Here is a 288,358-nt window from a genome sequence, read left to right as displayed (position 1 = left end):
ATCTCTGTGGAGGTACGAACCACCTAACTATCAAAGGGATGGGGTGAAAAAGAAGTGTTGACCTCAACCCGCGAATAAGCAGACTTTATTCATTCAATATTTGAAATGAGAGCACTTAAAGATTTGAACAAATTTTACACATAATTTCAAACCTTTATGAAACTTTTTCTCGCTGACAACCTCAAAAAATAATGAAAGGAAAAAAAGTTTATCACTTACTATGTTTTCGCTGTTCATGCAGAAATCTGCTGCATCAGCCATGATGTTTTAATTTATTTCTTCTTTACTACTACATGTATTTATCATACATTTTGCAGACAGTTTTCTCATATATCATCGAATAAACCGGCAAAATTATATCACTGTACTACACATAGTTCAGGGTATAGGACGTCATAAACACTGAGATGCGTGGAAAACTGCCGCATCATCTATGACGTTCTAATTTATTACTCTTTTCTACTAATTCTGTTCGCAACACATTTCGCATATAGTATACACATAAACTGTAGAATGTACCTACACAACTATATCTTTGTACGATGCTTAGTTCACCAGATTTCTTGTCATAAACATCGAGCTGTATGAAAACGAAACTGCAGGGTGAAATTCGGAAGAGATGCAGGGGAAATATGGGTCCAAATATGTGTAAAATACTTTAAATTTATGTAAAATACATGTGACATGTACATGTGTGGGCTAATCCCCGGGTAAAAAACTCCTTAACCCCTGGATCGATTTCAGCCAAACTTGGTACACGTATTGTTTACTGTTCTGAAAGAAATTCTGTGGGGGTATAAACCAGTAACACCCTGTTGGGGTGGGGTTGATAACGTGCAGAGAGAGAAGAGAGAGCAAGAGATGGGCAGATAGAGAGGGGGAAGAAGGAGATGGACACAGATATGTTGGAGGAGGAGATGGAGAAAGAGAGGGGTTCGGGGAAATGGACAGGCAAAAGGCAAAGCAGAAGATCGACACACAGAGGGGGAGGAGGAGATGGACTGAGAGAGAGGGAGGAGGATACGAGCAGAGAGACAGGGAGGATAAAATTGACAGATGAAGGTAAGAGGAAATGAACAGAGAGGGGAGGAAAAGATGGGCAGAAGGAGGGGGAGAAGGAGATAGAAGGTGAGACGAGAAGATGAACAGAGTGAGAAGGTGAAGATGGACTGATGGGAGAGGAGCAGATGGACAGAAAGAATGTCGAGGAGCAGATGGACAGAGAGAAGAGGGAATAGCAGATGGGCAGAGAAAGGGCAGAAGGAGATGGAAAGATGGGGGGGGGGGGAAGGGGGGAGGGGGCTTGGAGGAGAAGGACAGAGAGAGATGGAAAAGGAGATGGACGGAGAGGAGAGCAGAGGTGATGGTCAGAGAGTGGGGTGGGTTAGGAGGTGGACTAATATATTTGGAGTAAATACATACCCAGGCGACGCTGGGTACTCAAATAGTTAATACGTAAATATAATGCAGACATAATACCCTCACCATGTATAAAACATAAAAGGAACAAAATACTCTCACTCTGATACATATAACACGATTGAAAGTGACCTTCACACAAAAATTAGACTTGTAAGATAACAACTGAAATACTAATGGATACATTGGGAATCATACAGCCAACCAGTTACACGTCCAAAGTTCATACGTAACATGAGTTATCACTTCTTCTGAGGAAGACAGGTTTACATCTGTCGAAACCTAGGTAAAGATCTGAATAAACTTTTGTCGCACAACAGGTTAACCATATGATTCCCATTGTATCCACAATTCTATAGTTGCTGACTGCTGCCATTTTCAAGATTTGAAATACTAATCCAACAGTGTAGTGGTCTTAGTTGACAAACAGCTTAATGTTGTTAGTATTTTGAATGCCTTTCCCCACATTGGAGTTTAGATTGACAACTACGTAATTTTGGTCATTCAGAACCTTCACTACTCACTAGTAGTCGTCATACAACACGAAAAATTTTGGCGGTTTTTTTCTCAATCAGATCGCTGCATGCATGACCGAAGGAACATAGCATCAGTCTTCTTAACAACATACGGACTGCAATATCGTATTTATCCGCAGATACCAGGCAGCAAATATCAGTTAAAACGTCCAGTCCCTGTATGGGAATTTCAATAAGACGTAGCGCATGAACGGCCACATATGGAAGTTTGGGCCTGCCTGTGAGTCATGCACGGATAGCCAAAACGATTAAGGCGACTGCTCGAGTAAAGCAGGAAATCTGGCTTCGAGGCTCGGTCCGGCACAAATATTCATAGTCGTCATTCCATTATACAACTGAAGGTAGTCCCTTTTCAGAACTGCAAATACATTTCATGTATTCCTCCTGAACGGAGTTTCTTAGAAGTAGATACCTTAGGGGTTGCGAAGCAACTCAAATCGCTTGATACGGGCAAGTCTTCAGGTCCAGATTGTATACCGATTACGTTCCTTTCAGATTACGCTGATACAATAGCTCCCTACTTAGCAATCATATACAACCGCTCGCTCACCAATAGATCTGTACCTACAGATTGGAAAATTGCGCAGGTCGCACCAGTGTTTAAGAAGGGTAGTAGGAGTAATCCATTGAACTGCAGGCCTATATCATTGACGTCGGTTTGCAGAAGGGTTTTGGAGCATATATTGTATTCAAACATTATGAATCACCTCGAAGGGAACGATCTATTGATACGTAATCAGCATGGTTTCAGAAAACATCGTTCTTGTGCAACGCAGCTAGCTCTATATTCGCACGAAGTAATGGCCGCTATCGACAGGATATCTCAAGTTGATTCCGTATTTCTAAATTTCCGGAAAGCTTTTGACACCGTTCCTCACAAGCGACTTCTAATCAAGCTGCGGGCCAATGGGGTATCGTCTCAGTTGTGCGACTGGATTCGTGATTTCCTGTCAGGAAGGTCGCAGTTCGTAGTAATAGAAGGCAAATCATCGAGTAAAATTGAAGTGATATCAGGTGTTCCCCAGGGAAGCGTCCTGGGACCTCTGCTGTTCGTGATCTATATAAATGACCTGGGTGACAATCTGAGCAGTTATCTTAGGTTGTTCGCAGATGATGCTTTAATTTACCGTCTAGTAAGGGCATCCGAAGACCAGTATCAGTTGCAAAGTGATTTAGAAAAGATTGCTGTATGGTGTGGCAGGTGGCAGTTGACGCTAAATAACGAAAAGTGTGAGCTGATCCACATGAGTTCTAAAAGAAATCCTTTGGAATTCGATTACTCGATAAATAGTACAATTCTCAAGGCTGTCAATTTAACTAAGTACCTGAGTGTTAAAATTACGAACAACTTCAGTTGGAAAGACCACATAGATAATGTTGTGGGGAAGGCGAGCCAAAGGTTGCGTTTCATTGGCAGGACACTTAGAAGATGCAACAAGTCCATTAAAGAGACAGCTTACACTACACTCGTTCGTCCTCTATTAGAATATTGCTGCGCGGTGTGGGATCCTTACCAGGTGGGATTGACGGAGGACATCGAAAGGGTGCAAAAAAGGGCAGCTCGTTTTGTGTTATCATGTAATAGGGGAGAGAGTGTAGCAGATATGATATGCGAGTTGGGATGGAAGTCGTTAAAGCAAAGACGTTTTTCGTCGCGGCGAGGTCTATTTACGAAATTTCAGTCACCAACTTTCTCTTCCGAATGCGAAAATATTTTGTTGAGCCCAACCTACATAGGTAGGAATGATCATCAAAATAAAATAAGAGAAATCAGAGCTCGAACAGAAAGGTTTAGGTGTTCGTTTTTCCCGCGCGCTGTTCGGGAGTGGAATGGTAGAGAGATAGTATGATTGTGGTTCGATGAACCCTCTGCCAAGCACTTAAATGTGAATTACAGAGTAATCATGTAGATGTAGAACGGAGGGATTATAAGGTGGTGTCGTAGTTAATTTGCTCTGAAAAATTACTTTAATCAGAAATTATTTAATTTATTCCTGGTCCTCACCTGATTTTTTTTTATGTTTGTCAGCAAATATTCGTTGTCGGTCGTCTTAATACGATGATGTGATACATCGGCCGCTATTGTCGTAGCCTTATGAGCCTACTGCACGTTCCGAAAACGAACCTGTCGTTATTCAGTAAGCTGGAATACGAAGTCCTATGCTATTTTTGAACGTCATTTTACCACATGATCAATTCTAAAGCAAAACATTTAGTTATGTTCCCATGGTCACACATCATCATGTTAAAAGTGAGCCTACAGCAGAGACTTCCCCGAATTTAATTCCTCCTCTTATCATTATAATTGTACTTTCTCTCTTTTTCTTATCTTATTCCTTACAACCAACATACGAAAAATGAGCGTTCAGATTAAAGGTAATTATAGATGGAAAATGAAGATATGTAACAGAGTCAGTGAAAGCCATTGGAAAACGACCAGGATTATATTTTTAATTCTTCACTAATATAAGTCGTTGTTATCCCCTATTGCTTTACTTACTTCATTAATATTCCTTATCCTCCCATGCCTTCCAGTTTCGAAACGAAAAAAATACAAGTTATAAGAAACCGGCAGACTGCAAGTGGAAATCGAACACGGGCTCTCCGCGCCGCAGCTGGATGCCTGTGCTGCTACATCTGCGGCGCTTTCGTTCAACAGCGCCCACCATATGGTACATAAGCGGAAGTCGAGAAAGTTTCTTTCTAGGAATATACAGGGTGTTCGGAAATTTTCGTTAAAAATTCCTAGGACTTGCAGAAGGGAGTGTATATGTAATATTTTGAATAGTGACCTGTGTCCAGAAAAGTACCGCTTCAGTTCTATGGTTGATCCAGTTCAGATGTTAACTCATCCACTTCCGCTTGAGGAACTTAATTACGCGTGTTGCAGTACAACTATTATGTAACAATACGAAAGGAAATATAACGAAACACCCATTTATCACTTAAGCACATTTGTTGGTATGACCACTTTGTACCTATGAAGCATGGTGTGGTACACACCCTCCACTCGACCTGGGGTCTGTTCAGTTTCTACTGCAGCTGCCAGAACTTATGCCACCAGATCTTCCTCTGTCTCGCTGCAAGGCAGATGTTAAGTGACATCAGGTGGCCGTCTCACACAGGACACGTCATCTTGCCGGTAGTGTGGCAACAAGGATGTGACACAACTCTACATTGTTGCAAAATTTATCAAGATTGTGGATCCAGTATGGCGGCGACAGATGTGGCAATGTCGCAATGACGTCGTTGCATGAAGTTCAAATTTTGACAGGAAAGTAGGTCAGATGGAGTATCTCCACTAACCTAACCACCTCCCCACCCCTCCCCCTCTCTATCCCCTCCTCTCCATAAGAAAATGATGGGAAATTTTGGAAGAAAGAAAGTCTCGGGAAAAAAGGTCACATGGGCTACATCCACTAACCTAAGTCATCCTACCACCACCTCTTCCTTGGAATTGGTGGGAAAAGGACTCAGCTTGTGCTAGGCTGCTCAATAGAATGGGTTTAAGTCTTTATTATGGATGCATTGTTTATTTAAATAATTTGAGTTGTTATAGGCAGTAACTACCTCCAGTGTGTTCACAATGAGGTCCAGAGTCCAACAGACCTAGGACACAGTACTGCCACCAGAAGGTGCTGTTGCCCTTCCACGATGCAGTTCAAGATAGCGCTCAAGGGATAAATGGCTGGAAAAGAACTCAGTCTGTGTCCAGCTGCTGGAGACTAAGGAGTGCACTTTATATATTTTCAGTGGAAAGTTGGAACAGTTTATTTAGAGACGGATTTCATTTTGTTTATTTATTACACTGATACAAAACACTCGCCCTGACATGCTTGGGGTCACAATAAACAGCCTAGACTTGGAAACTACTCGTACATTACCGAAATAGTACAGTACACTGATGTACAGACACTCAGACAACTCGTAAATTGCCAAATAGTGCATATGAAACGCTCTGTAAACATGCTCACTAACTGTAATTCAATGCACAGCCTACAGACATGTTTACAAAATAATGCAGTACACTGATGTACATACATGCAAACAACTCGTAAATTGTCAAAATAATGCACTAAAAACGCTCTGCAAACACACTCACAATGATTAAACAGCCGAAATTATACAGCGCACAAGCACTTATTGCACGTAAAAAAGCTTTGGAAGTATCGGTAAGAAATTTCAACACGACATATCAGCGATCTGATATCCAAGGCAGAATGATGACCAGATGGGTGTTAGGCATGTATGCCAATCCATCCAACTCACATGCAAAATGCCTCGGGCCGTGCATGTGTTTACCTAGCCACTGTAGCTGATGCATCACCTTCGTACCCATAAAGGTTCATCTGAAAGTTTTTCAGTGTTATACTGACATGTCATGTATAAGTAAATAACAGCCAACTCCCTCTGGGCATGCTAAAGAAATCTTTTGCAATGCTTTCAGAAATTGTTTAAGGAAATATCCCAGAATAACACACGATGCATTTTTCCTAGCGAACCTAACAACACAGCCTCCCCGTCATGTGTTACTCTTCCCAGAAATCGTAACATTCTGCTTTCAACATATATCTCACAAATGGTTAACGTTCGCCCTTGTTCTCACAGCTAAAAGCCTTCATCATGTCTGTGCATGGTTGCGAATACACTATTAACCATTAAAGCATTCTTGTTGTTTGGAAAGAGAGCACTGTATAAGCACAGACGCGAAGATCAGAACAATTACACAGACATAATTCGAAGCACTGTCCTACAGAGCAGAAAAATTATTAGAATTTGTAGTGCACTACAGCTGCTGGTTTGGTGATGTCCTAATGCCACAATGGCGGATGAGGGACAGCATCCCATCAGAGATGGATGATCTGCTTCTACGTGTCTTTGAAAACTTGAACAAAGAAGTCATCACATTCTTCTCAGAACTTTCAATAGATACCTTTCCCCCATCTTGTTCGAACCACACTGTAGAGGCCCCTATACCCTGCACAAAGGATGTCTTCCGAATTAACGGAGAATTTTGATTGACTCTTACCAAATTTACCCAGAAAACTGCTGCTGCAGCCGATGTGGGAGCACTCTCCACCATTATTTTTTGCAGATGAGACTTTCAGTGGCAAAACTATTTTGTACAGTTCCCCATATTGCACTAACACTTAAACACTGCAGAAGTGGTCTTCAGATCGTCAAATATTGCAAGACTCTTCTTCAATTACACTGCACTGCTACTGTCAAGGAAAGCTTGAATATTTCAGCATGAAGCCGATCTCTAACCTGGCTATATCAACAGCAAACACACAATTCGTATCAGTCACCACTTCTGCATCCTCCATATACCTATCGACCACCAGACACTCGTACATAACCCACAAAGACAGATAGCATAAACACATGCGCCATATACGCTCCTTGCAGCACTACATATTTCCCACGATGTCGGGCGCCACCCACTGCAGCCGACACTCACAATTCATCTGCTCCCGCACAGACATTGGCACAAAATGTGACCAGAGCACCCTCAGTGGACCGAGGTCACTCTCAGAAGTGTTGTGCAAAGGCTGGGCCGTTTCCCCTCGGCAAAAAGGCGTTACTGTTGTAAGTAGGCTGTTTAGGTTTTTTTATTGGTAACGACACGTAGCGCTCTGTATGAAAATCACTGGCTGTGTTGTGTGCAGTCTGCGGCTGGTTTGCATTGTTGTTTGCTATTGTAGTGTTGGGCAGCTGGATGTTAACAGCGCGTAGCGTTGCGCAGTTGGGAGTGAGCCGCCAGCAGTGGTGGATGTGGGGAGTGAGATGGCGGAGTTTTGACAGCGGATGATCTGGACAGAGACAGTAAATTTGTAAGACTGGATGCCATGAATTGATATATATATATATATATATATATATATATATATATATATATATACTTTTGAACACTATTAATGTAAATACATTGTTTGTTCTCTATCAAAATCTTTCATTTGCTAACTATGCCTATCAGTAGTTAGTGCCTTCAGTAGTTAGAACCTTTTATTTAGCTGGCAGTATTGGCGCTCGCTGTATTGCAGTAGTTCGAGTAACGAAGATTTTTGTGAGGTAAGAATTCGTGAAAGGTATAGGTTATTGTTAGTCAGGGCCATTCTTTTGTAGGGATTACTGAAAGTCAGATTGCGTTGCGCTAAAAATATTGTGTGTCACTTTAGTGAATGTCTGAGTACGTTCAGTTTTGCTCAGCTGTTTGTAAATCAAATAACATAAGAAGTTTATCAGCACAGTAATTCATTAATTTTTCTAAGGGGACGTTACACTGTGTCTGACCACAACCAGATAGCAATGCTTGCTTTCTACATCCATCTGCAGACCCTGGGATTACTAGGACATATGTGTTTTACATGGTTTAGCAGAGTATCGGACCATTTACACGATACCTCGTAATATCAAGCTCATACAAATATCGCTTACATAACAGTATCGCATGCACAGTATAATTCCAAAGATATAGACTGGAAATTATTTCTCTAGAAACCCGAAATTTCAGCGAGGTGCAGCGAGGTGGGCCGTGCTCTAAACCGTAGAGAATGAGAAACTTGTCTTGTCTGTGAAGACCTTTATGTGAAAATTCGAAAAAATAGAAGAAACTGATAGTTCCACCCACGGATACCGACGTTGTTGATATAACCGTTTCCAAATCATCCTTATAATTTACAAAGTCAACTAAGGTGTTTCTCATGTTTAGAGAACCAGCAAATGTGTCTTCCACCCGTCTTTCACCTGCTATATGCACACAATGTGCATGACAATCGATGTTTTCTCAACCATATAAAGACGAGAACTGTGCAGAAGCAGCCAGCCGGACAAATTACATCGGAGGGAATAATCCTCCAGCCCAAACATATGTCTATATTGAATCTTCTCAAATTTCCGCGGAGAACACATGCGATCACGAAGGCTGCCACACACACACTGAGTATTAGCTAGCTATTCAGCTGTCTGGAGGGTGATACAGTTACATCAGCTATATTCCTGTACAACAAGCGGCCTTTTCATTCGGACACGGCCTGCTGTAAGTCAGAAACGTGAATCGTTCCTGCCACAGGCCACCGCCACAACGAGCCACGCATCCCCAGACAGAATCGTCCTAGGAAACCGACCACACATATATTTGATGGCTGTACTTACAATTAAATATTATGATTGAAGCCTCAATCGGATGACACTTGACAGTGAGCGAAGTATGGGAAATATACCTTCCTGACGATTGTGGCTCTGAAAATAGAAATATCTGTAATAGTCTTATGACTTGACATAATTTTCCAGGTAAAAGAAAAGAAAACTTTCATTACCTTTGAGGCTATCGCAGTTTTCCACGTCAAATCCTTATCTTCCCTTACAGCAGGACATATATATTTTTTTAACTTCTTGGAACACACACACATACTTTATAAGCATGATGACCAACGCGAATATATCGTGCATCCCTTACTACTAAGGCTAATACTTCGCCAATAACTCGATGCTGGCGGTTTGAAACAATAATGAGCGAAAATCAGTGATGGGTGGACATGTCTCATAAGTTTTTATTGCCAGTGGTACAGCTGTTGCTTAGAAGGAGAGGCGTAATCTGCTTATAAGCCACCAGATGTGAAAAACGCAATCGCAACCACAATGTTACTGTAACAATTGGTCTTGGTTCTACAGGTGCTCATAAGTATTGCTAACGATATCCATATTAAAAACTATGCAAGCCTTATAGATCGAGGTATGATATTACCTCCAAATGAAGTGGTTTTTCCAAACAAATACTGCGACACTGAATATAGACGGGAATCACTGTAGTGTATATGAACAGACCGACAGTGTGGTTACATGTCGCCGACGGTGTAAGGTCGTAATAAAGTCACAGAATTCATGAAGTGATTCTGCTAAGGAATGTGGTATGAAGCCAGTATTTCGAAATCCCTGATGCCGCCATTAGATATTTCTCCAGTGTTTGTAGCGCATTCTGTCTCAATGCCACGTCAGAGGTTCTTTGATATACCCACTGGGTTATAGGCAATGGTTGATTGAGAATGATCACATAAAGTCGATGGTGTGCAGATTGAGGTCATACGAAATGTACACAGCCTTTTCAGATCTCCCCCATGGCCCAGTCTTCCCGCTGGTGGACCCACCTTCGAACATAGAACACATCTTCGGACTAATACGTGGTTGGTCCAATTTCAAAGCCTATCCCAGATGTGACGTGGGGTGGATCAAATGGTTCAAATGGCTCTGAGCACTATGGGACTTAACATCTATGGTCATCAGTCCCCTAGAACTTAGAACTACTTAAACCTAACTAACCCAAGGACAGCACACAACACCCAGTCATCACGAGGCAGAGAAAATCCCTGACCCCGCCGGGAATCGAACCCGGGAACCCGGGCGCGGGAAGCGAGAACGCTACCGCACGACCGGGGTGGATCCGCCTCTGAACATCACCCTGAATATAATGCGTGGCAGATCCACACTCAAACGCTAACTCGGATGTGGTATATTATGAATCTTCATCCGAAAATTTCTCCGGACATTATGTCTGGCGGGTCCACCTCCAAACCCTATCCCAGACGTGGCATACTGTGGATCCGTATCCCAACATCGTCCAGACATAACGCATGGCGGATCCACACTCGAACGTTAACTCGTGTCTACAGCAGGTCGTGGGAGACATCTGCAACACATGCACAGGCACAGACATACAGAAAACAGAGCAAATGCACTGCAACTGTGGAATATGTGGGTGGAAAAAACAGGATGCATTCGAGTACAGTACTACACATACCGTCTGGCCAGAAAAAATAATGCATTTGCGCTAGGTGTTGGCAGCTGTACTACATTTAAAAGCAATTATAGAACACGGAACGAGTAGTGATGTCATGATCGCATCAGTAGAAGTGACATAATATCGACAGAGTTGCGAAAAATGACGGAAAATACGTATATATTGAGGAAAAATACACTGAAATGCGAGGAAATTGAGGAAGTACTTTCTGGTTGGCGCAGAATAATTTTTGTTCATGCGACGGAAAGAGGAAAATGAGAAAACGTTGACATAGAGGCACTGGGAGCCAGGGAAACAGTCATTTTCTTTTTTCGTCGAGACAGCATTCTACGTCTATTGAGGTATTAGTGATACACGTGAATTGACTGCTGTATTTGACGCTTCCTGGGAAAACAGGGAACCATCTGCCTCTAAATTTACTTGCATATGCGTTAAATGATGACAATGAGTGGAGCCGCTGCTATGTGTTTATATGTTTCCTTGTAAGAGGTATTCTCCATTATTAACGGTCACTTTCTGTAGTACTGGTGCGAGCATAGTACAATTTCTGAACCGTGGTCGGATGTGAACAGTGGACGCTATATTGTACATGTATTGCACAGAATCGATGTTTTCAATAAGTAGTTTTTTTCATTTTACAATTTTTCACCATAGTTTATCGTAGAGAAACCTGCAAGAAGGATGTATGTCATTCGCTGGAAATATATTTCTTACATTTGACTATTAACAGCGTTGCATTCCATATGACTAATAGGTTGGAAACTGCAACAGTCTAACATTATAGCCTGTTTAAAGTGCAGAACTGTGTACTCTGAGGAGTGCGTGTGTTTATGTTCTCTCTTACCAATACCTTCTTGGTACTGATCCCAGACGCTATGTAAGGAGGCTATAATTTCGCACCTTACAAGCACTCATCTACATACTTTGCTGTGATTTACAACCTGAATTAGGTATCATTTGATAGGTTGTACATCGTATATATGAATATTAAAAGAAGACTGACATTGTGACATACACCTTGGAAATAGTTGGTAACGCTTATTGCATGAAAGGTGATGGGGTGTCTTTATTATCAAAATGGCGTAATGAATGATTGCCTATACTAGTAGAGGTTGGAACGAAAGTGGAAATGAAACGGCAGGCGTAACTCAGGCCCTGGGTGGAAAATACCACACAGGTGTGTTGGTCTAGCTTAACAGGAAGTGGCCAAGACGCATGGTTGGGGCACCTGAGCGCTGAAGCACAATACAGTTGCTGCCGGCCGGTTTTGTAGTGGGGCTGGAAGAATAACCGAATAATATTTCGGAAACTCTGAAAATCGCCACAGAGAGGAACGAGGAAGCGTTACCTAAGAAATCATGCAGGCTGGGTTATTTGCGAAGACTTTTTGCTCCGACAAGCGTACCTTGTATGTATTCCTAATTAACGAGGATAGGTATTTCATTGCAAACTTTCCGCTCTGGACGACAAAAGACAAAAATAACGTTGGTCGGCGTTTAGAAGAATCTGTTTCGAGAATATGGTTCGACTTCTGCAGTTACGAGGGAAGAAAGCCGTGCTTTGCAGGGCAGCCAGCGGCTGAGAGAAAGAGGTCTGCCTGTGTCTGACGGACGCTCAATATCAGCTTTGTTGCTACAGACGGACTTGCTGTCTTTGCTCTCAGGAGATTTTATAGTCAGAACGGTTAGGCACTGTACTGTTGCGAACTTACACGATTGTGGACTTCGCCTCCAGGTAGGAAGTTGTCGTTGATTACGCAGCGTTCAGTGATTGAGAGCACTTCTTCTGCCTATACTCACGTTGAGACGTTATCTGAACCTCGTCCTTGTGCCTGGGACTTCGCGTTTCTCGTGTGTAGAACACAGGAAGAAGACAGTATTAGATTATTCTTCTTCTGCTGTCCTAGTGTTTGAATGAGCTGTTTTTATATTTTGTGGCTGGAGCTCTTCTGTCGTCGCAGACTTGTACCAGAACCATCACTCCGACGCACCGCACGCAGTACATATTGTGATATTGCTGATTGCTTCGGCTCATTAGAGCTATAAAGCTAAACAGCTGTGATCACATAAGTTTAATTCCACTGAGGTTGCACACCACTGCAGATCATGTTTGAAAGTGGTATCTTCTAGCGTTTGGGACGTAGATGATATCAGTCATTTCGCGTTATTTATATTAGATCGCGTAGCCATAAAAAGGGGCAGAATTGGGAAATTGGTCGATCATATTAGTTAGGAAATTCATTTGTATCTCTTTATGTCCATTGGACATTGGTATATAAACATTTGTAATATATAAAGGGTTTTAATCTATAACAAATGTATAAGCAGAAACAGCATTTATCATTTTGTAGTTACTACAGCTAACGAATGACATCTTCATTTTCAAATTTGTTACATATGACAGAAAACATTGGTGAGATGTGCGCCCAACCATGCCACTTCCATCTCTCACTACAATACGTCCAGAACTAGCAGCGTATAGTTTTCTGAATTGTGGTTCTACTATTTTCATGTGTAACAAGCAGTTCTCTTACCACGATCGTGGTGGACAGTATAATTCGTTCACGTTACTTACGAAGTTAATCATAAACTTTTAATTATCACCTCGAAAAAGTTATTTAATTCATGTTTTGTTTGTTTGCAAGTATATGTCTGCAGTGCTGGCACACATCGAAATCGCCGCGTCACAGCGCTGTTACACGCCGCTAGGTGCCGGCCATTTATATAGGGGAATACGGGGTGGTAATACGTTTTCTGCGTTTCAAGGAGAATAACGCTGCAACATCTACATCTACATAGATACTCCGCAAGCCACCGTACGGAGCGTGTCGAAGGGTTCTCTGTACCACTACCAGTCGTTTCTTTTCCAGCCCCACTTACAAGTAGATAGTGGAAAGAACCACTGTCCATATGCCTCGGTGTGAGCCCTAATTTCTCGTATATTATTTTGTGGTCTTTACGTGCAATGTATGTGGGCGGCAGTAGACTCGTTCGGCAATCAGCTTCAAATGCCGGTTCTCTAAATTTTCTCAGTAATGTTCATCGAAAAAAACGTCGCCTTCCCTCCAGGGGTTCCCATTTGAGTTCCCGAGGCATCTCCACAACACTTACGTGTTATTCGAACCTACTGGTAACAATATAGCAGCCCGCCTCTGAATTTCTTCGATGTCTCCCTTTAATCTGACCTGGTACTGATCCCAAACACTCGAGCAGTACTCCAGAATAGGTCGCCCCAGTTTCCTATATGCGGTCTCCTATACAGATGAGCCACACTTTCCTAAAAGTCTACCAATAAACCTAAGTCGACCATTCGCCTTCCTGACCACAGTCCTCACATACTCATTCCATTTCATATCGCTTTGCAACGTTACGCCCACATATTTACACGATGTGACTGTGTCAAGCAGGACACTACAGGGTTTATTTTTCCTACTCATCCGCGTTAACTTACAGTTTTCTATATTTAGCGTTAGCTGCCATTCATCACACCAACTCGAAATTTTACCTATGTCATCTTGTACCGTCCTACAGTCACTCCACTTCGACACCTTACCGTGGACCACAGCATCATCAACAAACAGCCACAGATTGCTGCCCATTCTGTCCATCACATCGTTTATGTATATAGAGGACAACAGTGGTCCTATCACACTATGTATAACTTCAAAAGTCGTCAAGCCACTCACCTACCTGTGAAACTATTCGTTATGCTCTAACCTTCGTTAGCAACCTGCAGTCTATGTTGAGTTGGTGGAAGTGTGCGGGATCAATGTACCATCACATGCAGTTAGCTGGCACAGTGTCGTGAAACAAATTAGAACGGTGAAGAAAGAAGTGACAGACCGTCTCCTTACGAAAACCAGGAGTCGCAAGAGTAATTCAGACCCTGCTGTTCAAGGATTGCGATATCACAATCAAGGCGATAGATGGAAACGTGAAAATCAATTATGCCTCAGTTTTCAATATCTTGTACGGTATTTTGAACATGACAAAAGGGTATCAACACCCATTAGGTTCCTCCAACTGTTCACGCTCATACAAATAGCGGGCCTAACCGAGGTAACAGCGAAAATTTTCCATCCGTATCTGGCCAATTGCGATGACGACTGCTGGACGTATCACAGTGAGTCCTAGACAACAGAGCGAAACATACTGTGGAAACATGTCAATTCATCACCGCCGCAAAAGCCGAAGACTTAACCATTGTCGGCCAAGGTGACGCTCAGCGTTCTAGGCTATGCATTGGCTTATGATGCCTCGAACTGGTCCTGAATGACGTTGTCTGATGGCCCATACTGCCGCCTGCCTGGTCGACGCTACAAATGCAAACCACCACATTCACTGCCTACTTACGTCTTTCCCTACAGTGCAGGAGGTGCACGGCACTGTGATGAGCTGTGAAAGGAAGACTGACGGGCAGCAGTTTTGCTTGTATCCAGACTCCAGCAGCCCACTGTTTCGACGAGACAGACAGAGATTCTATACGCTGTGCGTTTTCATATTCAGTACGTGATTCCTATTCCATCTGCAAGTCAACATTTTTCACTAATACTTTTATTGCCCTGTTTCAATGTACCACGGAAATATGAAGGTGAACCAAAAATCTATCAAAAAAAGTTTCAGAATTTGTTAGTAGTGGGGTACCACCATTTCTGGTGCAGATAATAGAGGTTTGTCTATGCCACTGTCATGAGGACTCGGCAACTCCCCCTCCCTCTGAAGGTCAAGGACAGCCCTCAAGGCAATCAAGATCATATCCTCACTACTCGTTCCACTTTTTACCCCTCCTCTTTCCTCCCTCCTTCTCCTCACCATCCACCACACAGTGCTGTCATATTGTTGGCAGATCTAGCCCTCTTTCTTTTCAAAATGGTGAAAACATGTCAGTTAAAACGATATTTTATTTCTACTACTATGTTGGATTTAGACCACTAGTGTCATTTAACAAAGTTCTGATTCATAACCCAAGATGGTGTGATTAATGGCGGAGTTAGTGTTTTATTATTTTTCACGATAAAGGACGACAGCCAAAACAGTTGCAGGCTGTTTTGGCTGTCATCCTTTATCGTGAAGAATTCCAACAGTTGCTGTTGCAGCCATGTTTAAAATCTTGTTTTTTTATTTATTTGTAATCAGTTATGCTGGAGCAGGCAGTGTCATGAGCGCTGCAGTAAGCAAAGTTCATGCATGTAAATCATAAACATTGGGAGCTTCTGATTGTCTAGGAGCCTGAAATGCCCAACATCGCTTTGCAGGTGTCAGCCAGCTGTAGGCATAGGGATAGCACAGCCGGAGCTGTGGTGTCTTACCTGCTCTGTGACTGGGGTCCAGGACATTTTTTTTTCAGATTATCTAAGACTGTATCACATGCCAGCATGGGCTAGAAATAAACAAAGTACACCATATTTCTTCCCATAAAGTCACCTGAGCTGCACATGTGCAGGTTTACCATACAGCTACCTGCAGTTTTCGAACTGTTCACCCTCTCCCGCCACTACCACACCTCACCTTGGACCTTGCTGTTTCTAAGACAGTTTCGATTCTGTGTTATGAACGAAGCCCACCTGTGGAGCTGCAAACGACGAATCGCTCATTGGATAATGGCTAAGTCTGTTGCAGGCGTCAGTGTCAGTGTCATCCCACCATAGAAAAAGAGAGAAAGAAAGGAACTACAAGACGGCAGGGAACGTGAGTATAACGGAAGGGATGTTATGATGTATATGGTGCATCTGACCACATAAATCTAACGCATTTACGAGCAGTATTTAAAAAGTTGCCAAGATAACAGGGAGAGATAAGCAGTAAGTTCAGAATATAACAGAAACTTGTGTAGAATAAAGTGAAATGAAATCACAATAACATTAAGGCTGGGACAACATGAACAGAATGTTTCTGTAATGCAAGACATATTGCAGCAAGACGTATAGTCCTTTAGCGACGCAGCCGACTGTGGAATGGAATGCAGAGGGCCAAATATCAACTCATGTACTCTACCTCTAACAGTTGTTTCATGTAAATAATGCAAAATACATTTGTATTTGACGTTAGTTTCTCAGTAAAATGTTTACCTTTTACATAAAAATTAAATAAAACCATTCTTGTGGGATATCAACACTGATACTTCGTTTTTGGCGTGGACAGCCAGTAGGCTTCATGGTAGGCCTGCTGTATGCACAGATTCAACAAACAGAATATTCGACTGGTATCATGTCCATTTGAATGCACCTGCACGATAACATTGAGGAATTTCTGTGCAGGAACCTACATCTACACACAAGACACCTTACGGTGAGCAGTTACTTGCTTATTCACGAATGCCACAGCAACTGCTTTAAGAGGGTCTTCATCAAACATCACACATGGTGATGTGGCGTGACGCCTGCAGGAGAAGTTGCTACAAGCAGGAATACCAAGCTTAGCAGACGGGGATGTCTTTCATGGTAGAATGGAAGGAGATGATGATAGTGTGAGTGCAGAAAGCAGTTAACACCAAATGAGGTTGCACTGTTTTCAGCAACAAGAATGCAGGAGAATTTCTGCAAAATTTGAGGGCTAGTTGAGAGGTATTGGTGGAAGTTAAGCTGTGAGACAAGGATTTGGGTTCGAGTCCTGGTCCAGCGCATAGTTTTACCAGGCCTCCACATCTCACTTCAGTAGCCTACATCTTGTGTTGTGGAAACTGCTATGCCTGGGCTCATAGCCCTCCAGCGTAACAGCGCTGCACCAAGGGTGGCCTGTACTAAAAGCCGCAGGGGAAACAAAGGAGAAAATCGCCACTGCAGTTCTGAGAGCATGGCTCAACTGACAGGCGGCATCGCTCCAAGAGGGCACAATCAGAGTGGACCTACTCGCTTCGGCAGGATCACGTAATCGAAAATAGCTCTCGCTGTGTCCTGGCTCCTCAACCATATTCAATTCATGGCTGCAGCTGAACAGTTCTCCATGGACGAGCTCTGTGTGCTATATGACAACTCTTGCCGTGGTTCCTCAGTCAGAAGCTTTCCGAGAGGTCTCCCACATCCTGCCCAATGCTAGTCTACCTGCCTGGGATCATGACGTCCGATGCTACGTGGGGCCGCCAGCAGTCGTCCACAAGTTACACCGAGACTTGTCCTCTGTAGCGCAGACCTCCAGGGCTTTAGTATTTTCGCCCTACACCGTTTTTGTATAATTAGATACACTCTGTTCTGTTTGAACCTGTACTTAGACCCCAGTAATTGTGATTCAGTTTTTCATGGCTGAGACTCCACCACACCTACATATCTCACCCACTTGAAAGACTGAGACTTAACTGTGACATGTTTGTTGATCTGTGTGATTATGCTACTAAGAAGGAGACTTGAAGTCTTATGTCCATTTCAATGAACTTTCATTCTCACCCTGGGCTCTGGTTTCTCCGCATCGAACGCAGCATGGGCATTTCAATTAGCGGCGAGTTTTCCTGTGGAGTCATTCCGCGCACTGGTGTTACACACCAGGTAGCTGGTCTTCTTCATGTTTTCCAAGGTTCTGATAGACTAACATTTGCTCTTCTTTCCAATATGTCTACATCTACATATGTGACCACTAATGGTCTTACTACCTCTACAAAACATGCAACACGCTCAGGAGCTTCTATTGGAGAAGATGGCAGTCAACACTGGAAATCTCCACACGACTGTTGTCTTGCATCAAATCGTTGGTGTGATATCCAGTGGGCAAATTTTTTTGTTCTATAGCCCACACGAAACGTAAACCTATCACCTTTTGCAGCAGCTCAGTCCTGAGTTCGAATTCTATACTTTGCTTTATAAATGTTTAAAAACCAGTTTTTTTGGGCAATTTTGATGTGTTAGTGGCACCACAAGTCTTTTAGCACCCTTAGATAAATGGGTCAGTCATACAAGGGATAGATAGCCCATTTGCAAGGCATTTCTAGAGGTTACTGTTTCCAGTATACATATCTTCAGTGCTAAAAGTCTTACACGGAATCGCTGAGCAGGGATGTGTCTCCAGACAGACACTGTATTGATCTCTTAATACTCAGTAACCCATATTAAACTTACTGCTGTTTCCTCATATGGCCTTCTAAAACGTCCGCTTGGTCCTTAGAAGCCCTGCAGGGTCTATTGTAAATGAATTTGCCTTCACAAGTGCCAGCTTCAGCCCCATAACCCAGCCAGCCTGCTCTGCTGGCCAAGTCCTCTGAAACATTGCAGGGCACTCTCACTTTTAATACAGTCATGCTGCTTGCTGTTCATAGAGAAGGTGATCATTATTACTTGCATGCTACATTTGATACGATCTCACTTCATTCATATGATGAAATAGTTGGCAGTAGTTTACGCTCTTGCTTGTGTGTTCTAGTGAAGGCGTAGCAGTAGGCTTCACCTGTGTTCGAAGGAAGAGGGTGCAGAGTTAATTGACAGCAGTAAAATCATATGGCGGCGGAGAGCCGAGGGGAGCTTTTTCTGCGGAACCTGGGTGAAAATGTTTGCCGATAGCAAAGTCTCCCAGTCTCACTGTGCAGACACATTTGGTGGTGCTGGTCGGTTGGCAGCCGTGTGCGGGTAGGCTGACTAGTGCCAAGGAGTCACTGCAGGCTTAACTGGCGCATTGTACGACCTGATGACCAGCAATAAAGCAGAATATGGGTCCTTGTTAGGTAGAAAACGGATGAGATGGCTGAGAGGTTTTGCGAATTCCGTGGGACAGGGCAGTGGTGTCCAGGCGTCCAGACTCTGCTACAAAACATATTTGTGAAGGCACAAGGCTTTTAACGAGTTTGTGGCCGTTCTTTAGAAAGTTCGAAAAGGACACACCAGAAGAGATAACGATTTTTCATGGTGGGCTGTGGTTCCATCAAAGTCATGCTTTTAGCAAAGACACGGCGTAAACGCGTGGGAAAATGGGCGCGAAGCTGAAATTTTTTCGGTTTCTCATAATTAATTTTCAAAGTCGCTGGTTGGTGAAGTCTATCTGTGCAGAGCAGGGGGGCGGTCTTCGTACTTCGAATACCGATCTCAAGTTCGTGATTGGCTTGTGCTAAAGTGGGTGTAGTCCATGTACGGAAATTGCTATGCTACTGAGCTGTGGAGGAAAGCTGTAGAGCAAGAGAAGATCAGTCTTGTACTGGCGCTTCACTATTGAAGTACGGCAGGTTCAAATGGCTCTGAGCACTATGGGACTTAACATCTGAGGTCATCAGTCCCCTAGAACTTAGAACTACTTAAACGTAACTAACCTAAGGACATCACACACATCCATGCCCGAGGCGGGATTCGAACCTGCGACCGTAGCGGTCACGTGGTTCCAGACTGTAGCGCCTAGAACCGCACGGCCACTCCGGCCGGTCATGTTTCCGGACGCGCACAGTTAATAACAGATAGTCGCTGTCCGTCACTGCACTCGGCGAGCGCGTCGTGCTGTGCCGTCCTCACCTGCAGAAGCGTTAAGTATTCGCTACCACCGCGTAGGGCTCTAATATATGCTTCTCAGCATCCTGGTCTTTGGAACCATATTTTTCATTGTGCAGTAGTTGAGTACAAATGCTTGATAGTAGCGTAGTTTTTGGGCCATACGACAGATTCACATTTATGAAGTGAGATAAAGCTATTAGTTCTGCGTTGATCTCTAGCTGATCACTTTGTTAATCATAGACTGCATATTAATGAAAGCTATTGTCAGATAAAATATTTATGTGGCATTTCTTTAGCCACCATTTGTCATGTGTTATTAAGAAAGAATAAATCAATTGTTACTTAGACCACAACTCCACCCAGTGTTCTGATTTACATTACCTTTGCCATTTTATTAAGGTCTCCGTTGCAATTGATAGAGTTTGGATGCTTGCAATCCGCGAACCATTGCCAGGATTTAGGTTCTTGGCATTTCTGTGATGCTGTCATTTAGCGTCCTTGCCCTACAGGTCCGCATTATGTTGGTTAGAAAGAAAAATATGGTTCATTAGTGTGTTGTATATACTTATTTCTCTGATTGTGTTGTTTATATATTTATATGTTTTATTTGTAGTGTATTTCTGTCAATGACTTCTATGTCAGTTGTCGACCATTTTCCCGTCGTTGCTAATGGCGTTGTTGTGTTATTTTTGTGGTGAGTACTATTATATTTCTTTTTATCTTGCTTGTTTGCTGATTCTGGATCTAGTGTAATATTTTCATAGTCTTGGACTGCAAACTGCTTTGTTAATTTTTTTAACGTCATTGCATTGTACTGCGTGTATCTTGCGAGTTAGATAATACGGTTGTCCACGTGTTGCACGGATAATTAAAGTTTGTTGTTGATAGATAATGTGAATGATAGCGAGAAGTAGGGCATGGAGACAGGTAGACCGGGAGCGGGAAAATAAAGCGTAAGTCATGGAGGAAGAGTGCATTGAAACGGAGGAGACACAGTTTGAAGGTAGCGAGGCATTACTGTTGAACGGTGTTAGCAACAGCAAGGAAATCAGGGAGACGAAAGCAATGTGGTTTATCTCGAGGGGACGGATGCTGTTAGATTGCGTGTGATAGAACATGTGAGCGTACCACAACATACCGAAGCAGAGGTGATTATTAGACAGCTGGACAGAGAAGGCAGAGAGGTATCCGAAAGCAATGGTGTGGAAACAACATCGCAAAAATCAAGTATTAGTTCGGTCGATCACAATACTGAGGGAAAAGAAGAGGACTTCAATCTGGTGGCATTTTTAATGAGAATGGAGAAGAAAATTGATGGAATAAAGGGAAAGAAGTCTGGACTAAAAGGAATGGAGGAGAAGATTCATGGACTGAAAGGAATGGAGGATAAAATTAATGTGTTAATACGAACTAATAACGAGACGAGGACGGACATCAAAAATATCGGTGCTCAGGTAAATCAGATGCGAGAGGAACACAAGTCATGGGCAAATCAACTACAGGAAAACCTAAGTAAAATAAACACCAGAGCAATCAAAAGTTCAAAAATTGCACATGATGCTTATAAGGTGGCAGAAAGCGCAAAGACAGTAGCGACTTCCGCAAGATGAGTAGCAGCTGAAGAATCGAAAACGAGTAAACGCACAGAACAGCAAGGGCGAGAGGCAGTAATCAATTTGAACAAGAAGGTTGAAAGCGAGGGAAAGCGGCAAAATGACGTGGAGCAGCGCATCTACATGAAAATACGTGAAGCCACGGATCTTCATGCGACAGCGGCCATGGACAAATTAGAATATGAGCTGCGCAAATTATAGATTGGTTCGGACGTGACAATTGCAACTCCAGTGAGCGAGACTGAAGATGTCCGGACTCTTCTTTCATTCAAATCTCAACAGGAAGCTATCAACACGTGTATGGAGAAGAAACTGGAGGAGGCGCTAAGGAAACAATTTCAAATACGCCCAAGCGCGAACGTATCGGGACCAGAAACAATTTCGGACAACACGGATAACTGCATACTGTTAGCAGCGAGCAGAGGACATGGTGAGATGAACATTGCATTTTCTCGAAGCCGTGGAGGCAGCACGGATGAGGGGAAGTTGAACAAGGACATCCAAAGGACTCGTATTTTCCGTAGGACGGAAGTTGTCGACGAAACGGCATTCGATTTTCAACGTTTCCTACAAGTCCGAAAATTCGAAATTTTCAGAGATGAGGGTAATTTTACTGACCCATGCACTTGGATATCGCAATGTGACCTCTCTTTACCTCCAAATTGGCCTTTAAAATACAAATTAGACTTTATTTGCAGGCACTTGCAAGGGTCAGTTGCGGAGAAAATGAGCGGAATGTCAGCGACGTGTAGGAGTTACCAGGAGTTCAAGGACAGCTTCCTAAATATCTACTGGTCTAAGGAGACGCCAGAGCGCATTAAGTACGAACTGACTGTTGGCAAAGATTTCGAGAGTTCAGCCTACAAAAGCCCAGACAAGTTCCTTGATGCAATGATTGCCAAGAACCAGTATCTTGACGTACCATGCTCTACAGGTGAAATCATGCGTCACTGTTACACCTCAAACTTTCGTCAGCATATCAACAAGTATTAGTTGGCAGGTGTAATGTCGAGCTTCGTACTTTCCGTAACACTTTTTACGAAGTAGATTACGCACTTCGAGCAGAGAATATCAGAGAACACAGAAGAAACTCTGTCAGATACATCGCAGGCTCTACGTCACGTCCACAACATAACAATTATAATAATAGGAACGGAAATGTACGGAATGGAACACCTTACGGAAACCACTCACGGTCGGGAAATTTCGGGACTAATTAAGTGGAACAACGAAGAGACTGGAATGGGCACCGTAATGGTTATGTACTACGCAGCAGAGGCTGGAATGGAAGCAGGAATGAAGGTTACGTACCACAAAGAACGAATGATGAAACCATGGATCCGGTTTCAATGACAGTGGAAGATGTGCGGGAATGAACAACGGAGGAAACGGAGATGGAGGTCAGGGCGAGGAAATTGAGATTTGGGGACCGAACCCAGGACGAAGGGAATAACAACCAACGTCAATGAGCAGTTGAAAATGCAGAAGAGGCACAAAATGCATCTGCAACTGAACTCGGACCTAGCCTCATCATTGCTATTAAATATGACGATCTTGAAGGAACGTTGCTGGAAGTTGAGTTCCATTTCGCGTGAGTTAATATGTTCTCATAGCATGTTCTGCAGTTTGCACAGAACGACAGAATCGGGTGTCACAGCATTGATAGAATTTTATGTCTTCGAGTCCAAAACAAGTGCACGAGTTTTGGGGACGGAATTCTTCTCGTAACATCTTGGAGTTTAGCTAGAATCAAATTTCCTCTGTTTATTGTGTGTGCATTGCAGTAAACGCTCTTGTACGATCCGGTAAACAACCCGTAGCATAGTGTGTGAGAGGGGCATTGTTGAGATTAGTTTACGGGACCCATAGAGGTATTTTGCAGGATGGCCGTGTATTGTCTACGCGAGAGGCGTGTTGACTTTGCCGGCCATGGTGGTCTCGCGGTTCTAGGCGCTCAGTCCGGAGCTGCGCGACTGCTACGGTCGCAGGTTCGAATCCTGCCTCGGGCATGGATGTGTGTGATGTCCTTAGGTTAGTTAGGCTTAAGTAGTTTTAAGTTCTAGGGGACTGATGACCACTGATGTTAAGTCCCATAGTGCTCAGAGCCATTTGAACCATTTTTGTTGACTTCCTTGCGTGTTTTCGCCGTGGCTTGTGACCATTGTCCAGTACAGTGTGTCTTCGCTGTGGACTGATAATTGTCATCGCCAGTCGCGCGATGTATTTGAGGTGAGTTTTTTCGTCTAGGGACGTCGCCTTTGGTGCGATGTTTCTCTCGAGTGGGATATTTTATTCGAGTGTGGTTACACAGATGAGCTATCGCGTCTTACGCAATTGTTGTTCACTGTGGTTATTCGTCTGTGGTTTTCGCATGTGGTTTTCTGCACTATTGTGCAATGATATTCAAGTAGGCTTTCGCGAGTGGTTCGTGAGCGCCTGAATGGTATATCTTGGGCGGTAATTTGTACTATGTGGCGTGAGCACAGAATGTCCGAGTCACTTTGGTATGTTTTTACAGAGTGAGCTAGACACACCATCAATTTCTGAGGAGGAGAGGAACGGAAGAAATGTAGCTTTGCAGTCAAATGTCGCTAATACCTTTGGCTTTTTTCGTGTTTGTTTCAGCAGCTGGAGTGGAAAATTTGTACACCAATCTGAGAAATTTTCGTATAAGTTTCAGCAAAAAAAATGGTTCAAATGGCTCTGAGCACTATGGGACTTAACATATGTGGTCATCAGTCCCCTAGAACCTAGAACTACTTAAACCTAACTAACCTAAGGACATCACACACATCCATGCCCGAGGCAGGATTCGAACCTGCGACCGTAGCAGTCCCGCGGTTCCGAACTGAGCGCCTAGAACCGCTAGACCACCGCGGCCGGCTCAGCAAAAAGAGAATTTTGCAGCAGAATTGTTTCGCCCAAATAACACAGAGAGCAGACTGGTGACGCCAGCACTCATCAAGATTCACGCCGTACACCAGCGGTACTGTCACCATAACGACTAAGTAAAGGGGAAGTAATCTCTAATACCTTCAGTAGTTCATGTATCTTCTACAGTAGTTGCGTTACATGAACAGGTAGTAGACTTAGATGGTGTGAGAGTGAGTGACGTGAATGTGTAGTGTAAGCCAGCTTAGTACTTTGAGTTGCATGAAAGGTAGTGGACAATTAACGCTACATTATCATACATTACACATCATGACCTCAACACTACTTATGACTATGAAGATTTAGACACAAAAAATTAATCATTTAAAATTATTGCTGTAATACAATCAAAGAATAATTATAGAATAGAATCATATTTAATGTTTTTTTCAGAAAAGCTCTGTAAACCATTTTATTTTTTATTTTTCTTGGAGTAATCATGTAAAACAATCCTTTAAAATTTCGTTATAATTCTCTCCGTATTTATCCTGTGAACATACACTGCTGGCCACCGTAAATGCAACACCTAGAAAGACAAGAGGTAGCACAACAAAATTTATTTTGTAGATAACATGTTGACCAAGTATCAAATGATTACGTTTACAGACGTCTGTGACATGTGGTTCGTGCCAGAATCAGTAACCAGAGTAGCCGCCGTTGTTGGAGATCACCGCTGCCACACGTCTCGGCATTGAGTCAAAGAGACGTTGGATGTGTTCCTGGGGTACAGCGGCCCAAGCAGCTTCCACACGTTGCCAAAGATCATCTGGTGTGGCAGCTGGGGATGTAACCTGGGTCACTCGTTGAGCAACCATGGACCGCATGTTTTCTATCGGCGAAAGATCCGGAGAGTGAGCCGGCCATGGAAGCACTTCAATCTGGTTATTGACGAAGAACCTTTGGACAATGCGTGCCACGTGTGGTCGCGCATTATCCTGTTGAAATATGGCTGTGGCCGAGCCCTGAAGGTAAGGAAGGACAACTGGCTCCAGCACCTCGGATATGTAGCGCCGGCTATTTAAAGTACCGGCAATGCGTACTAGAGGCGTGCGAGAGTAATATCCAATACCGCTCCATACTATAATACCCGGTGCAAGACCAGTGTGGCGGTGCATAATGCAGCTGTCCAGCATCCTCTCTCCACGGTGTCTCCACACTCGAATCCGACCATCGTGGTGCTGCAGACAGAAGCGTGCCTCGTCAGTAAAGACAACGTCATTCCATTCTGCCGTCCACATCTGTCTGTCATCACACCATTGGCGACGGAGACGTCTGTGGTTCTGCGTCAATGCTAGACGAAGCAATGGACGTCTTGCGGACAGACCACTCTGCTGTAAACGGCGCCGAATGGTACGCGCAGACACTGTATGATGCGTTACAGACGCAATGTGCTGTGTTATGGTTCGGGATGTCACTGAGCGATCCGTCACTGCCATGCGCACAATTTGCCTATCAGCACGTGCAGTGGTGCACCGAGGTGAATGCAATCGACCACGTCGGTCCGTCGTACCCTCCTGCATCCAACGGTCACATATTCGCATTACAGTTGTTTGGTTTCGTCCAACACGACTAGCGATTTCTCTGTATGATAATCCACAATCTCGGTAAGCCACTATCCTTCCTCTGTCGAACTCAGATACTTGATCAAAAGATGTTCGCTGTTTTCTGCGAGGCATAACTGATCGTCTTGTGAAACAACCACAAGGTAAACACACGTGCCGAACGTACACTCGTCGAAATCGCCAAGCCTTAAATGGCGCTATGAGGTGGCGCCACAGGCGCGCGTGATGTGCGTCTGCGCTGAAATTCTAATCAGTTGCATATCTCATCGCTGAAACCCATGGTGTAAATTTCACTTGATTCGGATGCTTCCTTCAGGGTGTTGCATTTACGGTGGCCAGCAGTGTATTTGTAAAAAAATCATGGCACTAAGCCCACATGAAACCCTACATGGGAGCTGAGTGGATGGCGACATGGGAGCTGAGTGGATGGCGACATATCAGGCAGTTGGAGAGCACACTGACAACGAGGCGGCCATAGCAGCTGGAGGAGATGGCGTGCCAAGAAAAGTGGAGCAGTCAAGGTCGTCCACCAGCCCTGAGAGCTGCGGGGTGTCGCAGCTGGCTGCAGGTGACAGTGACACACATAGCGACAGCAGGGCAGCTGGTCACATGACGTCATCGGGAGGCAGGAGTGGACGAGCCTCTGTGCACCACTAGCTGTCAAGAGAGGGCTGGTGCCCTGGTGGCAGACGACTACCTTCGCCGCCGCTTCCAGCTTCCAAGGTCCCGTGGGAATTACCACTGAATGGAAGTGCTCGCATGGCCAAAGGGGCAAAGCTGTGAAGTGGTGACTGGAGGAACTTACGTCTGTGGAGGCACGGGACGACGCAGACGGCGACGGCAGGTGGTGATTCACCTCAAACCTGTGTCCATATGCTGCCTGGCTCATCCCATGAAGGTTTTCGATGACGGCAACGCATTATCGACTACCACGTCTTCCAAGATGCTCAGTAATCGAGACGCCACAGATTGCTGCACTCAGACAAAGTCATCTGGCCACACTGAGCCTGCTGGCTGTACTGTACGTGTTGAGTAAAAGGGGTAACGTCTTTCTGGTAGCTACTGCAATTCAGTATATTTTGTACAGTAATACCTGCTGCAAAATGATTGTGTGGACGATGTGGCCTATTTTACATCAGACTTGAGTTCTATTTGATGATGCTTTGAGTAGTGTATTTATATGTTTTGACGATGCCATTATGGCTTTATCACATTAGAACAGGTACGTTTTACCTTATTTTATCTGTACATTCCCAGTTTGTATCAGAGTATATCATGATAGGAAATACTGTATTGTTTTTAAAGATACATTGCCCACTAGCTGTATATTTTTTAAATTGTAGAACTGAAGATGGTCATTACCGACTGAAACCGGTCATCGTTGAAGGACTTTATCTGCAATCAAAAACTGAAACAAGAAACATTTAAAAGGTGTAACCCATCTTGGCAAACTCATCCCTCATAGCTGCCACAACTAACCTGTTACGTGACATGTGTAGAGCTGTGTTTATTTGTGTGAGAATTGTAAATTTAAAAAATTTTACTCCCTAAAGGGCTTTGAGAAGGGAGCTATAGAAGATATTTGATGCTTTTCATTAATTTGTTTTATATTTAAGTTGCCGTCTTCATTTTCACTAGATTACATGTATTTACTGTGTTTTCCTACCAAGTTTTATTTTTTCTTAATGAACTCATGTATTATTTTTCGTTTTTGTAAAGATTCACTTGTTTTATGTCACTTATATGTTTTTTGTTGTATTGACACTTACATCTTTGTACTAAAGAAACAAATTGACACACGTTAAAGAAATAAGCTGAACAGATGACACATGCCACAAGAACACTACGATTCTTTTATATTGAGGGAATGTGTGAAGGTTCGTGGTCGATGTTCTGTCAAGGACTAAAGGGAGCCATGCTTATAATTGGGCAGGGGTAATAATTTTCTGTGGGGCAGAGAATCCTCAATACAACAATATTATATTCTGGTTAGGGAAATAACCATCTCTGGCGCCAATTTCAGGGTGAATGAGTAGATAAATGTCAGAATGACCTTGTAACCATGTAGTAATTATCATTAATCCAGAATGAGATTTTCACTCTGCAGAGGAGTGTGCGCTGATATGAAACTTTCCTGGCAGATTAAAACTGTGTGCCCGACAGAGACTCGAACTGGGGACCTTTGCCTTTAGCGGGCAAGTGCTCTACCACCTGAGCTACCGAAGCACGCCTCACGCCCGGTCCTCACAGCTTTACTTATGCCAGTATCTCGTCTCCTACCTTCCAAACTTTACAGAAGCTCTCCTGCGAACCTTGCAGAACCAGCACTCCTGAAAGAAAGGATACTGCGGAGACATGGCTTAGCCACAGCCTGGGGGATGTTTCCAGAATGAGATTCGCATTCGGAAGGACGACGGTTCAATCCCGCGTCCGGCCATCCTGATTTAGGTTTTCCGTGATTTCCCTAAATCACTCCAGGCAAATGCCGGGATGGTTCCTCTGGGAGGGCACGGCCGACTTCCTTCCCCATCCTTCCCTAATCCGATGAGACCGATGACCACGCTGTCTGGTCTCCTTCCCCAAACCAACCAACCAACCAGAATGAGATTTTCACTCTGCAGCGGAGTGTGCGCTGATATGAAACTTTCCTGGCAGATTTAATCTGCCAGGAAAGTTTCAATTATCATTAATGTCTGGGTATACAAGAATATGACCCGATGGTATGCCCATCACATTTTCTTTTCTCACTTTAATTTTGTAGGCATGTAGCAAAGAGTGTATGTATGACTCCTGGTGGAATGTGGTAAATACGGGGTATAACATTGTGCTGGGGTTTATGGTGAAAAAAGGTTGATTCATGTTTATTTCTTTGATGGTGTGTCTAACCATCTGAAAGTGTGACACTCCCCAAGAATAAATTAGAGAGAAACGGGGAGGTTGTCGGAGATTGCAGAGAACTCTCACTTTTAATACACTCATGCTGCTTCATTTTCATTGGGAAGGTGATCTGTATTACTTGGTTGCTACATTTGATACGATCTCACTTCATTCGTATGATGAAATACTTATCAGTAGTTAATGCTCTTGCTTGTGTGCTCTTCTGCGGAACCTGGGTGAAAATGTTTGTCAACAGCAAAGTCTCCCAGTCTCACTGTGCAGACATATTGGGTGGCGCCCATAGGTCGGCGGCCGCGTGCAGCTAGGCTGACTAGGGTCAAGGAGTCACTGCAGGTTTGACTGGCGCATTGTACGACCTGATGGCCAGCAATAAAGTAGAGTATGGGACCTTGTTAGGTAGAAAGCGGATGAGATGGCTGAGAGGTTTTGCGAATTCCGTGGGACAGGGCAGTGGTGTCCAGGCGTCCAGTCTCTGCTACAAAACATATTTGTGAAGGCACGAGGCCTTTAGCAAGTTCATGGCCGTTCTTTAGAAAGTTCGAAATGGACATACCAGAGGAGATAACGATCTTTTTATGGAGGGCTGTGGTTCCATCAAAGTCATGCTTTTAGCAAAGACATGGCGTAAATGCGTGGAAAAGAGGGCGCTAAGCTGAGATTTTTCCCTTTTCTCCTAATTAATTTTTAAAGGCGCTGGTTGGTCAAATCTATGTACGCAGAGCAGGGGGGCCATCTCCCTGCTTCGAGTACCGATCTCAAACTTGTGATTGGCTTGTGCTAAAGTGGGTGTAGACTAAGCATTCAAGTGTGCTATGCTACTGAGCTGCGGAGGAAAGCTGCAGAGAAAGATAAGATCAGTCTTGTACAGGCACTTCACTAGTGAAGTAGGGCAGGTCTTTGCCTAGACGGTGAGACTTGTGTCCTTTCCTATTGTGCCACTTAGAAACTGTGCCAGTCACCATCTGAACCATTAGAGGTACTGCTTCTTGGATCACACACACAACGAGTTATGTGTGGGTGTACTTACTTGCTTTGGGTTGGCCGTCTAAACGTATTCCATCACGCATAGTCGTGTCACGGAGTCAAATTGGTTTGGCAGACCAGCAAACTGGTTCAACTGCACACTGGAATCCACCGGGGTTTCAGAGGCTCGTAGGGAAGTATCTGCATTCCGAATCAACCGAATGTGAGACCACATACTTGTATATTTCCGGGCGCGCGCTGTTAATAACAGATTGCCGCTCTCCGTAACTGCACTCAGCCGGCGCGTCGTACTGTGCCGTCCTCACCTTCTGAAGGGTAAAGTGTTTGCTGCCATGGCGTGGGGCTCCAATATATGCTTCTCAGCACCCTATTCTTGGGAACCATATTTTTCTTTGTGCAATAGTAGAGCACAGATGCTTGGTAGTACAGTCGTTTTTGGGCCATACCACAGACTCACTTTTATGAAGTCAGAGAAAGCTATTATTTCTGGTTAGTGTGGTGTTTGATACCCAGCTGATCACTTTGTCAACTATAGACCGCATATTATTGAAAGTAATTGTCAGATAAAATGTTCTTGTAGCATTTCTTTAGCCATCATTTGTCATGTGTTATTAAGAAAGAATAAATCAATTGTTATTTAGACCACAACTCCTCCCAGTGTTCTGATTTACATTATCTTTGCCATTTTATTAAAGTCTTTATTGCGTTGGATAAAGCCTGGAAACTAGCAGCTCCTCTAACAAAGACGCTGCGGGTGGACAACACTCCCGACAAATACCTTCAGGCAGTAACTGTATTGTAACACAGCAGCATCAACAGTGCCTCTTTCATGTCAGAAATCTTCATAGAGCAGAAGTGTGCTCAAAGACCATGGAGATGAATGTCAATTGTATGTAACTGGACACCATAGATTCTGATTCTGAAGACGATGAGTGCGTCTATGATAATGATGTCCTCGATGTCAAGATCGTCCTCCCTATTTCTGATAGCTTATGAACACTGGAAGTGGCCATCGTCTTCTTGTAGTTGTTATTCAAACTGATTGTGGATCTTCATCTACTATCATCTACTGGAAGACGTATTGCTGTCTAGACTACCCTAAAGTACAACATTTTTCTAAGCAGTTGAAAAGCTGTGGTAATTACATCATCAAGGTAGAGGATAAATTCAGCTCTCGGGTTCAGTACCAAGCTGCTTCCCTTTCAGTCTGAATCCTCTTGCTCAAAGCAATTGGGAGACAGTTTAGTGCCCTTGCTTTAGAAGTCTATGATTCATCGAATCCTATACAGACATTCATCCCAAGTTCCTACCTGTTGGATCGTTGTTCAAAATATTCCTCGGCTTTCTCAAATGTGTGTGAAAACTTATGGGACTTAACTGCTAAGGTCATCAGTCCCTAAGCTTACACACTACTTAACCTAAATTATCCTAAGGACAAGCACACACACACATGCCCGAGGGAGGACTCGAACCTCCGCCGCGATAAGCCGCACAGTCCATGACTGCAGCGCCCGCGACCGCTCGGCTAATCCCGCGCGGCTCGGCTTTCTCACATCCATCAATTAGCGTCCGGGTAATGTAGAGAAATCGAGTTTTGGAGTAACGTGGGTTCCTGGGGCATGTGGTTACAGGGGCAGCATTGCCCTGGATCAACCTAAATTACTGGCAGTATGCGAGTATACTACACCCACCACTAAGAAGCAGTTACGTGAGTTTCTGGGACTTGTAAACCTCCGTAAGTGATTTAAGAGTTTTATGAACATGGAGGCTTTGTCCACCCCCCTGCATATATGACTTGATGGGAAAGAAGTCGCTGTGGATATGAGACGATGCTGTGGAAAAAGAGTTTCAGTCTGTAAACAAGACACTGTTAGAGGCGCCAGTCCTAGCACATCTACACTTGTCAAAATATTTTTTCATGATTGCATGAAGAGCCCACTTGCGTGTTAGGTTCAGGGAACTCACCATCTCCTCGCCATTTGGCGAATATGAGTATAGAGGTTTCTCCAAACGACAGACCACCCACGCAAATGGCGTGTCCCGTGTGATAACATCACAATATTGTGCAGCAGCCATAGGGTATGTGGTCTCAGATTGGCCAAAATGGCTGTTTTTGCTGACTCACCCCGAGAAGGAGCAGGAGAGAAAAGTATCAGAGACTTCCTCGCTGGGAGCCATCGTGAACACTTATTCAATGGGAGCCACTGAAAACACTACTTTGTTGGGAGGCATAGCAGATGGACTTGATCGTCAAGACGCTCAGGGGCGTATAGAACGGCCTTCTTCAACGCAAGAGGAGAAGGCAAATCATGAACAGACGAATCACGTCACGCTAGCGTACGATCCCACATGTAACACAACGCCTCGTTGCATGAAAATTATGTCTCGCAGCAACGGTGTATGAAATTCTGACGGGGTGATAGGTATGTTGGCTCAGATTAAACAGTCAGTCACTGTGTGGTGACCCTCCAGCTGTGATTTTACTCTTTGGGGTTCTATTAATCTCTACTACTAACCTTCCAATACAATCGTTACCAACACTTCAATTTCGCGATTAGCAGTCAGTTAACACGATTTCTTGTTCATTCAATCTATTTCACGATAACTTTTCCAGTCCTTTCCGTCTGGAGACCCAAAATTATGACACGCTCATGTATGCATATGCATTCATTCTCCCTTGATGAGTATTTAATCTCTGTTTGTTATGAGCCATCATTGAAGTGATAACAATAAATGTGCATAATTTGTAAATATTATTTCATTACAGTAGCCTATAGTCCCCATCGCCACATAGTAATTACTAATGGTTAATCAGGGCCACATCTACAGTTCACGTGTTAAGGCCAACTCTTTCCTTCCATTTCCGTGTGCACAATTCTCTTACATACACTTGGACCGTAGTGGGAGACTTGCACCTCGAGAGGGAACACACAGTGCGTGCCAGTGGCAAAACTGATTGACTGGAAATAACCTTATATGTCGGGCAACCACAGCACAGAAACTTGTACATAATGTAAAGAACAATCAAGCGATTTCAAATCGGACATGGTAAAACAGTTCATATTAAAAATGAGTGTAAGTTCAAATCCGCAATAGCTGTTTACTGTGTTTTCACGGTATGGCGACAGGTTTTATACCCTGGAGGTATATCATCATGTCATATCTGCATACAGAATAAAACTACGTATGTAAAAACACTAGTAGTCAACATAACCTACCGAATGAAATAGGCGGTAAGGCGATGTATCACAATACTAATGCCACGAATTCCAAGATACAAGTCACTCCTCGGTGAAAACTTGGATGTAAAGGCATTTTGGCACCGGGTCCGAACCATTATGATCGCTAACACATCTCCAAGACACAAAGACGAGCACGGATAGCAAATGAAAATTCAAGTATGATAGGATAAAACCTATGAGCACAAAACGCTGCAGAATAAATGTAATGTAAATTAAACATAGCTCGCGTAGTCGGTAGAGTGTAAAAGAGAAGAAACGTACCATCGTCAAAATCCGCAGGAGAAGCAAAGAATTAAAAGGCATACAATCCTTGGAAGTCGTCATCATACTAAAACATATTATCCTGCGTTATGTAGAACTACACTATACAGTGCAGTCACACATTAAATACTGTGAAGTCAAACACGCGCCACCTCGTTGCGAGTTGAAGACCTCGACGTATAGCAATAGAAACCATAGAAACCACATTAAAAGGGCACGCAAACTGGACCTTGGGAATCGCAGTAACAAAATAGATTTAAGTGTTAAATAACAATGCAGTGCAAGAGACAGAAAATATTAATAATTACACTTATGAGAAGTAAGAGACAATTAAAATTACTTAAAGCAAAGAAAACTGAACTACCTGGTTCCATCCACAACAAGATAACAGAACCCGACTGAAGTCCTAGTTCTTGGTGGCAAAATATATTTAACGAATAAATATATACAAAGTATAAGAAATATAAATAATATAAAAAATATCTAAAATGGTGCTAAGAAATGCTAGACCAGGTTAACGTAAATGTGGACTCTTATAATTTTTTTAAACAGACCAAATTTAAATGGAGAATACACATACCCTATGATGGATCTTAGTGAAACCAGACCAGACCTGACAAAGACAAATTAATGGACCAAAACCCACCTAAAACCAATCTGTCAAAACAGGTCAAAAACCCACGTGGGAGGGATGGATCGTGAGATAGGGGGATGGGGAGGGAGGGAGGACGTCGGAGCTGGTTGGGAATAAAGAACAGCAGAACTGGATCTAGACGACAGGAACAATTATTTATCCAGGATGAATGGAAACACACGTGGACCCTATCAGTGGTGAGGAGACTATAAGCAGTCGAGATTCAATAACGGACTCCGGTGTTTTAGGTCCGTCTGGCTGTTCAATGTCTGTAAAGTAGACTGCTTGATAGCCCTAAAAATATGTACCCCTCTAAAATATCTAACATTGTCCCTTTATTCTCAATGCATAAAATATCAAGGCTGTTCTCCACTCGTTACCGAATGTCCCGTTTCCCGCAAATGTAACGTCAAGGAGGACCTTGGATTATTCACACTGAGGTGTTCCTTAAACTGCGTACTAAAACCTCTATCTGTTTGACCTATATATGTGCCCTCACAATCATGACGGTTGATTACTTAAACCGCAGCGTTCTTATACAAGTTGGTGCCACATGACTCTCTATGTCTATATCCGGTTCTGAAATTATGAGGAATAACAAATGCAGGTATAACACCCTTCTTTTTTAGCTGTCTTCTTATGCGTTCTGACACACTCCCATAATATGGCAAACGGTGATATATGACCGCAGGGACGTTAAGGTGTATGGGAACTAGTGAGCAGTAAAACACTGACTGTCGTGGAGAGGAACCAGACATCATGTTAAGAATCTCATTGCTAATGCTCTGAAAAAAAAACCGCTGTTATATCCATTGGAAATAGCAATGAGGAAAATAGTACCATAATCATTTTTGAAAGCTTCAGGGGAGAGTGGACTGTTGTGCAGGCGACGCAACAACACTCTAACAACCGACTTTTTATAACTCATGGGAGGATTGGAAGAAGAATGAATGACCAAGTCAGTCCGAGAGTGCGTCCTACAAACACCAAAAGAAAAAAATACTATCTTTTAAAGTGACCGCCAGATCTAGGCAAGGGATAGTAACATCAGACGGATGCTCAATAGCAAAACGGATATCAGTCTACTGTGTCCGCCCCCGATAGTTGAGTGGTCACTGCGACAGAATGTAAATCCTAAGGGCAGGGGTTCGACTACCGACTGGGTCGTAGATTTTCTCCACTCAGGGTGTTGTGTTCTCCTAATCATCATCATTTCATCCCCATCGACGCGCAGGTCGCCGAAGTGGTGCCAAATCGAAAGACTTGCACCCGGCGAACGGTCTACCCGACGGGAGGCCCTAGTCACACGACATTTACATTTAGTGTACTGTACATTTAAATAACAGGCGAAAGAATCACACTCAACAGTATAGCCACTGTAAAGTAGAAGAACGTCATCTACATACCTAAACTATTTAAGAATTTGCATACCATACGACGTATGTATTCCAGTTGCACCTTGCATCCTAAACAAAATTCTTTGTGATAATAAATGAAAAGCACCAGTTTGCTTTTGTTCTACAATATTATTTTTATTGCTAACCGGTTTTCGGCTTACAAGGCCATCTTCAGACAAACTAGCCAGTAAACGTGATGTCCTAATTAAGAGCAAGACTAAATTCAAACCAAAGCATGGTATTTCAAACTGTGTGGACCTAGTAAACAAGTTACAAGGTATATCTGTATCCTTTGATGTCAGCAGTTTGTTTTCTAACATACCAGTAGTAGAATGTATTGACATTCTGACAGAGCTGATGCACAAGTCTAATGTCAATCCTGTGGAATTGAATGACATGAGACTGGCCACACAGACCTGCCTTGCACAGAACTATTTCCAGTTCCAAGGCACTCTTTATAAACAATTAGATGGCTTAGCTATGGGTTCCCCTCTTAATCCACTGTTGGCTGAAATATTTATGGACCATTTTGAACAAAATTTTCTAAAAACAGAACCTTTGAGTGCAAACATCAAATACTGGTTTAGATATGTAGATGATGTCCTGTGTATGTGGACTGGTACTACAAGACAACTCAACACATTGAAAAACCTAAACAGTCAACATAAAAGTATCCAGTCCACTATGGAAATTGGCAACAAATCCATAAACTTCTTAGATCTCACCATTGACATCAGTACACACACACATTGTTTCAAAATTTACAGAAAAGCAACAACTACAGACACAGTAATACCTTCATGCTCACAACACCCCAAAGCTCACAAACATGCAGCATTCCGCTCAGTGGTACACCGTCTCATATCTATCCCCATGTTCAAAGATGATTTTAAAGCAGAGTTAGATACAATAAAATTTATTGCCTCAGCCAATGGCTACAATCCAGTTCTTATTGACCACATCATGCGCAGAAACCAAAAACGGAAAATTATACCCCTCCTCTATGCCCCACCTGCTTCCCCATCAACTGTCTGCAAGAAATGGTGTACTCTACCATTTCTAGGTCAGTTATCACAGACTGTAGCCAAAGCACTGAAATCTTGCAAGTATAGGGTTTCCTACTATGTCAGGAACACTACAGCCCAGTGTGTTTTTAATAGCAAAGACAAGATCCAGTTATTAGCCAACAGTGGGGTATACAAAATCACCTGTTCTGATTGTGGCAAATTTTACATTGGTCAGTCAGGCAGAGACATATCAACTAGGCTGGCTGAACATGAACGTAGCTGGAGGTTGCAGAATTCAGACTCTGCATTTGCTGAGCATGTACTGAGTGAGAGTCACAACTACCAGCCAGTGTCCCATGTACTTCACTTAGCGAACAAAGGCCATAAACTCAACCTGCTGGAAGCCCTGGAAATTAACAAACATCTTGCTCACAGTCCAGATCTCATCCTAAATGACCGGACACAACTCAACACTTCCCCTCTCCTAAACTTCATATAATCATCTTTGTTGTTCATTACTTCCCACACTCTCTCTTCCTACATAGTCCCATTTTCCTGTAGTCATTACGTTGTTTTATTTGTTGCAGTTGTCTTTGTATTCCACATATGCTGAAGTTTCAATAGTTAAGGGTTTGCTTTTAACTTGTACTTGTATTACTGTCCATGTTTAACTCCCCTTGTAGTTGTCTCATCAAATACTGGTCATATTTTACTTTACTCATTTATTTAATGTAAACTGGTATACAGCCACTGCTTTGATTATAATGTTAATGTTAAAATGCAGTACCATCACACTCTCAAACTGTAGGTTCCCTCAAACACCTCAATTTTCCTGCATTTACTAATTTCTGTTTATCTTATTGATATTGCTTAAGTTCCTCGTGTATTCTGTATTTACATTGACAACTGTCTCTTCTTTCTTAATTGGTTGTGTATCACGCTCCATGTTTCATACCTCTTGATGCAGCCTTGTCTAGTACTAATTTTATCTTATTTTATTAGTTTTGTTTATTAATAGAAACTGTTATGTAGGCATGCTATTCCTATTTTGTGCTAAATGTTTTCCTGTCAACACCATTGTTATTTATGTACTGTTCAGTTTTTACTATTTCATTGCAAAGATGTTACTCACTGTATGTTTCTACTTCACTCTAGATGTGTTACTTCTCTTCCAATGTTGTCTGCTAACATTTAACTTCCTTGGTGATAATACTCAGTAAATGTCTGAAGATGGCCTTGTAAGCCGAAAACCGGTTAGCAATAAAAATAATATTGTAGAACAAAAGCAAACTGGTGCTTTTCATTTATTATTATAATGTTGTTCTACCAAGAACCGACGGAAGATTCTGTTAATATGATAAAATTCCTTGTCTTACTAGGAAATGACAATGACTTGGAGTACCAAGCAGCAAAACATTATATCATCTGCAAGCTGTAAAACGTGCTAAAGTCTTTATAGTTGCTTACGGATACCCCATGAAATCCATTGAAAGTCTAGTGGACACACACAAAATGAAAAGAGCAAAAAGAAGCGGAAAAAAGATGTCATTTTCCTTACAAAGCGTTACCGTATATCGCTGGGGGGGGGGGGGGGGGGGTAGAACATTCCTTTCAGCGGGAATCATGGTAATGGCCCTGTTTTCTCGAAAGAACTCAGCCTAACAAATAACGATAACTTTAAAGAATTGATGAAATTTCGTGTGAAAGAATGTGGAGATACTGAATTAGGTCTGATAGGAACAGAGGAAGAACTGTTTGTAAACCTGTACAAAATGACTTGATTGAACGCTGTGGCGAAGATAGTATTTCGCAAATATTACACAGAAATCTGGATTGTTGGGTTTGATGAGACTACTGAGATGGGTCACAAAACTCATATGACTATTTTCTGAGATGTATTTACCAAGATATGATCAGAGAAGATTTGGTAAGTTTTTTTAGTCTGCGATAACCAGAAAAAAATCTGTCGAAAGAAACTCTCAGAGATCACCACAAACTTTGTAAGCTCCACACTCTATTTGTGCGTGTATAAAATTTAACTCAACTTTACCTTTCAATCTATAAAGGTTTAAGTACTACCAAATTTCGTCCCCACAAACTGTTATCAAACTTAAACTCATATGTTAACCTTTAACTAAACAGAACCTGATTGGAACTGAGCTGTAACTGATCCGGATGGAACTTGTTTTATATTAAATGCGTAACTGAAGTCAAACTATTATATGGCCATAATCAAAATCCCCACTTACCTCACGTCTTGATAACATTGTTGCAGATTTCTTGAAAGCACAACAGCAAGCAAGAAGCTGCTAAACTAGATTTCTGTTTCTAAATACATATTAACACTGTTGCATATGGTAATGAGTAATGATAAACAGTAGGGTGGGGAGAGTAACTACTCCTATGAAATGATATTCCAAGACAATGATTTTAGAATGAAGCATGTTTTAAAAAATGACAGAGTAAGACTTCGCGTGTCCTTCACACATAACATTGGTCTGAACAGTACTATACTTAACAAAGTGAGCAATGATTTAAAAAGGCTACTACGTTAACAGAAAATTTCTATAAAAATGAAACATCTCACTCAGTTAGTATGTTAATGCATGACTGAGATAAGTGGGGTGGTCTTTCTCTCAGCTCTGAGCAATTTAACTAGCTGACAATAATCATTCCAAGCTGCGCAGTGCTGCAGTCCTTTCCTCAAGCTTCTTCTCTTCAAAAATAGTAACATCATTCTCTTCGCTTTCTAATGTAATCCTCTTACTCATCCTTGCTGTCATATACAATCAATCTTTCTTCACCTAATATATACCATCATGCAACAACACACTGCTACTGAATATGTCCATCACCTACCACACTTTAACTAAGAATCAATCAGACTGTGCAGAGGTAAAGACCACTCCACGAAAGTAACGTAAATTACTCTCTCTATGACGTGCACATCGATAACATACAAAAACCAAAATGACATGACCAACTTACTACTTAAAAGAAAATTTTTCTTCAATTTCTAAAAGTGACAATAAAAACAAGGGGTCTTTTGAAGATGACAAACATGTCAACATTTGTGACAAATTTGTGAAAGAAATTCTGTCATACCTTGAGAAAATTTCACAATGGTGAAATTTTTCAAGTGATACCTCTAGCTCAATAGATACGACCCTTTTATATGCAATTCCTAAAGGAGAATTAATAATAATTCTCGTTTGCCTTGCTGATGTGCTCAGCCAAACATTACCTCTCAGTAGGTTTATCCTAATATGGACTATTGTTGCTACAAAGCCACTTAAATCTTTACCGATACTTTAAGCACTATTCAGAAGATCATATCTCGACAAGTTAACAGAGCTAACGTTGATTCATGAAGTCCAGAAGGACATTTTAGAGTGAATGACTTTAACCCTGTTCTTGACACAATAAACATCGATCTAGGAAACAGGTTCTCTAAAGATGTTATCAGTCTCTACAATCTCAAAACACTTCTACCTAAAATCTGTTCATCTTCAACAACGGCCATCGATTCAGTAATTAGTGATGCTAAAACTTTGGCTACAAAGTACTTTAAGGTGACTGGGAGGCTGAAAGCGACTGCATTTCCTATCTCAAGGCAGAGATCAAGCTGTCGGTGGAAAAATGGAAAAGGAAAGATTCAAACACAACACTTCTACCTAGCTATGGAGTTAAGTGTTTTCAGTTTTGTACTCCAGAAATTTACCCTTTAATTAGATCGTTATTGTTAATCCTTTCTTTTCTTCTTGTGTTTTCTTAAGTAATTAGAAGTCATACAATTATATTACTCTTGACAATTTTGTATAAAAATTGAATAATGTGCAAATTGGACGGTATCATGCATGAAGCATGACAAATACATACTGTGTGAGTAGAGAACTAAAATTAAAAATAGAAACACAATAATTAGTTGTAAAAAGTTCTTCTATGTACGTTTTAACGACCCATAGTACTAAAAAAATAAATATTAAACTAAAGACTAAGGTTTTAAGTACCTTAAGTAAGCTTCCGAGTTACTGTGACAGTCTCATTCTTAGTGCTTCCATTGTACTAATTGAGAGGTATTAGTCTCATATACAATGTTTTACTAATATAATCATATAGATATTGCATATTTATTCCTACTATGATTGTTTCAGAATGAGTATCATAGTAAATCATATTGAAAATAAAAAATATAGAATACTTTTAAGTATTTGGTCAGGACTGTGCAAATATAACTGAAAAAATAAAAGTATATATTTTCATGAACTAAACTGATATATAGCTGTCAACAAATTAAGAACAACAATTTTGAAAGTACTTTATTCTAATTTCAATTTACTAACTTTCAATTTGCTTAGCAGCTCTGTGTTGACAAAAGACAGAGCTTGTGATTTTCATGTTAACACTTATAGAAACGAAGCTGCTCAGGAAAAGGCTTTGAATGCTAGACATTTCTAAGGGATGTAAAGCTATTTGTACTAAGGTAAAGCACATCTTTGCAATTTTTAAGTATCGAAACAGTTTAAAACTGTAGTTTTTGAAGATTTTCTTCTTTAGTTTTTAAGGACATTTGGACCTTCTTTCTCTTCCAGGCAACCGCCTGCACCCACAAAATTCCGTTAATCCGCCACTGTGTCAGGTACAGTCCGAACTGCTTTATTCTGTGCTTGGTATATGACTTGTTTAAAGTCCCATTCTGCAGTGTCAATGTTGGGATCTGCCACTGGAATGTGTAACCTAATTTCCTTTCTCAGAAATGTTTTAGTACAGTATAAACCCATTTCAACAAACTGATATTGTGTATCAGCAATTTAACAAGAATATAAGTGTTGTTGAGTCCAAGAGTAAGTAACACTACCTTCCTTATATGATCCAGCAAGATAATGTACGTATATTGGTTGCTCCAATAGTAAGTATATTTTATAATATTCATGATAGGGGTAGAAATAACTGGAATAACTACCTATTTTTCTCATATAGCTATCTTACAACAAGAATTTAAATTCTCTAGAATTCCGGTCAAAAATTGAACAAGTTATTTATCGTTTTATCACTTTTGAACTTCCATTGTAGACAACGTATATTTCACCACAGTAAATATTTATTAGCGAATTTTAAAATTAGTAAAGTAATGTTCACATGTCCAGTGGCGGTGAACTTGCAGTCTAACTAAGTGAAATGTACGTGCAGGGAAACTTGCCTTTAATTCTGTTAATCTCATTTATAGTTGAGTTTTCATACAATAATTTTAATGGGTTTTATATGAGATTTCTCAGAGTCTCCTGGCAGGATTTTTCACCCGATGACCAGCGCTGAATCTCATTCATTTCTATTATCCCTCTAGTGTGCGCACATCGAGACGTTATCGTATGAAATTCCTGTCGAAGTCTAGGAGGACGTAATTGCCAGCGCATCCGTGGCCTTCTCGTTTGTCCACACACACCACTATCGTTAGAAGACATACGTAATATTTTAGGTGTCAACTGAATTTGTATACCGAGTTTGGCTATTTTTACTTTGTACTTGTACTCATTTTCTTGGTGGGTATAACCACATGCAGCAGTATTCACATGAACTTGACACACATATTGTCGTTGTGCTCCTCAGTCTGAAAATTGGTTTGGTGCTGCTTCCCAGGATTGATCTCTCTTTACAATGTTTATCACACACACTTCTCTGTTACCAAACTGACGATACTTTGATGCCTCAGGCTGCATTTTATCAAACGATCGCTTCTTTTCCTCAAGTTGTGCCATAAATTTCTTTTCTTCTCTAGTTTCTTACAGTACCTTCTCATTTGGTTTTCGATATGCCTATCTAATCGTCAGTAGTCTTCTGTAGCGCAACATTTCAGTAGCTTCTATTCTCTTCTAATCTAAACCATAATGTTCCACAAGACTACATTCGAGACAAATAGCTTCAGAAGAGACTTTTAGCATTTACCCATAAATTTGCATTCGACATTAAAAAATTTCTGTCAGAAATGCTTTTCTTGCATTTTACATCCTGTTTATTTCAGCCATCTCATTATTTTGCTGCCCAAATAATATGACTCATCTACTACTTCTAGTGTCATACTTCCTAATCTAATTGTCTCAGTATCGCCTAACTTACCCCGACTTAGTGGTGTAAAATACCTGGGTATTTATAGGTTGGGGCATATGCCCAGGATAATACCCTGGTCAAATGCCTAAAATTCATAAATGTCCGGGCATTTATGCCTTTTAAAGATTAACTGATAAGTGACACGTATAAAAAAATTTAAGCTGATATTTTTTATTGGAATAAGTGTTCTGCAGCACTGCTTCTTTACTGGTTGTATAGCCAAGTTGAAAAATCTGCTTGACAGTTAGGGGAGAGTTATTAGGGGAATAAACTGGACTGTAAACATAACTTTTAACTTCTTTATTGAGGTCAATTCTTGGGGTAGAACATAATAAAAACGGAAACAATACTCAAGTTTAAAAGTAATTTTTAAAATTAAGTACGGTTTATATTAAATAGCTATCCTGTAGGTAGTGTCTTTAATGCACTACTGAAAAAAAGTTGTTCCCAGTCAGTTTTTTAATCTTCGTAAGTTTTTGAAGAATCAGGAAGTCCCCACTCTGCCTCAGATTCTCCTGAACCTGATTCCTCGCTGACTGCTGGGTTCGTTTTGTCTTTGCTTGGACTGTTCGGTATGGGTTTCTTCTTGAGATCAAAAAAAGCTTATGTCGTGTTCCTGCTCCACTCATCAACCAACTTACGGTTATTTTTTTTTGCTGTGCATCCATGCAGAAGGGTGAAGGACGCTCTATAGCAGCAGATGTAACTGGTGTGTACAGAATTTTTACGGCACAACTTCGGCCAATTCACAAGTTCCTCCTAAACCTCGACACCAGAATAAAGGATTTTCACCATGATTTTTATCTTCCTTGCGGTGAGTACTCACTCCTTTCCGCACAAATTGCCTGGACCACATTTCCTTGTTTTTCCCTATAATCATCTAGGTTCTCTCTAACCTGAATAACATTTAGTCCAGTGTTCTTTGCTGTGCCACAAGCGAAGTTTACTGCATCAAGGATCTCGATATACTTCAGCTAACTACCTTGTACTGATGGATCAAGAAGATTAGCTGCAAGGTGGGCATCCTTTTTATGTTGGAGTTCCCTTTGTATTTTCACAGTAGTGGAGCCATACAAAAGTAGATAAGGGAGGAGTACAATAAAAAAACTATAGTCTGTCTCAAAAGTCGTTAAATCTGACAATAAGTCAACTTTTTCGTTGGAAACAGTTTAACATTTAAGAATAAATTTATAATTAAGCAAGAACCTGAGACTGAAGACTAGAGCTCGTAACATTATAGCTGATAAGCGGCTGCCAGAAACCCCCAGCAACACACGCCGTTCCTTAGTAGGGCAAGGTGGAATACACTCTCTCTCTCGTTCTTTTCCTTTTGTTCTTAGTAACATGGGTAATGAATGTTATATGTAGGCTTAAGTGTAAACATTTACTAACTTTTAATGTCGGGAGTATAGTCTCATCCCTTACTTTAATTAGTAAATTATACAGTCTAGCAGTAAAAACTTTAAAAGTGCTCATTTTATAAATGCTCAGAGTTTGGGCATTTAAAACTACTTTGGGAAAATTACCGCGCAAATGTCCATTTACAAATGTCCTGCCCATATTACTATACCGACTACATTCCAATCCCCTTCTTACTTTTGTTGATGATCACCTTATCATCTCTTTTTAATATAGTATTCATTTCACTCTTCCAAGTACCGCCGCATCTGACAAAATTACTACGACACCGGCAGGTATCAAAGCTTTAATTTCTTGTCCCTGACGTTAGAAATTTCTCCCTAGTTTCTTTTGTGGCGTGATCAATATACAGATTGCCACTGTTTTCGTTTCATGTCCTTCGACTGTTATAACTGGAGACTCGTTTCTGAAGAAGTTGCAGTAACGTTTTGTTATCTGTTTCTTTACCACTGTAACATTCAAAACTTCAAAGACTGTGTTTCAGTCAAAACTGTCACAGAGTTCTCTAACAAATGCCATAAACGTAAGTTTGTATTGTCTAAATCTTTCTATTAAATATATGAATATAGTCTATGGTAATATGTTATTGAAAAATAAATCAGAGGGTTTGCTTGTTAGTTATGTGCGCAGCAATACTGTCTTCTTTCATTTCTGTAGTCATGGCGCCAATAGTTGATATATAAATACTTGAGGTATTTCCAAGCCGTCTTTGCGGCGACTAAAAATGTATGTTGGTTTCATCTTCAGGTTTCCTATTATTCATTTAGAATTTCACCAGTTGTCTGGAATCAAACATCTTTACAGTTCTGGTTTAGTTCTAGATCCAACAACAGTTTGGAAAATAGGCTATTTAAGTGTGACCTTTACTTACCTCATTTCGTCTGTTTTTGGTTATATCTGGAAGCGTCGTCTGCATGCTCATGTTTCAGATATTCTTGAGATTGATAATTATCTTATTGGTCTATTCGCTCACTGGTTTGCAACACTGCACATTTAATGGAAAATAGTACGACTATATGTTGCATCTCTGTTGCACACAGATCTCTTTTTACACTCCCCAGAGTAAACTATCTGTATGTATTTTGTGTTAGTAGTGTTTCCGATTTATCTTTTAGATTCGATTTAACCTTAACCAAACACGTTCCTTCGATCTATGCCTTGCGATATGTTTCCTGTGTCGATTCATTTATGTTGAGAAGTATTTACTTTACTACGTGAGCGAAATAGACGGAGGGGTAGTGTGGGAGATACAGATATAAACAGACAGAAATACTGTCGTTAGGAGGTGAGTGTCAATATTTGGAATGGTGAACAACTTCAAATGGTTCAAATGGCTCTCGGCACTATGGAACTTAACATCTGAAGTCATCAGTCCCCTTGAACTTAGAACTACTTAAACCTAGCTAACCTAAGGACACACACACATCCATGGCCGATGCAGGATTCGAACCCACGACTGTAGCGGTCGCGTGGTCCCAGACTGAAGCGCCTAGAACTGCTCGGCCACACCGGCCGGCGGGTGAACAACTATTGTATTTCTGAGTGTGCCACTAATTAAAAGCCGACCCTAGTGACCGAGCGGTTCTAGACGCTTCAGTGTGAACCCCGCGACCGCTACGGTCGCAGGTTCGAATCCTGCCTCGGGCATGGATGTGTGTGATGTCCTTAGGTTAGTTAGGTTTAAGTAGTTCTAAGTTCTAGGGGACTGATGATCTCAGATGTTAAGTTCAAAAATGGTTCAAATGGCTCTGAGCACTATGGGACTTAACATCTGTGGTTAGCAGTCCCCTAGAACTTAGAACTACTTAAACCTAACCAACCCAAGGACATCACACACATCCATGCCCAAGGCAGGACTCGAACCTGTGACCGCAGCAGTCGCGCGGTTCCGGACTGAGCGCCTAGAACCGCTAGACCACCGCGGCCGGCTCAGATGTTAAGTCCCATAGTGCTCAGAGCCATTTGAAATAACTGAAAAACCAATCGATGTAGATATGCATGTGAGGGGAATCTCAGTGATCAAAAGGGATAATTACGTTCACAGTAAACCTCCAGTGGCAGATAAAGAGATAATTACGTTTACAGTAAACCTCCAATGGCAGCTAAATTCCTTTTTAAAGAATATATGTGGTGGCTGAAAGTTTGATTGATAGTACGTGTTAATTTTTGTAGCTTCATAATTTGTATTTTTTCGGGAGTGATAGATTGGCGTCAACGCAGCAGAACACTGGAAAACTGGTGCTACAATAAATGCGCCTACAACCTGCTGTATCGTGTAAAATTCATAACTGCCCTTCGTACATCAACGAAGTGGGGCCCATTGCCCGCATCTCGTGGTCGTGCCGTAGCGTTCTCGCTTCCCACGCCCGGATTCCCGGCGGGGTCAGGGATTTTCTCTGCCTCGTGATGGCTGGGTGTTGTGTGATGTCCTTAGGTTAGTTAGGTTTAAGTCGTTCTAAGTTCTCGGGGACTGATGACCATATATGTTAAGTCCCATAGTGCTCAAAGTCATTTGAACCATTTTTTTTGGGACCCATTATCATATACCAAACAGCAGAAAAATCCATTTTTCGTTGCATTATAACCAATTATAAGTTTTCGATAAAATCCTATCATTCGCCAGTAGAATGGTTCAAATGGCTCTGAGCACTATGGGACTTTACATCTGAGGTCATCAGTCCCCTAGAACTTAGAACTACTTAAACCTAACTAACCTATGAACAACACACACATCCATGCCCGAGGCAGGATTCGAACCTACGACAGTAGCGGTCACGCGGTTCCAGACTGAAGCGCCTAGAACCACTCGGTCACTGCGGCCGGCGGCCAGTAGAGATATGAAATTCCATTGTGTGAGCACGTGTCAACGTTTTCTTAAAAGCTACTGTGAAATCGAATAATTTAGGATAAAGAAAAAAAAGACTGCACTTTCAGAAGCGCATATTTTAAAAGAAGAAACTAAAGAGCTGTTTCCTACAAGAAGTTACTACCTTTATTTGATCACATTCATGCTTACTTACCTCACAGCGAACAGCATATACTATAACTTTGTTTAAGTGATGTGAATTTTTGTTCCTGTATTCATGTGTGCCTGATTTTATTTGAAATATAATCTGTGTGCATAGGAATCTTTTGTATAATTCTTCCTTCAGTTTCCTGCAATGTCTGTGTGATAGGTTTCCAGAAGAGGAAGTTGTCTGCTGCTGGCTGCTCCGGTTGTTCCCATTTAGCGTTTGTTGGTGAGTGATGTACTCGCTTCAGCAGTTCCACGAGCAACAAATGAAATGATATATACTTCAGCGTTTTGATGTGTTCTTTGTAAACTATGTTAAAAGTTCTGCAGATACAACTCTTGCAGTTCGGACTGCTTAATTCGTAGATACTATTATGGTACCACAGTGACACAACGAAAGGAGGCCAGTTGAGGGCCTGCAGCCGACCTGTCTGCGTGCTAGACACAGTGTAACTACACCTGGAGTTATGATCTAGGGTGCGATTTCGTATGAAAGCAGGAGCACTCTCGTAGTTAACCCACGCAACCTAACTGCAAATCTGTACGTCAGTCTGAAGATTCGACCTGTTGTGCTGCCAACAGCCTAATGGTCGCCCACATACTGCTCTTGTAACCCAACATGCTCTGCTGAATGTCGACATGCTGCCTTAGGCTGCTTGTCACCAAATCTGTCTCCAATCGGGCACATATGGGACATCGTAAGACAAAAACTCCAGCGTCATCCCCAAACAGAGTTAACCGTCCCTGTATTGACCGCCCAAGCGCAACACGCATGGAACTCCATCCCACAAACTGAATTCAGGCACATGTACAACACAATGCACTCACGTTTGCGTGCTTGCATCCAACATTCTGGCGATTACACCGGTTACTATTGTACTAGCATATCACATTTGCAATGGCTTATCTCGCGCTTACATTAACCTATGATCTTGCAATATTATTCATCTAAATAAGTTACCTAGACAAATTAACTCTCGAACTTTCGTTATTCTACATTAATTATTTAATGGTGTTGCGATATACTTTTTTCATCAGTGTATCTTACATTTTCTACTGTTCTTATACGTTGAAGTGTATTTTGTTTGTGGTTTCATTTTTACTGTTCGGGTTTCTGTGTATAGCGTACTGTCAAGATCATCTTTATCCTTTTGAGCTCTCCAGCTGTTTGGCATTAATACTAATGAAAACCACCACATCTTTATTCCAACACATTTATTTTGTCACGAACAACTTTTTTCTTTCGAACGTCATCTGGTTACCAGTAGTTACAACAAACAGTTAGGCCGAAAGCTGTGCTATCTTCGCACTGCCAACGTTCTCATAATCCTCGACGATTTGTGCCAGGAATACCGCTGTGCCTCTCCAAAACTTGGGAAGAGTGAGAACTCCCCCCAGGTCGCCGCCACGATCAAAAGTATCCAGACATTAACCCTCAAAATACGAAGGGGCGAAGAGGAAAGCGGGGAATTTGTGCCCACCTTTTGAAAATAGTGTAAGCTAGTCAGTTACTTTATATTTTAAAATTTTGTTCTAGTGAAATCTTGTACCAGGTTCCTAAAATGTTTTAAAATTTTCTGTTAACTTAGCCCCAAAATTTAAGTTAAGTAGTAGATGTCATTTTCTACGGTGAATATTATCTTCAACTTCTTCAGGTTTAGGACCTACTTACACATCAGCATCTCTTCAAACAGTATGTCATGAGTAACAGTCAATAAAAGTTAGTGAAATTTTAAATATTTAACTTTTTTAACTAACAAAACTAACGTGGTTCCATTTAAAAAAACGTAGGTTTGTGTTAAAAAACATACTTCCCTGCATTTTTGTATGGTTTGTATTAAACAATTACACTAGCCCCTCTCCTCACGTTCGGTCTGTGGAATCGGTTCGTCAGTATTTGATGCGGTTTACGAAATATATCCAGCGGTAACGTTAGGTGACTCACCCTGTATGCTTTATCGCTGAGTTGGAAGCAGGTTGTCTTTTTTTTTTTTTTTTTTTTTTTTTTTTTTAATTACACTGGTGCATAGACTGTAGAAGAAATCGTTGCAATCGCCAAGAGACCTGCTGGAACTTACGTTATCTTATCTGGTGGCTAGGTAGGCGGGGTGAGCGTGTTGCTGCCAGTTCATACGTGCGTCTTAACTCAAAAAGTAGCTGGGTCCCACCGTGGACACATCGTACATGCTCATAGAACAGCGTTTCATAGAGAACGAATAACAAGTGAATGGTGGTGGGGGTTACAGCATTGTTGTTACAAGGCGCCTCCCCCCCCATCCCTCACTGTCACACGATCCCCAGCCACCGGATATGGTAATGCAAGTCTCAGCTGGTCGTTTACAATGACTACAAATATGGGGTGATAGTACTTTATTTCTCAGTAATTAATGATTGTTAATACAAGACGCTACTTCTTACTATTTTATGATAGGTTATAAAATGCTTAAATTCATGAATAATTTGTATTAGTAAAACACGTAAGTTATATGATATTCAGCTGGGAATGAGAATAAACTCAAATGGCTTCCTCAGTTCCAGATTTAGCGTCTCCCATGCACTCAAAGGGCAATTCGAAGGTGTAATTTGAATCGTCCACGATCACGTACATCTGAAACAGTGCAATAAATTTTCAACTGGACAAAAAGGCAAATAAAGGCGAAGTTTGCTTCTCTAAGTGTCTTCTATGGAGAAAACTCAATCTTTTTTATAGTCCGTTATTTCAGTCATATATGTTACAGTCATAATGTGTTTTTAGTTAGAACGCGTTCTTACTAGTTAAAACTACTTCGTCAAAACGCGTTTTGCCTAGTTAAAACTAGTTTTAACTGACTTTCGCTTTTGACCAGTAATAAATTCTAGTTGTAACTGAGGCTATCGGTATCAACTAGTTTCAGCTAGTAAGAACACGTTCTAACTATACTAGACAGAACTAGTTTTTTACTAAATGCATTTACGGGCAAATATTAAAATTAAGAGCAACTACGTGTTGATTGAAATAAAAAACAGGATTTTTGTATTGTGTAATGGAATATTTATTGGAATATTGACAAGAAGTTCAAGTTGTAGGTATCTGGGCTTTTCGTGAAGTAGTTGCTGCTAACCCGACGTAGGAGCAGGTCAGAGCGCGGCCGCTATTTCTGTGTTGGTCCCTCCCGCGGTTGGCTGCACCCTGCGGCGCTCTCATTTGGCTCCTCTCGGGACGGATATCCGGACATCCACGCCTCGTACGTATTTACGAGGGCAGTTCAATAAGTAATGCAACACATTTTTTTTCTGAAACAGGGGTTGTTTTATTCAGCATTGAAATACACCAGGTTATTCCCCAATCTTTTAGCTACACAACACTATTTTTCAACGTAATCTCCATTCAACGCTACGGCCTTACGCCACCTTGAAATGAGGGCCTGTATGCTGCACGGTACCATTCCACTGGTCGATGTCGGAGCCAACGTCGTACTGCATCAATAACTTCTTCATCATCCGCGTAGTGCCTCCCACGGATTGCGTCCTTCATTGAGCCAAACATATGGAAATCCGACGGTGCGAGATCGGGGCTGTAGGGTGCATGAGGAAGAACAGTCCACTGAAGTTTTGTGAGCTCCTCTCGGGTGCGAAGACTTGTGTGAGGTCTTGCGTTGTCATGAAGAAGGAGAAGTTCGTTCAGATTTTGTGCCTACGAACACGCTGAAGTCGTTTCTTCAATTTCTGAAGAGTAGCACAATACACTTCAGAGTTGATCATTTGACCATGGGGAAGGACATCGAACAGAATAACCCCTTCAGCGTCCCAGAAGACTGTAACCATGACCTTACCGGCTGAGGGTATGGCTTTAAACTTTTTCTTGGTAGGGGAGTGGGTGTGGCGCCACTCCATTGATTGCCGTTTTGTTTCAGGTTCGAAGTGATGAACCCATGTTTCAGCGCCTGTAACAATCTTTGACAAGAAATTGTCACCCTCAGCCACATGACGCGCAAGCAATTCCGCACAGATGGTTCTTCTTTGCTCTTTATGGTGTTCGGTTAGACAACGACTGACCCAGCGGGAACAAACCTTTGAATATCCCAACTGGTGAACAATTGTGACAGCACTACCAACAGAGATGTCAAGTTGTGCACTGAGTTGTTTGATGGTGATCCGTCGATTATCTCGAACGAGTGTGTTCGCACGCTCCGCCATTGCAGGAGTCACAGCTGTGTACGGCCGGCCCGCACGCGGGAGATCAGACAGTCTTGCTTGACCTTGCGGCGATGATGACACACGCTTTGCCCAACGACTCACCGTGCTTTTGTCCACTGCCAGATCACCGTAGACATTCTGCAAGCGCCTATGAATATTTGAGATGCCCTGGTTTTTAGCCAAAAGAAACTCGATCACTGCCCGTTGTTTGCAACGCACATCCGTTACAGACGCCATTTAAACAGCTCCGTACAGCGCTGCCACCTGTCGGAAGTCAATGAAACTATACGAGACGAAGCGGGAATGTTTGAAAATATTCCACAAGAAATTTCCGGTTTTTTCAACCAAAATTGGCCAAGAAAAAAAATGTGTTGCATTACTTATTGAACTGCCCTCGTAACTACCACTTGCCCTACCAAACAGCTTATCCACAGGAAACAGTTTCAGGAATCACCATGTTCTCTAAGCCGAGTGCACGAAACGTATTCGCAATTGTGAATATGGACCATCATGAGCTGTATGATGGAATGAAGAAAATGATAATTTGTGTCGGACCTGGACTCGAACCCGGATGTTACGCTTATCGCGAGCGGTCGCCTTACCCTTAGGCTATCCGAGCACGATTCATGGCAGACCCAGACTACCATATGTCATCAACCACGTGTCTACAACCTGTACTCGTACACCCATTGTGTATATTCCCATACACGCGAGACATTTTACTTGGAAGTCGCTTCCCCGACGTCGGCGGATAAATACGACACTGCAGTGCCCGTGTTGTTCGGAATTATGATGCATATCCAAAAGGGGCACTGATCGTAATTAGGAATAACAGAGACATTGCAATATCTAATTTATCCACTGACACCGGGCAAGCGACTTTCAAGTAAAATGTTTCGCCTGTATAGGAATACACGTAATGGATGTACGAGTACAGGTTCTAGACGCGTGGTTGATGACATATGGAAGTTTGGGTCTAGTTGTGAGTCGAGATCGGATAGCCTAACGATAAGTCGGCCTTCAGCTGTGGAGCGATGAGGATCTCCCGGCCGCTCCGTGTCGCGTTTCCAGGCTAGTATCGAGTGTCATAACTACGTTCCTGACATCCGAGGACTCTTTCATATTGGAAAGCTACGATCAAGCTGCAGTTTGACGCAACTTACTCCAGACCCAAGGGCCACGAAGTAGAGAGATTTTTCGAGACGTGATACATATTTGTCCGTAAGAGCGGCTGTGTATTCACTTGTCTATCGTCTCCAACACTGTATATCTCCAATTCACTGACGATGACGCCTCTGACAGATCCCTCAGCCACTCGACAGAAGTTTACCGATTCTGCCACTCTGACGGAAACGTCGGTGTAGTAACGCTTGATTGTTTTGGACTGGGAATACAAAATGTGTGCGTGATTGAGCTACCAGTTGAAGTTCCAGCGGATTTAGTCACTCTTGCTCTTCGACCCTATGGCATAATCCTCGACCATATGGCTGAAGAATGGAAGACCTTCGAAACGGGCGCCGCCATGTAGCTTCAGATCTCACGATCGCTGGTTGCCGGGCGATAATTATTTACGGTGGTCAACCGAGGATTTGCTACAACGGTAGACGGGTAAGCCATGTACGTACGGAATACCTGCAACGCCGTTTCGTGCATACGCCCTCTAATGATCGTATTCGACCAACGATAGTGACCTCTACCCCGATTACCTATGCTGCGGCGGCGAGACAGGAGACGCCAGCTGTCTATCATAACCATGGTGGTACAAGCCTAGGAGGGCCCTGCAACAGTTCCTGATAAGCCCCCAGCGTCTTCTCGCACCGATGCCCCCGTCGCCGATTCCGGTCACCGTGCTCTAAAATTCTACCACAGTTCTCGAATTCTTATATGACAGGTTTCAAAGTCAACGTGCCACTCGACGGTGTAAGATTTCCCGAAAATTGCGTATCGATATGCGTAACCGTTCACGAAAAATACGGATGTTACTCCTTATTTGACTCACCCCGTATTCTTCGGATTACTTCCGCGGTCGTGTAATAGGACTGCGAGATGCTGGGTGTTCCTTCTGCGATACTGAAGAAAGATTTGGTAGGAATTAGCCACTGTACAGGATTGCTGGCAGCGCTTGTCTCGAGAATGTATGGTCGCAAGAAGACCGGGCTCCAGACGGCCATGTGACACTACCGAGAGGGAAAACCATCGCGTTCGGCCTATGGCTTTGATACGTACTACGACATCTGCAGCCGCAGTATGAGCAACAGCTGAACCACAGTGACACAAAGAGCTGCCATGAATCGGTTACTTCAAGGACAGCTCCGAACCAGACGCCCTGTAGCGTGCATTCCACAAAAGACCACAAAAGACCGCCATTTCCGACTTCAGTGGTGTCAAGTGAGGGCTCATTGAAGGGCAGGGTGGAGATTTGTTGTGTTTTATGATGAAAGCTGGTTCTGTCTCGGTGCCAGTGATAGCCGTGTGTTGGTTAGGAGGAGACCACTTGAGGGCCTGCAATCAGTCTGCCTCCATGCTAGACGCACTGGACCTACACCTAGAGTTATGGTCGGGGGTACGATTTCGTATGACGGCAGCAGCACTCTCGTGGTTATCAGAAGCACCCTGACTGGAAATTTGTTCGTCAGTCTGGTGATTCGAGCTGTTGTGCTGCCATTCGTGAACAGCGTGCCAGGGGATGTTTTCCAACAGCATAACGCTCATCCACATACCACTGTTGTAACCGAACATGCTCAACTGGGAGTCGACATGTTGCCTTGTCGACTCCCTTCCGCTGCTCGATCACCAAATCTATCTCCAATCGAGCACATATTCGATATCATTGGAAGACAACTCCAGTGTCATCCAGAACCAGAATTAACCGTCCCTGTATTGAGCGATGACAGAAGCGATGAGCGATGACAGAAAATCCTAGGAAGTTCTGGTCTTACGTTAAATCAGTAAGTGGCTCGAAACAGCATATCCAGACACTCCGGGATGATGATGGCATTGAAACAGAGGATGACACGCGTAAAGCTGAAATACTAAACACCTTTTTCCAGAGCTGTTTCACAGAGGAAGACCGCACTGCAGTTCCTTCTCTAAATCCTCGCACAAACGAAAAAATGGCTGACATCGAAATAAGTACCCAAGGAATAGAAAAGCAACTGGAATCACTCAACAGAGGAAAGTCCACTGGACCTGACGGGATACCAATTCGATTCTACACAGAGTACGCGAAAGAACTTGCCCCCCTTCTAACAGCCGTGTACCACAAGTCTGTAGAGGAACGGAAGGTTCCAAATGATTGGAAAAGAGCACAGGTAGTCGCAGTCTTCAAGAATGGTCGTCGAGCAGATGCGCAAAACTATAGACCTATATCTCTGACGTCGATCTGTTGTAGAATTTTAGAACATGTTTTTTGCTCGAGTATCATGTCGTTTTTGGAAACCCAGAATCTACTATGTAGGAATCAACATGGATTCCGGAAACAGCGATCGTGTGAGACCCAACTTGCTTTATTTGTTCATGAGACCCAGAAAATATTGGATACAGGCTCCCAGATAGATGCTATTTTTCTTGACTTCCGGAAGGCTTTCGATACAGTTCCGCACTGTCGACTGATAAACAAAGTAAGAGCCTACGGAATATCAGACCAGCTGTGTGGCTGGATTGAAGAGTTTTTAGCAAACAGAACACAGCATGTTGTTCTCAATGGAGAGACGTCTACAGACGTTAAAGTAACCTCTGGCGTGCCACAGGGGAGTGTTATGGGACCATTGCTTTTCACAATATATATAAATGACCTAGTAGATAGTGTCGGAAGTCCCATGCGGCTTTTCGCGGATGATGCTGTAGTATACAGAGAAGTTGCAGCACTAGAAAATTGTAGCGAAATGCAGGAAGATCTGCAGCGGGTAGGCACTTGGTGCAGGGAGTGGCAACTGACCCTTAACATAGACAAATGTAATGTATTGCGAATACATAGAAAGAAGGGTCCTTTATTGTATGATTATATGATAGCGGAGCAAACACTGGTAGCAGTTACTTCTGTAAAATATCTGGGAGTATGCGTGCGGAACGATTTGAAGTGGAATGATCATATAAAATTAATTGTTGGTAAAGCGGGTACCAGGTTGAGATTCATTGGGAGAGTCCTTAGAAAATGTAGTCCATCAACAAAGGAGGTGGCTTACAAAACACTCGTTCGACCTATACTTGGGTATTGCTCATCAGTGTGGATCCGTACCAGATCGGGTTGACGGAGGAGATAGAGAAGATCCAAAGAAGAGCGGCGCGTTTCGTCACAGGGTTATTTGGTAACCGCGATAGCGTTACGGAGATGTTTAACAAACTCAAGTGGCAGACTCTGCAAGAGAGGCGCTCTGCATCGCGGTGTAGCTTGCTCGCCAGGTTTCGAGAGGGTGCGTTTCTGGATGAGGTATCGAATACATTGCTTCCCCCTACTTATACCTCCCGAGGAGATCACGAATGTAAAATTAGAGAGATTAGAGCGCGCACGGAGGCTTCCAGACAGTCGTTCTTGCCGCGAACCGTACGCGACTGGAACAGGAAAGGGAGGTAATGACAGTGGCACGTAAAGTGCCCTCCACCACACACCGTTGGGTGGCTTGTGGAGTATAAATGTAGGTGTAGACGTAGAACGTGCATGGAACCCCATCCCACAAATAGGCGTCCAGCACCTGTACGAAACAACGCACGCACGTTTGCATACTTGCATTCAACATTCTGACGGTTACACCCTTTATTAACTTACCAGAATTTCGCATTTGAAATGTCTTGTGTCACGCTCACAGTAACGTGTGTGTTAAACACTCAAATATGTTATTTAGACAAATGTATTACCGAAGTTTCATTACTATACATTAACTATTTTTTGGTATTGAAATTTCTTCCGTCAGTGTGTTTACGAGTCTTATGGTGACGTCACACAAAAATATTTCATAAATTGCATGTCTTTATATCCTGCCTGGGAGCACAGCCAGATGTAGACCCCAGTCGACGTGGTTCCAGGACTACAATCTGTCTCTAAATTTTTGCCCGAAATGGTTTATGTATAGTCAGTTACACCAGTCCTGCCAATATTCGAAACATACTCATTATTAATGTACAGTTAAATTCCTTAGGAATAATTTTTTCAAATACTGCAGTGTTTTAGCCGTCCAGCGTGTGTCTTAGGAGTTCTTGGGATCAGTCGAAATTTCGTTAATACCAATGACAATATTCAGAGTTCCCTACAGTTAATATGTGAGACTTACCGTAATCTCGCGTATTATAATAGTATTGCAGGGTTTATTTTATTTAAACATAGTAATTATGCTTCATTCCACTGGGGGTGTTGCCTGGCTGTAAATGAAGTCATCCTGCAAGTTTTAGGAGAATGATTGTTGGGAGGGAAAGTGGAGGATAGCAGGCTTGTTACTGACCTACGTTTGTCTGTAAAGGCGTCGGCGCGTTACAATAGCTTTGCTGTTGCAAGACGTCCCCTGCCTGAATGACTGAATGCCATTGTTGCCAGCAACTTGGTCCCTCACGTCGGAGGTGATTACAGATACATATTGTTTAAGTAATGCTAATTTCTCTACCATGCCTGGGGAGACTGTCTGGTGTAGTGTTAGGCAGACATGTGGATCCCCCCTGTTCACAACCTGGTGGCTATGGCCCCACGATGAGTTCCACACCCTACCGTCATTATCAAGCGATTACACGGGAGGAGTTGCTCGTAATCTAGGCGTGTAATTGTAGCAGTCTCCGATATTTCCACCGATCTGTTCGGTTCCGCTTGTCGTTATTACAGTGGGCGGGAGATCCGTCGGCCGGATCTGATACACCAGCAGTCATCCAACCGGCACGGAGGGCGGACTTAGCGGAGAACACTTCTCCCTCCAATGTATGTTGAAGTTCGCAGCAAATTACTTCTTTGTCTCCCATGCTTGTGGTTTGTCTTCATTTTAGACTGTCTTCTCGTTGTTCTTTGGGCAGTTTCTTCGACGCTACCTATATAGCGAGCAGATGCGGCCGTCGTGTGGTGACGCTGCGCGGCAATTTTCGGCACAGCGCCTGTATCTTGCTGCTGCAGAACCGTCCAGCACGTTCGTAGAATGTGCGGACTGTCACTCTGAAACGGTCGCGAAGTCGAGGAACTTCTACCAGGTCATTAGTGAAGTTCGGACTGCGCAAGGGGTAGAGTTTGCTGAATCTGGTCCTGGCGGTTTTCTTCGCCACTTGGACGTGTGTTCGCCAGGTAAGTCGGCGGTCGATGGTGAAGCCGAGAGCCGAGAGAGTATGCCGTAGGACGCCAAGGACGCGACTTCCACCGACGAGAATCGGTGGCAGGCCTGTGTAGAGCGCGAGCTGCACGCGATCGATCTTTGGTGCGTCTGAGGTGTACAATTAGTACAGAAGTGGCCCCAGAACAGAGCCTTGCGGCAATCCTGTACTGATTGGCGAAAGGTAGACAACCAATTTGCAACTCTCACGTGGAATGTCCGACCTTCGGGTAGGAACTGACGTGGTGCACATGTGACGCCGAAATCCCAAGTTCAGAAAATTTGAACAAAAGGCCACGGCGCCACACGCTGTCGAAGGCGATCGACACGTCGAGGAACACAGCGCCAAGTACTGCCGCTGCTCCAGGGCGTCGAGCGCTCGTTCCACAAGGCGGAGGAATTGGTGAACTGCCGAATGACCCTTGCGGAAACCGATCTGGACCTCAGGGAACAGGTCTTCGATGTCGATGACGTGCTGCTGCCGATGGACGTAAACTCTCTCAAACACCTCAGAGGCTTCCAGCAAAAGACAGAGTGGCCGGTAATTCTGCGCGTGGGGCAGAACGTTCTCCAACTTAGGTAGCGCAACGATTTCTGTGTGCTTCCAAGCCTGTGAGAAGTCGAAGGTCAGAAGGATTTCACTAAAGATGGTAGCGACTTCATTAGCGGCCGCTGGTGGCATCTTCATGAGAAAGGCATTTGAGACTTTATGATGACCAGCAGCGGTCTTGGGGTTAAGGGGAGAAGCGACCTCATCTACAGGCGTGTCGACGATGGCGTCTTCGTCATGTCGAGCAACGGAGTTGCAGGGAAGTCTATCAGCGACCAGGTTCTCATATGCTACGTCTGCCGACTCTTCAATTGAGTTGAAGCTATCTTCAAGGACGCCCGCTAAGGCGTCCGCCTTCGCGTCCGGTTCGTAGACAGTCTCATTGTTAGCTACGAGCAGTGGAACACGTTGCGTGCAGCGAAAAAAATGCTTCGCCGTCCGCCAGGCCGAACCGTCTTCAAAGCAGAGAGTGGCAACCTTGTCACGCCAGTACCAGCTGTGGTGATTTTCAATAGCGACCTTGATCTCGCGACGCACACGGTTAAGAAAACGACAGGTGGCTGTGTTTCTCGTCATTTGGTGTTCCCTGTACATCCAAATTTTCTCCGTTATTGACACTAGAATGACCGATGGCAGCTAGCTGGAATGATCTGGTGCAGTGCACGGTGCAGGCGTTGTTGCTGCACGGGCAACAGCAAGTGTGACGTCCGGAAAGTGTTGAATCGCTGCGTCCACACTGACGTCCTTAGGGGCAGAGCGGTAGCAAGTGAGTCTACCAGGGAGTCTTCGATGCGATCCCAGTTGATACCGGCGAGTAAGATGCCCCTCCTGCCTTGCTGCAGGGCGTCAAGATCGACATCGAACACCACAGGAACGAGAGCGGACGAAATTGCGTTCCGTGCAGTTGCGGTTTTCTGGTGTGGAATTCCCTTGACGACGGCAAAGTCGATAACGTCCAGCTGACTGCGGCCAGGGAAGACAGTCGGATCGTACGGCTCCACCACAATCGTCTCGTGTCGTTCAATAAACCTGAGAAGGCGGCGACCGGTGGAGTTGGTGAACGTGGAGTGACAGGTGTCGTGTTTGTAGTTGTGGTCTCCAGCAACAAAGGCCTTGCCTCTCAGGGAGAGCAGGGCTTCGGTGTCCTCAGGTTACAGAGGACGGAACGGAGATCTGTATACTGCGATTAACGTGATTTGGTCCACGAAGGTATGGGCGATCACGCCGGTGGTTTCCAGCGAAACCAGCGGTAGGAGTTCAATCGGATAGCGAAGTATGCCATTAGGGACGTGGACTGCGGTTCCTCCGACTACCATCGGTCGATCCGTGCGGAATCAGGAAATGTTCACTGTTCGGACGTCAACGCCAGATTTCAAGTGTGGTTCGCTGAGTAAGCAAACATCAACACCTTCACTAGGAAGAAATTGGCGGAATTCGACTTCGTATGCCAATGACATTCCAAGCAACTGTCGTCAGTCCTCTAACATAGCCTATTATGCGTCTGTGGGTGACTATTATTGGTGGCGGCCTGACCGGCCATCGCCGCTGCAGCGGTGAGTTGCTGCTACAGGATTTCAGTTACGTCGCGTTGGACACGGGAGCCGTGAGCTGTGCAGTGAGAGTGGTGAGGTCAGCATTCGAAGCAGCAGACGCGGCCCCGGCGCTGGATCTGAGGGCAGCAGCTGCCTCGTTGTGAGAGTCCACAGGGATCTGATCGACGAGGGAAGGTGTCTTCCGCCTGCCAGCAATGAGTCGAACTCCGTGACAGCGAGGTGAGGAGCCCGTTTGAGACGCCTGTGATGCAGGGGCAGGATGAGGTCGACCCGCAGACGGCTGTTGCGCAGGACCGGCAGTCGCAGGTGGTGAAGTAACCTCCGATGCAGCCGGAGCCGTATCTTCAAATGCTGTTGGCGAGGGAATATTCCTCTCGGAGGCTGCCACAGCGAAAATAACATCAGGTCGTGTCGTTACTGGCTTCTTCGGGCGTAACGAAGGAGACAGGATACGTTGACGAGCGACAGTGCGCTTCCACACGTCGCAGCGGCGGCAGCTGGCAACGTGATTGCCCTCACACGCCACGTGAATGCCCCCACGGAACACGCATTTTTGTTTCTCGGTCGGAGGACGAGTGCAAGCGCGTCCAACATGGTTGCCGGCGTATTTCACACAGCTGCCCGGCATGGAGCAGTGGCGTGCAACGTGATTTATACCTTGACAGCGAAAACATTGCACTGGGCCCATCTTGGAACTGAAATATTCAGTCCGCACGGTAACATCAGCAATGCACTTTAGTTGGCAAAATTTCCTGTTTTCAACTCTGTCGAAACAAATAACCAGGAAGAGTGGCATGTCTTCTCGCGACTTCATCTTCACCACCGTAGGAACCCGGAAACCCAGGTCGACGAGCTCTTGATGGAGCTGATCTGCTTTCATGTTGAAAGGAAGCTTGCAGATGGCGATCCTTAGGACGTTGTCGGTGGAGGAAGTGTGTGTGTAGAACGGTGTGCCCTTGTCAGATGCCTCCTACGGACTCGGCGTTAATCTTCGGCCGTACGGAGCGTTGAGCCACCTTCACGTTGTATACGGCTGTTGTCCAGCTTCTCAGGAGATGCTGCAGTATCTTGTATGTCGATCAATATTGGAGAACGATCGGTGGGGTAGAAGGGTACTTGTTCGGCGCTGGAGTGCGAGGTAGGTCTTACGGTTCTTCAGTGAGCACGTCGAACGTGTTTGTGAAGTCTGGTGGCATTGACGTAGTGAACTGCATTCCTCTGGTAGCAGTCAGCATCAGGTGCAACATTTAGTTTAGCCCTTTTCCCTTTAGGCGACCCTCGAACGGCGTAGTTCGTAACAGGCTCTCTACCCTTGTTACTCTCACATTTTCCTCCAATCTGAGTCGCGGAGATACTCTCATCTTCAGATTCAGGGAGCGGAACAGACAGCACGGTCTTCACAATCTTCATAGCCGTGTCCACCGTGTCCGTTGAAATATCGTGGTTCGGGTAGGTGGGACCGCCGATGGCTCATTCGCAGCAGGGCGGCGATCTTCCATACCGTCCACATCACTAATAGCGCGCGCACATCTTCTCGCGTCTGCAGATCTCAGCAACTACATCCAAGTTTAAACCTTTTATAATGGAACTTTCCCAGTAATTTCCGGGTAGTGTGTCTGTGATCGTACCCCAAGCAACGGTGTTCACGGCTGTACATCACGTGTTTGATCTCGAGAGGTGGTCCATCCTGTAGGTGGCATACCTTTCCACTGGTGAGCTCTCTAGGTGCGCATTTTGTAGTGCCATGCAACACACATACAATATCTTTAGAAGCAGGATTTTACAATGACGTCGGACAATCTACTAATGTAGTGGTTGTTTGGCAGGAGGTTTATCTACAACTTTTACATACAGTATCTGTGGTTAGAAATCGGTAGTGCTTATCGAATATGCTACTACATGATCTAAATTCATTATTTCTACCCCATTTCTAGCCCACACACTTTGACGTCACCCACAACCACACCAGCACCCACTAGCAATGGAGTAATTGCTTTGCAATGATAAATCGAGGCCCATGCTGCGTTGTGATTGGATGAGAGCATCATGACGTCGACATGACGCGACTTTGACGCGACGTCGATGTTGACGTGCCGTTGAGGCATGTAGGTGTGGACGGTGTGCCTCAACCTCATTGGTCCACCTTGGAGAGAAGTTTGCGTGATAACTCGCTACCTCTATTATCGTTACTTGCCACTATTTTGCAGGAAGAGTGGTATGGTTCCATACAGGATCTGTATTTATACATTCCGTGAGGACTGGAAGCTATTTTGGACGCCAACGATTTTCCTAGACTTATTAGGCATGGTAATGTGTTGTAGTTCTGGTGTCTAAGTATTTTTATTTAACTCATAAATCTCGACACGTCTTTCTTGACGGAACGAAATCGACAAATGTGGAAGTAGTACAAAGTACAAAGGTATTATAATATTCTGCAATAAAATCAGAAAGTTTACCTATAAATAAGCTTAACCCATTGAACAGGAAACGTCTCTTAGGGAACTTATAAATACAGGTAAGAAAATTCAGAGGAAGACAGGTCTAAGGAAGACCAGCAAAAAAAAAAAAAAAAAAAAAAAAAAAAAAAAAAAAAAAAAAAAAAAAAAAAATCTCAGACCATTCTTTAAATGGGGCCTTCTGTGGCGCACGTCAAAGAATGTCACTGAAGAGAGTGGTTAAGAGAATCCCGGAATATATCGAAAGCAGGAAAACTGGTTTACTGGATGGAAGAGTATGGAAGAAATTTACTGCTGACCACTATATTTGCATACCAGCAATGACATAAAGAGATTAAAAGATCAAGGTGCTCGAAAATATCGTGAACTATCTGATAGTAGGAACACAAGGAATCCTACTCAGGAAAATGAAGTAGTACTGGGATGGACGTAAGAAAAAACACGAGAGAAAATTGATGCCTAACGCTCTCTTACTGATTTATAACAGACCAGTCGCGCTGTAACGTATATGTTTCTTCGCAGGGCAAGAGGCAATGAAGAGGATGAAAAGTTTTGAGAATTACGTTTAAAGGAAACTCAGTATGCGGATGATACGGTTGTGAGATGCGACCAACTGAGGCGGCTGGACGATGCGTCCTGAACAAACAAGCACACAGTACAATCTAACGCTGCTACCTCGCTCCCTACCTCTCTTTGTCCTGATCACATGATTAGGACGCTTTCTGCCGGCAAATGGTAATATATGGCATTCTCCACATGCAGACTCAGTTTCAGCTTGAGACGTCGTGTAATACAGATGTAGAAACAAGCGATAGTGCTAGAACGACGTTAATGTCGATTATATCGCGTGCACCTCCACTTGCTGCTGCGCACCATAACCCACCAATTTAATGGACCTCTACCAGTCAGAGATCCAAAATGAACAGACTCAGTGCTCAAGAAAACTTCAGGAAAGTCCTAGGGGGTGCGGACAGTTTTTAATTTTTCAAACACTCACAAGATAGGAAATCTAGATGAAACAGTTCGCGTTACAGAACTAATACAGTAGTAGGATATTCAAAATTAACATCTCTTAAGACTTGCATGGGAAAATGGCAGATGGTAGTAAAGGCAATGATTCATAGTGTTGAGGACGGATTGGGACCACGTACTCAGCTAAAAAACGCTACGTGAAACAACTGTACAGGAAGAGGGGTACATTGTTTCGAGTATCCAACTAAATTATTAAACCACTGTACATACGCCAAGTGCTATCGAGCGTCACATCTCATTAATTCAGATGAATTAAAGGAGAGGCTGTGTCGAATGCTTATGGAAAGTTGGGGATTTTTCTGTGCGTTGTACGTTGGACCCTTACGTCAGGGTAATCAGTTTCATTTTACACTAAAAACTATGTTTTGATTAATCGATTCCAAGTACACGAACTACGGGAAGAAATGAGATGTTAGTAGGGACGAGACTATGTTGATTATTAGAAGTAAACGTACATTTTTAGAGAATGTGTGGAAATCTGTATACTAAGCAATTGGATGCTAAAGTTAACAACCAATCCCGGATAGTACGGGACAGCAGGGGACATACTGAACAAACAAAAAAAGAAAATTCTGCAGCACAGGACATACGCGCATTACGCAGAAGTAAAAACTGTACGAGCTAGATAATAATAGAAGAATTCACCCAGCTTCCGATCCATAAATCGTTATGAAAAGTAGGCTTTTTACCGGACGATATGAGGGAAACCGAGGCACGTCGTACAAGAACTGTAGTTGGTAGAGGCTATAAGATGAGATATACAGCTTTCACTTCTTACAGTAGGTGGTGCCACAAATGAAATCCATTGTCGGAAACGATAACTGCAGGTTTGATGCGGATGACAGGTAAAAAACAGACGTGACATCATTCTACAGTTCTTTATATACACGACTGACCGACTGATTTGTAGATGGTGGCGAACCTGGAAGAAGACCTTTAAAATTTTATCTCAGGAATGAAAAACATAGCATAAGATTTGAAGAAAATTACCATTCGTCAAGCCTGCAAAGTATTTTATTTGGCTGGAAGGGCAATGTGGTGGTGGTGGTGGGGGGGGGGGGGGGGGGGCGAAGGAGGGAAGTACCTACAGTGTGAAATCATATGTTAGAAAAAGAGAACAGTAACACAATTCAATAAAAGATACAGTTTGCTGTTTGACAATCTCTAGGTTCAATAGAACGACATCATTACCTCAGCCACATTCTGCCTTCGCACAGAGGGACAGCCGCCGAAATCATGAGAACATTTCGATGTCAAGCTGCACAACTACTTTACGTTTAGTACTGCCATCTGTAAATTGTGAATTCGGAATACCTGAGAAATTTCTCTTTCGTAGTAGGTCCAAATGTGATGTACACGGCTTGGCAAAGAGTAGATGAACTAGACCCTCGGAAACTGTGGACAACTGCTTCAGAATTACGATTCAGTTCTAAGGAAATTGCCAAAGCCCGCGTGACAAACGATGCCGTTACGAAGATGGTCTCTGTGAGTGTGTGAGTGTTGTGTCAGCTACAGTGCTCTTACTTACCTCTTTCGTATCACCCTCTAGTAATGGTATGGAATTGAAACGCTCCACAAGTAGTGGTTGCTCAGGTTCCTGTGCTAAGACCACATCAGCATTGCCTGTATCTCCACCTGAAAGGAGAAACAAAGACAATGTTCCGATCAAGAAAGTTTCTTCAAGTTCAGCTCATTTCTTCACGATGCTGTAATGTGTAAACTAATGAACATCTGACTTGGAGTTGCTTTTATAGATTGAGCTACTAACATATAGGGTATGTACAGTCGGTACTGATGTCGCTGCCAATGCTGCCAATGCAAAGTGGTCTGGAGCTGAAAAAGTGATAGTCCCTGAATAAGTTGACTAGTATAGAATCTTGTAGAGGAGGCTTTAGTGCAAATTACTCTGAAAGAAAATCAGAGTGGCATTTGTATAAGAGAGGCTACGTCAGTTCAGAGTTACTGTTCACGGCACAGCGTTAACGAGATGTAGCAGGTCCGAAGTATCACCCTTACTGAAAGTGTGTGTAGCTTTCTACTCAGTCGTCCTATTTCAGTTCTGTTTCATTGAGGGTATTAAGGAAGGTAATTAGAATATTAGTGTGAGTAACGTTTTCATTGACTTACACAACAGTGTGTTAGAAATCCATATCAAATATGTGACTATATAATGGCTTTCCTTGTAAAACTTTTACCGAAAATTAGCAAAAAATTTATGTACTCAGCGTTATTCAGGAATTTCCGAAAGGGCGCTTCCAGTTTATGTTATTTTGTAGTAGAATGTGAAAGAAATTTCTGACCGTCTTTGTCTCTGTACTTTTGAGGTTAGACATACACGACGCAGAGTCACATTGAACAGCTGTTTTATAGGTTAGGTCGACCGCAACGATCTCTGTTGCTTTTTTTATCAATTAAATGTATATGTACCAGATCCTTTATTATTAATGTGTTGTTAAATTTGTCTCATTTTTGTAAAACAATCTGCGGATTCGAGTACAGCGACTACTAGTGCATCGAAGTTACAATCCACAGAATCGAAGAAGCATGCCTGGCCAAATATGGAATTCAAGAAACAGACTGAAGCAAAAAAACAAAAGTCGCTGATTTATATAACACAGTAGGAAAACAGGAACTGTCGTTGGCCAGTCAAATAAGCCATCGTTACTCTGCTGCCTCTAATGCTGCCAGTATCGTCAATGAAACCGTGGCAGAGCCACCACTGCAAACTCATAAATACAAACCAGCGGTAAAATTATCAGCAACTCAGTATTAAAATGTCTGGCGATGATGCATTTTCCGAAGTCGTCGAGGGAAAGTTACCTCAGTATCAGCACATTACTATTACAGATTCAATAAAAAAACACACTGCTCATATCTAACCCACTTACGAAAACATGTTAGAAGAAAAAATTCGGTGTTACCTATCGGATACATACATAATATAGACTCGTGCCGAAGTCAGAGTACAAACATGCTTAAATCATACATCAGAAGGAATTTTATACGTTCAATTTGAGGTTGATTTTAAAATGGAATTTAATAGTTTTTCAGGGCACAAACAAAAGTTTACTGATGGAAGTGATTCGGACGCTAATGTTTTTATTGCAATGTTGGTTCTATTACAACTAGTTTCTAGACAATTTATCACAAAAGAAGTTGTGATACGGAAAAATCTTACACCTTGGTCACTTCGTTTTCGTAGACCAACAAGGCTACAATTTTTACACGAAAACACATAGTCTACTTTAAACGAGAAGAAATATACTGATGATCAAATTGTGTGCTACTTCGTCTGAAATCATTTACGATTGCAAAGTAATAATAATCCATTATTAAACATATTTACCATGATGTACTAAATCATCTATGCGTTGCTACCCGTGTATAGCAACGTCAAAACATTTTAATACTCTCGGTTTTATAAAAAAATATAGTGATACATGTTCTCAGTATACGTTATGGATTATCAGCCTTTTACGCCTGGATTCATTGCTTTAGTATTTACTTCACCTAGGATATAAACCTGCAAGTCAAAAAAATGGCAGTTGCGTTCAACGGAAGGCAAATATCGTTTTGAGATTCGGGAAAAAACAATTCACAAGCGATTTCAAAGGCACCTAGGGCTTCTTGTTGATCGTTCACAAGGTGGGTATGGATCCTCAAATGATAGCATCACTTCTCGTTCTCTTTTTGAAAATCATCAGTGTTTGCTCAAAAACAGGAGCTGGACGAAGATATCCTCCATCTATTCCACGTTACCTTACAGGTCAGCCTGAGCATCGAAAAATTTAAAAAAATATTGTCGTGATACTATGGAAATGTGCACAGACAATTTTCCTTGGTATTAAATATCTACGACAGTTCATAAAGTCTTACCGCACAGTGCCTAGATATCAGAATCAACAACATTGTAAATAGGTCATTTATCTGAAATTGCTCAGGAAGCCATAAATAAGGACAAAAAAATATTGTGAAGAGTCATCCAGGAAAAAATCATGCAGCAATACAATGGAAGATGTATTACATTTCTCTCCTGCTGTCTTCAGATACAGCCCGATCAAAATAAAACCCAGAAACCATGTTTTCGTAAGTGGGTTAGATAAGAGCATTGTGTTTTTTCATTGAGTTTGTAACAATCATGTGCTGATATTGAGATAACTTTACCTCGACGACTTCGTAAAACGCATCATCGCCCCAGAGCTTTTGATTTTTCCTGATTATGAGTCTGAAAATTTTCTAGAAATTCGTGATAAGTATGATACTGACTTCGATTTTAAACTTTATAGTCATCCCATCACTGAAAGCGACTGATTTTTTAACTGTACATTTTATTTCATAATAGCTGAAATCTCAATGATTTTCAAAAATATCAAAATCATTATTTGCTATTTTAAATTTTGAGACTGTAATATGGAACTCGTAATCAGCAATCTCAAATACCCTTATACACCAATTTACGTTTAAATGTAAAGCTTTTTCTATTTTTGGTCAAAATTTGTATGATACAGACCACTGTATGATGGCTGTGATGCTGCTGATGTCTGCAATGTCACTGCCAATGGGCTGCATGCTGATGACGGTCCAGCTCCCAATGACGATGCAGCTGCCAACAGTGGTCCAGATGCCGATGATGGTCCGGCTGCTGACAACGGTCTTGTTGCCAATGACTGGCCAGCTACCGAGGATGGGCCGGCTGCTGAGGACGGACCGGCTGCCGACGATGGTCCAGCTGCTGATGATGGACCAGCTGCCGATGATGGACTGACTGCTGACGATGGTCTGGTTCCCAACAGCGGTCCGGTTGTCAACGATTGGCTGGCTGCTGACGATGGGCCGGCTGCTGAGGATGGTCCAGCTGCTGCTGATGGTCCAACTGCCAAGAGCAGTGCAGCTGCCAATGATCGGCCAGCTGCCGAGGATGGGCCGGCTGCCGAGGATGGGCCAGCTGCCGAGGATGGGCCGGCTGCCGAGGATGGGCCGGCTGCCGAGGATGGGCCGGCTGCTGAGGATGGTCCAGCTGCTGCTGATGGTCCAACTGCCAAGAGCAGTGCAGCTGCCAATGATCGGCCAGCTGCCGAGGATGGGCCGGCTGCCGAGGATGGGCCGGCTGCCGAGGATGGGCCGGCTGCCGAGGATGGGCCAGCTGCCGACGAAGGTCCTGCTGCCAATGATGGGCTAACTGTTGATGACGGGCCAGCTGTTGAGACTGGTACTGAAGCTACAGCTGCTGCTGCTTTTGCTCTTGCAGCTGAAAAATTCAAAGTTGTGATTAATATTGCGCTGTAAGACAAACAACATAACAGCCACAATGGATGCATAAGTGTACAACAGTTGAGAACATAGACACAGGGACAGAAGCAATACATGTACTGATACAAGCAGTTACTGAGTAACTGTGAACAAAGTATGAGAGGTGTCTAAATAAAACCAGGTGGTGACTAGGATGGAAGGTACCAAAAGAAGGAGCAGAATGTAATTTAAATCTCAAACGAAGTAAGCCAACGTCCACTGATAAAGAATGTTCTTCTGCAGCAACCCATAGAGAGGATGGGTCAACACAGTCTCACCCGGCGTAAATTCGTATTAGTAAGCAATTTCCAAGTCAAAACAAGGCCCCGGGAGTAGACAACATTCCATTAGAACTACTGATATGACCTTTGGTGAGCCAGCCGTGACAAAACTCTTACGTTGGGTGAGATAGATGTATGAGACAGGCGAAATATCCTCAGACAGCAAGAAGAATATAGTAATTATAATCCCAAAGAAAGGTGGCGTTGACAGGTGTAAATATTACTGAACTTCCAGTTTAATAAGTCACAGCTGCAATATACTGACATGAATTCTTTACACATGAATGGAAAACTGGTAGAAGCCGAACTCGGGGAAGATCAGTTTGAATTCCATAGAAATGTTGGAACATGCGAGGCAGTACTGACCCTACCACTAATCTTAGAAGATAGGTTAAGGAAAGGCTAACCTACGTTTCTAGCATTAGTAGACTCAGAGAAAGCTTTTGACAATGCTGACTGGAATACTCTCTTTCAAATTCTGAAGGTGTCACAGGTAAAATACAGGGAGCCAAAGGCTATTTGCAATTTGTACAGAAACCAGATGGCAGTTGTAAGAGTCGAGGGGCACGAAAGAGAAGCACTGGCTGAGAATGGAGTGAGACAGGGTTGAAGCTTATCTCCAATGTTATTCAATTTGTATATTGAGCAAGCAGTAAAGGAACCAAAAGAAAAATCTGGAGTAGTAATTACAATCCATGAAGACAAATAAAAACTTTGAGGTTGGCCGATGACATTGTAATTCTGTCAGAGACAGCAAAGGACTTGGAAGAGCAGTTGAACAGAATGGACAGTGTCTTGAAAGGAGGGTATAAGATGAACATCAACAAACGCAAAACGAGGATAATGGAATGTAGCCGAATTAAGTCGAGTGGTGCTGAGGGAATTAGATTAGGAAATGAGACACTTAAAGTAGTAAAGGAGTTTTGCTATTTGGGGAGCAAAATAATTGATGATGGTCGAAGTAGAGAGGATATAAAATGTAGACTGGCAATGGCAAGGAAAGCGTTTCTGAAGAAGAGAAATTTGTTAACATCGAGTGTAGATCTTTCTGAAAGTATTTGTATGGTGTGTAGCTATGTATGGAAGTGAAACAGGGACGATAAATAGTTTAGACAAGAAGGGAATAGAAGCTTTCGAAATGTGGTGCTACAGAAGAATGCTGAAGATTAGATGAAAACATCACGTAACTAATGAGGAAGTACTAAATAGAATTGCGGAGAAGAGAAATTTGTGGTACACCTCGACTAGAAGAAGGTATCGTTTGGCAGGAGACGTTGTGAGGCATCAAGAGGTCACCAGTTTAGTACTGCAGGGAAAGGGGGAGGGCAAAAATCATTGAGAGAGACCAAGAGGTGAATACACCAAGCAGATTCAGAAGATTGTAGATTGCAGTAGTTACTCGGAGATGAGGAGGATTGGACAGGATAGAGTAGTATGGAGAGCTGGATCAAACCAGTCTCTGGACTGAACACCAAAACAACAACAAGCGATTTTACCTAAAATGCCTTGAGTTCTTTCACATTTCTAGTGCCAGTCAGAGCTACGACTGTAGTGACATGATAACGTAGACGGTTACCAAATTCCCGTGAAACCTCAAACTCCAAATACAAAATTGATGTTTAAAAAATTAATTTGACCAAGTTCCATTTCAACCCTGCAGTATGTAACACCGTGAACAAGGGCGTAAGTTATGTAAATGCTCTTCCATGGATGAACCCGTCACGAAGTCATCAAGGTAGCTGATGCACTCCGGTATGTACATCAGTTATCCCAACAACAACAAAAACAAAAAACAAAAAAAAACGCTTAAAATCACTGGGGGCGCTATGCACTCCGTACGAGAGGTGCTGATATTGGTACAACCCACTGCACGTGTTAGTTAGAAGGAGCCGTTTAGAATCTTCATCCAACGGAACCTGTAAAGAGGTTTCAGATAAATCACTTTTGGAGAAAAACTGTCTCCCGGAGGGTTTAGCCATTAACTCGAGCTGGTGGGGCAAAGAGTAGGCGTCACTGATAGATTGAACCTTAACTGAAACTTTAAGGCCACATTAGAGGTGAAGCTGACCAGTCAGTTTTGTAATAATCACCATTCAATAGACTGTAAATTCTGCTTTCACTTGACTATGCAAAGCCACTGGAATAGTGTTCGCATGGAAAGAGCGCGGCCGCGCTTAGCGTTTCAAAGCAGTGTGGGTCCCATAATTAGTACACCAACCTAATCTATCAGAGAAAAGGGACGAATGGAAAAACCAAAAATAGTGCGATCATCCAGGCAGAACAAACTTGCGGTTCAAATGGTTCAAATGGCTCTGAGCGCTATGGGACTTAACTACTGAGGTCATCAGTCCCCTAGAACTTAGAACTACTCAAACCTAATGGCTCTGAGCACTATGGGACTTAACTACTGAGGTCATCAGTCCCCTAGAACTTAGAACTACTCAAACCTAACTAACCTAAGGACATCACACACATCCATGCCCGAGGCAGGATTCGAACCTGCGACCGTAGCGGTCGCGCGGTTCCAGACTGTAGCGCCTAGAATCGCTCGGCCACTCCGGCCGGCAAACTTGCGGTACCAGCATCATCCACTACCACAAAAGTCAAGTAATGAACCACAGATTTATACGTAGGGGCAGCCGTAAACCACCCCAAAATTTGAATATGCTCCTTTTTTTAACTCACCAAATGTCGAGTAACTGGAGACAGCGATAGAGATTCCAAACCCACGTTAGTTTGTGAGTTCAGTAAAATCACAGCTGCACCCATGTCCACTTGTAGTGTGGGCATCTTGTCCATCACTCGCACAGCGATAGACAGTGTTTGTTATGATTCGTAAGCATTAGAGGCGACTGACACACGTGTCCATTTCTACAGTAAGGATGTGAGAACGACACACAGACGCTATATATCTTTTTTCTTACAGTTGTTGCACGTCGCCCAGCGCTTAGACCACGCGGCCCCACCATGTTGCACGAAACAGTATGGGGATGATGGGACCGCGGCCGAACGCAGCCGATTCTGTGGTTGCTTGGCACGTCGATGTCCTGTGCGGTGCGACTGCCACGTTTGTGCAACTGCCACGTCCAGCTCCCTCCTCCCCTCTTCCCAGAGAACTGACCGGCCTCTGACGACCAACAATAGGAGCCTACGTGTCGGTGTCACATCAAGCCTCAATCTGGTCACCAGCAGCACGAGATACCTCAAAAGTTTGAGCAATAGTTAACGCTTCAGCCAAAGATGACTTCTCGCACTATAGTGAGTGTTGCTGCACCTCCTTGTCAGGAGCCAACCGAATGATGGCGTTACGGACCATAAAATCAGCATGGGAATCGCGATGAACATCGGTAACAAATTGATGTTTGTGACTTTAGCAGTGGAGTTCGACCGCCCAAGTTCAGTAGTACTTGTGGAGCTCTTTATGACAACGATAGACCCTTACATGCTTGCATTTTTGGTGAAAATTTGAAAACAACTTACACATTTCGTCGAACGAAAGCAGTGCGGTTTCTTTCAGTGGGGCTAGCTGGCACAATTAATAGATCCGAGAAGAAATACAAGAAAGAAAGAAGGCGTTATATATATTTGCATCAGTGACACCAGATGTTGCCGCAGCCGCTTCTCGTAAGCTTTCCAGTCTTCGGCCGCATCCTAGTAAGGGAGAACGGCGACGGGTACGCCGTCGGCGTGAAGACCTGCATAGTCAATGTGGCCGACAGATGCGAAATAGCAACCGTAAGAGCCTGCTGCTGCTGCTTCTGCTCGAGGAGTGATTGGAGCATTGTTCCATGGACAGAAGAACTGAAGGAGGAACTAAACAAACTGAGCATGTGGAAGTGAACACGTTATTCATCGTCAGTTCCATCGTACTGTAACGCAACGTCAACACTACGGCCACAATGAACCAAAGTTTATTCTTCTTCCATATACAGGTAAACAACAGTTGAGAACATGAAAGTAAACATAGAAACATTTCAGATACTGATATAAGCAGCTGCTGACAGTAAATATGAACACAATATGAGGGCGAGTTTCTGCTGCACTGCGCTTATAGAGATGAGGTCTCCGGTATACGGCGTGGCGGATAGCGAGCCGTGTGTACAACTCATGTGGCCCACCGCACGTCGCTGCTGCTGGCCAGCCTGAGAAGTAGCTTCTGGTGGAATATTCGAAGAATAGCGCGCCGGAAGACTGGTGCAGCGGCGCTTATAAACGTACAGGATTATACCAGTTAACGCTTTATATACTGAGGAAGACAGAGAGGGATAGGAGGATCTCAGAATACGACAACGAAGTAATGGCAGTGGCTGTGATTGAACCGCTGCTACATGAGATGGTGTCAGTTGTATGTTAGTGCTACCGTCCCATGTCGTTATTAGTGTAACATGTCTGGGTGAAACAACGTGCAAGAGGCAGGTGCCAACGACTACGGCGATGACTAGGACGACGCTAGAGGTTCCCATGTCCGTCTTCAACGAGGCGGTCATTCCTGGTCACAAGACCGTAGGATTACGCCTGGCGGTGGCGATATCTTTCAAAAATGGTCCACCAAATTAAAGGAGGCACCAGGCGAACGGCCACAGAGACGACGACTCTGACTTCTTCGAACAGTGCTAGCAAAACCCTGAAGCCACTCGTTGCTTCCTCGTGAACATACATACGGCCCCTTTTAACATCATTGTCTAACATTTCAGTAACTCATTACACTAGGCACATATACTAGGCACAACTCCTGAAGACACTGAGTAACGATTTTCTAAGACAGTACTGTCTGTTATCACTAAAAGCTAGACGATTATTAAGTAACAACAATTACATTTATGACATCGTAGAAAAAACGACGCATGTTACTGTACTCCTTTAATCCCATTCAGAGCTGCAAACATTGGAATATAACTACGCGCCTGTTACTTTCCAATAGGACTAGCACATTCATTCCTTTCACGATAATTCCATGAATAGAACGGTAAGGAGCTTCAGTGTCTGGCACAATGAATGTGTTGTGGCCTATGTTGAGGAGTATAAATGTTGACATGAACCGCTATAACCTGTATCCCAAACAGGGAGATGACCTGGGCGAATACCTCCATAATTGTTAAGCTACGTACGTGGAACAGCAGCTACTATACTGCATCGCCAAGACTTGTAGGAGCACAGGAGTAATAGGACAAAGTATATACCACCCCACGTTGCATTGTTGCCAGATTTATTTAAGATGGCGAATCCAAGATGGCAGCAACAGATGTGGCAATGTCGCAATGATGTCATGGAGGGAAGTTCAAATTTTGGCAGGAAAATAGGGCAATTGGGCTACAGCCACTAACCTAACCACCTCCCCTGAGTCCTCCCCTCCCCTCCCCTCCCACAGTAAATGGCAGGAAGTTCAAATTCCATCAGTATAATGCAACACATCATGGCTACCTCCACTCACCTAAGAAAATGGCAGGAAAATAGGTCACTTGGGCTACCTCCACTAATCTAAGTCATCCGACCGCCACCTCTTTCTAGGAATTGGCGGAAAAAGGACTCACCCTGTGCTGTATAGGATGGACATAAGTCTTTATTTAGCAGGCAGTCTTTATTTGAGCAATATGAGGCAGTACTGGCATCCAGTGTCTCCACCACAAGGTCTGGAGTCCAACTGACCTAGTACACAGTACAGCCACCAGAGAGCATCGTCATCCCTCCCATGATGTAATCCGAGATGGCGGCCTAGAGGGGGAAAAAGGGTAGGAAAAGGACTTGGCCTGTGCTGGATAGGATGGACATATGTCTTTATTTAAACAGTCCTTATTTAAACAATTTGAGGCAGTGCCTCCATCTGGTGTGTTCACCATCGGGTCCTGAGTCCAACTGACCTAGCACGCAATACTGCCACCAGAGCGTGCTGTCATCCCTTCCATGACGTAATCCAAGATGGCGGTCTGGGGAGGAAAAATGGCGGGAAAAGGACTCAGCCTGTGCTGGGCTAGTGGATAAAATGGATGTAAGTCTTTATTTTCAGTCTTTATTTAAACAATTTGAGTCAGTAGCTCCATCCAGTGTGCCCACCATGAGGTCCAGAGTCCCACTAACGTAGTACACAGTACTACCACCAGAAGGCACTTTCATCCCATGGTGGTCTGGGTGAAAAATGGCGGGAAAATGACTCAGTCTGTGCTGGGCTGCTGGAGAGAGAAAGGAGTGTACATTATTTATTTTGGAACAATTTATTTAGGGACGGATTTCACATAGTTTGTTTATTACACTGATACAAAACACATGCTCTGACATTCTTGGGGTCGCAATTCACAGCCTACAGACCAGCAAACTACCAGTAAATCACCGAAATAATGCAGCACACTGATGTACAGAAACGATAATAACACGTAAATTGTCAAAATAATGGATGTATAATGCTCTACAATCACGCTTGCTAATTGTAAACACTCGAAATAATGCACTGAACAACCTATAGAACTGCAAACTAATCGTAAATCACGGAAATAACGCAGTTCAGTGATGTGCAGACACGCTCACTTACTATAAACTGTCGAAATAATGCATACAATTTATCTAGGGACGGATTTCACCTATTTTATTTATTACACTGATACATAACACTCACCCTGGAGTGCTTGAGGTCGCAATAAATAGTCTACAGACCTGCAAACTGCTTGTAAATCAACGAAATAATGTAGTACACTGATGTGCAGAGACGCAAACAACTCGTAAATTGTCAAAATAATGCATGTAAAAGGCTCTGCAAACACGCTTGATAATCGTCAACTGTCGAAATCATACATTGCACAGCGTACACACCTCTTCACAAAACAATGCGACAGACACGAAAACATTCGTAAATCACCAAGATAATGCATATATAACGGACTGCCAACACGCTCACAATGCTTAAACAGCTGGAAATAAAGCACTGCACAAACACTCAGTGAACATAAAAAACGCTTTCCATCTGTAGTCAACTGCGACGTATCAGCAAACTGCTCCCCTACAGAACTCCAAGACGCATATGCTGGGTGGCTAGCTCACGCCAGTCCCATATGCGAGACACCCCTGGGCACTCGTGTTTACCATTGCTGGTGTGATACTGGTGGATACTGACATCACAGGTCGTGTTGCAGAAATCTGTTCCAGAACAACAACGCCGGAACCGCGCGACTGCTACGGTCGCAGGTTCGAATCCTGCTTCGGGCATGGATGTGTGTGATGTCCTTAAGTTAGTTAGGTTTAAGTAGTTCTAAGTTCTAGGGGACTGATGACCACAGATGTTTAGTCCCATAGTGCTCATAGCCATTTGAACCATTTTTTTGAGAACAGCAACGACTGCTTCCTCCATTGCGATCCTATTGGGCCATGTGAGCTGTGTCTAGCCGTGCACACGTGCTCACCTGCCTAGCGTGGGTGACGCACTGCAGCTAAATGCTCGCATAGTGACTCTCTATCTAAAAGGTTCTCAATGTTATTTGGACATCACATGACTATGTAAAATGAGAGCCAAGTCGACCACTCGGAAATTGTATAGTGTCCCAGAAATAGTTAATGGTCGCTTTTGTAGGAGCTTTTGTGAACTGTCAATTTGTGTGCATGGAAATTCTTGTCCTAGCAGAACCTGTTTACGAAAATAGCGTAGAATAACGCCGAATGCATTCCTCCTGATGCTCTTAACGTGGCACCCCATCCATCATGTGTTACCCTTTCTGGATATTGTTAAGTCCTATTTTCAACAAACATCCCTGAAACACAAAAATTCTCACCACTATGTAGATACTCCTACGTCCCAGCATAAAGGATGTCTTGTGAATGAATGGAGAATTATGATTGGCTCTTATTGAATTTACCCGCTGAATTACTGATGCCAATGGTGTGGAAGCACCAGCCACCTTTTTTTATCTTCCTTCAGACGAGATTATCAGTAGCAAAAACTATTTTGTACAGGTCACCATATTGCATCGACAACTAACCCTCCAATGTGGCCTACAGATGGTCAAATACCGAAAGACTCTTACTCAATCACGCTGCTCTGCCGTAGATGGCAGGAGATTGAATATTAGAGTATGAAACCGATCTCCAACCCAGCAATATATCACTGCATACCATGTCGACGTGGTAAACATACAATTCCTATCCTGCACCGTACAAAATTGCCCCTTTTACATCATTTGTATAGCTATTGGCTGCCAGACATTCTTACTTACACCGTGAAGACAGACAGCATAAGCACATGCATTGTAGGTATACTCCTTGCTGCAATAGATATTTCCCGTGAGGTCGGGCAGTCATCCACTACCAACGGGTCACCAGAGAGCCTTCAGCGAACCGAAGTTACTCTCAGAACTGTTCTACAAATTCAAATTCAGCTTCACTCGGCACAAATGCGTTACTGCTTCCCGCCCTGACCTGCGTGCTTGCTTGCTTTTCTACACCCATCTCCAGACTCTGTGATTACAAGAACATTATTAATTTCGCATGGTTTATGAGAATATCATACCATTTTCGCGATACTTCTCGATATGAAGCACATAGCAATATCACTTACATAACAGTATCGCTCACGCAACATAATTCTGAAGATACGGACTTGAAATTATTTCTCTAGAAACCAGAAATTTTAGCGATGTGAAGTGTGTTGTAAACCACTCAGTAATTAGAAACTTATCCCGTCTACAAAGAACCTTAGATGAAAACTTGAAAAAATTTGAGGAAACTGATATTTCCACTCACGAATAATGATGTCATTGATGTAACAGATTCCAAATCATCCCCATAATTTACAAAGTCAACCAAGGTGTTTCTCATATCCAGAGAACCAGCTACCGTTCTTCCACCTGTCTTTCATCTGCTAGATGCACACACCACACTCGATGTTCCCTCAACTAAATAAAGGTGCAAAATGTACAGAAGCAGTCAACCGGACAATTTACATGGGAGGGTATAATGGTCCAGTGCTAACACACATTCATATTGAATCTTCTCAAATTTCCACGCGATCATGGAAGCTGTCCAACCCATACTAAGTATCAGTTCGCTTTTCGGCCGTCTAGAGGACGACATGGTTAAGTCAACTACATTCCAGCATCCCAACAGGCCTTTCCATTCGGACGGCTATTGTCATTAACGGGATACATTAATCATTCCTGCCACAGGTCACTGGCGCTGTACTACAAGCACACATAGGCAGAATCATCATCCTAGGAAATCGGTCACAGATATATTTTATCACTATACTTACAATTAAATGTTACGATTGCGGTCTCAGTTGAACGACATTCGACAGTGAGTGAAGTATCGAGAATACACCCTGCTGACTGCTTTGGCTCTGGAAATAGAAATATCTGTACCATTATTATGACTTGACATACTCTCCCTTTTGCTAACACAGTACTCCACGTCAAATCCAGCGTCAGCGACTCATAACTGACTTTGAAGAGCATGCCTGCACTGACGTAGACTCCGAACGCCGCTAATAGACGTCGCACCATCAGTAACGGTATTGGAAGTACATGTGCTATGTGTCCGGTTCGCAGACAAAAGTTGGATATCTTGACCCGAATTTGCTGTAATAAGCGGTGGTTGTTAAGGGCCGCAGTGCGCCATATGTCATCGGAAACTCTGTTCCGAGACACTTGATAGTACCACTAAGCTGAAGGGGGTCGACACACGCTGGGGTCAACCTGTCTCCTACGGCCATTGCGACCGATTTGGTGACGAGACAGCTGCCGGAAGCCTCACCATATGTGGTAATCCATTCCAGTGCGCTGGTTACATCGTCGCGATTGCGGAGCACGAGAACCAGGTCGTCTGCATATGCTGTATAGCGAAATGTGATGTCACCTAAGGTGAGTCCGGTGAGGCGTTGACGGAGGCCACAGAGGAGCGGTTCCAGTGCCAGAGCGTAGAGTAAGGTCGACACGGGGCAGGCTTGACGCACCGATCTGAAAATCGGGAGGGACTGCATGAGACGCCGATTAACGAGCACCTTTTAAGTCGCTCCTCGGAGGAGGCGCATCACGACGTCTGTGAATTTCTGTAGGTACTGCATGCGTTGGAGAACGGACGTTAGGTAGGTGTGATCCACTCCATCCACGAAAGCTTGGCTAAAACCTAGTGATGCCAGCGCTTCCGGGATGCGGCGTGACCTCGCTAGGGCTAGTATGTCACGGTATCGACACAGTGCTGTGTGGATGTTATTGATAACCCCTAGGGAAGCCTGATCTGATGAGACGACGTGAGGCGCGGTCGGTAGTATACGGTTTGCTAGTAGTCGGGTGAATATCTTTATGTCGCAGTTGACGAATGTTAGCTGGCGGTAATCATGTATTCGAGCCTCACCTTTAGGTTTGTGAACCGGTATAATTAATCCTTCTACGAAGGTCGTGGGGAGCGGCACCGCAGGGGACATAATCTCTGACAGACGTCTGTCAACTTGAGAACCAGTAAATATGAGTTCTGTAAAACTCCACAGGGAGCCCGTCGGGGCCAAGAGACGTAGTCGCCGCTCCTTTACCAATGGCGACGATAACTTCGTCTTCCTTACTGTCGTTCAATAATTCAGTTTGTAAATCCTGTGGGACAATGTCATAAACCAGTTGTGAGACTCCTGTCAGCGTCGTCGGGTCGGAACATTGAGCAGAATAAAGTCATGCGTAATGGTCGAAGAAGGCTGCACCAATGTCACATTGTGTGGTTTGCTGACGGCCGTCCTCAGTGATGATGGCCTGTATCAGCACCCGTCTTCGCAGTTTTAGTTCTCGGAAGACATAGTACATTGAGGATCGTTCCGTTACGAGTCTGTCAAGTGTTCGCTCTCGGTCGATCGTCCCTTCGAGGTGTCGGCGCATATGGGCTACGATCTGTGCCTTCGCACGCTGTACTGTCATCTGTCTTTCCGGTGTGGGTGGCAAGGAGGCACATTCGTGAAGGACGGTGAAATAAAAATCGAGGGTGTACCGCCGCCAAGCAGCGGTCTCACGACCATACATAATAAAGATTCCCCTTAGAGTCGCCTTGGCGCGGCTTAACCACCAACTGATCGATGTAGGATACGTTGGGAGGCAGCGGACGCACGAACTTCACGTGTCCTCGATGGCGCGTCGACAATCCGGAGAAGCGAGATGAGCAAAGTTTAATTTTCCAGGGTGTCGGCTGCACCACACCCGTTAGCGACGAAGGGTGACAGCACACATAAAGGCCTCGTGATCAGAAAAGGCTACTGGCCACACCTCCGCGTCACTCACTGTTGCCGCGAGAGAACGGGAGACGTAAATGCTACCAATGCTACTAGACGAGTGACTCGTGAAAAGAGTGTATCCCGGTCGATTTCCTCGGACATGTTCCCATGTATCTACCAGCTGGAGGTCGCTGATGAGTGTCCCAAGTTCGGGGAACGGTGAATGGCGTGGCAGCTGGTCTTTAGATGCTTGGGTGCTTTTGAAATCGCCCCCTAACACCAGGTCATCGTGCCTGCCCTGAAAAAGCGGTGCTAGTTCCTTCTGCGAAGAACAGAGATGGGTCGCGACGGCGATTGATTCCGGAAGAGGGGTACGCAGTGATAAACTGGACGCCTAGCACCATTACGGCCATTCCTCTACCGTCTGGGAGATATCGTACTTCGTCCGCCTCGAGGCCCTCCCTAAGAAGAACTGCGACTCCACTGTTAGTTGGCGAGGCTTGGGACACATGTGCCGTATAATCATGAAACGTCCCCTTTGAACAATTATACATGACTGTGTTTAAACTGACACACAATATTTTTAGCGCAACGGAATCTGACTTTCAATAATCCCTACAAAAGAATGGCCCTGACTAACATTAACCTATACATTTCACAAATCACTTACCTCACAAAAATCTTCGTTACTCGAACTACTGCAATACAGCGAGCGCCACTACTGCCAGCTAAATAAAAGATTCAAACTACTGAAGGCACTAACTACTGATAGGCATAGTTAGCAAATGAAAGATTTTGATAGAGAACAAACAATGTTTTTACCTTAATAGTGTTCAAAGGTCATATAATATATATAGCAGTTCATGACATCCAGTCTTACAAATTTACTGTCTCTGTCCAGATCATCCGCTCTCAAAAATCCGCCATCTCTCTTCCCCACATCCACCACTGCTGGCGGCTCACCTCCAACTGCGCAACGCTACGCGCTGTTAACATCCAGCTGTCCAACACTACAATGGCAGACAACAATGCAAACTAGCCACAGACTGCATACAGCACAGCCAGCGATTTTCATACAGAGCGCTACGTGGCGTTACCAATAAGAAAACCTAAACAGCCCACTTACAACCTTATATACCTGGCAAATCGTCGGCGAAGACTTCTTGGAGAAAGACAGTGTCAACGTCTGTTGCATTGAGCACACTTCGTAAGTGTCCGAATGGTGTTAATGTTGATGGTCGCTAAGCGATAGGTCTGTAGATCGTCCCCTGAAAGGGGGGCCGCCGTCAGCGTAGCCATAAAAGTTGGGGCTTATGAACTGCAGGCCGCGTCTGCGCCGTCATCTGTTGCTACTCGGGAGGGACCAAAGTGTGGGAGGAAAGACCTCTCTCCTCATCCACCACAGCGGGCGTACAATCGTCTTCAATATCGTCCGCCCAAGGTTCGTAAGTTAACAGTGGCTGCGGTGGAACACTTGTGAGCTGAGTGACCAAGGGTGAACCCGCAGTTGTTTCTGGTTGTGTACCAGTGGCGCGCGCTGTGCTTTGATCTGTTTACCCGTGAGAGCGGAAACAGGTTTGTCGAAATCAGAGAAAGAGACAGGTGAGGGCGATCCCGTGTGATCCATTTTTCTCGTCTCGTCCGCCGTCCGGACGTCAGCTGGAGAAGACGTCCGCTGGAGCCAGTAGTCTGATGGTGTGTGACGTCGCTTTTTATGTTTCCTCGGTGACCTTTGTTTGCGGACGTGGGTTTCTGCGTTCGAAAGAGAGTGTGGTTCCCTCATCGCATCCCCTTCGGGGAGAGAAGCAGAGGCCGGTATAGCCCTACGTCGAGTTCCATTATTTCGTCCGAATCTTCTTGTGGAGTCGATGGGCGGCTTTTTGCAACCTTTGTGGACTTCGTAAAGATGTTGGTCAATCCATGACTTGCGAAGTGTGTGCATTCTAACGCTTCTTGTCTTCCGAGTGGTCTTTCGTCTGCCATGACGGTCGATTGTGTCACCCCTGCGAAATTGAGGGGGAGGGACGTCAGCGTAGGAAGTGGTGCCGTGTCATCGAACGGAATTTGTGTAACCCGACGTTGAATAAACACCGAGTTTACATGACCCTCCTGGCCGCAAACAGAACAAGTACGAGGCTGTCCATCGTACATTACGATTACTCGACATCCACCTATGACTAAGTAGGACAGTACATGTTTCTTTAATTCAATTTTGACTTGTCGTACGCCGTTGAGGGTCTGGTATGTGTCGAAGGTGTTCCATTTTTCTGCCACGTGGCTAATTACCGTCCCATGTGGGCGGAAAGCAGCTGTAACTACGTCCGACGGCACTTCGAAAGGGAGTTCGAAGACTCTTAGTGTGCGTAATCCTAGTCCTGCATGGTCAACGGTAATTGCTCCGATGTGACCATCAGAGGGTTTGAACTTGACAGTGTTTGCACATCTGCTCACAACAGCGTGACATAACTCGCCATCGACCATCTTGACGTAAACGACGTTGTTTGTGATGGACAGGTGGAGAGCGGTGATGTGCTGTGGTGGTGTTTGAAGTTCTTCACGAATGATTTCAACGCTCGTGGTCCTGTGTGGTCGGGCTGGAAGCTTATCTTGATGGTAGATTTTCTGTACGAATGAGCCATAGCGACTCAATGTCAACGGACGCGAGTGCTAGTTACGGCGAGGAAGTAAGTAAACTACGCGCGCTCGCCACTCTGCCGAAAGCAGATTGAACCCATAAGCCACAGAGGACAAAGGAATTAGGGTGGCTGCGCGGACTTACCCAAGCACCCAACGGCCGGGCTAGCAGGGAGACCGTGCTATTGCTCGAAGGGATCATCGTGACAATTCCTCACGATGTTCAGCATTCGAACTCATAGAATGTGTACACTGAGGTGACGAAAGTCGTGGAATAGCGATATGCACATACGCAGATGGCAGCAATAACGTGTACTCTAATTGATTCATGTCAAAAGGTTCCCGATGTGATTATGGCCGCACGACAGGAATTAACGCGGAATGATAGTTCCAGCTAAATGCATGGGACGGAAATCGTTGGGGAATTCAATTCCACAGTGTCAAGAGTGGGCCGAGAATACAAAATTTCAAGAATTACGTACCAACATGGGCAAACGAAGTCACCGACGGCTTCACCAAACGACCGAGAGCAGCAGCTGATTGCGTAGAGTTGTCAGTGCTAACAGACAAGCAACACTGCGTGAAATAACTGCAGAAATCAATGTGAGACGTTCGTCGAACAGATCAATTAGGACAGTGCGGTGAAATGTGGCGTTAATGGGCTATGGCAGCAGACGGCCGACGCGATTGCTTTTGCTAAGAAGGCGACATCTCATGTGGCGCTTCTCCTGGGCTTGTGTCCATATCAGTTGGACCCTAGACGACTGGAAAATCGTGGGCTGGTCGGATTACACCCGATTTCAGTTGATAAGAGTTAATGGTAGGGTTTGAGTGTGATGCAGAGGCTACGAAGCCGTGGACCCAAGTTGTCAACAAGGCAGTGTGCAAACTGGTGGTGGCCAACGCTGGTGTGGGCTGTGTTTACATGGAATGGACTCGATCCTCTCGTTCAATTGAACAGATCATTGACTGGAAATGGTTATGTTCGGCTACTCAGTGACCGTTTGCAGCCATTCATGGCCTTCATATTCCTAAACAACGATGAAATTTTTGTAGACGGCAATGCGCCTTGTCACCCAGACACAACTGACCTCGATTCAATTGGAGAACGTTCTGGACGACTCGAGCGAATGGTTTGGCACACAGGTCGAGCGACATGAGTCCCGTCGATACATATGGGATATAATCTGGAGGTCAGTTCGTATACAAAATCGACTAGTTATTTGATTTCACATGAGAAATAGATCCATCAGGAACATTTCAACCGTTCTAAAGCTGTAAAAAGTAGCTGTTGGTGGTGTAATTGGGGAGTGAAACCCGAAATAACAACCACAGCTAAACCAAGACTGGGAAGACTTCACATACTGGTGGACAGGGACCGCCGAGCATTGCGGAAGGTGGCTGTACAAAATCGCATGAACTCAGGGGAAAGAATCACTTGTGAGTTCCAAAGTAGGCCTACTAACAACAGACTAGCTAATGCACTGACTATACGTAGAGAGTGAAGAAGAATTGGGAACAATGCACGAACAGCTAATTATAATCCACACATTTCTATAGTCAGTTCTAATCGACGATTGAGGTGGTGTGAAAAGTGACGTTGCTGCACAGTGGTTGACTCGAAACGAATAATGTAGAGCGATAAATCACGCTATATCCTGTGGCAATCCGATGGAAAGCTTTGGGTTTGACGAATACCTTTGAACCGTTACCTGAAAAAATTTGTAGCACCAGTAGTGAAGTACTGAGGAGTTCGTGTTACGGTATGGTAACGCTTTTCGTGCTTAGGGTGTGGTCTCCTTACTGCGCTGGGGAAAAGGCTAGGTGCGGAAGGATATGAACACATGTTACAGGATTGTGTACTACGCTGAGTAGAGGAACAGTTCGGAACCGATGATTGTATCAGCATGACTGTGCACCCTGTCATAAAGAAGAATCTGTCAGGTATGGTTTGCGGACAATAACATTCCTGGAAAGGACTAGCTTGTCCAGGGCCACAACATGAACCCAATGGAACACCTTTTGGATGAGTTAAAACGTCGATTTCCCTTCAAGACACAGCATCAATCACTAACTACTCAGGTTTGAGCTCTTGAGGGATAATGGGCTGTCATCCTTCCACAGACACTCAGACACCTCATTGAAACAGTCCTCAGCAGAGCTGAAGCTGTCGTGACGGCGAAGGGTGGACATACGCCTTATTAATGTGGTGTCCTTAGGTTAGTTAGGTTTAAGTAGTTCTAAGTTCTAGGGGACTGATGACGTCAGATGTTAAGTCCCATGGTGCTCAGAGCCATTTGAACCATTTTGAACCAAAGCTCTTCCTTTTCGCCGTATCCGAGCAACCGCTTCTGGCCCACAGTTTATCCCATTCATGTTTAAATTCTTCACTGTTGGTGTATTTGTGCGAAAAACGAATATGATAAACCGAGTAAAAACCGCGAACTGTATTAAAGAAGAAAGGTAAAAAAATTACTGTTGCTCTGTCACACAGCAGATGTGGGATAGTGAACGTGTTATTTTACATATTTGTTCCTTTATCATGGTTCTTCTACTCAGGTCATATTATACTCAGTGCACTCTACACGGAATCCACAAAAGTCATAGGATACATCATAGTATCGTGTCGGACCTCCTTTCGCCCAGCGTAGCGCAGCTGCTCAACGTGGCAGGGACTCAACAAGTTTTAGGTCCTCTACAGAAGAAATGAGCCATGCTGCCTCTACAGCGATTCATAATTACTAAAGTGTTGCCAGTGCGGGATTTTGTGCACGACATGACCTCTCGATTATGTCCGATAAATTTTCGATGCTATTCATTTCGGGCGATCTGGGTGGTTAAATCATTCTCTCGAAATGTCCACAATGTTCTTCAAACGAATCGCGAACAATTATGGCTCTGTGACAAGACACACTGTCATCCGTACCAATTCCATCGTAGTTTGGGAATATTAAGTTGAATGGCTACAAATGGTTTTCAGTAGCAGAACATAATAGGAGGACACAGTCCATTCCATGTAAACACAGACCACACCATTACCGAGCCACCACCAGTTTGCACAGTGCAATGTTGGCCACTTTAGTCCATGGCTTCGTGGGGTCTGCTCCAGACTCCAGCTATACCATCAGCTCTTATTACTTGAAATCGAGACTCATTTGAACAGGCCACAGTTTATCGTCTACGGTCCAACCGATATGGTCACAAGCCCACGTGGTCTTAGCAAAGGCATTCGGGTTGGTCGTCTGCTGTCATATCCCAGTAGCGCCTAATACCTCCTCACTGTCTAACGGATACGTTCGTCGCTCGTCTCATATTAATTTATCCACATATTTCACGCAGTCTCGCTTGTGTGTTAACAACGAAAACTCTGCTCAAACGCCGCTACCCTCAGCCGTTAACTGAAGGCCGTCGGCCACTGCGTTGTCCGCGTTGGTAGGTAATTCTTGAAATTTTATATTCTCGGCCCACTCTTGACTCTGTGGATCTCGTAATATTGAATTCCCGCTGCAGTCATGGACTGTGCGGCTGATCCCGGCGGAGGTTCGAGTCCTCCCTCGGGCATGGGTGTGTGTATTTGTCCTTAGGATAATTTAGGTTAAGTAGTGTGTAAGCTTAGGGACTGATGACCTTAGCAGTTACGTCCCACAAGATTTCACACATATTTGAATTTGATTAGAATTTCAGGACAACCATACACAATAAGAGCCGCAGGCGACGAGCGCCAGAGTGAAATAACATATTGTTCGCTCAGCCGTGCTGTATCGTACAGGCAGGACGACGAGTACCTTGTGCTAGTAAATGGGTTTGCTTGCACCAAGACAAGAATCTGTCCGGACGCTGCGACGATATCTGGAGCACTGCGCACTGTCAGCACGGGAACCATTGCTGCGGCTTCCCTGGACGCGCCGCCACTGGCTTTCGTAACGAAATCACTAGATGCAGCAGTGGTACTACAGCGTCTTTTCAAACGAGTTCCGGTTCTGCATGAAACATGACGAAGAATGTGTCTGTGTCTGTAGGCTCTGAAGAGAACAAATGTTGCCAGATTGCTTTTGACATCGTCATATAAGCCTAGTATCTGGCCTGATCGTATGGAGTGCCTTTGAATACCCAACACTGTCAGCTCTTTTGACACAGAAAGTAATTCGGATATAAATCATACATTTGTGATGTATTAAGGCCGATGACTGTGCCTTAGTTTTGAGATACCCGTGACGTTATCTTCCAACAAAAAAGCGAGGTCGTATATTTTCTGTGCTATCCAAACCTAGCTCATTGCAGAGGATGTATTTCTGTTGCCCTGGCTACCAGTTTATCTACATCTCTAAACAAAGGAGAACATCTGGTAGTGGATTAACTAGAGACTGGCAGGCTACCACACTCTAGCCGCTATCAATGCTGAATACTGGCACGGAGTTGAAGAAACATCCAAGCTCATATCAACTCGATGTCCAGCGAGGATAGAGCCAGTGTTGCTACCAGATGTGGCAGCTCTGTGTGCTAAATTTAACACCCCGTATACCCCCAAATTACGTGAAAGTTCAATCACATATTTCTCCTACTGTACTATATACCCTCAGTAAGTAAAATTTCGTTATTTGGTGCCGTCCTGGCTTGGCGATTGTAATGTCCAGCAGCATACTCGGTGAACTGTATTTGTCAGAGAGGCACATAAAGTGACTCCTACCGATTTGACGAAGGTTAACGGTGAAGAGGCAGGCTGAAGCGATCTAAGCAAGCTTGCACGCTTCCGCCTATACCTTCCGCCTATTTCCCGCGAGCTGAGAGGCCACATGACGGCAGACATGTGGCTTCTGAACCTCTGATTTCGAAGCGCGAGCTTCGCCCTAGCCGGAGAGGAGTGACAATCTCGCCCTTATCCCCAAGCCGTTGTCAACTTTCTCGTTCTGCTGCTTATCTACCCGTTCTCACTACCACAACATCTGACCGATGTAGATACCAAAACTACCGTCATAGCTGATACATTCGCACCTCTGTGGGAAAAGTGTACTATGTTTATCGGAAATATACCTATAATGAAGTAATGTCTGTTAAGACTTCAACGAAGTGGACAGACAGTCAAATTGCTTTTAACGTGCAGAAATGTGAAACAGTGAATTCCACAAAACGCAGAAAGGTAGAATCTTGTGACTACAGCACCAATTAGTCAACAATGGAATCAGTCTACCCAAGCAATTAGAGGCATCAGCTTCTAGGCATATGAAATGAAATGATCACATGCGCTCAGCCGTAGGTAAGGTAGGTTACAGAAGCAGGTTAACTGGCAAGAATCTGGGGAAACGCAGTCAATCTACAAATGAGAATGCTTAAGAAACCCTTGGGCGTCCCATACAAAATACTGCTCAGTTCTGTGCATATCATGCTAAGCAGGGCTAACATGGAGTACTGAACGTATAGAAAGAAGAGCGTCAAGAATGGTAACAAGCTTGTTTCACTCATGGGGGAACAGTCACTAAAATGCTGAAAAACTTAATCGCTAGATAGATGCCAATTATCCCGAGAAAGCGTGCTTAGAAAGTTTCTAGAACCAGTACTGAGTGTTTACAAATATTCTTCTGTCGCCGGCCGGTGTGGCTGAGCTGTTCTAGGCGCTACAGTCTGGAACCGTGCGACCGATACGGTCGCAGGTTCGAATCCTGCCTCGGGCATGGATGTGTGTGATGACTCCTGCATATGTCTTCTCGGCTATACTTAGCAGTAAAAAGCATTCGTAATTGTTTTAGTTACTTCAGTCCCTTTTGCGTTTATACAGAATAACATCTACGAACTCCGCATACTCAGTTCGACGTAACCTTCTTCCCAAGTGGTTGCGTGAAGTGAGTGTAGGTGTTAGAGGAGGACAGAGTTGTTGCACTTAATAACCCCTGCAAGGATCCCATCTTCACCTGTAGCCTTTGCAGCAGCATGAGAATCTATTGCTTTATTGATTTCTTCCATATTAGGCACTGCATCTACTTTATCCGTAACTGGCATTTGTTTGATGGCGCCTGCTAACTCGATTCTCAGCTACATGGGACTCTGTAAGGTGAACCAACTGCTTTCTTAATACTATCATACATTGCCCCCAGAATCGGCTGCTTTCTGTATAGCCGCATATAAATTCAGTCAATAGTTATGTGCACATCTCCTGGGCGTTTGCTATGTTCTGATAGCTTAGTATCAGTTGGACAGTTTTTAGATCTTTACAACTACCAATTAAAAAATCAAATTGATGCTAGTGATGAGATCGGTGTGTCTCCAGGACACCTTGTGTCGATTCTTAAATTGAAAATACGTGTTTGTAATGCATAGTCCGCGAAAGCAGCAGACTTCCTGCAGTCTCTAGCCATTTACTTTCAATTTTCCCATTCCATGATGACACAGCAAGTCGGCCATATGTCACTATCTGATCCAACTCAAGCATTTGAATATACGAGAGTATACAGTGACTGAGTCAGGAACTTGGGATATTCTGTCACTGAGTGAATCATAAAACGGATACTTGTCTTCCATGCTGGATGAAAAAGTGGGATCGTACAAAGTCAAGATGTGGGTATTGACACTTGAAGAGCACATTTTGCTTTGTTCCATCAGATGGTGGCGCAATACATTTCAGGAAGATGTTTTTAACTGCGAATCCTAAGCCGTGAAGTTTTAGCTCGTCTTGAGACTTCCCCTGCCAGAAGAATGTGTAGATAACCTCTATGATTGAGCCCGTGTCAGGAATCTGCGTCTCCTGCAGTCCCACAGAATCCAAATTCAAGCGATGGAGCTCTCTGTCAATTACAGCAGTCTTATGAATGAAATCAACGTCTTGGGTATCGTCAATGTAACTTGGACACATGGTCTTAACATTCCAAGTTGAAATAAGAAATGGTGATTTGTTTATTAATTCCTTTTTGTTTTTACTAGGTTTACTGCATCAGTCCGCTTGCCGAAGATTCCTTCTAAGCTGCACGCACTCTATCATAAAGGCGGGTGGTGCTGGGACAGCACCTGATTGGTTCGGGACTGCCCAGCTTGAGGCGGGCGGTCTCTGTCCAGTGAGATGCCATGAGCTTTCCGAAATTCGGAAGTGCCCCCAGCGCTCTAGACTTCCGCCAGTCAAACAGAGCTTGGATGGTTGGTAACTGCGTCTTCCCGTGTTGTGCCGATGCCCTTGGACATCGCTGAAGTGTTCTCTCCAGGATGCTACACGCCTGAGCGAAAAATATAAAGACACGTGAGTCGCCCAATAATTACGGTCTCCCTCTAGCCCTATATATAGCGTTTGTTTTAACCTGAGACAACCAAATATCTCAAAACGGCGGAATCCCCATTTTTTGTTGCATATTTGGACTCTACGCCAAAAAATACGTGTTGTTTGCTCTAAGTATTGCCTCCCATTCGTGGCAGGTAGCGCTGCCTGTTTCTGCAATTAAGAATCGACTAATTTGATCCTAAATTTAATTTACAACGTAAATGTAAACCTTTGTATCCTGACGGTTGATATTTATGTTCGAAAATTATCTTCGTGTTGCATGTTTGACTGTACAGTACAGTATGGTTAGCTGTTTTAGTGTCAGGTTAGAAACTACTTTTAGCGTGATCTACGGACAACGACGTGGATGTAATTGTTTTCTGTTCCCATCGCGATGCTTGATATCGGCGAGTTCCCTTGTCGTTTCACCATGGGGTACTTGAGTTCGGTGCGTCCTCTCAACTCTCACTATCGGGATGCTTGGTGTCGGTGAGTCCCGTTGCCTTTCAACATAATTGTAATTCGCAACTAATGCTCAGACTTTCGACCTTCCATTTCGATACATTTATTAATTCGTGCGTGGGATACACGTACACAACTTGAAAGTATTCTGAGAGGCAAGAGGACTCAACGATGTCAAGCATGCCGCCGGGAACAGGAAACTATTACATCCACGTCATTGTTCCTGGATCACTCTAAACGCCCGCATCTCGTGGTCGTGCGGTAGCGTTCTCGCTTCCCACGCCCGCGTTCCCGGGTTCGATTCCCGGCGGGGTCAGGGATTTTCTCTGCCTCGTGATGGCTGGGTGTTGTGTGATGTCCTTAGGTTAGTTAGGTTTAAGTAATTCTAAGTTCTAGGGGACTAATGATCATAGATGTTAAGTCCCATAGTGCTCAGAGCTATTTGAACCATCACGCTAAACGTTATTTTTAACCAGGCACTGAAAAGGTTAACCATGTTCTACTCTACAATAAAATGTTCAATACTAAAGTAAATTTCGAGCACAAATATCAACCGTTATGACACAAAGGTTTACATTGAAATCGTAAATGAAATGTACAATCAAATGCATAATTTCTTAATTGCAAAAACAGGTTCACGTGATATTTGTTGATTACAACGCCATATGCTAGGAGAGGGAAACAGTGGTATCAGAAAACCGTATGTATTTTTTGGCGTAGAATCCTAAAATACAGTAACGATATACAGGTTCCCATTTAAAAACATAAAGTTGGCCCTCTCCACTCAATAGGGGTGGTTAGGAGGTGCCCAGCTGTAGCACAGATTGTTCTCACCTTTCATAATATTAAATTTTCAAACAGAACATTTTTAAATTTTTTTCCTACGATGCGTCTTTTTTGAGAAATTTGCTTACCTCTAATTAAAACGAGCACCCTATATACACTGACGAAACAAAATCGCCATACCAGTAAATAATTAATATAGAGTATTTTAATTTCGGGAATACATTTTCCTAAGTAGCACATTTAAGTGATTAACATTGCAAGATCACAGGTTAATGTAAGTGGGAGATAACCCATTGCAAATGTGAAATACTGGTACATTAATAATCTGTGTAACCGTCAGACTGTTGAATGCAAGCATGCAAACATGCATGCATTCTGTTGTACAGGTGGCAGTTGTCAGTTGGTGGAATGGAGTTCCATACCTATTCACTTGGTCGCTCAATACAGGGACAGTTAATGCTGGTTTTGAATGACACTGGGGTTGTTGTCTGATGAAATCCGATTTGTGCTCGATTGGAGACGGATCTGATGGTGGAGCAGGTCAAGGCAACATGTCGACATTCAGTAGAGCCTGCTGCGTTACTAAGTGGTATGTGGGCGAGCGTTACACTCTTTGAAAACACAAATAAGGTATGTGGGCGAGGGTTATCCTGTTGGAAAACATCCCCTGGAATGCTGTACATGAATGGCAGCTGAGCAGCTCGAATCACCAGTCTGATGTACAAATTTGCATTCATAGTGCGTGGGATTAGCACGAGAGTGCTCCTGCTGTCATACGAAATAGCACCGCAGACCGTTACTCCAGGTATGGGTCCAGTGCGTCCAGCACGAAAACAGATTTGTTGCGGGCCCTCAATTGGCCTCCTCCTAACCCAAGCACGGTCATCATTGACACCGAGGCGAAACCAGCTTTCATCAGAAAACACAACGAAGCTCCATCCCGCCCTCCAATGAGCTCACGCTTGACACAACTGAAATCGCAAATCGCGATGCTTTAGGGTCGCTGGAATGCACGCTAGTGGGTAGCCGGCTCGGAGTTGTCCTTGAAGTAACCGATTCGTAACAGTTCGTTGTGTCACCGTGGTGCCACCTGCTGCTCAAATTGCTGCTACAGATGCCGTAGGATGCTCCAGAGCCATACGCCAAACACAATGGGTCTTCCATCTTTAGCGTCACGTGGCCGTCCCGAACCTGGTCTTCTTGCGATCGTACATTCTCTGGACCACCTCTGCCAGCTAACGTGTACAGTAGCTACATTCCTGCCAAGTCTTTCTGCAATATTAGTGAGTTGATAATGGCGTATTTGGCGCCTTAACGGCATAATTGACTAAAATCAACTCACCACGTCTAATCTCCAAGGTAACTAACGCTCACGACCGTTACAGCGTGTGTTTGAAGCAAACTTGATTTGAATCCTCATAGTGATGCTAAAAGCACAAATTTTATGTGGCTGGTGAGAAATCTGAATAGACATCATCTTACAAACGTAGAAACACGCCCAACCAATTTTATTCATGTCGAACAATTACTTTTTTGTGTTGCGACCTCATTCCCATCAGTGTATGTACCAGGTTTCCCTCCTATGACCGTCTGGAGCATTTTCTCTGCAATTTCATTTTTGCAATGTGTAGCTGCAGGCAATCCAAACAAATACTGCTCATTACGCCCAACGTCGACGGAAAGCTCGACTGTTTACCGTTAGAAACGGAATGATATTTGAAACGTAATATTACGAGTCCATTCCATACAGCGATCCCAAGTTAGTCTAATGTGATAATCGTGTTACTGACATGTATTAACAGGCACATTAAGACACGATGCATAAAGAGTGCTCTTGCTGCGACTCACGGGCTGCCTTGACCTGCACTGACTGTTGCCTCCTTTCAGCACTGCTGAGCAGTCGCTGCTGGAGTACTGTTTACTTTTCGTGTTTTATATGATTTGACGCTAACAACTAAACATACCCAGTGGTTCTTTGCAGACGACGTATGTGTCATTCTGAAAAGTGTACAATGCAATACAAGGAAGGGAGGGAACGTCCCGTGGACGATTAGGTCATCACAGACAAAGCAGAATTTCGGCGTGCGTTAGCGACCTCGGCTACGGAGGCGGGTTAGTCTGGATAAAATCGTGTAAATGATTAACCAACCAATACCCACTATCACTATTCATTATATTTCCCGTCATGTGTGTTTAATAGTGGGATCCCAAAATGATGGCTCAAAAATGGTTCAAATGGCTCTCAGCACTATGGGACTTAACATCTTAGGTCATCAGTCCCCTAGAACTTAGAACTATTTAAACCTAACTAACCTAAGCTCATCACACACATCCATGCCCGAGGCAGGATTCGAACCTGCGACCGTAGCAGTCACGCGGTTCCGGACTGAAGCGCCTAGAACCGCACGGCCACCACGGCCGGCAAGATGATGTTTCCGTGGAAAAACTCTTTGTGTATCAAACTCTATTTGAACATACGGTGGGAAAACAATGTTTAGCAATCGGAGACTTAGTTGGATGCATAAGGAGAGTGCAGTGTTTATGTTCAGTGCAGCGTTCTTCTACGATGCACTTGCTCTGGCCTACGGAAACCATACGACATTGTTAAGTTACTTTGTGGATACCGGTCTTCCACAATAACAAATCATCCTTCACTGATCCCATGAGGTATGAAATTTTAGATTGAGGGTGCAAAACCACTTCAACTTGAAATTTATAAAGGATTATATGTATCTTAAAGGAAATATTTACAAGATGGAAGAAAATGTGGTGATTTTGCCGGCGTACTACCCTCTTTATCTACCTCCTGGCTTATGCCTTTAACCCACAGTGTCCTATGCAAACCAAGAGTGTACTTAACATACTTTTGCCCAGAGGTTACATAATTTTGGGTCAAAATAATTTGCCTGTAGAGGGCACCTACTTAAAGAGAGTGTTCAGATAAAAAGGATATTCTAGTCAGCAGATCAGTTGGGCTTTGCGAATTAAATCAAAAACCAGGTAGGGAACAAAGAGGTTAGTACGCTGTAAAATCTCTAGATTTTCTTCCTTTTTTGCAATATTTCATTCGAGATAACCAGAATACTCCCGAAACTGCGGGTTGAAGTTGTTTTCCGCCCAACATCTAAAATTTCAAGCTTCCTGGGAACACTGAAGAATGATTTGTTATTGTGGATGGCCAGAATCCATGGAATACCTGGTCAGTGCAGTGTGGTTTATGTATGCCAGACCACGCGAACCATGGAAGAACGATACACTGAACATCAGCCTACACACTCAACTAAGTATGCTATTGCTTAACATTGTACCCACACATGTCATTTGATAGATTATGATAAAACAATCATTTTGGCCGCAGTGAAATCATTTTTGGACTCCACTACTAAACATGCATGGTGTAAGATATGAGAACCGTGGTATTGGGCGTGGAATCCCATCGCTTGCACGATTTTCTCCAGGCGAAGAAGGCAAATGACGCTGCTGGCAGCTGTGTGCGACAACCTGGAGAGCCGAGTTTCTCGCTTTTACCATCGAAGGCTCTGCCAGCAAGGTATTGTGCTTAAAAATATCATGCGTTGTAGTTAACGACGACCAGTGGCAAGCCCGAAACTTCTTTGGATAAGTAGCTCTGTTCCTGTTATCTGTACCAGGTTTCGAATCAAGGACAACTCAGAAGTAGGTACCCTTGGTGTAGCGCAGCAGGTTAAAAAACATACAAAACGTAAGGCTTTCGGTCCCGTTTGTGTACTAGTCAGAGTCCATTCAGACTATGCTGATACAATAGTTCCATACTTAGCAATCATATACAACCGCTCGCTCGTAGAGAGATCCGTACCCACAGACTGGAAAGTTGCACAAGTCACACCAATACACAAGAGAGGAAATACGATTAATCCACTGACTTACAGAGCCATATCACTAACGAAAATTTGCAGTAGGGTTTTGGAACAAATGCTGCGCTCAAACACTATGAATCAACTTGAAGAAAACGATTTATTGACAATTAGTCAACAAGGATGCAGAAAATATCGTAATTGTGAAACACAAATAGCTCTTTATTCTCAGGAAGTAACGAGTGCTATCGACAGGGGATGTCAAATTGATTCCATATTTTTAGATTTCCGGAAGGCTGTTGACACTGTTCCTCACAAATAACTTCTATTTCAATTGTGTGCATGTGGAGTATCGCATCAGTCGTGCGACTGGATCCGCAATTCCCTTTCAGAAAGTTAAAATTTCATAGTAACTGACAAAACGTCTTCGAGTATAACGGAAGGTCCCCAAGGGAGTGCTATAGACCCTCTTTCTTTCGTTATCTGTATAAAAGATTTAGGAGACAATCTGAGTAGCACTCTTCAATGTCGGCGAATGGTGCTGTCATTTACCGTCGTGTACAGTCATCAGATGATCAAAATGAATTTCAAAATGATTTAGACAAGGTATCTGTATGGTGCAAAATGTGGCAATCGATTGTAAATCGTGAAAAGTGTGAAATCATCCAGATGAGCACTAAAAAGAATCTGCTAAATTTAAGTTACCCGGTAAATCTGACAAATCTAAAGGTTGCAAACTCAGCTAAATATTAGGGGTTACAATTATGAATAACTTAATTTGGAACGATAATTTTGTGGGTGAAAGCAAACCAAAGACTGTGATTTATTGACAAAACACCTAGAAAATGTAGCAGGTTTACTAAAGAGACTGCATACATTGCGCTTGTCCACCCTCTTTTGTAGTACTGCTGTGGGGTGTGGGATCCGCATCGAATAGGATTGATGGAGGACATCGAAAAAGTTCAAAGAAGGACAGGTCATTTTGTATTGGTCAGTTTGTATTATCGCGAAACAGGTGAGGGAGTGCCATAGATCAATACGTTTTGGGGTGGCATCCATTGAAACAAAGGCAATTTTTGCTGCGGCAGGACCTTCTCATCAAATTTCAATCACCATCTTTCTCCTCAGAGAGTGAAAATATTTTGTTGTCCCCCACCTACGCAAGGAAAAATTATCTTCTCAATGAAACGAGAAAAACAAGAGCTCGCATGGAAAGGTTTAAGTGTTTGTTTTCCCTCGCACTGTTCCAGAGTACAGTGGCACAGGAGTAGTTTAAAGCTGCATTTACGTGAACTGCAGAGTAATCACATAGATGTAGACGTAGATACATGTTCTTCCAATAAAGAATAAGATAATTTTCTCAGACCAATTTATTCGAAAACTAATGACCTCAAAAAACGTTTTAATGTAATTCATATGGCTAGTCCTATAAATAGGATAACACCCACAAAATAAATTCTTTGGAGAACTCACTACTTGTTGATGATTATGTTTCCAGCACATACTTTCCAGTAACAGATCAAGAGGTCAGCTACGACACACTTTTCATAAAACGCAAGAATGGGTGGGCCGTGCTCCACATTTCTTCCGAAAAGAGAATCTGAGCGAATTCTTTAATTTTTCTCTTAGATCTTCATATTTATCACTGTCATGTATATATTGTTGATTTTAAAATGTTTGTAAGGTTTCAGGGTCTCGTTTTTGAAGAGACTGTAATATGGTTGCCACCTTTGTTAAATCTAAAAACAGGAACGCTCAGGACATAAAAAGTTCCAAAGCGCCTTCAAGATACATGCAGAGAAGCAAGCATGATTTGCATAGGTATAGCAATTTTATGAGATTTGTTGGGAACTGCTTAGACTATGTGTGTACTGTTTATGGAATGACGGCAGTAGACCGAGACTGCTCAGCTGCCTCGTTCCATGTAATACAATGATTCTTATTGGGCGATATTATCCCAATATCCAGCACAGTCAGCAGCGTTAAATACAGAAATTCAGCCACCTGTTGCTCCTCAGAAAACGGCGAGCACGTCAGGAGACAAAGGTGAATTTCATAAACTTAGGTGCGACTGAATTAAATGTTTCATCGCAAGATTATTAACGAGTCCTAGAGCGTTTTTTAAACTAACAGAGCGGAAGAGGTCTTGCGCTGCACATTACGTATCCAGACAATCGACTTTGTGGCGCATTATCCGGAAAAAAGAGGACGAATTCCACAGATAAACCAACTTCAAACAATCTTCCGCCCATACCTAAAGCACGCGCACTGCTTGGTAGTGTCAAGAACGACCTCGAACAACAGAAATCCGGGGTCTATCAGTTACGCTGAAGGTGTGGCAACACATACAGTAGGACAGACGGTACGTCCTTTCGAACATCGTTGCCGAGAACTCTAAAGGTACGCCAGACTGCAGCAGCCCAACGAGTCGGCAGTTGAAAAACATTGATTATAGGCATTACACTGAATGGATTACGACCATACTAAGGTTCTGAGACAGACGTCCCACTTCTGGGGCTGTGTCATAGAAGAATCTATCGGTTTTCGAATGAGGGGACCGCTGATGAATCGTGTTAGTGGTTACATCCTAAATAGGGCATGGGAATTCGCTCTAGAGGGAGAAAGCACTCGACACGGCCAAGCGATTGGGGTGATGCTTAGCAGGTAGCTTGTGTATAACCAAAAATGAAATCTCCTAAGAAATTTGGCTCAAAAATCCCCGTTTTTGAGAAAATTACCGCTAAAGTTCATGTCACGCAATCGACTCAGAATTGACAGGATTGACAGACAATCGAACATTGACCATTTTTCTTTAACATATATGGGGTCCGCTAACGCACATTTTCCTAAAAATCGAAGAAAGAAACTTGTTTGACTACCACTTTAGTACTCATTGGGTAAAAGGTGTTCAACGGAAGTGCCGCTGGTGTAGTGACGAAGGCACTTGGTTGCGTAGCGAATAACCTTTCATCGATTCACAGTAGCATTATAGAGATTTTTTTATTTGTATTTCTTACGCGACGAACCTGGTAGGCATAGGACGGTTAATAAGGTAAGTAAAGCAAGGGAATAATAACATGCTACACAAATAAGTTTCTCAGACGACTTAGCAGAGAACTATAAATTTAATTCTGGTCGCGTTACAATGACTCTTTCACTGTTACATGTCCTCAGTTTCCCTCGATCAGCTAGATAGCTAATACTTGTCATATACTGAAGAGCCAAAGAAATTGCTACACCTACCTAATATCGTGTAGGGTCTCCGCGAGCACGCAGAACTGCTGCTACACGACGTGGCGTGGACTCAACTAATGTCTGAAGTAGTGCTGGAGGGAACTGATCCCATGAATCGTACAGAGCTGTCCATAAATCCATGAGTACGAGGGTGTGGAGATCTCTTTTGAATAGCATGTTGCAAGGCATTCCAAATATGCTCAATAATGTTCATTTCTGCTGAATTTGGTCGCCAGCGGAAGTGTTTAAAATCAGAAGAGTGTTCCTGGAACCACTCTGTAGCAATTCTGGACGTGTGGGGTGTCGTATTGCCCTGCTGGAATTGCCCATGTCCGTCGGAATGCACAATGGACATGAATGGATGCAGGTGATCAGACAAGGTGCTTACGTACGTGTCACCTGTCATAGTACTATCTATGCGTATCAGGGGTCCCATATCACTCCAACTCTACACACACCACGCCATTGCAGAGCCTCCACCAGCCCGAGCAGTCCACAGGTGACATGCAGGGTCCATGGATTCATGAGGTTGTCTCCATACACGTACACGTCGGCCCTCTTAATAGAATTTGAAACGAGACTCGTCCGACCAGGCAACATGTTTCCAGTCATCACCAGTCCAATGTTGGTGTTGACGGGCCCAGGCGAGTCGTAAAGCTTTCTGTCGTACAGTCATCAAGTGTACACGAGCGGACTTTCGGCTCCGAAAGCCCATAGCGATGATGTTTCCTTGAATGGTTCACACGCTGACACTTGTTGATGGTTAAGCATTGAAATCTGCAGTAATTGGCCGAAGGGTTGCAGTTCTGTCAGGTTGAACGAGTCTCTTCAGTCGTCGTTGGTCCAGTTTCTGCAGGATATTTTTCAAGCAACAGCGATGTCTGAGGTTTGATGGTTTACCAGATTCCTGATGTTCACAGTACACTCGTGACATGGTCGTTCGGGAAAATTCCTACTTCATCACTACCTCGGAGATGCCGTGCCCCATCGCTCGTCCGCAGACTACAACACCACGTTCAAACTCAATTAAGTCTTGACAATCTGCCATTGTAGGAGCAGTAACGGACCTAACAACTGCGCCAGACGCTTATTGTGTTATATAGGCGTTGCTGACCGCAGCGCTGTATTCTGACTGTGTTCATATCTCTGTATTTGAATACATATGCCTATACCAGTTTCATTGGTGCTTCAGCGTGTAAAAATTCGAAGCAAATGTACTCACGGCACCAAGAACGTGTAACGAATGCAGTCATCGCACAACTATACCTTCCCTTCCGAAGATTCGGAGGAAAGCAGACTTGGTTGGCACTTAAAATTATTTAATTTTCAGGCATACCACGTATACGATAACATTGTCTGAAAAATCAGTGCTGAATGTTGATTATTAATTCTGCTGTGAATTGTTCTTGCATCCTTTCGGTTATACAATTCAATGCCCGCTGGTTGCCAGAAGCTGACTAATTTTGAAGCCTCGAAATAAAGTTTTTAAATTGACGGTATGAGTAAACATCAAATGGTTAACTCAAAGGTGCGCAGTTTGGCGGTATTACTTTTACCGTGCCAGTCGGTTGACCCTCGTCATTTATAAACATGCTATCATATAAGACGCCATTAGTTCGTACCCCCAGGATTCCAATACCAGACAAAACTTGTTATAAACAACGTATGGATTTACAATGTTGCCAAGAATGTTTTGTAAATTGAAATTTGCTATTTACCTGGTTTGGAAGTGAAGTAAACGTTTTTTAACTAGTCGATTAAGCAATTGACCTCTTCTCTACAGCTAACGACCAAATTAATGATTAGCTTCTTACACACGAGGGAAAACTTTAGGCGACAATTTTTCAGTCGCTGCGAAGGAATTGCGCTCCATTTACGAATTCGTTATTTTATATACACTATCAATTGCGACAAGAGTTAGTTTTTCTCCATTGTGCGATAACGTGCGCCGAATGTTCGTCTTCGCAGCCACCTTGCTCCGACTTATTTCTTTACTACTCCTAGTAGTTTGAGACGTTTATGTACCTACTTTGTTATTATTGCTTAGATCTTTACTTACCTTCTTAACCTTCTGTTCCTATCATTGTGGAAGAGAAAATAAAGGAGCTGCTAAATGCAACTGTCAGTCGAACACAAGTTCTCTGCTTCCGAGCCAAATACTTTGATCGTTACGCCAGTGGCGCTTTTCTATAAGAGCACACACCTTATGGGTACAGAAGTGGCAATCGAGAAAGTTTATTTCCTCGATTTCTAGGAAAAAACCGTTTGAGGACCTCATATATATGTTGATGAAAAATGTTCAACTTAAAATTATCTATCGATCCCAACAATTCTGAGTCGATTGTGTTTCACAGGCTTTATTTGTAGTTTTTTTTTCAAAAACGAGAGGTGTTGAGCCAAATTATCGTAGTCTTTCATTTTACTCATAGGCCATACGAAAGAGACTTGCAAAATATGAGCCGAATCGGTTGACCGTGTCTGAGGCTTTCACCCTATTAGTCTAATTAAGAAGAGGAAGAAGATATCCCGCAACGAACTGGCTATCCGGGGTAAGCGGTGCGACAAAGGAAATGCAACCAGCACACGCCCCAGGGCGCCAACCGAGGACGGAACAACTTGTCACTGGGAGGAAGAGGGGAGAAGATGCGGAACGCGGCCCCACCCCTTGGCAAGGACAACGGATAAAGCACCAGGTGAAAGGGTGGGGAAGGGGGAGGGATAACAGCCTTGCGCGAGCTGGTAGCAATCAGGATATCAGAGCACCTGATGACGGCAACGTGCGTCCTTCCCGAAATATCGTGTCTGTTGAACACTGACGTCTGAGAGCACCGAGAATATTGTGTTCAATTGTCTGAACAGTTAAGCAGTGCAATACGAAGCTTTGTGCAACACTGAGACACAGCAGAGAACGAAAGCTGATCGAAAAAATAAGCTTTTCACACATAGAAGCATCAAAGAAACAGCCACATGTTTAATATCGTGTAGGGCCGCCGCGAAAACGCACAAGTACCGCAACACGACGTGGCATGGACTCGATTAATGGCTGAAGTAATGCTGGAGGAAACTGATCCCATGAATCCTGCATGGCTGTCCATAAATCCGTAAGAGTACGAGGGGGTGGAGACCGCTTTTGAATAGCATGTTGCAAGGCATTCCAGATATGCTCAATAATGTTAATGTCTGTTGAATTTGGTCGCCAGTGGAAGTGTTTAAACTCAGAAAAGTGTTCCTGGAGCCACTCTGTAGCAATTCTGGACGTGTGGGGTGTCGTACAGTTCTGTTGGAATTGCCCAGTTCCTTCGGAACGCACAATGGAGCTTAATGGATGCAGGTGATCAGACAGGATGCTTATGTACGTGTCACCTGTCAGAGTAGTATTTTGACATATCAGGGGTACCATATCACTCCAACTGCACACGCCCCACGCCATTACAGAGCCTCCACCAGCTGGAACATTCTCCTGCTGACATGCTGCGTCCATGGATTCACGAGGTTGTCCGTCGTCTTAATACAATTTGAAACGAGACTCGTCCGACCAGGCAACAAGTTTCCATTCGTCAACAGCCCAATGTCGGTATTGACGGGCCCAGGCGAGGCGTAAAGCTTTCTGTCGTACAGTCATCTCTAAATAGGATGCCTATACAAATTTCTTTGGCGCTTCACTGCATATACAGTGATGCGTCAAAACATTATGACCACTGCGCACCGCGAGGTTTAATGCCTCCTGGTGGTGTTGCAGGCACGTGGCGCAGCAAGGTAAGAATGTAGCCGGAAGACAAACGAATAGGTGAGCATTATAGCAAAGTTACAGGCCGCAAATGCAGAAATACACTGATATAAGAGGTATTAAGAAAGGGAACATTGTTGTGGCACTGAAGCTGGAAACGAGTATCTCTCTGAAACGCGGAAGCTGGTCGTTTGTTGGCGTACTACTGCCGTGAGCACCTATGGAAAGTGGTTGGAGGGTGGTGAAATAACGAGTAGGCCGTATGGTATTGGACGACCACGTCTAATCAGACCACGTAGGGTCCGGAGGATCTCCCACCGTGGAATCCTGGTGAGGCAGCGATCTATGGCAGATCTGACGACAGAGTACAATGCTGGTGCAGGCACAAGCGTTTCGGAGCACACCGTTAGAAAGCCCTTTTTTAACATGGAGCTCCACATCACACGACCTCTATGTTTTCCAGTGCTGAACGAACAAAATCAACAGTTATGATTGCATTGGGCACAGCATCACTCAGATTTAGCGGTGGATCAACAGAAACGTGTCGCCCACCAAATGAATCGCATTTCTTGTTACACTAGGTCGATGGTTGTATCTTTGCACTCTGTCATCCAAGCGAATGGCTGCACGAAACGTGCAACCCATCATAGATGCAGACTGGTGAGGGCAGAATCATGCTATGAGCCACACTGAACGGGGCTTCCATGTTATCTACGGTGGTAATCGTAAGTATCATAACAGCAGTGAACTACATGAACATTATAACGGATCATCTGCTTCGCTTCATTCTTGAAGTCTCCCCTACAGTGATGAGATCTTCCAGCAGGTAACTGAAAGTGTTGCCTTCGATTACCACCACAGATCCCACGGAAGCCCAACTCAATGTACCCCACAGCATAATTCTGCCCTTACTATCCTGAATCTATGGCGCAGTGCATGTTTCGTGCAAGGTTAGAATCGTACTACAGCAGTTTGAAGGGCATTATAATGAACTCACATTGATGTCTTGGCCAGGAACTGTTGCTGATCTATACCCACTGGAACACTCATTGGGCCAGAGTTGAGTCCCCCATAGACCACCATTCCGTTATTTGAGGGAATTGCTTCACCTGTGCGTAGACATCCTATCAAACACTTGTAGAATCCATACCAAGCAGAATCGCTGCTGTATTGTGTTTGCATAGTGGACCACTGTACCATTAAACCGGTGGTCATCATGTTTTGGCTCACTGGTGTGCAGAGATTTCCTAAGTGTATTACTAACTGTCAGTTAAACCTACTCTATCTAAGTCAAAGTATCCGGGCACCACTACATAATGTGAAAATGACCACTGGATATCACAAGAGGTGGGCCTTCCAGTATATAAGGTGGCGGGGAGTGTTTTGTTGTCAATTGAGAAGTAGTAACAAGTGGTTCAAATGGCTATGAGCACTATGGGACTTAACTTCTGAGGTCATCAGTCCCCTAGAACTTTGAACTACTTAAACCTAACTAACCTAAGGGCATCACACACATCCATGCCCGAGGAAGATTCGAACGTGCGACCGCTCGGCCACACCGGCCGACAAGTAATAACAACACACTGTGTCGGTCAAGAGTCACTCGAGTAAAAAATCCATCAAGGACATTTAAATCCTTCTAAAGCTGTCCAAGTCGAATGTTTGTAATGTAACTGTGAAGTGGAAACGTGAGGGTTCAACCACAACTAAACCAAGACGAGGCAGACCTCATGTCCTGACAGACAGGGACCGTCGAGCACTGCAATGCGTGGTTGTAAAAAGCCGCACGAAATCTGCCTGCAGAAGGAAAGACCGCGAGGCTCAAAAGTGCTGCTAGCAGTCCATCCAGCATGGCTGTTCTTCGGAAGTTAAGAATAATCTGGTACAGTTCTTGATCATGTCCTCATATGTAGCACATTTTGGTAGCCATTGCTAAGCGATGCTAGAGGTGGTGTATAGAGCGACGCCACTGGACAGTGCCTGACTGGAAACGATTGATTTGGAGTGATGGATCACGCTACATCCTGTGGAAATCCTAGTCAGGAGCTTGCTTTGGTGAATTTCTAGGGAACGTTACTTGCCATCACGTGTAGTGCCAGCTATGAAGTGTGGAGGATGCGATGTTACGATATGAGGGCATTTTTCGTGGTTAGAGTGCGGTCACCTTCTAACCCTTAAGTAAAAGCTGAATATGGAAGAATATGAAGATATTTTACAGGATCCTATACTGCATACATTAGATGAACAGTTCGGAGACGATGACTGTTTGTATCAGCATGACAATGCACCCTCTAGTAAAGCCGAATCTCTAACGCAATAGTTTGTAGATAGTAACAATCCTGAAATGGACTGGCATGCCCAGAGTCCCGGCCAGAACCCAATGGGAAGTCAGAACGTCGACTTCTGCACAGGCCCGGCCAGAACCCAATGGGAAGTCAGAACGTCGACTTCTGCACAGGCCCCACAGAAACTACTTCACAAACTTTAAGACACCTCACTGAAAATTCTCCCGCTGCGTTAAATTCGATATAAAGGCGAACGGTGGATACATCTCATATTAAGGTCCACGTAAAACTGTCCAGATACTTTTGATCTGTGTATCAGCAAAGTAAGTGGGTTAATGAATTAAAACTATGTCTAAGTGGACACAAAGGGTCCCTTCCCTGAAGAATGTGTTTTGGGAAGAAATGGAAACAAGGAACATAAGGGCTGAGGTTCCCGCCCACGTTGGTGTCATTAGAGGCAGTCTGTTGCAAAGAGTAAAATGTCGTATTTGTTTCTACATTTTAATGCGTTATGCAACAACTGCACTATGGCACAACTAGCTTAATACGTCACGCTTCAATGTTTGTTTTGTTTTGTTTTAGGGTGCAAAAACAACTGAGATCATACGCGCCCATTTCAAAACTATAGAACACGAAGACAGAGAGGAGTTCGAAAACGACTAAACGTCAGTCACAATTGAAATAAGAGAAGAAAACTAAAAACAGGAACGTGGAGAAAGGGCTACAAAAGACACCATACAGAAACGGAGGTCCAATAATAAAAATTAAATGGCCTTCACCATATTGCTTTGACGGATAAAAAGTAAACCGCAGTCACCGGCCGCGCGTCATTTGCTAAAACGGCCGAAAACTCAGTCGGCAAACCCAAGCGGGAACGTAATCGGTTAAAAAACGGACATCACGTCACGAAGTGACGGACAGTTAAAACTTGGGCGCAATATGTACAAAGGGGTGGGGAGCGCCACTTACCAAACGACAATGGCTAAAACGGCAGCGCCCAATACACAACTTACTTCTCCTTCCGGAGGGAGGGCCGAGAGGAGGTCGTCGAGGCCGCTGGGAGAGGCTTAGTAATCCTAAGCTTATTCCTATGAAGGGAGACCAATGGCTATGTCGAAGGGACACCACCTCCTGACAGGCGGCAACGCAGAGATCATTGGAGGGAATAAAGGAACTGGTGTGTTGAGGTACGAGGACTGCTGCCTTGACAGCAGCGTCAGCAGTCTAGTTTCCTGACAGACCGACCAGGAACTCACATAAACTTCACAGTGGATCCACCAAGAGTGAGCAAGTGACAGTTTTCCTGGACCCGTTGCACTAAGAGATGGGTGGTGTACAACACACAAAGATTCTGAGGGGCGCTGAGAGAGTCTGAGCAGAGGACACAACTGAGAAGTCTGTGTCGCCAGATGTACTTTGTGGCCTGATACAGGGAGAAGAACTCGGCTGTAAATATTGAGCAGTGTGCCAGAAGCCGATATCTAAAGAAGTGGGCGCCAGTGACAAAGGCACACCCGACACCACGGTCAGTCTGAGAGCGATAAGTGTACAAAAAAGGAATACACGAAATTTCATGCAAGGTCGTGAAACTGAAGGTGATAGAGTTAGGCTGGAGTAGTGTCCTTAGGAAGTGAATGAAGGCCAAGGTTAACACGGTCCACTTCAAGAAGGGTGAAGGGTTCACACCCACAGTGAAAGTTGCAGGTAGTGTGAAGTTAAGCTGCCAGAACAAGCGCTGAAAGCGGACTCCAAGAGTTAACAGAGAAGAGGAACGCGCCCCATACTGGCGACCAATGGAATCATCGAAGAAGACAAACAGCATGAATACCTGCTGAGGAGAACGTCACGGCGGTAGGACAGTGGTAGTTAAGCAGGTTCAATATATAGACTCTCAACCGGGCTAGTGTAAAGGGTACCAGTGACCAAACGGATACCACGGTGGTGGATAGTGTTGAGACAGCGTAAGAGGGATGGACGTGCAGATGCATAAACAAAGCTCCCATAGTCGAGTTTCGAACGGACAAGGGACCGGTACTAACAGAGGAGGGTGGTTCGATTCGCACCCCAGGAAGTGCCACTGAGGATACATAGGACACTGAGGGACCATGTACAGTGGGGTACCAGGTAAGACACATGGGACGACCAAGAGAGTTTCCTATCGAGCATGAGCCACAGGAATTTAGTAGTTTCAACGAATGGAAGAGCAACAGACCCAGGATGTTAAGATGGTGCGAGAAACCATTTACGCCGCCAGAAATGCATACAGACGGTTTTATCAGTGGAGAAACGAAAGCCACTGTCGATGCTCCAGGAGTAAAGAGGATCAAGACATCATTGAAGACGCCTATCAGTGGGACAGGTCCGTGGAGAACTGCAATAGATGGCGAAATCCTCAAGAAAAAGGGAGTTGGTGATGCTCGGTGGGAGACAGGCCATTATAGGGTTAATGGTGATAGCAAAGAGGACAACGCTCAGGAAGGGATCCTGGGGCACACCATTTTCGTGGATAAAGGTGTCCGACAAGGCAGAACCCACACGCACCTTGAAAACTTGGTCTTTTAAAAATTCCTGAAGGAAACAGGGAAGGCGGCCACAGGAGCCCCACGTGTAAAGAGTATGGAGGACACCAGTTGTCCAGGAGGTGTCGTAGGCCTTCTCCAAATCGTAAGACATGGCCACAGTCTGTGACTTCCGTAGAAAACCATTAATGGAATTAGTGGACAAAGTAACGAGATGGTCAACTGCAGAACGGCGCGCTCGAATCCATACTGTACACTCGTTAGTAAATTGCGAGACTCGAGCCACTCTACCAGCCAGGCATGAATTATAAGTTCCATAACCTGGCAAACGCAGCAGGTGAGAGAGATGGGGCGGTAGCTAGAAGGAAGGTTTTTGGCCTTAGCGGGCTTAGGTATGGGTATGATGTTAGTTTCACGCCAACGTCTAGGGAATGTGCCCTCTGCCCACATGCAGTTGTACATGTTAAGCAGAAAGTGGTTGAACGCAAGAAAAAGTGCTGCTACTTCTCAATGTGGACAGCGTGTGGCCCTGGGGTGGAGGATCAGGATGAAATAAGAGCATGATCTAGCTCTGTCATAGTAAAGGTGTCATTGTAGCGCTCAGGATTCTGAGAAGAGAAGGGTATCGCCCGAGCCTCCTCAGCTCGTTTCCGATGGAGGAAGGCAGGGTGATAGTGGGAAGACCTCGAAATTTGAGCAAAATGGTGGCCCAAGTATTGGAGATGGCAATAGTGTCCATGACAACATCGTCTGCTACTGTCAGGCCGGAAATTGGCGAACGGATTTTGGTCCCAGAGAGACGTCGGAATTGTGCCCACATGAATTGTGGAACCGTTAAAAGAACTAGTGAATGAACTCTACATGGCCATCACCTCTGGGGAAATCCTGTTCATCGAAGGTTGCCAGGGAGGAGTGAAGCCAACAGCCAGCCTTAGTATGCTGCCATTTTGATGTGCACGCTGGCGGAGTAAATGTCAGGATATCACATGGGAAATGGTCGCTCGAGTAGGTGTCTGAAAGAACGGACCACTCAAGACGATGGCAAGCTGGGCAGTGCAGAAGGATAGGTCCAAATGGTAATAGGTATACGAGGAGTTGGAAAGAAATGTGGGTGCCCCAGTGGTAAGGCAGAAGATATTGAGTCGGTTAAGAAGATCAGCCAAGAGGACACCTCTCTGACAGGTTCAGGGAGAACCTCAAAGCGGGTGATGTGCATTAAAGTCACTGAGTAGCAGAAATGGGGGAGGTAACAGACCAGTAAGCTAAAGGAAACCTGCCCTGATGACATTGAATGATGGAGGATCATAAATGGTAGAGAGATAAAATGTCAGGTGAGGAAGGAAAAGGCAACTTGCAACAGTTTGAAGATGGGTGGTCAGGGAGATGGGTTGACTATGAACATCATCCCATATAAGCAGCGTGGCACCCCCATTAGATGGAATGCTGACCTCAGCAGGAAGGTCAAAACGAACCGGGAAGAAAAGTGGAAGATCCAAGTGGTCCTGAGGATGCGATTTTGTTTCCTGAAGGCAGAGTAAAAGGGGACACTGCAATTCTGAAAGCAGCCAGCCGTAAATCCTCTTTGTGGGACTGAAGCCCTGAACGTTCCATTGGAGGAGACGTATGATAAGGAAGAGATGGAGGGGCGACAACTCGGCGGCTGCCGAGTGACAGCCTGCGAGGACTCACTGCTACAGGGCAGGGGTAGAAGCAGGAGGATCCTGCTCCATGATGTCCACAGAATCAATGGCTTGCTTGCGCTGTTGCCCTGTGCGGTACAACGCACAAAAACTGTTAGTAGTTCGCACCGCCGACACGGAGGCCGGCCGTGCTAAGGTATCGCGTGGCAACACCGTCGAAGAGGATCTTCGAGTCGGTAAAGGAGAAGTCTATTTGCCTTTGGTGGACACCTTCGAGCCATGCCGGTTATCAGAGGAAGACTCAGGTTTTGTCTGGCTGGAGAGACGTAGGAAGTCTTCACAGGAGTAATCCTCCTGACCCTTCTCGCCTACCAGTTCTGTAGCTGGTGGCTTCGTCCCTTGAGGCGAGATTTTGATGGCTTGTTGCACAGTTTGATGGGGGGATGGCGATGCTACCATGACACTGGGCTGAATTTGCGGTCGCATGTCTGCGTGGCCATGTCCTTCATGGAGCGAGTGGTAACAAGAACACAACTATAGGTGCCAGACAGGAGTATGTAGGGTTTGCGACTAGCCAGTAACTTGCGAGCGACTGGATTAGGCAGTTTTTCCTCTACCCAGATCTCCTAGACAACCTACTCATCAAGATCCATGGGACAGTCCCGAGAGGAGGCGGCATGGCCACCATTGCAAAAGATACAGTGGGGACAAGGAGGCGCACAATCGCGATTTTGCGCATCCTTACCATAGGTTACGCGTTTGGTTGGGTGACGACAAGACGTTTTAGTGTGCTTGAAACGATATCACTGGTAACAACACATTGGGTTCGGAATGTACGGTGGGACTGCGATAATTTCATAGCCTGCTTTAATCTTGGGCAGAAGCACCATGCTGCCAAAGGTAAGAAAAAGAGTGTGGGTGGGCACTAAGTAGGAATCTATCTTTTTCAACACCCAATGGACGGCAGTGATACTCCGACCACAGAAGTAAGATTGGATTTTGGCCTCAGTCAGACCATTCAGCCGTCTCATGTCAATAACAAAAAAAAAAAAAAAAAAATGGTTCAAATGGCTCTGAGCACTATGGGACTTAACTTCAGAGGTCATCAGTCGCCTAGATCTTAGAACTACTTAAACCTAACTAACCCAAGGACATCACACACATCCATGCCTGAGGCAGGATTCGAGCCTGCGACCGGAGCGGGCACGCTGTTCCAGACTGTAGCACCTAGAACCGCTCGGCCACCCCGGCCGGCCATGTCAATAACACCACGGAACAATTGCCACGACACGAACAGGACTGACATGGAGATTCGAGGTAGCAAGCAGTTGTTGTGCTCGAGAATCCGAAGCAGTCTCCAAAAGCAAAGTGCCATACCATAAACGAGAGCAGGATTTCATACGGCCGGCAACTGCACAAACACCTTTCTGAATAATAAACGGATTTACCATGGTGAAGGACTGACTGTCTTCAATACGTGAGACCATGAAGAACAGTCGTACAGCTGGAAGGATCTTTTAGTCGTTGGTCTCATTCTGTTTACGATTCGTAGACGTTGATTGTGAAGGTGATTGGCTCATTGCGAGAAAATCCCCCATGATTGCCAGCGTCTCCAATGGTGCGCTCCTTCCAACTGGTGGCCCCCTTCTCAAGGGGGTGCAACTGCCTTAGGTGAATGTTCACACCTCAGGTCACACCTCCCGAACACCTTACAGAGGGACGTATCGGTAATTTGGGAAGGTAGCAGCTCAGGAAATAACCCCTCTCTGTGCGTGGCCTGTACCAGGGGGTACGTACAAACCCCACCTGTCGACACGTGGCTAGGATTTACGCATTACCCAGTCAACTGTTAACACGTCAGAAGCATGGGCCAGTCTTCAGGAGCGCACAGGGAGGAAGAAAAAAAAGAGGACCCTTAAACGCCGAAGTGGAGGAACGAGAGAAGAGGGGAAACAGAGAAAGCGAAAGGCAACGAAAAACAGTGGTGAGACTGTTCTTATGTCAGCGACAGACAATGCAGAACACTCCCAATAACATCCCTGACATGTTCCACAATGGAGGGGAAAAAGAATAGAAAGAGCATAGACATGCAGCACGGAAGTGAAAGGATGCTGCAAAGGCTGGGGCCCCGTCGTAACCAAGAACAAAACCGCAAAAGAGTGGTGAACCCCCTGGAGGGACGCTTCAAAGTTGCTGAAAATAATGATATATAAAAATGGAAAATGAAACTGAGAATCTATTAAATGACGGTCGGTCTTGCCTAACCAGAGAGACAGTCCTGCTGTCACTCTTGATAATGGAAGCAAGATTTAAGAGAAATAAAGATGCTTTAACTGTCACTGATCTCATGAAAAGTTTTCCGAAAAAAACATTGGTACAAGATATTTTCGATTCTCAGACAAATAAGTAAAAACTATAGGGGAAGACGAGTAATATACCATTTGTATAAAAACCAAAAGGGAATAATCACAATGGCAGACCATCAGAGAAATGCTCGGATAAAAAAAACGGCCTAAATACTGTAAACAAACTTACTCTACTATTCAACTTGTACACCGACCAAACAATGACGGAAATAAAAGATAGGTGCCGGAATGGAGTTAAAATTCAGGGTGAAATGGTATCAATGAAAGTTTGGCTGAGGACACTTATCTTCAGCGAAACTGAAGAAATATTACAAGACCTGTTGAATCGGTTTATCAGTCTAAAAAATGCGGTATAAGGACTGAAAATATACGAAAGTTAAGAGGTATAGCAAAAATGAGAATCGTGACAAACTTAACATCAAAACTGAGGACTATGTAGCAGACGAAGTAGAAGAATTCTGCTAAATTGGAAGCGAAATAAAGTATGACTGACGAAGAAAGGCGGGTAAAAGCAGCAGGCTAGCACGGGCACAGAGAACATGGCTCTCTAAAGAAGTCCACTCGTGAGAAGAAGGAGGTATGTCTGGGTCACAGCATTCTATTAAACTGAATTGTGGACTTTGGGACAACCGGAAAAGAGAATCGACGCGTTTGAGATATGGTGATGGAGAACGATGCTGAATATTTAGCGGATTGATAGGACAACAAATGAGAAGCTTCTCCCAGAATATGACTAGAGGAGGGAACACGAAGATGGGACATATATTGGCGGTTATCCATTCAGTATATGACATCAGGGAATAGCTAGAAGGAGCAGCAGAGGGCTAAAATCGTTGAGGCGAACAGATATTGAAATATATCAAACAGTCGACAACGGTGGGTGTAGGACTGCTCTGAGATGGAGAGACTGCCTCAGGAGAGGAAGTCTTGTCGGGCCACATCAAACCATCAGAAGGATCTCCAACCACCCTACGCAGCAAAGAAAGGAAAGTAGAATTTAATAGCTCATCAACGTTGCGGTCGTTAAAAAATGGCTCTGAGCACTATGGGACTTAACATCTGAGGTCATCAGTCCCCTAGAACTTAGACCTACTTAAACCTAACTAACCTAAGGACATCACACACATCCATTCCCGAGGCAGGATTCGAACCTGCTACCGTAGCGGTCGCGCGGTGCCAGACTGAAGCGCCTAGAACCGCTCGGCCACAACAGCCGGCGTTGCGGTCGTTGAAAGAGACCACATGCTCAGCTGCACAAGTAGAAGGTTGGAAATAATCTGTGTTTTTGCTGAGTGGACTATCCTAGCACTTGCCTGAAGTACTTTATGTAAACCGGAAACCTATATCTCGGAAGCTGGAAGAGGATTTCACCCCGAACACGAGTCGCCTGTCTTAGACCAGTGACGCATATGAAGAAAGTACTAAAAGTTCACCATTATGATTTGGGAAATTATGGAAAACCTAAATCTGGATAGTCAGATGTGTATGCTAAGCCCGATCTTCCAGAATGAGCGAAATATGTTCATCATTGCGCCACCTCCACTGACTTTGCCTGGGAGTTCGTTTATTTACACGTACCGTCAGATGTCCTAAGTTGGAAAAGGAAAATAATAGTAGGTAAATGGCAAATATTTTTCTGCTCGGTGAGTACTCTTTAATACGAATTCGATAGTTAAAAATTTTTACTTCACTTTTTTACGTCACTGGATAGTATATTCGGTAGTATTTTATGTTCCTTTTAGTGTTCACAAGGAATAACGACCTATAATAAATACTGATCGATAACTGAAGTTGAAGATTTATCCGTTCTTGCACTGTGCAGTCAGGAACTGAATTTGAAGAGGTACTCCGTGTAGCCAACAGGTGGCCATAGGTTTCATTGAGTCGCAGCCTAGTTCCGGAAATGCGCTACGACCTCTGAACGGACTGACAGCAATCAACTGTACTACTTACACGTTTATTGCACAAGATTGAGCTATTTGGAAGAAATCACCCATACCATATGGCAACCAGTAATATTATGTTATTTACAGATGATCAATGGACGAGGCCACATAGCCAGCGAGGAAACAATTAAAAAGACGAAATTTCACAAGCACCAAAAGTAACGGGGACTCAGGTAAAAGTGTTGAAGTAATAGCGTAATAGTTCAGATATCCGCTATGAATTACGTATTCCTTACGACGTAGATCTTGCCAGAATTGTAATGCCTGTGTTCGTAACTGCAAAAGATTACTACAGTATTTTCTGTTGGGTACATCACTTTAGGTCAGACAAACCAGAAGCGTTTATTTCATAAGCCTTTATTAATGAGAATAACAATGTTTTTATTTATTAGTAATGCAGGACCATATCACGATAAAGAAATACATTTTAGCAAGTTGGACACATGACCATTTTTTATTTCTCTACGAGACAGTCGTTGGTATATTACACTTGATAAAATAGTAAAATACCCTAGACGTTAAAAAGAAATATGTGTGGATCATTTAGGTTTTCCACCATCTTCAGATAATCATACTTTCATTTCAGGTTGGCTAGCAGTGTTGCTGAAGTGTGTACACATTCTAGAACCAATGCAAGTATTCTCGATGGAATCCCCACAATTGCGTGAATACTCCAAGTCACTGGACCCATAGATTGCACGTACTACGCAATGTTGTTTGTCTGACCGCTGTCTGCTCCATTCGAAAACTGATCCTGACCAAAATAACTGTGCGAGTATGTAAACCCTACGGACATGTCACCTAGCGAAGAGGCGCATTTTCTCTGACACTGGTTTGGGGTAGGGGAGAACCAGGATTCAAAACCACGGCCAGCATCCATGTTACGGTGTTTCGTCGTTTCCTGAAAGTCGGAATCACATCTCAAATGTTGGCATCCACAGCGGCTGACGGCAGAACGGAACGTTTTTATGTGACGTCATGGACTCCCTGGAAGAACGTTTTGACGCTGTCGGAATGGTGGTGTCAAGCGAGCCTCTGCCAGCATCTCAAACTCACCTTCTCTCGCTGCGCTTAACTACGTAATCTTTCGGGATTTTGTTCGGTTTCGGCAAGCGTAAGAGTACAACTGAAAATCATTTACTGTAAGATGAACATAATGTGTAATTATCATGGCGAAAAAATAGTGCAACTTAAAACCATTACAGCGAAGCCATAGAACCACCTTATTGGTTTTTTTCTATTTAAGAAACTGAAGAAAACGACTACTTACACAGTGAAAGGAACGGGAAGAAGAGTAGAAATGACACACACGACTGAAATTCCTCAAAATTTTATTATTCTTTTTTCAGTTGTTTCTTGGTCATTAACAGATTGAAACAGATTGAAATACCACAGTATAATACATAAATATCATCTTCGTCTGCCCTTGACATACTGCCTGATCAAGAGTATCCAGAAATCGCTATGTAGTGCGGAATTGGTCACTATATGTCACAAGGGGCGTACTTTGGAGTATAAAAGGAGGCAGGCAGTACTATGCTGACAGTAGAGACGCAGTAAAACCAGAAGAAGTTAGTCAGGAGAGCTCAGTTGCATCGATACCGGACTAGTCATTGGATGTAACCTGAGCGACAAAACCATCAGGGACATTTCAATTCTTCTAAATCTGCCCATGCCGAATGTTGTGGATGGAACGGTGAAATAGAAATGTGAAGGAACAACCACAGCTAAACCATGATGAGGCAGACCTCATGAGTCGTGGAACAAGGCTGGTATCGCCCCACTCTGCATTGTTGCCAAACTTATTCAAGATGACGGATCCAAGATGGCAGCGATACATATGGCAACTTTGCAATGATGTAATGGCAGTATGTTGAAATTTTGATGGGAAGATTGGTCAATTGGGCTATGTCAACTAACCTAACCCTCTCCCCTCCCCCTCCCAGCCCTACTCTCCAAGAAAATGGCGTTAAGATCAAATTCCAGCATGACAGTGCAACACACCATGGCTACCTCCCAGCCCCACTCCTAAAGAAAATGGCGTTAAGATCAAATTCCAGCAGGACAATGCAACACACCATGGGTACCACCACTAACCTAAGAAAATGGTGGGAGAAAATGTCACTTGGGCTACCTCCACTAACCCAAGTCATCCAATCACCACCTCTTCCTAGTAATTGGTGGGTAAAGGACTCCACCTGTGCAGGAAAGGATGGACATATGTCTTTATTTCAACAGTCTTTATTTAAAAAAACTGAGGCAGTGCCTTCATCCAGTATGCTCAGCAATGGGGAACAGAGTCCCACTGACCTAGTACACAGTACTGCCACCAGAGTGTACTGTCGTCCCTTCTGTGATGTATCCAAGGTGGCGGTGTAGGGAGGAAAAATGGCGGGAAAAGGACTTAGCCAAGGCTGGACTGGTCAATAGGATGGACATAGGTATTTATTTTCAGTCTTTATTTAAACAATTTGAGACAGTAGCTCCATCCAGTGTGTTCACCATGAGGTCCAGACTCCAAATGACCTAGTACACAGTACCGCCACCAGAAGGCACTGTTGCCCCTCCTGTGACATAATCCAAGATAGCAGTCTGAAGGGGAAAAGTGGTGTGGAACAATTTATTTAGGGATGGATTGACATAGTATTTTTATTACACTGGTATAAAACATTCAGACTGACGTGCTTGAGGTCGCAGTAAATAGTATACAAACCTGCAAACTGCTGACGTGCAGAGACACAAACAACTCGTAAATTAGCGGAATAATGCAGTACACAGCATACAGATGCTACTGCTCGTAGATAATCAAAATAATACATCATTAACATTGTACAGACACGCTCACAATGCTTAAACACCCAAAAATATTGAAGTGCAAAAACACAAAGTGCACATAAAAAACGCAATGTATCAGCAAATTGCTCCAAAATGTGCAAGTGCTTAGCAGGGCCAGCCAGACGCGAGTCATCACCATCACGCTGCTGCCGACGGCAGGTGAAAGTCGCATTTACAGTTACAGTTCTTCGAATGTTATACTGACATCACATGTCTATTTAAAAAAAAGCGCCACGTCACCCTCTGGGCCATACGAGTGTTTAGTGTTGCTGGCGTGAAACCTCTATATCTGTGGACACTGATGTCTCTGGTCGCACTATAGAGATCTGTTCCAATGCTTCCAAGAATGACATCGACTGCTTTCTCCCTCGCGATCCTAATGGAGTAATCGAACTGCATCTGGCTGTGCATCCATTTACCTGCCTTGTGATATCTCATCTTGTCCACATGGTAATTCTTGCCCTAACAGGAGCTGTTTACGAAAATAGCTCAGAATAACACTGAATGCAATCTTCCTGATGGTCCTAATGGGGCACCCTGTCCATCACGTGTTATCCTTCCTGGACATCAATAAGTCCTGGTTTCAACAAACATCTCCAAAACAAACATTCTCACAGCTATGAAGAGGCTCCTATGTCCTAGCACAAAGGATGTCTTGTGAATGGGTGGAGCCTTATGGTTGGCTGTTACTGAATTTACCACGCCGCCAGTGTGTAAGCACTGTCGGCCTTTTTTTCTGCAGATGAGACTTTCAATGGCAAAAAACTCATTTGTACAGTTCACCATATTGCACTGACAATTAAACCATGCAGAGTGGCCTACAGATCGTCAAATACAGAAAGACTCTTGCTCATTTACACTGCTCTGCCACTGAGGACGGAACCCTGAATATTAAAGCATGAAACCGATCCCAACCCAGCAATATATCATCACATACCATGTCGAAGTAGTAAACATACAATTCGCATTCTGTGCAACAAAATCGCCCCTTTTACGTCATTCATATCACTATCGACTGTCAAAGGCTCGTACATATACCGACAAGACAGGCAGCATAAGCACATGCATCGCATACACCCCTTGCAGTACTTGATATTTTCCCGCAAAATCGGATGGTCATCCACCGCAACTGACGGTCACACGTCATCCGCATAACCAGAGCGCCCTCAGCGGACTAAAGTCACTCTCAGAACTGTTGTACAAGGTTGGGGTCGGCTACCCTCGCACAAATGCATTACTGTTGCTGGCCCTGACCTGCTTGCTTGCTTTCCACACCCTTCTCCAGACTCTGTGATTGCATGAACATATGTAATTTCGCACGGTTTGCCAGAATATCAACCATTTTTGCGATGCTTCTCGATATCAAGCACATAGCAGTATCGATTGCTTAACAGAATCACTTGGACACTATAGTTTCGAAGATATAGTCCGGAAATTATTTCTCTAGAAATCCGAAACCCTAGCGAGTTGGAACGTGCTATAAACCATTGAGTAACTAGAAACTGATCTCGTTTGCGAGGACTTCGAAAAGAATAGAGGAAACTAATATTTCCACTCGCGAATACCGATGTCGGTGATATAACAGATTCGAAATCATCCTTAACAATTACAAAGTCAACTAAGGTGTTTCTCATGTCTAGAGAACCAGCAAATGTGTATTCCACCTGTCTTTCACCTGCTAGTTGCGCACACTACAGTCGATGTTCTCTCAACCAAATATAGATGGCAAATATGAAGAAGCAGTCAACCGGACTATTTACATGGGAGGGACTAATGCTGCAGCACAAACACACGTCCATATGGAGTCTTCTCAAATTTCCATGCGATCACGAAAGCGTTCCAACACACGGTAAGTATTACTTCGTTATTCGGCCGTCTAGAGAACAACATGGTTAAGTCACCCACACTCCTGCATCCCAACAGGCCTCTCCATTCGGAAAGCTCCTACCGTTAGCCGGAAACGTTAATCATTCCTGCAACAGACGACCGCCGCTTGCCACGCAGCCCTAGACAGAGTCTTCCTAGGATTATTTAAACGCAATACTTACAATTAAATGTTACGATTGCGGTCTCAGTTGAACGACATGCGACAATGAGTGAAATATCGGAAATACACCGTGCTGCCGAATGTCGCTCTGGAAACAGATATATCTATACCATTCTTATAACTTGACATACTCTTCCCCGTTGCTATCATAGTACTCCACATCAAATCCATACCTTCCTTACGACTGGACATTGCCATTTCACTTGCACAAGTCGGAACACAGACACATATTCTTAAGCCTGATGCTCTAGGCGAACCTATCACGCATCCCGTACAACTAAGTATAATACTTAGCCAATAACTGATCGCTGGCGATACAAAATAATACTGAGAGAAAATCACCAATGGGCGGACACGTATCATAAGTTTTTCTTGCGATTTGTACCACTGCTTCTTAGGACGAGGGGCAACTGTGGTGTCACCGCCAGACACCACACTTGCTAGGTGGTAGCCTTTAAATCGGCCGCGGTCCATTAGTATACGCCGGACCCGCGTGTCGCCACTGTCAGTGATTGCAGACCGAGCGCCACCACACGGCAGCTCTAGAGAGACTTTCTAGCACTCGCCCCAGTTGTACAGCCGACTTTGCTAGGAAAGGTTCACTGACAAATTACGCTCTCATTTGCCGAGACGATAGTTAGCATAGCCTTCAGCTACGTCATTTGCTACGACCTAGCAAGGCGCCATTATCAATAGATATTTAACTTGGGATGCCTGTACCGTCAGACCGATGTACACCTCTTATGAATTAAAGTTAAGTATTCCAAGAACTACGTTCTTTTCTTTATAGGATAATTACTTTACCTTGTTCCAGACCTCACGCCAATCTGCGTGAGCTTAAAAGCGTGCATTTCGGCCTCCTCTAGCAACACGGTGTTGGCTCTTCTGCCAACACTTCAGCAACTATCCATGTAAAAAGCTGTACTGGCTTTATAAATCGGGGTATTTCATTACCTGCGAATGAGGTCACTATTTCCAGACAATTATCGTGAAACTGAATAGGGACAGTGATCACTGGAGTGTATATTATCAGACCAACAGTGAGTAGCCGACGATGCAACCTCGTGATAGAATCATTGAATTTAGAAAGTGATTCAGCTAAGGAACATGGTATGAAAATGGTATTTGCAACTCCATCATGCCACCGCTAGATCTTTCTCCAGTACTTGTAACACATTCTGTCTCGAAGCCATGTCAGAGGTTCTGCTATGGTTGGTTGAGAAGAATCACAAACTGTAGATGGTGTGCTGATTGAGGTCATAGTAAATGTACGTTAGCTTTTCACATCTCTAGTGTTACACTTTCCAGTAGAAATGATGTCTGGAATTTGGAATCAAGTCTTTCCATTCAAACAAATACCTGCGTTGGATCGTATGGAGAAGTCCTTTAACTATTACAGCCACTAATGAAGCATATTTCTGGCACTCTCATATCCTGAAACGAATCACCTTTTTCGAAACTATCAGCTACAGTAAAATTTTAGACAGTTCCTATGCCTATGGCAACTGCCACCATTTCTGCAGCTTTGTGCAAGTGATCGTTCTAATTTATGTAGGACCTGAGCAAAATTCTGAGACAGATGTTTAGTACCACCTTCTGCAACCCGCGTAGAAACAGACTGTCCTGAGTTAGTGTGACAGGATTGTGTTTTGACTATATTTTGGAAATGGGAACATGTCGTCCGCACAGCCAACAGTGTAGGATGTGAGCGCCAAACGAAGCTATGTCCAGCAACACGATGTAGTAAGCTATCTTCGTTATTCTGTGCCACCCAACAGAGAAAATATACGAACTGTAAAAACTTCACCAACTTCATTCGATTTAGAATTTGATAAGATATTTACCCCATATCTCTCCTCCCAAATATCGAAAACAATAACCGTCTGCATTTCGGCATCGAGCACATGTGACGATCCTATTAAATATACAGCTATTGATCCGTTGCATGTACCAGTGTAAAGTAGCAATTCCTGTACTGTAGAGAGATGACCATATCCCACACACTATACTATAATTCGAAGAGACCCTACCTGTGGCCCTGTGTCGTCGTTTCAAACATTGATTTCTTTTGCTGTAACACGCTTTGTACAATGCCATACATTTTATTTTTTGTGCGTTGACTTAGAGGTCAGTGTCAGGTTCTGAACAGGCATTAACACATTCGGATCCATTGCATACGACAGAAAGCTAGATGGTACACAGAATAAGTCATGTTGTTACTGCTGCTACCATAACACACAACACACACTGGATGATTTTAAATAACAGTCAGTAACAACATCAGGAAACTGGAAGGGTTTGGAAGCGTTGTAGAGAGTTTCGCAACTGCTGTCTGAAGGTGACTGACGGCCACTACATTTGAACTCATCTATCAGAGTGACGCAACAACTGATGGCTCGGCATTCCGTTTCGACTGATTCCCCATATTGCAGCCATGTTCGCAATCACTGTTTCAGTGCTAGCCATTCCCAGAAGGTGTTACCCTCTCCACCAAAACAGTTTCTCCAACTCAAACAAGCGGTGTCACTCAATCATTATGTGGAGACCTATGGTGAACCAGTGGGTGGATGGGATGGAAAAAGACACCATCGATGTACTGTACTAATAAGCATCACAGTTGATATTACGAACAATTTTAGCAATTTTACAGTAATTTCACACAGAGCAAATATGCGACAGCACATTTCCCAATTTCAGTATCATAGCTAAACTGACTCTTCTCTACTTTGCGAGTATCACTGCGAATGTAGATAGATGACTGTGATGTACGTCCATTTATTGTTAATTCTAGAACACATCCATCATTAAAGTATACCAAACAGGGCTCTACCTACTTCTAGCACTTTGGGCATAGTGGTTAATTTACGTTCTATCTCTATTTGGACGGGAGTCACAAAGCATTTTCTCAGTCTTAGGGTAAAAAATTAGAGACTGAAAGACACCCCCCCTCCCACTTTCTTTGACCAACCCGCTCTACAGCACCATTGCCCATTTAATCTGCAGCTCACCAGAAGTACGCTGCTACATTCCACGTCTCGTGAATGAATGGAGCTTACTCACACCTCACACATCCAACTCCACAAGATTTCTCCAGATGCATGCATGTCGAGGAGGTTAGCAATCCTTATCGATGTATAGTAATAGATTTGAAAGGGTTGTGATGTTATACCAGACAGTTAAGAAGAATAAGATACGGGTGATTTTTATGGATGATGGAGCTCCAGACAGATGGAGTTCGAAGCATTTTACGTAAATCAACAACGCTATCAATTTTAAAGTATTGTTCTAGTGTCTGGGATCAGAACCAGTAGAGTATTGGTAAGAAGGAAAATAAACACATACACTCCCAATACCACACAGTCCTGCACTTAAACCAGACTATAATGTTAGATCGCTTCAGTTTCCGACCTATTACTCAAGTGGAGTGCAGCACTGTTAACATTCCAATGTAACAAATATATTTACAGCGCATGACATACATCCCTCTTGCTCGTTTCTCTATTTACACTATGGTAACAAACAGTAAAATTATAAAAGCTGCTTCCTTAATATATACACTCCTGGAAATTGAAATAAGAACACCGTGAATTCATTGTCCCAGGAAGGGGAAACTTTATTGACACATTCCTGGGGTCAGATACATCACATGATCACACTGACAGAACCACAGGCACATAGACACAGGCAACAGAGCATGCACAATGTCGGCACTAGTACAGTGTATATCCACCTTTCGCAGCAATGCAGGCTGCTATTCTCCCATGGAGACGATCGTAGAGATGCTGGATGTAGTCCTGTGGAACGGCTTGCCATGCCATTTCCACCTGGCGCCTCAGTTGGACCAGCGTTCGTGCTGGACGTGCAGACCGCGTGAGACGACGCTTCATCCAGTCCCAAACATGCTCAATGGGGGACAGATCCGGAGATCTTGCTGGCCAGGGTAGTTGACTTACACCTTCTAGAGCACTTTGGGTGGCACGGGATACATGCGGACGTGCATTGTCCTGTTGGAACAGCAAGTTCCCTTGCCGGTCTAGGAATGGTAGAACGATGGGTTCGATGACGGTTTGGATGTACCGTGCACTATTCAGTGTCCCCTCGACGATCACCAGTGGTGTACGGCCAGTGTAGGAGATCGCTCCCCACACCATGATGCCGGGTGTTGGCCCTGTGTGCCACGGTCGTATGCAGTCCTGATTGTGGCGCTCACCTGCACGGCGCCAAACACGCATACGACCATCATTGGCACCAAGGCAGAAGCGACTCTCATCGCTGAAGACGACACGTCTCCATTCGTCCCTCCATTCACGCCTGTCGCGACACCACTGGAGGCGGGCTGCACGATGTTGGGGCGTGAGCGGAAGACGGCCTAACGGTGTGCGGGACCGTAGCCCAGCTTCATGGAGATGGTTGCGAATGGTCCTCGCCGATACCCCAGGAGCAACAGTGTCCCTAATTTGCTGGGAAGTGGCGGTGCGGTCCCCTACGGCACTGCGTAGGATCCTACGGTCTTGGCGTGCATCCGTGCGTCGCTGCGGTCCGGTCCCAGGTCGACGGGCACGTGCACCTTCCGCCGACCACTGGCGACAACATCGATGTACTGTGGAGACCTCACGCCCCACGTGTTGAGCAATTCGGCGGTACGTCCACCCGGCCTCCCGCATGCCCACTATACGCCCTCGCTCAAAGTCCGTCAGCTGCACATACGGTTCACGTCCACGCTGTCGCGGCATGCTACCAGTGTTAAAGACTGCGATGGAGCTCCGTATGCCATGGAAAACTGGCTGACACTGACGGCGGCGGTGCACAAATGCTGCGCAGCTAGCGCCATTCGACGGCCAACACCGCGGTTCCTGGTGTGTCCGCTGTGCCGTGCGTGTGATCATTGCTTGTACAGCCCTCTCGCAGTGTCCGGAGCAAGTATGGTGGGTCTGACACACCGGTGTCAATGTGTTCTTTTTTCCATTTCCAGGAGTGTAGATTCTGTGTGTTACGCGCAAAATGTAGCTTTCCTGAGATGTATAGCGTCCACTGTTCACGTCCGATCACGGTTCAGAAATTATACTATTCTCGCATCAGTCCTATATAAAATGATTGTTAGTAACGGAGAATAGCTCTTACAAGGAAACAGATAAACGCGTAGCAGCAGCATCCGAAATGTGAACTTACACGTCTTGCCGCCACTAACTCTCTAAAGAGGACATCTGTCAAGTAGATGTATACGTGGGGATTGCTGTGTCTCACAAACACTTATCACTAACTTAGAATCATCTTAGTTGTGAATCTGAACTCTCGATTTTATACCCGAGATACGACAAGTGATTGGAGTAAGTTGCATAAATCTTTTTCGCGTAGAGGAATGTGTCGAAACAGGGTGGCCACGTTTCATCACACATGAGATAGATGTCTTCTGATGACGGAGAGGTTTTCTGTTAACCATCACAAGTAGCCAGTGCCCTAAGTCAAATACAGAACACGTTCTTCTATACGAGTCAAACGCAGGCTATGTCACGCAACTGATACATCCTGACAGAACAGCGCAAGAAACGGTCAAACGACTTTCGCCAACTTCTCCCTGCATCAATCAATCACTCCGTCTACTCTCTGTTATCCTTTAATGCACATGCATGTAAGTTTAGAGGCAGATGGTTCTCTGTTTTCCTTAGAAGCGTCAAACACAGTAGTCACCTCGCGTGTGTCAATGTTACGTCAGCAGACGTACAGTAGATCGCGGGGAAATTGAGGAAGTAATTGAGTCTCTTCTGGTTGGCGCGGAACAGTTCTAGTACATGGGAACAAGTATGCGATAACAGGAGGAATACGAGAAAACGTCGACATGGAAGCGAAGGGAACCACGGAAACAGTTACTTTTTTTCCACTACTGTACGTCTGCTGACGTAACATTGATACACGCGAGGTGACTACTGTATTTGACGCTTTTAAGGAAAACAGACAACCATCTGCCTCTAAACTTACAGGCATCTCCATTATAGGATAACAGAGAGTACACTGGGTGATCGATTGATAGAGGGAGAAGTAGGCGCAAGCCATTTTACCGTTTCTTGCGCTGTTCTGTCAGGATGTATCAGGTGGGTGACATAGCCTGCGTTCGACTCGTATAGAAGAACATGTTCTGTATTTGACTTAGAGCACTGGCTACTTGTGATCGTTAACGTCAAACCTCTCCGTCATCAGAGGACATCCATCTCATGTGTGATGAAACGAGACCGTCCTGTTTCGACACATTCCTCTCAACGAACGAAGATTTATGCGATGTACTCCAATCGCTTGTCGCATCTTGGGTATAAAATCGAGAGTTCAGTTTTACAACTAAGATGATTCTAAGTTAGTGATAACTGTCTGTGAGACAAAGCAATCCCCATGTATACATCTGTTTGACAGATGTCCTCATTAGAGGGTTAGTGGCTGCATGACGTGTAATTTCATATGTCGGATGATGCTGCTATGCGTTTATCTGTTTCCTTGTAAGTGCTATTCTCCGTTACTAACAACCATTTTATATAGGACTGATGCAAGAATAGCATAATTTCTGAACCGTGATTGGATGTGAACAGTGGACGCTATGCATCTCTAGAAAGCTACACTGAGCACGTAACACACAGAATCGATATTTTAAGGAAGCAGCTTTCTTAATTTTACTATTTGTTACCATAGTTTAAGTAGAGAAACGAGCAAGAAGGATGTATGTAATGCGCTGTAAATATATTTGTTACATTGGAATGTTAACAGCGATGCACTCCACTTGAGTAATAGGTCGGAAACTGAAGCGATCTAACATTATAATCTATTTTATGTGCAGAACTATGTAGCATTAGGAGTGCATGTGTTTATTTTTCTTCTTACCAATACCCTACTGGTACTAATCCCAGACACTAGAACAATACTTTAAAATTGATAGCGTTGTTGATTTACGTAAAATGCTTCGAACTCCATCTGTCTGGAGCTCCATCATGCATAAAAATCGCCCGTATCTTGTTCTTCTTCACTGTCTGCTATCACATCACAACCCTTTCAAATCTGTTACTATACATCAATAAGGATTGCTAACCTCCTCGACATGAATGCATCTGGAGAAGTCTTGTGCACTTGGATGGGTGAGGATTCGGTAAACGCCCTTCATTCATGAGATGTGGAACGTAGCGGACTACTTCTGGTCGGCTGCAGATAAATCGGTAATGGTGCTGCAGGGTGGGTTGGTCAAAGACAGTGCGAGGGGGTCTTTCAGTCTCTCATTTTATCCTAAGACTGTGAGAATTTTCTGTGCCTCCCGTCCGCATAGAGAAAGAACGTAAATTAAGCACCATGCTCGAGGTGCTAGAAATATGTAGAGTGCTGTTTGGTATACTTTGATGATGTATGTGTTCGAGAATTAACAATGAATAGACGTACTACACGGTCATCTATCTACATTCTCAATGTTACTCGCAAATTAGAGAAGAGGCAACTTAGCTATGATACTGAAAATGGGATTCGTGCTATCGCATCATTGGTCCGTGTTGAAATTACTGTAAAATTGATAAATTGTTCGCACTATCTACTGTGATGATTATGATTACAGTACATCAACAGTGTCTTTTCCATGCCATCCGCCCACTGGTACGCTGTTGGTTACCACCTAATGATTGACTGACATCGTTTGTTTGATTTGGAGAAAGAGTTTTGGTGGAGGGGGCTACACCTTCTGGGGATGGCTAGCACTGAAACAGTGATCGCGTACATGACTGCAGTATGATGAATCAGTCGAAACGGAACGCAGAGCCATCAGCTATTCCGTCACTGTGACAGATGAGTTTAAATGTGTATTTCGTCAATCACCTTCGGATAGGTCTTTGGAAATTCTCCACAACGCCGCGAAATCCTACCAGTTTCCTTATGCTGTAACTGTCTTTTATTTAAAATCATACAGCGTGTGTGGTGTGTTACGGCAGCAGAAGTAACAAAATGACTTATACCTTGCACCATCCAGTTTTCTGTGGGAAGTAATCGAACAGAACGTATTAATGTCAGTTTAGAACCTGACACAGACCTCGTCGTAGTGGAAAAAACAAAATGTATGGCATTGTACAAAGTGTGTGCACAAAAAGAAATGTTTCAAACATCGACACAGGATCACAGGGAGAGTCTCTAAGACTTACTGTACGGTTTGTGGGATATGGTCGTCCTTCCACAGTACAGGTGTTGCAACTTTACACTGATCCGTGCAATGGATCAACAGCTGTCTATTTAATAGGATCGTCACATGTGCTCCATGCCGGAATACAGACGGTTTTTGTTTTCGATATTTGGGAGGAGAGAGACGCGGGAAAAATGTTATCGAGTTCTCTATCGGATGAAGATAGTGGAGCCTGTATAGTTCGATTATTTTCTCTGTTGAGTGGTACAGAATAACGGAGATAGGATGTTGGGTTGCCAGACGAGAATGGGCCCTGATGGTTTCGGAACTGTTTTGGACAGCAGTACTAATATGTAGTTTGGGTTTGCACCACAATGCAGCAACCAAATCCTCGTCCTACCCCCAGTACCCGTACTATCTTTTATACTACCTCGTGTTGCAGGGTCTGGCTTCGTTTGGTGATGACCTTACACATCGTACACTGTTGGTTGTCCTACGACATGTTGCCATCTCCAACAAATGGTCAAAACACGGTCCTGTCGAACTAAGTAAGGTCACTCTGTTTCTACATGGTTTGGAGAAGGTGGTAGATACAGCTCTCTCCGAATTCTGCCGAGTTCCTACTTAATTTGGAAGATCACATGCACAAAGCTGCAGAAATGGCGGCAGTTGCAAGAGGCATAGGAACTATCTAAAATTTTCCTGTAGCTGATAGGTTCGAAAAAGGTGACTCGTTTCAGGATAAGACTGCCAGAAATATGATTCATTAGTGGCTGTAATCATTAAAGGACTTCTCCATACGATCCAACGCAGGTACGTGGTTGAACAGAAAGACTTGATTCAAAATCCCACACAGCATATCTGCCAGATTGTGTAACACTAGAGATCTTAAAAGCTAGTGTACATTTCTTAGGACGTCAATCAGCACACCATCTACAATTTGTCATTCTTCTCAATCAACCATCGCCTATAACTCAGTAAATATACCGCAGAACCTCTGACATGGCATCGAGACAAAGCGTTACAAGTACTGGAGAAAGATCTATAGGTGGCATGATGAAATTGCAAATACCGGTTTCATACCATGTTCCTTAGCCGAATCACTTTCTAAATTCAGTGATTTTATCACGAGGGTGCATCGTCGGCTACGCATTGTTCGTCTGATAATATACACTCCAGTGACCAACGTCTATACTCAGTGTCATTGTATTTGTCTGGAAAAAGGCACTTCATTCGCAAGTAATGCCATACCTTGATTTATAACGCCAGTACAGCTTTTAACATGGATACTTGCCTGCACCTGAAGAACCAAGACCGTTTGTGACAGTAACATATAGCAGCTGTTGCGATCGTGTTTCTTTTACATCTGGCGGTTTGTAAGACGATTACGCCTCTCTTTCTAAGACACAGTGGTACAATTCGCAAGAAAAACTTATGAGATATGTCCATCCATCGCTGAATTTATCTCAGTATTACTTCGTATCGCCAGCAATCAGTTATTGACTGAGTACTATACTTAGTTGTACGGGATGCGTGATAGGTTCGCCTAGAGCATCAGGCTTATAAAGTATGTGTCTGTGTTCCGACATGTGCAAATGAAATGGCTATGTCCAGTCGTAAGGAAGGTATGGATTTCATGTGGAATACTGTGATAGCAACGGGGAAGAGTATGTCAAGTCATAAGAATGGTACAGATATATCTATTTCCAGAGCCACAGTTGTGAGAAGGATGTATTTTCGATATTTCACTCATTGTCGGATGTCGTTCAATTGAGACCGCAATTGTAACATTTAATTGTAAGTATAACAATCAAATATACGAAGAACAATTCTGTCTAGGGCTGCGTGGCGCGTCGGCGATGGCCTGTGACGGCTAACGTTAGCAGTTGTCCGAATGGAGAGGCCTGTTGCGATGCAGGAATGTAGGTGACTTAATCGTGTCTTCCTCTAGACGGCCGAATAGCGAACTAATACTTAGTATGTGTTGGATGGCTTTGAGGATCTCGCGGAAATTTGAGAAGATTCAATATGGATGTGTGTTCGTGCTGGAGCATTATGCCCTCCCATGTAAATAGTCTGGCTGACTGCTTCTTCATATTCGTCATCTTTATTTGCTTGAGGCAACATCGATTGTGGTGCGCATATCTAGCATATGAAAGACGGGTAGAAGACAAGTTTGCTGGTTCTCTATACATGAGAAACACCTGACTGAATTTATGAATTACAGGGACGGTTTATGATCTGTTATATCTTCGACATCGATATGAGCAAGTGGAAATATCAGTTTCCCCTATTTTTTTCGAGCTTTCACGTAAAGGTCTTCGCACGCGGATATATCCAATATGCACATGTATTTGCACTGGACCATTATTCCCTCCAATGTAAGTTGTGCGATTGACAGCACATTTCCCGACTTTATTTGGTTGAGAGAACATCGATTGTGGTGTGTATTGAGTGCATCTAGCAGGTGAAAGATGGGTGGAGGACACGTTTTCTGGTTCTCTAGACGTGCGAAACACCTTAATTGACTTTGTAAATGATAAAGATGATTTCGAATCCGTTATATCACGACATCGGTATTCGCGAGTGGAAAAATCAGTTTGCCGGCCGGTGTGGCCGAGAGGTTTTAGACGCTACAGTCTGGAACCGCACGACCGCTAGGTGGCAGGTTCGAATCGTGCCTCGTGCATGGATGTGTGTGATGTCCTTGGGTTAGTTAGGTTTAAGTAGTTCTGAGTTCTAGGGGACTGATGACCTCAGATGTTAAGTCCTATAGTGCTCAGAGCCATTTGAAACATTGGAAACATCAGTTACACGTATTCTTTTCGAAGTTTCACGTTAAGGTCTTCACAAACGAGATCAGTTTCTAGTTACTCAGTGGTTTACAGCACGCTCCACCTCGCTAAGGTTTCAGATTTCTAGAGAAATAATTTCCGGTCTGGATCTTCGAAATAATACTACGCAAGCGCTACTGCTGAGCAATCGATATTGCTATGTGCTTCATATCGAGAAGTATCACAGAAATGGTTGATATTGTGGCAAACCGTGTGAAATTACATATGGTCATATAATCTCAGAGTCTGGAGATGGGTGTGGAAACCAAGCAAGCAAGCAGGTCGGCCCTAGAAACAGTAATGCATTTGTGCCGAGGGGAGCTGACCCCAACCTTTTACAACAGTTCAGAGAGTGACTTTGGTCCGCTGAGGGCACTCTGGTTATGCGGATGACTTGTGGCCATCAGCTGTGGTGGATGAACACCCGACCTTACGGGAAATTATCTAGTTCTGCCAGGAGTGTATATGATGCATATGCTTATGCTGTCTTTCTTAGCAGTATATGTACGAGTGTTTGACAGTCGATAGCTACATCAATGATGTAAAAGGGTCGATTTTGTATGGTGCAGGATTCGAATTGTATGTATGTATGTATCGACATGGCACGCGGTGATATATTTAGGGGTTGGCGATCGTTTTCACCCTCGAATATTCAAGCGTCTATCTTCAGTGGCAAGGATGTGTAAATGAGCAAGAGTTTTTCTGTATCTGACGATTTGTAGGTCTCTTTGCAGGGTTTAATTGTCAATGCATTATGGCGAAATGTACAAATAATTTTTTTGCCGTTGAAAGTCTCATCTGCAGAAAAAAAAGGTGGACAGTGCTTACACACCGGCGGCATCAGTAGTTTGGCGGGTAAATTCAGTAAGAGCTAACAATAAGGCTCCACCCATTCACAAGACATCCATTGTGCTAGGACATAGGAGCCTCTATATAGCTGTGAGAACGTTTGTGTTTTGGAAATGTTTGCTGAAATCAGGACTTATCGATGTCCAGGAAGGGTAACATGTGATGGACAGGGTGCCCCTTTAGGACCATCAGGAAAATTGCATTCAGTGTTATTCTGAGATATTTTCGTAAACAGCTCCTGTTAGGGCAAGAATTTCCATGCAGACAAGATGAGACATCACAAGGCAGGTAAATGGATGCACAGCCAGATGCAGTTCGTTTGTCCCATTAGGATTGCGAAGGAAAAAGCAGTCGATGTCATTCTGGGAAGCATTGGTACAGATTTCTATAGTATGACCTGTGACATTAGGGTCCATAGGTAGAGAGGTTTAGCGCCATCAATGGTAAACATCCACGCACGGCCCACAGGTTGACTTGGCGCTTATTTAAATAGATATGTGATGTCAGTATAACACTCGAAGAACTGTAATTGTAGGCTCGACTTACACCTGCCGTCGGCAACAGCGTGACAGCAATAGCTCGCGTCCGGATGGCTTTGCAAGGCACATGCACACGTTGGAAGACTTCACTGATACGTTGCGTTTTTTACGTGCACTGAGTGTTTGTGCCCTGCATTATTTTCGGGTGCTTAAGCACTGTGAGAGTGTCTGTATAGCGTTACACATATGTTTTTTCACTGATCTACAAGTAGTTTGCACATCTGTACGCTGTGTACTGCATTATTCCGTTAATTATGAGTCGTCTGCGTCTCTGCACATCAGTGTACTGCATTACTTACGAGTTGTTTTCAGGCCTGTAGACTATTTACTGCGACCTCAATCAAGTCAGGGTGAGTGTTTTCTCTCAGTGTAATAAATATACTATGTCAGATTCATCCGTAAATAAATTGTTCTGTGCCATTTTTCCCCTCCAGACTGCCATCTTGGATTACGTACTCTGTACTGGGTCAGTTGGGGTGTGGACCTCATGATGAACACTCTGGATGAGCTACTGCCTCAAATTCTTTAAATAAAAGACTGAAAATAAAGACTTATATCCATCCTGTCCAGCACAAGCTGAGTCTTTTTCCCACCCATTACTAGAGAGAGGTGCAGTTGCATGACTTAGGTTAGTGGAGGTAGTTAAAGTGACCTTTTTTCTTGATATTTTCTTATGTTAGTGGAGGTAGTCGTGGTGTGTTGCATTGCTCTGCTGGAATTTCAGCTTCCCGCCATTTTCTGGGTGTGGGAAGAGGGGAGGGGAGGGGGGAATATTAGTGGCGGTTACCCAATTGATGTATTTTCCCACAAAAATTTGAACTTCAAATGATGACGTTATTGCATCGTTGCCATATCTACCACCACCAACTTGGATCCACCATCTTGATTACATTTCGCAACAATGGACACTGGAGTGACGCTGGCATTGTTCCACTACTCTCATGTACTGATGGACAGGGATCGTCTAGCGTCACAGAGGATGGCCGTAAAAAATCGTGTGAAATCAGAGGAAGAAATCACTCACGAGTTCCAAAGTGCTAACAACAGCGCACCTAGCACAGTAACTGTGGGTCAGAAATTAAGAAAAATCGAGTACAATGGTCGAGCTGCTCCTCATAAGCCACAAATTTCTGTAGTCGGTAATAAGTGACGTTTGATGTATTGTAAGTGCTATGCGAATGGACAGTGGATGATAAGAGCGAAATGATTAGGAGTGATGAATTGCGCTATAACCTGTGACAATGTGACGGAAGGGTTCGGTTTGGCGAATGCGTGGAGAACAGCACTTGCCAACATGTTTAGCACCATCAGTGAAATACAGAAGAATTGATGTTGCGGTATAGAAGTGTTCTTCATGATAAGGATGTGGCTCGCGTAAGTAAGCTCAAGAAAATGATAACTGGTAAGTAGATGAACACATTGTACAGCATTGTGTGCTGTATACAGTAGAGGAATAGTTCAAAGATGATGACTGTATCAGCATGACAATGCACTCTGTCATTAAGCATCATCTTTAAGGCAATAGTTTGTAGACAACAATATTTCAGAAACTGACTGGCCTGTTCAGATTGGCGACATCAACCCAATGAAACATCTCTGGGGAGAGTTAGGACAGAGGCTTCGCCCCAATCGCAACATCAGGCTTCACTACGTTCTCTGCTTTCAACTCTTGAGGAAGAGTGGGCAGACTTTTCTCCACAGGCATTCAAATAGCGATTGATAACGTCTCAACTAGAGTTCACTCCGTCATACAAGGTGTTTCACAATTCACGTTACACGCTTCTAGAGATTGTAGAGGGGACTTAGTGCAACCAATTTGTCACAGGAATCCATATATGGGAACGCCTTCTAACGACGCTACAGAGCGTCAAATTTATAGGCCCCGGCGCCCGTAATTGTTGGTATATGCGTTATGATTCCATGGCGATGTTACAAACTTTGTAGGATGTTGGAGATGGATAAATGTATTAATCTGAGATAAGGGTCCCTGTACCAGAAACGAACGAGTGGAAAATTATAATCGAAAACCGTTGTGATTCCTCCAACATTGAACTACATGTACTGGTACTGTTGTTGCTAAGACTGTAGGGTAGGCAACTTTCAGTGGTGGTAGTATGGACTAAAACAAGGAAAAAATGTCCTGTAAATAAGGATCTAAAATGCCTACCTGAGGATCTATGAGCACTTGTTCATTTTCGCTACTCTGAAACACGCATCCTCTGTTGAACAAGTACTCCATTTTGTAACATCGTCACGGAATCATCCTGTTTATACAAACATTCAGAAGCACCGTTGTGCTTATAACTCTGATGCTCTGTAACGTCGTTGGATGACGTTTCCGTACATAGGTTCTTACGTAAAACTTGATCTACTAAGTCTCCTCTACAACCTCAAAGAAGCGTGTAACATGAATTGTGGAAACCTCTGTAGGAGCGATAGTAGTCATAGGCCATATTAATGACCACTAACAGGTGTTCAGATATTTCTGATCAGATAGTACATTTATGCTGGCAGTTTATCGTGGCAGTTTTAGGTGGGGCTATTTTGATCTGTGATTGCTTAAGATACTGGTACAATTTGAGCTCGAAGTGCCACGCTTGCGCAACTTCCCCGTCAGCAAATAATTGCGTTGCAATCGTTAGTGAGTGCTTTGTGTATTCCGCCCTTCGTTGTGTTGTGCATTGATAGGCTTTCATAAGGAGATCACTTACCCCACCTTCACCCCCCGGAATAAGCAGTACTGAGTTTTTATTCATATACTGAATGGATAACTGACTATATTTTCTGGAGGATTGGAAGTTTTTTGCGTCACATAAAGAGTTTACTTTTCTTGGTAAGATACGTCTTGAATGTGGGCAATTCACTGATGTTCACCCCCCTCCCTGCAGCTGGATAAATTTCTTCCGACATCCACGTCTGTGTCGTTCGTCATTTCTTTTCGTATTTTGGAATGATCCATGATGGGTTTCGAGTACGACCCTCACATCACCAGCAGTTCTGCTTTCTCAGGCGAGCGGAAAACAGACGTAAGCTTCGAGAGGGGGCGCGGCTCGTTCTCCCTCTCCGCTCCTCTCCTATCGGAATTTCAAAGCTCTCGTTTGTTTACACCGCCGCTCACTACCAAGACATAGTGTCAGAAGTATACAATAACTTATATAGTTTTCTCCTTTGCCATAAGAAATTTGCAATCAATTTCAATTGAACATTCTTTGGTAGACAATGCGTTATAGTAGCAGCGTTTACAGGTATAATTACAGTAAATGTGCTTTAATTATCTCCGTAGTGTATTTGACGATATTTTCTGGAGCAGCTGTCGAAGAAGACATGTAGAACTTGTTGAAGGAAACCATTTTCATCTATGACTCTCATTGTGCTTTCAGATGAAACCGAACTGACAGTCAAAGAAGAAAACATTACCCTTCAAACAGTGCTAATGTATTTGTCAGTTATTACTTTGTCCGTCTTAAGCATACTGCAGTTTAAGAAAGTCTTACACTAAATGCCTTTCGCTTTTATTTAAAAAGTATCATCAATGGTGGTTGGTGTCAGTTACTCCTTTTTATAGCTTCTGAAGTCGACAGGTTTACCCCTCGTGGTTAACTGAGGCTGTCGCCAGAAAAAACTTGCCTGCAATTTCACGCTTCATAATTTTTTCTTAGAGTCCGGTATCCTTTTGATACATTTTCATTCTTTGCACTAAACTTGTCTTCCATTACACTTCATACACGTTGCCTTTATAGACATTTTTATGGTTCAGATGGTTCAAATGGCTCTGAGCACTCTGAGGGCATCAGTCCCCTATAACTTAGAACTACTAAAACCTAACTAACCTAAGGACATCACCCACATCCATGCCCGAGTCAGGATTCGAACCTGCGACCGTAGCGAATTTTTATGGTGCTTTCACCTTTTTTGTACTGAGCACAGTGTATTTATGTCCTGAAAAGAGGGTGAAACCATAGTACGTTCGTTTGGGTGTGGGTTTGTGAAAGTGAAGTGCAAAAGAACGCGAGAGCAGCAAAAAGAAAGAGGATTCCTACAATAGAAAAATAGTGATGGGAGAAAATGTAAGCAAAAGTTCTCGACTGCTACCTAATCCAAAACGAGGAGACAATCTGTCGATTTTAGAACATATATACAAAAGGAGTAATGAACAACAACCACCACTGATGACGCTCAGTAAACAAAAGGTAAAAAAGGCTGGTTAAAAAGACTCTTGAATTCCAGAACGCTTAGAACAGAGAAAAACAAATAACACAATAAAACACTTATTGCAACAGTTAACAGGATGAAATTTAAGTTCAGAGCAGTTTACGAATTCAAACGTTAATAACGTATATACCAAAAAGTATTAAGAATAAAAAGAATATTCAAATAATATGCAATTTTGCTATAAACTTTACGTCCTCCAATTTTTCTCATTTTGATCTGCCTTCTTCTATTATCTTACAGAGCCATAATAGTAATTATTCAACAGGCTCAGTCACAAAACTAAAATATTGATATACAGTTATCATGACCGGTATCACGTCGGCAAGTACAAGCCTGACCGTGCAAAATGATTTTGCGCAAGTAGTATCTTCAGTAGGTGGATGTATATGTGAGACATTCATCAGTTTCCGCGAGCTTCACGGAAACACAGAAAAGTTTTCCGAAATAAGGTGGAACGCACAGGTAGCCGCGCGGTTAAGCTTGTACATGTGGACGGAGCCTTGCTGATTTACTCACCCTTATTCATGAAGTACTGGATGATTCTTATCCAGAAAAGTACAAGCTGTTGGTACCTTTCCTTCTCTTCAATAATACGCTGCTGGCGCTGGCGAGGAGAAAGTCGCGCTCGCTTTGCCCTTTTCGTGCGCAATTCACGAGGAACATCTTGGTCGACTAGCTTTCGTCGGCGTGGGTTCACGCCGCTGGGCCCCACAAGCGAAACCATTGGCTTTGACATATGCGAAAAGACGCTCTGGCTTCAATATGATAGCGGCACATGCACCGCGCGATTTCTCCGATCGCTCCAGCAGTACTGCCAAGCAGTGTGGGTGCCGCCGCACGGTCCCAGTGCTGCCGACAGTAGCGCCGCTCGGCGGGATTCGGCGCTCTCCGCGCAGCGAGGCGCCAATTCGAAACGAGTAAACGAATGCGGCTTAACACTTCACAAAAGAAAACAGTGAGCATAATCATTACCGGACAAAGCCACATTTAAAAGTTGTCGAGTCAATTAAATAACTATGGATTACAGATACGAACAACTAAAACTGGAGCCATCACACAGGAAATTTTGTGGGGGAAGACGAACCGCAGACTGTATTTTGTTGGCAGAACACTTAGAAGGTGCAGTATATTTACTGAAGAGATTGCCTACACTACCTACATCCATCCACATCTGTGGTACTGCAGCGTAGTATGGTACACTTACTAGCCTATATAGGACTGGCGAATGGCATAAAAAAAATGTTGAAATGTGTGTGAATTCCTAAGGAACCAAAATGCTGAAGTCGTCGGTCCACAGACTTACACACCCATGCCCGAAGGAGGACTCTGACCCTCCGACGGAAGGGGCCGCGCAATCCGTGACATGTGCGCCTCTAACCACGCGGCTACTCCGCGTGGGTCGGACGGCATCTAAATAATTCAAAGAACCCCAGCTCGATTTGTATTATCACGAAATAAGGGATGAGTGTCACGGATATGTATAGATGGCAATGGTTAAAAGAAAGACGTTTCTCATTTCAGCGAGACCTTTTCCCTAAATTATAAATACCAATTCCGTTCACCGACTACGAAAATATTTTGTTGAATACCACCTGAATAGGTAGAAATGACCACCTGGTAAAATAAGAGAGGTCACAATTCGCGCAGAAAGTTTTAGGTGTCCATTTTATCTCCGTGCTGTTCGATAGCAGAACTGTAGAGAAATAGTCGGTGCACCCTCTGCCGAACATCTGAGATTGGATTCCAGAGTAAGTAGTCTGGTCATTGCAAGAATCAAGCATTGTCATGTGACAGTTACATCTGCATCTGTTCATCGCAAATAACCATTAAATGTGTAGCAGAGGGTACTTGTTATTGTATCATCGATTTAACTTCCTACCAATTCTATTCTTTTTGTTCACGAATGTAGCGGTGGAAGAATGACTAGATATATGGCCCTTTGCGAGACTGTCATTTGCCTAGCTTTTCCTCTCCCTCTCTGAATTCACTCCTCCTCATGAGTAGTACGTAAATCAAAGTAGGTCAAGTTTCAGAGATATTTTTGTTTAGAGAATATGCAATAAGTACCTAACACCGCGCCAACTGAGCTATACATTCGTGCCTCATCGCCCAATTTAAAGAGTCAGTTTTCAATTGCCTACGTCCTATTTTTATAAAGCCCAGAGTTGTTGTCCTGCCTATCTTGATCGACCAGCGTACTTGAGGGTAAGGCAGGGGGATCGTACAGACAGATCAACGTTTGACCGTCGCACAGACTCCCGCATGGAGGTCATAGAAATCCCTGGCGCTGGATAGCAACTGGAATAATGGAAAACAAATACGTCGACAGGCCTAGATGGAATCTCAAGTCAGTTTTACACACAGTACTCTTCGGTACTGGCATCTTGCTTAGCTTCTATCAATCGCGAATCTTTCTCACAGCGGGAAGTCCCAAGTGACTGAAAAATGCACAGGTGAGTTTTTTCTGCATCAAAGATAAAAGAACGTATCCGCAAAATTACAGACAAACATCCTTAACATCGGCTTGCTGCATAATTTTTCATCATCTTCTAAGTTTGAAAAATAAATTTCGTTGAGACAGAAACGCTTCTGTCCACAAATCAGCTTGGATTTAGAAAGCATCGCTCGTGCCCTACTCCATGATGTAAACAGAGGTTAGACATTTAGAATAGTTTCACAGATACGTGAGTAGTTGTAAGACTTATTAAATAATAGAACCCAGTACGTTGTCCTGGACGGCGAGTGTTCATCAGAGGCAAGGATATCGTCGTCAGTGGTGCCCCAGAAAAGTATGATACGTCCCATCGTATTTTCTTTTAAATAAATGATCCGATGGGTATGGTGAACTGCAAATCCTCGACTGTTTACTGACCGTAGAAAGATACAGAATGACTTAAACAGTATGTCTGTTTCGTGTGGTGAATGACGGCTAGCTCTAAATATAAAAAGAATTATGTTAATGAAAGTGGGAGAAAAAACAACCCAGTAATAGTCTTTAACGTTGCAAAGCGATATGAAATGGAATGGGCACATAAGGCAGGTACTATGGAAGGCGAATCGTAGACGCTGGTTTAGTAGGTGAATTTTAGGGACGTGTAGCTCATTTACGAACAAGATCGCGTATAAAACACTAAAATGACCAATTCTTGAGTTTTGCTACAGTGTTTGGGCTCCCCACCAGATCACATTAAAGAAAGAAATGGAAAAAATTCAGAGGCGTGCTGCTAGATTCGTAACCGGCAGTTTCGATTAACACGCGAATATTATGGAGATGCTTCATGAACTCCAATGGGAATCCCTGAAACGGAGACAACGTTGTTTTAGAGAAACACTACTGAGGAAATTTGCAGAATCGGAATTTGCGTCTGACTGCAGAACGATTCTATTGCTGCCAACGTACAAATCGCGTAAGGACCTAAAAGATAACAAAAGAGAAATTAGGGCTCGTACGGACGCATACACACGGTTGTTTTCCCACGCATCATTTGTGAGTGGGACAGGGAAGGGAATGATTGGTATTGGTGCAAGGTACTTTCTATCACGCACCATATGGTGGCTTGCGGAGTATGTGCAGCGTGTGGAAAAAAATATGGGAACACCACAAACGCATTACCGCACCTAATGCTGTGTAGGAAAACCATTGGCATTCAAAACAGCTTCCAGTCATCTCTAAATGAATAAATACACGTCCTGTATGGCTTCCAAGGGACCCTCATACCATTCTTCCTGCAAAATTGTGGCAAGTTTAGGTAACGACGATGAAGGTGGGCTGCGCGGTTTGAGGCGTCATGTAAGGACTGTGCGGCCACTCTCGCCGGAAGTCAAGTCCTCCCTCGGGCATGGGTTTGTGTGTTTTTCTTAGCATAAATTAGTTTAAGCAAGGTTTAAGCCTAGGGATCGATGACATAAGCAGTTTGGTCCCTTAAAAATTCACACACATTTGAACATTTTTGATGGACGTGGATAGCGATCACCCACACTTCTCCCAAAAGTTTACCGCAAGGGTTCAGTAATATTAAGATCAGGGGAGATGCGGCCTTTCATGCTCCTGCTAAAAAAAAAGTTCTGGATGAGGAGGGGTGTGCAGATATAACATAATGCTTGACAGTAGTGCGATCTTCCAGATTACGCGCGGGGCCTATGGAATATCATGATCCGGCTGCCTATATCACCGACAAACCCCCTTCATATTATGCTCTTGGGAAAAAAATTCGGCCAGAAGTTGGACACAGTTTCACACAAGACTCATCTGGGCAAATCAGTTTCTTCCATTGCTCCACAGTCCAGGTTTTATGCCTTCGGCAACAAGTTTTCCTGCTATGGCCGTTAGAATCACTGACGTGTAGTTTCGGTTTACTAGCTAGCCCTGAAATTCCTGGTTTATGGTGCGTCCTTCGAGCTGTTTGCCACTGACAGGGTTCCCTAGCGCGACATTCAATTCTACTGTATCTTTTGTAGCTGTTCCCTCTTATTTTTCGCTACAGTCCTCTTAAGCGACCGCTGTCACGACCATTCAATACACACTTCCGTTCACTTTGTGACTTACCAGATGATGTATCTTCGCTTTCCCTACATGCGGTATAAATCTCCGATATCGTGCTTCTTCAAACACTTCAGCTACCTTGGTTAAGGAAGCACACACCATACGTGCACTAACAATGTGACCACGTTGGAATGCAATTCGCTTCGACACAATGCACTCACAAGTTCACAGATCATTGTTCTGAAGACGGCTGACATTTGCAATGTGTTGAGGACATTGCACAGGTGCCGTTCATTGACAAATAAGACAAAGCAACCTGCAGGCCTTTCTAGCACCTGTATTTATGGTCATGCATGCTTTTTCACATTTTTGGCCAACCCCTGTGTGTATATGCAGATGGAGAACGTTTTAAGCTCTGCGTTAATGTTGATTTCAGAATAAGACTTTCCTGCCTTAGAAGAGCTGAGCCATGAGATGGCCTAATAGGGTATTGATGGTGAAATATTAGAAATGTTTTCGAGGCCCGATGTAACAGGAATTTAGTCTACAAGAAACTTTATCTTCTTCGCATTCTTCTCCAATGAGTGGAAGCTTCATTCTGGAAACAGACCTACACAAAATAAAAGTCTCGCTCAACAGATTTAGAGATCTTAAATTCTGCGGGAGCTACGTGACGATAAGCTACAGTTTATTTATTTCATGTAAGCTTTTATTCTTTCTGGCAAAATTAGGGTCTTCAGTGGGTCTTTTACATTTGATCAGACATCCTGAGTGGGTTTACAGTGCAATATCCACAGTACGTGAGCATTGCAAAGTAATAGCAACAATATCAAAAATAATAACAGTAGATGTGTATAGCACTTCTGAAATGTCAGTCTTATTAACACGGTGTCAAGTAATTTCCTCGTTACATTCTAGTCGACTATTGTTAACGAAGTACTAAGAAGTAATGTAGGGTAAGAGTACAGAAGGGTTCAACCCTGAGAGGAAGTTGATGAATGGTCTATGCAAATGTGAGAAAAAAATAAAGAAAGTAAAAAATATAGTCGACTAAGCTGGAAGAAGAGAAACAGGAATGAGGAGAGTATGGGCAAAAACAATGTGATAGAGGGAATGCTGTAGGACAATGGGAAAACACCTGATACATGCTGAGTGATAAGCTACACCGATGGTACACTGTATGAGTTTAATCTATTCTAGATGCAGAGTGGTTTGGATATAAAACAAGTAAGTAGTTGCCACTATTTAAGTTCCAACCTTCGTATGTTCTTTTGGTTATGCAAAACGTGAGGACTACAGCGGTTTTCAAATACACAAAATTTAATCGCAGCTGCGAGTATGGACAACCATCAACTGTGTAACGGAATGACGACAATGAAAATTTGTGTTGGACCGGGAATCTAACCCAGATTTCCCGCTTAGAGCAAGAGGTCTCTCTACCAATATCTTTTTCTGCTCGTCACAGTTCTCGTCCTTTGGTTCGGGCAGACGTCACAGGACATCCCCTCTAGTTTTTATCGTTCAATATTTCACCATTTTTTTTTACAGGCAGAGATAGTTTAAGGAATTTAGGGATTCAGGGGTCACTTGCGAAGTCCGATTGTGGAGACTGAGGTTTCTTTGAGTCTATTTGCAAACGGGCCTGGAGTTTATTAAGTACTAGCTTACTCACGATTTTCACGGACTTCAGAAAGGTCCGAGCAGGCACACGGGGGGAGGGGTTTATTAGTTATTGGGAGCTCCAACGTTAGGCGGGTGATGGAGCCCCATAGGGAAATAGCGGAAAGGTCGGGGAAGAAGGCCAGTGTCCACTCCGTCTGCTTGCCGGGGGGCCTCATCCGAGATGTGGAGGAGGCCCTGCTGGCGGCGATAGAAAGCACTGGGTGCACCCAACTGCGAATTGTTGCTCATGTCGGCACCAATGACTCCTGCCGTCTGGGTTAAGAGGTCATCCTCAGTTCGTACAGGCGGTTGGCGGAATTGGTGAAGGCGGAAAGCCTCGCTCGCGGTGTGGAATCAGAGCTAACTATTTGTAGTATCGTTTCGAGAACCGATCACGCTCCTCTGGTTTGGAGCCCAGTAGAAGGCTTAAACCAGAGGCTCAGACGATTCTGCGGAGATCTGGGGTGCAAATTTCTCGACGTCCGTTATCGGGTGGAGAAATGTAGGGTCCTCCTGAATAGGTCAGGCGTGCACTACACGCCGGAAGCGGCTGCAAGGGTAGCGGAGTACGTGTGGAGTGCACATGTGGGTTTTTTAGGTTAGAGAATTCCCTCCTAGGCCCGACAAGACGCCTCCTGAGACGCATCAAGGTAGGAGTAGGCAAAATGCAACAGGGAATAACAATATTAATGTGCTAATAGTAAACTGCAGGAGCGTCTACAGAAAGGTCCCAGAACTGCTCCCATTAATAAACGGTCACAATGCCCATATAGTACTATGGACAGAAAGTTGGCTGAAACTAGACGTAAACAGTAATGAAATCCTAAACTCGGATTGGAGTGTATACCACCCAGACACGTTGGACATTGAAGGGGGAGGCGTGTTTATAGCGATAAGAAGTGCTATAGTATCGAAGGAAATTGACAGAGATCCGAAATGTGAAATAATTTGGGTGAAGGTCACGGTTAAAGCAGGCTCAGACATGGTAATTGGATGTCTCTATAGGCCCCCTGGCTCAGCAGCTGTTGTGGCTGAGCACCTGAAGGATAATTTGGAAAATATTTCGAGTACATTTCCCCACCACGTTATAGTTCTGGGTGGATATTTTAATTTGCCGGATATAGACTGGGAGACTCAAACGTTCATAGCGGGTGGCAGGGACAAAGAATCCAGTGAAATTTTTTTAAGTGCTTTATCTGAAAACTACCTACAGCAGTTAAACAGAGAACCGACTCGTGGCGATAACATATTAGACCTTCTGGTGACAAACAGACCCGAACTATTTGAAACAGTTAACGCAGAACAGGGAATCAGCGATCATAAAGCGGTTGATTTCAGCCGTAAATAGAAATATTTAAAAAGGTAGGTAGATTTTTCTGTTTAGCAAAAGTGACAAAAAGCAGATTACAGAGTACCTGACGGCTCAACACAAAAGTTTTGTCTCAATTACAGATAGTATTGAGGATCAGTGGACAAAGTTCAAAACCATCGTACAATATGCGTTAGATGAGAATGTGCCAAGCAAGATAGTAAGAGATGGGAAAGAGTCACCGTGGTACAACAACCGAGTTAGAAAACTGCTGCGGAAGAAAAGGGAACTTCACAGCAAACATAAACATAGCCAAAGCCTTGCAGACAAACAAAAATTACGCAAAGCGAAATGTAGTGTGAGGAGGGCTATGCGAGAGGCGTTCAATGAATTCGAAAGTAAAGTTCTATGTACTGACTTGGCAGAAAATCCTAAGAAATTTTGGTCTTATGTCAGAGTGATAGGTGGATCAAAACAAAATGTCCAGACACTCTGTGACCAAAATGGTACTGAAACAGAGGATGACAGACTAAGGGCCGAAATACTTAATGTCTTTTTCCAAAGCTGTTTCACAGATTGTCGCACAGATGACAAAATGGTAGACACCGAAATAGACGACAGAGGGATATAGAAACAATTAAAATCGCTCAAAAGAGGAAAGGCAGCTGGACTTGATGGGATACCAGTTCGATTTTACACAGCGTACGTGAAGGATCTTGCCCCCCTTTTTGCAGCGGTGTACCGTAGGTCTCTAGAAGAGCGTTGCATTCCAAAGGATTGGAAAAGTGCACAGATCATCCCAGTTTTCAAGAAGGGACGTCGAACAGATGTGCAGAACTATAGACCTATATCTCTAACGTCGAACAGTTGTAGAATTTTGGAACACGTATTATGTTCGAGTATAATGACTTTTCTGGAGACTAGAAATCTACTCTGTAGGAATCAGCATGGGTTTCGAAAAAGACGGTCGTGTGAAACCCAGCTCGCGCTATTCGTCCACGAGACTCAGAGGGCCATAGACACGGGTTCACAGGCAGATGCCCTGTTTCTTGACTTCCGCAAGGCGTTCGATACAGTTCCCCACAGTCGTTTAATGAACGAAGTAAGAGCATATGGACTATCAGACCAACTGTGTGATTGGATTAAAGAGTTCCTAGATAACAGAACGCAGCATGTCATTCTCAATGGAGAGAAACCCTCCGAAGTAAGAGTGATTTTAGGTGTGCCTCAGGGGAGTGTCATAGGACCGTTACCATTCACAATATACATAAATGACCTTGTGGATGACATCGGAAGTTCACTGAGGCCTTTTGCAGATGATGCTGTGGTGTATCGAAAGGTTGTAACAATGGAAAATTGTACTGAAATGCAGGAGGCTCTGCAGCGAATTGACGCATGGTGCAGGGAATGGCAATTGAATCTCAGTGTAGACAAGTGTAATGTGCTGCGAATACATAGGAAGATAGATCCCTTATCATTTAGCTACATAATAGCAGGTCAGCTACTGGAAGCAGTTAATTCCATAAATTATCTGGGAGTAAGCATTAGGAGTGATTTAAAATGGAATGATCATATAAAGTTGATCGTTGGTAAAGCAGATGCCAGACTGAGATTCATTGGAAGAATCCTAAGGAAATGCAATCCGAAAACAAAGGACGTAGGTTACAGTACGCTTGTTCGCCCACTGCTTGAATACTGCTCAGCAGTGTGGGATGCGTACCAGATAGGGTTGATAGAAGAGATAGAGAAGATCCAATGGAGAGCAGCGCGCTTCGTTACAGGATCATTTAGTAATCGCGAAAGCGTTACCGAGATGATAGATAAACTCCAATGGAAGACTCTGCAGGAGAGACGCTCAGTAGCTCGGTACGGGCTTTTGTTAAAGTTTCGAGAACATACCTTCACCGAAGAGTCAAGCAGTATATTCCTCCCTCCTACGTATATCTCGCGAAGAGACCATGAGGATAAAATCTGAGAGATTAGAGCCCACACAGAAGCATACCGACAATCCTTCTTTCCACGAACAATACGAGACTGGAATAGAAGGGAGAACCGATAGAGGTACACACTGCCACACACCGTCAGGTGGCTTGCGCAGTATGGATGTAGATATAGATGTAGACTTATTGCTAGCACATAAAAACGCATTTTAATTCAGTAATTTTTTATGAGGAGTGTGACGTGCTAAGTTCGAGTTGTAAGTATGCCGGATGGTGTAGATTTCATATGTTCACTCTTTTTACGAATGAAAACATGGCACGAGCGCCACCTGGTAAGATCGCCAGTTGGCTTTACCTCGTTAGATGTATGTACTTATGCATAAAATTACCAGAAATACCACTAAAACGAGAAAACATGCACAAAAATATTCGAATATTAACCTGAAATAAACGAACCTGTGCCTAAATCCAACACAAAATACAACTGGGAAAATACGAATCTAACAATTTATTAGGCGTTTCTGACATTATGATAATACTAAACCAGTTCATCATTGATTTTAATTGTGTATTTCATAGAAAATTACGAAATATCTTCCAAAATGTTTCGGAAAGGCCTTGCTTGTATCTATGAAACGGTTTTCACATTTGGAAAATTTGCCTCTGCCTCACATTATGTTATGAAGTAGAACTTCATTGTTGCATTGAAGCTTGCAAAATAATCCTCCAAAAGTAAGTCCCGAATTATAATATTTGACAGAATATTTTTGTATAACTCGCCAATTTAACAGCAAGCGCACATACGCCGATTTCGTAACGTATTGAAAAAATTACATAGAATTGTTCACATAAATTGAGGGAGCCACAGATTACTGGAGATGTCTTTTCATAAAAGGGACAACCAGTCAGTGAGAGCTGTTATAGAAATAAACTCCATCTATGTGCGTGATTAAATTTTGTTTTCATGATCCTTTATCACTGTTGACCATGCGTTCACAATAGCTCTGAGAGAAGCTCGGCTGGCCAGGCAGTAATAACGTTAGAATTGTGGCGACTCACACGCCAAAGTACCGTTATCCAAGATGGCGGCGATGACGTCATCCAACATGGCGTATTTTGGCGGGAAGTTTGAATTTTGGCTCGAAGATAGGTCAATTGGGCTACTTCCACTAACCTAACCCCCTCCTCCTCCAGAAAATGGCGGGAAGTTATCAGGACAATTCAACCTCTAGTAACCTAAGAACATGACGCTAAAGAAAGGTCACTTGCGCTACCTCCATTAACCTAAGTCACCCGCTATATGTCTCGATTCTCCTCAGTCCTAGGAAATTATCTGACAAAGTCTTACAGTCAGCACTTCTGCAAGGTGCTGCATCCTGCCAAGGTTCTTTCAAACAAGTGTTATGAAGCATCCAGCCAATGGCAAGCCATCCACTATTTATAAAAGCGGAAGCCTCACCAGCCCACGACAGCAAAAAAAAAAAAAGGTTCAAGTGGCTCTGAGCACTATGGGACTTAACAACTGAGGTCACCGGCGGGGTCAGGGATTTCCTCTGCCTCGTGATGACTGGGTGTTGTGTGCTGTCCTTAGGTTAGTTAGGTTTAAGTAGTTCTAAGTTCTAGGGGACTGATGACCATAGATGTTAAGTCCCGTAGTGCTCAGAGCCATTTGAACAATTTTTGAACTGAGGTCATCAGTCCCCTAGAACTTAGAACTACTTAAACCTAACTAACGTAAGGACATCGCACACATCCATGCCTGAGGCAGGATTCGAATCTGCGACCGTAGCATTCGCGTGGCTCTGGATTGAAGCACCTAGAACCGCTAGGCCACCGTGGCCAGCCATGACAATCAGTTTTACCCCTAATGAAGATGGCAGAGGTAGTCATCAGAAGCTCAGAATTTTATCCTCCCAGCCGGGGTGGCCGAGCGGTTCTAGGCGCTACATTCTGGAACCGCGCGACTGTTTTGGTCGCAGGTTCGAATCCTGCCTCGGGTATAGATGTGTATGATGTCCTTAGGTTAGTTAGGTTTAAGTAGTTCTAAGTTCTAGGGGACTGATGACCTCAGAACTTAAGTCCCACAGTTCTCAGAGCCTTTTGAACCATTTGATTTTATTCTAATATGAAGTCACACATAAACCAAGAACCTTTTATGCAAGGACTCCATCATGAACGACTTCATAGTCATATTCGTAGTCAAGTGTTATGAAGGACAGGCATCAGGCACTATGTGTGATAATGAATACCGCACACGTGGAAGTAATACTTGGAAAAACATTACCAACGTGGGTTGGTGTCCTGTAATCATCATGATCGATAGAACAAGCAAAATGCGAATTCCTTCTTCCTCACAGTCCTAACGTGACACCCCGTCCATCATGTGTTACCCTTCCTGATTTCAACAAACACAAACGTTCTCATTGCTATGTAGATACTCCTATGTCCCAGAACAAAGATGTCCTGTGAATCAATGGGGGATTATGATTGGCTCTTATCGAATTTACCATCCTAATTACTGATGCCATCAGTGTGCAAGCATCGTCTGCCATTTCTTTTTCTTTCTGTAGTTGATAAGTTCAGCAGCAAAAATCTATTTTACACTGAACGCCATACTGCACTGACAACTAAAGCTCGTAATTTGCCCTACATATCATCAAATACAGAAAGACTCTTACGTAATTACACTGCTCTCCCAGTGAGATCGGGAGCTTGAATATAAGAGAGTGAAACTGATTTCCAACCCAGCAATATATCACCACTTACTGTGTCGATATAGTAAACATACAATTCGTATCTTACGCCATACAAAAATCGCCCTTTTATGTTATTTGTACATATACCACGAAAACAGACAGCACCATCGATACACTCGCGACACTAGATATTTCCCTGCGAGGTTGGCGGTCATCCACTCCCGACGGGTAACCAGAGCACCCTCAGTGAGCCGAATCCACTCTCACAACTGTTCTAGAAATTCGGGCTCATTTCTCCCTGGCACAAACGCATTACTGTTTCTGGTCCAGACCTGCTTGCCTGCTCGCTTTTTTACACCAATCTCCAGACTCTGGGATTACAAGAATATATGTATTTTTGCATGGTTCACCATAAAATCATACCATTTTCGCGGTACTTGTCGATATCAAGCACACAGCAGTTTCCCACAGATCACTCGTGCAACGTAATTCTGAAGGTATAGACTGGAAATTATTTCTCTACAAAGCTGAAATCTTAGCTTTGTGGGGCGTGCTGTAAACCACTGATTAACTAGAAACTTGTAACGTCTGCGAAGACATTTGCGCAGAAACTCGAGAAAAATAGAGAAAACTGATATTTCCACTCATGAATACTGATACTGGTGATGTAGCAGATTCCAAATCATGCCTATAATTTACAAGCTCAACGAAGGTGTTTCTCACGTCTAGAGAACCAGTAAATGTGCCTTCCACATTCTAGGTGCACACACCATCAACTAAATAAAAGCGCGAAAAGTGCAGAAGTAGTCGACCGGACAGTTTACATGGGAGGGAACAACGGTACAGCGCAAACACATGTCCATATTGAATCCTCTCAAATTTCCACACCATCACGAAAGCTATCCAACACATACTAAGCATTATTTAGCTAATCGGCCATTTAGAGGACAACAGTTAAGTCAGCTACATTCCTACACTCCAACAGGCCTCTGCATTTAGATGGCTCCGACAGTTAATGGGAAACGAATCATTCCTGCCACAAGTCACCGGTGCTGCACACCAAGCAAGCATAGACAGAATCGTCCTAGAAAAACAACGGGCCTCGTATATACTTTATACCTGTACCTACAACTAAATGTCATGATGGTGGTCTCAGTTGAATGACATTCGGTTATGAGCGAAGTATTGGAAATACACCCTGCTGATGGCCATCGCTCTGGAAACAGAAATATCGGTACCATCCTTGTAACTTGAAATACTCTTCCCTTTGCTATCACAGTACTCCACGTCAAATATATACTTTCCTTATGACTGGACATAGTCATTTCCTTCGAGTATGTCGGAAAACAAACACATAATTTATAAGCCTGATGCTCAAGGTGAATCTGTCACACACCCCCTACTACTAAGTATAATACTTGATGAATAACAGATTGCTGGTAATACAAAATACTACTGACCTAAAATCAACGATGGGAGGACATGTCTCATAAGTTTGTCTTGCGAGTGCTACCACTGTGTCTTAGAAAGAGAGACGTAACCATCTTACAAACTGCCAGATTGAAAAACCCGATCCCCACAGCTACTGTATGTTACTGTCAGAACGGTCTTGGTTCTACATGTGTACGCAGGTATCCATGTTAAAAGCTATACCGGCTTTATAAATCGAGGTATGGCATTACCTAAGAATGAATTAGTTTTCCAGACAAACACCATGACACTGAACATTGACGGTGCACCCTAATAATAAAATTGTCGAATCATCCAGTGTGTGTGGCGTCTTATGGTAACTGGAGCAACAAGATGAATTGTACCACGCAACGTCTAGTTTTCTGTGAGAGGTAATGAACCAAACGTGTTAATTTCAGTTTGGAACCTGACATAGACCTCGAAGTGATGGCAGAAAAACAAAATGTATGGCAGTGAACAAAGCATGTTGCAGCAGAAAAAAAAGTGTTTCAAACAACGACACAGGGCCACAGGGAGCGTCTCTTGCGACTTAAAGTATAGTCTGTGGGATACAGTCATCCTCCTACAGTACAGGTGATGAAACTTTTAACTGGTCAATGCAGTGGATCAACACCTGTATATTTAATAGGAACGTCATATGTGCTCGATGCCAGCACACATGAGATATTTGTTTTCTATATATGGGAGGAGAGAGATGCAGTAAAAATCTTATCTAGTTCTCTATCGGATGAAGTTAGTGTAGCTTTTATAGTTCGTAATTTTTCTCTGTTGGATGGTACAGAATAATGATGATAGTATGTTGGGCTGGATAGATGTGAATGGGACCTGAGGCACCCGGATCTGCTTCAGACTGTAGTATCTGTATGTAGTTTGGGGAAGCACAACAATGCGCCCATTTCTATCGAATGTTCAAAACACGGTCCTGTCGCACTAACTCAGGTTGCTCTGTTTGTACACGAGTTGTAGAAGGTGGTGGATATGGCTTTCTACGACTTCTGCTCAGATCCGACTTAAATTGGAACGATCACATGCGCAAAGCTGCAGAAATGGCAGCAGGCGAAAGATGCATAGGGACTGACTAAAACCACGTTGGAATTTTACTAGAGCAGACAGGTAGAGCAAAGGTGACTCGTTTCGAGATATGAGAGTGCCAGAAATATGATATGGCATCGAGACAGAATGCGTTTCAAATACTGGCGGCGGCGCGAGGGGTTGCAAGTACCTGTTTCATACCAAGTTCCCTGGATTCCTTACCTCGATTTGTGAAACCAGTATAGCTTTTAACATTGATACTAGTGTGCACATGTAGAAATTTTTTTTACATATGAGACGATTACATATCACTTTCTAACACACAGTGGTAGCACTCGCAAATTTATGAGACATGTCCACCCATCGTTGATTTTAGGTCAGTATTATTTCGTTTCACTAGCAATCTGTTATTGACTATGTATTATACTTAATAGTAGGGGGTCCGTGATATGTTCACCTTGAGCATCAGGCTTATAAAGTATGTGTTTGTGTTCCAACATGAGCAAAGGATATGACTGTGTCCTGTTGTAAGTAAGGTACGAATTTGATGTGGAGTACTGTGATAGCAAAGGGAAGAGTGTGTCAAGTTATAAGGATGGTACCGATATTTCTATTTCCAGACCCACAGCCGTCAGCAGGATGTATTTCCAATTCTTAGCTCATTGTCGAATGTCATTCAACTGAGACTGAGATTGTGACATTTAGTTGAAGGTACAGGGTCAAATATATATGAGACCGGTTTTTTCCCTACGACGATTCTATCTGTGCTTGCTTGGCTTGCAGCACCGGTGACTTGTGTCAGGAATGATTCATGTGTCCCATTAACTGTAGGAGCTGTCCAAATGCAAAGGACTGTTGGAGTGTAGGAATATAGCTGACTTAACTGTTGTCTTCTAAATGGCTGAATAGCGAACTAATAACAAGTATGTATTGGACAGCTTTCGTGATGGTGTGGAAATTTGAGAAGATTCAATATGGACGTGTGTTTGTGCTGTACCGTTATTTCTTCCCATGCAAATCGTCCGGTTGACTGCTCCTGCACATTTCGCGCACTTATATAGTTGAGGGAAAATCGATTGTGGTGTGTGCATCTAGCAAGTGGAAGGCACGTTTACTGGTTCTCTAGACGTGAGAAACACCTTAGTTGAGCTTGTAAACTAACCTAAGAACATCACACACATGCATGCCCGAGGCAGGATTCGAACCTGCGACCGTAGCGGTCACGCGGTTCCAGACTGAAGCGCCTAGAACCGCACGGTCACACCGGACGGCTTGAAATACAACGACTCATAGTATTTCCCTAACTGTTATTTCAAAATTAAGATGCTTGTTTTCAGTTATATTCACTGAGTCTTATTCAAGACTACTACTGTGTGTTATCCAAATCTACTCTGCATTCAAAAAGAGATAAAACTCATACACTGTACCATCGGTGTAGTTTCTCTCTCAGCATGTACCAGGTGTCTTCCCATTGTCCTACAGCATTCCCTCTATCACATTGTTTTTGCCCATACTCTCCTCATTCCTGTTTCTCTTCTTCCAGCTTAGTCGACTATATTTTTTACTTTCTCTATTTTTTTCTCACTTTTACATGGCCCATTCATCAACTAGCTCTCAGGGTTGAACCCTTCTGTGCTCTTACCCTATATTACTTCTTAGTACTTCGTTAACAATTTTCGACTAGAATGTAACGAGGAAATTACTTGACACCGTGTTAATAAGACTGACATTTCGGAAGTGCTATACACATCTACTATTATTATTTTTGATATTATTGCTATTATTTTGCAATGCTCACGTACTGTGGATATTGCACTGTAAATCCACTCAGGATGTCTGATCAAATGTAAAAGACCCACTGAAGACCCTAATTTTGCCAGAAAGAATAAAAGCTTACATGAAATAAATAATCTATAGCTTATCGTCACGTAGCTCCCGCAGAATTTAAGATCTCTAAATCTGCTGAGCGAGACTTTTATTTTGTGTAGGTCTGTTTCCAGAATGAAGCTTCCACTCATTGGAGAAGAATGCGAGGAAGATAAAGTTTCTTGTAGACTAAATTCCTGTTACATTGGGCCTCGAAAACATTTCTAATATTTCACCATCAATACCCTATTAGGCCATCTCATGGCTCAGCTCTTCTAAGGCAGGAAAGTCTTATTCTGAAATCAACATTAACGCAGAGCTTAAAACGTTCTCCATCTGCATATACACACAGGGGTTGGCCAAAAATGTGAAAAAGCATGCATGACCATAAATACAGGTGCTAGAAAGGCCTGCAGGTTGCTTTGTCGTATTTGTCAATGAACGGCACCTGTGCAATGTCCTCAACACATTGCAAATGTCAGCCGTCTTCAGAACAATGATCTGTGAACTTGTGAGTGCATTGTGTCGAAGCGAATTGCATTCCAACGTGGTCACATTGTTAGTGCACGTATGGTGTGTGCTTCCTTAACCAAGGTAGCTGAAGTGTTTGAAGAAGCACGATATCGGAGATTTATACCGCATGTAGGGAAAGCGAAGATACATCATCTGGTAAGTCACAAAGTGAACGGAAGTGTGTATTGAATGGTCGTGACAGCGGTCGCTTAAGAGGACTGTAGCGAAAAATAAGAGGGAACAGCTACAAAAGATACAGCAGAATTGAATGTCGCGCTAGGGAACCCTGTCAGTGGCAAACAGCTCGAAGGACGCACCATAAACCGGGAATTTCAGGGCTAGCTAGTAAACCGAAACTACACGTCAGTGATTCTAACGGCCATAGCAGGAAAACTTGTTGCCGAAGGCATAAAACCTGGACTGTGGAGCAAGGGAAGAAACTGATTTGCCCAGATGAGTCTTGTGTGAAACTGTGTCCAACTTCTGGCCGAATTTTTTTCCCAAGAGCATAATATGAAGGGGGTTTGTCGGTGATATAGGCAGCCGGATCATGATATTCCATAGGCCCCGCGCGTAATCTGGAAGATCGCACTACTGTCAAGCATTATGTTATATCTGCACACCCCTCCTCATCCAGAACTTTTTTTTTAGCAGGAGCATGAAAGGCCGCATCTCCCCTGATCTTAATATTACTGAACCCTTGCGGTAAACTTTTGGGAGAAGTGTGGGTGATCGCTATCCACGTTCATCAAAAATGTTCAAATGTGTGTGAATTTTTAAGGGACCAAACTGCTTATGTCATCGATCCCTAGGCTTAAACCTTGCTTAAACTAATTTATGCTAAGAAAAACACACAAACCCATGCCCGAGGAAGGACTTGACTTCTGGCGGGAGTGGCCGCACAGTCCGTCCATGACGCCTCAAACAGTGCAGCCCACCTTCATCATCGTTACCTAAAACTTGCCACAATTTAGCAGGAAGAATGGTATGAGGGTCCCTTGGAAGCCATACAGGACGTGTATTTATTCATTTAGAGACGACTGGAAGCTGTTTTGAATGCCAATGGCTTTCCTATACAGCATTAGGCGCGGTAATGCGTTTGCGATGTTCCCATATTTTTGTCCACACGCTGCACATACTCCGCAAGCCACCACGTGGTGCGTGACAGAGGGTACCTTGCACCACTACCAGTCATCCCTTTCCCTGTCCCACTCGCAAATGATGTGAGGGAAAACAACCGTGTGTATGCGTCCGTACGAGCCCTAATTTCTCTTTTCTTATCTTTTAGGTCCTTACGTGATTTGTACGTTGCCGGCAATTGAACCGTTCTGCAGTCAGACGCAAATTTCCTCTGTAGTGTTGTCTCCGTTTCAGGGATTCCCATTGGAGTTCACGAAGAATCTCCATAATATTCGCGTGTTAATCGAAACTGCCGGTTACGAATCTAGCAGCACGCCTCTGAATTTTTTCCATTTCTTCCTTTAATGTGATCTGGTGGGGAGCCCAAACACTGTAGAAAAACTCAAGAATTGGTCATTTTAGTGTTATATACGCGATCTTGTTCGTAAGGGAGCTACACGTCCCTAAAATTCGTACTACTCACGAGGAGGAGTGAATTCAGAGAGGGAGAGGGAAAGTTAGGGAAATGACAGCCTCGCATAATGCCATATCTCTAGTCATTCTTCCACCTCTACATTCGAGAACAAAAAGAATATAATTCGTAGGAAGTTTAATCGATGATACAATTACAAGTACCCTCTGCTACACACTTAATGCTGATTTGCGAAGAACAGATGCAGATATCACTGTCACATGACAATGCTTGATCCTTGCAGTGGCCAGACTGCTTACTCTGTAATCCACTCTGATATCATCAGTTTGGTTCCTTAGGAATTCACACACATTTCAACATTTTTTATTATTCTGTCCGTCAGTCCTATATAGGCTAGTAATTGTACCATACTGCGCTGTAGTGCCACAGATGTCGATGGATGTAAGTAGTGTAGGCAATCTCTTCAGTAAATATAGTGCATCCTCTAAGTGTTCTGCCAACAAAATACAGTCTGCGGTTCGTCTTCCCCCACAACATATCCTCTGTGATGGCTCCAGTTTCATTTTTTCGTAAACGTAATCCATAGTTATTTAATTTCTCGCTTTGAATTGGCGCCTCGCTGCGTGGAATGCGCCGAATCCCGCCGAGCGGCGCTGCCGTCGGCAGCACTGGGATCGCGCAGCGGCACCCAAACTGCTTGGCAGTATTGTGGGTGGCATCGCAGAAACCGCGCGGTGCATCTCCCGCTATCATATTGAAGTCACAGCGTCTTTTCGCTTATGTCACAGCAAATGGTTGCCGTTGCGGGGCCCAGCGGCGTGAACCCACGCCGACGAAAGCTAGTCGACCAAGATGTTCCTCCTGAATTGCGCACGAAAAGGGCTAAACGAGCGCGTATTGCTCGTCGTCAGCGCCGGCAGCGTATTATTGAAGAGGAGGAAGAGTACCAACAGCTTGTACTTTTCTGGATAAGAGTCATCCAGTACTTCATGAATAAGGGTGAGTAAATCAGCAAGGCTCCGTCCACATGTACAAGCTTTACCGCGCGGCTACCTGTGCATTCCACTTTGTTACGGAAAACCTTTCTTTGTTTCCGTGAAGCTCGCAGAAACTGATGAACGTCTTATATATACACGCACCTGCCGAAGATACTACTTGCGCAAAATCATTTTGCACGGTCAGGCTTGTACTTGCGGACGTGATACCGGTCATGATACCTGTGTATCAATATTTTAGTTTTGTGACGGAGCCTGTTGAATAATTACTATTATGGCTCTGTAAGATAACTGAAGAAGACAGATCAAAATTAGAAAAATTGGAGGACGTAAAGTTTATAGCAAAATTGCATATTATTTGAATATTCTTTTTATTCTTAATAATTTTTGGTATATACTTTATTAACGCTTAAATTCGTAAACTGCTCTGAACTCAAATTTCATCCTGTCAACTGTTGCAATAAGTGTTTTATTGTGTTATTTGTTTTTCTCTGTCTTAAGCGTTCTGGAATTCAAGAGTGTTTGAAACCAGCCTTTTTTTACATTTTGTTTACAAAGCGTTATCAGTGGTGGTTGTTGTTCATTACTCCTTGTGCATACATGTTTTACAATTGACAGATTGTCTCTTTGTTCTTGGAAAAGGTTGCAGTCGAGAACTTTTGCTTACATTTTCTCCCTTCACGATTTTTCTATTACAGGAATCCGCTTTCTCTTTGCTGCCCTCGCGTCATTTACACTTCAGTTTCACAAAAGCTCAAGCAAACGAATTTGGTATGGTTTCACCCTCTTTTCAGGACATGAATACACTGTGCTCAGTAAAAAAAGCAGGTGCAACCACCATAAAAAAATATGTATAAAGGCAACGTGTATGAAGTGTAACGGAAGACAAGTTCAGTGCAAAGAACGGAAATGAATCAAAGGGAAACCGGACCCTAAAACCAAACAATCATGAAGCGTGAAATTGCAACCAAGTTTTTTCTGCCCGACAGCCTCAGTTAACCACGAGGGGAAAACCTGTCAACTTCAGAAGCTATAAAAATGGAAATGTCGTGTGGCTAGGGCCTCCCGTCGGGTAGACCGTTCGCCTGGTGCAGGTCTTTCGATTTGACGCCACTTCGGCGACCTGCGCGTCGATGGGGATGAAATGATGATGATTAGGACAACACAACACCCAGTCCCTGAGCGGATAAAATCTCCGACCCAGCCGGGAATCGAACCCGGGCCCTTAGGATTGACAGTCTGTCACGCTGACCACTCAGCTACCGGGGCGGACTATAAAAAGGAGTAACTGATACCAACCACCATTGATGATACTTTTTAAATAAAAGCGAAAGGCATTTAGTGTAAGACTTTCTTAAGCTGCAGTATGCTTAAGACGGACAAAGTAATAACTGACAAATACATTAGCACTGTTTGAAGGGTAATGTTTTCATCTTTGACTGTCAGTTCAGTTTCATCTGAAAGTACAATGAGAGTCATAGATGAAAACGGTTTCCTTCAACAAGTTCTACATGTCTTCTTCGACAGCTGCTCCAGAAAATATCGTCAAATACACTACGGAGATAATTAAAGCACATTTACTGTAATTATACCTGTAAACGCTGCTATTATAACATATTGTCTACCAAAGAATGTTCAATTGAAATTGATTGCAAATTTCTTATGGCAAAGGAGAAAACTAAATAAGTCATTTGTATAGTGCTGACGCTATGTATTGGCAGTCAGCCGCTGTGTAAACAAACGAGAGCTTTGAAATTCCGATAGGAGAGGAGCGGAGAGGGAGAACGAGCCGCGCCCCCTCTCACAGCTTACGTCTGTTTTCTGCTCGCCTGAGAAAGCAGAACTGCTGGTCATGTGAGTGTCGTACGCGAACCCCATCATGGATCATTGCAAAATACGAATAGAAATGACGGACGACACAGACGCGGTAAATCGGAAAACATTTATTCAGCTGGAGGAAAGGGCGTGAACATCAGTGAATTGCCCAGTTTCAAGACGTATCTTTCCAAGAAAAATAAACTCTATAGGTGACACAAGAAACTTCCAGTACTCCAGAGAATATTGTCAGTTATCCATTCAGTATATGAATAAAAAAACTCAGTACTCCAGATTCCTGGGGGTGAGGGCGGGGTAAGTGATCTCATTATGAAAGCCTATCAATGCACAACACAACGAAGAGCGGAATACACAAAGCACTCACTAACGATTGCAACGCAATTATTTGCTGACGTGGGAAGTGTCGCAAGCGTGGCACTTCGAGCTCAAATTGACCAGTATCTTAAGCAATCATAGATCAAAATACCCCAACCTAAAACTGCCACGATAAACTGCCAGCATAAATACACTATCTGATCATAAATATCTGAACACCTATTAGTGGACCTTAATATGGCCTATGGCTACTATCGCTCCTACAGGGTGTTCCACAATTCATGTTACACGTTTCTAGAGCTTGTAGAGGAGACTTACTAGATCAAGTTTTACGTAGGAACGTATGTACGGAAACGTTATCCAACGACGTTACAGAGTGTCACAGTTATAAGCACAACGGTGCTCTTAAATGTTTGTATAAACAGGATGATTCGGTGACGATGTTACAAACTGGAATACTTGTTCAACAGAGGAAGCATGTTTCAAGTAGCGAAAATGATCAAGTGCTCATAGATCCTCAGGTAGGCATTTTAGATCCATATTTACAGGACATTTTTTCCTTGTTTTAGTCCATACTACCACCACTGAAAGTTGCCTACACTACAGTCTTAGCAACAACAGTACCAGAACATGTAGTTCACTGTTGGAGGAATCACAACGGTTTTCGATTATAATTTTCCACTCGTTCGTTTCTGGTAGAGGGACCCTTACCTCAGATTAATACATTTATCCATCTCCAACATCCTACAAAGTTTGTAACATCGCCACGGAATCACAATGCATATACAAACAACGCCGGAGACTGTAAATTCGATTCTCTGTGTCGTCGTTGGAAGACGTTCCCATATATGAATTCCTGTGTCGAATTGGTTGTACTAAGTCCCTTCTACAATCCCTAGAAGTGTGTAACATGAATTTTGAAACACTTTGTATGACGGATTGAACTCTGCTTGAGACGTTATCAATCACTATTTGAATGCCTGTGGAGAAAAGCCTGCCCACTCTTCCTCAAGAGTTGAGAGCAGAGAACATAGTGAAGCCTGATGTTGCGATTGAGGCGAAGCCTGTGTCCTAACTCTCCCCAGAGGTGTTCCATTGGGTTGCTGTCGCCAATCTGAACAGGCCAGTCAGTTTCTGAAATATTGTTGTCTACAAACTATTGCCTTAAAGATGATGCTTAATGACAGAGTGCATTGTCATGCTGATACAGTCATCACTTTTGAACTATTCCTCTATGTATACAGTACACAATGCTGTACAATGTGTTCATCTACTTCCCAGTTATCATTTTCTTGAGCTTATCGCGAAGAACACTTCTATACCGCAACATCATTTCTTCTGTACTTCACTGATGGTGCTAAACATGATGGCAAATGCCGTTCTCCAAGCATTCGCCAAACCGAACCCTTCCATCACATTGTCACAGGTTACAGCGTGATTCATCACTCCACATCATTTCTGTCTGATCATCCACTGTCTATTTGAATAGCACTTTACAATACCTCAAATGTCGCTTATTACCGACTTCAGAAATGTGTGGCTTATGAGGAGCAGCTCGATTTTTCTTAATTCCTGACCCACAGTTACTGTGCTAGGTGCGCTGCTGTTAGCGCTTTGGAACTCGAGAGTGATTTCTTCCTCTGATTTCATGCGATTTTTTACGACCATCCTCTGTGACGCTAGGCGATCCCTGTCTGTCAGTACATGAGAGTAGTGGAACAATGCCAGCATCGCCCCAGTCTGCATTGTTGCCAAATTTATTCAAGATGGTGGATCCCAGGTGGTGGTGGTAAATATGGCAATGATGCAATGACATCAGTATGGGAAGTTGTAATTTTGGCAGAAAAATACGTCATTTGGGCTACCTCCGCTAACCTAACCCCCTCTCCTCCCCCTCTCCCCTACTGCCACCCCCAGAAAATGGCGAGAAGTTCAAATTACTGCTGGACAATGCGACACACTAACCTAAGAAAATAGAGACAAAAAAAGGTCACTTCGGCTACCCTCATTAACCTAAGTCATCCAACTGCCAACTCTTCCTAGTAATTGGTGGGAAAATGAGTCAGCCTGTGCTGGATTGGACGGACATAAGAAGGTGGTGGTGGTTAGTGTTTAACGTCCCATCGACAATGAGGTCATTAGAGACGGTGCGCAAGCTCGGGTTAGGGAAGGATTGGGAAGCAAATCGGCCGTGCCCTTTCAAAGGAACCATCCCGGCGTTTGCCTGAATCGATTTATGGAAATCACGGAAAACCTAAATCAGGATGGCCGGAGACGGGATTGAACCATCGTGATGTACATAAGACTTTATTTTCAGTCTTTATTTAAAGAATCTGAGGCAGTAGCTCCATCCAGTGTATTCACCATTAGCTCTGGAGTCCAACTGAACCAGTACACAGTGCCACCACCAGAGGGTGCCATCACCCTTCCTGTGACGTAATACAAGATGGCAGTCTGGAGGGAACAATTTATGTATGGGCGGATTTGACATGGTGTATTTGTTACACTGATACAAAACACTCACCCTGACTTGATTGAGGCCGCAGTAAATAGTCTACAGACCTGCAAATTACTCGTAAATAATGCAGTACACTGATGTACTGAGACACAGACAAATCATAATTAACGGAATAATGCAGTACACAGCATACAGATGTGCAAACTACTCGTAGATCTGTGAAATAATGTATGTGTAACGCTGTACAGACACGCTAACTACACTTAAACACCCGAAAATAATGCAGTACACAAACACACAGTGCCCGTAAAAAACGCATCATATCAGAGAATTCTTCCAACGTGCGCCTTGCAACCCAGCCGGACATGAGCTATTGCTGTCACGCTGTTGCCGACGGTAGGTGAAAGTCGAGCCTACAATTACAGTTCTTCGAGTGTTATACTGACATCACGTGTCTATTTAAATAAGCGCCAAGTCAACCTGTGGGCCGTGCGTGCATGTATACCATTGCTCGCGCTTAACCTCTCTACCTATGGACACTAATGTCACAGGTCACACTATGGAAATCTGTTCCAATGCTTCCCAGAATGACATCGACTGCTTTCTCCCTCGCAATCTGACTGTGCATCCATTTACCTGCCTTGTGATGTCTCATCTTGTCTGCATGGAAATTCTTGCCCTAACAGGAGCTGTTTACGAAAATAGCTCAGAACAACACTGAATGCAATCTTCCTGATGGTCCTAATGGGGCACCCTGTCCATCACATGTTACCCTTCCTGGACATCGATAAGTCCTGATTTCAGCAAACATTTCCAAAACACAAACGTTCTCACAGCTATATAGAGGCTCCTATGTCCTAGCACAATGGATGTCTTATGAATGGGTGGAGCCTTATTGTTAGCTCTTACTGAATTTACCCGCCAAACTGCTGATGCCACCGGTGTGTAAGCCCTATCCACCTTTTTATTCTGCAGACAAGACTTTCAATGGCAAAAAACTCGTTTGTACAGTTCGCCATAATGCATCAAGAATTAAACCCTGCAAAGAGACCTACAAATCGTCAGATACAGAAAAACTCTTGCTCATTTACACTGCTCTGCCACTGAGGATGGAAGCTTGACTGTTAGAGCGTGAAAACGATCGCCAACATGGAAATGTATCAGCATGTGCCATGTCGATTTAGTAAACATACAATTCGAATCCTGCACCATACAAAATCGTCCATTTTACATAATTCATACAGTTATCAACCATCAAATATTCGTACATACGAGGTGTGACAATAAAGTAATGAGACTGATGTGAAAAAAAAGATGTTACTTGCCATTTTAGTCAGGTTTGTGTCGTCTCCTTCAAAGTAGTTCCCTTCTGATTGCACACAATTTTTCGAGCGCTTCTGCGATTGATGGTAACATTTCTGGAACTCATCTTCTTTAATATCCTCCAAGACCCTTGTCAGAGCTTTTTGGACATCTTGTGTTGTTTGAAAATGGTGTCCCTTGACCGCCATTTTGACTCTTAGAAATAGAAAAAAGTCGCACGGAGCGATATCTGGTGAATAAGGTGGCTGTGGTAGTACCGACATTTTTTTTTTTTTTTTGAGGTTAAAAACTGCTGTACTGATAGAGCAGTATGGGATGGCGCATTATCATGATGCAGAATCCAATTATTAGCAATGTAGGCATGGACACAAAGAACTCTTTTATGAAGTCTTTCTAAAATTTCTTTGTAGTAATATGGGTTAACTGTTTGTCCAAGAGGCACCCACTCTTTATGAACAATTCCCTTGGAATCAAAGAAGCACACAAGCATGCATTTCACTTTTGACTTTGACATGAGAGCTTTTTTTTGGTCTGGGTGGTCCCTTTGTGCACCATTGCGAACTTGGCGTTTCGTCTGTGGATCGTTCTGAAAAAATCTTCTTTCATCATCAGTGATAACATGGCTCAACAATTCTGGATTGATATCCGTTTGCTCTAACAGATCGGCTGCCACATTTTTCCGTGTTTCTCGCTGTTGTGGTGTGAGACTTGTGGGGACCATTTTTGCAAAACTCTTTCTCATACCAAGATCTTCAGTTATTATTAGATGAAACGTTTCTCGATTGATGTTCAGTTCTTCTGCAATCATTTTCATAGTTTATCTTCGATCAGATCATATGAGTTCACGCACCCTGGCCAAGTTGACATCCATCCGTGAGGTTGATGGTCGTCAACTGCGATCTTCATCTTCAACTTCCGTTCTGCTTTCACTAAACATTACATGCCAACTTGAGCTCTTGACGTAATCTCCTCTCCGAAAGCCTTTCGAAGTTTAAGTTGTCGTCGTGCTTTCACCCAATTTAATGCAAAAAGAAATGGCATACTTTTGTGCAATATTATGCAGTTCTATTTCCGTAACGAGAGACACAAACACGTGTTAACTTATTATAGCACAACTCACGACTGAGCAGTTGCATCGATGTGCCGCTTGGACTGGAAGCAGCTTATAGACCAAGGTCAAAGATATTGTTCCCACGCAAGCCTGCAGGGTTGCCACATCTTCAAAAGAAAATCAGTCTCATTACTTTATTGTCGCACCTCGTGTACCGCTAAGACAGACAGCATAAGCATATGCATCATATACACTCCTTGCAGTACTAGATATTTTCCAGCGAGGTTGGATGGTACTCCACCACAACCGATAGTGACAAGTCATCCGCCCTCGACACGTAACCAGAGCGCCCTCAACGGACCGAAGTCACCCTCAGAACTGTTGTACAAAGTTAGGCTCGGCTCCCCTCGGCACAAATCCATTACTGCTTCTGGTCCCGACATGCCTGCTTGCTTGCTTTCCACACCCTTCTCCACTCACTGGGATTACAAAAACGTATGTAATTTCGCACGGTTTGCCAGAACATCAACCATTTTCGTGATACTTCTCGATATCAAGCACATAGCAATATCGATTGCTTAGCAGTATCGCTTACGCAGTGTAATTTCGATGTATAGACCGGAAATTATTTGTCTAGAAATCTAAGACCTTAGCGAGGTGCAGAGTGCTGTAAACCACTGAGTAACTAGAAACTGATCTCATCACCGAACCTTTACGTGAAACCTCGAAAAGAATAAAAGAAACTGATATTTCCACTCGCGAATACTGATATCGTGATATAAGAGATTCAAAATCATCCTTATAATTTACAAAGTCAACTAAGGTATTTCTCATGTCTAGAGAACCAGCAAATGTGTCCTCCACCCGTCTTTCACTTGCTAGATGCACTCTACACCACCACAATCGATATTCCCCCAGCCAAATGAAGACAGGAAATGTGACGACGCAGTCAATCAAATGGTTCAAATGGCTCTGAGCACTATGCGACTTATCTTCTGAGGTCATCAGTCGCCTAGAACTTAGAACTAATTAAACCTAACTAACCTAAGAACATCACACACATCCATGCCCGAGGCAGGATTCGAACCTGCGAGCGTACGCAGTCAATCGCACAACTTACATACAACTTACATATGAGGGAATAATGACCCAGTGCAAATACATGTCATAATGGATTTTCCCGTCTGCGAAGACCTTTCTGTGAAAACTCGAAAAAAATAGAGGAAACTGATATTTCCACTTGCTAATGTCGATGTCGGTGATATAACGGATCCCAAACCATCCAGATAATACATAAAGACAGCTAAGGTGTTTCTCATGTCTAGAGAACCAGCAAACGTGTCTTCCACTCGGTTTTCACCTGCTAGATACGCATACCACAGTCGATGTTCTCTCAAGCAAGTAAAGACGACGAATTTGAAGAAACAGGCGACCAGACAAAAAAAGTCTCTAAGCACTATGGGACTTAAAATCTAAGGTCATCAGTCCCCTAGACTTAGAACTACTTAAAGCTAAAAACCTAAGGACATCACACACATCCATGCCCGAGGCAGGATACGAACCTGCGACGGTAGCAGCAGGGCGGTTCCTGACTGAAGCGCCTAGAACCACTTGGCCACAACGGCAGGCAGTCAACCAGACAATTTAAATTGGAGGGAATAATGTTCCAGCACAAACACACATCCATATTGAATCTTCTCAAATTTCTGCACGACCCCGAAAGCCATCCAAGACATACTAAGTATTAGTTCGCTATTCGGTCGTCTAGAGGAGGACTGGATTAAGTCACCTACATTCCTGCATCCCAACAGGCCTTTCCATTCGGACAGCTCCTATCGTTAGCTGGAAACTTGAATCATTTCCGCCACAGGCCACCGCCGGCACGCCACACAGCCCTAGACAGAATCGTTCTAGGAATATTTGATCGTTATACTTACAATCAAATGTTACGATTGCGGTCTCAATTAAACAACATCTGACAATGAGCGAAATATCAAAAATACACCCTGCTCACAACTGTGGCTCTGGAAATAGAAATATCTGTACCATGTACCCTTCTTATGACTTGACGTACTCTTCCCCATTGCTATCAAAGTATTCCAATTTAAGTAGGACCTGAGCAGAATTCGTAGAGAGCTGTATATACCACCTTCTGCAAACCATGTAGAAACAGAGTGACCTGAGTTAGTGTGAGAAGACCATGTTTTGACCATTCAGTGGAGATGGGAACATGTCGTAGCCCACACTGTACGATGTGTAATGTCAGCACCAAACGAAGCCAGCTCCTGATGCACGAGGTAGTATAAAAGACAGTATGGGAACTGGGAGTAGGAGGAGGATTTTGCTACTGCATTGTGGTACGAGCCCAAACTACCAGGTGATCAAAAAGTCAGTATAAATTGGAAAACTGAATAAATCACGTAATAATGTAGATAGAGAGATACAAATTGACACACATGCTTGGAATGACATGGGGTTTTGTTAGAACCAAAAAAATACAAACGTTCGAAAAATGTCCGACAGATGGCGCTTCATATGATCAGCATAGCAATAATTAGCATAACAAAGTAAGACAAAACAAAGATGATGTTCTTTACAGGAAACGCTCAATATGTCCACCATCATTCGTCAGCAATAGCTGCAGTCGAGGAATAATGTAGTGAACAGCACTGTAAAGCATGTCCAGAGTTATGGTGAGGCATTGGCGTCGGATGTTATCTTTCAGCATCCGTAGAGATATCGGTCGATCACGATTCACTTGCGACTTCGGGTAACCCCAAAGACAATAATCGCACGGACTGAGGTCTGGGGACCTGCGAGGCCAAGACGAAAGTGGCGGCTGAGCACACGATCATCACCAAACGGACGCGCACAAGAGATCTTCACGCGTCTAGCAATATGGGGTGGAGCGCCATCCTGCATAAACATCGTACGATCCAGCAGGTGTTTATCAGCCAGGCTGGGGATGATGCGATTCTGTAACATATCGGCGTACCTCTCATCCGTCACGGTAGCAGTTTTGATGTCCAGCGCCATCTGTCAGACATTTTGTTAACTTTGTTTTTTTTTTGTTCTAATAAAACCCCATGTCATTCCAAGAATGAGTGTCAATTTTTCCTCTCTGTCTACATTATTCCGTGGTTTATTAAGTTTTCAAATTTATACTGACTTTTTGATCACCCTGTACATGCCGGCCGGCGGGCTGCTACGGTTGCAGGTTCGAATCCTGCCTCTTTCATTGATGTGTGTTATGTCCTTAGGTTAGTTAGGTTTAAGTAGTTCTAAGTTTAGGGGACTGATGACCTCAGATAAGTCCCACAGTGCTTAGATCCATTTTAACCATTTTTGAGAACTCGATAAAATTTTTCCCGCATCTCACTCCTTCCAGATATCGAAAACAATTACCGTCTGCGTTCTGGCATCGAGCACAAGCTGACATGCAGATGTATACATGGGGATTTCTGTGTCTCACAAACACTTATCGCTAACTTAGAATCATCTTAGTTGTCACAACTTAACTCTCGATTTTAAACACAAGATGCGACATGCGATTGGAGTACATCGCATAAATCTTCGTTCGTTTAGAGGAATGTGTCGAAACAGGATGGTCTCGTTTCACCGCACATGAGATGGATGTCCTCTGATGACGGAGAGGTTTGCCGTTAACGATCACAAGTAGCCAGTGCTCTAAGTCAAATACAGAACACGGTCTTGTATACGAGTCGAACGCAGGCTATGTCACGCAACTGATACATCCTGACAGAACTGCAGAAGAAACGGTCAAATGACCTGCGCCAACTTCTCCCTCTATCAAACAATCACGCCGTCCACTCTCTGTTATCCTGTAATGCAGATTCATGTTAATTTTAGAGGCAGATGGTTCTCTGTTTTCCTCAAAAGCGTCAATCACTGTAGTCAAATCGCGTGTATCAACGTTACTCAGTAGACGTACAGTGGAATGCTGCCTCAATAGAAAAAAAGTAACTGTCTTCCTGTCTCCCTTCTCTTCCATGTCGACGTTTTTTCGGATTCCTCTTGCTGTCGCGCCAACCAGAAGAGACGCAATTACTTCCTCAATTTACCCGCATTTCAGCGTATTTTCCCGCAATTTGTACATATATTCCATCTTTTTCGCAATTTCATCGAGTTTTTTTATGTCAGTTTTACCCATGCAATCATAACATAACCTCTCGTTCCGTGTTTTAAAACTGTTTGTAAATGTAGTACAGCTGCCAACACCTAGCGCAAATTCACAATTTTTCTCATCGCGACGGGTAGTACAGCACTCTATCGATTGCGTCCATTCGCCTCCACCCACATATTCCACATTTGCAGTGCGTTTGCTCTATTTTCTGTATGCCTGTGTCTGTGCATGTATTGTGGATGGCTCGCAGGGCCCAGTCCTCCCACTAGTGGGCCCAACTTCGAACATAGAACACGCCTTCGGATGTAACACGTGGTGGATCCACCTTCAAATCCTATCCCAGAAGTGGCATATTGTTGATTTACATCCCAACATTGCTCTGGATATAGAGCGCCGTAGATCCACATTCGAACGCAAATTCGTGACTACTGCGGGGTCCTTGGGGCCATTCGCGACACATTCACATACACAGACATACAGAAAACACAGCAAACTCACTGCAAATGTGGAATATGTGGGTGGAAGCGAGTGGATTCAATCGAGTACAGTGTTATACTACAACTCCTAATCAGAAAAATAGTGAATTTTCGCTAGGTGTTGGCAGCTGAACTAAATTTACAAGCAGTTTTAGAACACGGAACGAGAGGTTATGTCATGATCGCATGGGTAGAACTCAAATAAAAAATCGATGGAATTGCGAAAAATGATGGAAAATACGTATAAATTGAGGGAAAATATGTTGAAATTTCGGGAAATTGAGGAAGGAATTGCGTGTCTTCTGATTGGCGCAGAACAGTTCTTGTATATGGGGACAAGTATGCGGCATCAAGAGGAATCCGAGAAAATGCCGGCATGAACGCGAAGGGAACCAGAGAAACAGTTACTTATTTTTCCATCGAGGCAGCATTCCACTATACGTCTACTGAGGTAACATCGATACACGCGAGTTTACTACTGTATCTGACGCTTTTCAGGAAAACATAGAACCAACTGCCTGTAAACTTACATGCATCTGCATTAAAGGATAACAGAGAGTGTACGGGGTGATCGATTGATATGGAGCTGTAACGAGGTACGATTTAATGGCGTACTCATGAAGCATTCTAGAGAGGGAGGGAAAAGTTGGCGCAGGTCATTTGACCGTTTCTTCCGCTGTTCTGTCAGAACGTATCAGTTGCGTTCAACTCGTATACAAGAACATGTTCTGTATTTGACTTAGAGCACTGGCTACTTGTGATCGTTAACAGCAAACCTCTCCATCATCAGAGGACATCCATTTCGAAGATTTATGCGATGTACTCCAATCCCTTGTCACATCTTGGGCATAAAATCAAAAGTTAAGTTTTGAGAACTAAGATGATTCTAAGTTGGCGTTTGGTGTTTGTGAGACACAGCAATCCCCATGTATACATCTGCTTGACAGATGTCTTTTTACAGAGTTAGTGGTGGCATGATGTCTAATTTCACATGTCTGACGGCATATATGAATTTATCTGTTTCCTTGTAAGAGCTATTCTCCGTTACTAACAACCATTTTATGTAGGACTGATGCGAGAGAAGTATAATTTCTGAACCGTGATTGGATGTGAACAGTGGACACTATACATCTCTGGAAAACCACATTGAGCACGCATCACACAGAATCGATATTTTAAGGTAGTGTTTTTTTTTCATTTTACAGTTTGTTACCATAGTTTAAAGTAGAGAAACCTGCAGGACGGATGTATGTCATGCGCTGGAAATATATTTCTTACATTGGAATGTTAACAGCGCTGCATACCACGGAACTGATAGGTCGGAAACTGAAGCGATCTAACTTTATAATCTATTTTAAGTGCAGAACTGTGTAGCATTAGGAGTGTATGTGTTTATGTTACTTCTTACCAATATCCTCCTGGTACTGATCCCAGACACTAGAACAATACTTTAAAATTAATAGCGTAGTTGAGTTGCGTAAAATGCTTCGAACTCCATCCATCTGGAGCACCATCATGCATAAAAATCACCCGTATCTGGTTCTTCTTAACTGTCTGGTATTACATCACAACACTTTCAAATCTATTGCTATAATTGATAAGGAGTGCTAACCTCCTCGACGTGCATCTGAAGAAATCTTGTACACTTGGATGGATGGGGACTCAGCAAGCTCCATTCATTCCCGAGACATGGAATGTAGCGGTCTACTTCTGGTCGGCTGCAGGTTAAATCGGTAACGGTGCTGCATGGCGGGTTGGTCAAAGATAGTGCGAAGTGGTCTTTCATTCTCTAATTTTATCCGAAGACTATGAGAGTGTTCTGTGACCCCCATCCACATAGAGATAGAACGTAAATTAAGCACTATGCTCGAGGTGCTAGAAATATGTAGAGCGCTGTTTGGTATACTTTGATGACGTATGTGTACGAGAATTAACAATGAATGGACGTACTGCACAGTCATCAACCTGCATTCACAATGATACTCGCAAATTAGAGAAGAGGCGGCTAAGCTATGATACTGAAATTCGGAAACATGCTGTCGCATCATTGGTCTGTGTTGAAATTACTTTTAGGAAACCCACTACACCTTTTTGCTCTTCTTCTGAAGCCACCATTTCTCCGTTTTCAGCAAGACAGAGAGCAGTGCACGGTCGATGCCTGCACGTGATCACTCTGTCGACATGTGGGTGTGCGCTCACGTCCCTCTAGTGCCGAGTTTGGGGACTCAGCAGTCACACGTGGGCAACATCATCTTTTGTAGGCAATGGCCTTACGGTACCTTCAGCGGTTTTTATTTTACGGGCCCTGCATCGGTTTACATTCATCATCATTATCGTCCATTTAACATCCACTGCTGCATACAAGCTTTATTGGGACTTTACCATGCCTTAGTTTCCAGCTATGCGTATCCAGATTTCTCCGGCGTGTTTCCGAACGTCATCTCTTCTACCTTCCATTACTTCACTTCTCGGTCACGTCTCACCTCGTGGACTCTTGCAAAGAATTTTTTGGTCCATCTACTAGCCATTCAGCTCGTTGCATGTCCCGTCTACCTCATGTCTTTTTCATTACGCGCATAATTACGTTTTCTACCCTAGTCTGTTCACTGATCCATTTGTGTATTTTCCTGTCTTTCCTCGTAGTTTCCAAAATACCTGCCTCGGTTGTTTGCTGAGAAAAACTCAGTTTTTGAATCGTTTTCGCTTTAAAACCATTACCTGTATAAAATGATGGTTATGAGCTTTTATTGTCAGACACATCAATATCTTGTTTCGAAAATGCTATTCGCTGCACCAAAAGCACCACAGGTCATTTCTACTCTTCTTCCCGTTCCTTTCACTGTGCATCTAGTCGTTTTCTTCAGTTTCTTAAATAGAAAAGACCAATCAGATGATTTTATGGCTTCACTGTTAATGCTTTTAAGTTGTAGTATTTTTTCGGCATGATAGTTACACTTTATCTTCATCTTACAGTAAATGATTTTCAGTTGTACTCTTACGCTTGCCGAAAACGTACAAAATCCCCAAAGATTACGTAGGTAAGCGCAGCGAGAGAATGTGAGTTTGAGATGCTGGCAGAGGCTCGCTTGGCGCCACCATTCCGACAGCGTCAAAACGTTCTTCCAAAGAGTCCTTCACGTCTCATACAGACGTTCCGTTCTGCCGTCAGCTGCTGTGGATACCAACATTTGAGATGTAATTCCGACTTTCCGGAAACGACGAAACACCGTAACATTGATACTGGCCGTACACGAAACCAGTATCAGAAAAAATGCGCCTCTTCGCTAGGTGGTACGTCCGTAGGGTTTACATACTCGCACAGTCATTTTGGTCACGATCAGTTCTCGAATGGAGCAGACATCGGTTAGACAAACAACAGTGTGTAGTACGCGTAATCTTTAGGCCCAATGACTTGAGAATATTAAGGCAATTGTAGGGATTCCATCGAAAATATTTGCATTGGTTGTAGAATGTGTACACACTTCAGGAACACTGCTCGCCAACCTGAAATGGAAGTATAGTTATCTGAAGATGGTGGAAAACCTACATGATCCATACATATTTCTTTTTAACGTCTAGGATATCTTACTATTTTTTCAACTATAATATATCAATGACAGAGTTTTGTAGAGAAATAAAAAATGGTCATGTGTCCAACTTGCTAAAATGTATTTCTTTATCATGATATGGTCCTGCGTAACTAATAAATAAAAACTTTGTTATATTCTTTAAGAAAGGCTTATGAAATAAACGCTTCTGGTTTGTCTGAGCTAAAATGATGTACCCAACGGAAAATATTGCAGTAATCTTTTGCAGTTACAAACACTGACATTACAATTCTGGCAAGATCTACGTCGTAAGGAATACGTAATTCGTAGCGGATATCTGAACTATTACGCTATTACTTCAACACTTTTACCTGAGTCTCCGTTACTTTTGGTGCTAGTGAAATTTCGTCTTTTTAATTGTTTCCCCGCTGGCTATGTGCCCTCGTCCATTGATCATCTGTACATAACATAATATTACTGGTTGCCATATGGTATGGGTGATTTCTTCCAAATAGCTCAATCTTGTGCAATAAACGTGTAAGTAGTACAGTTGATTGCTGTGAGTCCGTTCAGAGGTCGTAGCCCATTTCCGGAACTAGGCTGCGACTCAATGAAGCGTATGGCCACCTGTTGAATACACGGAGTACCACTTCAAATTCAGTTCCTGACTGCACAGTGCAAGAGCGGATAAATCTACAACTTCACTTATCGATCAGTATTTATTCTAGGTCGTTATTCCTTGTGAACACTAAAAGGAACATAAAATACTACCGAATATACTATCCAATGACCTACGAAAGTGCATCAAAATTTTTTTAATTATCGAAGCTCTTTCCATATTAATATTATTGCGTACTAACCGAGCAGAAAAATATTTGCCATTTGCTTTTCCAACTTAGGACTGCTGATGTTACGTGTAAACAAATAATCTCCCAGGCAAAGTCAGTGGAGGTGGCGCAATGATGAACATATTTCGCTCGTTCTGGAAGTGCGGGCTTAGCATACACATCTGACCATCCAGATTTAGGTTTCCCATAATTTCTCAAATCATAATGGTTAACGTTTAGTACTTTCGACATATTCGGCACTTGTCTAAGACGACTCGTATTCGGGGTGAAATCATCTTCTGACTTCCGAGATTTAATTTTCCAGTTTATATAAATTACTCAGGCAAGTGCTAGGATAGTCCACTCAGCAAAAGCAGAGATCATTTCCTCCCTTCTACTTGTGCAGCTGAGCATGTGATCTGTTTTAACGACCGCAACGCCGATGAGCTATTAAATTCTAACTTTCCCTCCTTTGATGCGTGGGGTGGTTGGAGATCCTTCTGATGGTTTGATGTGGCTCGACAAGACCTCCTCTCCTAAGGCAGTCTCTCCATCTCAGATCAGTCCTACACCCACCGTTGTCGACTGTTTGATATATTTCAATACCTGTCCGCCTCTACGATTTTAGCGCTCTGCTGCTCCTTCTAGCTATTCCCTGATGTCATATACTGAATGGATAACCGTCAATATATGTCCCATCTTCGTGTTCCCTCCTCTAGTCATATTGTGGGAGAACCTCCTCATTTGTTGTCCTATCAATCCGCTAAATATTCAGCATCGTTCTGCATCACCATTTCTCAAACGCGTCGATTCTCATTTCCGATTGTCCCACAGTCAGCAATGCAGTTTAGTAGAATGCTGTGACCCAGACATACCTTCTTCTTCTTACGAGTGGACTTCTTTAGAGAGCCATGTTCTCTGTGCCTGTGCTAGCCTGCTGCTTATGCCCGTCTTTCTTCGTCAGTCATACTTTATTTCGCTTCCAATTTAGCAGAATTCTTCTGCTTCGTCTGCTACATAGTCCTCAGTTTTGATGTTAAGTTTGTCATGATTCTCATTTTTACTATACCTCTTTACTTTCGTATATTCTCAGTCCTTATACCGCATTCATTAGACTGATAAACCGAGTCAACAGGTCCTGTAATTTTTCTTCAGATTCACTGAGGATAAGTGTCCTCAGCCAAACTTATCATTGATACCATTTCACCCTGAATTTTAACCCCATTTCGGCATCTATCTTTTATTTCCGTCACTGCTTGTACGATGTACAAGTAGAACAATAGAGGTAGTTTATTTACAGCATTTAGGCCGTTTTTTATCCGAGCATTTCTCTTTTGATCTTCCATTGTGTTTATTCCTTTTTGGTATTTATATAAATGGTATATTACTCGTCTTCCACTAGCGCATTTACTTATTTGTCTGAGAATCGAAAATATCTTGTACCAATGTTTGTTTCGGAAAGCTTTTCATGAGAACAGAGACAGTTAAGGAATCTTTATTTCTCTTAAATCTTGCTTCCATTATCAAGAGTAACAGCAGGACTGCCTCACTGGTTCGGCAAGACTGGCCGTCACTTAACAGCTTCTCAATTTTCTTTTCCATTCTTTTATATATCATCATTGTCATCAACTTTGAAGCGTCCCTCCAGGGGGTTCACCACTCTTTTGTGGGTTCGTTCTTGGCTACCACAGGGCCCCAGTCTTTGCAGCATCTTTTCACTTCCGTGCTGCATGTCTATCCTCTTTCCCTTCGGGAACATGTCTGGGATGTTATTGGGAATGATCCGCATTTTCTGTCACTGACATAAGAACAGTCTCACCACTGTTTCTCGTTGCATTTCGCTTTCTTTGATTCCCCTATCCTCTCGTTCCTCCACTTCGGCGTTTGAGGGTCCTCTTTTTCTTCTTCGTCCCTGTGCGCTCCTGAAGGCCGGCTCATGCGTCTGACGCGCAACACGTGACTGGGTAATGCGTAATTCCTAGCCACAGGTCGACAGGTAGGGTGTGCATGTACCCCCGGGTACAGGCCACGCACAGGGAGGGGTTATTGCCTGAGCTGCTACCTTCCTAAATTGTCGATTGGTCCCTCTGTCAGGTGTTCGGGAGGTGTGACCTGAGGTGTGAACAATCATCTAAGGCAGTTGCACCCCCTCAAAAAGGGGACCACCAGTTGGAAGGAGCGCACCATCGGAGACGCTGGCCATCATGGGGAATTTTCTCACAATGACCCAATCATCTTCACAATCAACGTCTACGAATAGTAAAAGGAATGAGGCCAATGATTGAAAGACCCTTCCAGCTGCACCACTGTTCCTCGTGGTCTCACGTACTGAATGCAGTTAGTCTTTCACCACGGTAAATCCGTTTACTATTCAGAAATGTGTTTGTGCAATTGCCGTCGGTGTGAAATCCTGCTCTCGTTTGTGGAATGGCACTTTGATTTTGGAGACTACTTCGGTTTCTCAAGCACAACAACTGCTTGCCGCCTCACTTCTCCTCGGCTACCCTGTTCGTGTCAAGGCCCATGGAAGTCTGAATTCTTCCCGTGGTGTTACTTACACTAGGCTGCTCGATGGTCTGACTGAGGCCAAAATCCAATCTTAGTTCTGTGGTCAGGGTGCCATTGCCTTCCATCGGGTGATGAAAAAGGTAGATTCCTCCTTAGAGCACTCACTCTTTATCTTACCTTTGACAGAGTGGTGCTTCTGCCCAAGATTAAAGCAGGCTATGCAATTATCACAGTCCGAGCATACATTCCCAACCCAATGCGTTGTTACCAGTATCATCGTTTCAACCACACTATAACGTCTTGTCGACACCCAGCCAAATGTCTAACGTATGGTAGGGATGCGCACAAGGTCGATTATGCGCCTCCTTCTCCCCACTGTATCAACTGCAATGGTGGCCATGCCGCCTCCTCTCGTGACTGTCCCATGAATCTAGATGAGTGTGTTGTCCAGGAGATCCGGATAAAGGAAAAACTGCCTAACCCAGTCGCTCGCAAGTTACTGGCTAGTCGCATACCTTACATACTCCTGTCTGGCACCTATAGTTGTGTTCTTGTTACCACTCGCTCCATGAAGGACATGGCGACGCAGACATGCGACCTCAAATTCAGCGCAGTGTCAAGGTAGCACCGCCATCCCCCCATCCAGCTGTGCAACAAGCCATCAAACTCTCGCCTCAAGTTGCGAAGCCACCCGCTACACAATCGGTAGGCCAGAAAGGATAGAAGGAGTACTCCCTTGAAGACTTTCTACGTCTCTCCTGCCAAACAACACCTGGGTATTCCTCTGCTAGCCGGAAAGGCTCGAAGAAGTCCACCTAAAGCAAACAGTCTTCTCCTTTGCCGACTCGAAGATCCGCTTCACGGTATTGCCACGTGATACCTTAGCACGGATGGCCTCCGTGACGCCGGTGTGCACAGCACGGATGGCCTCCGTGACGCCGGTGTGCACTGGCAATAGTTTTTCTGTGTTGTGCTCCACAGGACAACAGAACAAGCAAGCCAATGCTTCTGTGGACCTCATGTAGAAGGATCCTCCTGCTTCTGTGCCATGTCACAGCAAGTCCTCGCAGGCTGTCACTCGGCAGCCGCCGAGTTGTCATCCCTTTATCTCTACCTCATCATGACTCTCCTCCAATAGAACGTTCAGGGTCTTCAGTCCCACAAAGAGGATTTACAGCCGTGACCCTTCAAGCTGCTTTTACCATCGCAGCGTCCCCTTGTACTCTGCCTTCGGGAAACAAAATCGCATCCTCAGGACCACTTCAATCTTCCACTTTTCTTCCCGGTTCGTTTTGACCTTCCTGCTGGGGTCGCATTTCATCTCATGGGCGTGCCACGCTGCTCATATGGGATGATGTTCATAGTCAGCCCATCTCCCTGACCACCCATCTTCAAACTGTTGCAGTTCGCCTTTTCCTTCCTCATCTGACTTCTCCTCTCTGTACCATTTATGATCTTCCATCATTCTCTGTCATCAGGGCAGACTTCCTTTAGCTTAGTGGGCTGTTAGCTCCCCCATTTCTGCTACTCCGTGACTTTAATGCACATCACCCCCTTTGGGTTTCTCCCAGAACCTGTCAGAGAGGTGCCCTCTTGGCTGATCGTAATCGACTCATTCTCTTCTGCCTTACCACTGGGACAGCCACGTTCCTTTCCTAAAATGGCTCTGAGCACTATGGGACTCAACTGCTGTGGTCATCAGTCCCCTAGAACTTAGAACTACTTAAACCTAACTAACCTAAGGACATCACACACATCCATGCCCGAGGCAGGATTCGAACCTGCGACCGTAGCAGTCGCACGGTTCCCGACTGCGCGCCTAGAACCGCGAGACCACCGCGGCCGGCGTTCCTTTCCTACTCCTCGTACACCTATTCCTATTTGGACCTATCCTTCTGCACTGTCCAGCTTGCCAAACTTTCTATCAGGTGTGTAGTTTCGAGCACTGGGCTTAAGCGATACTACCTCACATCTTTTGCCAAGAGACTAATAACCTCACATCTACGGCAACGTCGAGCACTCCGAACAGTCACAGCCAACAGAATTCTCAAGTTGTACAGACTGACGAACCCAGAAATATGTGGGCAGTTACGTGTATCATTTCAATAGATTTACACTTATGTGAGAAAAGTCATGGAATACCCCTGACGGACCTCCTTTTGCCCGGCGTAGTGCAGCAACTCGATGTGGCATGGGCTCAACACGTCGTTGCTAGTAAACTACAAAAATATTGATTCATGCTGCCGTCCATAACTGCGTACGGGTCGCCGGTGCAGCGATTTGTGTACGAACTCACCTCCAGACTATATCCCATACATATCGACGGCATTCATGTCGGTCGACCTGTGTGCCAAACCATTCTATCGAACTGTCCAGAATGTCCTCCAAACGTCTAACATTCTGCGTGGTGTCAGTTTGTTCTATATCGTGTCTCCCTACCACTTTCGCGCAACGACGCTCTGAGCGTGTTTTTTAGAAACGCGAAAAAGTCTCAAGCTAAAACTTGCGGCTAGGGGTGGCCCTTTTTGTGTTATCGTAAGATCTATACTGTTCTTCTGTATGGCTCTAGCTTTTAACATGGACTAGGGGGTGCTCCTGATGTAACAGAGACGCGAAAAAGTCTCACGCTAAAACTTGCGGCTGGGGTGGTCCTAGCGGTTTGCTGGCGACGTGGGTGTCCGTCCCTTCTCCTAGGACCTTCAGCTTAACACGGTTCTGCTCTCGGCTTCTGTTCTCGTTTCTCCCCTCGGAACTGCGTCTGTCTCACGGTGGGAAGATATGACATGCATTTAGGCATTCTTGTGTTAGTCTGTGGTATTCCATTTGCTCACTCGTTACTCGTATTACTTTGGTTAATTTAATGTCACGATTTATTCGGAGCTATGTGACATACTACTGGATTTGCTTATCATGTCAGGTTTTCCATTGAAGGTGTTGGATTTGCCTGACACCTTACAAACGAATCGTTTTCTATTGTGTCCGGGTGATACGACGCATTGTCGTCTACAAAAATTCCATTGTTGCTTAGGGACATGCAGTCCATGAGTGGCTGCAGATTGTCTCCAAGCAGCCGAACATATACTTTTCCAGTGAATGAGCGGTTCAATTGGACCAGAGGACCCAATCAATTCCAAGGAAACAAAGCCCACATCATTATGAGGCCACAACCAGCTTCCACACTGCCTTGTTGACAGCTTGAGTCCATGGCTTCGTAGGGCCTGCATCACACTCGAACCCTATCATTAAGTATGATCGAGTGAAATCGATTTGCCAATCGTCTAGGGTCCAATTGATGTGGTCACAAGCCCAGGAGAGGAGCCCCAGGCAATGTCTTGCTCTTAGAAAAGGCACTCACGTCGATCGACTGCTGCCATAGCCCATTAATGTCACATTTCGCCGCCGTGTCCTAAAGGATACGTTCGTCGTACATCTCACAGTGATTTCTGCAGTTATTTCACGCAGTATTGCTTGACCGTTAGCACTGACAACTCAACGCAAAACTCCGCTGCTCTCCGTCGTTTTGTGAAGGCCGTCGTCAACTTCGTTGTCCGAGGTGGAACGTAATGTCAGTAATAGGTTATTCTCGCCATACTCTTGACACTGCGTATCCCGGAATACTGAATTCCCTAAAGATTTCTGAAAAGGAATGTCCCATGCGTCTAGCTCAAACTAGCACTCCGTGTTCAAAGCCTGCAAATTCCCATCTTGCGGCCATAATCTCGTCGGAAACCTTTTCACATAAATCACATGAATATAAATAATGACAGTCCAGTCAATGTATTTCCCTTTTATACCTTATGTACGCGATTCCTTGACTTTGTCACCTCAATGTAGTTACTATAGCGGCGAATGAGTTTTCAGTCGTAAAAATCTGTTTATCGAAGAAACGGCAGTTATTTAGTTCTTCATTTTAGCTGTTTGGACCTGGTGTTAGTCTTACTTTTACAAGTGGAAGAAACGAGACATCTTTTTACTACACAGTAAAAACGAATTTGAAATCTCGTTTTGAACGTTTTTCAAATGGCTCTGAGCACTATGGGACTTAACATCTGAGGTCATCAATCCACTAGAACTTAGAACTACTTCAACCTAACAAACCTAAGGACGTCACACACATCAGTGCCCGAGACAGGATTCGAACCTGCGACCGTAGTGGTCGCACGGTTCCAGACTGAAGCACCTAAAACCGCTCGGCGACTCCGGCCGGCTGAACATTGTTCAACTGTGGCCTTATGCATTGTTCTTACGTTATTATTATTACTATAATTATAATCATAATTGTTATTATTACTATTATTATTATTATTATTATTATTATAACGGTTATTATACTTATTATTACGGTTAAATAACCAAAGGAAACCGTCCACCATCGGCATAGCAAGTGAAAAGCGTCTCTAAAGGGCAAAACCACTGAGAGAAGTATGCGGCCGGCCGGAGTGGCCGTGCGGTTCTAGGCGCTACAGTCTGGAACCGAGCGATCGATCCGGTCGCAGGTTCGAATCCTGCCTCGGGCGCGGATGTGTGTGATGTCCTTGGATTAGTTAGGTTTAATTAGTTTTGAGTTCTAGGCGACTGATGACCTCAGAAGTTAAGTCGCATAGTGCTCAGAGCCATTTGAATCATTTTTTGTTGTACCTTGAATTATCACATCACACATGATGAGACTGATACTCTGAATTCGTAATCATTCACCGTCGGTATCTCAGAGGTAAAACATTTATAGTGTATGACATACCCATCCACGGTCATCACGCATTGTCCAAGCATTCAGTTTGTCATATTATACACTCTTGAGCAACTGACTACTATACACCTCAATTTGCAGACTGCGCGTCAAATGGAATGGTTAGCCCTGTCACGTGGCCAGGGTGTCATTGGGGCATTTACTGACCGTCGTCGTCATGATCGAGAGCAGGCAGTGTGAGGGTCAAGCTGCAAGTTGATATGACCACGTCCTGACGGTGGATGCCCGTCACAAGAGAACAGGATCTCCGGGGTAGTGCAGGCACTGGGCTTCTCATGCGCCACCGTGTCAGGCGTGCACCGTGAGTGAACAGCCTCCACCCGACTCAACCGACACTGGCCACAACGTGTTTGTGACAAGGATTGCTGTCTGCTAGCGAGTACTGCTGTAGCGGAAAGACGGACAAATTTGGGGCATATCATCAGACAATCGAACAACAATTGGAGAAAAGTCGTACAATCTAGAATCACTTTCTCACTGTGGGATGCAGAAACCGTGTCCCACGTGTATTCTGCTTTTTTTCTGCACGGACACCGCCACTGGACGTTAGAAGCCCGAAAAGCGATCTCCTGGACTGACAAGTAGCTATACACATTGGTACAAGACGACCGAGTACTTCAAAAACCATATGAGACGATGTACCCCGTTTGATGGCAGATAACTATTCAGGCAGTTGGTGGAGGCATTCAAGGGTGGCTATGACAATATGGGATTAAATGATGCTCCTGATTCTTTTGCCCTCATGTTTCACCGCACACTGATAGAAGAAGCTTTTCTCCAACCACGTGTACTCATTAATTGCCTACAGCACGCTGCAGTCCAGTTCAATATCCAGCAAGACAATGCATCACCTCTTCGCTCCCGAACTGTGTCTTAATAAATTGAGGAGCACTCCAAGCGCTTGAAAATACTTCTGTGGCGCCCATCTCACTGCTACTGAGCACGCCCAGGATGATACCGTGCAAGATGATACATTTTGGACGCAGCTCCAAACAATGGACGTTAACCATCTTGTTGGGATTGGAAGCTATTGTTGACTTTTTTCTCCTTGTTTGTGAATGAAGCCTGGATTTTAAAACTTTCCAGTCTGCACAACACGTTGCGCTTCTTTTTTCTATTCGTTATCTAAACATGTTTCAACATCTATATGTCATTTTCAATGGGTATCGTTTTATTACTGTAAAAATAACAGAGTAAGTTCGTAGTTTGTTTTATGTGTTAGGGCTAAAAAGATAACTTGTGCATTTCTTTAAATACTCAAATAAAACTGAATTATTTGTGAAGATGGAGCTTTACAGTTTGATTTGCTCTTATGCATTGTATAGATTTACAGCATGTTGTCTGCAAAGTAGTCGGAAGAATTATCTTGGGCTGAACATACCTTCCAAATGATGGAAATATGAAATTTCTTTCTTATAGATGACTATGATGGTTTGAAGTATGCTTTGTGCGAATATAATTATTTCGGACCAAATCCACACTCAAAAGTCTTAAATGTTAGGTTAAACGACAGCTTGCAGAGTGAGAGACACCAACTTGTTGTTCTGTGGCTTCTCGACTTTGAATTAATAGTTGTTTTTTATAACAACAACGTAGCATGTGAGTTTCTTGTTTCTGCGAAAATAAACGTCGAGATCGATCTCCAAAGTTCTCATAAAACGTTTAGAGGACGTCGAAGAATGAAAATAGTGAAAATATAATAAAAACAATGTTAAGTTTGTGTAGGGCATGTGTACTAATGGAAAGAAGTTTACAGCACGGAAAACTTTATGTGCCATTATCAAGTTACTAAGCTCTCCTACAAAATTTAGAACATATAATTCTTTACTACATACTGCTTGCAAATTAGTAGCAGAGAAATCTACACAGATGGGAAAAAAAATCGCAACACCAAAATGTAGAGTAATGAAATTTCGGGAATACATTTGTCTAGGTAACATATTTAAGTGATTAACATCGCAAGATCATACGTTAACTATAAGTGCGAGATCAGCCACTGCAAATCTGAAACGCTGGTACATTAATAACTGGTGTAACCGCTACACTGTTGAACGCAAGCACGCAAACGTGCCTGTATTGTGTTGTACAGGTGCTGGTTGTCAGTTTGTGGCATGGAGTTCCATGCCTGTTCACATGGACGGGCAGTGGAGGGACTGTTAAGGCTTTTTGTGGATGACGCTGGAGTTATCGTCCGATTGTGTCCCATATGTGTTCAATTGGAGACAGATCTGGTGATCGAGAAGGCCAAGGCAACATGTCGACACACTGTAGAGCACGTTAAGTTACAACAACGTTGAAAAAACAGAACCCTGGAATGCAGTTCATGAATGGCAGCACAATAGGTCTGCTCACCAGACTAACGGACACGTTTACAGTCACAGTGCGTGGGATAACCACGAGAGTACTTCTGGTCTCATACGAAACCGCAACCCAGGCCATTACTCCGGATGTAGCTCCAGTGTGTCTAGCACACAGACAGGTTGGTTGCAGGTCCTCAACTGGCCTCCTCCTAACCAACACACGGCCTTCATTGGCTACGAGGCAGAACCAGGATATATCTGAAAATACAACAGATCCGCATCCTGCCATCCAATGAGCTCGCGCTTGATACCACGGAAGTCACAAATGTTGATGGGTTGGGGACAGTGGAATGCATGCTACAGGGCGTCTGGCTCGGAGCATTCCTTGAGGTAAACGATTTGTAACAGTTTGTTGTGTCATTGTGGAGTCAACTGCTTTTCAAATTGGTGTTGCAGATGCACTACGATGTGCCAGGGCCATACATCATATATGATGGTCTTCCGTCTCAGTCTAGTGCCACATAGCCGTCCAGAGCCGTCTTCTTGCGGCTGTACATTCTCGTGAAGGCCACTGTCAACAATCATGTACAGTGGCTAAATTCCTGCTAAGCCTTTGTGCAATATCGCAGAAGGAACATCCAGCTTCTCGTAGCATAAATACACGACCTAGTTCAAGTTCAGTGAGATGCTGCTAATGGCGTCTTTGCCCGTTAAAGGCATTTTTCTTTAGCTTCCTAGCTATAATATAAAGGGACCCATGACACTTTTATCTCAGAATTTTGCATGAAAAAAGGGGTCATTATTAAAACGATTTTCAAAGTTGTAGTCGTAATGTATTAGTCTTAAAACAATGTTAGCGCTCTTGTAAATATATGTGGAAAAAATTTCAGTGTTCTACTGTTAAAAATTACTGAGAAAAGGTACACTCAAAACGGTCAGTTTAACATGACCTGGGTACCTTCCTTCCTTGAAGAGTTATTACAGTGAAGGTCCAAAGGAAATGGTACAACTGCCTAATATTGTGTAGGTCCCTGTGACCACGCAGAGATGCCGCAAATGACATGGCATGGACTTGACTAATGTCTGAAATTGTGCTGGAGGGAATTGCTACTATGAATCAAGCAGGGCTGTCCATAAGAGTTCGAGAGGGTGGAGATCTCTTGTGAACAGCACGTTTCAAAAGGGTTCCAGATATGCTCAATAATTTTCATATCTTCTGGGGAGTTTGGTGGCCAGAGGAAGTGTTTAAACTCTGATGAGCGTTCCTGGAGACACTCTGTAGCAAGTCTTCACGTGCGGTGTGTCGCATTGTCCTGCTGGAATTCCCAAGTCCGTCGGAATGTATAATGGACATGAATGGATGCTTACGTATGTGTCAACTCTCAGAGTCGTATGTAGACGTATCAGGGGTCCCTTATCACTCCAACTGCACACGCGCCACACCATTACAAGTCTCCACCAGTTTGAACAGTCCCCTGCTGACACGTACGGTCTATGGATTTATGAGAGTGGCCCCATACCAATGCAAGTCCATATGCTTGATACAACTTGAAAAGAGACTCGTCCGACAACATGTTTTCAGTCATCAACAATCCAATGTCAGTGTTTACGGATCCAGACGCGACTTAAAGCTTTGTGTCGTGCAGTCAACAAGGGTACGCGAGTAGGCCTTCAGCTCCGAAAACCCATATTGATGATCTTTCGTTGAATGGTTCGCATGCTGACACTTGTTGATGGCCGAGCACTGAAATCTCCAGCAATTTGCGGAAGGGTTGCACTTGTGTAACATTAAACGATTGTTTTCAGCCGTCGTTAGTTCCGTTCTTGCAGGATCTTTTTCCGGCCGCAGCGATGTCGGAGATTTGATGTTTTACCGGATTCGTGAGTTTCACGGTACACTCATGAAATGGTCGTACGGGAAAATCCCACTTCCTTGCTACCTCGGAGATGCTGTGTCCCATCGCTCGTGCGCCGACTATAACAACATATTCAAACTCACTTGAATATTGATAACATGTCATTGCAACAGCAGTAACCGATCTAACAACTGCGCCAGACGCTTGTTGTCTTACATAGGCGTTGGCGACCGCTGCGCCGTATTCTGCCTGTTTACATATCTCTGTAGTTGAATACGCATGCCTATACCAGTTTCTTTGGCACGTCAGCGTTATTTCCCAACGCTGTTTCCGAGAGTAACAGTGATGCAAGTTCTGTACTTCTGTTCTCCGTTTCATTTTACAGCTCTGTTCTGTTTTCTTTATATGTTGTAAATACACTTCCGGAACAAAAATTAGTACAATTAGTACACATGGAAAGATGTTGTCGATTTTGATCCGATGGCGGCATATGTCACCTGGGGGCTAGTAGATGTACTGATACTGGATTTAATGTCGTCCTCCAGCAGATAACGTATTGGCTTAGCTAGCAGAGCGTCATCTGTGTCTACCCTTTCATAGGGATTGCTTTCAGGCAGAAGGCTCTTTGTGGTGCACACATGTGAAGCAAGCAGGAAACCATACCGCGGAGACACACGCGTACTTCCTTCAGCCAACTCAGCGAATCAGAAAGGGGTTTAATTGTGGCCTGCCGACTGGCGGCATGCCACACAAGTAGAACTCGCTGTATCAGTAGTACAGCGATGCTCGTATCAGTGGTCACGTGAACATTCTGACACCTGTACGTGAGGTTCTAGACGTCCACGCACCACAGACTCCCGCCGGGGTCGTCGTACTCCAAAGGGTAGCAGTGGCAGATCGTACAGCTACCATAACAGTGATAAGACGCCTTGGAAGCCCAATTGTGTCAGCAGGCAGTGTTGCGAGCCGGTTAGTAGCCGTGGGCCTAGGGGCACACACAGCTGTAGCCCGTCTTCCACTCACGCGACAGTATCGATGTGCACGGGTCGACTGGTACCGTCGGAAGATAGCTTGGGATATGGAATGGCGAGCCGTGGTCTTCAGCGATGAAAGCAGATCTGCCTGCACGCAAGTGATCGCCGCTATCCCGAGAGTGCATTCGACCTAGACACACCGGCCACGGCCGAGGCCTCATGGTCCCAGCTGCGATAAGCTATAACTGGTGCACACCTCAGGTGTTTCTGGAGGGGACGCTAACAAACGCTCGGTACGTGCAGAATGTTGTTAGACCCATTCTTTTGGCGTTATTGCAACAGGAAGATGATGTTTTGTTACAACAGGGTAATTCTTGCCCACACACTGCCCCTGAAGCTGAAAGCGCTCTGCAAAACATGCAGCAACTTCCCTGACTAACGCGATCTCCGTACTTGTCTCCAATCGAGCACGTTTGGGATACGATGGGGCGAGAAGTGACTGGTGCGACTCGTCAGCCAACAACTCTTAGAGAATTACGTGAGCAGGTCGAGCAGGTGTGGCATAACGTATCGCAGGTCAGTGTTCGCCATCTGCACTATCAACTGGATGCCAGAGTGAGCTCCTCCATTGCCGCCCTTGGAGGCTACACCAGTGTTGCAGCATGGGTCGATATTTGAAACCTCAGAACCGCTTGTGCTACTGTTTTAAAAATGTAATTATTTCAGGTACTCCAGATTCACTCATGCGCAACAATAAATCTTGAGTGAATTGAAATCATGTAATAGTGCGTACTTTTTCCTGCAGTGTATATACACTGGTTTTCCTACATTTCTCATTTCACTCTCAACTAGTATCACACGTTTTCACACACGAAAGAGACGACGAATAACCTCATTTCACCATACTAATCGAGAGATGCTATATTATTGTCGCTGGTCACTTATTCATCGTTTTGGTTTTGTCCTGTGTGGCACTATTTCCAAATATTTAGTGCAAGTTTGTGTGCTGCTTCTGATGGTGGAATTTGTTGGTGTGTGTGTGTGTGTGTGTGTGTGTGTGTGTGTGTGTGTGTGAAAGAGAGAGAGAGAGAGAGAGAGCAAGAGAGGGAGAATGAGAACGATAGAGAGAGAGAGGTTCAAAAATGGCTCTGAGCACTATGGGACTCAACTGCTGTGGTCATAAGTCCCCTAGAACCTAGAACTACTTAAACCTAACTAACCTAAGGACATCACACACATCCATGCCCGAGGCAGGATTGGAACCTGCGACCGTAGCGGTCGTGCGGTTCCAGACTGTAGCGCCTTTAACCGCTCGGCCACTCCGGCCGGCAGAGAGAGAGGGGAGGGGGTTGGAAAGGCACGTGTTTTTGGAAAGCGGCTTTGTGTAATTCATTAAGTGCAGTAAATAGCGTTTTATTGGATGCGGTTATGTATTTCTCTTTACATTTGCTTCTGATTTTTGTGTATAGAAATTCTCCTCTGCTGTTAGTTTCTGGTTTTTATTAGCGCCACACTGGTCAAAAACCCGGTGAGCGGCGGCAATGACGTAGCATCTCTCGATGAGTCTCGCGACATAATATTTTTCTACATCTATTTCCTGTGTGTTAAAATGAGTGATACGAGATGAGAATGAAATGAGAAAGATGGAGAAAACAGTGTTTATAATTACAGCCAAATAAGAAATACACCAAAGATGTACAACACATCGAAAAACTTAATTACTGTCTATTAAATAGCAACTTAGATACAAACTGACTTTAGACTGATATTATGTTGAAATATTCTGTTCTCCATTCCTGCCGTACATGTTCACGAAAGAGCAGAGGGCAACATGAATGCAAACTGTCAAGGATTTCATTAATAGTTTTATTGGCACCTGTCACCGAGATTCGTCCTTTCTGAAAACCACAGATTAGTGCTTCCTGTTCAGTGCGAAACACGACAGGAATGTATTAGAGTCGCAGTGCACAGCACACCGTATAACATTTCGAAGGACAACCGAAGGCCAGATTACAAATGAAACCTTCACTGAGAGTTTCTAGCAGACTTAACTTCATAACCATTACTTATGGGCTAAGTAAAACATGCAGTGGTTAGTGTACTGGCCTCTGTTTCGTCGCCGGCCGGGGTGGCCGAGCGGTTCTAGGCGCTACAGTCTGGAACCGCGCGACCGCTACGGTCGCAGGTTCGAATCCTGCCTCGGGCATGGATGTGTGTTATGTCCTTAGGTTAGTTAGATTTAAGTAGTTCTGAGTTCTAGGGGACTGATAACCTTAGAAGTTAAGTCCCATATTGCTCAGAGCCATTTGAACCATTTGAACCTTCTGGACACACCTCCCTAAAACAATGTTAGAAGATGACATTTAAACATGAAATTACACACTGTGTTATGTAGTCGCTTGCAAGAGAATCAGGTAATCGTTGAGGGAGCTTTATCTCCAGAATCTCCTAAAGCTACAACGAATATGCCACGCTAAATTCTATTTCGCCACGTGGAAGGATGGAGGATGGAATTAGCAGAAGGGTACACAAGTACAATGAATTTTACTAATGTGTGAGGGACTTAGTCTGAGTAAAGAAGTGCCAAAGTAAGTGCTATATAATACGTACTTTACACCCATATTAACATCTGCAACGGAGATCTGGGGTATGACAAGAAGACAGGAATGTGAAGTCCAATCTTCGGAAATGAAATCCCTCAGAAATATATTAGGGAAAACGAGGAGAGTCAGAGTGAGAAATAACATGATAGGAAGGAAATAGGAGTAGAAAAGTTGAGTGATAGACCTGAGAGGAGTTGAATACAATGATTTTGACATTTTAAGAGAATTTACGATGGCAGGATCCCAAAACGAATCATGGTAGCCAATTTGTTGATTCAGTCGAGATCAGTTTACCAAGAAGGAATATGGAATAAAAACAGTCACAAAAGAACAATTGGTGAAAGTGGAGAAGTACTATAAACGTCCCTACCTGTCCTGAGGCTGGATAATGTTGAACTGAAGACGAAGACGACTCATTCATATCCTAGGAACGTTGTTCATACAGGTTTTTTTTCTTTTGTAATTGAAGTTATAGCATCCGTTGTCTCTCTAGTGCACAGCGTTCCACGATTTTATTTATTTATTTATTGATCCGTGGGACCAAAATAAGGAGAAGTCTCCATGGTCATTGATCGAGTCAATACATGAAATTATAACACGATATTAGAAACAGATAAAATGAAATATAAAAAAAACATATTCAGGTGACAAGTCGTAAGTTTAAATGAAGAAAATCAACAATGTAACACTGGAATTTGCTTAATTTTTTAGCTCTTCCAGGAGCTCCTCGACAGAATACAAGGAGTGAGCCATGAGGAAACTCTTCAGTTTAGACTTAAAAGAGTTTGGGCTACTGCTAAGATTTTTGAGTTCTTGTGGTAGCTTATTGAAAATGGATGCAGCGGAATACTGCACTCCTTTCTGCACAAGAGTCAAGGAAGTGCATTCTACATGCAGATTTGATTTCTGCCTAGTAATAACTGAGTGAAAGCTGCTAACTCTTGGGAATAGGCTAATATTGCTAACAACAAACGACATTAAAGAAAATATATACTGTGGGGGCAATGTCAGAATTCCCAGGTTTTTGAATAGGGGTCGACAAGAGGTTCTCGAACTTACACCACATATAGCTCAAACAGCCCGTTTTTGAGCCAAAAATATCCTTTTTGAATCAGAAGAATTACCCCAAAAAATAATACCATACGACATAAGCGTATGAAAATATGCGAAGTAGACTACTTTTCGTGTTTAAGTGTCACTTATTTCAGATACTGTTCTAATGGTAAGTAAAGCAGCATTTAGCTTCTGAACAAGATCCTGGACATGGGCTTTCCACAACAGCTTACTATCTATCCGAACGCCTAGGAATTTGAACTGTTCCGTCTCGCTTATAATATTCCCATTCTGTCTCATCAAAATATTGGTTCTTGTTGAATTGTGAGTTAGAAACTGTAAAAACTGAGTCTTACTGTGATTTAGCATTAAATTATTTTCCACAAGCCACGAACTTATTTCATGAGCTACTGTTTCAATATTACACACAAGATCCTTCACTATCAAGCTGGTGTCGTCAGCAAACAGAAATATTTTTGAATCACCTGTAATACTAGAAGGCATATCATTTATATAAATAAGAAACAGCAGTGGCCCCAGCACCGACCCTTGGGGAACGCCCCACTTAACAGTGCCCCATTGGGACTGAACATCACTACCACTCTCAATATTGCGGAGAATTACCCTCTGCTTTCTGTTCTTAAAGTAAGAGGCGAACCAATTGTAAGCTACTCCCCTTACTCCATAATGGTCCAACTTCTGCAGTAATATTTTGTGGTCAACACAGTCAAAAGCCTTCGTTAAATCAAAGAAAACACCTAGCGTTCGCAACCTTTTATTTAATCCGTCCAAAACCTCTCAGAGAAAAGAGAATATAGCATTTTCAGTTGTTAAACCATTTCTAAAACCAAACTGAACATTTGACATCAAATTATGTGAATTTAAATGCTCCAGTAACCTTGTATATACAACCTTCTCGATAACTTTAGCAAACACCGATGGCATAGAAATAGGTCTAAAATTGTCAACATTATCAATGTCTCGTGTCTCTATTGAGCTGGGTGGTTAAACGTTGCAGTAGAGCTATCCCACTGAGGATATACTGTGTATGGTGGCCGAACGTTATTACTAGATATATCGCATTGTGCGATATCCAAGAAATTAGTTACAGGCAAGTGTGCAGTGAATGTCATGACGGCGTGCTCCTTAACCGACTCTGAACGTGGGCTGATGGTACTAGACGCTTGAGTCATAGCATATAAAAGATTACACAAGAACTCGGATTTCCGAGATAAAAATTGTGTAGGATGGATCTAAAATATCGAAAAGACTATGTCTCTACATACATTAAGCGGCACACACAACGACCAGAAGTGTCTGTCAAGCGGAATTCGCGTCGCCCCTGCAGTTCCATACGACTATCTGCTGAAAGTTGGATTACCACTGATTTGAACGTGGGGTTTCAAGAATACATTTCTGCCAGAACTGTACTGAGACAAACGCACCCCATACTCTTTAACAGCCGGCTGGAGTGGCCGAGCGGTTCTAGTCGCTACAGTCTGGAACCGCGCGACCGCTACGGTCGCAGGTTCGAATCCTGCCTCGGGCATGGATGTGTGTGATGTCCTTAGGTTAGTTAGGTTCAAGTAGTTCTAAGTTCTAGGGGACTGATGACCTCAGAAGTTAAGTCCCATAGTGCTCAGAGCCATTTTAGCCACTCGTTAGCAGCTGATGACCGACTCGTGTCCCGGTGATCCCACAAACTTGGCGACATATAGTAGCTGATATTGCAGGTATGTACCTCAACAATTATGGCGCTATTCGCACAGACCATCTCCCCGTTTGGGATCCATGTTTTAGCGCTTTATGTCAACATTTATACTCTTCAACATAGCCCAAAATACGTTCATTGTGCTAGACATTAACACTTGTTACCGTTCTGTTCACGGAAGGATCGTGAAAGAAATGCTTGTACGAAGCCTATTCGAAAGAAAGAGCCGTTTAGTTACAGTTAAATGTTTGCAGCTCTGAATCAGGTTGCAGGAGTACAGTAACATGTGTCGTTTTTTGGGATGTCATAAATGTAACTATCGTTACTTAATTATCATCTGGCTTTTAGCGATAGCAGACAATTTTGACTTACAAAATGGTTACTCAGAGTGCTCAGGAGTTGTGCCTACTATATGGGGCAGGTACGCTGTGTTAGTGAAATGTCAGACATGGTGTCAAGATTTTACAAGGGGCCGTATGAATGTGCACGAGAAACAAGTGGATTCACGGTTTTTCTAGCACTGTTCGAAGAAGTCGTCGTCAACGTCGCTGCCACTGGTCACCTGGTGCCTCCGGTCTTCTGGTGGACCGTTGTTGGAAGATATCGCCACTGCCAGGCGTAATCTAACCGCCTTAAGACCGGGAATCGCCGCCCCGCTGAAGCCGGTTAAAGGAATCTCCCCCGTCGTCGTAGTCGTCACCATAGTCGCTACCGCCCGCCTCTGACACATTGTTCCACTCAGACGTGTTACACGAAGAACGACGTGGGATGGTAGCACCGTCTCATGTACAAACAGTTCAATCACAGCCACTGCCCTCACATCGTTGTCGTACTTTGACATCCTCCCACCCCTCTCTGTTTTCCTCAGTGTATAAAGCGTTAACTGCTATAGCCGTGTACTTAATACAGGCCTCGACACCAGGCACCGGCACGCTACTCTTCGAATATTCCAGCAGCAGCAACTGCTTGGGCCGGCCATCAGCGGCGACCTGTGGTGGACCCCATGAGTTGTATTCACGGAGAACTATCTGCAGCGCCGTCTACCGGAGGGCATGTTTACGTGCATGTTCTCAACTATTGTTCACTTGTATGTGGATCAAGAATTATCATTGGTTCAGTGTGGCCACAGTGTTGACGACAGAACTGACTATGAATAAGGTTCTCACTTCCACGTGCTCAGTTTGTTTAGTTCCTCCTTCGGTTCTTCTGTCCATGGGGGCAGTGCTTCAATCTCTCCTCGAGTAGCAGCAGCAGCAGGCTCTGGCGGTTGCTACCTCAAACCTGTCGGGAGCACTGCCTAGTGAGTCTTTCACGCCGACGGCTTACCCACCGCCATTTCTCCCTTACGTGGATACGGCCGAAGACTAATAGGCTTACGAGAAGCAGCTGTGGTAACACCTGATGTCACTGATACAAACATACGTAACGCCTTGTTTCTTTCTTGTACACTCCTGGAAATTGAAATAAGAACACCGTGAATTCATTGTCCCAGGAAGGGGAAACTTTATTGACACATTCCTGGGGTCAGATACATCACATGATCACACTGACAGAACCACAGGTACATAGACACAGGCAACAGAGCATGCACAATGTCGGCACTAGTACAGTGTATATCCACCTTTCGCAGCAATGCAGGCTGCTATTCTCCCATGGAGACGATCGTAGAGATGCTGGATGTAGTCCTGTGGAACGGCTCGCCATGCCATTTCCACCTGGCGCCTCAGTTGGACCAGCGTTCGTGCTGGACGTGCAGACCGCGTGAGACGACGCTTCATCCAGTCCCAAACATGCTCAATGGGGGACAGATCCGGAGATCTTGCTGGCCAGGGTAGTTGACTTACACCTTCTAGAGCACGTTGGGTGGCACGGGATACATGCGGACGTGCATTGTCCTGTTGGAACAGCAAGTTCCCTTGCCGGTCTAGGAATGGTAGAACGATGGGTTCGATGACGGTTTGGATGTACCGTGCACTATTCAGTGTCCCCTCGACGATCACCAGTGGTGTACGGCCAGTGTAGGAGATCCCTCCCCACACCATGATGCCGGGTGTTGGCCCTGTGTGCCTCGGTCGTATGCAGTCCTGATTGTGGCGCTCACCTGCACGGCGCCAAACACGCATACGACCATCATTGGCACCAAGGCAGAAGCGACTCTCATCGCTGAAGACGACACGTCTCCATTCGTCCCTCCATTCACGCCTGTCGTGACACCACTGGAGGCGGGCTGCACGATGTTGGGGCGTGAGCGGAAGATGGCCTAACGGTGTGCGGGACCGTAGCCCAGCTTCATGGAGACGGTTGCGAATGGTCCTCGCCGATACCCCAGGAGCAACAGTGTCCCTAATTTGCTGGGAAGTGGCGGTGCGGTCCCCTACGGCACTGCGTAGGATCCTACGGTCTTGGCGTGCATCCGTGCGTCGCTGCGGTCTGGTCCCAGGTCGACGGGCACGTGCACCTTCCGCCGACCACTGGCGACAACATCGATGTACTGTGGAGACCTCACGCCCCACGTGTTGAGCAATTCGGCGGTACGTCCACCCGGCCTCCCGCATGCCCACTATACGCCCTCGCTCAAAGTCCGTCAACTGCACATACGGTTCACGTCCACGCTGTCGCGGCATGCTACCAGTGTTAAAGTCTGCGATGGAGCTCCGTATGCCACGGCAAACTGGCTGACACTGACGGCGGCGGTGCACACATGCTGCGCAGCTAGCGCCATTCGACGGCCAACACCGCGGTTCCTGGTGTGTCCGCTGTGCCGTGCGTGTGATCATTGCTTGTACAGCCCTCTCGCAGTGTCCGGAGCAAGTATGGTGGGTCTGACACACCGGTTTCAATGTGTTCTTTTTTCCATTTCCAGGAGTGTATTTCTGCTCGGATCTACCAATTGTTGTGCCAGCTATCCCCGGTCCAGGGACCCGAGTCGCTTCCGTTCGACAAAAAGTGTTGGTTCACCGTAAATGCCAACTTGTAAAGTTCTATCGTTGTCCACAAGTACTACCGCGCTTGGGCGGTCGAACTCGGTCGCAGATTGCTACCGATGTTCATCACGACTCCCGTGATGATTCTATGGTTAGTGACGCCTTCAATCGGTTGGCTCCTGACAAGGAGGTGCGTCAACACGCACTAGAAGTCATCTTTGGCAGAAGTGTTAAATATTGCTCAATCTTTCGAGGTATCTCGTGCTGCTAGTGACCAGATTGAGGCTTAGTGTGACACCGTCTCGGTGACTCCTGCTGCTGGCCGTCAGACATCGACATGCCAAAAACGACAGCAACGGCAGCGCTCCGCCGAGCGCCCGTCTTCCCCACACTGTATCGCGCAACATGTTTGGGCCGCGTGATCTAAGCACTGAGCGACGTGCAACAACTGTAGGAAAGAAGACATACAGCGTCTGCGGGTCGTCCTCAGCACCTTCCTGTAGAAATGGTCACATGTGTCAGTTGTCTCTAATGCTTAAGAATCATAACAAAAAACTATTTATCGCAGTGCGAGTGATGGGCAAATTCCCCCACTACAAGTGGACATGGGTGCAGCCATGATTTTACTGAACTTATAAACTTCTGTGGATTTTGGATCTCCGTCGTTGTCTCCAGTTACTCGACATTTGGTGAGTTACAACGAGCCGCATATTCAAATTGTGGGGCAGTTTACGCCGCCCACCTTATATAAATTGTCGTTAGTTCCTTGACATTTTGGTAGTAGATTTATGCTGGTATCTCAAATTTGTTCGGTCTGGATGCTTTCAGTACTTTTGGTTTTTTCATTCGTCCCTTTTGTCGGATGGTTTAGGTCGGGCCACTGATTTTGAAGTCCACATTACTCTGAAACGTACTGGGCGGCCGCGCTTTTCCCTTGCGCGTCGTATTCAAGTGGTTTTGCGTGATCAAGTTAAATTAGAATTGGACAGTCTATTACATCGAGTAAGTTGTTTACGTCTCGTGACTATTAAGAAACCTACCTGTCAGGTTCGCCTTTGAGCTGGCTTTAAAGTTTCAGTTGACACTCAGTCTACTATTGACACCCAACCTTTGGTCCATCCGGACGAGTTATTGGCTAAACTCGCTAGCAGAAAGCTTTTCTTCAAAACTGATTTATCTGAGGATTCTAAACAGTTCCTTGTAATTAACACGCGCCTCGGGTTGTACCTATATCAGCACCTCTCGTTCGGTGTGGCTAGCGCCCCCGGCGATTTTTCAGCGTTTCTTGGAACGACTGATGTTGTCCATTCCAGAGTCCATCAATTACCTCGATGACGTCGTCGTGATGAGTTCATCCATGAACGAGAATTTACGTAATTTACGTCCCTTGTTCATGGTCTTACATACTGCAGAGTGGATATGCAACTTGACCAAGTCAGCTTTTTCAAACATGACCGAGCGAGGTGACGCATTGGTTAGCGCACTGGACTCGCATTCGGGAAGACGATGGTTCAAACCCGCGTCCGTCCATACTGATTTATGTTTTCCGAGATTCCCCTAAATTTCTTTAGGCAAATTCTGGGATCTTCCCTTTGAAAAGGCACGGCCGATTTCCTTCCGCATCCTTCCCTGATCCGAGCGTGTTCTCCGTCTCTAATGACCTTGTTGTCTGCGGGACGTTAAACATTAATCTCTCCTCAAACATTCGTATTGTAGTTGGAGTTTGAGATTGCTTGGAAAGGTGTTAATCCTCCATGTTATCATATCGCTACAGTCACAGTTCTGCCTCGCACTACAAATGTCAAAGAACCTAAGGAATTTTAGGTAAAATTGCTTACTACTACAGATTTACGCCGGGAGAGGCTGTGTTGGCCCATTCCCTCCATGCGTTGTAGCACAAGAACGTTCTTTTTCAATGGATGTATGTTTGAGAGTGCATTTTCTCGCTTTTGAGATCTAATTTACGTTCTTCTACTTCTCTGGCTACTTTCCATCATGGTCACCTTCTGGTTTTGGCTAGATGTCTCTCATCTTGTGCTCACTGGTCGTCAGTAACTGCTGGTATCAGTACATGAATTGCTTCTGTGCTTGTGTCTATGTTCTCATCTATTGTTCACTTGCATGTTAATTGTGGTTGTGCGGTTGTTTCTCTTACAGCATAATGTAACCAGAACTTTGAAATTTTCAGCCGCAAGAACAAAAGAAGCAACAGGATCAGCCACAGCGTCAGAGTCCGGCCCATCAGCAGGGTCCGGCCCATCAGCAGGGTCCAGCCCATCATCAGGATCTGCAGGATGTGGCCCATCATCAGGGTCTGGCCCATCATCAGGGTCCGGCCCATCGTCAGGGTCCAGTCCATCTGCGTCCTGCCCTTTGTCAGCGTCCGGCCCTTCGTCACCGTCCGGTACTTCGTCAGTGACATTGCAGCCATCGGTGGCATCACAGGCATCACACAATGGTCTGTATGTCAGAAGAGTTGACCAAAAATAGAAAAAGCTTTAGATTTAAACCTGAATTTTTATATAAGGTTTTTGAGGTCGCTGATTAGAAACTTCATATTATAGTTTCAAAATTAAAAATGATAAGTAATGTTTATAATATTTTGAAAACTGTTAACATACCAGCTATTATGTAATAATATGTACACTTTAAAAAATGTAAATCAGAAAACATAATACAAATCACCCGCTCTCAGTGTCGGGATAGTTATCAAATTTCAAATCAAAGTCCGTATCATACTTATCAGGAATTTGTAAGAAATTTTTCATACTCATCATCAGGAAAAAGCAAAAGCTCTGGGGCGTCCGTTGACAATTTTTTACTGTTTCTGGGTTTAATTTTGCTCATGCTCAAAACAAGTGGATCTGAAGATACCGGGAAGCAACGTAACACATCTTCCATTGAATTTGTGCTTGAATTTTTCCTGGATAACCCTGCACGATATTTGTTTTGGCCTTACTTACAGTTTCCTGAGAAATTTCAGATAACTAACCTTCTCGCAATATTCTTGATTCTGTTGTCTAGGCACCGTGCAGCAGGACTTTATGAACTGTCATATACACGTAATACCAAGGGAACTTGTCTACGTACACTTTCACAGTATCACGACAACGGTTTTTTAAATTTTTCGAAGCTCAACTTATAGGCACACGGCACGACCTTCAAGATAACGCGAAACGTGAACGGAATCTTCGTCCAGCCCCGGGATTTGTGCAACACTGATGATTACTGAAAAAAATGACGAGCAGTGTTGCTGTCGTTGGAGTTCCTATACCCAGCCTTTCATCGATCAACAAGAAGCCCTAGCTGCCTTTGAAACCCCTTGTGAATTGTTTTTTCCCTAATCTCAAAACGATTTTTGTCTTCCGTTGATCGCAACTGCCAATTTTTTTACTCGCAAGTTTATATCCAAGGTGAAGTAAACACTGAAAGCAACGAATGTAGGTATGTAAGGCTGATAATCCCTAACGTATATTGGAAACATGTATCACTATATTTTTTACAAAATCGAGATTATTAAAATGTTTAGATGTTTGCTACACACTGGTAGAAACGCATGGATGATGTAAAAGTTCGCTGCGAAAACTATTTGATAATGAATTATTATTACTTTACAATCGCAAATGATTTGAAACGAACTAGTGACACAATCTGATCGTCAATATATTTTTTGTCATTTGAAGTAGACTCTGTGTTTCCATATAAAAATTGTAGCCTTGTTGGTCTACGAAAACGAAGTGACAAATGGTAGGATTTCTCCGTATCACTACCTTTTTTGTAATAGACTGTCTAGATGCAGTAGAACCAATGATGTAATAAACAGTAACGTCCGTATCACTTCCATTGGTAACTTTTGTTTGTGTTCGCTGTGCCGAAGAACTACCTAAATCCTATTTTTAAATCAACCTGACATTGAACATATAAAATGCTTTCTGATGTGATTTAAGTGTATTTGTACTTTGACTTTGGAACGAGTTCGATTATGTATATCTCTGATAGGTGACACCGAATTCAGCTTCTACCAATTTTTCGTAAGTGGGTTAGATAAGAGCATTGTGTTTTTTCATTGAATTCCTAATAATCATGTACTAGTATTTACATAACTTTACGTCATCGACTTCGGAAAATGCGTCATCGGCAGACGTTTTACTACTGTGTGTGTTGCTGATATTTTTACGCTGATTTTTATTTATCAGTGTGCAATGGTGACTTTGTCAAGGTTTCATTGAGAATACTGGGAACTTTAGTGGCAATGGAGTAACAAAGGCTCATTTGATTAGCCAGCGACAACTCCTGTTATATTAATCAGAGGCTTGTCTTCTTTTGCTTCAATCTGTTTCTTGATTGAACTCCATATTTGGTCAACCATGCTTCTTCCATTCCGTGGTTTCTGGTTTCAATGTACTAGTTATCGCTGTATTCGAATTGGCAGCTATTTTACAAAAATGATAAAAATTTAAAGACACGTTAAAATAAATAATCTGGTATATATACACTATGTGATCAAAAGTATCCGGACACCTGTCTGAAAATGACTTACAAGTTCGTGGCGCCCTCCATCGTTAATGGTGGACTTCGATATAATGTTTGCCCACCCTTAGCCATGATGACAGCTTCCATTCTCGCAGGCATATGTTCAATCAGGTGCTGGAAGGTTTCTTGGGCAATGGCAGCCCATTCTTCAAGGAGTGCTGCACTGAGGAGAGGCTTCGATATCAGTCGGTGAGGCCTGGCACGAAGTCGGCATTACAAAACATCCCAAAGATGAAACTTCCTGGCAGATCAAACTGTGTGCCGGACCGAGAGCCTAGGGACCGATGACCTCAGGAAGTTTAATACCAGCGCATACTCCCCTGCAGAGTGAAAAATCTCATTCTGGAAACATCCCAGAGGTGTTCTGTGGGAGTCAGGTCAGACTCTATGCGAGCCAGTCCATTACAGGAATGTCGTGTAACCACTCCTCCAAAGGCCGTGCATTATGAACAAATCGAAAGATGCAATCGCCATCTCCGAATTGCTCTTCAACAGTTGGAAGCAGAAAGGGGCTTAAAACATCATTGTAGGCCTGTGCTGCGACAGTGCCACGTAAAACAACAAGGGGTGCAAGCCCCCCTCCATGATAAACACACCGCGCGGAGTGGCCGCGAGGTTTGAGGCGCCATGTCACGGATTGCGCCGCTCCTCCCGCCGGAGGTTCGAGTCCTCCCTCGGGCATGGGTGTGTGTGTTGTTCTTAGCATAATTTAGTTTAAGTAGTGTGTAAGGGTAGGGACCGATGATCTCAGCAGTTTGGTCCCTTAGGAATTCACACACATTTGAACACTTTGGAAAACACGACCACACCATAACACCACCGCCTCTGAATTCTGCTGATGGCACAACGCACGCTGGCAGATGAGGTTCATCGGGCATTCGCCATACCCACACCCTGCCATCGGATCACGACATTGTTTACCGTGATTTGTCACTCCACACAACGTTTTTCCACTCTTCAATCGTAAAATGATTACATTCCTTTCAGCAAGCGAGGCGTCGTTTGGCATTTACGGCGTGATGTGTGGCTTATGAGCAACCGCTCGACCTTGAAAACCAAGTTTTATCACATTCCGCCTCACGGTCATAGTACTTGCATTGCACCCTGATGCAGTTTGGAATTTCTGTGTGATGGTCTGGATAGATGTCTGCCTATTACACATTACAACCCTCTTCAACTGTCCGCGGTCTCTGTCAGTCAACAGGCGAGGTCAGCCTGTATGCTTTTGTGGCCCTTCACGTTTCCACTTCACTATCACATCGGAAATAGTGGACCTAGGAATGTTTAGGAGTGTGGAAATCTCGTGTAGAGACGTATGACACGAGTGAACTCACGGTCGAAGTCTGTGAGTTCCACAGAGCACCCAATTCTGCTCTCTTACAATGCGTAATGACTACTGAGGTCGCTGATATGGAGTACATGGCAATAGGTGGCAGCACAATGCACCTAATATGAAAAAACGTATGTTTTTTGGGGTAACCGGATACTTTTGATCAAATAGTGTATATTGAAATGATAAAGAAACGCAACAGTGTAGTAGCAGTCGACATATCCTATCGAAACAACTGCCCAGTGTGCCTCGGCGTCGTGTATTTCTAACGTCACAAGTAGAGAGACAGAGAAGGTCAGAAATTACTTTCACGTTCTACTACAAATCAGAATAGGTTAAAAGCGTCACGACGAAAATTCCTGAATAACGCTGAATACATATCTGTTTTTCTAATTTTAGTTTTACGAGATAGATCATTTCATAGTCACATATTTGACATGGATTTCTAACACGCTGTAGTGTAAGTCAATGAAAACATGATATACGCTAATACGAGTATTCTACATACCTACCCTACTACCCTCAATCAAACAAAACTGAGTAAAAAGTTACACACGCTTCCAATAAGGGTGATATTTATGAGTCATTACCTCTCGTTAACGCTGTGCCGAGAACAGTAACTTTGAGCTAACGTAGCGTCTCGAGTATCAAAGATACGCTACTTTCCTAGTTAAGTAACATGCACTAGAGCCTCCTCTACAAGATTCTATAATAGTCAACTTATTCAGTAACTATCACTTTTTTTCAGATCCAGACCACTGTGCATTGGCGGCATTGGCACCATCAGCGGCATCGGCACCATTGGCGGCAGCAGCAGCTGAACAGCCCAAGACATCAGCTGAACCACCACTACCGCCAATATCAACACAGCCACCAACACCACCAGCATCTCTGCCAGAGACAGCACCATTAGCACCACTGTCGCCAGCATCTGCACCCTCTACTGCAGTACCAAATGAACAGATCATCATCTCCGCAGTGCCGAAATTGCCGTTTCTAGGTAACATTCGAATCGATACTTACCTCTTATCTTCCACTGTCCAATAAACCCCATCCCATATCCCTAGTAAGCCTCCGAAATGTAACAGCGCACACGCCCATTTTTCAAAACGGCTTAAAATCTCAAACGATAAGGGGTTACAGACTACATGGTCGCAACATCCACCCAGAATACTCCCTCTCAACCGTCCATCAATAATCCAGCTACCGATACTTTCAACCAAATCTTCCAAACACATAAACCTTTGTTATCCAGATCAGAAGCCAAATTCCTAAACCCAAAAACTTTCCTCTAAGAAATCTATAATCAAACACTCTATTTCAAAAGAATTCCCAGGAGAAACTCAGCTATCATAAAATCCACTGATTCCAATCCCATCAACAATCTACGCCAGTAGGTCTCCTGTTTGTACTCATGCCATCTTCACCCTGCTGTCCCCTTGCAGGTCAAAACCACATTTGCCTCATTGCCCACCGATCCTCATTGATGTTGTCAGTTAGGTAGACCCTGAGATCACCGTAGAAAGGTTGTGTGGGAATTAAATTCCAATCCCTATCTTGAAATTTGCATCATTTTGCACTCATAAGAACCACAGCCATGCTTATTTAGTCCTTTCACCGAATCAGCAGACACCACTGGCGACCTAATCCATACTAATCCATAGCGGAGCCTTCCTATACTTCAAACGCTATGCAACTGAACTAGGATTCGCCAGTCCTAATCCATCCGGCGCCCCCATTGCCTACTGTATAGTGATCACTTCACCAGTAAATGTAAGAACCCTCAGTCCTTCCCACCTGTCCACACTGACAACTTCACAAAGACTGTTCTAATCTGAAATCTCCTCTCACCTGTAAAAGATGCAACGAATCCTATCCCTTTTGTTCCAACATGTGTACAACCAAAGCACCTATCAAGAATCGCAAACCAACTTCACGGATCTTATCTTTTAATAGTCCAATCCATACTAGCAGCTCCAAGTCAGATGTGCGTTAGTTTATAGAGTACAGCTTATGTAAAGAACGGACTGAACTTGCAGAATGTTTCTTTATTGGAACATTGTCTCTGTTTCTCCTTTCAGGTGAAAATGCAGGCAGTGCTGATGTGGTGTTGGCGCAGGGATCTGACGAAGACCTGATTGTGGAATATGACGATTCCATACCATTGTTCGAGAGCGATACACATGATGTAAGTAACAGCACTGTAGATGACACAACGTTGATACACTCACAAACGCCGTCTTGGTTGCGGTATCGATTGTCACGCGGGTTTTGGAATTATTTTGGAACTATGTCGGTATTCTTTAAGCAGTTATCCACAGTTTCCGAGGTAATGCTTCATCTACTCTTTACCAAACTATGTCCATCACATTGCACCTACAACGAAAGAGAAGTTCTTCAGGTATTTCGATCACGTAATTTACAAACTGCAGTACTAAATGTAAGGAAGCTGTGCAACTTCGCATCCAAATACTTTCATGTTTTCAGTGGCCGTCTCTCCGTGCGAGAACAGAATGTGGCTGAGTTAAGGATGTCATTTTATCGGACCTAGTGATTGTCAGGCAGCAGATTATAACTTTTATATAATTGTGTTACTGTTCTTTTTCCCCAGCACCTGGTTCCTCACTATAATTACTTTTCCCTTCGACCCCCTCCACCACATTTAGCTTCCATGCTATGTTTTTCATTCTTGAGATTAAATTTCAAAGATCTTGGTTAATGTTCACGACCATCTACAAATCAATCGGTTATTCGTGTATATCATGATATGTAGAATGATGTCACGTATATTTTCGTACTAAATTACCTTTCATACTCGTCATACCTGCAGTTATCGTTGCGGATAATGGTTTTCATTTGCGGCAACACCTTTCGTAAAGAGAAAAAGTTGTGTATCTCATCTCATAGCCTTTACCTTCCACTGTTCTTGTACGACATGCCTTGGGTTCCGTTGCATCGTCCGGTAAAATGCCTACATTTTTACAGTGCCTTAGGGATCGGAGGCGGGGTACGTTCTTTTCAGTATCATCTAGTTCGAACAGTTTTTACGTTTGCGTAATGAGTGTATCTCCTATGTTGCACAATTTTCCAGATGTCAGCATTATTTGCTCCTTTTGTTCATTCAGTATGTTCCGTGCTGTCCATTACTGCTGGGCTTTAGATGTTACTACTAGCATCCTATTGCTTAATATACATATTTTCTCACATTCTTTAAAAAAAATGCTCATTTACATCTAATACTCAATAACGTCTCGTTCCTAGTACCGTCTAATCTTTTCTCGTAGTTCGTCCACTGGGAATCGATTAATCAGATCTCACATACTAGTGGAAAATGAAAACGTGAGTTTGGGTACCGTGGGCTCTTGTTCAAACTTCTTCAACTTGGGATACCAGCGTCACACGTTCACCTCATCAGTGTCTACGCCGAGGGATGGACATTTAACGTGGGAGCTGCAAATATCTTGCCCACCGTTCGTCTAATTACTGCAGGCGTGCCGCAGTTCTCTGTACTCGTACACCTCAGACGCACCGAAGATCGATCTCGTACAGCTCACTCTTTACGCAGACGATACGACGCTCTACAGCAGAAGTCTGAACGGCCATGTACTGCGCCGTAGATTGCAACTCGCTGTCGACACACTTGCAGCACGGGGCGTCAATGATGTCTCCAGTTCAACGGCGCAAAAACGCCGTTCCTGTTGGTGGCCAGGCGCATCATCCCTGCACGCGTGTCGCCGGCCGAAGTGGCCGTACGGTTCTAGGCGCTGCAGTCTGGAACCGCGAGACCGCTACGGTCGCAGGTTCGAATCCTGCCTCGGGCATGCATGTGTGTGATGTCCTTAGGTTAGTTAGGTTTAACTAGTTCTAAGTTCTAGGGGACTAATGACCTCACAAGGGAACCTCCCCATCGCACCCCCCTCAGATTTAGTTATAAGTTGGCAAAGTGGATAGGCCTTGAAAAACTGAACACAGATCAATCGAGAAAACAGGAAGAAGTTGTGTGGAACTATGAAAAAAAATAAACAAAATATACAAACTGAGAAGTCCATAAGCAAGATAAGCAACATCCAGGGTGTAAGTAGGCTGTTTATGTTTTCTTTATGTAAGTAGGCTGTTTAGGTTCTTATATTGGTAACGCCGCCGCCACGTAGCGCTCTCTGTATGAAAATGAAATCACTGGCTGTGCTGTGAGCAGTCTGTGGCTAGTTTGCATTGTTGTCTGCCATTGTAGAGGGGCAGCTGGATGTGAACAGCGTGTAGCGTTGGGCAGTTGGAGGTGAGCCGCCAGCAGTGGTGGATGTGGGGAGAGAGATGGCGGAGGTTTGTAATTTGTCATGAACTTCTATATTTATACACTCCTGGAAATTGAAATAAGAACACCGTGAATTCATTGTCCCAGGAAGGGGAAACTTTATTGACACATTCCTGGGGTCAGATACATCACATGATCACACTGACAGAACCACAGGCACATAGACACAGGCAACAGAGCATGCACAATGTCGGCACTAGTACAGTGTATATCCACCTTTCGCAGCAATGCAGGCTGCTATTCTCCCATGGAGACGATCGTAGAGATGCTGGATGTAGTCCTGTGGAACGGCTCGCCATGCCATTTCCACCTGGCGCCTCAGTTGGACCAGCGTTCGTGCTGGACGTGCAGACCGCGTGAGACGACGCTTCATCCAGTCCCAAACATGCTCAATGGGGGACAGATCCGGAGATCTTGCTGGCCAGGGTAGTTGACTTACACCTTCTAGAGCACGTTGGGTGGCACGGGATACATGCGGACGTGCATTGTCCTGTTGGAACAGCAAGTTCCCTTGCCGGTCTAGGAATGGTAGAACGATGGGTTCGATGACGGTTTGGATGTACCGTGCACTATTCAGTGTCCCCTCGACGATCACCAGTGGTGTACGGCCAGTGTAGGAGATCGCTCCCCACACCATGATGCCGGGTGTTGGCCCCGTGTGCCTCGGTCGTATGCATTCCTGATTGTGGCGCTCACCTGCACGGCGCCAAACACGCATACGACCATCATTGGCACCAAGGCAGAAGCGACTCTCATCGCTGAAGACGACACGTCTCCATTCGTCCCTCCATTCACGCCTGTCGCGACACCACTGGAGGCGAGCTACACGATGTTGGGGCGTGAGCGGAAGACGGCCTAACGGTGTGCGGGACCGTAGCCCAGCTTCATGGAGACGGTTGCGAATGGTCCTCGCCGATACCCCAGGAGCAACAGTGTCCCTAATTTGCTGGGAAGTGGCGGTGCGGTCCCCTACGGCACTGCGTAGGATCCTACGGTCTTGGCGTGCATCCGTGCGTCGCTGCGGTCCGGTCCCAGGTCGACGGACACGTGCACCTTCCGCCGACCACTGGCGACAACATCGATGTACTGTGGAGACCTCACGCCCCACGTGTTGAGCAATTCGGCGGTACGTCCACCCGGCCTCCCGCATGCCCACTATACGCCCTCGTTCAAAGTCCGTCAGCTGCACATACGGTTCACGTCCACGCTGTCGCGGCATGCTACCAGTCTTAAAGACTGCGATGGAGCTCCGTATGCCACGGCAAACTGGCTGACACTGACGGCGGCGGTGCACAAATGCTGCGCAGCTAGCGCCATTCGACGGCCAACACCGCGGTTCCTGGTGTGTCCGCTGTGCCGTGCGTGTGATCATTGCTTGTACAGCCCTCTCGCAGTGTCCGGAGCAAGTATGGTGGGTCTGACACACCGGTGTCAATGTGTTCTTTTTTCCATTTCCAGGAGTGTATATGATGATATCAAGGTAAATACATTGTTTGTTCTCTATTAATATCTTTCATTTGCTAACTATCCCTATCAGTAGTTAGTGCCTTCAGTAGTTTGAATCTTTTATTTAGCTGGCAGTAGTGGCGCTCGCGGTATTGCAGTAGCTTGAGTAGCGAAGATTTTTGTGAGGTAAGTGATTTCTGGAAGATATAGTTTAATGTTAGTCAGGGCCAGTCTTTTGTAGGGATTTTTGAAAGTCAGATTGCGTTGCGCTAAAAATATTGCGTGTCAGTTTAAGCACAGTCATGTAAAATTGTTTTAAGAGGACGTTTCAAGGGTTATGTGAGCGCTGGAGCGTCGTGGTGCCGTGGTTAGCGTGAGCAACTGCGGAACGAGAAGTCCTTGGTTCAAATTTTCGCAAAGTTATGATCTTTCCGTTCTCTCATTGACGTCTCTGTTCACTGTAATAAGTTTAGTGTCTGTGTTTTGCGACCGCACCGCAAAACCGTGCGATTAGTAGATGAAAGGACGTGCCTCACCAATGGGAACCGAAAACATTTGATCGTAAGGTCATAGGTCAACCGATTCCTCCACAGGAAAACACGTCTGATACATTCTATACGACACTGGTGACGGAATGTGCGTCACATGACAGGAATATGTTGTCGACCCACCTCACTTGTACACCTGGCGAATGGGTAAAAAGATTCTTCTACGTTGCCCGATTTAGGTTTTCTTGTGGATGTGATAATCACTCCCAAAAAAGTGATGAAAACGTAAGAGTTTGTCGCATAAACTGCAACAAATGAATGCAACAGTTTCACAGTCGTACAGTTTTCCCTGTGCTCTGTCAAAACATATGTTTTTAACGTTTTCAAATTTTTCCGTGTGTAGTCCGTCAAATCCTGCATATGTCCAAGCAAATCTGAACATGTCCTGGAATTTTGGAGAGCGAAGTTGATTATGTGTAAGTGCCTGAACTTTGATAATTGTCTGAAAAAAAGAATTAAAATTTTACTCGAGGGAAGTCTTGAACGTTGGACCCCTCGTTCCGCAGCCGCTCACTCTAACCACGGGACCACGGCGCTCCTCATTTCACATGTTCCTTGACATTGGCTATATTGCACATTAACTACTCAGTTTGTATATTTTGCTTATTTTTTGATAGTTCCATATAACTTCTTCCTGTTTTCTCGATTGATCTGTGTTCAGTTTTTCAAGGCCTATCCACTGTGCCAACTTATAACTAAATCTGAGGGGGGTACGATGGGGAGGTTCCCTTGTCAGAAGTTGAGTCCCATAGTGCTCAGAGCCATTTGAACCATTTTGCACTCGTGTCACCGTTCCTCGTCGGTGGAAGTGCCGTCCCATGGCGTCTTACAGCACAATATCTCGGCGTCACCATCGACCGCAGCCTTACTTGGCTCCCACACGTTCAGGTGGTGAAGAAAAAAGCCAGGAGCAGACTCACCAAACTCTACCCCTTACTGATTTCGAACTCGAGGCTTCCCTCGCGGCTGGGCGTTACGCTGTACAAGGCTCTGCTCTGTCCTATCCTTGGGTACGCTTTCGTCATTAGGTATTCGCTGCCGACACACACATGAAGACGCTTCAGACCGTGCAGAGTCGTGCCATTCGGCTGGCTCTGCAACTGCCATATGATTTTCCTGTCACACCACTTTATGACATGGCAGAAGTTCCTCAGCTTCGAGACCGTTTGAAAGTGACCACCTGCACCTTAGAACGTGTTGGACGGTCCCGCAACAGCAAGGTATACAGACTGTGCTGCAAACTGCCGACCAGCGTCACCACACGACGGCCGTATCTGCTTACTATTCAGGTAGCGCCGAAGAAACTGCGTAGAGAACAACGAGAATACAGTCCAGAACGAAGGCGCCCAACACACCACAAGCGTGGAAGGCAAAGCAAGAATTTGCTGCGAACTGCAACATACGTCGGAGGGACAAGTGGTTTATCAGTTAAGTCCTCGAACTGGGCCAGTTGGATGCCCCTGCTGCTGTATCAGTTCCGGCCAAGGGCTCTCTCGTTCTGCACTAATAATGGCAAACGGATCACAACACATCGGTAGAAATATCAAAAGACTGCTAGAAACACACACCTACATTACGATGAACTACTCCCCTGTACTTGTTCGATATCGACGATAGGGTACGGTATTCATCATGTGATCCCAGCCGCCAGGTCGTAAACTAGAGAGAACCACATGTCTGCCAAAGACTACGCCAGACCGTTTCCTAGGCATGGTAGAGAAATTGACACTACTTAAACAATACAAGATGTTCATTTTCACGGAAGACATTGAAATATCTCGAAAAATACACATCAGATCCAGAAGCGTTACAATTCCAATCTGTTGTATTGGAAGGGGACATCCAACGAAACCAAACTCGACCCCACCCCGTGCCTGGGTGGCGGGGGCAATTTTAAAATCTTTAATGGTACCCCCCGCTTTTTATTGCAGATTACGATTCGTCGGCAAAGTCTACATACGTTTTGTCCGAAGTATTTTCCTCGTTTCGCCACAGATGACGCTGTGATCGAAGGAGTAGAAATGGGTACACAATCGTAATTTACGACATAGTCTGCAATGACCCTTCAATATCCAGTGGCACGTGGCACCCCACCTCCATTCTGCGACTGTAGGACAGGCCAATATTTCATAACTTCTAATCGGAAACCGCAATCGCAACGCTGTATTCCTCCGACATGTCGGACAGGGGACTACTCGAAGCGCCACAGTGGCCGTGTAGCGAACTACGATGTATAATAACAGTCAGTACACTGTGACCGTTGCTCACGTATCGTGCAGACGTAGAACAGATAGCGACTCTAAACATTACAATACTTGCGCATTGTTTATTGCCTGCACACCTACCTACAATTCGGACAACAGATGTGCAAGTGAATGATGAATGTTGCAACCACAGAAGGAAAGACTGATATGATCCTTATTTACAGAGAAAGTAGGAGGAATGTTGAGTCTGATGTTGCCTTGTATGCCAAGCGTTTCCCTGAGAAAGCTCGCTGTCATTCGTTCTTTTACAAGGCTGTGGACGCCTTTATGTCTGATTGCAGCGCACAGACCGGAAAAAGGAAACGAAGCCACGTGTTACAGGAGATGCTAATGAAATAGCTACACTAGCGGTAGTGCATCACAACCCATGGGTAAGACCCCGCCAATTATACTACGATTCCTGTATGTCCGTAGGTAGCATTGTCACAATACTACATCGTCATAAATAATATCCATACCACGTGTCATTGCTTGGAGAACTCCAAGGGGCCTATTTCAGTAACCGGGCAGTGTTATGTGAATAGGAGCGTCAGCAAATGCACACGACCCCCACGTTCCTCGCCGAGGTATGGTTTTCCGATGAGTCTACATTCACAAACCCTTGGCAGCGTTAACCGACATGACATACATTACTGTAGTGTAGACGATCCCCACTGGTTACGGCAAGCTGACCATCAACGCCCTTGATCGGTTAACGTATGGTGTGTCATCGAGGGGAACAAACGCATTGGTCCGTCCGTATTTTATTGACAGCACGTTGAATCGACGTAGATATCGAACGTTTTTGGGATAGGAAGTATCGGTTCTGCTGCTGGATGTTGCGCTGGCCGTTAGACAAAGAATATGATTACGGTTGCCTAGCGCATTACGCAGTTGACGCATGGGAGGTATTACGCCATGTTTACACTGGTCGGTGGTACGCCAGAGGTGGCTGGAGATATTTAAAAGATAAAGCGTACTAGCAAGTGCCAAAAGATCTTGAAGACATGGTCGCCCGCATCAGAAACATATGTGCTGACATTCCCGCAGATATGGTACTGTTGTCGTATGTCATTTGAGAAGCGGATACCTAAGTGTATTGAACACATACTCTAATTGACAAAGTAGAGTAGCGTTCGCCTCGAGCCACGGGCACAGTGGCGTGTCGAGCAGTCCCCTGTTCGATATATCGGAAGAATACAACTTTGCGTATGGGGTTTCCAATTAGCAGTTATGAAAGACTGGCCTGTCCTACCCCCGCAGCATTAAAGTGGGGTCACACGTGCCACTGGATGTTCAAGAGCCATTGAGTAGCATGTCATAAATTACGACTGTGTACTCATTTCTATTCTTCCAATTACAGTGCCATATATGGCGAAACAAAGAAAATGCTTCGGACAAAAAGTATTTAGAGTTTGCCGTAGAATCGTGATCTGCAATAAAAAGCATGGGTTCCCACTAAGGATTTCAAAGTTGCCCTGACCACCCGCGCACTGTGTAGGGTGAGATGTCGACTCTGGTATCGTTGGGTGTCCTCCTCAGAGACAGACAAATTGGAATTCTAACCTTCTTTGATACGATGAGTAGTTTCACTGATATTTCAATGCCTTCAGTTGAAATGAACGCCTCCGACGCGAGCGACAATTATGGTGGCACAAATGGCACTCCCTCCCCTTTCTCTCTAGACTAATCAGAAACAAGCTTGGCATCCTCCACTCTCCTCTCCCAACAATCATGCTCTTGAAACTTGCGTGGATGACTCCAGTTACAGCCAGGTAGCATCCCCAGGTTGAATGAAGCCTAACTATAACGTCTAAGCAAAATAAACCGTGCAATGTTATTGCTATATGAGAGATTGCTCTAAGTCTTGTTTAGTAATTACAGGACAGTCATGGTATGATCATTGGTATTAGTGTAATTTCGACTGACCCATAGCCAAAGACACTCGCTTGACATCTAGCACACTGCAATGTTTAAAAACTGGATGCTGCGTAAACTTAACTGTGATTAATAGTAAGTATGCTTAAAATGTGGGCAGAACTCATATATGACAAGCAATAGTTCTGTGCGACATCACTACAAGACTCGTAAATAAACTGACGAAAAGAAAGCTCAACGCCGGCCGCTGTGTTCGAGTGGTTCTAGGCGCTTCAGTCTGGCGCCGCGCGACTGCTACGGTCGCAGATTCGAATCCTGCCTTGGGCATGTATGTGTGTGATGTCGTTAGGTTAATTACGTTTAAGTAGTTGTAAGTCTAGGAGACTGATGACCTGAGATGCCAAGTCCCATAGTGCTTACAGCCATTTTTCAAAAAGCCCAACACCAAAATATAATTAATATATACCAATGAATTTTTGGAAATACATTAGTCTCGGTGGCATATTTGATTAACATTGCAATATTTCACATTAGTGTAAACGCGAGATACAACACAGAAAATGTGAAATGCTGATACATTAATAAATGGTATAACCGCCAGAATATTGAATGCAAGCATGCAAACGTGCGCGTATTGTGTTCTACAGATGCAGCATGTCTGTTTGTGGGATGGGGTTCCCTGTATGTGGCACTCGGTCGGTCAACACAGGGGCGGTTAAAGCTGTTTGGGGATGACACTGGAGCTGTCGTCCGATGGTGTCCCATATGTGTTCGACTGATGACGTATCTGGTGATCGAGCAGCCACATTCTGTAGAGCACGTTGGGTTACAACAGCGTTATGTGAGTGAGCGTTATACTGTTGGAAAACACCCCCTCGTGTGCTGTTCATGAATGGCAGCACAACAGGACGAATCACCAGACTGACGTACGTATTTACAGTCTGGGAGCCTGGGATAACCACGAGAGTGCTCCCTATGTGATACCAAACAGCATCCCAGTCCATAGCTCCAGGTGTAGGTCTAGTGTGTCTAGTACACATACATGTTGGTTGCAGGCCCTCAACTGGCCTCCTTCAAACCAACACACGGCCATCACTGGCACCAAGCCAGAACCAGCTTTCATCAGGAAATACAACAGTTCGGGCATAGGCGGTAAATATACAGGGTTGTTTCCTCCTGGTGAGGGCCCTCATGAAAACCGAGTGAACGTAGGACAATGAAGCTTTTTGGAAACATTCTCAAGGACATGCGGAAGAGAAATAAATGATAAGCCATTGAACGAAACACATTTTAATTTCTACGTGAGAGGGTAGGATTTGTTAATTGCATATAATGTTTACGTACGATGTTACAAATACTGCTCAATGTGACGACCATCAGTACCCGCGACAGCCTGGAACCCCACACGAGATACCGTTTCACTATTGTTTGCAGCACTTTCCCAATGGTGAACTACGGAATGTTCAGCTGTCGTGACACAACTCGTGCACAGCTTGAAGATCGCAGATTGCGTGCAGCATTATCAGTCATGGCAGCAGTAGCTACTCCAACAATTGGTATAGCAGTCGGTCATGGGCTTCTACCGGCAGCAAATTCCCAAATTACCAGCTAATTCTAACTTCGGAACCACAATCTTCAATCCCGATGGGGAAAGAGGACCTCTCTGTATTTCTTTAATGCGTCGATACTCGCGAAGAGCAGCATCATTACTGCTATTGTTTTGGTAAAGTAGATTCAACAGTGAAGTCCTCCTGAGTGCGTCCAGACTCATGTTGAATGTTTACAACCGTATTCCACACCGATTTTTGTGTTTCAGCCCTTCGTCGCCGTACCAGCACCGTTCCTAACGGCAACTCGTGGCATTAACACTGGTACGAACGCAAATCCTGCAGCGCTCAGACTGAACATTATTTGTATAAAGTTTGTCACCCTAACGGTAATTAGTTTTCCGTCTACACTGGCTATCGTAACGAATGTTTAACTGCAAGCAACCCTATAGTTTTGGGCGATTCTCAGTGTTCAATTGTTAAGGAGATAAAATAGCAGTGTCGGTGTGACCGGACCGTTAATAGTGCGCGAATTTCGGACGAAGCCGCGTGTGAAACTTGACGCGGCACCACGCCACTTCGGTGAATGAATCAAAAGTAAGTTTCATTCTTTCTACGCCGCTAACCCTTATCACATTTATTTTTGGCCTTCCATCTCTTTCTTCAGAGGGTGACGATTTTCCCAACAAGTGAATCTCCAGCATTCCACGTTAATAGTAGTAGAATATTGTTTTAATTTCCTTGTGGCTTCTAAATGAAGATATTAGTAGACGTAAATGATCGCTCTATTAAACGTAAATCTGCAAGACTGTCAAACCTTGAAGTGATTTCACCACTCAACTTTAATATGACGTTTCAGTCCTTTTGTTATTCCGAATTACGATGCAATCTTCCTTTGGAGATGCATGCATGTCCAAAGGAAAAGGTACTGCGCCGACTACAACCGTTGTGAAATACAGGAGAAGTATTTGCAATTGGGAATATGGGCAACCATCAGCTGTATAATGGAATGATGACAATGAAAATGCGTGCCAAGCTGGCACTCGAACCCCGATTTACCCCTTATTGCAAGTGGTCGCGTAATCATTAGGATATCCGAGCACGATTAACGGCGAGACACCAACTTCCATATGTTGTCAACTACGTGTCAGCAACCTGTACTCGTACATCTATTACGTACATTCCCGTACAGGCGGCGAGGAATATTGCATCGCAATTCGAAATAGCATGGGAAATGCAATTTCGTTGTTTATCCGCGGACACAGGGCAAGCGACTTTCAAATAAAATGTCACGCCTGTACGGGAATATACATAATGAGAGTACGGGTACAGGTTGTAGACACATGTTTGACGACATGTGGAAGTCTGGGTCTGACCGTGGGGCGTGCTCGGATAGACTAATGATGAGGCCAACCTCTCGCGATAAGTGAGAAATCCGGATTTGAGTACCACTCCGGCACAAATTTTCATTATCGCCAATCCATTATACAGTTGATCGGCGTCCACATACACAACTGCAAATACGTTTCATGTACTCAGATTAAAGAATATGGTGCTACTCGAAACAGTTTTCAGTGGAGTAGCTGTTAGGACAAGAGGCAGTTAAACACATACTAAGAGCGGATGTTCGGAAATCCGTCTCGAGAGGAGTCGAATGACAGCGCCGCAGAGCGTAGCCAGCCGCGGGAGGGATCAACATAGAAATAGCGGCCGAGCTCTGACCTGCTGCTACGTCGTTTTAGCAGCAGCTACCTAACGAAAAGCCCACATGCCTATAGCCGGCCGATGAGGCCGAGCGGTTCTAGGCGCTACATTCTGGACCCGCGCGACCGCTACGGTCTCAGCCTCGAATCCTGCCTCGGGCATGGGTGTGTGTGATGTCCTTAGGTTAGTTATGTTTAAGTAGTTCTAACTTCTAGGGCACTGATGACCTCAGAAGTTAAGTCCAATAGTGCTCAGAGCCATTTGAGCCATTTTTGAGCCCAGATACCTATAACTTGAACTGTTAACCTGACGCCAGCACACTCTACGATGGCATGTCAATCGTATATGACTAGGAAGAACAGCTGATTGATTACGATGATGCGCCAATATAACAAGCCGAGCTAACATTAAAAGAAAGCAGATGGAAAGCATTATCCCGCCGTGAGGCGAACTACCTGCATCAACATTCATTCGACGACTTCATTGGAATGACTTACGATACAGCTATTTCGGTGGTAAGAGACGTATTGGAATGAGCTGAGATGGGGTAAAAAAGAAGGAAGTGACGACATAACAGGATCAGATCTCTGCTTACATTACAAAGGAAATACAGTAATATAACAGCAATCAGTTACATATGTTTAATGAACTTAATTTTGGTAACTCATTAACTTCTCAGTTATGAAGTATGAACAACGTGTTAGGACTTCGTCGTTATTATATTCTTCATCAGTAGCAATTCTTTTTTATTAATGGTTACCGCTTTATAACCAACAAGTCGGCAGTGATGCAAATAAAGTCACACTCTACTGAGAAATATACTGACAGTTTCTGGTCACTCCAGTAGAAAATACAATGAGGTGACAAAGTCAAGGAACAGCAATATGCACATATACAGATGGCGCTAGTACCGCGTAGAAAATATATAAAAGGGCAGTGCATTGACAGTGCTGTCGTTTGTACTCAGGAGATACATAAATAAATGTTTCCGACGTGAGTATGTCCATATAACGGAAATTAACGCACTTTGAACGTGGAATGTTTGTTGGAGCTAGACGCTTGGGGCATTCCATTTCGGAAATCGTTAGGAAATTCAATATTCAGAGATCTACAGTGGAAACAATATGCCGAGAATACTAAATTTTAGGCATTACCTCTCATCACGGACAACGCAGTGGGCGACGGCCTTCACTTAACGATCAAAAACAGCGACGTTTGCGTCGAGTTGTCAGTGGTAACAGACAAGCAACAATTCGTGGAAATAACCACAGCAATCAATATGGGATGTACGTCAAACGTTTTCGTTAGAACAGCGAGGCGAAATTTTGCATTAATGGGCAATGGCTGCAGACGACCGACCCAAGTGCCTTTGCTAACAGCACGACATCGCCTGCAGCACCTTTCGTGAGTTCGTGACCATATCAGTTGGACCCTGAACGACTGGAAAGCAGTGGTCTACTAGGAGACTATTTGGAGCCACTCATGAACTTTATGTTCCAAAACGACGATGGACTTTTAATCGACGCAGTGCGCCATGTCAGAGCATTCTGGACAATGTGAGCGAATGATTTGGTCACCGAAATCACCCGACATGTATATCATTGAACATTCTGGGGCATAATCGAGAGGCCAGTTCGTTCACAAAGTTCTGCACCGGCAACACTTCCGTAGTTATGAATGGCTATGGAGGTAACACGGCCCAATATTCTACAAGGGACTTCCAGTGACTTGTTTGAGTCCATGCCACAACGACTTGCTGCGCTACGCAGTGCAGGAGTAGATCCGGCGCGACGTTATGAGGTATCCCATGACTTGTCAGCAAAGTGGACAGAGTACACGTTTACGTGAATGAGGCGTAACTCATTCGTGAAAATGCCTCCTAGCAGCTACCGAGGAACATGAAATGCTTAAGTTGCATTTCAATCAGAAGATGATCAGTAAATGCTTCAAGACATCCATGGTTTAGGGAATTAGATCCCTTCAACACTTGTGACTAGTTCCTGCCATTTCAGTACAATATATCCTTCAGAACAATAAATTTATTCATTGAGTCTGTGCAGATTATAGCTCTAGTAAATGTTCAGAGGACTGGACTTTCATTTCTTGACAAATAAGACAATTACACCGTTGATTATACTTTTTCCTGCATTAATATACATGTAAGGTTTCAGTGGGTTATGCAACACCATGGCGCCCCTAACCTGTAAGTTTACGACATATTCGTCGACCTACGACTGAAGACGTTTAGCTCGACCTATAGTGATTCTTTATCGTGGTATTTCACGGAAGCACGCTGAACCACTTAATGGTATATGCACAACTTTCTTAAAATGATTCACTGTGCGACGAGCTTTCTTTATTCACCTCTTCACTGGAGGTCATTGTCGGCTTGTAGGTAACTATACAACATGCAAAAACTTGTTCGCAGTTAACGTTACTTTGTGATTGGTCTCCCTCACAATATCGATTTGTGATCGTATTATCTGGCAGCGCCATCGTCAGAAACACGTTAGTCAGTCTACATTAGTCACTATGTAGTATACATCGTGTTTCAAACATACTAATCAAATGCCACAAGACTACATCTTCATTTATACAGGAACCAGATATGTGGGGTAAATTTTAAGTTACGCATCGAAGAGAAACGTTTACCTTGAGGCCAGTTGTAAGCTGAAAGATGTTGTTGCAGAGGTCACCTCATCTCACAGTATGCGATTCTCCTTTTTTGTGAAGGTTTGTGAAAATCTCCGTGTATGTGCCTACTCTTCCAACGTATTTGAGTGAACTGTTACCCGCATACAATGAATGAATCAACCAGCCATTCTTTCAAAAGTATGGGACGTATCTGACAATCGTATGTATGTTTGTCGTTCGTTCGGTGAACAGCATATCGAACAGTTGTGAAAGGTGAACGATAATTTAATTCTAAACGTATCTGCTGATGGTACCAGGGTTACATGTGCATGAATTTAAAAAATACCATTGTAAAATCGAATGGTTCTTTCGATTAAAAACCTTAAAAACCTACACATAATTTAAAATTCACCCTGAGTTTTTGTTTTCATTCTGTATAGGATAGAGTTTTACGATTTCGGGTGTATCTTTCTCAAACAACCTACGTTGTATGAGGACCTCAATTCAAGTAATAAAAGAAAAACCTTTCTTGGTGGAAATAGTATTGTTTTCAAATTTTTTCTTTTAAAATTTATTTACTTTTGAATGCGATCGAACCAGTTCGGGAAACATTTTTCAACTCTGATATTCAACCTCAAAAACTTGTCTTTGGAAGGACTCAAACTTCTTGAGATGAAAAGCGTTATCCAAGCAGATTTTTTACCATTAAGGAACAAAAACTCGTTAGGCGGCAAGTCAAGTGAATACTGCCAATGATATATTAGTTCTACGTTTTTCTCCATAAGATATTCAGTTGTTTAACATACTGATTTGCATGAGGAGGAATGAGGCGTCGTTTTCGGTTTTATTGCCTAATTTCATCGACGACTTTCGGCACGTGGTATTATTGCATCACATGATACATTGCTGAGAGAATAAAAATTCATACAGGAGCAAGCTACAGGTATGCATATAAATACATTAGGCTTGTAGAAATACCGACCATATTATGAACCATGCACATCTGGTACTGACAAACAATATATTTCAAAAATATATAAATTAGTTGTTACTTTCGGTACCTATTTTCATTTTGCTTGGTAAGAATGTCTCAGCCAACATACCTAGAGATGACAGACATTGTACAGTAAAACTTGTTCAAAATGGGATCGCACGCGACTAATATAATTTTCCAAATTGGACAAATATCCACATTACATAAAACATTCTAGGCTGCATAACATTTGTCAAGTACCATGCACAAAAATATGAATTTTTAACTTGCACGTATTTACTTACCTTTACTCATGTACCGTCGATGTTCACTTAATATATAGTCTACTGTAAAATAGAACACTAGGCTTTTACACTGGCTGATACATAAATACGGCATGTCCGAATTTTGTTGTAAATTGACATTTGTATGTATATAATTCCTGTGTTTATTTTATTTACATTTCACTTTTTTCGCCACATGCCAAGGAGAGAAAGCTGTTAAATGACATGTTTAAATTGTTTTCTCTATGTATTTTTTGCGCTATACAGTAGTTCAAACAGGTTGGGACAATTTTCATATGTTGAAAATCTAATGACATCGTTTATCCATACAATTGCTTCTTCTGGCGCATTAATATTTCTAGCTACGTTATTTTGCTCTTCTAATTCTTATTCTTCGTCCTTTTACTCTATCTTCGTCTCATCTTCTGTGTTGAGGATTTCTATCAGATCTGTTGGTCAAGTACTTGTAAAAGTGGAGTGAGTTGACAGAAAGAAAGTCATCCCTTCGGATGTAGTCGCCTGGAATAAGTGAAATGCTTTTAATTTGAGTTAATACAGCAATTGCTGTTGCATTTCCTTGAGCTTCAAAAGAGTACAGAAGCGTCTTATACATCACCTCCAGACCCAGCTTCGTTGATGCACTTATTTACTGTTTCGGCTTTATTTACATTTTTGACAAAATAATTCAGTTTACCGCATCCAGGACAGACCGTGCAATAAAAAATGCACTTTCGGCTTCTTCAACACTAAGAATAAGGTGCTGCATCAGTAATCGGCCAAAATGATACTTGAATGTGTAAATAACACAATAGACCATGGGCCGTGATAGGCTCGTTGAAGCTGGCCGAAACAAAGCCAATTTCACGTTTGTAAACGTAACTTTTGTGTGGCAAGTTGCACTGTCTATGTAAATGTGAACTTTGCGATTTCCTTTTCTCATTTTCGCGCTGAAGGAGCCCAGCGACGCTTCCGTAAGACCACTTACTATGCACGCCTTTTTGTTGCTTCAAAAAATGGCTCTGAGCACTATGGGACTCAACATCTTAGGTCATAAATCCCCTGGAACTTAGAACTACTTAAACCTAACTAACTTAAGGACATCACACACACCCATGCCCGAGGCAGGATTCGAACCTGCGACCGTAGCAGTCCCGCGGTTCCTTTGTTGCTTCGCCTGGAAGCTTACTGACGTCTGTTTTTGTCACAACTAAGTTTTGCCACCTTTCCAATCGCTAGTGGCTTTGCTACTTGACCAGTTTCCACACAGCAGTATAACGAGTCTTTCCTTGAACCTTTTTGCGCCGATTCTCTTTTCATCTCGAATTGCTAGAGGTTTTGAAGTTAGTGTACGATAAAATAGTTCCGTTTCATCGGTATCTGAATATTTCCTTGCGGTCATTATCCGCATTTAGGTCGTGAATTATTGTCTGCAATTCTTTACTACACTTTCCTGCATATCCTTTGCTTCCCCCACACACTTCATTCGACACGATGGTGTCTAATTTTGAAACTGTCCAGCCAGCCTGTGGATATCTTGAACTCCGTATTCACAACCTCTATAGCGACTTTCAGAGTCTCAATTTGCAACATGGGTCCAGACAAAATTAAGTTTGTTTGTCCGCACCCTTATGAACCATTGCCATAACATCTCGTTAATTTCATTTCCTCGTCTTGATTTACCTGTTTGTCTAGCTGCAATTTTCTTTCATTGTTTCAGATGTACGTGATCGTGGATGATTCAGATTACACCTTCGAATTGCCCTTCGAGTGTATGGAACGTGAAAGAAATTACGTAGAATACCTGTATATATAAATTATCCTCATTCTCAGCTGAATATCTTATACCTTACTATTATCAATTATTCATAAACATAAACATTTTATTGCCTATCATAATACAGAAATAGTGTCTTGTATAACCTATCTTGTAGTAGTGAGAAATAAAGTACTTTCACGTCCTATTTGTAGTCACTCTAAGCGATCAACTGAGACTTGTGTTACCTTATATGCTTTCAATTTATCGATGTAGTATATATGGTCAAAAGTAAACAGATCTCATACTAACCCTAGCAGTATCAAGGCATTTTCCATTACGCACATTACCAAGGGGGGTATGGAGGTTACTTTATCTCCCCTCCGCCCCCCAGAGGAAGCTACAAAACAGAGTTAGTTAATTCCTATAGACTTGTACTAACATACTTTTGAAAGAGGTATTGATGTGTAAGTAGGCTGTAGAACCTGAAAATTTCTTTTAACTCAGTCTTAGCAACATTGAGTTTTCAGTTAAGTGTACTACCCTGCTGGGGGTACTTAATGATCATCAAAAAATTAAATAATTAAAATTTCAATAACTGTTGTTGACTTTTACTCACAACATACTGTGTAAGCCGATAGTGATGTGTAAGTAAGGTCCTAAACTTGAAAAAGCTGAATATGACTTTCACTGTACAAAATGACATCTCTTACTTAACGTATATTTTTGGCCCAAGTAAACTGAAAAATTTAAAACATTTAAGGAATCTGATAGAAGAAATCATTAAAACAAATATTTGTTTTGGAGAGGCACGGTCGTGCTCCTTGCACAACTAGTTGAGGATTTTGAGACTGTTGGCAGTGCGATTTGCCTATTCAGTTCGTGAAGATAGTACAGCATTCAGCCTAACTGCTTATTCTCACTACTGCCAAACTTCTGATGTTCGAAAGAAACCCGGTCGTGACCCAATAAATGAGAAGTAATAAATATGTGATGACTTTCATTAATCATTAATATTACTGCCAAACAGCTGGGGAGCTCAAAACGATCAAGACTATCTTGACAGTACGCTATACACAGAAGCCAGAACAGCGAAAATAAAGCCACAAACAAAATGCTCTTCAACGTACGAGAAAAGCGGAAACAGTAAGATACACTTACGGAAGAATATTGCGACACCAAAACTAATGTGAAATGCTGATAGATTAATAACGGTGTAATCACCAAAATGTTGAATGCAAGCATGCAAACGTGCTTGTATTGTTTTCTACAGGCGCTGGATGTCAGTTTGCGGGATGTAGTTCCCTGCCTGATGCACTTCGTCAGTCAATACACTGACGGTTCTGACGGTTAATGTTGTTTGTGGATGACGCTGGAATTGCCCGATGATGTTCCGTATGTGCTCGATTGGAGACGGATCTGGTCATCGAGCGGGACAAGTCAACACGACGACACTCAGTAGGGCACTTTGGGTTACAATAGCGTTTTGTGGGCGAGCCTTACGCTGTTGGAAAACACTCCCTGTAATGCTGTTGGTGAATGGCAGCACAACCGGTCGAATCACCAGACTGACATACAAAATTGCAGTCAGGTTGCGTGGAGTAACCACAAGAGTGCTCCTGCTGTCACATGAAATCGTACCTCCGACCATAACTCCAGGTGTAGGTCCAGCGAGTCTAGCACGCAGACAGTTTGCTTACAGATCCTCAACTGGATTCCTTCTCACCAGCACTCTGCTATCACTGGCACCGAGGCAAAACCAGCTTTCATCAGAAGACACAACAGATTTCCACCATGCCCTCCAATGAGCTGTAGCTTGACTCCACTGAAATCGTAAATGGCACATGTTTGGGGTGAGTGGAACGTGCGCAGTCTTCTTTCTCGGTAGTGCCACGTGGCCGGTAAGTGCGCCATATTCTTGCAACCGTATATTCTCGTGACTATCGCTGCCAGCAGTCATATACCCTGGCTACAATCCCGCCAAGCCTTTCTACAGTATCGCAGGAGGAGCATCCAGCTTCTCATAGCCCTATTATAAGACCTCGTTCAAACTCAGTCTGGTGCTGATAATGACTTCTTTGTCGTCTTAAAGGCATTGGTGACTAACATCAGCTCACCACGCCCTATCTCAAACGTAACTAACGCTCACGACCGTTACAGCGTGTACTTAAAGCAAACCTGCTGCCTCCACTCTTATACGACTGACGCGAAATTTGAAGACTCATCATCTTTCACATGCAGATACACGCCTATCAACTGTCGTCTAAATGGCACGACTCCCCATTGGTGCTCCATGTATGTTGTGAGTGTATAACGTGCTGTCAGCTTAAAAAACTAGCGGTTGGGTACAGTAGACGTAATGGTATCTACCAATTACACAATCAGAACTGCAAGATCTGTATCTGGGAGCGATCGGTATAACTTTTGACATATTTCCCAAAGAACACATCAAATCACTGAATTATATACATTTCACTTGTCACTCGTGGAACTACTGAAGCAAGTACATCACTCACCAACTATCACTAAATGGAAACAACTGGAACAGTCAGCAGCAGACATCTTCGTCTTCTGGAAAACTACCACACAAGAAGCAGCATCACCAAACCGAGGGAAGAATGATAAAAGTGATTCCTGTACACACCGATTATATTGCACATAAAATCAGTCACACACGAGTACAGGAACAAAAATCCTCATCCCTTAAACAAAGATACAGTATATGCTGTTCGTTATGAGCTAAGCAGACATGGATGTGACCTTATAAAAGTGGTAACTTCTTGCAGGAAACAGCTCTTTAGTTTCTCCGGTTAGGATATGACCTTCTGAAACTGTAGTGTTCTGTCTTTCTTAACGTATTAGATTTCACAGTGGCTATTAAGAAAACGTTGAAAAATTCTCTGACAATGGATTTTCACAGCTCTACTGGCGAATCACAAGATTTTATCAAAAACATATAATCAGTCGTAGCGCGACGAAAAATTTATTTACTTGCTGTTCGAAGCCTAGTAATGGGCCTCCCTTTGGTGAGCTACGAAGACCAGCTAGTAAATTTACTCAATCCAACAGGTTTTTCTACTTGTGACTTTCTTGTTGGGGCATTTATTGTAACACCAATTTTACAATCTACTGCTGCGTTTAACCAAGTCTATCTCTCACGAAAAAATACAGATGACAGACCCTCAAAAAATTAACTCATAATGCGAATCGAAGTTTCACCCATCACATACTTTCTTTAAAAAGAAATTTACCTGCCATTGGAGGTTTACTGCGAACGTAATTGCCCCTTTTGATCAGAGCTATCCTTCACATGCATATCTACATCGAATGATTTGTTTGTAAATGTTATTCTAGTTGTAATTAGTGACATACCCAGGAATACAATAATTCTTCACCTTTCCAAATATTAACACTCTACTGCTAAAAACAGTATTACCATTCATCTAGATCTATAACATCTACACTACTCCTCTCTCCATTTCGCTCAAATAGTAAAATACATACCAACATAAATGAAGCGACATAGGACGCATATACAAAGCATAGATCAAAAGAACATGTTTATTTAAAGCGTAACCGCTCTAACATAAATCGGAAATACTGCTCGCACAGAATGCATAGACATAGGTCAGTGAGGGGAGCGTAAAAAGAGATTTCTGTGTAATAGTGTTGCAACATTTAGTCGTACTATCCATTATGAAATGTGTAGTGTTGTAAGTGCGTGAGCAAAAAGACGAAAAAGACAATTATAAAATGCGAGAATGTCTGAAACTTGTGCATGCTGACGACGCTTCCAGAAATGAGCAAAAACAGACGAAATGAGGTAAGTAAAACTAAATAAAACTCACACTTCGGTAGCCTATGAAATGAACTGTTTTTGGATCAGGATCTAGAACTAAAGCAGAAATGTAAATATGTTTGATTCCAGACAACTGATGATGTTCTAAATGAATTACAGGAAACGTGATGGTAAAATCAACATACATTTTTAGTTGCTGTGAAGACAGCATTGAAATACCTCAAGTACTTATGTAGTAGCTATGGACGCCATGACTATAGAAACGAAGAAAGACAGCATTGTTCCATACATAACTAACAAAAAAATCCTCTAATTTATTCCTGAGTAAAAAAAAAATACCACATTATTACTACAGTCATATATTTAGTAGCAATATTTAGACAATACAAACGTATTTTTAAAATTTGTTAAAGAAATCTTTGACAATTTTGACTGAAACACAGTCTTTGAAGTTTTGAATGTAACGGTGATAAAAAAAGCAAAAAGTTACTGCAGCTTGTACACAAAGAAGTCTCCAGTTACAAGAGTCGAAGGTCATCAAATGCAGACAGTAGGTGTGTTGTTCAATCTGTATATAGAGCACGCCACAAAGGAAACCAAAGAGAAATTTCTAACAGGAATTAAAGGTCAGGTCCTGTGCTACGGGAGAACGCTGAGGACTAGATAAATAGATCGGGTAACAAATGAGAAGGTACCGTAAGAAACTAGAAAAGAAAGAAATTTGTGGCACAACTCGAGAAAAAGAAGTGATCGTTTGGTGGAACACAACCTGAGGCATAAACGTATCATCAATTTGGTAAAAGAGAAAACTGTGTAGTGTGAAAATTGTAAAGAGATATCAAGCCAGGAAAGCCGATCAAATCATTCTTCAGACGGAAGACCACAACGACAAATGTGCATCACGTTCACGCGAATACTGCTGCATGTGGTTATAGCCATAAAGAATGATTACCTATACAAAGCAAAAATAGCCAAAAACGATATATACATTCAACTGACGCCTGAAATATTACCTCTGTCTTCCAACGATACTGATGTGTCGTGGACACATAAGGAGGCCACGGATGCCCTAACTGTTACGTACTCCTCGACTTTGACAGGGATTTCTAACGCTAACGTCTTAATGTGCCTACACTGGAGGAATAATAGAAAGGAATGGGATTCAGCGCGAGTAATCAGGTGGAAAATCCTGCTAGCAGACAATAAGAATTCTCCGAAAAACACCCATTAAAAGATATACGAATGAGTTTAACATAATTAAAGGTAAGTTTTCCCTGCGCACACATTGCAATTAGATGGATTGCATAGTCACTGCCACTCGACATGTGACGACTATTTTAATAATTTTCAAATTCAATAATAAATGTTTACTATGATGAAATAAACACTGCCTACAGAGGAAGTTCAAAAATGATAAAACAATAGATAACTTGTTCAGCTTTCGGCAGAAATTCTAGTGAATTAAAATCACTGGTGTAAGATAGCCATACGAGAAAAATGGCTAGTTATTTCAGTTATTTGTACCCTTATGATGAGTCATATAAAATATGCTTACCATTCACAACCAATATGGGTACAATATCTTACTAGATCGCATGAGGAAGGAGCTGTTAACTACTCTTGGACTCAACAACACTGTGACTCTAGTTAAATTGCTGATACACAATAAAAGTTTGTTGCAATGGTTGTAGACAATAATACAAAATATCCGAGGAACTAAATTAGGCATCAAGTATCAGTAGCAGGTTTCGACATTATACCATGCACGGAACAGAGTAATTAGAATTGTCCATAGAATGAAATGCCAGGAAGTTTCAGAATTGTCCATGCTGCAATGTTGGATTAACGAAGAACCAGAAGTCCTCCCCTTGAAAGCTAAGGAAGAAAACATTCAAAAACTACAATTTTAAGCTGATTCGATACTTAATGCATTAGTTGGATTGCATAGTCACTGCCACTCGACATGTGACGACTATTTTAATAATTTTCAAATTCAATAATAAATATTTGCTATGATGAAATAAACACTGCTACACAGGAAGTTCAAAAATGATAAAACAATAGATAACTTGTTCAGCTTTTGGCGGAATTAATGCAAAACTGTGATTTACCTTAGAACAAAAAGTTTTAAATTTAATGAAATGTGTAGCATTCAGAGCCTTTTTCTGAGTAGCTTCATTTATATAACTGTTAACATGAAAATAAGAAGCTCTAATTTTGGTCAACACAGAGCTGTTAAGCAAATTAAGAAGCTAGTAAGCTGAAATTGCAATAAAATGCTATTAAAATGGTTGCTTTAATTTGTTGATAGATACATTTATTTCAGTTTACTTCGTAAATATATACACTCATTTTTTTCAATTATTTGCAAAGTTTTGAATGAAGACTTAAAAGCATTTTCTAATGTTTATTTTCAATATAATTTAAAACGACATTAATTCTGAAACAAACACAGTGGGAATAAATATGCAATATCCATATAAACAATGTATTTGAGACTAATAAATCGAAAGTAGTCCAAGGTAAACAGTATGAATGATATTACACTGTTACAGTAACTCGAAACCTTACTTAAGGTGCTTAAATGCTTAGTTTTTCATTTTCTTTAAAACAAATACTGGTTAAAATGAAGCATATAAGATCTTTTTACAAAAAATTATTGTGTTTATATTTTTCATTTTAGTTCTCTACTCGTACAGTATATAATTGGCATCTTTCATGCACACTATCATCTGATTTTCACTTTTTTTTAGTTTTTTTAAATTTAATATCGTAATCTAAGTTGCTGAATGCCAATTACTTGATCATTTTTACAGCACAGAGGAACAACTGTCTTTCCGCTGTCAGTACTTAAGAAACCACAGTAAGACAAGAAAGGATCAATAATAACGATCTAATTGAAGGGAAAATTTCTGGAGTGTTAAACAGCAAGTACTTGGTATAGCTTGGTGGAAGTGTTCTGTCTGAATCTTCCCTTTTGCATTTAGCCAATTACAGTTTGATCTCTGCCTTTAGATTATAAATTCAGTCACTTTCATGCTCCCAGTTACTTTATAATATTTTGTAAGCAGAGTTTTAGCATATACTAATTACTGATTCGATGGGCGTTGTTGAAAATGAACAGATTTTTGGTAGAAGTGTGTTCAAGTTGTAGAGACTGATAACGTCTTTCGAGAATCTGTTTTATTTATAGGTGTTTATTGTGTCAAGAATAGGGATAAAGTCATTCGCCCTAAAATAACTTCCCAAACTTGATGAAGTAACGTTATGCCTCTTGACTTGTCGACATATGCTCTTAGGTGTTTGAATGTTGCTTCCCATGGTATCTGACAGGTTCTTTTTTTTCTGAACGTTCGGCATTTTCCGACTTTGTTTTCAAAACTGAGAAAGCATCAGTCAAGATTTTAGTTCCTTTGCAAACAACAATAATCTATTGCTGGAAAGCCTACTGAGTGATAATGTTTGCCTGAGTACATCAGCAAGGCACAAAATAATTACGATGAATTCTCTTTTAATAACTGCATATAAGAAGGTTGTAGCTGTTAGGCTATAAGTATCACTTGAAAAAATTTTATTCAATGACAATTTCTTACAAAAGACGCTACAGGCTGATGCCTTTCTACCAACTTTGTTTCACACATGGAGGGTAGATCATTCCATACATGCCTTATGAGTACAACACTTCTTTTCAGTGAACCTGTAAACAAAGAGACAACCGCTTTAACGATCCCAATTGAGTTTCACACTAAATGTACGTCAGAGCACTTACAAACAGACAGTTCTAAAGAATAATTAAAACAAAGAATTCGTCCAGCGTCATTACCTTCTTTCCTTGTTGTCATGACTGCCCCAAACCCTTGGAACTCATGGCAGAGCTCCCACATGTTGCAATACCAATCATTTTATTAAAATCGATGTTAAGAGTTCTCATAGCGTTTTACATAGTTTTGTGTCATTTTATTCTAGTCGTTTGGGGATCCTTATTCTCTTCATCTGCCTCATCTTTATCACAAATGTTGGCGTATTTGTCATCTTCAAAGGCTTATGGTTGATCAGTGTCACTTTCAGTTGTTGAAGGGAGATATTCGTTTACTTTAAGTTTGCGGTGACCTTTGAGAGTTTATTCCACACACTTTTTTTGGGCTCCTACAGATTAAAAAAATCTATGAAATCTTCTCTGATCATGTCTTGTTAAATATATCTTAGAAAAATGCTCTTTTAAGTTCTGTGACCCATCTCAGAGGTATCATCATACCCAATATTACCGAGTAGTGTGAAACATTTGCGAAATAATTTCTCTGCTACAGCATTCAATTAAGTTATTTTGTACAGTTTTACGAAGAACTCTACCTCTTTTACTATCAGAACTATACTGTGCAGCTAATTCAGTATCTCACATACTGCACACTAAATTTCATGAATTCTTTAAAGTTAACTTTGATTGTCTGGATCCTTTCGAGAAAGCGCAGCAGTCATCATGATGCCGTCTAAAAAGAATCTTCTGCCTCTCAAGAAATATAACAATTTGTAAAGAAAAGACATTTTCGGTTCCTTTTTGCCCTTTCATTCTGTGTATGTCCACTTGACTTTCACCGGATTTCTCTGGGTTTTTGTAAGAAACTAGAAAGTCGTTACTACGTATAAAAGCCTGCTGATGACACAGCGTTTCGCTGTGTAGCAATCTAAGTCATTGTCATTTCCTAGTAACGTGGAGAATTGGGTTTAGGCTGCAAGGTGCCACTGGCGTAAGGCTCTAGTCAATTTGTTTTGCCACTGACATGTACCTATTACCCCTCTCGAGGTGCAAGTCCTCCACTACAGGCCAAGTGTATGTAAAGGAATTGTGAACACAGAAATGGAAGGAAAGAGTTGGCCTTAACACATGAACTGTAGTTGTACATTAACAATTACTAAGTAGTGATGGAGACTATCAGCCACTGTAATGAAACAATGTTTACAAATTACGTAAATTTGTTGTTATGACTTCAGTGATTGCTCAGAACAAACACCGATCAAATATTCATCTCGAGAGAATGAGTGCATACACTAAAAATTCAAAACATTATGACGTCTACACCCCGTGACGTTGGATGCCGCCAGGTGGCGTTGAGGCCACGTAACGCGGTTACGTATATGAGCGAAGCAGACGTGGACTGGGGATCACCATCTCGAAGAATGCAGATCACTATCACGCAGAATCCGTGAACGAGTATCTCGAGAACGGCGAGGATGGTCGAAAATTTATGTGCTGCTGTCGTGAGCATCTACGTAAAGAGGTAGAAGGACAGTAAAACTACCACTACGCGCTAAATTGTTGGACATCCACGACTCCTCAGAATTTGGCGTTCGGAGAATTGTCTGCTCTGTAAAGTAATACAGATGGTGATCTGTGGCATCTCTGCCGAAATAACTCGCTGCTGGTGCACGCACAAGTGTTTCGAAGCATACCGTTCATCGAACATCACTGAACATGGAGCTTCGCAGCAGACCACTCATAAGTTCTCACATGCTGACGCAATGATATCGCGTTCGCAGCTCGTGGTCTCGCGGTCGCGTTCTCGCTTACAGAACAAGGAGTCACGGCTTCGATTCCTGTCGGGATCACTACCGTTTCACCTGCATCGAGGATGACTAGGTGTTTGTGTTGTCCTCATCATTTCATCCTCTTTCATGAAAGTGACAGACTGCTTTCGGCTGCGGTGGAGCGAGTTCTATCGAGCCTTTAAACAACTGTTGGTACTGTGTTGAGTTGAAATTTGTCAGGAATTGATGTCCTCAGGTATACCGTTGCCTGCACCGTTCTTGAAAGGACTGATTGTCCCTATCCATAAGCCGAAGGCGCATAATCATGTCCGCGATTATCGCCCCTTAACGTTATTGAACAGCGACTTCAAGATCTTTTCGAGGCTGCTATCAGAACGTATTCGGGGCACACTATTGCACGTCCTGTCCAACGATCAGATGTCCTTGGGGGGACCCAACAACATCAGAACTGCGTTATGTCATTACAGAGATCTCATCTCCCTGGCACGGGTGAGACGTTTGCCGGCAGCCCTGGCGTCTATCGACTTTAGCCAGGCTTTTGACCGTATGGGCCACACTTTCCTCCCGGCCATTCTACGGGGCATGGAATACCCCGACACCTTTATCACAGTGTTGACACGCCTTCTGCATGGTGCTACTTCTCGAGTTCTTGTTAATGGAAGACTGACGGCACCCATGCCGATCCGCCGATCCGTACGACAGGGATGTCCATTATCAAGATTGTTATTTGCACTGTCCTTAGAACCTTTGTTGTGTGGTCTCCGAGACAGGCTCACTGAGACACAGTTCGGCGGCTCCATCTATCGTTGCACCGCATATGCGGATGATTTGATGATCGTCATACGTGGAGCTGACGATATGGCGGCGGCTTTGGACTGGATTGCAACCTACGGTACAGCTTCTGGTAGCCAAATCAACGTTGACAAGTCCGTAGCCTTGAGCATCGGGATTGGGTTACCGCAGGAACACATTGCCCCCTTACGCTTCAGTGATACTGTCCACTGCTTGGGCTTAGATTTCACGAACGACATGCGATGCGCAAAGGCGCTCAATTATCGACACCTTCTTAACCAAATTCGGGCCGGAATTGCAAATCAGCGTTTGCGATCCCTCAACATCGTTCAGCGGGCGTATTATGCCAATGTATACCTTGCGTCCCGCATACCGCATGTCGCTCAAACGCTACCCATTCCGAACCCCTTGGCGCGTAGCATTATGGCAGCGCTGGGATACTTCGTCACCGTTGGTATGTTACTGAAGATCAGATACGTATCTCTTACCCTCCCCAAGGAAAAAGGTGGTCTCGGCCTAGTTAACGTCCATGATAGGGCCATTGCCCTCTATGTTAGCTCACATTTATGTCTGCTGCGCCGTTGTCCTACGAGTCTCACGAGTCTGCTTCTGACGGCGCTACGACCTGCTTCACTAAGAGCGCCGGTGCCACTACAGGACATCCCAGCGCCCCTCTTTTATATAGGACGTTTCTATTTAGAACAAAGTTACTCCAGTGCAGCGCTCACGACACCACGTCTGGCCACAACTCGACGTCTATATCACGACATACTGCAACGCCGCCCCCTAAATGTGGTCGAACTAAAATATCCTGACGTACGGTGGCGCGTGGTGTGGAAGACTGTACACAATGCCATGCTTGATTCCGATGTTGTTTCCCAATTGTACGTAGTCGTTAATGGGGAGATGGTGACACAAGAATGTCTCTACCATATCCACATGGCAGAATCTCCAAATTGTGTGGGTTGTAATACATTACATTCTGACGAGCACCGCCTCAGCTGTGGAGAGGCGGAACCGGTTTGGCACCTGGTGCAGCAGATGCTGGCTTATCTCTTGCGAGTTAGGCCGGAGCATATATCTGCACGCACGTTATTGTTTCCAGATGAGACATTTTACCCCAAGACTCGGACCAACTTCGTCACTTGGATACGTGGACGTGCGGTCCATTACCTCTATCGTGTCGGACACAAGAATTTACTTGACTTCTGGCTCTATTTGCAAGAAAGACATCATGCTATTTTCGGGCATACTAGATATCGACAATGCCTCGCAAACTACCTATGGAGTGTCTTTCACAGCCCGCCGTGTAGCTGGAATGTTCCAGGCAGTGGTAGATGAGGTCAGAACGAACTGCAAACGATCATATATTGAACTATCTTTATCAGTGGGCGCAGTCGCTGGGAAGCCTAACTACGAAGTGGTAGCTTTATTTTCATGTTATTTATGTTTACTATCTTCGATGGTGTATTCATTCTGTTTTAGTTTTCCAGGCTTGATTAACTAAGACTGTTGGCACATTGATATCTATATAAATAAAAAATAAACGAAAAAATTAAAAAAACAATAAAAAATAAAAGAAAACTTCCTTCCGCACACTACTAGATACACCCTTCCCCCCTTCCTTTCATCGTGTTTTGTGGGTTGACGTACACACGTTAGTCCCGTATAGTGTAGTTTCTTCACATTTTAGATGGGGGGTGGTTACGTATAGTTAGGAAGGCAACGCCTGAAGAGGTAAGAGTTCATTTTTGTTTGGCAGGGACACAAGTGGCGGTGTTCCGTAGGGATGGCTATGATTTTGTTTTATTTCTTTTGTTAGGGACAAAAAAAAAAAGTGGCGAAGTAGGACTGAGCAACGGGTGGGAATATTTACGGGCGCTGATAACCGATCAGCTGAGTGCCCCACAAACCAAACATCATCATCATCGTCACCAACGACATCGTCAGTCACGGCTGCAGTGGATACTGGACCATCAGGATTCGACTGCCGATCAATGGAGCACACACGACGAAGAATAAAACTACCAGGCGGGACCTGCCGAGGGAAAGGTCAGAGAGGATGCAAAAGGAGGGGAGAGCATGGGGCAGCTGGGGAAGCGGCGGGATGAAGAGAGGAGGAGCAACCGTGGGTTCACGAAGAGGCAGGAGACACATGGGGCGGGAGAGGTAAAGGGAAGACAGGGCAGGAGGGAGCGCAGAGACACTGAAAGAAGGCACAAGAGATGGACGGGGAGTAGGAGGGGAAATCCGCTCAGATGGAGGGAGGGGGAGGAGAGGGAGCCCTGAGGAGGAGGCAGGAAGAGGGGGTTAGAGTTGGTAGGAAGGGTAGATGTCAGGGCGAAGCTCATCATCCGGGAGTGGTAGACGGTGGAAGTTGTGTTGGGAAAGGAGATGGAGGGTGTGGAGATGGAGAGAGGGAGGGACACAACGGTAAAGGCGCGGCAACTGGTTGGGAGTGGAGAGGAAGGGAGACACCAGGGGGTGAGGGGGATCAAGGCGGCGGACAATATATAGTGTGCGGATGTGTTCAAGAAACAAGCTATTAAGCAGCTGGTCGTAATGTACTGGCTCATCAGTCTATGCACATATGAGCGTGTGGCAATTGTGGCTCTTCGTGTGGAAAGGACTGGAAAAGTTCTTATAAAATAGGTCAAACGAGCAAGAAATCGTGTTAACTGACTACTAATCGCGAAATTCAAATGTTGATGATGATTGCATCCGTAGGTTGGTGAGTAAAGAGAAATAGAACCGCAAAGCGTCAAATCATGGCTTAAAGGTCACAGCAAGGTAACTAATCAATTTAAACTAACATGCCTATCATCCCGTACGAATTTCACACTCCACTGCTGCGACACATCATTTTCACGAGACAGGTCGTGGTGAGGTTGCAGGTGGAGTCGGACGCTAACATGACGTGACCTGACTGCCCGAGAATTGCCTTCTCCTCTTGCAGTGAAGAAGACCGTTCTCCGCGCATCTGGACGTCTTGACGACCAAGTTAATCTATTATGGCTCCCGGAAAACAAATGTTTTCTGTGGTTTCCACTGAAGAAGTGTTTACTATGGCCCCAGTGAGAAAGTGTTTGATACTTTCCTCTCCTGCTCTTTCTCGGTGAGAACCAACCAATACTGCCATTTTGAGCAAAGTGAGACCACATACCTCGTGGCTGCTGCACACATGTAGCGATGTTACCGCACGGGACACGCTATTTGCGTAGGTGGCCTGTCGTTCGCAGAAACTTCTGTACTCATATTCGCCACACGATGAGAACGGGGTGAGTTCGATGAACCCAACACTCTAGTGCATTCTTTTTCAAGCGTGGCTAATTTTGTCAGAGACGCACGCCGCCCTCTGCTGCGGTGAAAGCGACAGAGTTTGGCCGCACACCGGACTCAGATGGCCCACGTTACCCTCCAGCGTGTGTCCAGTCAGCCGCCAGGCCAAGGCGAACGGAAACTGTGGGTGCCGTGTTTTCAATTCATGGTTAAGTACCAGACTGAATCCAGCATGCACCTTAGAATCAAGACAACGTATGGGGGATCTTCTACAATCATCAACCCGTTCCCATGGAGAACACTGCTGCTTTGCTTATACACCGTAATTTATTTATTAATTAGACCTGTCTTATAAAAGCATTAAGTGTTCAGAGTAAAAAGCAGAATCAAACGCGAGGCTGGCTACAGCCTGACACTTTTCATCTCCCGACAACCCATTTGTAAGAGTTGCAGTGAAGTTGTCTTATGAAGACTTTTTCAAGTACGGTAAACACAAGCAAGTCCTAAAATTTTGTGCGATCATGTCCCTAGCCTGTTGCAGGACGCTAGGTGAGATGGGAAGAGCTGAACTTCGCCTTACGGTTTGGTTTTATTTATTATCGTTTCTGCTTTAATCACGGACCAAACCATCTCCCTCTGTCATTCGAAGTTGTTTCAGTTTTAACTTTAGATACAGATCTGAGCAAGATACCAACACAGCAACACACACACCTTTCTCCTGGAGCTGGTTTCAGAGCAGATTCAACTGCGGGATACACACACTCCAGCCTAGAGAGGGCACAAAACATGAATTTTTTCTAACTCACACTCACTCATTCAAACTAGAGACGGATTTCTCAATACACACTCAAATCTCCATAAGATCAAAATACATACGATAAAATACATCAATAAAGAAACATCATCAATACTTGAACATGTACATAGCGCTAATCCTTTGACATATTTCATCAGTGACGCAAGTGGGTGTCCTCATTAACGGAAAGTGTACATACAGATCCAAGCCACCAGAAAGACATACTAACCTACACAGAATCAGTCGAGGAAGGGACAACCAAATTACCTGAGTTACTGTAGGTAAGATATCGAAAAAACACCACAATATCAGAATGTACCGGGTGATCAAAAAGTCTGCATAAATTTGAAAACTGAATAAATCACGGAATAATGTAGATAGAGAGGTACAAATTGACACACATGTTTGGAATGACATGGAGTTTTATTAGAACCAAAAAAATACAAAAGTTCAAAAAATTTACGACGTATGGTGCTTCATCTGATCAGAATAGCAATAATTAGCATAAAGTAAGACAAAGCAATGATGATGTTCTTTGCAGGAAATGCTCAATATGTCCACCATCATTCCTCAACAATAGCTGTAGTCGAGGAATAATGTTGTGTACAGCACTGTAAAACATATCCGGAGTTATGGTGAGGCACTGGCGTCGGATGTTGTCTTTCAGAATCCCTAGAGATGTCGATCGATCACGATACACTTGCGACTTCAGGTAACCCCAAAGCCAATAATCGCACGGACTGAGGTCTGGGGACCTGGGAGGCCAAGCATGACGAAAGTGGCAGCTGAGCACACGATCATCACCAAACGACGCGCGCAAGAGATATTTCACGCGCCATCTGTCGGACATTTGGGAACTTCGCTTTTTTTTTTGTTCTAATAAAACCCCATGTCATTCCAAGCATGTGTGTTAATTTTTACCTCTCTATCTACATTATTCCGTGGTTTATTAAGTTTTCAAATTTATACTGACTTTTTGATCACCCTGTACATCAAGTTACACAATGTCAATTGCAGAAACTAATGACCAGAATTATTATCTGAAATTATGTAGTACATCGGAAAACATCACGGTACCAGAAAATATATTGAACTATGCAGCTTTAAACGCTCAATGCGACGACCAAAATTACTGATTTACCTTTGGTAAGACATCGAAAAATCATCATAATACAAGAGCATGCGTTAAATTATCCCATGTCAGTCATAGAGGTCGACCACCAAAATTATTGACTGAGATTAAAGAAGAGCGAAGGGAAGCCTCGTACAAAATATAAACGTCTGTAAGTTTCTTATTGTACACGACGAAGTATTGCACCTAATAAGCGACCATGACCTGAAGACAAAACTACTGTTGCTAAAACTGTCAAATGAGGCATAGCACTTTCATAATCTATAGGCAATATCATTAACATGATTAGAGACGAAATGCTCATTTTATATCACGTGATAAGCGCTTTACAGATTGTGAAACTAATTACTGTTTAGGATAGATACAATTGACCATGGTGCTCTGTTAAATTACGAAGGACAACAACACATTACATAATACATACGAAAATGGTTTAGACCATATAAACGCACCGAAGTCCTATGCAGATGAGGTAACGTCAAACCTACGGCGTCACTACATTCGTACGGCACTGACACTCGACACTGGCACTTGGCGGCAGCTGAGTCTGTGGAGTTCGTTTGGCGGAAAAGGCGGCTCCTGTTCTGGCAACGACTGCGTCTGCTCCCATGGAACAGAGCGTCGTCATGCTGTAACACTTATATCGATTAGAAGTAGGTTTATTTTATGTGACAGTGTATCTGCAATTTATGGAGTGTGCGTTCTGTGTTGTTTGAACTCCTAGATATATGGCAAGAAAATTAGAGTTTTGTGATGAATATATGAAAAAGCAAAAGGATATGTTGAAATTTTAAATTATTATAACACGAATATGTTCAAGAATCATAAAAGAAGGTTGTATACATGGAAGAAGCCTGGAGGTACTAGAAGGTATCAGAAAGATTATATAATGGTAAGACAGAGATTTAGGAACAGGGTTTTAAATTGTAAGACTTTCCAGGGGCAGATGTGGACTCTGACCACAATCTATTGGTTATGAACAGAAGATTAAAGCTGAAGAAACTGCAAAAAGGTGGGAATTTAAGGAGATGGGACCTGGATAAACTGAATAACCAGAGGTTGTACAGAGTTTCAGGGAGAGCATAAGGGAACAATTCACAGGAATGGGGGAAAGAAAAGCAGTAGAAGAAGAATCGGTAGCTTTGAGGGATGAAGTAGTGAAGGGAGCAGAGGATCAAGTAGGTAAAAAGACAAGGGCTAGTAGAAATCCTTGGGTAACAGAAGAAATATTTAATTTAATTGATGACAGGAGAAAATATAAAAATGCAGTAAATGAAGCAGGCAAAAAGGAATACAAACATCTCAAAAATGAGATCGACAGGGAGTGCAAAATGGCTAAGCATGGATAGCTGGAGGACAAATGTAAGGATGTAGGGGCTTACCTCACAAGGGGTAAGATAGATACTGCCTACAGGAAAATTAAAGAGACCTTTGGAGAAAAGAGAACCACTTGTATGAATATCAAGAGCTCAGATGGAAACCCAGTTCTAAGCAAAGAAGGGAAAGCAGACAGGTGGAAGGAGCATATAGAGGGTCTATACAAGGACGATGTACTTCAGGAGAATATTATGGAAATGGAAGAGGATGTAGATGAAGAAGAAATGGGAGATATGATTCTGCGAGAAGAGTTTCACAGAGCACTAAAAGACCTAAGTCGAAACAAGGCCCCGGGAGTAGACAACATTCCATTAGAACTACTGACAGTTTTGGGAGAGCCAGTCCTGACAAAACTCTACCATCTGGTGAACAAAATGTATTAGACAGGCGAAATACCCTCAGACTTCAAGAAGAATATAATAATTCCAATCCCATAGAAAGCAGGTGTTGACAGATGTGAAAATTACCGAACTATTAGTTTAATAAGTCTTGGATGCAAAATACTAACACGAATTCTTTACAGACGAATGGAAAAACTGGTAGAAGCGAACCTCGGGGAAGATCAGTTTGGATTCCGTAGAAATGCTGGAAATCGTGAGGCAATATTGACCATACGACTTATCTTAGAAAATAGATTAAGAAAAGGCAAAGCTACGTTTCTAGCATTTGCAGACTTAGAAAAAGCTTTTGACAATGTTCACTGGAACACTCTCTTTCAAATTCTGAAGGTGGCAGGGTTCAAATACAGGGAGCGAAAGGCTATTTACAATTTGTACAGAAGACAGACGGCAGTTATAAGGTTTGGGGGGCATGAAAGGGAAGCAGTGGTTGGGAAGGGAGTGAGACAGGGTTGTAGCCTCTCCCCGATGTTATTCAATCTGTATATTGAGAAAGCAGTAAAGGAAACAAAAGAAAAATTCGGAGTACGTATTAAAATCCATGGAGAAGAAATAAAAACTTTGAGGTTCGCCGATGACGTTGTAATTTTGTCAGAGACAGCAAAGGACTTGGAAGAGCAGTTGAACGGAATGGACAGTGTCTTGAAAGGAGGATATAAGATGAACATCAACAAAAGCAAAACGAGGATAATGGAATGTAGTCGAATTAAGTTGGGTGATGCTGAGGGAATTAGATTAGGAAATGAGACACTTAAAGTAGTAAAGGAGTTTAGCTATTTGGGCAACAAAGTAACTGATGATGATCGAAGTAGAGAGGATATAAAATATAGGCTGTCTATGGCAAGGAAAGCGTTTCTGAAAAAGAGAAATTTGATAACATCGAGTACAGATTTAAGTGTCAGGAAGTCGTTTCTGAAAGTATTTGTATGGAGTGTAGCCATGGATGGAAGTGAAACATGGACGATAAATAGTTTGGGCAAGAAGAGAATAGAAGCTTTCGAAATGTGGTGCTACAGAAGAATGCTGAAGAATAGGTGCGTAGATCACATAGCTAATGACGAGGTACTGAACAGAATTGGGGAGAAGAGGAGTTTGTGGCACAACTTGACTACAAGAAGGGATCGGTTGGTAGGACATGATCTAAGGCATCAAGGGGTCACCAATTTAGTATTGGAGGGCAGCGTGGAGGGAGAAAATCGTAGAGGTAGACCAAGAGATGAATACACTAAGCAGATTCAGAAGGATGTAGGTTGTAATAGGTAATGGGTGATGAAGAAACTTGCACAGGGTAGAGTAGCATGGAGAGCTGCATCAAACCAGTCTCAGGACTGAAGAGCACAACAACAACATGTTTATGAAAGAAGTATGTTTGTTAAAAGCTGGTTCATTCTTAAGGCACTTGTATGTGTAACATCTAAACGCTGTAGGGAAGTCCCTCCGCAACGAAAGTGGCATAGCGCGATGTAAAAGGTTGATTTGGAGGTCGAACTGAGCGGCTCTTTGGTGTGAACTGCACGCAGTATGTGGCAAGCCTTATCACGGTAAACCCGGCGGTGCTAAGAGAGGTACTTGGAAGCTCCATTAGAAGGGATTTGCCTCGGATGTGGATCTGGCTATTATTTGGTATTCACGGAATAATGGAATGGCTCTAATATGTTGACAATGTGACGCCGAGAAGAGATTTTGTAGAGTATTCGCACTTCAAGAACCGTGAGTATAGTTAGCCGCCATTTCGCTTACCACTAATCTCCTCTTTCTGTTTCACAGAAATCCTACAGTCAGTTACGTAACGTATACTGGCATAGACCAGTTAATTTTGTGTATTGTTTCAATAATAATCACATAAAACATCAATTCGTGTTCGAAACCATAAATTCAATCCTGATCACGAACCTACGCAGGGTCCTCACATGAGTGCTACTGAAACCGAGTATCCTGACTTAGATGAACAATTCCGGCATTCATGTGTATAAAAGTGATTTTTTTGTCGAAAGTTAAAGGAGTAGCAAAATTTAAAGTAAAAGTAAAGTTATGATGCTTTGTTTGTGGACTACCTCAAGTAAAATTGTTAAGGTAGGAAGTTTAAGTACAAAAATCAATAGAAAAGTGAAAACCTTCATTATTTAAAAGCTAAAACCATAAAAGTAAAGCGGGATGGGCGTTTGCTAAAGAATCCTTAGTTTACTATAAAATATAATTTTGGAGGATTACAGTAAAAGATTGTGTAAATATTACTGCCAAGAATTCCTGCCTCACTGGTGATTAAAGTACCGGTACATATAAACCTATAATGACCCGATTTTCGGTAGTACTATTGGAAATGGAGTTACCCAGATTTTCAAAGATAGTGTAGTTTTGGTACACATAATGAATGGTTCCTTTTGAAGTTAAGTAAGCCCAGTGTAGCATTTTATTACCTTGCAAAGTAATTAAGTGAGTGATTAGCCTTAAAAGATATTTTTTACTTTTGCTATAATCGAAGTACCTTGACTAGTGAAACTATACCAGTTAATGGGTCCCCATCATGTTTTCCTCTTGTTAAGAAAAAAATGAACTATTACTGTTACTACGGAAAACTACTACGTGCAGTGGAGCTTAAACAGTGTATTTAAGATGTTATTCATCTTTATTTGTGTTATTCATGTTAGTCAAGATAGGAACCCCTCATGCCCAAAATTAGTTCTGCACTTAATGCAGTGATGTTTGGGTATTTTGATTAAGTAATGATATTGACTATGGCCATCATTAGAATGAGCTCGGTGCAATTTTGCCCCCATAATTTACTGGGGTGTGCATTATCGGTAACTGCTGCTACACGCAGTACAGACTGCCCTTTGTCCGTTTGTAAATTAGAAATTTGTGGTAAGGACTATGTGACCAAACTGTTGAGGTCATCGGTTCCTAGCCTTACGCACTACTTAATCTAACTTATGTGACCAAACTGTTGAGGTCATCGGTTCCTAGTCTTACGACTACTTAATCTAACTTAAACTAACTTATGCTAAGGACAACACACACACCCATGCTCGAAGGAGGACTACAACCTCCGACGGGGGGAGCCGCGCGAACTGTGACAAGACTCCTCAGACCGCACGGCTACCCCGCGTGGCGTATCATTTTGTATCCTGTTTGCTATTCAAAGGGAAATTTCAACAAAAGTAACTTCAATAACTAATATCCAATTTTCTCAAATGTATATTTCCAAATTAATGTGCCTACTTAGGCTGGCGACAGTTCATTTTTCTTCATTCACTTGTAATTTTATCACTTCTGTTAACTCCCAAGGTTAAGGTCGTTTGCTTTTACTGTCAACTTCACAAAATTCGAAATTATAGTCCAATACCCTTTCTTATTAGACACACGCACGGTCGAATTTTTGAAATCCTCTCAGAGGGTAACATTAGCATGTTTCACGGCACTTAAGTATTATACGTAGCTTTTCCTGTGACCGAATTAAAGGTTCAGTTATTAGGGAATAATGTTATAATGTCCACCAACCATCACGGTTTCCTCTCAATCTGCAGGTGGCTAGAGCGTTTTGGGCCTCTACTCTTCATGTAGTATGCCGCTGCAGGTTGCCTCAGGAACAAGGATGGCAGATTCACAACCATTGCACCCAGCTTCATTCATGAGGTGTTGCATGTGTTACTCGACCAGGAACCGACAGCACTGTTAGCTGCCGGCCGGGGTGGCCAAGCGGTTCTAGGCGCTACAGTCTGGAACCACGCGACCTCTACGGTCGCAGGTTCGAATCCTGCCTCGGGCATGGATGTGTGTGATGTCCTTAGGTTAGTTAGGTTTAAGTAGTTCTAAGTTCTAGGGGACTGATGACCTTAGAAGTTAAGTCCCATAGACTGCCCAGAGCCATTTAACTGTTAGCTCCATCAACTTAGTATAAATAAGATGCAGAAATTAGCGACATCGGAGTGCTTTCCCAACAAAAAGAAGGGTATGTGGAACCAGAGACACCTGGTCTGGTTTTGCGACCAAGCATGTATTAAGAATAGCTGGTTGCTCGCGCCATGATGCCTTGGGAGATGAAAGTTGTGACCTCTCACACAGAGAAGACAGTTGACTTGAGCACTCGCCTGAGTCATGTCTTGCGCCATCTGAGTCAGTTATTTTGTTACTGAAGCAAGATGTTACTACTGGAGCCAACAACTCAGGTACTACGTCAACATGCACAGATATATGTACTAATGACCATGCTCCACTAAACTGACCTCGCAAAAAAAAAAAAAAATGGTTCAAATGGCTCTGAGCACTATGGGACTTAACATCTGAGGTCATCAGTCCCCTAGAACTTAGAACTACTTAAACCTAACTAACCTAAGGACATCACACACATCCGTGCCCGAGGTAGGATTCGAACCTGCGACCGTAGCAGTCACGCGGTTCCTGACTGAAGCGCCTAGAACAGCGTGGCCACCGCGGCCGGCACCGTGCAGAAAGCTGACGGGACGAACAGTTGCCCGGGTGCTGCATCTATCCGTCATCTGTGCTGAATCGGCTGGCTCATCTGTCTTCTCGGCGTCAGCAACCAGTCGCTTGCATAGGATGACATGTCTTTGGGTTGACAGCTAGTGACGTGTGACGTAGCAGCAAGCTGTCTCTGGAGAGCCGCACCTTAGCACCACCACCTGAGCACTTTGGGCCTGATTGGAGGATGGGTCTATATTCCCCTGCAGTCAACCCATTCCACTGGTCGAACGCCACGCCCCTGCTTGTCACCACGTGTCGCCTCTGCGCGTCCATATCGCATGTTGTCCACGCAGTTCTTATCGACTTCCACACCTTACACACCAGAGATGATCTATCACTCAGTTCTCAGTACCGTTTTCTCACATACTGGTATTGTAATCGTATGTGGCTGAATCTACGACTCAATAAAAGAAAGTCCACGTGTACACAGGTGTAAAGTGGTATCATCCAACTAATCTTCGTTACTTCATTATTGAATGGTGGAGTGGCATCTTGTGCCACGACTGTCCTGAAGGAACTTCAAGAATATATAGATCTACAAGGACGTCCTTAGGGGGCGTGATTAAAATTTTGGCATGATAACCAGAAAAAATCCAAATTATAAAACTATAGAATAACAAGAACAATTCGTTGATTTTCGTCCTTAAGGAACTAAGGGTCAACCACTCGCAAAATTCCTGTAGGGAGACAAAAACGTCATTAGTAGCGATCAGGCTAATGTCAAATGTGTTAATAAAAGCAGGTTTATAAACACGTTCAAGAAGAATAAGCGCAACTGCTATAGAAAAATAATTCTGATACTCATACCCATCTCATGCTGCCATCTATACTGCTGAATAAACCAAGCATTATTTTCTTGACTTTCGCTAGTTTCGTAATTCCCTTACTTACGTCATCCATTATGTCATCTGTAGCAATCCAAGAACCAAATAACACGTGCACATCGCCAAGGAAAATAAGCATAAACTCCTCACATCGTAAATTTATTATGGCCATTTAGTAACATTTAAAAAAAATAAACGACGAGCTACTGCATATTTCCCGAAAACCTTACATCAGTGTACAATATCCAGTTGTATAATACCACTTGCAATGTTCTTTCGGCGTGAAACATTAATGCCGTCGCCACTTGTCCTGGCTATTTGTGCATATATGGACGTCTGATGCTGCATATTATATGGCATTCCTTCCCTGTGCGTCACGTCTTTTATTAGTCTTTTATCTTCTACTTCACCTCCATACCACGTTATGGATCTTCGTCTTCTGTTATTAGTAAACAAAAAAGTACGTAAAGTCGTTACCAGTATTACGTCTCTAGTCACCGTAATTGGCAGTTGGACGCCACACAGCAACGAGGACTCTCTTTCATCGGGAAGCCTGGCCGTTGCCACTTATGTCCTATCGCCATTCAACGCTTCAGCGAGAAACTACAATAACCATTGCTCTGCGAAAAGTCGACACCCCCCTCTTGGAGCGTGCCACGTCAACTTCACCTCACTATTAATCTGCAAAACGGCTGGAATTCCATTAAAGCGAGCCAAATCAACGTCACCTCATGAATCACCTCCAACACTCATTCGCACAGGCACAAGAACTTCATTCATGTACTTACTAACCTAAAACAGCAACAACTCCCGGACAACACGGACTACGTCTGAGTGCCCACATGCACTGTGTAACGAATATTCCGCCAGACATGAGCTACCACGCTTGCAGTGTACCATGTTTTCCCTGTATCGAACACTTCTGAACTATCACTTGCAAAACTACTCCACCACTTCCACAAATAACAGTTTGGACCTCACCTAGTGCTCTATAACCAATATCTCATCTTCATTATGTAAGTACATCTGTATGTACCGGTACAATAATATCAAAAACTAAATATTACCAATGGTCAAACTCAGTAGCTTTCGACAATTCCACATCAACAAACTGCAGACTCAATCAAAATGCGCCGTTGTCGTGGCACAGCTTCACTTCCTGTACCCCGTAATACTCAGTACTCATGACACTTATGAGGCCCTGAACCCACGGTTGCAAATAGACGTAAAGATCAAATTATCGTTACTGCCATATCCATTTTTATCCACAAAATTTATTTTAACGATGCTAATCGCTTAAACCTATATTACTCTATAAAGTGTTTCACTATGAGCAAATGGTGCATACCGCGGGATTTACGTGATCGATGGTTTCAGTTTCAGTAACATAGGTGGTGAACAAAACGTCGAATGCACAGCGGCCCACGGCAGAGTGTGAATAATTTCCAATACAAGATCTGTAACTTGTTAAATCGACTGTAAGATTTAATAAGCAAAAAGTCCCATTCATACCAGGTCTTCGCTTACGTTTTTGTCAAGCTTCACGAATCCTTTCTATAGATGTGGTAATTATTTCTCTATAGCGGTGACTCTCAGTAGGCGGAAATTGCACCAGCTTCCTGATCCTGTATTCTGACAGCTGATTCGCGAGTACAGTGACAGGTGGCATACCGGTGACAGTATGAGGAAGATTGTTCACCACTTCTTGGCAGTCTGCAAGAAAGACGTCCTGTGACACGTGCTATTTTCAACAATATAGGTGGCATAGAATGTCCATGTCATGGACGATTCAGCTGGCCGAATCCGAGCTAAGATGTAACGCCTAAATAAAAACTGCATGAATTCTTTGTTTCCTTAGCACGGTTTTCCACACCGAGATCGAAATATTTGACCATAGGTCGAGACCAGCTTCTTCACTCTTCCCACTTACTGCTGAAATCAACACTGTAGTACAGTGGACAAGGTTTCACCTGTTACCTTGGATGAAGAAGCAAAGTTGGATATTTTGACATAAAATCGATGGTGACGAGCACATAACAGTATCTGTTTCTCATTACCGGAAGAGGCCCTAGGATGTAACCATCGTAAGGTGGCAACAATTTCGTGTCTACAATTTTGCACCTTACAAGCACTCATCTACATGCTTTGCCGTGGTTTACAACCGGAATTAGTTATCATCTGATAGGTTGTACATCGTATATATGCATATTTAAAGAAGACTGGCCGGTTTGAGCGGGGCCGGAAAGATAACTGGATAATACTTCGGAAGCGCTGAAAATCTTGGACGCCACAGAGAAGAACGAGGAAACATTATTTCGTAAATCACGCAGGCTGGGGTATTTCTGAGGATTTTTACTCTGAGAAGCGTACCATTGTATGAATTTCTAATGAACGGGTGTAGGTATTTCCTCGAAAACTCTCCGTGCTGGACGACAAAAGTCTAAAATATGGTTGGTCAGCGTTTGCAAGAATGTGTAGAGAGGGAGAATATTCCGTGGTTTCGTGAATATGATTCGCCTGCTGCACTTACGAGGGAGGGGAGCCGAGCTTTGGTGGGAAGCCAGCGGTGGAGAGAAAGAGGTCTTCCGTTCTGAACGCCCATGTTTGACAGTTGGTCAGTATCAGCCTTGTTGCTACAGATGCACTTACTGTCTTTGTTGTCAGGAGATTTTATAGTTAGAACGGTTAGGAACCGTAATGTTGCGAACTTATACAAATCTGGACTTCGTCGTTGAGTATGCAGCGTTCAGTTATTGAGAGCGCTTCTTCTGCCTATACTCACGTTGAGAAATTATCTGAACTCCATTCTCGTGGCTGGGAGTTGGCATTTCTCGTCTGTAGAACACAGAGAGGAGGAGACAGTATTAGATTATACTAGTAAGAGGACCTTCTTCTGCCGTCGTAGTGTCTGAATGAGTTTTTTTGCATATTTTGTGGCTGGAGTTCTTGTATCGTCGCAGACGTGTACAAGAACAGCACTCCGACGCACCCGACGCAGTACATATGGTGATACTGCTAACTGCCTCGGCTTATTAATGCTATAAAACTAATCAACTGTGTTCACGTAAATTTTATTTCCACTGAGGTTGCACACCACTGTAGCTCATCTTTGAAAGTAGTGTCTTCTAGTGTCTGGCATGTAGATGTTGTCAGTCATCTCGTGTTATTTGTATTAGATCGCATAGCCATAAAAAGGGGCAGAATTGGGCAATTGATCAATCATATTATTTAGGAAATTCTTTTGTACCTCTTTATGTCCATTGGACTTTGATATATAAACATTTGTATATATAAAGGGGTTTTAATCTCTAATAAATGTATAAGTAGAAACAGCATTTATCATTTCCCTTAATCATTCATTTATGTTTATGTTGTAATTTATATGTTAAAGAGCAAGAAGGAGGAGATAATATCACCATTAAGAATTCCTAAGATCTGCTTCAGGGGGTAGTCAGACAGCGCCAAATCTTCATTTTCGCATTCAGTATATTCCGTTGCGCAAATTCATTTTACACCCGCCTGGAGTAGAGTCTTGGAACCTTGCCAGTATAGTACGAAACAGTGGTGGCTGATGGTATGAAATAGCGGGTTAGGCCTTTTGACACCGCTTGTGTCTTGCCAACACCTACCGGATTCGACGTTCCATATAACGAAAATAGCATGTGGCACGAAGTTTAAAAAAATAATTGCGTGGCCCAAAATGTGATGGCTTAAAAGCGTATACCAAATTGATTTGTTATCAAGCTCTTCTGGGATACCGTGCAACCAAAGTGATTCGTCTATATTTCGATGCCATAACAAGATGCATTTCCACAGAAGACAGAACTGCCGCATGGCCGTCTCCTCAACGTCTTATGCTTTGTTCTTTAACTTCTTCAGTGCTGGGTCACGGCCCTGTTCTCTCAAAATTTCGCGGAGCGACGACACCACGAAGTTCTCGAACGTTTTTCATATAAAGGAGGCTAAAATGGTTATCTTCTAGTTCTTCGACAGCATTTTTTTCTAAGCCTACTGGAGAACGAGCAGTGCATCAGCCAGAATGTTTACAGAACTGGAGATGTGAGTATCTGCGAAGTTAAATTCTTGAAAGTAGAGTACCGAGAGGAACAAGCGTCTGTGTTATAACTTCGTGCTTAACAGCAACTGCAACGCCTTGTGCTCTGTAAATACTTGGGTCTTCGTTCCATACAGGAAGTTTTTCAAGCCCCACACTATTGCGGTGCTTCTAGTTCAGTAATCGAATAGTTTTTTTTCACACTTCGACAGGACTCTAACCGCCGAATGCAGTTGGTTTCCTCAAAATCTGTCCATCTTCCTCGTACCCGTGGAACAGGATCACGCACAATCCCGTCTTGACGCTATCAGCAATAATGCAAAATTTGTTAGCCAAGTCCGGATGTGCAAGGATTAGTGCCTCTAACGATGCCTTCTTAAGGGACTGAAACTCTTTTTCCACAGCATCGTCCCATATCCATACCGACTTCTTTCTCATCAACTCACATATGCATGGGGTGTACAACGCCTTCATGTTTGTGAAATACTTAGACTGCTATGCACTTTTACGAGTCCTAGAAACTCATGTAATTGCTTTTTGAACTGGGTGCAGGGTACTTGCGTACTGCCTGAAATTTGGGTGTATCTGGGGTGATGGAGCCCCCTGTAATCACGTTCCAGAAACCTGTGTCAATCCAAAACTCGATTTCTCTACATTCGCCTGACGCTGGTTGATGGATATGATGAAGCCAAGGAATATTTTGAATGAAGTTCCCACAGGTAGGAAATTGAGATGAGTGACTGAATGTCATTCATTGAACCATAGACCTATAAAGTATGGGCACTGAAGAGATCCAAGCTCTCACTGCATCGCCCACAAGGATTAACGTAGAAAGGGACGCTGCTTGGTACTGAACACAAGAGCTGAAACGATCGTCTACCTCGATGGTGTAACTACCACGGTTTATCGACTGCTTAGGAAAACGTTGTAGTGTAGGGGAACCTAGGCAGCACAGTAGTAGTTGAAGATCCAGAATCAATTTGAATAACAAATGGACAACGCTGATGACCACCTCCAACGCGAATAAACTATCAGAGATGGGGTAGACAACCTTGACATGGGGGACATCAGGACCATAGACACCTTCATCGTCGTCCGAATCAGAATCTCTGATCCCACTTGGGCATAATCGACATTCATCTCCGTGAATATTCAGCGTAATTCAGCTTTTTGTCCATTTCTACCACAAAGTAGCACTGGTGATGACGCTGTTTTACAAAAAAGTTACTGCCTTAAGGTATTCGCTGGGTGTGCTATCCATCCACAGCATCTTTGTCAGAGGAGGACTTGACCAATGAAACAGACTCGCCGGGTTATAGGGCTGACCCTAGGTCCAGCGAGTTGCGTGGGTGGTAAACACCTCAAAATGTGTAATGCAGAGCTTCCAAGGACCTAGTGGACTTTTTAAATGGCCGGATGATGAGAAAGCAAGAAGCTTAATAGGGCTGGTCAGTCTGGTTTCTGCCTGGGGAGTGGAGTAAGTAATATGCATAACCAACGATTCCACGTAAGACTATTTGCACTGATGATAAGAACCCTGGAAACGGTAATCTGTAGAAAGACCTTGCAAATGTGCTATCCATTCCTTTTATGACTGACTTATTTGTTTGTACCTGCTAAGAAACTTGGGGTAGGCGGCTGCCACTTACGCATCAGAATAGCCCAAAAACAGGAGTTTAAATATTTTTAAGGAGCATGAAGTTCGACCTCAGGATTGAGTTGCTACAACAGGCGATAGATTATGCCCCTGTTTAGACCAAAAAATGTTCTGCACCGGATGTCACCTGAGATCCCTTGGGAGGCAAAATGCTGTTCAAGGTGGGAGAGACAGTTGTCACACAGCTCCGTCTTTTTGTTAATCGCCTTTAACAGCAGGGGTACCGTCGGTATCCCTGTACCAATGAGTCTATGCAAGACAACCATCATGTGGAGATTTCTAGCGATGGCTGTCATCTTCTCCAACATCAGCTCCTGAGCTTGTTCTGTGTTCTGTAGAAGCAACAATACCATGAGTGGCCACGTCTGTAGATGCAGATGTACTGGAAAGAACAGCAATGTAGGTCTGCCAGAACCTTGGAAAACACACGAAGAAGCACCGTCTACCTCAGCAGACCGAGTCCACAGAATATCTCATCGCCAATTGCAGTGGCCCATTCGCGGTTCGATGCAGAGCAACCAAATTCCAGATGTATAACTAAAGGCGATGGACATTCTCATTCTTTGTAGATTAATTACAAAGCACAACGTACAGTTCACAGCTGACTATCCATCTTTCAGGTGAATGACATAGGCATATGTGTTGGACCATCAGCCACGGAAAACTGAATCACAGTTATTGGATTCAAAGTACTGGTTCAAGTGTAACTGACTGTCTCAGATTATAGAAAAAAATTGTAGCGCAAAAATTCTGAGGCCTCGGAAGTCTGCACTACAGAGTTAAGTCTCGGTGTAGTTTAAGGGCTACTACTGTGGACTTCACTTAGCATCAGAGGTGAAGATCAAAGGCAAGTAAACTGTCGTCAGATGACAGGCTATGGGAGGACTCCAGGAGAGTTTGAAAGATAACTCAGGACGGGTCTCAAGTACCAACCACACATGCCAGAGCTTCGACTAGAAGTGCATACTAGACTAAAGTCCCTCACCCGACTGCTTCGCACCTCTGTAAGAAAAAAATCCGTTTTCCCGCAAAGTGCACGAACGACACCGCCTTCACTCTGTCTTGAGCTAATCACAGGATGTAGGATACTGCGGCGAGATGCGGAACTGTGCGCTGAACCTGGGGTTGAACACAGATCCTTGTTTCAGAGTTTTAACTTCCAGCAGTACCTCTCTGCTAGCTTTCAAATTTAGCAGCAATTATCCTGCGTTCTTGTCTGCTTACAACAGGGCAACCTCATTTGTTGTTAATTGTTTTCTGTACTCACACCATCTTCATCTCCCTCCATTCTACCATGAACGACATCCCCGTCTGCTGCACTTGGGATTCTTGCTTCTAGCAAATGCTCCTGCCGTCGTCAAGCCACACCTCCACCATGTGTGAAGTCTGATGAAGACGTTGTGAGTGAAAGCACGCACAAAAGTAGGCAATAGTCTACAATATTTATTTATTATATCGCAAAACAGTTTTTGGCCATCTTCAGTTACAAAGATATGTATATATTTCAGTGTAATTTTGTTGGATCAAAGTTGTCAAACTAGTGCATCTACAGAGTATCTCCATTACCAGAGACGAAAAATGTTAATACTAAATTTTTGAGCAAAACAACAGGTTTTTTTCAGTTTAAATGCGATGGATGATTATTTAACTATAATGAAATACGTGACACGTTAACTAATGGATTTTACACAAATTACAACGATTGATCATAGGAGGAAGTAAACTTAAGAATAAACTTTGGTGACATATTCCAAAGGTCGGACTGAACAAAATAATCTCGTGTTTAATAGCCTCTAAACTACATACACATAAGTTATACTAGTGAGATTAAGCAGGTAAGTGAAGCAGCTAAGATTAGACAAATTAAAGTTGTTTTTAACTAAACAAGAGGAATTATAGTAAGTGAAACAATGGAAAGTGGGAAATGTGAGTAAGAGGGGCGATTCACAGCATGGCTTGCGTCGAATTGTGAGTAGTATTTGCAGTTAAAATTGGCGAGTAAGAGAACTGTGTCTGTTCATTCAGTACTAAGCTTGGGCTGATGGACATATGTTTATAGGTGGTCTGACATAGTGAAACCTCCTTTTCTACTTTTCCAACTTACGTGTTGTTTCTTCAACCGGGTGCTCATTGCCCTGCCAGCCAGACTGACCAATATGATGTTTGTCACATTTACAAGTGGTTTTTTTTTTTCACCCGTATTGACAAACTAGGATCACGTTAACAACTTCAGTTCCTCTTTTTCCTTTGATGTTGTTTCCTATTTTTCCAGTATTCCCTCATTTTCTCCCCATGAAGTCTCTTCCTTTCTTCTGTCCATGTTGTTCCCGATTTTTTATTTTTCTGCTTTGAAAGCCTTCCAAATTTAGTATTTTGTTTATAAAACGGTTTCTTTCTGCTATTTCTGATTCTTTGATGTTGTTACTTTCAAGATCTTTTCTTACTTCTGTAATCCATGCTATTGTCGATTTCTTCTTCCAGATATATAGGAATATTTCTTTTGTTAGTCTATTTCCATCCAATCGGTAGAGATGTCCAAAAGAGGTTAATCTTCGTTTGGCCATTACTTCTGATATTTTCTCTATATTTTTGTAGATCTCCTCATTACTTCTTATTTTCCAACCATCTGCAGTTTTCATTGCATCCATTATTTTTCTAATAATCCTTCTTTCCAGTACCTCTAGTTTGTCCATCTTATAGTTCATCGTTAGGCATTCAGATCCATATAAACATTCTGGTCGTACCACTGTGGTGTAGTGTTTTAGTTTTGTTTTTCCAGATATACATTTCTTGTTGTAAATTTTTTGGTCAAACCATATGCTCTTTCCAATTTGTTAATTCTTACTTCTATTGCAGATTTTTCTAGTCCATTCTGTTGTATAGTTTCTCCAAGATATTGAAATTTATTTACTCGCTCTGTTTTACCTATTTATGTTTCGATGTATTTTGATGCATTTTTTATATATGTCATGATTTTTTTTTCAGCTGAAATTTTGAGACCAGTTCTGTTTGCTAATTTTTCCAGAATGTTTATTTGAGTAACTTCTTCTGTCAGGTTTTCTGAAAGTATTGCAAAATCGTCCGCAAAAGCCAAGCAGTTTACCTTAATTCCATTTGTTTTCCTTCCCACAGTTATTGGTTCAATTTTGTGATTTTTTTAGCTTCGCTTTCCAGATCCTTACAATTTTTTTCTAGAGCGCAGTTAAACAGTAAAGGTGATAAACCATCACCTTGTCTAACACCAGTTTTTATTTCAAAAGGCTGAGATACTTCTCCCATAAATTTGACTTTAGATACTGTACCTGTTAGTGTTTCACGAATTATGTTTGTTAGTTTTGATTTAACACCAAATTCTCTAATGACCTTATCTATCGTCTCTCTGTCTATACAATCAGATGCTTTCTTGAAATCTATAAATGACAGTAGTATTGGTTTGCTGGTTAACATTCTATGGCGAATTATTCACTTTAAGTTAAAAATTTGTTCCGCACAGGATCTTCCCTTTCGAAAACCACCCTGATATTCTCCTAGTTGTTTGTCTAAAGTTTCTACCACTCTGTTGAGGAGAATTTTTGATAATATTTTGTATGCCACTGGCAGAGGTGACACTCCTCTGCAATTACTGACATTTTGTTTGTCTCCCTTTTTATGTAGCGGGTGGATTAATGCTGTTTTCCATTCAACTGAAATCTTTTCAGTTTTCCAAAAGTTCTCAAAAAGCAGCTGTAGATCCTTTATGATTTTTGGTTCTAACCACTTCAATAATTCTGCTGTAATGGAATCTTCACCACTTGCTTTATTGTTTTTGAGTGTTTTGATGGCTTCATGAATTTCTAGCTCTGTTGGCGGGAAATCTTCCTCTAGGTTTTGAGGTGTCACTGGAAATTCTAATTTATCTGTTGGAACTGGACAGTTTAAAAACTTTTCAAAAAATTTTCTAAAATTTCACAATTTTCTTTATTGTTTAATCCTATTTTGCCATTTTCATCTTTGAAACAAATACTTGATGCCTGATATCCTTTAATTGTGTGTTTAAAGGTTTGGTAAAAATTTCTAGAATTATTTTTGGTGAAATTTTCTTCTGTTTCAATGCGCTGACAATTTTCAAAGTTCCTTTTGATTTTCTGGATTATTTTTTATGTTTCTTTTCTTTGTTGTCTGAATTGTTCAAGGTCTTCCTCTTTTTTCGAACATCTCCATTTCCTCGATTTTTGAGCTCTTTTTATTAGTGCTTCCTCACACTCCTCATTCCACCATGTCTTCTTTTTATTCTTGGCTAATCCTAAAGTTTTCTCTGCTGCTTGAGTTATTTTCATCTGGAGTTCACGCCAATCACCTTCTTTACTTGTCTCGATTTCTTCTCTAAATTTTTCTATATTTTCTTTCGTAATATTAGCTGTAGTGGTGTTGTATCTGATCACTTTCTTGGTCGCCATTTTTGGTTCAGGTGGACGAAATTTTATTTTAATCTTAGAAAGATAATGATCTGAATCAAATTCCCCATTTCTGACTATTTTAACATTCATAATTTCCGTAATGTACCTTTTAGATATGGCTACGTGATCCAGCTGAAATTCGCCTAGGTTTGGATTTGGATGTCTCCAGGTTTTGGCTTTTCTTGGCAGTTTGCGGAAATGTGTGGACATGACTTTTAACTGGAACATTTTACACATGTTGATCAGTCTTTCGCCATTTCTGTTTGTTCTTGAATGTGCTGGATATTCACTTACAATAGTTCTAAATTTCTTTTCCCTCCCAATTTGGGCATTGAAGTCACCAAGAAGAATTTTAACGTTCTTTTAGGTATGATAGAAATTTCAGATTCTAAAACATCCCAGAATTTATTTACTTTCTCCAGATTTCTTCTGTTATCAGCATTTATAGTTGCATGACAGTTTATGAGGGTGTAACTTTTATTCTTGCACTTCATTGTTAACACGGAAACGCTTTCTGAATTCGATCTAAATTCTGTTACACTATCTACGATTTTTTTTTTTTGTTTACATAAAATGCTGTTCCAAACATCGGCATGTTTTCCGTTATTCTCACTGCTGGTTTCCCTTGACAACTTCTATAACGTAGTGTATCAACTACATCCTCATCTAAGAATCGTGTTTCCTGAACAGCTATAATCTGTATATCGTTCTTCAGCAGAAATAATTCTAATTCCTTTTGTCTCCAAGTTTTCAGAAGAGAATTTACATTTAAGGTTCCAAAGTAGTACTTCTTCTTGAACTGAAACTTGGAAGGCTTTTCTATATATTTCATCTTTTCTTCACCGCAAATGTTGGGACTCCCCAGAATCCTAGGTCCCATTGCATTGCATGATGTAATGGTGGATTCCTCATCAGAGCTACCACCTGGGGTAGAGCATCCATTGTGCGAACTTTCCATATTGTGACTTGAAGCTGTAAATTGTAAAGAGTAGGGAATCCAAGGTCATCCCAGAATTCCCAAAGTAAGACCAGGTTGTTAGCCTGGAATATTATTTATTCAGCCGCCACTAACATGTGGAACAGACGCTGTCGGGGTGCCGACACTAACATGTGGAACCGTCGTGCCCTCTGTCCATTTTGGCCTTGTACAAGAGGCTGCCTCTTCCGCCAGCTCCGCCGTACCGAAGTCCGTCTTCTCCGCCTTCGCTGCCGTTGAGGTCCTCACCGCATCCCCGGCAAGGGGCCCTCACGAGATACTATCACACGTGCCAGGTGAACCAAGGTTTTTTAACGAGGTGTTACTCCTCCCCCTCCTCCTTTCTCAACCGGGCTTGGGACGGGCTATGGCGGTGTTTACAAGTGGTTTTATATATTTCACTTTTTTGCAAAGCTGTCTATACCATCGGGAAAAAGTGTTCAACAGCGTCTTGCACATACAATGTGGTTTCTACGTTCCTGGATTCAAGCTTTCTGCCTGCACCCAGTGAGACATTTCCTAAATATGAAATTGTGCACCACTAATTTGCATTTTTTACGTGGTGGGTCGAGACGGAGTAATGAAGAGAGTGCACATGTCGTTTGTGCTTTTAGTGCATTATGGAGTCTAACAACGTAGGAGGGTAGCCATTGTTTGAAGCTATTTGTATGATTGTATTTAATTCCATTTGGGAGGGGCCTTCGTTTGATGAAGACCCTCACATGGCAGCTGCCGTGGCACTCGTGAATAACCAAGTACTGCACTCCGTAAGGTGCCTTGTGGAACGTATATCTAAATGCAGATTAGACAGAAATGCCTACAATTGCATAAAGATGGATATGATACCAGTCGATTATACTGTTGGTTATTGAACTTGTACACACAGCAGGCCCACCATCAATCCCTCAGGCAGTCAATATCAGTCGAGTATCAATGTGGAGATCATAGGTTTTTGCATATTTCAAACCTTATGCTGGGCCTGTTAGCAAAATTATGGCATCGTCAGCAATAATTTGCTCCAGATTATTTAGAACGACTTCGTAGATGCCTCAAGGTTTTACAGTTCCATTCAGATAAATTTAATACTTTAGCTTGGAGCCACTACAATCTGAAAAATGTTAATGATGATTTTACTGTGTGAAAATAAATAAATATAATACATTCAGCTTATATATATTTTTACACCAAAACAAGTTTCTGATATGTCACAAGATGGCGCGAGTGTCTGACGCGCTTTGGTTTGGCTTCCAAGTTTACCCGAATTTCGTAGGTGTTGTTAAGCAGTTAGGTTCTTCTATATGTTACGAGAAGCGTGTGGCGAGTGTCTAGAGTCATATTAGTGTTTGATTCTAAAAGTCTATAACCTCGAACTACATTTAAAATAGATAATCGTGGAAAAACGCGCAGCAACGCCAGCAGCCAGTCTGGAGAGAGTGCTGGGGTCCAGCCCACACATCGAGCTGCAGCCCCACCGGCCGGCATCCTCGACGTCACAGCGCTTGTGAAGACTGAGGTGAGTGCCGTGGTTCGTTCACAAGACACGCTCGGGCTCTTTGTATATACAATCAATGAAGTAGTGATGGCCAAAGACAGGAGACTCTGAAGACAAATGCGTCCGATGTCCGTGCTCTGAAAAAAACTTTAAAACAAACTGAGGACAGGGCACTGTAGCACTGATATAGTACGCTATCTATCCACAGACGGTTCTAGGCGCTCAGTCCGGAACCGCGGGACAGCTACGGTCGCAGGTTTGAATCATGCCTCGGGCATGGATGCGTGTGATGTCCTTAGGTTAGTTAGGTTTAATTAGTTCTAAGTTCTAGGCGACTGATGACCTCAGAAGTTAAGTCGCATAGTGCTCAGAGCCATTTGAACCATTTGAGCCATCTATCCACAGAACACGTGGAGGCAAAGTAGCAACAAGTCTAGAGCCCTCTGACAAATTGAGAGTGACTTAATAAAATTTAATCAATACTGCTGATAACAGATTTAGCTTTGCCCTTAAACTACGAGTTGTTTGGTATAAGTCACGGGCTTATCGGCCCAGTAGTTTACAATTCCATTTCATTAACTGCGATTAAATCGTATCAAATGAATTTTCCGCTAACATTAGGGAACTTCGTAGGCTTACCAAACAACATGATTCCCACCTAGTGAAGAGATTATATTTTTCTGACTGCTGGTTTAATTAATACAGAATTTGTACAATACGGCGTATTCGCAGATCGCTAAAGTAGCCATGAATGTCAGTTTTTCTTACCCAGTGGTGGTGGGACACACGCCCTGCCCTCCGTTTCCGCGGATATCTCTCTATTCCAGGTGTCCCAACTGTGAGGTTGCCGACACAGCCTTCATAGACCGGAACGATTGCGCGAGAGGTGCACCTGTTAAGTTGGTTATGGAGCTCATCTACGTCTAGATCTACATGGATACTTTGCAAATCACATTTAAGTGCAGAGGGTTCATCGAACCACCTTCATAATTCTCTATTATTCCAATCTCGTATAGCGCGAAAAGAATGAACACCTATACAGCACGCTCAGTTATCAGTTTCCGCATGAAAATCGGAAGTAATGCAGATGCGACACATTAACGTATACACAAGACGGTTGGTGCAGGAGTCGTGTTGTGCTTCCGTAAAAGCTATCTCAACGACCGTTGCCTGGGCTGGTGTCATCAGTTCTTACGACTTTCAGCTATCTCTTGATGCACTCTCTCTTAGTGCAGGGACTGGAACATTGAACGTTATATCCGTAATTTCTACCATATGATTATTATTGTGTCTTGACCTGCAGCAAGACGAGTCTTCCCAGTTTCTTAGCCTTGTTTGCGAGCAGTAACTGTTATTCTCGTTTAGCAGGTTGCCTCTCATTAAATGTGTTGTCTTAACACAACATCGTACCAGATCTGTCTGTTTATTTTCTTGGTCTCTGGCTTCCCCCTGTTATCTGTTTCTTTATTAGTTAATCACTGAACCCAGCTAGACGTGATGGAACCTGATACTGGCAGCGGTCGGGACAGCAGAAGAATCACAGGTGAGATTTCAGATGGTTCAAATGGCTCTGAGTACTATGCGACTAAACATCTGTGGTCATCAGTCCCCTAGAACTTAGAACTATTAAACCTAACTAACCTAAGGACATCACACACATCCATGCCCGAGGCAGGACTCGAACCTGCGACCGTAGCAGTCGCGCGGTTCCGGACTGAGCGCCTAGAACCGCTAGACCACTGCGGCTGGCCACAGGTGAGATTTAATATCGCTAGTTGTTAGGGGAACAAGGAAAACTCACAGCCAAATTAATTATTCAATCCTTCTTCAACGAACTTCACAAACCTTCACCAGCTACCGCACAACTGCTAGAGCAGAAGCTGATCGAGAAATCAGACGAACTTAAACAATACCAGAGACGCAATAATTTTAGGTTATTCGGGATTCCTGAAAACAACAGAAAGAATACAGACGAATTAGTGATCAGTCTTGCCTGAGAGAAGCTACGCCTGCAGGTGACACTGGATGTCGTTACCAGGTCATAGAATGGAACTTAGAAATCCAGAGTCTTCAGAACACAAACCGAAGATAGTGTAAATCAAATAAGAGCCGTCTCGATCACGTTTTCAGATTTTTGTTCCTCAGACCATCTTCAGGCTTTTTCCCGCTTAAATGAGTCCTTAACCGTAAGTGTTTTCCCTGACACCTGGAAACTGGGATTAGTTAAGGCACAACCTAAAATGGACGTTGCCAAAGCTCCCTCTGATTACCGATCTATCTGTTTTCTTCCTGCACTGCCCAAGCTCTTGGAATTCGTAGTCCACGACCAGCTAACAAAATACATAACTACGAATAATCAACTAGATGAATACGAATCAGCGACCGTAAACATCGCAGCACAAATCTGCCTTAATAAAGGTAACAGATGACCTGAAGCTTGCCATGGATTTATAAGAGGCAATTATCGTGTGCTTCTTAGACTTCAGCAAAGTCTTCCACACTGTCGACTTAGACATTATACTTGCCAAACTAAACAGTCTAAATGTTTCGCCAGCTGCAGAGCAGTGGTTTCTCTCGTACCTTTCGTCTCGCCAGCAGTGTGGCACGTCCAGCACTGTAAAGTCACACTCCAGTTTTACAATGAGGTGAAATGGCTTGGCAGAGCTGTCATCTGTACTCAGGTGAGTCATGCGAAAAGGTTTCCGACGTGATTATGACCGCACAGCGGGAATTAACAGATTTTGAACACTGATTGGTAGTTGGAGCTAGACGCATGGGGTATTTAGTATCGGAAATCGTTAGGTATTTCAATATTTTCAAGATCCATATTGTCAAGGGTATACCGATTAAAGCTGGTGGTAGCTCCATAATGGTGTGGGCTGTGTTTCCATGTAATGGAATGAGTTCTTTGGTCCAGTTGAACCGATTATTGACTGGGAATATTTATGATCGGCTACTTGGATACCATTTGCAGCCATTTATGGACTTCATATTCCCGAACAACGATGGAATTTTTACTGATAGCAACATGCCATGAAACTGGGCCACAGTTGTTTGCAATTGGTCTTGAGAACATTCTGGACAGTTCGAGCGAATGATTTGGCCAACCATCGAACATTTACGAGATTTAAACGAGATGAGAGTTTGTGCTCAAAATCTTGCACCGGAAACTGTAAGGTGTCAGGCAAATCCAACACCTTCCATGAAAACCATGACATGATAATCAAATCCAGCAGTATGTCACATAGCTCCGAATAAATCGTGACATTAAATTAACCAAAGTAATACGATTAACGAGTGAGCAAATGGAATACCACAGACTAACACAGGAATGCCTAAATGCATGTCACACCTTCCCACCGTGAAACAGACGCAGTTCCAAGGGGAGAAACGAGAACAGAAGCCGAGAGCAGAACCGTGTTAAGCTAGAAAGCCCTACGATAAGGAACGGACACCCACGTCGCCTGCCAACCGCCAGGACAACCCCCAGCCCTCCAGAAGAACAGTATAGATCTTACGATAACACTAGAAGGGCCACACCAGCTGCAAGTTTTAGCGTGAAACTCTTTCGCGTCTCTGTTACGTTGCAAACGTTAAAAACAATGCCCCACCACGAAAAGTATAACGTTTCTCACTGGATAGGCAGAATTTTATTAGGCGGAGCTTAAGGTTAACATTGAGACCCTGACTGGTCAGTTGAAAACACAGCCAGACAGCTTTTTTTAAACCAACTTCGGTAAATTGTAGTAAGGAGAAGTTAGGAGAGAGTTGCTTCCGAGACGGCGAGCTGCATGAAGCTGCGCCGCCCGCCGCGATGTCGCATAACAGCGCATAAAGCTTCAATCAGAACTGCAGAAGTCTCATCTGTTACACCCCCTTTTTACGTAATACTAGTGTCGATCGTCAATTAAATCTCATGGTGTGCACATTTGCTACTTGAAGTAAAAATCTGAAACGCGATGATTTTTCTGTTATACACTCCTGGAAATGGAAAAAAGAACACATTGACACCGGTGTGTCAGACCCACCATACTTGCTCCGGACACTGCGAGAGGGCTGTACAAGCAATGATCACACGCACGGCACAGCGGACACACGAAGAACCGCGGTGTTGGCCGTCGAATGGCGCTAGCTGCGCAGCATTTGTGCACCGCCGCCGTCAGTGTCAGCCAGTTTGCCGTGGCATACGGAGCTCCATCGCAGTCTTTAACACTGGTAGCATGCCGCGACAGCGTGGACGTGAACCGTATGTGCAGTTGACGGACTTTGAGCGAGGGCGTATAGTGGGCATGCGGGAGGCCGGGTGGACGTACCGCCGAATTGCTCAACACGTGGGGCGTGAGGCCTCCACAGTACATCGATGTTGTCGCCAGTGGTCGGCGGAAGGTGCACGTGCCCGTCGACCTGGGACCGGACCGCAGCGACGCACGGATGCACGCCAAGACCGTAGGATCCTACGCAGTGCCGTAGGGGACCGCACCGCCACTTCCCAGAAAATTAGGGGCACTGTTGCTCCTGGGGTATCGGCGAGGACCATTCGCAACCGTCTCCATGAAGCTGGGCTACGGTCCCGCACACCGTTAGGCTGTCTTCCGCTCACGCCCCAACATCGTGCAGCCCGCCTCCAGTGGTGTCGCGACAGGCATGAATGGAGGGACGAATGGAGACGTGTCGTCTTCAGCGATGAGAGTCGCTTCTGCCTTGGTGCCAATGATGGTCGTATGCGTGTTTGGCGCCGTGCAGGTGAGCGCCACAATCAGGACTGCACACGACCGAGGCACACAGGGCCAACACCCGGCATCATGGTGTGGGGAGCGATCTCCTACACTGGCCGTACACCACTGGTGATCGTCGAGGGGACACTGAATAGTGCACGGTATATCCAAACCGTCATCGAACCCATCGTTCTACCATTCCTAGACCGGCAAGGGAACTTGCTGTTCCAACAGGACAATGCACGTCCGCATGTATCCCGTGCCACCCAACGTGCTCTAGAAGGTGTAAGTCAACTACCCTGGCCAGCAAGATCTCCGGATCTGTCCCCCATTGAGCATGTTTGGGACTGGTCTGCACGTCCAGCACGAACGCTGGTCCAACTGAGGCGCCAGGTGGAAATGGCATGGCAAGCCGTTCCACAGGACTACATCCAGCATCTCTACGATCGTCTCCATGGGAGAATAGCAGCCTGCATTGCTGCGAAAGGTGGATATACACTGTACTAGTGCCGACATTGTGCATGCTCTGTTGCCTGTGTCTATGTGCCTGTGGTTCTGTCAGTGTGATCATGTGATGTATCTGACCCCAGGAATGTGTCAATAAAGTTTCCCCTTCCTGGGACAATGAATTCACGGTGTTCTTATTTCAATTTCCAGGAGTGTATAATTATTGAGAAGCCACATCAGCCACTGTAATTTACGACAAGATAGATAAGTAATTAAAGATCATTGAGGGTCACTGTAGACCATTTTGATAGTTTTCTCTTTTATGAAACTTAACTTAAATCTAAATTATAGATGTGATATGGCATAGGTCATCTTTCGATCCATTGTAGAACTTGGAAACCCATTCAGGGAATATTCGTTCACATTTTTGTTGAACGCAGTTGGTTTTTATCATCCTGAATTAAAATATTTCCTTTTATCAATGGTGCAATTTATAAAGAATGTTTTGTGAGTAGAATAAAATTTCCAGTGGTAAACTTAACTGCTTTTCCGACGTTATTTTGCAAGCTAACTAAACATAGGAAAGCCTTGAACCCCTTCCACTAAATTTAGTTAGTATTAAGATTCTTTTACAGGGAGTGCAGTGGAGCTGACGCTGAAATCATTAAATATTTGATTATATCATCGCTAGTCTCACTGAACTCTTCTGAAGTCTACATGTCATGTGTGGTCTGGCGTCTCCTTACCAGCAACAGGTCCCAGGTTCAAATTAGTCAATTCCCTAAAAAACACGCTCAGAGCGTCGTTGCGCGAAAGTGGTAGGAAGACACGACTTAGAACAAACAGACACTACGCAGAATGTTAGAAAACACTTTCGCTATTATGGACGGCTATAGAGACGGCATGGCTCAGTACTTCTGAAGGGAACTTCCAACGACTTGCTGAGTCCATGCCACGTCGATTTGCTGCTCTACGCAGGGGAAAAGGAAGTGCGACACGGCATTAGAAGGTATCCGATGGCCTTTGTCACCTCAGTGTATAACGAGTGCGAGTGGTTTTCACGACAACCTTCATCAGTTAATATTTCCGAAGTATGTATGGGTAGCCGCTCGCTAGGATTGAAGCAGGAGGCACATTTAAAATAAAATTTTAAAAAAACTGGAGAAGTAATCGATTCCCCAGGAACATTACAGCAGAAGATATGGAGCTTTACTGCACCAGAGACTGTTGTGATATAGTCATAACACCGAATGTGAGTTCGTGTATTGTGCAACCATCCACGAACTGCGGAGTATTTTGCAAGCATAAGAAAATTTCCATCCCAAAGTGCATTAAGAAATTGCAGTCTTTGCTGTATTCAATCGTGAAGAAAGGAGTTCCATAGATTCATTAGGTCAATAATTACCACACACCTTCGAGAGGCATGTCGAAACACGCAAACCGGGATGCCACAAGCAACTATATTAACGTAAAATTATCGGGAACACTATTTGAGAAATACAACTGCCTACACACATAACGTCAATACTGGCCCTCGTAACGTAACAATTCGTATTCGTTGCTGCTGGAAGGCTGACACAGCAACTGTGAGAGCATCCCTAGGACATAAAGCAGAGCGCTATGACTACGAACTAGTGCGGACTGTTACATAAGAAAGTGACCCACCGTACTGAACAAACACATAGTATGTATCGAAGTGAGTCATAGCCAGACTATTAGCTTTTGCCGACCCTGTGACAGCACCGACATGTCAAAATCTTTACAACACAGGAAAGACGATACATTTTGTTCATAGTAAGGTAGGCACTAAAATACGATGTGAGTGGATCGATAAAGCGATGGAAACATCAGTCGCTCCGTCACTCGAAAATGGAAACTTACGTAGAACCTCCCAAAACATCCTAATATCATCCATTTTTCGGGTCAAACTCACTTAATTTCATATAAATTACTACCTCCCCCTCCCCACATTATTGGTTTACGTATTATGTATCACAGCTGCCGCTTTTGCTTGGTGTCTGTTTTTCTGGATATGTCCGAAGGAAAGAACATCACGCAATCATATAAGTAAATGATATGTCTACAACTTCAGAAAAATGGCGACCCAATCTTCTGCAGCGTCTCGTACAGCAAACACTTCATTTCCACCAAAAAAAAAATATCGGAGGAGGTCAGCAACACATCTAAGACAATATTTATCACAGTTTGAATGCCGTTTCTGAAAATCACTAGCGTCATAACCTTCGTGGACTAGTACCTGGGGAAGAGTGCATCTGTAACATTTTTGTCACATGAAGAAATGTTTCTTTTGTCTCCTCTGAAGACTCTAAAATTTTGTATACCTAGTATTTTTACACCCTATGTACAAATCAGAATAGCTCTAATGATTATCAGAATTACCCCGTGATTTATCTCATTCGCTCATAATGCAGGTACTTAGCTGTGTGATTTTCTTAGTAATAGAAGATTTCATTGAAATTTAAGTCCTATGCTCCATTCGAAAACAAATTTTGTTAGAGGAAGTAAGAAGTTGAATACAAGATGATTAGATGATTGAAATAGCCTCGAGATACCATATTTGTTTGTGGAAGTGACTAGAAATTAATTAGGCTGTGCTACAAACATTTTATTACCTCATTTGTAAGAAGACCATTTTTGTTTAGCACTTTTCATAATTTTCGCTATTTTTTTCTTTTCAAATCGTGCATCCGGCACCTACAAACCTGTGGTTTATTTATTTCAATTCAGATGAGTACTGGAATAATTCCTTTGAAATGTCACGGCCAATTTCTGTCCCCTTCCTTGTTCAAACACGGAAGATTAGTGTTTAACGCCCCCTCACCGAATCAGTCATTTGAGAAGAAGCGCAAGCTCGGATTGCGGAACATAAATTTTGTATTATCGTTCACAAACGAACCGTCCTGGCATTTGCCTTAAGCGCTTTAGTGTAATAATGGGAAACCAAAGTAAGGGGTTTTGAACTGTTGAACTGTTGCCATGCCGTCTTATGGCTGCACCACCTCACCCAGTCCTTGCTTGTTCAGTATGACGTTGAGCTCCTCCTTTAATGGCCGAGCCGTTGACCGGATATTAAACGCCAATCTCATTTTACTCTTTCTAGCTCTTTTTGACTGAAAATGTATGCCCTCCACTCTTCTGAGGGCAAAGGATTAGTTGCGTGGTGCCACTGTACAGTTCCGTGCTCGGTTCATACACCATTTAGCCTGATATTTTTATATGACGTTCACAGTTAACGGTAACTTAGTCACTGCAAATGATTCTGTATGTCTCCGAACTGTGTGAATTTCCTGGAAGTTTGGTTTCTGTATTTCTGAACGGTTGCTCATCGATGATGTCTCCATCCTTCGTGATCGTGTCCGTGATGTTTGGTACAAGGAAGGGCCAGGGAGAAGAATATGTAATGTTTTGCAGCTGAATAACGCCATGTCCTTAACAGACCATCCAAGAACACCGACGCCCGCCCCCCAGAGGGGCGACGACACAGAGAGAGGGGAAGGCTGAAGCTTGTAGCTTCCTCTGTCTCTCCCAATAAAGAAACGGGTTAGTGTAGCTGAACCATGGGAAAGGCTTTTGTGTGGAAGGGAACACGCAGCTACTGCACATCTATGCATCTTAATTCGATGCCAGTCTGGATATCTCTGGTTTAAATCTTCATCAACCGGGAAGCACAGACTCACAGGCATGAGACAGACTGCAGGACCTATGAATATCCACACGAAAATAATATCCACATTCAATAAAGCGAAATTCCACGTATCCGAAACGAATTATTTTGGTGTATTGACTAGACTGAAAAGTCAGTATGTAACTGATGTGCATTCACAATGTTCTAGGGAAATGGTACCTACCCACAAGAATTGGGTGAGGGAATTTTTACAGTTAGTTTATTTCGCTTTGCGTTTGACCATATTTGTTAATACCCGCCGTCTGAATCACCAAAAATGTCTATTTGTTCTCCTGTGCTTCGGTAGTGCATATGTCGCCGGCGTTCCAATTATCGAGTACTATGAAGCGTTTGAGGCGCACCGGATAGGCAGCAATTAAACCAATCGCTATTCACCACCGTCCCCTACATTCTGTTTGCCACGTACTCGCCATCGACAGGTATGATGTAATTTCTGGAGTACCCCTAGGAAAGTTATGCGACCATTATTGTTTACAGTATATTTAAATGATGCACTGGATAATGTAAGAAGTTCAATGAGAATTTTCACGGACGGTGCTCTTATCTATAAGAAGGCTGCGACGCCAAATGGCTGTAGCGGAATGCAGAATGACCTACAGAGGATCGATAATTGGTGCAGGGACTGGCTTTTCTCCTGAACGTAAATATATGTAACATACTGCACGAAAATAGCCAAAACCAACTAAAAGAAGGGCTCTGTTGATTGGACACATCTTGAGACATGAAAGAATACTCAGTTCGGTAATTGGTGGTAAGTAGTCGTGTACAGAGAGAGAGATAGAAGGACACCTTACAGAAGACAGGGGATCTTACCTCTCTTGACAGTCGACGAGAGAAAGTAGCATCGGCTGCTTGTAGTGCTTTGACAGCAGGTAGAGTAACATCTGGAATTATTTCAAAGTACATAACTTGGCGTCAATCTCAAAGAAGCAGGATAGAAATCAAAGTCAGAATGGATTCATCATAATGGAACTCTACTCCAGGTACCACTCACAGGATGAGACATTCTTAACCACTTCTACTTGAACTCGTGCTGAAGTAAGTCGGCTAACTATTTCTCAGAATCAGTCTCGTTAGTAGCGGTGGCGTGCCGAGGTTAACAACTGTTCTTAGTCAGAGACGGGGCGACGAGGGACACAGTGTAGTCTCCATGTTACTGCAAACATGTTCTGCCCTGTGTCGCAGATCCGTGTTTATAATGTTCACAAAGGTCGTTTTCTTGGACCATACCATATCAGTGAGCACGAGGTATTTACTTTGTTCACAACTGTCGCCTCCTTCGTCCACAGTATCAGGAAGCATGACGTAGATTTGTGTTTGGCGTGGCTGTAGTCATCCACACAGCACAATCCTTCCTTCATTTGTGCGGCAAGCCCTGTTAGTCTCTCGACGCTTGGTTGTCGGCAGCTTGAACGAGCTTGTTCAAACGATGTCACAGTACTACGACTGGTAACGGCTTCCAGCTACATTTTTTAAGCTTCGGAATAGTTTATGAGTTTGATTCTTTTTATCTCTTATGGGATCGTGGTTGCGAGAAGACATTTGGGGTAATAATTATAGAGGTGTGCCAAGACCTGACGACAGTAAAATTATTGAAGTGGAACTGGGTTGTACTAATTGTGGGGAGATAAAAACGCGTAACAGGATGGGCTGTCACGGAGAGCTGCATCAACCCAGTCTACGGACTGAAGACTGCAACAAATTTTCTGAAATCTTCAGGTAAGTGATTTTAAATTATTCCTCAATTGTGAATTAGTTGACATCAGCCGCATTCGGTATAGATGTACTACCTATTAGCGACATTTGAAAATTTGTTCTGGACCAGGACACGAACGTGATTTCTCGCTTGTCCATTACAGTCGCCTTAACCACTTTTTTTTTTTATAATGTGTATCTGGAACTATTTTTTATGTTTGCAGTTACATGAAGCAGCGCTAACACTAAAATCAATGTGTATCCATTGAGCAGAAAATACAGATGGCGCTATGGTTGGTCCGCTAGATGGCGCTGCCATAGGTCAAATGGATATCAACTGGGCATTTTTAAATAGGAACCCTCATTTTTATTACATATTCGTGTGGTACGTAAACAAATATGAATGTTTTAGTTGGACCACTTTTTTCGCTTTGTGATAGATGGCGCTGTGATAGTCACAAACGTATAAGTACGTGGTATCACGTAACATTGCACCAGTTCGGACGGTATTTGCTTCGTGATACATTACCCGTGTTAAAATTGACCGTTTACCAATTGCGGGAAAGGTCGATATCGTGTTGATGTATGCTATTGTGATCAAAATGCCTAACGGACGTGTGCTTTGTATGCTGCTCGGTATCCTGGACGGCATCATCCAAGTGTCCGGACCGTTCGCCGGATAGTTACGTTATTTAAGGAAATAGGAAGTGTTCGGCCACATGTGAAACGTCAACCACGACCTGCAACAAATGCTGATGCCAAAGTAGGTGTTTTAGCTGCTGTCGCGGCTAATACGCACATCAGTAGCAGACAAATTGCGCGAGAATCGGGAATCTCAAAAACGTCGCTGTTGAGAATGCTACATCAACATTAATTGCACCCGTACCATATTTCTGTGCACCAGGAACTGCATGGCGACGACTCTGAACGTCGTGTGCAGTTCTGCCAGTGGGCACAAGAGAAATTACGGGACGATAACAGATTTTTTGCATGCGTTCTATTTAGCGACGAAGCGTCGTTCACCAACAGCGGTAACGTAAACCGGCATAATATCCACCATTGGGCAACGGAAAATCCACGATGGCTGCGACAAGTGGAACATCAGCGACCTTGGCGGGTTAAGGTATGGTACGGCGTTATGGGAGGAAGGATAATTGTCCCCCATTTTATCGATGGCAATCTAAATGGTCAATGTATGCTGATTTCCTATGTAATGTTCTACCGATGTTACTACAAGATGTTTCACTGCATGACAGAATGGAGATGTACTTCCAACATGATGGATGTTCGGCACATAACTCGCGTGCGGTTGAAGCGGTATTGAATAGCATATTTCATGACAGGTAGATTGGTCGTCGAAGCACCATACCATGGCCCACACGTTCACCGGATCTGACGTCCCCACATTTCTTTCTGTGGGGAAAGTAGAAGGATATTTGCTATCGCGATCCACCGACAACGCCTGACAACATGCGTCAGCGCAGTGTCAATGCATGTGCAAATATTACGGAAGGCGAACTACTCGCTGTTGAGAGGAATGTCGTTACACGTCTTGCCAAATGCATTGAGGTTCACTGACATCATTTTGAGCATTTATTGCATTAATGTGGTATTTACAGGTAATCACGCTGTAATAGCATGCGTTCTCAGAAATTATAAGTTCACAAAGGTACATGTACTTCATTGGAACAACCGAAATGAAATGTTCAAACATACCTACGTTCTGTATTTTAATTTAAAAAACCTACCTGTTACCAACTGCTCGTCTAAAATTGTGAGCCACATGTTTGTGACTATTACAGTGCCATCTATCAAAAAGCGATAAAAGTGGTCCAACTAAAACATTCATATTTATTTACGTACTACACGAATATGTAATAAAAAATGGGGGTTCCTATTTTTAAAAAAGCGCAGTTGATATCCGTTTGACCTATGGCAGTGCCATCTAGCGAGCTAACCATAGCGCCATCTGGTTTGCCCCTTCAAGTTAGACAAGTTTCGTTCTTTGTAGTTTTCTCGTTTGACGCTTATTTCGTGAGATATTTGGGCCAGTCACGATCAATAAACCATCCTGTATAATATCTTCATAGTTGTTGGCACCTGTAACTTTTACACTCTGTAGTGTCGTTGGATGACGTTTCTGGATAGAGATTCCTAAGTAAAACTTGATCTGCTAAGTCCCCTCTACAACCTGTAAAAGTGTGTGACATAGTCGTGAAACACCCTGTAGATACTAGCCTTTTCCCAGAGCTTCACTAGTGTACACATTTGATACAAATATTGCACTGTTGCACACAGTACCTCCTCACCCTCTTGGCATCCACCTCTTTCTCCCCCCTTCCACCTCTCTCTGTTCATCTCCTTCAGCCCCCTCTCCCACTGTATTTGCTCTGCCCTCCTTCTGTCCATATCCTTCTCTGCTGCTCTCTATCCATCTCCTCCTCCCCCTCCCTCTGTCCAGCTCGTTCTCCCCCATCTGGCTCTGTCCATTTTCTCCCCTCTCTGTCCATCTACTACTCTCTCAGTCTATCTCCTCCTTCCTCCCTCTCTCTCTCTCTCCATTCCCTCCTCTATTCACTTAGCCTTGCCCTGCCTGTGTCTTTCCACAAGTTTAGCCTCTGCCAAACAAGTAAATAAAACAGGCAGTATGACTCCAACACAATATGCCTGTCATGCAGGGTAGACTACACCAAGGTGAATAGAGAATGAGATATGCCATTACGGCTCCTTGTGAGCAATCAATTCCCAGACGCAGTTGCGAGCCTTGAAGCCACTTTGAGGAAACTCGTGGCTGTGCATTCGGTAGAATTCGGAAGGCCTCGTGTGCATCCAAAGAAAATAAGTCGTTTCGTATCAATCGTGAGCAAGGATCACTGTAATTACGCTGTGATACAATTCATTAATAGTGCTCGAAATACGGAAAACGTTATTTATCATGGTTTTCCCAAAGAAGAGCACTTGCAACGTGAATGGACTGTACGATGCAAACGCGCGGATAAGATGTATATGAAGACTGTATGTATGTTTTCAGTTCATATTCAGTCTTACGATTATGAAACGAGATTTTAGAAATGAACTTTTAGGATTACCTTCAAGAGAGAAGCTATTATCCACAGCAATTCCCAGCATAAACATTCCAAACTTGAATGGGGAAGAAATTATAGAAGCAGAGATACATGCTTAAAAATAAGTAGTCAGTAAATAAGTAACGTTCAGAATAGTTATAACTCAAACATTACTTTAAAATAAATTAATGCTTTTTCTGTCGCGGTACTGGATTACTCTACGACAGTGAACGACTCGCTATATTCTGTAGGAAATAAATACATTACGTTGCTCTGGTTTATCTGGTTTATTAGATTTACCTCTGATACTACAGCTTCATTTGAATTGGAATAAAATGATATATTTTTCGTATTCTCAAGATGTGTCAACTATCTTGTTCAAGAATATAGTGCAACTTGCGACTCAGCTGCACATTTGGCTTTCTGGTATAATATCTCAGTAATTAAATTGTACATCCCTGCCGCTGTGTTGCTCAGTTGATAAAGTCTATTAATGGCATGTTGAAGGTTATGAGTTAGAAACCTACCAAATCTTTGAAATTTTGTCGAAGTAAGATATTGTGGCGATTTATGTCACTGTTATTTATTGCTTTTGGCTATTATTTATCTGATTAATAATGAAAAATTAATGTAGATGTGTAGCAAATAATAAATAACTCCGAGAATAATAAATGCAGATTCATTTCTTAGAGATTACGAAGTCGTGCACACTACTGCGCAGCAAGAAATGTGCAATAATGAGTTTTGACAACTTTAGAAACAGGGTCACTAGCAAAAGAGGAAGTCGACTAGACCACAGCTAATGATCCCATTCATGAGCTCAGGAAAGAAGTGAGTAAGGATTTAGAAATTAAGGGACTGACCGCCGAGACTAAACTTTTAATAAAACAAAATGTGTGGTGTCACCGCCAGACACCACACTTGCTAGGTGGTAGCCTTTAAATCGGCCGCGGTCCATTAGTATACGCCAGACCCGCGTGTCGCCACTGTCAGTGATTGCAGACCGAGCGCCGCCACACGGCAGGTCTAGAAGACTTCTTAGCACTCGCCCCAGTTGTACAGCAGACTTTGCTAGTGATGCTACACTGACACATACGCTCTCATTTGCCGAGACGATAGTTAGCTTAGCCTTCAGCTACGTCATTTGCTACGACCTAGCAAGGCACCATTACCAGTTTATATTGATATTGTTAATAATGTCTAAACAAGAGCGATGTCCTCCAATTGTGGATTAAAGTTAAGTATTCCAAGAACTACGTTCTTTTCTTTATAGAATAATTACTTTACCTTGTTCCAGACCTCACGCCAATCTGCGTGAGCTTAAAAGCGTGCATTTCGGCCTCCTCTAGCAACACGGTGTTGGCTCTTCTGCCAACACCACAAAATGCACAGAAAGAAAAAGCACCAAAGAGATGTGATGTAATCTTATGAAGTAAAGCAAATGCTCTTCACCGTGTTCTTCGTTAAAGAGGGTAAAACGGTCATCTGACAGGAAATGAAATAACAAATTACATAGAACTGTGAGCAAATGTATTTCCAAAATATTTTACACTGCCTCAAATACTCTTTATGTTAAAAGAAAGCAAAAGAATGGAAAGGAATTTAGAGGATATTGCCGAGGCATTACTCAGTCACGAAAAGCGTATGCTTATTTGCGAAAGCGAAAAATACCTATGATATGCAAGGCAACCCTTCAGAACTAGACTAAGGAAATTAAATGCAGGCTAAATCAAACAGTTTCAATACCCAAGAGAGACTAGCCCCTTTGACATTAGGCGGAATGAATACTGATGTTCACATTTGTTACGATTCGTCGGAAGACACATTAGTCGGTCTACAGTCCAACGTTTAAATTCTCATGATCCGTGGGTTATATAATCTGTGGAAGAAACCACTTTATTATGACTTCGACACAGTTATACTTCCAGTTTGATTCAGATTATCACTAAGGCAGTTGAGGCACCTGGAATAAAATTTTGCAGATGTGACATCCGATATGGGTGGAAAAAGTACGGAAGTTCGGAAGAACTGTGTGTCGATACAGATAAAACATATTTTGTACATCCAGCAGACGATACCAGGAATGCATTGATTTTATTCGATGTACCACATATGTTAAAGTTATTGAGGAACATTTTCATAACATAACCAATAATTAAAACAGCTATAGAAGAGCTTTTTAAAGATAAAAAGTGACCTAACGATAACACACTACATTACTGGAGCACAATTAAATGGACCTGGACGAACTCACACCTATTTTCACAACGAATAACTTAGGCCTTGGTTTATGTTGTCTACAAAGACATTGAAAGTAATTTTATTGAAATTGTTAACGACGTCTTTGATGTCTTGAGCACTAGAGCTCCAAAAGATGAATGTTCATGTGCATTTGGAATGAATTTCACAGTCCTGGGGAATACACTCAAGAGATTCCTAGACAATTGTTCGGCAGTGCTAGTTGTTGAGCGAGACAGATTGTTGATTTTCTTAAAAAAGGCCTTTGAAGTCGACAAAATCTCTTTTTGATGCTTTAAAAAGTCTAAAATATTTGAATGTAGGCCATATATTAACTCCTGTTCATTTTATCTGTAGGACTAATAGTTTGAGTGCAGCAAGCGAGAGAATATGAAAACCTCTTGCATGGTTTTTGAAGGGGCTGCATAAAACCTATTGGTCAGAGCAGCTGAATCACCCTGCATATATTTTGTTTACCTTCTTATTCTTATTTTTATTCTTATTCTTATTATTAGTACTATTAAAGTCATTAGTATCTGTAGCACGTTGGAACTGAGGGTGATGGCAGGTGATTCCTGAGGTTCAGGACAAGAGCCAGTAACGAACAGTGCCGCCCCCTCCCACCTGAACCAAGCTGTGGATCCTTGCCAGCTCTTGTTATGTTTTTGTGGCTGATTCTAATATCGACAGTGTTGTGTACATAGTTCCGCGTAGTCAGCATGTACACAACTTTCCCACTAGAGCGCAGCCCGCTACGCACAACAGTGCAGGCGCAGCGCTCGTCCGTCTCCGCACTACGAGATGGCGCTGCCATAGAGACGGACCAAATTCTGCTTCCGCCGACCCGCGTATTAATATGTAACGCAGCCAATGAGATTGCTGCTAATGTAGAAGCTTTTCTCCTCGCAGATCACACTCGCGCAGTGATACATGAACGCGCGAGGTATTATAACGAGTGTACAGTCCTCCGATTAGTTAGTCTGCATTTGTCTGCACCAGTCTGCACCAGTCTGTACCAGTCTATAGTCAAGTTTCAGTCTGCACCTAATACGATTACCATATTCCTGTACATAGCCATGAAGATAAATGTATAGACACTTATGTCAAGTATCAGATATATGTGAGAATAAGATTAACATACCAATACCAAAGGAACATTAGATTGTCAATTGTAAATAACATCCAGAACCAAGTTAAGTAATTTTTATGCTTGTTATTATTTTAATAAATGTGTGTGAAAATTAATCAAGTTCTGTTTAAAGTTGGTCACCGTCAATCTGCTACTCTAAGTGTGCAAGTGGCATTTCTATCGTCTGACCTAACGGTAGAAGATAAACACGCCACGATAAGACCACGAGACATATTGCTGACACTCGCCTACTTCGTTAGAGCGACAAGTCAAATAATCTGATGGTGTGTGTACTGAAGGTCTTACAGTACACATGCCACAGACAGTTAACCGAAATGGGTTCACCAAACAAAACATCTGGAAGTGAAACGAAAGCAATGTTGGACTTGCGACGATGGAAGCTAGCCATTAAGTTCACAAAAGTCGCTAATGCATACATCGGAACTCACAAGGGAGGAGCCCTCTTCCCAGGGGCAGCTCCCAGACTGTCCCTTCTCCGAGGAGAGACATGTGAAGAAGGAAGTGTCTCACATTTTTATGAAAACTTTTTCCTCCAGTGGGATTGAAGCGCCTACAAGGGTATCAAATAATCTGTATCTTCAGATGCCAGATGGCAACATAAATGAGATTTGGTCATTCTTAGCAGATCTCATCGGACTTGGGACAGACTCACGAAGCAAGAGCCGGGAACAAACTTTTAACCAGATGGAGTAAATTACACAACACATTTTCAGAGCTGCACTCTTTCAAGTTCTGAAGGCGGCATGGATAACATGAAAGAAGCGATAGGTTGTTTACATCTAGTACAAAACCAGACTGCAGTTATACAAGTCGATGGACATGAAAGGGGAGCAGCAGTTGAGAACTAGTGAGACAGAAGTGTGGCCTATACCTGATGTTATTGAATCTGTACCTTAAGCAAGCAGTAAAGGACACCAGGGACAAATTCGGGAAGAGAATTAAAGTTTAGGGAGAAGAAATATAAAACTTTGCAGGTTTGCCGACGACATCGCGATTCTGTGAGAGATGGCGAAGGGCTTGGAAGAGTAGTTGAATGGAATGGTTAGTATCCTGAAACCTGGTTATCAGATGATCACAAAATTAAAACAAAAGTAAGAGGATATGACCGAATTAAATCGTGAAAAACTGAGGAAATGAGATTCCTAAATGAGACATTGTTAGTGATAGATAAGTTTTGCTCTTTAGTCAGTAAAATAACTTATGATCGCCGAACCAGAGAGGATGTAAAATGCGAACCGGCGACAGCAAAAAGACCATTTCTAAAAAAAGAGCAATATGCTAACATCAGAGTCTTCTTCTGCAGTTATTTGGCTGGATTTCAGCCTTGTATGGAAGTGGTGCGTGAACGAGAAACAATTCAGAAAAAAAACATGTATAGGAATAGAAAATACGGTGGCAAAAATTATGGGATAGTGACATGGATATCTACAGATGGCTATAGTATAGCGTAAACAAGATATAAAAGGACAGTGTATTGGCGGAACTGTCATTTGGACTCGGATGATTCATGTGAAAAGGTTGCCGACGTGATTGTTGCCGAACAACGAGAATCAACAGACTTTGAATGAAGAGCGGTAGTTGGAGTTAGACCCATGGGACATACATTTCGGAAAACGTCAGGGTATTCAATATTCCTACAGCCACTGACAGAAGAATGTACTGAGAATACTGAATTTCAGGCATTACCTCTCGCTACGGTCAACTCATTGGCCGACGGCCTTTTCTTAGCGACTAAGAGCAGCGGAGTTTGCAAGGAGTTGTCTGTGCTAACAGACAAGCAACACTGCGTGAAATAACGGGGACGTACGACAAGTGTATCCGCTGGTACAGTGCCGTGAAATTTGTCCTTAATGATCTATGGCAAAAGATGACCGACGCGAGTGTCTTAGCTAACAGCACGACATCGCCTGCAGTGCCTCTCCTGGGCTAGTGACCATATTGGTTGAACCCCAGGTGATTGGAAATCCGTAGCCTGGCCGGATGAGTCCCGATTTCAGTTGGTAAGAGCTGATGATAGGTTTCGAGTCTATCACAGACCCCACAGCCATGGACCCAAGCTATCAACAAGGCAGTGTGCAAGCTGCTCGTGGCCCCATAAAGGAACGGGCTGTTTTTACATGGAACTGACCGGTTTCTCAAGTCCAACTGAAATGATCATTGTGTGGAAACGGTTATTTTCGGCTACGTGGAGAGCGCTTGAAGCCATTCATCGACTTCATGTTCCTAAACAACGATGGAATTTTTGGTGGATGACAATGCGCCATGTCACCAGGCCACAGTTGTACGCGATTCGTTTGAAGAACATACTGGACGATTCGTCGGAATGATTTGGCCATGCAGAGCGCCTAACAAGAGACCCATTGTCCATTTACGGGGCATAATCGAGAAGTCAGTTCGTGCAGAAAATCCTGCAACGACAGCACTTTCGTGATTATGGGCAGCTATGGAGGCAGCATGGCTCAGTATTCCTGAAGGGAACTTCCAACGACTTGTTGAGTCCACGCCACATCGAGATGCTGCATTATGCCAGGCAAGAGGTGGTCCGGCAAGATATTAATAGGTATCCCATGACTTTTATCACCTCACTGTACAGATGTGTGAAGGGGGGGGGGGCTAAAATTACAGATCAAGGCCTCGGTTCAAACACAATAAGCAGGTTCAAATGGACATAGGTTGTGGTAACTATGCAGAGATGAAGAGACTTGCACAAGGTAGACTATCGTCTAGAGCTGTGTCAAACTAGTCGTTGGACGCAAGAGTTCGACATCAATATTTCGATAAGATCGATCTGTGTTAACGTGCTTTAGTATTTGCCTTCTACAATAAACGAAGACAAATTCACTATATTCTCTGGAGCTGGGAAAAGAGGCCGTAACGACTTGTGGGCCTGTGTTAGCAGAGCTCGCCAATGGCTGCGTCGACAGCGACGTGGATGATACTAGCCGGGAGCACAACTACTCTGCGCGCAGTTGCCGCTGTTATATGGAACATCACGACTAAATTGACCCGCCGCTAAGATACATGGTGGTTCACAGCACTCACATATATTGTCATAATAATAACCCAGGATTCTTCATAGAGAGAGGTAGAATTCAATGTAGTAACCACGAAGGTAGGTCAACTATTATCCACAAAGTGGTTATAAAATTTTATTGTAATCAAACAGGAAACTTAAAAGTATGTTGTGGATGATTTCGTAGGCAGAACCGAGACTAATTTACAGACGATATGCCACCTCGTCAATAGTTAATCGTCTGTCTATGAGAATCGTTTCATGTGAACGCTCAATGGTTTCTTCATTTGTGACGGAAAACGGTCTTCCGGCTCCTTCATCGTGCGTAACACTTGTCTGAACATTTCGAAATATTTCAATCCATCCGTAAACACTCCGTCGTGGAAAAACACTGTTCCCGTACTGTATCGCAAGTCTTCGATGAATTTCAGTCCCTGATACGCCTTCCGACCAGGCCAGCGACAGCAAAACTAACCTAGCAGCTTGAAAAGTGCAAAGTATAACAACAAATAAACAAAGCATGCGTAATCAACCTAAAACGACAGTACTACCAAAATAAACAAAAATATAACTAAATTGCGGATAATAATAAACTTACCCTCGCAGCTCAGAACGAGAATGTACGTTCAGTACGGATATCATTACTTGTATTTTATCCATAAAATAAATACGTTTCAGTGCTGTTTTCGACAAGGCATTCGTTCATAGAAGCTGCTTTAATCACGAAGCCATAAAACGGTATATGAAATTTTGTTCGATACGGTAAGTGGGTACTTGGCACGTGCTTTTGCTTCAGATTCAGATTAAGCGTGACAGGTAAAAGTCCTTATTCCACTGGCATGACATCATATGCACTGAATATTAACAGGATAGAGCAATTAGTTATCCGCATTTTCTTCTGCCAGTCACTTTTATATGCTTTATGTTTAATTTAACAAATTGCAATGCATTTCGAGCATGTTATGCTTATCTTCAGGCGTTCATACATGCAGCAATTTCATACTTAAAATTAAACTGTCTTAAACTAAATTAATATAGTACTCTTAGTTTATTGTTCACTACTGGTGTGGCTGTTGCGGTATGTGGAGGCAAGAAGGGTAGTGGTTGGCCAGAAATTGATGTGCAGTGATGTCTTCCGCTTGAAAACAGTATGTGGGAATTGGGCGTACACCAGATCCTTCATTTCACTGTACGAGGAAGCAGACAAAAATTAATGTTATTTACAATTATTTTTCAGTAATGTTTCATTAACATAGTGATATCTAAGCGAAAACAATCAAGATAAAGCTAGAGAACGTTTCATGTCTTACAAAGACTAAATCGTGAATAACGGGCTGAAATCAAAGTGTAATAATGACGTCAGTATCGGTGAATTTTCAAAATAACAATTAAGGAAAAGTAGCTCCTACGGATCCAAGAGAATATGCACATGTGACATAAATTATTTGTCGGTTGATTTCATTAGTACTGTTCAACATAATATAATATTACGGCAGTGGGTCCTATGATACGAAATGTTCTGTAACGAAGCAATGAGGCCCTCAAAATTGAGAAGGCATCTCGAAACAAAACATGATGGAAAGACTAAGAAAGGTCATTAAAGAGGGAAAAGCTAACGAAGAGGGAAGATATCTGACGTGTCTTTTTCAAAGAAATAATTTCGGCATTTACCATGAGTGACATAGGGAAGCCATGGAAAACCTAGATCTGAAAGTCCGTACGAAGTTTTTAAACACCGTCCAGCCGACGATGAGTCCTGTGTCTTACAGCCGCGCCTCCTCCGTCGGTAAGATATTACAGACATCTTAAAGGTAGATTTTTTAAGTTACTATAAGAAAAATGTTTTGAAAACAGGAACGCCTTTAAAAGAAACGCATTACAAAAACTGTGGTCAGAGCCCGTGTTGTGTTTCATCTGCTCACATGTATCACTGTCAAACCACTTACAATAGCTCATAATCTTGTATAGTATCAAGTCGGAATTGTGATTTATGAAGTGAAGAACGATAAACCTGTAAATTACAGAGTGGTTGTAATTAAACTTTCGCTATTTGTCACGGCCAGCATGAAAACGAGTGAGCGTAGGTCAATGAAACATCGTGAAACATTTCTTACAGAAATTACGAATACACCATTGAATGAAATACATTTTAAATTAGAAATGCGTCCATTTTTACGTTCCACATTGCAAACGTTGCTCAATGTGACGACCAAGTGAATCCAGAACAGCGTGGAACCGCGCTGAAGGTTGCTCTGCTGCTGCCCGAAACATCTCAGGTGGGATGTAGGCTAATGCCATCACCACGTTAATCTTCAGCTTCAAATGTGTGTTAGTATCCCACTGATAAACCCTGTCCTTAAAGTAACCCCACAGTCCGAAATCACACAGATTGAAATCTGGTGATCTTGGTGGCACCGCGTTTTGGAATGATCGGCCAATTATTCCGGTTTTTTTTTCGGATGTGTTACGAAGCAACCGAGTCACCTCACCAACAATCCGTCGACACTCGCGAAGGGCAGCGGCACTATTGCCGTTCTTTCGATAAAAAGGTTTTTCTAGTAAGGCCCTGCTCACATTGTGCAGACTCATGTTGGCTGTCTGCAACTGTAATTCACACAGATGTTTCTGTTTCAACCCGACGTCGTCGTACCAGTACCGGCGCTTAACGGAAAGTCATGATATAAACACTACTAACAAAGCAAAGTCTGAAGATCACTCCTGTTCATTGGGTATCCTTACGGCAAATACTTTTCCGTCTACGCTGGATCAACTAGCGGAAGTTTAATTATATCAACTCTGCACATATCATTAATTGAGCTGTAACTTAGCTAAAACCACACCTTGATGTATTTGCTCGATTTTGGATATATATGGGGTTTTCCGGCTTAGTTACCTCACCTCGTTAATGAATTTTATGGGAGATTCAATTTTGGCATGGTTTCACTTGAGCCACAAAAAAATTAATACTTTCGTTAGGCATTTCTGCTTAATTAAGTGGCACACCATTATCAAGTATTCGTGAGACGTGCGCGGACTGAGTTATGTGTTCATGAATAAAATTGTACCCAATCGCCATAGCACAACGCCTCCAATCAAACTTGGGATTCCGTGCCAGCTAGCCCAGATCGACAATACTATTCACTATCTCCCGCGAGAATTGCTATTGTGATGTTTTTCTCTGGCGACAAGGAAAGTCACATCCCATTATTGTATTTCTTTTGCAGCAAAGTACTTCCCGTATTTAATGGTCTCCGGAAATAGTAATTTATGTTTATCTAACACTGTAGCCTAATACGCAGAAACTACATAAGTAACATGGGAAGAGAAGGATCTTTTATGTACTTATTTCTCACATTTGACTTCGTTTAGCAAAGAGCACTGAACTGCCAGGAAAACTCCTGACAGTAGAAGATGAACCTGGTGTCTCAAAGCATATAGCCTCTGGCAAGGTTAGTGTGTGAGGAAATTTCTGCCAGAATCCCCTTGAAGGCGAGCTGTGCACTTGAGTCACAGCTCACTGTCCTGGTTCCGAGAATTTCTTCCTCGCTTCTGGGCCAGCGCTCTAAACAGTTCTCACTCGGTTAACACCACATTACTCTCTTGTTACCTTACCTCTCTGTAATATACAATATTATCATGAGTACTGTAACAATTTTTATGTTTGAACACTATATGCAGAACTGAAACTTTTATATGTTTAGTTTTCATCAGTATGAGCGCTCTAAATTTAATCTGAAAAAATGCACCATTGAAGAAGATTAAGGGAAACTACTGTCGTGAATTTAGAAACCGTTGAGTTAAATACAAGTATTTCCAGTACGTCACACATTCAGTTGGAAATTGCTAGAGATGTAGCCATAATCAATTGGGCCAGACGAAACGTAATTTCGAGTAGGAAACAACAGTTTATGAAGAACAGAAGAGAATTAAAGTAAGCGAACACTAAGTATTGTAAGAAATATTCAACTATCAATGTCCTTAAAAAAACTTGCAGGAAGATTTCAGAAATTTTGTTGTTGCAGTCATTATTCCGAAGTCTAGTTTGGTGCAGTTGTCCACTACAACCCATTCTATGCAGTCCTCTTCATCTCTGGGTATTTATTATAATTATTACAACTTATATACACTTGAATATCCTTACATTAGTCTAGTTTTCGAGCCCTTACACTTTTTTTATCCCCAATACTTACCTCTCACTACCAAATCGACTATTCGTTGATGTTTGAAGATTTATCCTATCAACAGAGCCCTTCTTTTAGTGTAGTTGTGCCGTAGATTTCTCTTCTCCCCTATTTGCTTCAGCACCTCTTCATTAATTATCTGATTTACCCACCTAATCTTCAGAGATCTTCTGTAGCATCAAATTTCAAAATTTTCATTCTCTTCTTGTATGTGCTGTTCATTGTCCACTTTTTACTTCGCTACAAAGCTACATTCCAGACAAAAACTTCGCAAAGGGGCTCGTAACAATTAAATTTGTGTTTTTTACAAACGTATTTATTGCTATTTTCAGGCTGCATTTTACATTCTCAACACTTTGGTCATCGGTAGGTATTTTGTTATTCAAATAACGAAGTTCATAAACTATGTTCATCTTATAACCTCCTTTCAAGCTACCCTTGGAAGTCCTTTGCCACCTCCGACAGAATTACGATGACATTGGCAAACCGAAAACTTTTTGTTTCTTCTCCCTAAACCTCAATTCCCTTTTCATATTCCTTTTTTGTTTTTACCACTACTTTCTTAATATATTGATTGGATAATCTGGCTGATAGACTGCAACCCAGTCCCACTCCATTCTCAGTTACTGCCTCTCTTTCATGTCGTCAACTGTTTATAACTGCAGTCTGGTTGCTGTTCAAGTTGTAGATAACCTGTCATTCCCTGTATTTTATCCCTGTTATCTTCTGACTTTCGGAGAGAATGTGTCGGTCCACACTATCAAAAGCATTCCCTAAAGTTAAAAATGCTACAAAAGTGAGTTTGCCTTTCTTTAATCAATAGCATAATCGAACAGAAATCGATCTCTTCGCCTATAAACTAAATTTATAGTAGAACGCAACAACTGATGAAGAGCAGAACAGAATTAAGAGTAAACAAAAACTAAGTATAGTAAGAAACGCTGAACTAAAAATTCCTTTAAAACACTTACTTGCATGCATGAAGGAACAGATCATATTGACTATCCTCAGCTGTATGAAATAATTCGAAATTTATTCGCTGATTGCTAATTTTTGGCTTCAGGTGTATGATGTATAAATGTACTAACTGCTAGTGACATTATTGCGTGGGCGTGCTGAAAAGTAATGCCTCCGAATTTGTTATTTTGTTGTCAATATCAGTTTTTTATTACATGTCATGCATGTTCCTCGGTCGACTTTCCCGCTTTTCTGATGCAATTTGTAACATCTGCCACCAGAGGGCTCCTACACAGTAGCCTGTAACGTGGTTGTATGTATAGTAACTTCGTCGGTCTGTGAGAAACAGAGCGCTGTAATGGAGCTTCTAACTGCAGAAAGCGTTCGTCTACACCTGGAGCACCCTCTCCTTCAACATTATAATGCCAGACCACACACGAGTGCTGCGAAATCAGCAACAATCAGACGTCTTGAGTTCACTATCATCGGTCGTCCTCCACACAGTCCCGACTTGCCCCATCCGCTTTTCATATGTTTCCGAAGCTGAAAAAGAACACCTTCGAGGATTTCACTTTGATAGTGACGAAGTGGTGCAAGCAGAAGTGAGATTGTGGCTCCGTCAACAAAGTCACGTACACTACACTGACGGTATCAACAAATTGGTCTCTTACAGCGAGAATTATGTTCATTTCCAAGGTGACAATGTTGTGAAGTAAATATGTAGACGCGAAGAATAACGATGTAGAATGTAAGAAAAGATTTAAGTTGAATACGTTTTACGAGTTTTCACATAAGAATTTCGGCGGCATTGCTTTTCAGCACGTCCTCGTATTTGAAATCCTGCATCAGAGATAAAGAGAGTACGAGGAATTGAGACACTTTTTTTATTTTCTTATTTTACACGTCTAGTTCCGTAGGACAAATTGAGGAGCAAATCTCCAAGGTCATGGAATGTGTCAGTACATAAAATTACACCTTAAAAGTAATAACAGATAAAATATAATATTTATGAACCCAAAGAAGGCAAGGCGTAACTTTATGTAAACGCAATCAACAATATAACACAGGAGTCAGCTTAATTTTTCAATGAACTCCTCGACAGAATAGAAGAAGTGACCCATGATGAAACCGTTCGTTTTCGATTTAAAAGCGCGTGGATTACTGCTAAGATCTTTGAATTCTTGTGATAGCTTATTGAAAATGGAGTCAAGAAAGTGCGATCCAAATGAAGTTTGGATTTCTGCCTAGTATTAACTGAGCGAAAGTTGCTAATTCTTGAGAATAAAAAAGTAGTTCAAATGGCTCTGAGCACTATGGAACTTAACATCGGATGTCATCAGTCGGTAGAACTTAGAACTACTTCAACCGAACTAACCTAAGGACATCACACACATCCATGCCCGAGGCAGGATTCGAACCTGCAACCGTTGCGGTCGCGCGGTTCCAGACTGAAGCGCGTAGAACCACTCGGCCACTCCGGCCGGCTCTTGAGAATAAGCTGATATTGTTAACAAGAAACGACAGTAAAGAATACGTAAATTGAGGGGCCAATGTCAGAATACGAAGACTTTTGAACAGGGATCGAGAAGAGGTTCGCGAACTTACACCACGTTTTGCAAGAACAGCGCGTTTCTGAGCCAAAAATATCCTTTGAGAATGGGAAGAGTTACCCCAAAATATAATGTCATACGTCATAAGTGAATGAAAATCAGCAAAGTAGACTACTTTTCGTGTCTAACGATCACTTACTTTAGACACCGTTCGGATAGTAAAAAAGGAAGCATTAAGTCTGTGAACAAGATCCTGAACGGGTGCTTTTCACTACCTATCTGAGCACCTAGAAACCGGAACTGCTCAGTCTCACTAATCATATGGCCATTCTGTGAAATTAAAACGTCGGTTTTTGTTGAATTGTGTGTTAGAAATTGTAAAAACTGAGTCTTACTATGATTTAGCGTTATTTATTTTCTACAAGTCATGAACTCCACTACTTGAAACAGTGTCAATATTGCACACAATATCCTTTACTACCAATTTAGTGTCATCAGCAAACAGAAATATTTTAGAATCACCTGTAATACCAGGGAGCATATCATTTATATAAATAAGGAACAGGAGTGACCCCAGCACTGATCCCTGGGGCGGCCCATTTGACACTGTCTCACCACAGCATGTCGTGTACTCCAATCCAATAAATTCCGTTGCACAAGCCTGATTCTTATTCAAAAACGCGGTCAGATAGCGTATGTGAAATGTTAGTTTTAACGTTTTCATGAAACGATCTATCGATGGCTTAAATGAGAGCGAAACTGACACTCATATAACATAAACGCAGTGTTATTCAGGTTAGAGTCTGTTTACTGACAGCTCATGTTGCTCATCGAGTCCATTTTCACAGAGGAACATAGGCATATTTGTTGTAGCTGCATTACATCAGTTACATTAATTGTAGGTACGTTACATTATGTGAAATAAAATGATGAATTAACCTTACATACTCAACCTTTTCAATAACTTTAGCAAACACGTATGGTATAGAAATAGGTCTAAAATTGTCTGCATGATCTCTTGCACCCTTTCTATAAAGATGCTTCACTACTGAGTACTTTAATCGTTCAGAAAACTAGCCATATTTAAAGGAAAAATTACAAATATGGCTAAGTACAAGGTTAACATTTGCAGCACAGTACTTTAATATTCTGCTAGGCACTCCATCATATTCATGAGAGTCCTTAGTAGTCAGTGATTTAATTATTGACTCAATCTCCTCCCCCTTGTCAAGTATCACAGAGGAGTATTTCAAACATCAATCTTGGAAATGCGTTTTCCCTGAAGAAACTAAGTTGTTATTTAATTCACCAGCAATGCTCAGAATGTGATAGCTGAATACTGTATATATATGCGACTTATTAATAACAGAAATATTTTTACTACGAACTTACTTTATATCGGTGACATTGTGCTGCTGACCAGACACTTCCCTCACCACTGACCAATTTTATCCTGCGAATTAGTTCTTCTATTTGCGTACCACGTACTCTTTGGCTTTCTAATAACATTTTAAGCGCCTTACAGTACCGTTTGTAATGGGTTACTGTAGCTTGATCGTGACCACATCTAACATTTTGATATAATTCTCATTTTGTTCTACATGATATCCTTATCCCACTAGTAAGCCACCCAGGCTGCCTTTCACTGCTAATACCTTGCTAAGAACGTTTTAATGGAAAGTAACTTTCAAAGAGCTTAAAAATGTGTTAAGGAAAGCACTATATTTCCCATCTATGTTATCGGCACTATAAACATCCTGCGACTCTTTTTCCTTTACGAAGATTAAAAAGCTCTCTATTGCTGTTGGATTAGCTGTTCTACATAGTTTGTAGTTAAATATAACATTGGTCTGAGTACAAAAACATTTTGGAGTTAAAATTTGTTGACCGTGGTCTGAAAGGCAATTCACACTTTTACTAATACAATGCCTATCTAGTAATGAAGAATGAATAAAAATATTGTCTAAGGCTGTGGTACTGTTCCCCTGTACCCTGGTTGGAAAAATACAGTCTGCGTCAGATCGTATGAATTTAGGACATCTTCCAACATCCTTTTCATCGTACAGTAACATAAAATTAATACTTAATTTACCACATATAACAATTTTTGGTACTTCCTATAAAGTGTACCAAGAACCCTCTCTAGCTTGAGCAGAAACGCTCTGAAATCAGAATTACGGGACCTATAAACAACAACAATTAGAGGTTTAGTTTGACTAAATTCAACTGTTCAGTGCAACGTCGTGACACATCTACGGACTCAAACGGAATACTGTTCTTTACGAACGTGGCCACCCCCACTCCTCAAAGAACTTCTTGACAAACAGCTAGCTAATCTGTATCCTGGTAATTGTCAAATTATTTAAGTGGTAACTTCATAGTCAACATCTATAAGCTGTAAACTAACTTTATCTCTAATACCTCTTATATTTTGATGAAATATGCTAATTCATTCACTACTTGGATACCTGACCTCCTCTGAAGGTGATTCCTTCGTTACAGAGACTACTTTTAAGCAGAGATACCTATCAGTTGACTTCAGTCTAAAAAAAGGTGCTGCTCTGACACCAACAACTATAGGAATTTTTCCATGAGTGATACCACCAATCGCCCACGACTCTGTCACCTATAAGCTTTACCAGCCTCTTCTTCCCATATCTGCTGAGGTACAGGCCATGCCTAGTGAAACCCGATCTATTGATAGACTCAACTGGCACCACTGCAGTGTGAGCCATTCCCTCCGCATTCAGTGTCTTCTCCAGGCCCATGATAAACCGCGTAACAGCAGCATTAAGATGAGGCCAATCATGACGCTGAAACAGTTGCACGAAGTGCACATTAATGCCACCAGTTTCAGTATCTATCTTTACTAGATGACAACTTACATCATACTCCCTGTCCCTATCAAGACTACTCTCTGCCCCACCCACAATCACTACCTGATCCTCTTTCGTCAAATTCCTATTGAAAGGTCTCTGTTGGATTCCTTTCATGTTTGATTTCTTAAATCTGTTGTCATTTATGGAATAAATTCCTCTTCTAAATTTACTGTGTCGTTTCTGACTATCTGGGAGGAGACTGAGTAGTGGAACGTGTTACTTTTACACATAAACAAGAACGATCTGTCACACTACTACACTTTAAAACACAGTTTATATGTAATTCATGTCACACAGTCTCATACGGAACCTACATCCGCTTTCTTTTATATACCGTATATGATAAGATACTGTCATCCCCCTTCCCTTCTGTGTGAGAGGATGAATGAGCAAATGTATTTCTAGTTGCATGCTTGAGGGTAGCAGACAAGGCTGTCTACTAGAGAACAGTAGGACCAACGTCGGAACAGGTAGCTACGCTTTCTAAAAGCAAAGAGGTTTCTATCCTTAGTATGGTTCTGTCCGTCCCTTGTCATGTTGGTATAGGAAGCTGCCCCTCTGGTCACTTCCGTTTGTATTTGGGAAGCACGCTCGGGAAGAGCGCAGGTCAGTCTGTCCGTGGCGAGCGTCTGAAGTGGTAAGATCTCCGGCTAAGCGCGTGTCTGCTAAGTCCGTAGGACAATGGATTTCTTAAGTTCAGCCTAACTGAAAATTTAATCACCTTTATTTCAGGTTTAGCTCTAAAATATCTAATGTTATCTTAAACTGCAGCGCAGTGTAATTCTCGTGTGAAGTTCAGATTATTTTCCGGTAGTTGCTTTGTCACTACTTTGTGAGTAAAGTGGAACCACGTGTTGATCAGTAACTCTAACTAAGATCAATCTTAAATGCGAATGCTTGTGTGATTATAACGTTTCGTCTTGACAATATTTTTCAATATAGCAACTTTTCTTTATGTTCAACCAACGTGGGGTGTACTTTGCGAGACCAGTACCACGTGCTTATATAACTGTTTGACCCGTCAGGTTAACAGTAAGACGTTAGTAACCAGTTCGAGGTTTTTCTTTTGTAAATTGCTTTTCGATCTAATTTATTTTAATTATCAAAATTATTGTGGAGTTATACGCTTTGTGTAAACCAAGTTGACCACGTGAAGCATGTGGTGTAATCATCAAAGTAGCCCTCAGCTATTCTTTTTGGGAAGATTTCACAGAGAGTTAGTATGAATTTAGTATACCAGTGTGTGGTAATTACATGACGGACAGGATTGTGCTACGAACGTAATTTCTTTGGGTGAAAATTTGAATCTGTTGGTAGTGGTTAACTTTCTCTTGGATACGTTTCAACGTTCTTTGTGTGTTGTTTTATGAATGCAGTGTTGTATGCAGTCTCCCAATCTTGGCTCCATATTTGATGTGTTCCGTAAGATTGCAATCTCACACTTTCACAATCCTAAATAAGGCACCAGCTCAGTTATAACTCACGTTTATTATGCTGAAATTTCAATGATCAATCTTAAAATAAATTTCCAAATATAAACTGATTTCTTTCTTTTTATTTAAATTCTCTTTTATATATATATATATATATATATATATATATATATATATATATATATATATATATATATATATATATTAGCGGTTGTTGCATGACTATTAAAAGATTATAACTGATGTTAGTCTGTTTGGGAATTTGGTAAACCTAGACTAGATACCTGGTGAAACAGTTGCTCTGTAATGCAAGGTTAACTTCCCCAGACAGCTGACAGCTTTTAACCCGCTTTTATTGTCTAGCAGTACCGCTTACATAGCAAGAATTAAAGTAGCAAACTTACACATGGCGACCCTGTTCTGTGATTCCGCTAGACTCTGGAATCTCTGAAACGTTAGATTGCAAACGTTGTATAATCTTAATTTTTTTCCCCTACAGCGCTCAAACAACTTCTGCGTTGTTTCTGAGGAGACTTTCAAAAGATTCACTGCGTTGTTGAACGGCGTTGTGTTGTTTGTCTTGTTGTTTTGTTTTTTATATTTGTGTGTTTTATATGTGTGTGTGTTTTTTTTTCTCGCTTGTAAATTCCACTGTTTCGATCAAAGATAAAAATTTGTTTTGCGTGTGAAAAAGTGCGTACTAGGTTGGGTATCTTTCGTGTGACTGTCGTAATTTTTGGGGGACACATTTATTTTGATTAGTGTGTCGCATACCGGGTATAAATTGCACTAATGCAGACACGTAACCAAGCTAAAAGTAAGCGGTCCGACAACTTAAGCAACATGGACCAAGGGGATAATTTGATTTCGAATGTTAATGCGTCGGACAGTTCCGAAAATACAATGGGAAATACTTCAGACGAAATGCAAAACAGGTCGAACGGGCTCACAGCAGAGCCAGAAATAAATTTGCCTCCTACTAACCAAATTGATTTGGCAGAACTCATGAAAGCCTTATTGCAACAAAATAAAGAAAACGCACAGAAATCTGAAAAATCGATCCGCGAGCTAGGCGAACAAATGACGCAGAAATCTGAAAAATCGATCCGAGACCTAGGCGAACAAATGACGCAGAAATCTGAAAAATCGATCCGCGAGCTAGGCGAACAAATGACGCAGAAATCTGAAAAATCGATCCGAGAGCTAGGCGAACAAATGACGCAGAAATCAGAAAAATCGTTCCGAGAACAAAAAGAATCATCCGAAAAATCGATCCGAGAGCTAGGCGAACAGATAGACAAAAAACTAATCCAGCAGACAAATAAAGTCGACAAGTTGATGCAGAGAGTGTCCGATGATATCTCACAAACAATAAACAATCTGGCAAGTGAAATAAAAAGTGATATTATGAAAGAATTAGGCCGTACATTTGAACAAATAGTTGATCGTCTGCAAGCCTTAGAACAGAGCAAGCGGAGTCGCGATGCGGAATCGAAAGAGAGCGAAGAACAGCTACTTAGGAATTTCCAAGTGCTGAGAGAAGAATGCGAAAGAGAACACCAGCAGGTACTCTCGAGGGTCCAAGAGGCGGAAACGCATTGTCCCACGTCCGTTAGCAACACAATAGCGGACAACAGTTTAGCGATCCATGCGCTGGAACAGCAAGTAGAACAACTGAAGCAGACTGGGGCGGAGGACAAGAGACAAATACATGATAAGATTGCGGCATTAGCGGACATTGTAGGCACGATGAAGCTGACGGAAAGCGAGAACAATACTACACCGGTAGCGGCCGCAGAGACCGAAGAAGTGCGTTCGCTTCTGAGATTTCAGAAGGGACAGTTCGAAGTGAACAGGCAGCACAAAGCTGTAACAGGCGAATTACAAGAACGCGTGGCGCATCTGGAAAACCGCATGGCGTGTGATTCCGAACTCGCCAATAGCACTAAAAATAGCCGTACGAACAGTGCAGAGAGGGACTCCGGCCACGAGGGAGATTTTGACGACAGGGAAGAATGTAATTTGAGGGGCAGACATGAGAAAAATAGAAACATTCAAGGGCCTCGCTAGGAGGAAATGCGGGGATTTGATTTCAAACATTTCCTTACGGTGAGAAAGTTTGAGATATTTCGAAATTCGCAAAAAGGAATACATCCACGAGCATGGCTCGAGCAATTTGAGTTTTGTCTTCCCCCCGACTGGGCAAGTTCACATAAGATAGAATATATGTGTGGCTATTTGGAAGGCGAACCGGCGATTCGCATGAGGTCGGCAGCGCGACACTGCAACTCCACTCGGGAGTTTCGACAAGCCTTTCTGTCCGCCTATTGGTCGGAAGCGGCATGGATAGGGTCAAACATGGCATAATTATGCTGCCAAATTTGAACCAGTCTGGTTTCGGCAGCCCTGCACGCCTATTCGACCACATGCTGCAGGCAAATCAATTTTTATACGACCCATACGGGCCTGCGAAACTAATTAGGATATGCATCACCAAATTGCCGATGCACTTGCGGCACGTCATTCTTGCGGGACGATGCAAAGAGGACGTGGAAACGTTTAAAACACTTCTCCAAGAGTTGGAATATAATACAGCAGAATGCCCGCCTAATCAGGCACAAAGTTATTACGGGGCACAGCAGCGCGACCGCAGTCGTGGCCGTATTACTAATCAACGGCGTGACTGGTCGTCGCGACGCGAACGGAACAATAATCGGGACCGGCCGTATAGAAACTGGGGTAACAGTCGCGAACACAGGTGGAACAACGGAAATGATCGAGGACGTGGACAAGATCGTGAACGCTACAGGTACGGCAACCAGAATCGATACTACGATGAATACTGTGGGAATAGGACTGTAGGGGGAGCACCTCATGATGTTGAAATTCGGCCGGCCAATCCTAGACATAATCCAGCAAATGGAAATGAACAAAACCGGCAATGACAAATGATCAGCGCAGAAGGCGCCCAATCAGAACAAATGAGCGACATGGCAAATGAGTAGAAAGGACAGTGAGAAGTAGAGAGGACGGTGAGGAGAAAGAATTGATTAGTATAAATTTGTGACGTATGCATTTTGAATAATATGTTGGTAAAAATAATGATAAAGATGTTTCTATGTGATTGATTGAAGTGATGTTTTAATTTTTTTTCTTTCCTTGTGCAATTAGGATTTAGTTTGATTCAAACGTGAAGATAAAAGGTTTCTTTATGAACGAGTGAAATGCTGTTTATGTTTTTTTTTTGTGTAAATTGAAAAGAGTCGCTCCTGAGGGAAGCAAGATCTGTGTTGAATTAATGCAAAACTTAGGGGAATATCCGATCTGTGGGTATTATGGGTCTGGCAAACCCAGGTCCCCAGCTGTTAGTAGCCTTGTTTCCGATTTCTGCTTTCAGTGCTACTATCTATCTATTACTATTCTATATCTGTCAGTATAAATGAGGATCTCTTACTATAGTATGCGTGCTGTATGAATATTTTAAGATAGGAGAACTCTGAGAAAGGAATGAGTAAGTTTGGAATCTTGAAAACAGGATGCGATAATACGATTGTTTAACCAATGGCTTCCCAATATGCGATGATATGTTAATATGATGATATATGTCCTTTTTGTTCTTTATAGCTGAGTACGTAAAGTGCTGTCTGTGGATTTCGTAAGTATATTGATTCCCTTCAAGGTGAAAGAAGAATTGTGGTTTGTGTAATTTACGTGGCCCTGAAATATTATTGTGGTAGTCAAATACGAGCAGTTTTTCATCAAATGGAGACTGGTACAGAAATATGGATCCTTTCTGTAGTCTTGATTGATGTTGAGCCAAAGCCTGGAAAACTTATTCTGCGTTAATACTTGTCCCAGAAAAGCGACGTTTATGTGTTTTGCTGATGCTGTGAGCATTACAGCTTACTGTTTTCGCTGGTGCGGGATGCACTGCAGCCTATATGATTTGTACTGAGGAAATTTCCCTCTTGAATGTAGAGGAAGAGTAAATAATTTTGATTATGGGACCGAAAGAAAGCTTGGTTTAAGGTAATAAGGATGAAGCAAAACATTTGTCATTTGGACTACAGCAGGATTCGGATCTTTTGTGTCTGTTGTAAGTTCAATATATTAAGATGATACTGTTTTACAGAATAGAGGTGACCACAATTTTGCCATTCATGAGAAATGAATCCAGAATAACCACCACAGGCGAAATAACTGATTTGGAAGCGAAAGGTAACGTAAAGAAGGAACGAAATCGAAGCAAAATGGGTAAGAAAATGTAGTATAACCTGTATAATGCAGATATTTTTACCGTTCTCAGAGTCATCTGCGTGATTAACTCTTGTGATAACGTAATTTTAGATGAAATTGTCTTACTGTTTTATGTGTGAATATATGAGTATGATAAATGTATAATTGCGAGTCTCTTATCAGGTGTGTCAACTGGTATAAATGTTTTGGCGTGTAAATAACCATTGTTCTTTTTACTGTGTATGTTTAAGGAAAGTTTCTCCATATTTATCATGTGACAAGACACATGCGGCGAGCGTCAGGAAGAGGACGAATTAGAACAATGTTGTAGTGGTGTAAACACTTTGTTGAAGCAGCATTGAAGTAACTTGTTGGATTAACTAGTAGTGGATTGAAGTAAAATTTTGAGTAATGCATGTTTATGGGTAGTTAGTTTGTAGATAGACAACAGGTGTGCATGTGTGTGTGTAAATAACATGTGAACCCTATGCTCTCCTGACCTATACTTGTGCAAGGCATAACCCTATTCATTTTAGTGAATTAATAAGTGGCATTTGATTTATTAAAACACAAGTGAACCACATTAGTGATGTGGATTTAAATATTATATTGTCAGTTCATTTAATTCTTATTTTTTTGCATTGTCAAGTCATTTAACTTTCATTTTTTTTTACATTGTCAAGTCATTTAACTTTTATTTTATATTGTCGATTCATCTAATTTTTTTATTTAAAAAAAATTAAGTCTCACTTTTGTTCTTAAAAACTGTGAAAGACAATACGAAGTGGTATTATGTATGAAATTTTGTAATCACATAAGGATGATGAAAAATTTCTGTGAATGCAGTTGAGAACGTGAAAGCGAACCGGCAAAACTCTTACGAGACAGCGGGAGCAGCCGGACTAGTAAACTGGCGGGTTTCCCAGCAGCACACGCTGTCAACCGGGCCACTTCGGGAGCGCGGCCGACAACAAAAGAAGGGTACGCGGCAAACACTTTCCCTTGCACCTGGAGCTAATGGGCGGCCGCCCCGTGCGACCCTTCCTGGAGGCGATGACCTGAGATGGGCGAGCGGTCCACCGCGCGGAAATCCATCTGCTGGCAACGCACCACACGCACGCGACCGTGACGAGACGGCCGCGGTGAAACAACACAAGGGGCGTGGAGCCTTTTGACAGGTACTGTCCAGAGAAACTTGCAGACGTCAACGACGCCTATCGACATTTCCTGACGGATGCCTACTGTCAAGCGACAGTAAATCATGGTTCGATGTTCTCTGGTCGCTAAGGGTGGCACAAAAGAAGAGCTATTAAGTGTCATCCTTGCCCAGGAATATCAAACCGGCGAGCCAATTGAGGATAACCCAAGAATGTAACAACACAAAGGGCGTAGAGCCTTTTGACACGTACTGTCCAGAGAAGTTGGCAGACTTCAACGACGCCTATCAACATTTCCTGACGGATGCCCACTGTCAAGCGACAGTAAATCATGGTTCGATGTTCTCTGGTCGCTAAGGGTGACACAAAGAAGAGCCATTAAGTGTCATCCTTGCCCAGGAACATCAACCTGGCGTGTCAATCGAGGATACTGCACGAATTTGACAACACAAACATGGAACCAAATCGAGATGTACGTGACACGGGCCACCAAGAGAAACTTCATGAGAGGGCAGAGACGGCGGGATTGCACGCAACAGATGGACAAAAATCCCTACTGACAGCTGCGGCGACGAACCCTCCCCCGCCCCTTATATTGTGCCTCGGAACAGTGGAAGTACTGAGTGTGTCAGTGAACAGTGACTATACGGTTCTTAGTCCAGTGCATATACGTGTGTTTCTGTCACAGAAACTTTGACTCGTGTGTTTTGCAGGGGTTCGATTTATTGGTGTTTATTAGACTGACTCTTGTATTTTGCAGGTGTTCTATTTATTGTTTGTTTTAGACTTTGACTCTCGTATTTTGCAGGTGTTTTATTTATTGGTGTTTTTTTTTTTAGATGTTGACTATTGTACTGTTTTATTGATCAATGTTTGTTCTTGTATGATGTATTAGATTTGTGATATTTTGTTTCGTAAACTCATTCAAGTGGCATTGCTTCGCTTATCAGTCAGATTGCTATTCATTCTCATTGGACTGTGATCGATTAGCCATTGCATGGGGCATATTTATTGTGAGGAACCCCTTAAGGGTAACAATCACATAATTATTGTCGTTTCAGTATAATGACACAGTGCTCATTGTTTGCTAACTAATTGAAATATAGTAGAGTGATTAAATTAGTGCCACATAGTTATTTTAATTCTACAAATTATTAGTTTTATAAGATATAGAATTTTTTGCGATAACCACTTTGTAAAACATGTTTTTTTTCTCTTATCATTTTTTTTTTTTGCTTTTGCGGATTGTGCATTGTAATGTTCTGCTTTTTAATACCGATGTTTTTTGATGTTCTTTTTTAATTGCTGTGGCACCTTTGCTATTTTCATAAATTTTGCTTGTTAATAAACAGTCATAAATTTTCCTGTGATCAGTTGGCTCTTGCAATGAGCAAATACTGGTGAACTCCATAAGGGTAACAA

General features: G+C 43.2%; 2 protein-coding genes across 2 annotated transcripts; one reads left to right on the top strand and one right to left on the bottom strand.

The window, feature by feature from the left end:
• Positions 1-49,570: 49,570 nt before the first annotated feature.
• LOC124722476 (collagen alpha-2(I) chain-like) lies at positions 49,571-134,920 on the bottom strand. The gene is made up of 4 exons (XM_047247634.1): positions 134,636-134,920; positions 67,771-68,508; positions 64,789-64,895; positions 49,571-49,823 (listed from the first exon to the last, which is right to left on the bottom strand). Exons 1-4 carry the CDS (start codon positions 134,853-134,855, stop codon positions 49,731-49,733), a joined length of 1,158 nt encoding a protein of 385 aa, XP_047103590.1. The 5' UTR covers positions 134,856-134,920; the 3' UTR covers positions 49,571-49,730.
• Positions 134,921-153,367: 18,447 nt separating this feature from the next.
• On the top strand, positions 153,368-215,656 carry LOC124723148 (translation initiation factor IF-2-like). The gene is made up of 5 exons (XM_047248338.1): positions 153,368-153,641; positions 192,480-192,749; positions 196,903-197,154; positions 198,236-198,342; positions 215,441-215,656. Exons 1-5 carry the CDS (start codon positions 153,422-153,424, stop codon positions 215,534-215,536), a joined length of 945 nt encoding a protein of 314 aa, XP_047104294.1. The 5' UTR covers positions 153,368-153,421; the 3' UTR covers positions 215,537-215,656.
• Positions 215,657-288,358: the final 72,702 nt, after the last annotated feature.

This window comes from Schistocerca piceifrons, chromosome X, assembly GCF_021461385.2.
Source record: "Schistocerca piceifrons isolate TAMUIC-IGC-003096 chromosome X, iqSchPice1.1, whole genome shotgun sequence".
Lineage (NCBI taxonomy): Eukaryota > Metazoa > Arthropoda > Insecta > Orthoptera > Acrididae > Schistocerca > Schistocerca piceifrons.
This window is presented reverse-complemented; position numbering and strand designations above follow the sequence as displayed.

Bases quoted from the DNA above. Each gene is read 5' to 3' on its own strand.
- LOC124722476 (XM_047247634.1), bottom strand. From the start codon at position 134,855: ATGTCAAAGCCAATGGTTTCGCTTGTGGGGCCCAGCGGCGTGAACCCA. The intron at 68,509-134,635 runs GTGAGTAAATCA...TGAATTTTTCAG, and splicing joins CCAGTACTTCATGAATAAGG to CTGCAAGAGCAAAAGCAGCA. The intron at 49,824-64,788 runs GTAAGTAAGAGC...GCACTGTTTCAG, and splicing joins TAGAGGGTGATACGAAAGAG to ATGTACGTGATCGTGGACGA.
- LOC124723148 (XM_047248338.1), top strand. From the start codon at position 153,422: ATGTCACAGCAAATGGTTGCCGTTGCGGGGCCCAGCGGCGTGAACCCA. The intron at 192,750-196,902 runs GTCTGTATGTCA...ACTTTTTTTCAG, and splicing joins ATCACAGGCATCACACAATG to ATCCAGACCACTGTGCATTG. The intron at 198,343-215,440 runs GTAAGTAACAGC...TCATTGTTTCAG, and splicing joins TCGAGAGCGATACACATGAT to ATGTACGTGATCGTGGATGA.